At 40.8% G+C, this 288358-nt stretch overlaps 3 protein-coding genes across 4 annotated transcripts; 2 read left to right on the top strand and 1 right to left on the bottom strand.

Annotated features, from left to right (window-relative positions):
* Positions 1-52573: 52573 nt before the first annotated feature.
* Positions 52574-165095, bottom strand: PIGN (phosphatidylinositol glycan anchor biosynthesis class N). Its single transcript, XM_082479394.1, has 30 exons — positions 165082-165095; positions 148526-148785; positions 140840-140961; positions 139630-139728; positions 134167-134273; positions 127241-127365; positions 126035-126165; positions 122250-122366; positions 117405-117445; positions 115406-115465; positions 114238-114330; positions 112299-112354; positions 98949-98981; positions 97303-97381; positions 95652-95834; positions 92470-92606; positions 91317-91416; positions 91094-91186; positions 89582-89673; positions 85171-85282; positions 79657-79765; positions 75780-75882; positions 73349-73451; positions 71139-71225; positions 68410-68465; positions 67848-67923; positions 66478-66551; positions 62184-62226; positions 60400-60452; positions 52574-52970 (listed from the first exon to the last, which is right to left on the bottom strand). Exons 2-30 carry the CDS (start codon positions 148750-148752, stop codon positions 52847-52849), a joined length of 2835 nt encoding a protein of 944 aa, XP_082335520.1. The 5' UTR covers positions 148753-148785; positions 165082-165095; the 3' UTR covers positions 52574-52846.
* Positions 165096-165545: 450 nt separating this feature from the next.
* RELCH (RAB11 binding and LisH domain, coiled-coil and HEAT repeat containing) lies at positions 165546-251648 on the top strand. Of its 2 annotated transcripts, XM_082479600.1 has the most exons (29): positions 165546-166051; positions 184995-185084; positions 193106-193177; positions 193286-193341; positions 193452-193565; positions 196749-196952; positions 197045-197136; positions 198117-198425; positions 202121-202196; positions 202595-202690; positions 211559-211671; positions 216291-216381; positions 220732-220803; positions 221615-221755; positions 222435-222599; positions 223487-223634; positions 225721-225877; positions 226441-226564; positions 227881-227929; positions 228348-228427; positions 229289-229395; positions 229991-230090; positions 234187-234269; positions 235204-235267; positions 236883-237021; positions 237968-238084; positions 238487-238575; positions 242625-242695; positions 249745-251648. In XM_082479600.1, the coding sequence occupies exons 1-29, from the start codon at positions 165550-165552 to the stop codon at positions 249863-249865; spliced, it is 3642 nt and encodes a 1213-aa protein (XP_082335726.1). In that variant the 5' UTR covers positions 165546-165549; the 3' UTR covers positions 249866-251648. The 2 variants fall into 2 exon arrangements, with proteins under 2 accessions (XP_082335726.1, XP_082335725.1); XM_082479599.1 differs by lacking the exons at positions 165546-166051; positions 184995-185084; positions 193106-193177; ... (5 more) ...; positions 202121-202196; positions 211559-211671 and having other exon boundaries at positions 202598-202690.
* A 7852-nt stretch (positions 251649-259500) lies between these two features.
* TNFRSF11A (TNF receptor superfamily member 11a) lies at positions 259501-285334 on the top strand (the record flags this gene model as incomplete). Its single annotated transcript, XM_082499614.1, has 10 exons — positions 259501-259560; positions 272336-272417; positions 272886-273011; positions 273571-273714; positions 274841-274934; positions 275289-275383; positions 276257-276364; positions 278244-278296; positions 279960-280803; positions 284955-285334. 10 exons carry the CDS (start codon positions 259501-259503, stop codon positions 285332-285334), a joined length of 1986 nt encoding a protein of 661 aa, XP_082355740.1.
* Between the last annotated feature and the right edge of the window lie 3024 nt (positions 285335-288358).

Raw genomic sequence — 288358 nt, 5'->3', positions numbered from 1 at the left:
CCTTCCTCATCAAATAATTGAGAGAAGACAGAAGTCAAATAGGCCAAATTTCAGCCACCAGTTTGAGTCTGGTTCCTCCCTCATGTCTGCCTCCGAAGTCAGCACACAGCTGACTTTCACTTCTCTGCTGATGGGCTAGAAGAACCCTGCGAAAGATTTTGCCGCACTCCCCCCCCACCGCCCGGCTGACTAATCTGAAGAGCAAACACCCGTGTGGCTTCTCCAGAGGCTTCCCTTAGCTGGGCAGGGGGACAGGGGCTGCCTGCCATCCCCCCCTCTGTTCTCAGAGATGGGCCATCACCCACAGCACCTGCCCTGACCCACACCTTCCCACCCCAGCCACTCAGGGTTCTGCAGGTTTTGTTCAGAAAAGCCCTTGAGATGCTGGGGATGGGGGGTGCGCAGTTGTTTTTACAATTTAAGGAGATCCTTATGCCAAATTCACATTGGGTATTTGTGTAACATCCTGTTTTTGAAGAGCCACGCCAAGTTTGGGAGGCAGAGATTTTTACGTGCCTCTGCGCCAAGTCCCTACCATTCCCTAGATCAGTCCCCCCCTTTTCCTCCTTAGAAAACAAGTGGCAGCTAATGCCCATGAGCAGTGCTACCGCCACAGATCTCCATGGACACAAGAGAGGAAAATTCATTACAAAATGGAAACAAATGTCCCTCTGACTAAGCGCCGGCCTGCTCTGCTGCAAATGAAGTCCGCCAAAGAGTCCAGGGACTACACAGATGTAGGGAAAGATAACCCGCTCGTTGAGTCGGATCCTGCAAGGCAGCGTTGAAGAGCATTGGCACGATGACATTGTTAATTATACTGCTTTTGTTGCTGCTGTGGTTTTATCATTACAGCAGAGTTTAGACAGCTCAGCTGGGACCAAGACACCCCCAAACACCCCTATCCGAGTTAAGTGGGCAGCAAAGAATTAAGTATTTCTGCTCCTGCCTGCAAACATGAGGTCCTGATCCCAGATGGGCTCTCACACACGCTTAGATTTTAGCATCTGACTCCCTCTACTGAGTGGATTAAAGTTATGGTATGCGCACAGCTCCTGGCAGAAGCGGTGCCAGAGAGATGCAGCAGGCAAGGGGAAGGGGAAAGGAAGCGTAATTACTCCCAGGAGGATTCGTGCATTGCTGCTGTCGTCCCCCAGGCTGCACCTGTTATGAGAAGAAGAGTCTTTAAATCTCGAGGGAAGAAATCTTGAAAAGTGCCCAGCAATACGCTTGAAATAAAGGAAGGGAAATAGATTTCGGCTTCAGATAGCTCCACGTTGTTTCCTTCCATAAAACTCTTTTTACCAGGACGCGGATTTGTAAAAGGCGGCAAGTTCTTTGGCACTGCCTGTTTCAGTGCCTGCCTGATAAAACCGGCCTAAAAGGGGTCATCCAGCACCATGGAAGTGGAAGGACTTACGGACGGACAGCTCCGCGCTCTGCCCCGCAAAGGCACCTATCTTCTGCTGCCCTGTGTTATTCTCTCACTGCTTTGGTTGGATCAAGGGACCTTTCTTTTTTCCGTCTAGATGTTTCTAACAATTTTTATAAGCACAACATATGTAGCAGTCCATTAGAGCAAACTGCTGTCGGATGTGTTCACTCAAGCACGGCTTGTGGGGGGGACGTGGGGTCCTGAGGAAACATCATTTACCGGGATGATAGGAGTAATCCCTACAAGTGCTGCGATAGCACTGGGATACCATAACAAAGGTAACTACCTCCCGGTTTCTCCGTTGTGATCACTTGAGTGACCTCTAATAGGCAATATATTTATAAGACCTCAGTGTCAATTTTCAGCTCCGGGAACAAGTCACCCAATAAACATAAAACCAAATTGGAGCTTGCGAGCATTTCAAAAATAATCAGCACATGGGGGATCCATTCCTTTTCCTTTCTGAGCCCACAGTGGAGACTTAAATCATATTCCCAAGGTTTATTCTGTTACTAAGAGGTGTAGGAACATTTTTAGCCTAGTTTCCTAGAGAAACAAAGTTTATATCATTACACTGTCTGTGTATCTTCCTGTCTTCCTGTTTTCCTTCAGCAGCCTTTGAAACCGTTGGCCGAGCTGTCAGAGGAGGAGGAATCAGGGACAGTAATGTCCCTACTTTTTTTTTTTTTTCTTTCTTTTTTAAAGCTGTAATGGGGCAGAGGAAATAAACTTCTTTGACAACCCCCCATGGCAAGAGGCAGGGAGAGCTCGGCTCTTTTCCATTCAGTCCGACAACCAGCAAGCACATGTGCGTGAGCCAGCAGTACCTAACCAAACTTCATAATATCCCCTGCTCACATAGCATCTTTCAATGGAAAAAAAAACCAATAAACGAAGACTTCTATGGTCTCAGACCTCTGGGTCTAATGGGAAAAAATTACATTAACCATTAAAATCACTACTGAATCAGGGCCTGTCAAACCTCACGCCTTGCACAAAAGCTTTGCTGAAAGCTGTTGCCTAAGACTGCGAGGCAAAAGTAAAGCCCATAGAGATTAAAAAGACATCTATGGGTGGAAACATGCTCAAGCCCCACTGATCACAGGTAATTGTCACTCCTCATATTGACACCCTGTGATAAAATTACGATGAACATTTTGGCTCATTGAAATCTGACAGGCTCGTACACATTCCCTTGTTCTCTTCCATAAAACACTGTTTTATTGCATGCTTTAAAATATTCAGCAGAGTGAGTATTTTTACAGATTGCTAACCTGAAAATGGGCACGTAAAAAGGCCGCATATTTGCGGTAACTCAGTTTAACGAATTGCCTTGAACCCAGTCTCTCTCTCTGTCAAAAAAAAATAATCTCTAGTTAAGAGAAACGCCTTCGCCCCAGTGCTAACATTAAAGGCTTCAAGCAGGAGATGATAGAAGAGCAACAAATTCTGTATTCACTTGTATGCCATTCAGCCCACATTTTGTTCCTTGGGTTGGGTACAGAAATTTGACCAATAATTTTCTCCTGTGATAGTTTGTAAATGCTCACCTATCAACTGCAACCTTAAAAATGAAGGTGCTTTGGCATCTATAGGAACAAAACGTAGGGAAGTTGCTCGTTCAGTCCAGCCAGCTACTTTTACGACCAAAGGGGAGAAGTCCCAGGAGGTGATTCAAAGCAGGAATATGCCTCAGATACTCTGAATCACCTTCTGCCTGGACTAATCTCCCTCCACAGACAAGATAGGGGAAAAAGCTTCCTGCACTGAAGCTTAGTGCCCAAAGATAGGCAGTGCAAATACCCGCCTGAGGCTCCCAGTCCAGGAGAGCACTTGGGCATGCTGATACATCCCTTTGCCTCCCTTAAAGTGATGGCCCAGCCTAAACCAGTCTCATGGAGACGCCTTAGAGGAGCCATAAACCCTGTGTCCCACCAACCGGGGTCCCACCTATGGCACTGCCTCACCACCAGCCTCTGGGCAGCCTGCGCGGATGTGCTTCAGATGTGCCAACCAAGCACCCCGGCCACTGGCCTGTCTCGGCGCAGCATGGCTGAGGTGGGAAGGGACCTCTGGAGATTCTCTCGTCCAACCCCCTGGTTGGGGGTCAGCAACAGCAAGGCACTCAGGGTGGTCTCCCACTGGGTTTTGAACACTTACTGCCAGTGCAGAGTGCTGGGTAAACACGCCAGGGGTGCTACCACAGTGGCTGCTCTTTGTACAGTCCTGGATATTGTCTCTTCTGCTGCAGTTGTCAAGAAATGAAAGAGGGGAAAAAAAAAGTGTTTACGAGCTCTGGCAATTATCTGCAGAGATGCACGCTTATGTCCTCTTACCCCATCACAAGGCAATGTTTAGAAAAATACACTGATATGAATCAAATCTTGATCCTTTATTTTTTTACCGTACATCAGGACAGAGTCCTACCGTTATCCACTCAATAATTAATAGTGCACAGTATATTACATGAAAGAGTAAATATCTATGTGAAAAATGTTGTCACATCAGTGAACTTCAATTACCAAAACTTGATTATTTAAAAAAAACCCCAAGTCTTCTGTTATCCAAAACAACGTTGAATGTGTTGCTGGGCATTAACTATATTGAAAGTCCATTAGTTAGACAGCCCCTCATTCATCCACGTCAATTCACTCTCCTCCTCTGAAGTAGCTGAGGTTTAACAGAATTGCAGTCCCCATATACAAACACAACACAAATAAATGACATGGAGATATTTCATCATAATTTACTAAGTGCAGCAACTACTTCCTTCACTGTTCAAGACTTGCATACAAGAGCATCACAATGTTTGGCACCAGCTCACTACAGAATAACTACGGATAGTCCTATCGCTGACAAAAAGCTCCATTAAAAATAAAGTTGAGGTTGCAAACGCAAGCATTCAAAATTAGAAAACGCCCAAATTAAGGCTGATTGTGCAAGTCCCTCCTGACATAATCACACGCTTCAATTACATGAATGCATGTTGCTTTTCACAGCGTCCTGTTCTCCCCTTCAGCTGCGTGGGATCTTGGCAGCACAACCCTGTCATCCCGCTCCCCACTGCCAACCTCCCCTGTCACCTCCCCCTGTGCCACCGCCACAGCTCCGTGTCCCAGGCTCTCTGTGCCCTCAGCCCTGGTGGGCCTCTTTCCACTCTTCTGCACAATCTCCCCAGTTTTCCTTGCCCGGCTGTTGACCACATTTCACCCCAACAGTTTCCATCCTCAGTTTTCCATCCCTGCTCCCAGACCAGGTTTCTTACAGCAGAGCCCAAATATCTTCTACACCCCAAGTCCCCAGCCCCAATCTTTCTCTCAGAGCTGCTTTAGTCCACCTACTTATGCCACTTCCACAAATAAAGGCCAGGACCCTTCCTTCTCACCATTTGGGGTCCAGAAGGTGAATGACGCAGAGCACAAGTCTCAGTGCCTGTGCCAGGAGGCACCAAGAAGAGCATTGCCAGAAACGTCCTGCTCAGAGTCCCTGCAGCTATAGACACAGTCTCTGCAGACAGAAACATCAGAGTTCAGCTGCCAAACTTACAAGCCTATGCCAGATGTGTGCAAACAGCAATTTTCCAGGAGCTTATAACTTGGCCGAATCTGGGTATTTTTCACAGGAGCCACAAAAGACACATGCATGAAACCAGATTTTCTGCTTAACATTATCACTGCCTGATCATGGTGTCCCTTTCCAAAGTGCAATGGCGTTACATCTTCCACAAGAAGCTGTTCTGGGAAAAAACTTCCTAGAAAGAGCTGAACAACCAGAAACATCCCTCCAGAATCAGGCTGAGTAGTCATCTGGCACAGAAAATGTTAGCCCAAAAGGTTAAGGTTTCAACAAGTTACAGAATATGCAAAAAAAGTGGTGCAACTCAACTCTGACATTAATTAAAGCAAACTGAGTAGGAGAAAGGTTATTTTCTCTAGCCTAGCGCAAGTACCACATATATTACCCTTAGGCTAGTACGAGTCCACAGTTCATGTTACAGGCCTTGAGAAGAAGAAATTGCGCTGTGCAAACACTCTAAACATAGTTCATTAGGACTGAACAACCCAGCCGGTTCAGGGTGTTTTGCACCCCTTGATTGGTGTTATAAAACCTATGGTTACCACAGGCCAAACGCCCAGCCCGCATCCAACAACGAAAGTCCAGTGATCACCAAAACAGGTCCCACCGTGTAGTTTAGCAGAGAAAATAAAGCGAGGCGTGGAAGCCTCTATGTTTACGCAGACTTGTTTGCTTGACTTGTTTATACTACACATTTGCAAACCCTTGGCTGATCTTGCCAGCCCTTACCTGCACGAGAAGCTACACTGAAGCATCCTCAGCTGAGTAACTTTGCTCACCTAGTTAAGTGTCAACAGGATGAGGACCGAGGGCTGGAATTTCAGTGTCAAATCTGGAGCGTGCATGGAAAAACAAGCACTCTGGGATATTTATGTGCTCAGCGCTAGCATGGCAGTGAATGTGCTTCATCCTGACGCTTCCTGAAAATGACATCAATTATAATTAACGCCACAGCTGCAGATTCACCACCATTTAAAATTAATTAAGTAACAAGGCTCTTCAGGAAATCCCATGGATTTCCTGGGATAGACAGTATGGCTAGTTAAGTACACGAATACGAAGTAAGAATGTTTTTTTATTGGGGCTTTTGAAAAAGAGCACACCCTGTCTGTCCCTCAGCAGAGGGGATGGCATTGCTGGTGGCTGCAAAGTACATTAAAAACAATGCTGTCCCTGCGAAAGATGCCTTCTGGGACTGCCCTGGCCAAGGCAATCCTCGCACAGGAGTCTGTTATTCAGGGACTCATCCTGCACCTGCAGTCCTCTCACCTCTGGAGGAAACTTGGGGGATTTCAGCAGTGTCTAATTTGAAGACTATTCATGCAAAGCAAATGTCTTCAGGACCAGACCCGTCAAGGCGTGGGCATTCAAACCTACAGCAGCGTGTATAGAATCCAGTGGACTGCGGTTGCTGCTCTAAGTCCTTTGGGCTTTCCCCCTCCTGCCCAGCTGAAAACAAGATGATGCTGAAAGCATTTTGGACCTCACTGGCTGGAAAGCTATGGCTGCAGTGGTGCAGACGCCCTTGTTGGTAGGTGTCCCACCGCTGGGGCCCCCACGAACGTGGCAGAGCCGTACCCATTTTACCACGGCAGTGGGAGAGCTCTCTAAAACACTGTCTTTTCCCAGCCTTGCTCAGTCAGTATGTGTTTTTCCAAACAACCTGCTTACAGTCCAAGAGGGAATAAGCTTCTTATTAAGCTGATAGATCCATCTCATTAATACTCGCTTTCCTAGAGCTCCAGTCAAGTGTGTTCATGTTTTCTAGCACAACACCACGTATATCATATTTAAGATTGCTGCTGGACAATATATACAGAAGTTCCCAGTTCAGACCTCTGCGTGGTAAGACTTGCCTGATCCATGTGTCTAATGTCAGTCCTGTGACATGTCAGCTGTTATACATGCCTCTGATTTAAAAAGAGTTGTTTAAAACCCCTTATTCACGTCTCCCTTAAAGGAACACAAACCGTCTTAGAGATCTGGCTGAAGAGCAGGAAGATGTGGCTGAAGGGCAAAAAATTGCCCAAGCCTCATTTCTGAAGTCAGATGGGACTTATACCCTTGAATCCCTGGGAAGCTTTTGAAAAAATTAACTGTGTCGCTGTCTGGACTGATAAAAATTACCTGTGAGAAAGGCTTTTCTTTTAAACACCTTTATAGGCTTGGAAAAGGCCTCCCATTACTCAGGGGAAGAAAGGAAAGGATTAAAGGCCTTATCTTGCCGCTCTCAACTTCCCAACTTTCCCACTGATTAAATTGCTCAGCTAATCAAGTTCCCAGAAGAGGCCAAAGGGTACGGGTGGGTGTGAGCCTCAGGGGTGCGAGAGTCTTGCAGAGCCACACCAAGTTCCATTAAAATGAGTGGAGGAATTTCCATTCACCACAATAGGATTTGGAGGGTCCCATAAGGCAGTTGCTAAATACCTGTTAGAGCTGACGTCCCAGCGCGCCTGTCTGCGCGGAGCATGCAGGGTGCGTGCAAGGAGAGGCGTGGAGGAGGGAGTAGATTCCTCTTTGCAAGGAAGGTTAGCCTGATTCTCACTTATTTCAGCCCAATATCTGTATTTCAGTATTAATAATGGACCAACCTGCAGAAGGAGCTCACGGGAACCTACGTGCGGGTTGTAACAAAGCTGCCAGTTTTCCACCAGGGCGGCTGGGGGGAAGCTGCCCAAGGCAGAAGGGGGCTTTGGAGAGCGCTTTGTTTAAAGTTGAAGCGCTGGAGACTGTTTCCCGCATTAATCATCCTCAAAGAGAAGTGCTTGGCTGCCCTCCATGGAGGGAGGGAAGTGCACGGCAATTGGACCCTCAGCAGCTACCAGGGAAAAATAATCCAGAAGGAAGATGAATAAATAAAATACGTTTTGCTGTTCTTAATATTACACGTCTTTCTTCATGCTCTCCCTCTAATGTTTTAATTCCCTTCCATCCATTTTTTGTTTCTCTGCCAGCCTCTAATATTTTCCATGTTTCTTTTATTATTTTTTTTCTTCTTTGTATTACTTTCCTCATTTTTTCTTTGAAGATCAGCATCCTCTGCCCTCTCATTCTCTATTTCCCATGGTGTCTTGACATGTTTTCCCCATATTCTGTATCACCTTGTCCATTTTTCAGGTTTTTTTCATGGCTTGTTCTCTCCCTGTCTCTCTTCCTTCAAATCCTATGCTGCTTTTTTCACCTTATCGGCATGTTTTTCCCCTCCGTTGCTTAATTTTCTACTCATTTCTGTCTTTCAGCCTTCTTTTAAAACCATTCTGACAATACTTTGTGAACCTCTGAGCCTCTTTTATCTTATTCTTTTCTCTGCAAATGTTTTCTTTCATTGTCATCTTCTCCCCAGCTGCTTGCCACTGACCCAAGGGCAGGAACCCACCTATGGAGACATGGATCCACGGAGGAAAAGGTCCTCTGTGGAAGAAGTGACAGCAATATACATCCATGCTTAGATCACGCGTGCCCAAACCTGATAGTGAACAAGGGTATTACAGGGTAAGTTACAACTATAGCAGTCAACACACACTAGGAAATTCATTGCTGAAGGACTATGAGTTTGGCTGAAAGCTGCGGACTTTGGCTCATTCAAATTATGTGACGCTGGTGCCTAAGGAAAAATGTAGCAAATGAGCATGAAGAAAATACTTATAGGCAGAGTTTTCCAAAGCAGGATTCACCTATGTGTGGCAGAGCTCAATTGCATCTTTAAGTTAGAAGGGTTTTTCTTTCTCTGAATGTGTTTTTACACTGATTTTGTGTTGCTAGTGACAGAATTTCTACTCCACATGATTGAGTATAGCAGGAGAGGAGAAATCCAGTGGTCTGCAGGCTCTGAACTCAGGGTCAGCATCTTTTAGGCAAATGCCCAAGCATAATCACAAGAGAGAGACCAACTTCACTGAACCCATCCCTTGCTTGGGATTTCACCTTTCCTACCCATCATAGGTAAGCAAATTGGGCTGTTCTCCATGGGAGACTCATCGGCCCAGGTAGTTTCGATCTTGTTCACTGTGGCTTTATCGAAGTCAGATCAAGCAGTATCATTCTTGATGCTAGGATTTTATTTTTGTCTTTTCACCGCACGCCCTATAAGTTCTTCCCTGCTGCTATGAAGTATATTATTTGGCCTGAACTCTCGTAACCACCTTCCTCATCTTTGACGTCTTATAAATACAGCACCCTGCTCCAGCCAGATCTAGCTCTACTTTATTTTACAAGGAAAACTTCTCTGTGACAGTGGCTCCAGGAGTCTGCCAGGTGGCTTCGGGGGAAACGCTCACATGAACAAGGAGGACCCAGCTGTAAATCTGAGCTGAGGAGGGAGCCTGCCTCTGGTCCCTTGCTCCTGCTGCTCTCAGTGAAGCCAGTCCTTGCCTCTCATTGGATTATTTTTGAGCTGTGAAAACAGCTGCAGTTGCAAGTTGCTGCTTGCCAGAGCCTAATATTTCTCCTACCTGTCCAGACATCCCATATAACAAGAAAGTGCTGATGGCAGCATGACAAACCTCTCTCTGGAGCTGATGCGATGTAGTCATGTCTGCAACTGAAGCACCATCACAGCCTCACCAGTGGGTTGGTTCTTGTTGGCGCTATGTTTTAAGGTATGGCGGGGTGCATGAAAAACGAAAGTAAAAATAGCGACTATTTAAAGAGTGAGGCTTTTCTGGCTGGCTGTGAGGTGTGGTCTTTTTCTGCTGAGTACATGTAGTACACTGTCTTGTTTCACTCAGCCACCTGTAGCTTTTTTGATAAGAAAAGTGTGCTATGGCATAGGGCTCTCCATATGGACCCACCAGTATTTTCTACAGGTCTCTCACACTGCTAACCACTCCTGGGATGTAGGTTTTTTTTTTTGTTGAGTGATATCAGAGGGAGTCTCAGTTTATGGCCCTGGTGATAAGAGCCATGGCTGCTGTTTATCCACAGAGGTTTCTGTATACTTATCAAGATAGATAAACAGTGGCAGTCACTCCCCAGTGATGCACCCACACCTGCAGAGATTGCTCAGGATGTGGAAACTAACAAATCTCTGTTTTTCTGCTGATGGCTTAACTACCCTTATCTCAAGCGCGCCTCTTTCAGGGAAACATCCAGCAGCGTAGTCACACTGGCCAAAGATTTAATTGCTTCTAAACCTTCATCTTTAACGTTGCAATACTGTAGCAGCCACAGATGATTTTATTTTAAAAAAATTTGCTTTGCTCTCATCACCATTATCCTCTCCAGGTAATGTCGCAGCAGTCTGGCCAGGTTTCCCTGTGACCACAAGGAGGACAAGTTTCACTCACTAACCAGTCCTCAGCATCTCTCCTAGCCTCTTCCCTCGGGGCAACCATGTGATAGCCCAGGATGTGGCTGGGATTTTCCCTCTAGGAGCTGATAGGCATCACGGCCTTTGTCTCCCCATCCACTCCCTCCTCTGTGAGTCATTAGGATTCACTCCCGGTCCTTTGTCTCCTTACTTGGGTGTCATTTGACTGTAATCCTGTTCCTTGTCTTTCCCCTCTCAACTCTTAATGGCCTAGGTCTTTGTTCGGTCCCTTGTTCTAGCTTGTTCTTTGTTTGCCCAGGCTGCGTCCCTGAGGAGCTGCATGCAGATGCCCTGTGATGATGACGACCTGCTAAGCTGAGAATTGTCTCTGGCCTTAGAAGTGGGGAACAATGCAGCAAAGTCAAACGCCATATTGCTTTGCCTCATTTCTCACCTTCCCTCCACTTGGGAGCTTCCTGACCACAACAGCTGGTCATGGGCTAGAATGGGTGATTTTCTCCAAGCCCACCTACCTTGGAGGACGACTGTCATAACAAACATGTCAGTACTTAACACTCCCATTTCTATCAAAATCGAAGAACTTGGGTGGAAGAAAATAAAAGCCAAACAGTGTTGTGTTGTGTTCTGCACATAAACAGAGGGCACACTAAACAGCTGCCTCCCTACAAAGCAGGTTTAAATGCCCACGTTTTTGAGGGAACGGTTTGGTACCAGTGTTGGCTTGCACTAGTAGAACTGCAGGCCAATGCACATTCATCACTCTAATTTTATATAGCTGCATTATTTTCACAGTTTATGGTGGCACCATCTCATTTATGAAGTACACGCAGCAGTTACACATATGGCTGCATTATTTTCAGCATTTCAAGTGCAATTAGTAATTTCACCGAGCTAACACTGTCAAAACTACAGCAGCAGTACACACTGTATTGCAGCTGTCCAAAATTTAGAGAGCCCTATATACGTTTATGCAATAATTACATAGCAGATTGTGTGCTTGAATTTGGGTCGCTGGTTCTAAAATGTTACCAGATACGTCAGGTGAAATTCCCTGTCACCAACTCCTTTTCATTGACTGTGGCTCCAGCTTTTCACTCATACCTGGAATGATTATAGTATGATCATGGGTCGAAGAAACACTGCTTCTTCCCTGCCCAGAGCCATCATGAGACAAAAGACCAATGTGCGCAACCGGGTCTCCCTATTCACAGACCAGGGGATGAAACTGTCCTTTTGAGACATCTCTGTTCATAATGCTTCTTTTGAGCCATTTGCTGGTACTGTAAATGACTCTCCCAATTAAGGACCAGTTTCCTAGGGAAAGAGGAATGCTGCTAAGTGGGCAGGCTGGGCAGAAGGAGAAAAATGATCCAAATTTCATGGGCGATTGTGCTTGCCAAAAAACGTGCCAGTTTGCATGTCAATGATTTATTCCTAGTGCAGTAGTCATTAGGGAGGGTAAAACCACAGTGATAATGAGAGGCATTATCTAGTGCTGAGAGAACAGAATCAAAACTCTGCTGTAGTCTACTTCAGTGCTGACTTTCACCAGCATTTGCATGCTAGCAAATTTAGCAAAGAAGTGGCTGCTCTTCAAAGTTATGAGAAAGAGCAGTTGCCCTTGGTTCCTCCTGAGCACCCGAAGCGCTTCTGAAACCCTGACCTCTTATGCAGGTGTTGAGCAGTAGGAAACTGTGAAAATCAACTTTTCAGTGCTTCAGTTTCACAATATGCAAACCAGAGAGAATAAAAGCTGCCTCCTGGTGCCTTCGAAAACTGGTTTATAGTCTTCTAAGCTTTCTTCAACCCCTGCATGGAAGGTACTGCTGGGGCATGAAGCACAGTGAGGTTTCCCTCAGCTCCTGCAGCTGGTTCTGAGATCTTGAGAAGACGAAGCGGCCTCCAGGCCTCAAATCCAAATTAACAGATGTTTCCAGCAGTCCTGTCTTCCTCCTTGCTCCACGAAATAATGGCTCTATCCTTATCACTGTCCCCCTATGCTGAGCCAAATATAAGTGCAGTAAAATACTAAGAGCAGGAAATGAAGGCCTGTTGGGGGACTCTGCTGCCTTTGGGAATGTTTCCCTTCACATCCTGACAGAGCCTGGCACGGAGTCAGCCTCTGACACACAGGGGAAAGTATACCTTTTCTTGTTCTACTTTTTTTTGGCAATTGTCATTAGTTTGGCCTGCTTTCCCCTGCAATAATGTTGACAAACACATTGCTCACAGTACTCGGGAAGCAGCATTTCAACCAGCCCATTCAGGCAATTTATATTTCAATATTTACAGGCAGCACCACACCACTTGGGCAAGGGGCTGAGCAGGAATTTGAATTTAAAACCTTCCAGGATACACTATCCCCTTTTTTATAACTCCAGGTGGAAACTTCCAGTGCAGGGCTAAACACACTTTTCCCTTTCCTATGTTCCTCCAGCCTCGTGGTCTCTACGTAGGGTTGGTGTTTCATTTGGTCCTGATTTCATCTTCCCTTCACTTGTCTTGTCTGGCCTTTCAGGACAGCTTTCACCAAGCTTGCTTTCTGCAGTGTTTTAACATTTGTCTTAGCCTCATCAAGAGCAATTTCTTCATGCCAATTTGATTTTTTTTGGTAATGAGTATGTTTTGACTTGAGACAGAGTAGGAACATTGCTCTTCACAGACATTGCACCTGAAAGTTCACGTCCCCAGTTTCACAATAAAAAGATATTAAACCCCTGCACTACACTATGGTATGTGGTTTTCTAGGCTTAAATTGGTATTTCCTTCCTGTTCTGCTTATTGACTCATTTCCTTAAATCTAATTTGAGCTTGTTATTGAGTTTTAGCCCAGACAATACATCAGTAGTGTCCGTAATACCCATTGATCCAGCAGGAAAAGAGGTGGCAGCAGAAGAGAAAAGATTTTCATTACTTTCACAAGAGAGTGCAAATTATTATTTTCTGATGGAAGACAAGGAGGAACAGCAGTGGATAGGGCAGCCATGGAGCAGACTGCACATTTCTTCCAGGAGGAACCTGACCTGACACTCCAGTGTTCAAGCATGTCTTACAAACCCCATAGAAATAACAAGCTGGATTCATGGAGTTTTCATCAATTCTCTCTTGTAGTCGAGCATGTTTAAAGATCCTTTTAAAAAGAAGAACAGAAGCTGAGAGTGCTTTTTTCAGGAGTTGGGGAAATTAGAGAACAGCTATTTTTCTCCTCTACCTTAACAAACATTTGAGGAGGTTTCTGGTATTCAACCTGTGCGGATCCCACTGGACGTGGACATGTTACTTAAATGGAGTTCCTTTTTTTTTTTTTTTTTTTTTTTTTAAGAGTGGATTAAACATTTCTGTTTCTAATCCACCAGAGCACAGATTTCAAAGGCAAACGTGATCTTGCTTTTCCATGCTTAGGCAGATATTTGCTCTGAGAGAAGCCTTTGAGTGTAAATACCAAGGATATTGCAAGTGTTCTTGATTCAAAACCACTTTAAAGCCAGCAGCTGTCTGGCTCCCTTATATCTGGTCCACGATTAAAGACATTTTTTTGTTGAATGCTTGCCCCTGGCTCCCTTCAGCAAGTTAAGAGACTTAAGACCCATGGAAAACATTGTTACAGGAGTGGCTGGCTATTCAGTGTTAGCTGGGCTTTGCCCAAGCCTCCAATGACTTGAGCATGATTTTCTGTCTACAAGTGCACCCATTTAGATATCTAACTACGTGATCTGCAAGAAGGTGCTGCGGCTCTAGTTTTATGCCCACACTTGAGCACAGATTTAATATTAAACTTCAGGCACCCTACTTGATACTCACATTTAATTGCACCCGAACTGTCAAAACGCAGCCTTTGATCATGGGCAAGTTTCAAGCCCTTGCTTGCAATTAAGGAAGACATTACAGGAAGCATCAGGCTGCATTTGGAGTGGGAGTAAAGGAAGTCAAAGAACACAGGTGCTCTAGCAGCAAAAAACATCTGGGCTCCACCCTTCCAACTTCAATAAACTGTGGATACGCACTGCCATGAAATAATGCTGGATCAGGGTAGCCTATTCTCAGATGCGGTGCGCTATGGGATACCACCTCATTCAGTATCAGACTCATCCAAACGCTGGGCAGATGAAGCCCCTCCCTGAGACACAATTTATTAGAAGCATTTCACAATTCAAACGTCAATTTAGCACAGAGCAAGATTTTTCTTCTCTCTAGCTCTTGCAGCCTTTCACTACAATCAAAATACCCCAGAAGTGGAGGAGGGGCCTGGCTGCATGCTGCTGCTGGGTCCCTGCAGAGCCATCTGGCTGGCTGGGGCAGGAGGCTCCTTCTCCTTGCCCTGCCTGACCTAGTGCCACTCTCCCCAAAATCAGAGAGATGATAGCCTCACAAGTCAAGACTCCTCACCCTGCTGACAGAGAGTCTCCCTTCTTTTTTTTATCTCCCTTGTGGAGATGGTCGTGGCCATCACTCCCTGCTGACTTGCCCCTCAATTCACACAGTGGACCATTACCAGATCATTACTGGAGTACTGCATCCAGCTCTGGAGCCCCCAGCATAGGAAAGACATGGACCTGTTGGAGGAGGTCCAGAGGAGGGCCACAAAGATGATCAGAGGGATGGAGCATCTCTCCCATGAGGAAAGGCTGAGACAGTTGGTGTTGTTCAGCCTGGAGAAGAGAAGGCTCCAGGGAGACCTTATTGCGGCCTTCCGCAAGGGGCCAACCTAAAGGGGGCCAACAGGAGAGCTAGGGAAGGACTTTTTACAAGGACATGTAGTGATAGGACGAGGAGGAATGGCTTCAAAGTGGAAGAAGGTAGATTTAGATTAGATATTAGGAAGAAATTTTTCACTTTGAGGGTGGTAATGCACTGGAACAGGTTGCCCAGAGAAGTTGTGGAAGCTCCATCCCTGGAGGTGTTCAAGGCCAGGCTGGATGGGGCTTTGAGCAACTTGGTCTAGTGGGAGGTGTTCCTGCCTATAGCAGGGGGGTTGGAACTCGATGATCTTCAAGGTCCCTTCCAACCTAAACCATTCCATGATTGTATGATTACTACAGCAGCCAGCCCAGGTCACACCAGCCTCGCAGGGCTTCTCCGAGGCTTGTTTCCGCACGCTGGTGCTGGTTCCTCTGAGGAGTTTGGGTTAGACGCAGATGGCTCTCGGCCACTTTTGCATTGCCTGCCCCCAGGTGATGCCTGCTGCACCACAGAACCTGGGGAGTTGCCTCTGTCTGCAAATCACCCAGCCGACCCAAGCCAAAGCTTCAGCAAGAGCACTACTGGATCCTTGGTAGCCAATTTAAAAAAGCAGCAGCAACAAAATAGAACAAGCATGGGGCTTCTGTACCAGCAGAGGCCAGAGAGCTTGCCGGAGGAGCTGCCTCAAGCAGCTCTGCACAGACAGATCAATCACGGTACTTTACACCTACAGCCAAATCTTTCCCCGGGTTTCCCTGGCCCAGCTTCAATTCATTTTAATAGCAGCTGGGCTGGTGTAAATAAGAAGAGAATTTGGCCTTTGCTGTCAATTGCATTCTTCATCTACAAGGTATTTTACAGACACTAAGTAATGAGCTCAGGCTAAGGCCTGTGAGGGAAATGAGGTGTTATCATGCTATCTCTTTAGAGGTGCCAAAAAGGCTAAATGACTTGCCCAAGGCCAAATGCTGTTGAGGCCTTAGTATTTAGGAGTTGGGCTAGTAACGCTTTGTCCCAGTGACAGGGTCAGTCTCAGCTCATTCTCATAGTGTCATTACCCACAAATTCTACAGGAAGAGACAGCATTTCCACTTTTATTTGGCCCTGTTTTCTGTGCAGGGTTTCTTCTGGAATGCTCTGAGCCCAGGGCTCCAGGTCCAAATAACTGGCAGGAGAAAGCTTAAAAGAGAGCCAGAAACCTATTATTATATCTTTAAAAGTCAGAGCTTGCTGAAGAGATTGATAAAATGCCCATCAACAATAAAACTATTTATTAATATTCTTGCCAGAAGAGACGGCATTATCTCAGGCCCTTGGTAAGACAATCAGGAAAATATACATAGCAGTTTTGTCTAGCCTAGACTGTACTATAAAAAGATAAAACTTACTGTCCCTTCTGCATGTTTAGCGAGAAAGGAATGTCTGGTCCCTGCCTCGTGCTGGTAATAAATATGTTCCCAGATCCAATGGACACCGTGGGGTTTATCAGCTCCCCCAAAACTGGTGTGATGGCCCAGCTGACTGCCCTTTCCCGCAAGAACCACAAAATGCACATACAAGCAAAGGCATGGTACGTATCAAACTAAAACCCATCCAGACTCGGGTGTCTTCCTGAGTCACACGGATGCATGTGACTTTTGGGGTGCAGGGGCCCCATCCTTGGCACATGCCTCCTGGGCTATGCAGCTGCTGTTACGCAAGTCACGCAGCAGACAAGGAGCAAAGCACCAGCAGCAGCCAACAACAGCATCATTAACTTATAAACCTTGATATACAGAGATGAACAGCTTTTTATGGAAGGTAGAGTACGTAATAGTAGCCATCTCATGTTTTGTGTTGATGAACGGTATCTGCGATACCGGTATTATGACTTTCCAGAGGTAACCTGCATCAATCGAGAATAAATGTGCCTTTCTGCTGTGGCACGGTCAGTCCTCCCGAAAGGGAGCTGACTCGGCTGTGCCAGCAGGGCTGCCCCCAGTGCCCACTTCCCTCCCATCAGCCCTTCCCACGCTGGCGATCAGGATAATAGCAGTCATTCACTTCTAGCCCAAGATCCAAGAGCATAAAAGTCACAAGTAACATCGTCATGACCTAAGGTGCCTCACTAACAGCAGCAGTGCCTCAGAGGAGGGGAGGGGAGCAGCAGCGGGGTTGCATTGAGAAGAGCAGGGAGGGATGTGTGGGGAGAGGAGCAGTCTCAGGGCGGCGTCCGTGCGGGGCAGCGCTCAGCCACGCTCAGCACAGCGAGCCAGCGGGCTGACGGTACTGGTACCGGCACTGCTCCAGGGAGAACCAACATCCCAACCCCACTGCTCTGCAGGAAGCTAGCACACTGGGAAAAAACAAAACAAAACAAAAAGACCTGGGTGGGGCACAGGGACAAGGTTTCCTTTTTTTAGTGATCCCGAGAAACTCTTCCCTTTCAGGGAGGCTGTGGCAAGGTGCTCTCAGGAGCCACTATGTGCTAGCAAAATTCCTTGGTGATGCAGGATTTCTGATAGTGGATTTGGTTAAAGTTCCTTGCACTCTTCTGTTGCCCTAAAGGAGAAACATTACCTAAAAGTCTGGTGCTTTGTACATCAAAGGATGTCAGGGGATTTTTTTTTTTCTTTTCTTAAATTGCTCTGAGGAAAATTAAGCTAGACATTTTCATAAAAGAGTATCAATTTAAAAGCCACTTCAGAGTTGTTGAGGGAAGAAGCTAGGATCCAAAGAGAGGTTTAAATAAAAGCACCACTGAAGAAAAAAGAGAAAGAAGATATATACAGAATATTTGTTCCTTGGGGCATTTGTTTTCCCTTTTGAGATCCTTCATAAGCTACACTGATGTTTGAATTCTGACGCATGTGGTCATTCTCAGGAAATTAAATACCATACCCCAAATTTTCTTTACATGAACATAAGGCATGCCTGTAAAAATCTAAGCTGTCTTCACATTTCTTAGTGAGTATATTGCATCTCCTACAATTATCTAAATAAAATGCGCATATCTGTAAGCTAAATTGGCTCTTACACCATTAACTCAGGTTTTATCTGACCATTGTTAGGGACGACCACATGTCATGGATGGAGTTTTGAGGTGTACAGCGCGAGGGATTCATTAGTTCCTGAGCAACTGATCTGACCCATCTTTCAATAAAAGGTCAGCGTTTCAAAGGGAGGATCCTCAGCACTCCCTAAAATTGCTCATGCCTCCTTTACAATGTCTTAAACCGAGCCCATCAATACAGAACTACCCACGGCCATGTGGAATCATAGTACACAAGTCCAGCTAAAGGACTCATTTTTTTTCAAATATCAGACACACACCACAAGAAGAATCCAGAAAAAAACAGGTTTGACTGAATAGGATGAAAGAGACACCAGAGGGACAAAATTGGTTGAAAATACAAATATTATACAAACAACAAACGTGTACACAAATACACATAAAAGCAAAAATATCCCTAATGCTTGTCGTTATTTTCCCAAACCCAAGAAACCCTATAAAGGGAAATATTTTAAAATTTGTCTTTTTGTCCTAGGGCCTGAAAGATAAACTAGTGGGTAGAAAAGGAAGCCACATTTCATTGAATAACCCCCAAATGAATTAAAAGCAAACATACAAAAAGATCAGCAAATACATACGCGTCAAATTCAACTCCTAAATTTTCTTAATTCGCAATAAGTCACGTTGTTACTATAAACACTGGAAAAAAAGATGCTTAAAAAGTCTTTTCAGCCAGTGGTGCAGGCTCAAAAATGAAGTGTGTTGTGTTGTTTACATCATGGCGGCACAAGGCTGCTTCCCGAGAGAATGGCTTTGAGTTGCCTCCTGTCCCCAGGACAGGATATAGCGTATTACTGTCAGGATGCACCAGGCTACATGCAACTGGTTGAGACTGTTCCCAGATCTCTGGGTCAGCTCAGGCGGAAAACAAAAGCTAGATTAAAGTGGCTTTAAAATAGTTGCTCCCAGGTCCCACTCCAGTAGTCACCAGTCTGCTGGGTCCTCCTCGATCCCATAAGCAAGCAGGTCACCCACCCCTGATTATTAACCACAGAGGGTCATCTTCTTCCAATAGCCTGGGAGGGAAATCTGAAGAGCAGAGCTTTGAAAGGTATATGGGTTTGCATACAGCAAAAGCACCCGTTGGACTTTATGAAAGGACATTATGTAGACATGCATCACAACATGCTAAATTACTGCAGGTTTAAGTCCTAAATTTGTATCTGTACAAGGGAACTAAAGTGGACTGAAGAGATAGATTGTGGAGGCATGTGATAAAGCGTATCTGCATCCATGCAGTTTTCACACTCCTTTCTGCACAGCTTTTACATTCATCTCTCCCCTGAAAAAGCTCTCCTTCTAACACACCCAAAACTGCAGCAGTTTGAAAGAAGCAGGTTCAGCCCAGTGGAGAAAGGCAATGGTGAGAGTCAAGATCTGAACCTGAAACTCCCTGAGCTCAGGCTGGAGAAGGGCTTTGATCCAGAAACACCTCAGGTAAATATCTGAGTAGCAATTCTCTCAGTTCCCACATTGTCTGGAAGCTAAGGGGGTGCACTGCTTTCAGTCAGGAAACCAATCCATGAAAGCCTCTTTTGGGATAGGATTTCTTCTGTTCCACAGGGTGATAAATAGCCAGTCCTTCTCTTCTACAGCTGCCCTACCCTCTTTCTCTGCCTAGGTTTTCTGAAATATAAACTCTTAGTTTAGGGTGACATTGGCACTGGTTCTATAAAAATGTCAAATCAAGGTACCAACTCCTTCCCCGTGCAGCTGAGGCAAATTTTCTGGTACTTGGATGTTACTTGTTTCATCTCACAGTTAGTGATGGGCATGTTCCTGAATAAATTCACCTCTTCAAAGTGTGAGAAACACCCTCACTGTATTGAATTTTAGTTCGGGGCAAATTCAGTGGAGCAAAGAATATTTATTACAGCGCTGGGAGTTACACAGGGGATTTCTCCTCCTGTGGCTCATTTTTCCTTTACAAACACTTGTTTTTATTTCGTATTCCTTATACTTATTCATGTTTCTTCTTGGAACATAATTTGCATAATCAATGAGTTTTCAGAACGCAACCCACCCTCAATTACACAATCAATGAGTTCTTGGAATGCAACCCACCCCCCAATTTACATAATCAAGAAGTTCTTGGAGTGCAACCCGTCCTTGAGCACGCCCCCTCCCTTCTAGCAGCGCTGGCGCTATGCTTCCTCAGGGGTCTTCCTGGTAGTCGTTGGAGGGAGGCTTGAAGTCTTTATCACCATGTCCTTCTTGTGGCTTCTTCATTCTTTGCACTTCTGTGGTTATCTTAGCTAACTACACAACCCTTTGTTCTGCAACGGTTCAGTGCGGTTCAGTGCTTTCAACTGTTCCTTTCGTCTGATATCCTATCTAACGCTATTCCCTTTCCAAACGCATAGCAAGCACACACCCATCTTAGCTGAAGCCATAGCAAGCACACATCCATTTTAGCTGAAGCAAAACTCTTTTGCTAAATCACTTATTACAAAAGCATGGTTGAATAATGCAGCATGTACTCCCCGGAGGTCCTAGATACTTCTGATAGTCCTCTGTAGCCTGGAATTGGCCTAAGAGAGACATTAGACTTAATTTGGGAATCAAAATTTAGTCCAACGTCCTAAATACAACTTCTTCGTCCTAGGCTGTGGCATTAGTTGACTTGAAACGCATTATTATGGAAGACAGCAGTGACAAACTAACCAGCCATTTTCCATCCTCTCCCCCAAGCAGAAAACAACCTTAAGCTGAAGCTTGCCAATCATGGCATACTATTAACACAGGCAATTATACATAATCACAGCAATTACTAATAAAACATTATCAAGGGTAATGGAAGGGGTAATTGCTACCTTTCGTATAAGAAGGTCCATGATCATGGCAAGATAAGATCAAGGACAGCACTGCAATGATTTCCAGCTCCCCTTCTTATCTGATGGTGCCCCTTAGGAGATCCCACAACTACAGCTCAGGAAGAGAAATGACAGAGGTGTGCCAACGCTCTTCCCTGCAAGCGCTTTCAGTGCACGACTGGGAACACAGCTACAGTAAAAAGTCCCGGCAAATTCACTGCTTCTTAAGTCCTGCGAACATGAGTGGGACTGAGGTGCCCAAAGACACGTTAAAAAAATTCCACCTCAGTGCTTCACAAGAGAAGCCAATGTGCCAACAGAGCACTGTACCCCTGTGCCATGGCAGATCCCGAAACTTTCTGCAGACCCGACCCCAGAGCCTGCAGGGCAGAGCCGCAGCTGGGGATCATGCCTGTGAGCTCTCAGCAAGCCTCTGGCTCAGGACGGGGACGTGGCAGCTCTGTAATTGGCCTTGACCCTTAGCGCTGATCTTTGGTCTCTGTTAAGCAGGAGACCACACAGCCCCCCTCAGTCACCCAAAACTGCCAGGCTGTTCGGCCACAGGGGCTCAATACAGAAAGCTGTGAGAATCGAATGAATCCTCACCTCCAACCTAATGCACGTTTGCAAAGGCAAAAGGTTGGTGCAGTGAAGTTGTTAGGCCATCTGCCTTCTGGCTGTGGGTCACCTCTTTATGTGGCCATTGGGGAACGCGGGAGAAAGGTGTTTCTCCAGCTGACCCACTGCCTTCAGAGGTTTGCATTTCAGACTGATTTCCCACATTCCACATTAAATATATATATGAGCAAGCGGTGGCTTGTGTGCAGGGTGACATAGATCATCAGCAGCAGCAGTTTCCATGCTGAGGAACAGCTAATACGCACACTTGCTTCTTCTGCCAAAGGAGCTATATTGAGATGGATGCTTCTCTCCTGTGTGAAGAAAACAAGGCTTCTGTAACCTTGTGTACAGGCACTTAGTTAACTGACATGCATCTACAGTACAATCCCATTGCCTTGGGGATTATTTGGTGAGGACCCCCTCTGAAGTCATTTATACTAGCACAATGAGTAGGCAAAGAGCGTGCAGCATGGCCCCATTTTGTGAGGACAGTGTTTGCATAGGGTGCAGCAAACCTAGCGTGAGCAATGGAGGCTAGCGTGAGCAACAGAGAAACTTGTTTGGCTCGTTTTAATAAATACAAGTGAAGGACAGGAGTCTCAGCAGTGCACGGGAAAGAAAGAAGTTGAGTCGTGGCCCAAAAGTGAAGGGGAGAGTAAAATTTTTGCTCTTCTACATGTCTTCTAACAATTCTGACTGATCCTCAAATCTGGACCCTCGCTCAATTCCCAGCATATGAAGCTTTTTTTCTTGCCACACAGTCCCACCAAAATATTTGCAGTCACAGGTTAAAGTACCTTTTATTGGTTTTACAGCCCCCTGTATATTGCTGTAGAAGAAACAGGATTTGAGTCAGTAGCAACTGTGTGTTGCTGAGCACAGAGCAAATTCCCAGGACTTTTTATTGGATTTCTCTACCTGGTACTAGGCAAATCACCCAGGGGGATGAAAATTGCTGCAAAGTCCAAGAGGAGCAAAAGTTTCACAATAAATAGCTGGCCCATATCCAGCAGGCAGACTGGAGGGCTGCCAGGCTGCCGTTCCTCAAGTACAGATAGCTGGAATCTGCAAGTCAGGTCCCAGCAGTGCAAGCAAGTTCAGGGCAATTAGGTGGCAGGTCACTGCAGCACGCACCAGAGTGGGAAAGAAGAGTCACACAGGTCTGCTGTGTAGGTGGCAGAAGAGCAGGGAGGAAGAATACATCAAAATGGGGAGAAGAGAGAATCTTCATCCAATCAATGCACAGAGAAAACGCCTTACTGTTACAGAAAGTGGCACAAAGGCGTATGCAAATACTCAACTACATGGTCTTGTCTGTCACACGTGTGGGTAAATGGTCAGAACGGGACCGAACTTAAAACAAGGACTGGAAAACCATTAAAACAACAAGAACAAAAAGCCCCCAACTTTAAAATTTATCCTATGCTGGCAATTGGCTCTATAGTTAGAGAGAAAGCACAGAAGAAGGATTTTGCTAGAAATTCTTGGTGGAAATTTTCTGCAACATTTCTTGTGACTTACATGTTGCCCGATTTTGAAGGATGCTTTGTGAGGAAAGTGGGGGCAACCATCCTACAACGCCTCAGTAAGGATGAGAAAGACCATGAAACCTGAGCAGCAGCATATTCTGAGACACACAGTCATACAGAGATTTGAGAGCAGCCATAACTTCATTACCCTGAACAACAGAGGCACCCTGCCCACACTGCAAAATATCACTGTTAAGAACTCCACCACTGTGAAGGCAACCCCACACTGCCAGCAAGGACAGCCTACAGTGGCTGTGGTGGAAGCTGCTTCTCCAATGCGTGCTCCTTTTTCATAATGCTGCTTTGGGGTTGACCCTGAAATCCTTCACCTGCAGGACACACAAGGAACTACTACAAATTAGAAGTTTATCAATTCTAGAAATACAGACGTCAAGCATGAACATCTGGAATAAAACAATTTGAGAGTGGACTCCTGCAAACTGTGCTATGACATATAAACCACTTTGATGGACAATCGTTTTTGACAGGGCATTTCCTGAACAGGATGAAGAATCACAGTTAAATTCCTACAGATCGACGAGAAGTTCTGGGGAGTGTGAAAGAAACATCCTGGGCCTGGGCAAGGAGGGAAGCACAGTTTTGCTTCTGAGCTTTTTCTACAAACATTGCTGAGCATTAGCAGCATGATAGGCGTAACTGAAAATATGCTGGATGAGTAGCGCAAACATATGGAAGAGCCATGTACATTAGGCTAATGGCAAGTTTATGCTTTCAATCTGTATAACGTTGTTGTGGATTTAAATTTCAGCAAACAGCCCTCTCCCTCTGGACAGCCCCCCCGAGGTTGTGTTACCCACCTGCGAGGGAAGCACCCCCTCCCTTCACCACAGTATCTCTGCCTGTCAAAATTAAGCTAATAAGACTTGAAAAATATTTTGTGATCTCTAGAGGAAGCATACAGCATGAACCTGCCAGCAAAAACCCCATGGTTTTACTATCCCATTCACTCAAAGCCTCAGGCCTGTATATCAAGTTTGCATGTGCAATACAAAGGGTGGCAAAATCAGGCACACCAAGTTCAGTTGCTTTTTTATCCTTCAGCCCAAGGAGCCCCAGGGTGCACATGACCCAGGGTTTTATAGCTTAGGGGGTGGTGGCTGGGAAGAAGAGTACAGAGTCTGCTCTCACGCTCCACTTAGATCTGCTGGAAATCACCACTGGCTGGCTAAAGCAGGCAGAGCTTTAGCCTTATCTGTGGCTCACGTTGCCCTCCCCAGGAGCCACCCAGAGAGATCTTCAGACAACTGGCATCACACTGGAGACCAGCTGACAGAAAGGACAACCGGGGCTGCAGCACAGCAGCCTCCACTGGGACTCCCACCATCCATCCTCACACCTCCTCTGCCTCGCTGTAGCTGGGAAAATGGGTGGCAGCAGCAAAGGAGAGGAGGTACGGCCTTCCACAAATACTGTGTGGAGGAAACGCCATACCAGCTCTTTGGAGAGGAACAGTTTTAGCCGCCATGTGTGGAAGATGCTCAGCACAAGGAGGTGGGAGCTTCTACCTACTGCCACTGCAATGCAAATTGTAATAATGAGCAGTGAACATAAAATGCAGAGTTTCCTACCACCTACAGGAAACTTCTAGTATTAGGGAAGTGCACGTGCGTTTCTGCATATGTGCATGCATACACACATGCATTTGTAGTCAATGGTGTTATTTAGGTATTCCTGGGGACATGTACGGTGACAGGCTCCACTGGCCCTGCATGATTTCTAACAAAGGAACAAATTAATCCCTACTTAGACCTCGCACATGACAGCAGGACTGAGTAACAAGGCAGCTCTGCCTAGCCGAGCTCCTGGAGCGAGTTCAGAAAACCCCAGCAAGTGAAAGCCTTGCTAATCAAACCAGAAGGTGGGAATTCCTTTGAAAGGTCTGAGCTCAGTGCCTGCAGTGCCGAGCCACCCACAGAGATGAGGAATTGCTTTCCACTGATGAATTTTGCAGAACCCATTCCTTGACAACAAGGGATATCGGCAGAGCACAAAAGGCACAGTGCTTTTGCTAATTTGTTAGCATCTTTCAAGAGATTTGGGGAAGAGCATGTTAATGATCTCATATAAGCACGGTTCCAGCCAAGGAGACTGAGACTCACAGACTGCTGGCGTGAGGAAAACGAGGTCTAAACCTAACCTAGATGTTCATTAATTCAAGTCATATTCCCACCAGTGGTGCTGAAGTTCAAGCGCACCTCTTCCAAGTGCACTTGGATCAACTTGGCACGACACTTTATTATGCTGTCATGTTTCCATAACATCTGCTAAGAAGCAGATGCAATAGGTTGATGGTAAGCTTTGGCCATGTGGAAGCAAAGTAAATTCTAACTCAGAGCCTTTAAAAGGCAAGAAGAGATAAAAGAGAAACAAGACTTCCTTGAGGAAGGGATGATGTATGGATATTGCAGTGTCAGGCTATGTAAACACAGCTGCAAATCTCCATGTAGAGTCAAGCTGCTTTATGGGGTGTTTATTATACGTCTAGATGGATATCTCTTTATATACTTATAGAAAACAAATATCCACATAAAACACCCTTCTGCAAGTGCTACACAGGCCTCTTCATTGCAAAGAACTTGTTACAAATAGGATAAGAGAAATGCCTAATGTAATATTATGAAACGTTCAGATCCGAGTGATGACTACAGGCTAGCCATCTCAGTGAAATCAATGGCACTTATGTTTGCGTCCCTTACAGTCAAACAACAGCACTCCACGTTAGCAACATCAAAGCATCTGCTACAGTCCTGGAAGCTTTGCCACTGTTGGGTCTTCTACGCAGCAGCCTGAGGCTATCGATCATCTGCCAACATGCCAGTCAATACACAGGAAAAGACAATTACCAAAGCAGATACTAGCGCTGTGGTTTCATTAGACATACAATAGAAATTGGCTGTAAAAGAAACGTGGCGATAAAACTAAATAAAATCGGATGGCTTGGCAGGGAAACAGTCTGGTTTATTTAAACATTTATGGACTCAATACTTTGGCTTGCTTTCTTGCATGCAGTCACCAAGGAAATAAACGTGGCTAGGGGCATAGGTAACAACTGCTTTTCATGGCAAGGTTTGACACCAGGTTTTGCACCTTCTTTGCAAGCTCCGTACAGATCGCTCACAACTTGCAGCCAGCAACTTAGCAGACTGCTGGTTCTCACATTTATTTTCAGCCAGATCAGCGCCCTAATCTCCAGCTACATCATCTTTTGTGCCAAAATAAAGAAAAGGGCAGGAACAAGTAGCCAAGGCAGAGAGGCATATCTCCTTTACAGTGGCTCTTCACAACACTATGGCATGAGCTTTTCAACCAAGCTTGCTGTTCACTTTCCCCTGTACCTTGCATCACACCTATGAATTCCAGTATCACCTGTATGTACTTTCTTTTCTGTCCAACTTCTGTTTGGTTTCTTTCAGAAGGGTTATATACTAGCCAGCAGAGGCTAAGCCAAAACAACAACAACAAAAAAAGCAACTGGGCTGTCAAGAGCTGCAGGTGGGGACTAGCCTGCTAATGAAGCTCCAGCTGAGAAAATGCTGACCACATCCAAAAGAGCCACCAAGGACTCCTCTACTCTTGGACCAGCACAAAGCTCTTGCTACCCTCTTGGATCCATGGAATAGGAACAGCAGGATATGGAGGAGGAGGTGTCTGGCTAGCTGGTGGAAACCCTCACATAGCTGGCCAACTATTGGTGCTAACCCAGCAACACATAGGTGCTTCACTCCTGCCCAGCTTCTTATTGTGCTACGCACTGCAGACACCAATCTATCAGAGCACGTTTCTCCAGCGTAGGCATAGCTGAAGAATTTGGAAAATAAAAGGGAAATTAGGGCACGTGGCCAAAATAGAAAGCCGAGAAGAATATCCATAACCATCTATTGGAAGAAAGCTAAACATCAAAGTAGTTACGTAGGTATCTCGCATCTTTTGCACAACCATCAGAGATGATGGCATCTGTGAGTAACCCTTACTCTTTCTGAATTTGCTTTCTGTATTAAAAGAAAACAAACTTGCTAATCACGTGGCTCTCACTCACAGTTGACTTCTGTGGTGACTATCCAGACATGCCAACCACCTCGACAGAGATTCTCTTGAACTAAGTCAGGCCCACACTTAATGTTTTCAGCACAGCTGCAGCAAGCAGCTCCACTTTGTGATTTAAAAACAGAAGTTGTGAGATGCAGTAACATGATTTTGCAGTGATTATATGTTTTGTTTAGGGGACTGTTAGAAACTGCCTCTAATTCAGGAGCACTTTGCCAGCAGAGAGCGTCTGATGGAGATGCCTAGCTCTAGCAAAAGTATTCTACTCCTACCTTCTCCAACAAACATTATCAGATGGGATGGAAGTTATCTTGCTTATTTATTTTTCCTCTGGGCAAGCTTAGTATCCAACAACCCAGAAACTCCTTCAAGGACAATACAAGGCAGTTTGCATCGCGGGCATCTCAGACACTCTCACGCTATCCCACATCCCCACATACTGAGGGAAAAGTGGGGAAGGGCAACCAAATCCTCCCCCAGGAAAAATGAGTGGTGACAGGAGATGTAAGCTGCTTCCCCCTGCTTTTCTCTCCCTCCATGTCCTCCATGTGTGTGCGGCTCTGGGGGGTGTGGTAGAAGATGAAAGTTGTCACGGGAAGAGGAGAAGCAGCATTTCTAACAGCTGAATTTTTTCCAGCATGAGCTGAGGTTCATGAACTCACTCAGCTTCTGGCCCAAGGCTAAGTTCAACTGTGTCTGAGGTCTGATGAAATGCTTTGTATCGCTCCAATATCAATTTTTATTTCAGCTGAGCTTTTTTTCCAAGGCAGGAGACAATTCCTCCGCCTGACTGGAGAACAGGCTTTGAGCCATGTTTGCTAATGTATTAGACAGGATTTGCTTTGTTAATTTCCACAAATACCAAGGCCGTTCTGCAGGCATAATATATGTACAGAAAAAAAAAAAGTGCGATCCATCTAAGGAGCACAGAGGTTCTCTTAATTTCATTGTGTCTGGTTGAAGTGATCGAGATCCTGAACTTCAGGATTTTGTAATTCATAGCTAAAACTTTCACATTAAAAAGGTATTTCTGATAGTAGATGGCTCTTTATTCTAGGACATAAAAGTGTAGTGAGATCTAAGAGCTGGAAACTTAGCTTAGAAGCTTACTCATCACAAACCATTGCAAGCAATTAGCTGCACTGAAGAAAAAAAATAATCTTAATTTCTGGATTCATTTAATTAAAACTATGTGTTCCTCTATAAGGCACACTGTAGCTCAAACAGAAGTTACAGGATTGAAGCAGAAATTACTCATCAAAATGCTATGACCTGCATTATACAGGTCAGGCTGGATGATCTAATAGCCCCATCTGGCCTTAAATCCTATGAATTATGAATCTACGGTGCTCTCCTAAGAGAGTTTCAAAATACTCTGCCAACACCAGGGTGTAATCCACTCTTGTACTGCAAACCAGCTACAGCATCACCTCAGCATCCCAAAAGTCATGGTATCTGGGTTTTATGGCCATCTCTACAGGGATGAGCTTTACCCATTAGGGAGTTAGATATTTCAAAGGAACAGCTACCGGACTTCATATGAGGTAAATTTTCCTTTTACAAAGTGAGAGTAGGGCAGAGAGGCTTTATGAGAGAGGCTCTGTCTTCCCTGCAGAAGCACTGTGCTACCTCGAAACAGATGTTTTGATGTGACCCTAGCAGAGGCAAGGTGACCTCAGCCAACAATATGGTGGTGAAATCATCTCTGATTTTTTTTCCTCGCTGATAAAACAAATAGCCTGACCATCCACCCTACCTTTCTGTATTACAGGCAAAAGACAGAGAGTGAAGGCCTGAACCCTCCCAGTTTAGGTACCGCTAAACCAGCAATGCAGCAAGGCAGCGCACGCTTGTGTGGAGGCACTAACTCCAGTTATTAAAACATGTATTGTCGTAGCAGGGAATAAATTATGGAGAGGCAACTTCCATCTATGGAGGGATGTCTTATCTTAGTCACAGACTAGCACGGCTGTGGGTTGAACTTGGCTCTATGAAAACTCAGCTCAAGCTTTGGGAGACTTATCAGCCCCGACACAGCAACATGCCAAAAATTGTCTCCAAAACAGCTCAGCTCCAGGAGGAGATGGCCCACTTTTGTGCAGCAAGGAGCCCAAGCTAGCCAACCAACCTGGCAGAGACAAACGAGTTGTTCCCTTGGCACCCTCCCACCGCTGGCACAGAGAGATCCCCCAGGTACCCAGGGCCAGCCCATGCCTAGCAGGTTGACCCTGGCTGGACCCAGGGTCACTTCAGCAGAGACACTGGGGTGCCTATGCCTCTCAGTCCCCGGCACAATGGATCTTCAGGGATGCAGTGTGGGGTGCTGAGCCACAATCCTGTGCCCTACCTAAAGCATCCAGCTCCCACCTGAACCATACAATGCTACTGCGGGGCTCTGGAAGTAAGGATTCACCTCTGATGACCAACCAGGCCCAGGAAGCCCAAAGAACTCCAGTGATATATTGTTAATATGCCCGAACCTAAATTGTTTCCAGCACAGAGGCAAGAATAGCTTTGAGGGGCCTTTTCTGTCTGGCATACCTTTCAGATAAAGGAGGGCTGACTGCTCATGTATAAACTTTAATAGTGAAACAAGTGTGTCAACATCAAGGCTTTGAACAACTGTAACCATGCAAATTTCTAAGGGAATATAATCACTTCAGTATCAGAACTGCTGAAGCAAGGTTTGAGAGCAGAGAATAGGGAATGACACCCAAGAGCATCATCCCAGGCCCCTGCTCTAACAGAGTGTGACCAGGCTGCTGCTCATGCCCAAGTGACTTGTATAAAGCCCCTTGAGGTATCCCTCGGTTGCAATCATCAAACCACAGATCTCAAATATAAAGCAACCATAAGATGAGCCCCAACGCTTTTCTGTAAAACCACGATCCAAACCTGCTGAAGAAGATATTGCCATTAACTTCAATACTTTTCCAATCAAGCCTGTAACAAGTGTTTGCTAATATGCTATTGCACTGTTCTTCATGCCCTTTCTCTCCCTTAGCAGTCACATGGCTTTACTATTCGGTTTTATTTTCACCTGAGGTAGCATTTTCAGTGGGCACACATCACGTGAGCAAACCAACAATGTAACAGGCTGGTGGTTTGCTGCTTCTTTTGTTAAGTAGAACAGAGAGAGCACCCTTGTTTTCATAAACCACTGCTACAAAAAACACAGCCAATGAGAAAAAGTTAGGAAGCTTTTGCTCTGATCAAAGAATTTAGCCTTGGGTCTGTTATGAACCCTTCTGTAATCAAGTGAAAAAACGGGGATGAAGGTTTTTGCTTCCTTGCTGAGCCTTTTTATCTGCTTTTGCCAAGGACTCCTTGCTTCTGGAAAGGGCTAGGTCCCATTTCTTATCCGCAGCAGACTGCTCTAAGGCTATGTTACAGGATGTATGCGGGTGTGAGGCAGGCAGGAGCTATAAGCACTAGAGCATCAGCTGCATCATCTGGGATACGGTTTAACGTTTCCAAATCATTGTGCTGAGATTCTTCAAGAATTGAGCAAATAGATTAAACATGATAACAAAACATATACTGCAACAAATATGCTGCTTTAAATGACGAAGAAAACCCCTCGAGTTCAACAAATGCATATGCTGTGTCTCAGTTCCCCTTGTGCCAAGAGGGGGCTCATTACCAGTATTAGTTCAGAGTAGTGTGCTGAACTACGGATTGGGAAAGGCACAGCTACCACAATAGTGGACCTCTATAAATATCTTAAAATAAAAACACACAGACAGACACATGTAGCTGAAGGACTTCATACTTCAGTGGGCATTACCACAAAATACCAAAATAATTAAATTCATCCCTCAGAAGTCTTGAAAACAATTGGGTCAAGTTTCCTTATTTCATCCTGTCCCATTTTATAAGATATTTATGGCCGATCAATACACCCAGTTTTTGGAAGCAGATTTCTGCAGCTCCTTCTCTTTTCTTTCTGCATCTGAAAAAGCAGGTGAGAGAAACAATATCTAAATCTGAGCACAGTTAGGTCTGCAATATGACACTAGCTTTCCTCCATACAGCTCCCTTTAAGTCAAACAAGCTGATTAGCTCCGAGATGCCCATTTCTGTAGATTCTCTTTTCCCACAGCCAACAAAAAAGGGGAATTGCTTTTGTGGTTGCCTGAATCAGAACAGCGCTTCTGGGATTTTTTCCATGCACTCTCCCGGTGTAGAAGAATCAACATAATAGTGCAACATGACAAGATGTTGAGCCACAGTGCCAAGACAACTTGCACACTTTGCATTTTTCCTATTAGAGATGCATCAGTGATTCTGGAAGGGAAGAGAGGGAGAGGAAGAGAGTGCAGAACAGTAAAGTCCAGCCCAAAAAGCCTTTGTGTTTTCACGTCTGTATCAAGATGGAGCATTACAAGACAGTGATGACTTGTAGTAGTTAAGTGTTGTAATAAATGTAGCCCTTTATTAAAACTGTTTTCCCAGAAAAAGCAACCTCAAAACCAAGAGTCCAGAAGATTACAAACTGTGTATCTTCCTCAACTGCAGACCTCATGCTAAGAGCAGCAACAGGTGAACAACTAAAAGCAAAACCTTCTTTCAGATCCCTCCTCCCAGCTTTTCTGGGAGATGCTTCCCCCAGATTGCAGTATCAAAAACTGAGAGTTCTATTCCTTTTCTTAATACCAGGAATCAAGAAATGCTGAATTATGAGAGTTTTGAATACATTTTCCATTTTTCAATTTTATTCTCAACTTAGAGCTGATTTTAGGCTGTTTTGTCCAGGCTTTTTTGATTTTAAAAATATTTTAAAACTCAAATAGGTGGATATACATGGAGCTAATGTTTCTGAAAACACATGTAAGAACTACTATACTAAAACATGCTTCCCTACCAGGTAGCCATTTGAGTTAGATTTTAAAAGACTGACCCATGAGGATGAGAGGGGCAACAATTTACTACCAACACCGTCCATCCAGCAAGTGGATCAAGGAAGGAAATTCTTTGATCAAGAGAGAGGACAAGAAAATTCCCTCTCAGAACATTTTGCAGAATGAACACTTTCACATCCTACACCAGGCTTTCAGGAGGGAAAGGGGTTTTGTACTTTACCCCTGCACCCTTCCCCAGTGCCAACGCAGACAGTGGCAGCAGCCGGAAACAGGCCTCATTTGCTGTGGTTCTGCCTCCCATGGCAGCCTGATGGTCGGGTGCCTGCCATGGTGTCCCTGGTTGGGACTCCCAGCCCTGCTCTGGCTCCCCCTCTCCAACCTCAGGGTGCTACACAGCAGGGGGCCTTTAAGCTGACCTGAGCATCTGGGTTGCCTATTCTGGACCCAAGCAACCAAGCCAAACCGTATTTGGGTTATCACCAACCTGCCCAGGCTCACTCCCTTGCAGCGGAACATTGGGGCCACCACTGCCCTCCATCCCATTTGCACCTTGCAGGGAAGCAGGGACTCTCGAGAGGCTTTGCAGCCCTTCCTATACCATGACCCCGATCTCACACGGAGCCCCATGGCTTCTCACAGCCCTTGAACCCTTTTAACCTGCAGTGACTGAGAAAGGGGTTTCCCATTGCTGAGGACCCCCCTGCCCAGGACCGGCCTGTCTCCATGCTCCAGCACGCACAAATCTGTTCAGTCACAAGAAGGCGGCAGTTCATTTTCAGCTTTTATCATTGTAAATGCATTGTGAGATTATGGGGAATTATGGTGGTATGATTTCTAATGGAAATTAATTATAAATTTGGAACATTAAAATAGGATTACCCTCACAAAGGAAAGTATTAGCATTTAACTGTTACAAGAGCCACTGCTCTGCTGTTTTAACACAGTCAACTTAAAGCCTCAAGGCTGATAAAAGAGTTCACTCTCAGTGCGCTTGTTTTCAAGTAGATAATAATGACAAGATATTTGGATTGACTTCCCTCCCCACCCCACCATGCTTCTGAAATGTTGCTAAATTGCATCATAGTATTACTAACCCATGAGCTGTACTGTATATGTTTGCTCTCAAAGGTCCACAAAACCCAACCATTTGTTAGGTGACAACCCATGCCTGGGGCCCTGGCAGAGATTATTAGCTTTACCATTTAGCTGGCTTTCTGACAGAGATTTTTAATCCTGTGAATTATTTTTAGAAGGGTTACATCAAGCAAACATACACATTTCAGAGCTGCTTTATCATCTATGAATCAAGACTTGGCTGCAAATTACAAACATCATCCCTACTTGAGAAGAGCAAACATGTATGTATAGGGATATGACAAATGACTCCTTCAGACTCATCTTGACAATTAATCTCATGGATTTCCATCCATTATAAAGATGCAGTAGAAAAATGACAGAAGGTCACAAGTTGCTTTCCAATGTAAAGCTCTATTTTAGCCCCAGCACAGCTTTGTCATACAGAACTGTGAGCCTGAAATTTGCCAGACACACTCAGCAAGTGACAGAGAGTATTTTGCAGTAAAAAGAAAATTAATTGGAAGCTTGTTTTTTGGAATATGGCTCAGTGAAGAGTTACCCTCTGTTGAGGCTCTGACTCCTGCACTGAACCAATGAACATTTCTGCACAAAAACTTTCCCGCAAAAATAATTTTTTCTCTGATATAAAATTAAATATAGAAACTAGGCAAAGGAGAGCTACTTTTTCAGACAGAAATAACTTTTCAGCAAAACATTTCCTCTTTAGCCTTGCCTTTCAGTTAAAAGTGTTTTTCCAAACTATCTTTTTAAAGATCATAAAGTGAACTCTGAAAAGATTGGGCTTTTGGGGATGGAAAGTCAATAAGATAATTTCTCAGAGAAAAATTCTTTATACTTTTTACCAGCTTCACTACCCTCTCTTCCTAATTCAAAGTAGGTTAAAAACATAGTCTCCACAGCCTCCGAACTCCTTAAAAGTATTTTTGAAAAAAGAGATTTTTTAAATCAGCCCAAACTGCTACTTTTATTCAGCTGTTTGGGGCCCAGATCTGATCTCAGTAGTTTCAGTAGGATTTCTGAGGCTCATAGTCCTGCTGATATTTGGTAGTATTTTTATCACTTGGTTTCACTGGAAGCAGGACTGGGAATAAGTTGCATCTAACCCAAAGGATTAATCGAAGCAACAAAGTTAAGAGAATTAACTCTCTGCAGCCTCAGTGGAGGGCAATCAGCCATCCATAGGATCCTTGGGAGCACATAGGCAAGTCCTGTGGACTCCTTTAGGGGTGGGGGAGACAGGGAGGTAGAGACCATCTGTGCACACCCATCTCTACATAAAGCTCAAGGAGAAATAGGCTTGGCAAATACAGCAAGCTCCTTCCTCCAGCTGCCTCAGGACAGCCTGTTAGCCCATGCCCTCTCTTTCATGGCAGCAAAACGCCATTGTGTTGGCAGGGGACCACAGAGCACAGGAGAAGGCTCTCCTTAAGGCCACCAGCCAGGCACTGGAGGTCCCTCACTTCTGTGGACTTGCATCTGCCAAAGGTACTGATGGAGAATAATTGCTGCAAAAGCAGCAACATGGTGCCAAAAGGGGCATGGCCATGGCTATGGGATTTGCCCTTCATTGGCTATGGGAATCCCAGCATCTCTTCTGTATCTGGTTGGGGTGGAGTCCCAAAAATCTAGTAAAATGGAAGCCAAACATCACACCATGTTGGCAATCACATCGTCAGATCACCCTTTGGTCATGTTTATGCATTTATGCTGTATGCAAAGTTTGTGGTGAGCTATCAATTATAAATCATAACAGGAGTTTGTACTGTTAACATTTCTCATAATATATCATTTATAGAGCCACACCACAGTGTTTTCATAAGCAAAAGAATGCAGCCTGAAGCCAGGAATGAGGTAATTACTTGTACAAAAGAAATGCAAATTCAATAACCTGAAAAGGGGTGGGAGGAAGACAGAGGTGATGCAAGTCCTTACAGATCCAGGTCCCAGAGATCAGTCACAGGCACCAAGAGGCAATAAGACAGGAAGAAAAGAAAGTTTTTCTGTGAGGGAACATGGCAATCACAGTAGTTTCTCTACCAGCCGCCTTTAAGAGTGGAGGAAGAGGTAGCAGAAAACCCCACAGAATATGCCAGTCCCAGGGACAGTAGCTAATGAACTACGCCAAAAAGCTAGCTGGGTTGCAGAAATAGCTTTAAGTATTCTTTTTGGCTAAGTACAGAATTAATATTTTTTTTATTTTATTAACTTTATTCTAGTATCACATGCTCACAGTCCTACGTAAACATCCTTTATCTTTCCATCTCACCTAGTGAAAATGCTGACTCTCCAGTAACACAAAACAATCAGAGTTTCCATTCCTACTAGGGTAGAATCAGAGGATTAGTGTGCTTTTGCAACAAACAAGAGCTGAAAAAAAAATATTCCTGGGATATCACAAAAGCAGCAGCACAGATCTCCGCTTAGCTCCTAGGGCAGAGAGGAGGAAATCTCCTTCAACAGCAGCTGAGCATGGGAGCCCCTCTGATGCATAGCAAGACAACAGGAACAACCCTGAGCCCAAAGGGTATCCAGCACAGATACACTAACAGCTCTGAAAACCTTTCTGCCTTGTGATAAAAGCCACATACCAAAACCCTGATATAGCGAGAGTCCCAGACACATACCTGAGAGAGCCCAGGGCAGGAGGAGGAACACTGGAGCTATCAGGAAGAGAATAACCAAATAACCACCAGAAGAGCCCCTGGCCATCTCACACCTTGGGCTTAGCAGGCAGAGACCTTCATCCCCCAGCTGCTTCCCATCATCCTCCAACACTTGTGTCTAAACAGGCCACCTGAAAGCCATAGCCCAGGGGCATCCCATTTGAGTGGCTCACAACCCAGGAGGGTTACAGCAGCTGAATTTTGGCCAGACCTGATTGAAAACCCTGGTCCTACATGCAGGTGGAGTGCTGGCAGTGGGCACCGAGTGTTGTGTGCACATTGGAGAGCTGCATTGGCAGAGCGCTGGGAGCAGAGCTGCAGTCCCCATGCCCACATGCAGGTTGCCCCAAAGCAGTGACTTCCCCTCCCAATTAAAGCTCATAAGTCAGTGTAAATCAGGTCAGCATGCCTGCCACAGGTGCAGCTGTAGGAATGAATCCTGGTGTCCTTTACAGCTGCAAAGACAAATCTTGATAGTTGCTGAGGTTTGGGATGGGGTGTGGGGACGTGACATCAACATCCTGAAATGTTTAAATAAATGGAGGCAGCAGAGTTTTGAAGCACTGCTTATTCCTCTAGAGGCTTTGCAAAAAAAAAAAAAAAAAGTAAAGACAAAGTGTGACCTTGTGACTTTTTTATAAAACCCTGCTACATCAGAAAGTCTGAAATATAAACAGCTGCTTTCACTGCTTTCACTGCTTTCAGGCCAGCCAGGCTGTGCTGCCTAATCCTTGGATAGCAGTGTTTATAAATACTGTTCAGACAGGCAGGTTAGATCAGATTTTCACATGAGCTCATTCAGGACAGTTAGCTTTAATGGGCAGGCACACTGTTATCTCTTTTAACTCAGTTTGTGAAAGCCAGCCATGGTTTTTAAAGAGTCAGTCCTGGGGAGGAGGAGGTGGAGGCAAAGGAGAGTATATTTCAGCATGAACCTGACATGGGTGAAGCTTTGACTGGACTGATGCCACCAGAGAATATATCACTCACTCTCAGGCAGAGACAGCCCATTTCCAACAGGCAGCAACAAACCTGCTGCAGAACCTTGGGTTCTCTCTGGTGGGCACAGGCCTCTTGGGACCAAACTGCTACCAGGCACCTTGGTTTTGCCCTGGGAGGGGAGTGTAGCAGCTAAGGATATGGAGCTGACCTCCTCCCTCTGCACGCTTGAGAGCATCCCAGCACCCTGGCAGCTGAGGGATGGGGTCTTCCCACTGAAATACCTTAGACTAGAAATGCCATTGAGGGAGGACAGAGAGATAGGACCTGCGTATCTGAATGCGGGTCGCTCACCTTACTATACAAGCCAGGGTTGTTAACACCAAAGGGCAGCAATGTTTCCAGCAGGACCTCCTGACACTGCGGTTCCTGGCCCTTGGGGGTATTTATCTCAGCCGCACGGTCACCTCCATGGAGGGCTATATACCCTCAGCTAGAGGAAGCATCTTGCAAAGAAAGCAGTTACCTGCCACAGAAACAATAAAATGAAGATACAATATCAGGAGAGCTTGAATATAGGAGAATGATTAATTAGATCACAGATTTTGATGGCCTGTGTCTGGCAAAAAAGCATTAACCCAAACCTTCTCTGCCAGGGCACACAGAAAGTTTATTTCAGTTTTGCTGCCTTTCAGTTGATGGTTATAGAGTTGTTTCACTGCAAAGAGATAACAACAAACACAGGGCTGCAGCGCCAGGGAGAAATTAATCCATCAGACTCAAAGTGGGAGAAGAGCAATTAAAGAGTGTTTTGAAGAACATGGCACAAGGCCTGATGCCTGACACTACTTTGGCACTTGCCCCATGCACTGTTGTTACTGTTTGAGGAATCCACAACAATTTATTTTCATTTATACAATCATTCTCTCACCTGATGAACCCTCCCCACCCAGGAAGGGGAATCGGGAAAAAATAAGGAAAAACCCAGGGGTTGAAATGTAAACAGATTTAATAGAATAAGACTAAATAATTAACATTAATAATAATAAAGAAGCAGTATTGATCCTGATACCAACATAAAATATATGAGAATTATACTCAGCCAATTCTATCAGTAGGAAGCTGTGCACTCCCAGCAGTGGACAGCAAATGTTGGATACTGTGAGCGCTATGGCTTCAGGAGAAAGGGAAGACCTCAAGGGTCTGGCACAGGGGCAAGAAGTTCTCAGGACTGCGGCCATCAAGTAAGAGAGAGAACTCCTCAGCAAACTGTCTAATTTATAGTGAATGTGTCGTTGATGTTATGAAATAATCCTGTTGGCCAGCTTGGGTCAAGTGCCCGGGTCTTGCTCCTCCTCATCCCTGTACCTGGCGAGCTCAAAAACACTGAGACCTTGAAACCCCCACACCATAGCTGGCTATAAAGTAAATATTTTCACAAATTCAGACACTAGAGTCTTCTAAAAGTGCAGTTTTCCCAAGCATTAGAAATTAGTCCTGGGTTGCTCAAACCAGGACAACTGTCCTTATGCCGATCATCATAACAGCAGTCGTAGCTGTAGGCCACGAGCTGTCGCTCCTGTCAAAAGATATTTTGTGGCTATCTTACTGTGGGCATTTGACTGATGTGTCGGAAGAGCCCAGAGGAGCGGGAGGGAGGTGACATTATTGCTGCCACGGAAGAAAAGTGCAGATAATGAAAACTGTGACTATGTCAACAGTGCTGCTGAGGAAAGGTTTTTTCCTCCCTATGTTTCTACTCCTTTAAAAAGAAAAGCAAACGCCAAAGCACTGGCAAAAAGCGTTTTTTTATGGGAGCCCATGAAAACATGCATCCAGCGTGAAGCCATTTGAGCTCACTGGCTCACTGGTGTTAAACCCGAGGCATCCTTCGGCAAAGGCCTGCTGCCACTCAGCAGCCCAGGATATAGGACAAAAGGGCCTTTTCCCTGAGTTTCCTTGTGGATCCTTCCTTAGGGTGATCCCACTTCACAGGTGGTGCCAGCCCAGATGAAAAACAGAAGTAGAAAAAAAGGCAAATACAGCTGCGTGCGCATTCAGGACAGTCACCGGTGCATGGCAGCTCCCTGGCGAGGGCCCCAGCTCCAGCTGCAGACGTGGCCTGGTGGAGGATCCTCTTGCGTACATCAAGCCCATGGGGGACAGAAGCTCCCTTTCTTTCCCAAACTCCCTCATTCCTGAAAAAAAAATAATAACCAAAGCTCAGGTCTCCAGAGCACCCTGCTGACTTCAAGGCAGTCAGTAGTGAAGAGTGGGATGGACATAGTTTTGGCCCATTTGGATCACAAGGGGGCACAAGCTGTCTTTAATCTCCAACTGCCAAGTGCTGCGATAAGGGAGAGCAGGGGAAGGATGGGCAGAGGGAGGCCAGAGTTATTATCCCATGTCCTCAGGAGAGGAGGCTTCCTCCATCACACTCTACCTCTCTCTCAAAGCCAATTTCAGCTGAATTCAAAGGAGTCTCAGAGGTATAAGTCTCAAAAATAATTGAATGTCTACAAGGCTGATGAGACATAGCAGTTTGGGAGAATGAGAGATCCCAGGGAAAAGCAGGCGGCCAAGACTGGAGACAACTGGCCGGTGGGTCAGCAAAAACTACTCATCCAGCTGTCCCCTGCCTGGGCACCTGGGCGACACAGCCAGACAGCCAGGGTACATGGACACAGTCACAGCCTTGCCCAGGCTCCGCCAGGTCTTCTGCTCACAAGGACGTAACCTCAAACAATACAGGATATTGCTGGGGAGGGAAAACAATTTTTAGAGTTATTTTCTGTGACTGATTCCCTTGATGGGGGGTTCCATGCTATAGATAGAGACTCAGCATCAAATTCCACGGCTGCAGTTTGAAGGTACATAATCAAGGTTGAAAACAAGCTCCCTATTTTCAGAGGTGATGGGGATTTGTCAGCAGGTGCTGGTATGCTACATGAACGCAAAGTTTTCTGCTCGGGGTTGTGCACGTTTCTTCAGCGACTTCCAATTAGAGCAGTTGACGCAGTAATATCTGGTAGATGACCACACTGGTCCTTTGAGCCTTTGAATTAATTCATCAAAAAATGTTACCTAATAACTTTCAGCTGTAATTAAATAGGTTTCACATGGTATCAGACAGAATGAATACTCATTACTTCTCTTAGTCTATCAATGAGATTACAAGCAAAAAGTGGGGAAAAGAACAAAAAATCCTTCACCTTTCTTCTATCACAAGGCAGGAAAGAAGATCAAACAAAGCAAACAAACAGATGCAAGCCCTTCTTTCACAGCCGATTTTGCAGATTTCTTCAAAAAAATCCCCAAACCAATAAGTGAGTAAGGATCTCAATTAAAAGACAGATTCTGGTAATTTTGGTTTCGACATGACTTACAGAAGTAATGCAAGTTTGTTTTGCTTACCGTTCCCTGTGCATAGGTGGTGGTAATTGTTCTTACTGAGCAGTGGGGCATTTTTCTTTGTGGGGGAAAAAAAAAAATCAATAAATATTTAATTCATAAATATAAGAGAGGGGATGAGCAAAAATATACAACTAATACAGATAAATTGCTGTCGTACTCATGAAGACTTCTTATTAAATAGTCAGTGGAAAAAGTGTCCCTGCTGGGCAAAGAGAACAAAATAAATTGTGGACTTTATACTGCAAACACAGCATTTAAAAAAAAAAAGAAAAAAGAAAAAAGAAAACAATGTTAATACATCATTAAGGTTGAGTGTTTAAATCCACAGAAGCCAGCACAAACATGAAGGAAGATTCCTGAGGCAACGTTAATTGGGACTTATTGCAGACTGTTATTGATGATTGCATACATTCAGTTGCACAAACAAATTGCCAAAGCTGTATACAACTGGAATGCAAATGAGATGTGCAGCCATGTGGCTTCTCCTACAGTGTGAGACCCACCAGGTAACAAATGCAGCCGGTGTGACTTACAGGTCACCTACAGATACACACGCATATATATTACATGTATAAGCATAAGGCAAAAAAACCCCCATGCCTACCAAATCTTCTAGTTATTTGTATTTATTTATTTGCAGGCAAGTTAACAAAGACTGTGGCTAACAATGCACTCCTTTAGTGCATGCATAATTTAATTTGCTTCATCTGTTGTATCTGCAAATGCTGAAACATGATGAGAATGTAACACTCCTGAAGTTGTAAAGTACTTCTATTTAATCATTTCCATGGCCAGACGAAAACTTTGCATTATTTCATGTCCCATATTGCCAATAAAACCACAGCTGAGCTAACACACCCCAATCCCTATGCCTGTTTTCCAAAGCATAATGTCCTGGGCACATGTTCTCTAAATTGCCTATGAAGGCTTCGGAACAACACAAAACCAGCCCGCAAAAAGACCCCATCCATCCTGGCAAGTACATACTAGTGTTATGCTGGAAAGGCTACTGTCTGTCTCGGTTCCAGCAAGTATCATTGGACCGTATCGGCACCAGGCGATCAAAACCTGGGAAATGGCTTTGAGCCGATGCTGGGGAGGGGGTGTTGTTATTTGCATTACTGCAGTTCACAGAGACCCCTACTGAGACCAGATTACTGCTGTAACACAGTACAAAGGTAGCAATAGGAAATTGCCCCTTCTGTCCAGGTGGGCTATTAACCTTTCAGAGAAGGGGGAAAGTGTGGGTCATCCTGTCAAACAATTCCCATTTCACAGGGGAAGTGCTGATGTAGGCTGTACTTTCTACTGAATGCTGTGGATTGCAATGGGAATTTTGGTGTCATGATGTTTTGTTCAAAATGAAATCAAGTGCAAAAAAGTGATCCCAGACACTTTATCAAGTTGCCCGAGGTCACGTGCTGGGAGAGAACCCAGAGCTGCCAATTTCCCCACTAGCGCTTCCCACGACTAGTCAGCCTCCTCCCAGCTTTTTGTGCCTCCTCTTTTCTCACAAAAAAATAATGGAATTGCTCATGCAGTGTTGCATTTTCATTGCTACTCTAACTTCCAAGTTCCCCAGCATCTGAGCATAGGGTGAAACAGATAGGGGGGACATTCTGCTTAGATGATTTAACTAATCTCATGCAAATGTACTCAGCAGTCTTGGTACCCATCGTGCTTTCACCTACATAATGGCCAAGCTAGCTGAATATTGCTTTTCCCAAAGATAATAGCATTTTTATGCATTATTCCTTAAAGCTTTTTGTGCTCACACACTGAAAGAAAAAAAAAACAGCTGAGGAATAACAGAAGTCAATATACTTACTCTCTGTCCAGGTAATTATGCGGCCTCCTCCCATGTTAGCATGTTAGCTGAAGAGAATATGATGATGATAGGACATCATTAACATGTCTATTTTTTTCCCCCTTTTCTTACTTTCAGGATATGAAATGGAAAACTGCAGTTAAACATTTATCATGACATCTCTTCTGGCTTATATTAGAAATGCTGCCTATCTGTGTTATCTTGCATTTGAGAAGCAGGAAGGATTTTGCAAGCAAGACAAAACACAGAAGAATGGGTTTAAAACAGAAAACAATAGACTTGCCTCTCCTGATATGAATGTATGTGATTTACTGATTTCTGAATTAGATGTCTGAGTCCAGAGGAAAAAAAGAACAAAAAAAGACTATATATATAGTTTCTTTTAGTAACAGAAGCAAACCTAGACCATTCAATAATGCTAATGGAAGAGCTGTGAGCTCTCCATAACCCTCACCCACCCTCAAGTTAATTTGCCAGTGATAAAACCCACCTCAATGTACCTTCTCCCCAAGGAATCAGCATTGATTATGAAACTGAATGCCAGCAATTTTTCCTTCTTCATGGCAAATCAGGGATTGTTCTTGCCTGCGCTCGTATGAGTTGACCAATATGCAAAGAGTTTAGAGTGAAGGTTGGGATTTCAAATCTGAGACCAAGGACCTGGAGGATTTGGCTGGAGGGAGTGGGGTGGGTTGCATATAAGAAGACAGTCAGCTCATCACCTTAACCAGAACCATTACTTGGAAAAGCTGCAGCAATATGGCACCTATGATAGCATACCAGAAAGCCACGACCGGTGTATAGGTCCAGTATATCAAACCTGGCTTTAAAAATGGAATGATAATAGACTTACAAAAAATGTAAGCACTTGAATTGTGTAACAACCAGCCTTTAAGTTATGCTCTTGAGAGAGCATTTTGAGTGTTGATCTATCTACAACGGGATTTTTGATCCATTGGCTTCCACAGGCTTTGGGAAATTCCTGCTGATTATGGTGGTGGTTGGCCTATATCCAAGGTCCATGCACTGGAGGAGCATAAAATCTATTTTGATGATTTAAGTGGATATGGAGAAAGCTCCAGGCCTCCCCTCCCCTCTGACTACAAAAATATGACTACTTTCATCGCAATTGTATATCATGCTGTTTGATCATGGTTCAGTGTCTTTCAAGTTAGTTCCATTAGGATGAGAAATTGCTGAGGGATTCGGGTATTTTTATGCAATCCTGTTGATTTTGCTAAAAAAGAAAAGAGAAATACAAAAGCCTTGAAGATAGTCTGAATCAAATCAGAGATAATTTCTTTATCATTTTCTAGCCCGCACTCAAACCTGTAAAGAGACTTTTCAGCCGTTTTCTCTGGATCATATTTCCAACTTTTTTCAATCTCCACGACAGCTCCCTTTTTCTGCTCGTTTCCTGGGTACTCTGTGGATTGCAGGTGTGTTGATCTGCTTGAGGGTAGGATGGCTCTACAGGGGGATCTGGACAGGCTGGATCTATGGACTGAGGCCAACTGTATGAGGTTCAACAAGGCCAAGTGCCAGGTCCTGCACTTGGGTCACAACAAGCCCATGCAACGCTACAGGCTTGGGCAAGAGTGGCTGGAAAGCTGCCTGGCGATAAAGGACATGGGGGTGTCGATGGACAGTTGGCTGAATACGAGCCAGCAGTTTGCCCAGGTGGCCAAGAAGGCTAACAGCATCCTGGCTTATATCAGAAATAGTGTGGCCAGCTGTACTCAACACTGGTGAGGCCCCACCTCGAATACTGTGTTCATTTTTGGGCCCCTCACTACAAGAAAGACACTGAGGTGCTGGAGTGTGTTCAGAGAAGGGCAATGGAGTTGGTGAGGGGTCTGGAGAACAAGTGCTATGAGGAGAGGCTGAGAGAACTGGAGTTATTTCGCATGGAAAAAAGGAAGCTGAGGAGAGACCTTATTGCTCTGTACAACTACTTGAAAGGAGCCTGTAGCAAGGAGGGGGTGAGTCTCTTCTCCCAAGGAACAAGCGATAGGACAAGAGAAAATGGCCTCAGGTTGTGCCAGGGGAGGCCTAGATTGGATATTAGGAAAAATTTCTTCATTAAAAGGGTTGTCAGGCACTGGAACAGGCTGCCCAGGGAAGGGGTTGGGTCGCCATCCCTGGAAGTATTTAAAAGATGTGTAGATGTGGTGCTTAGGTACATGCTTTAGTGGTGGATTTGGCAGTGCTACGTTAACAGTTGGACTCAATGATCTGAAAGGTCTTTTCCAAGCTAAACAACTCTATGATTCTACGACTTCACTTGAAGTTCTAGTTTGCTAAATTTCACTCAGGCACATGAAAAAAACTTCACAGCATTTGAAGAAAGTTTGTTATGTGGCGTCTAAAACCAACATCATCAGAATGACCCTGATTTAGACCTTCAACTTTTGCTTAACACTTATGGTTCAGAGCAGCTTTTTCCACCTTCAGCTTCAGGAACTTCCAAATACACTGTAAGAAAGTGGCTTGTGATGAAGCTAAGTTACTAACAGGCTTTCTGGTGGGTAGCATGAGGCCAGTCCAGGATGAATTCTGGAGAAGAGTTTCAAGTTATTGGAAAACAAAAACACTGTTTATTGGGAGGCTGGGGGTGTTGGCTTTTTTTGGTCTAATTCCATTTCCAATTAAGCCATTTAGTGAAAGCAACAGCAATAAAATATTTAGTATGTTTGTGTTCCCCAAAATTAAAACCAGAACAAAACGCAGAGAACAAAACGCTGTTCTGAAATGGGCAGACTAGATTAGTCTTTTGCTGGAATACCTCTATCTGTGCCCGAAGTCTGAGAAATCCTATGCAACTGACAACTCAGACTTCATCAATAGGAGCCAGGGATGCTCCATCTATGATGAGCTCTGATCTGTTTACACTCCTACTTCCTGCTGCCATCCTGATTTAAATGCTATATGAGACAGTTTTTTCCTTTTATAAGCTCTCTTAGCCAGACTCTGGTCCTCCAGGTCACTTAAGCACATGTTTAATTAAAGTGCACGAGAAGTTTCTTGAACTTAAGAGAGGACCAGACTCTGCCCCACCACAGTCAGCAGAGCCAGGTTGTTTGAAGTTAAGCACACGCTTAAGTGCTCTGCTGGATTTTTGCCCAAGCTGTCAATCTTTTATAGTTAATCATTTATCACGCTGCTTATGTGCTGGTAGTTATGCTTCAGTGTGCAAATATGTAAATTGCTTTCATAAAGCTCCGCGCACCAAGCACAAATAATGCTTTCTCAGCCCTTTACAGGAGTTCTCCAGTCCTGTGACATCTCAGATAGATCAAACGGCACTTAGAACTGGCAAGAAAGTTACTTCTGTTAATTAAACAGAATCATTACTATGTTCCTCTTCTTAATAGTGAGGAACATTCACAGACTTGCAAAATAAACAAATAAATAATGCCATTTAGCTCTAACCTGACAAGTATCACACATTTTGCCTTCAGCGTGTACATCGATCCATCTTACACACACCGCCACTCCCAGAGTGAGAAAGGGAGCAGCAAGCTGTCAAATGCATGATAAGCATATTTGCATAACTGCAGCACAGATTAAGTTAAGTAACTACCTACAATGAGGGCATTTGCAAACACCAGTGACCATTTTAATTTTTCTTTCCCTGGCTAAGGTTAATTGCTGTGAACTACAGGGGAATGTCACCTCCACTTACCTGTGCCCTGTTGCTTTGTATTCAGAAAGCTCACAGCTCCCGCGACTTTTCACAAAGAATTAAAATTGCCACGAGGAGAGAAAATATAGTTACTGCCATTCAGATCCAATATATTGTATTGGAATGATAGGCGGCAATGGTGCCTCACTGAAATAGAGCCTTAAAATACAGTTAGTTGCAGTTCTGTAGATTGCAGAGCCAGTTATTCTGCGCTCCTGCCTGTGGGGCCTTCCATGCATCCACTAATGAAAAGGCTGCTGTTCCCCCAAATGTCAGGTACTTTTGCAAGCAATGAGTACTGGGAAAGGAAAATGACAGAGTCTGTTCCCTTGCTCTGTAGAGCAATTTTTGTAAAAATTTATTCTCTGTCAAGCAAACTGCCTGGAAAAAAAAAATGCAGTCAGCCACTTTTTCTAAGAGGAAGCTCGAACACTTCTCAGATTGAGTCATATTAAAATGAATTAATGCCGACAGCTGGTCTCCCAATCATTAATTGAAAAAAAACCCACCCAAACCGCAAGCTTTAAGTATCATTAAAAAAAAAAAATCCTGAGCAAACAAAAGCAGCAAAGCAAGCAAACAGGCTCCCCCATGATAGACCGGTTGCCATCATGACCCACCAAACAGGACAAAACTCGTCCCCCCTGAACCATCCTGGGCTCGGGTGCTGACTCTGCAAACGCTCCTGAGCTTCTGCTGCAGAGCCAGGCTGGCAGGTCACAGGCAGAGGAGCAAGGGTAGGACGGACCCTCAAGGGCAACCACCGAAAGCCACGATCAGGGGACAAAATATCTTAGGCAGGGTTCGCTGCACAACTGTTTTGGGACTGGCAGGGAAATAAAGCCCCAGGAAATGGAGGAGCTTGGGACAATATTTCGGACTGCTTGTGTTCGATTCAGGTCCCAGGTGAAGATTTGGCCAGCATCCCAAATACCAGGAGATTTTCCTTTACTACGTAATTCTTTAAAAATTACATGCATATTTCATTTCTACTTTTGTCTGTAAATATCTGTCAATTACCAAGTTACATTAAAGAAAGTATATTTGTAGCATTTTAAAGGAAATAAAATGTGTTAATGTTAGAAGAGACACAGAAACATACTGCTTGTATGAAAAAAACGCATGGTGGTGAAATGGGTATTTTCCTTTCACAGTAGGTCAGATATAACAAGCTTCCTACTCAAAGGCCACGATGGAAAATATCCACTCATTTCTGGAGATCTAGTGAGATGGAGACGGACATCTGAGCAGCTAAATATAGCTCTGGATAGCAGTAAGTTATAGTGTCTCTTAACTTAATATGGAAATTGATACAAAAATAAAATAACAGTATTTCCAGAGCCTGTCTCTGCTTGTGTGCTCACCGGGACTCAAACCACCAAATTTCAGCCCCTGTTGAAATTGCTCTGCTGGTTTTGTCTTGCACTGTCTCATATGCCAAGAAGATAGAATACTGATGTCCAGCACAAAAGGCCACGTCTATTGAGATATACAAAGGTTACTTCACAGAAAGTCAATATGAGAACTGCACTCAGAATGCCTTGTCCTTTAGCATTTCTGCAAAAGCAATAAGCTAAGTTTAATTAGAGGAGTTTAGGTCTTGGTCAGAGACTTCCCTAACCTGAAATCCCAGTGGTTCAATTTTGCAACGTTTGTTACTGGACACATGCCCTTTGGATCAGCTTGCGGTTGCTGAAGCTTGAGGTCAGGCTTGGGCAGGTACCGCTGGAGCAACACTGCAAACCACCCAAGGAGGAAAAGGAGGCGGTGAGAACGGTGAAGAGCCGTGCAAGTGACACATGGCTTTCTCATATTTCTCTTCCCATCTTGCTGTGAGGTAAAAAGGTTGGACCTGGGTGTGATTGCACTTGCAGCGATTTAAATTTAAATTTCCCAGCCCTTACTCTGCACTAGACTGTCCCTTGCTCAGCCACTGGCTGAAGCACAGAGCGTGCAGGACTCGGCGGCCTCTACACTGGATCACAGGACAATTCAGGTCAGGAAGGACCTCCTTGCAGCAGAGGTGACACCCCGAGAAGCAGGGCTGCAGACAGAAAGAAATTCAGAGCAGAAGTGGGCTCCATCACCGCTTGTTACCCATTGCAAGCACATTCGGCTGGAGATCTTGGTGCAGTGCTTTCTCTCTCCCCCTCTCAGAGAATGCACTGGATGATATTCAGCCATTAACAGGTTTGTCAACGGTACTGACCCGAGTGAAAGGTAAACCTGTGTCAGCTTCATCTTACGTAACGTTAAAGGAAATAAATAAATAATAAAAAAGCGCCATTTGCTCTTACAACTCCCATGGAAAATAAAATGCAAACAAAATAAAATGTGTTTTCCTCTATTTCCACTTTATATTACCCACCTTCAAAGTCAGAAAGTTATGAAGCTTACTGCAAAGCATAATTCAATAAATAAACAAATACAGAAAATATCGACAAGCTTGATTTCAAAGGTCACAGGAAGGGGGCAAGTGCCATGCTTTCAGCCTTCTCCTCCCTCTTTTCAGTACTCCTCAAATGTTAAAATGATGTGCTCTGCCCCAGGGTGAGGAGGGAGCTCTTGCAGATAGCAGCTGAATCCAGAGCTTCTTTAAGCCTATGAACTGGAATTCAACCCGGCACATCCTTATGAATATAACGAGTCCAGGAGAAGCTAGTTGAGGAGAAAGCTTTAAATCATTTGATGACTACCAGCTGCTATGACGGTCAGTCCCAACTCACCATGAGCCCCATCTCACAAATGACCAGGGCTGATCTGGGGCTGTCCCATACACACGGCAGCAGTGCAAGATAGGTTCCCAAACCTTCCTCAGCCATGGCAGCTCACAAAGCAGCTGCCCAAAGGAGAAGAAAGTTTCCTGCCTTTAGGCTGGATGAAGCCATGTGATGATGGAAAAGGGGGCACCTTGAGCTGCCCCACTACTGTGACACAGAGCACACTCCAAAGCAGATGCCAGACAGAGACCTTCTCCCTTCCCCACCACAATGGCAGCTCCCCAGAATATTTTCTCCAGCTGGCTCCTGCTCACAGCACCCCACCCTACAAGGATGCAGCAGCAAAAGCCTGGCAGCCTCCATGTTCTCATTCTCCTTGCCAAAGGCATCCGAGATAAGCACCCTCACCACCCCAAAGACACAGGAAACGGGACTGCAGGATCACACGGACAATTTTGAAAAGCAATGAGCATTGTACCCTTACAGATTAGCTATGGTGGTAGAATCCAAAATGACATTTGTATCATAGCTTGGCCCAACCAGACAATGCAGTTCAAGGGCGATGCTAGAGAGCAAGGTTTGGGTAAGATCATGAATGTTCATTCATATCTTTGTTCTCATTCAAAAATATGAAGGCTGTAGCAGCCACTGCGTGCATTGAAATTGCCAAAGCTTGTAAAATCTGATTGACTTTGTGAGGGGGAAGGGGAAGTCATTTAGTTTGAGTCATAAGAGATCTAGATACAATCTAAGCTTCATCACTTCTGAAGAAACAGCTCGCTCCCTGGATGGATATCAAAAGGCTGCTGTGTACAGCCTTGATAACACAACAGCAGAGAACAATTCCTAGCGCTGAAGATTACAAGACCTTTGTATCAGCTGCTCTTCAGTACAGCTTCTCTCGAATTACACCACCTGATGGGCACTCCAGGTTTATGGTTAACTCTTCAGGGGTCCATGGCTCTGAAAGCAAGAAGATATAAGCTTTGCAGAGGGTTTTACACTACAAGTATAGTAAAAAAAAAATAAAATGCAGCCCTAGACATAAATAACAATGTTGATCTACCTGCCTTTCCCTGCCTGAGGTCTTCGCTATCTGGAGCCTCACCTGCTCCAGGATTCAGAGTCTGCAACTCTGCTGCAGGGAAAAAAAGGCAGGTAGGAGGGCTCGGGATAATTTTACCTTTGTGCCCTTTGCAGAAAACACAGGGGCTGGGTAATACCCGCACTGGCCCGCAAGGCTCTGCTGGCTCAGAGTCCCCCTTTCTGTGGCCCACGTCCTGCCTGGGTCCCATGAAGAGGGATAATGCTTGAAGATCCACAAGCAGAGGAAAAGAAAGCTTAAACTCAGCTCAGAACAAAATTTTATTCCCTACCTTAGCTCCTAAGGTTGGGGGGGGGACTTTTTATTGCTCATGACATTTATTTCTGGAAAAGAGAGGAACACGTATCTGTGGGAGGGAAGTCAACTCTGTCACACACCCCATGGGGCAGTGTAAAGTAGCTGAGTGGGAGAATTTTTGACACCTCCCTGTGCTGGAGTAAACCCAGAAGTGCCGGCCAAGACTCCTGCAAGAGGCTCCCCTGGGGAGACATGGGAATAGCACAGCCAATCCTGCCTCTTCGCGAGAGCTGCTCTCCAGCACTCCCGCAGCCTCGGCTAGAAGCTGAATGCACAAATGGCACAGAGATGCAAGGGACCAGCGGGGGAAAGGGAAAGGTTCAGCTAAGGTTGCTACCACTTATGGCCCAACCAGAGCAAATGGCAAACAAGACATAACCCTGAAGAGCAGCACTGGGGCAAAAAACAATGCACATGTTGCAAACGTTCCCCCGTGCCCACTGTCCCCTTTCTGCTCTTACAAGAATGGATGAAAAAAAACCCCAAAACCTGCTTTGTGGAAAGAGACACTATGGAAGCCACAAGCAGAAAGAGTAATTGATGCAGGCTGTACTTTGGACAGCCATTTCCACTTGCCTGCATACCAGAGTTTATGGATTATTCCTACTACCGTAGATGAGCGGGGTGAGATGCTGTTTTATTACCAGTCTCCTGTGGTAAGAAAAGCCATCGGGCTTGAGCTCCTGTGCATTCTGCCGGGGAACCTGCAGCACCAGACAGTATGTACCTCCAGTGTTTTCACTCAGTAGGTAGGACATCCACTTGGTCTTGTCATAGATAACAAGCAGTTTTGACATGCTTGGAGAACATGGGCCTTCAGGGTAGCAGCCCTGTGGGTCCCACATTCCTACTTTTTCAGTCAATTCCTTCACATCACACCCACACCAGCTGTTCAGCTGCTCCCATCAGTGAATTTGCTCTACAAACAGTAGCTTTGCAAAGAAATCACTCCAGCAATGGAGGCTGGGATGCTCAATGGTACAGCTGCCTACGGCTGTGCGCACAGAAATGACAGCACTGTAGACAGAGGTCTCAAGACATCAGTTAGGTCACACAAAGCTGATGATACTGTACCCTACAATGATACAGTACACTGTAGATACTTGTAGACTGGGGCTGCAGCGGGGATAGCTCTCCATAGCAGAGACTCACTGGCTCTAAGGAGAACAAGTGTGGCAGATTGGCATGACTACACATAACTTTTGCTGTAGCAGCAACTTTCCACCGGCTCATGGTTGCTCCTTGCCTTGGCTGTACGGTTTGACTACCAGCAGTGGGCACATGCCCACCTTCCGGCTGTGGGTATAGTCTGTAACAAATGTGAAATATCTTCTGTGACTGAGGCCAGCTGTGCTAGCAACAGGCCCAGTAGGACCACCACCTAGTGGAAAAATGACTCCCTCTCCAGTGCTCAGACACTCTCAAGAGGCACTCTGAAGCCGCATGGATGACTGCAGGCCCATGATACGATGTTTTTCTAGCACTCAACAAGCAGATGGAGGTTTGTGACTGGTTTCTCCCAGCCAAACTTCCTGCAGCGGGATGACTAGTTTCCAGAGCGTTAAACAGACATGTGACCACGGCCAAATGCCAGATGGCTGGAAAGAGGATTGGAGCAGCCCTCATGACGAATGTCTAGCCTTGGCTGCCAGCATCACATACCGTATGTACCAGCTCCCAGAGAGGAAGGCCTGGCTGCAAGTGTGACACAGGGATATTACACAGCACAATTTTCAGTGACGCCATCATACAATAGCGCAGAAAGAAGAAAGATTTTCCTTTCACTCAGTTCCTTCACTGTGCAAAGGGATCTGTTTCAAAAGTCCTATTGATGGTGTGGATGGAAAAAGCTGTTTCAAAGGCAGGACACCTAGCTTTGTGCATGCTTCCTGCTGAGCAGGAGATACAATTTTTGCTTCAGGAGGTACAATTTTTGTTTAGTTCTCCCAGCAGATGACTTCAGGGAGTGATGAAGCATTGAGGTGTAGGCAGTTACTGTAGTTTGTGCTACTTAATCAGCTGTGGGCTAGTGGCAGGGAAGCTGATGCTTGCTGTTGAAAGGGCTATGAAGTTACAAGTCTATCTCAAAGCCTCATGCAATGTATTTAGTTACTGGGTCCCCAGGAGCACCCACAACAGCAGAGGCTCTCAAGCACCCTGGCTCTTTGCTTTCGCTTGTAATCAGCATATAACCAGGGGATTTGTGTCTGCGTTTGATTCATGGTGCAGCCATTACCCAGGCTGATGCCTGTAATCAGGAGCAGAAAACAAGCGGAAAGGAAAACAAGGGAAGAAAAGAAAAAAGTCTCTGTGTGGCATTGCTCTATGCAAACCACCAACTCCAGCTGCAGCTTCATGACCTCTTTATGCTGATTAACTCTGGGCTGCCACTGAAACAGTCAGCCCTAACCTTCCTGCCTGCCCCATCACAAGCTGGACCAGGGAATCTGTCTGAATCCTATTTTACAATTCTTTAATCAGGTTCCTTTTCATATGGATCAATTACCTGAGCTGGCATACTGCTCAGCTCACCCAGGTACAGGAGGCAGCAAGAGGGCACAGCCAGCAGCACCACTTCACACCAAGGTTAGCTAAAATCTTTTGTCTTACAAGCAACAGCCTCACAGCGTACCAGTCTTAACCTGCCTCAACATATTCTCACATGCACATTGACACAACTTGCAAAAAGCGTCACCAATTTCAGAGATATTCAAATGTGTCTGCCACATCGACAACATACAAACCAGTGATCTGCCCAGACTGCTTTCATTTATGCTTTAGCCTGTGAGATGCTGATGTGAGACATGAAAAGAAGCTAGGACTTTACAGACTCCTAATGAGAGTGAGCATGTGAGACAAACAACTGTCAGACAAGTTATAACAACAAAAAAAAAAACCCAAAGATGGTTGCCTATATCTTTTAAAAAGGACTTTGTTGCTGTTTTTATTTTCCAGAAATATGTACACTTGGAGAATAAAGCTGAGGCTTTTTCAGTCCCGTTGATGTCTAAAAGGCAATCTCCAAATGTAAATTTCAGTCATGAGATGGCATTTAACCTGTATCAGCAGAGCACTCTGATCCCTGGATGGGATTTTGGTGCTCTAGTCCATTAACTTATATTTACATTTCAGAGGTGGAGATTGGTCCAGATGAAGCCTGAGGATGGGAACAAGGCAGGAAGATTTATCCCTTTATCATGTGGAATGGTGCTTAGTCCTTCTGGGAAGTTCAAGTCTCTTTGTAGTTAGCAGCTGGGCCAGTCCATTCATCAGCATCATAAATATGGTCAACGACATCACGAGCACATAGTGGCTAATGCTGCAAGGAGGAGACAGATAAAAGAAGTGAGAAAAAAACGCAAATTTTCAGAGTAAAAAATATGAATGACATAAACAACCCTCTGAATATTTTTTTTAACTAGGTCTAATTAGTGGCCTAGTATGTCATTTTATATATTCTGCTCCTAGAAGACAACTATTATAGCAGCACTATCATGTAAAACCCAAAGCCTGTGACAAAATAAAATGGTTGGCACAACAGAAAACACAACTGAGCATACACCAAGTGAATAAGAGGTACTGGTTACATTTTTTATTCAAGTGGGTAATGCAATGTATGCAACTGAAACCACTGCAAAACTTCTGTTTGCTGTGAACTGGTAACAGAATCTAGGAAGAACTTGCCATCATGTAGACATTCCTTGGTAGTAAGACAACTCAGATATTTATGTCAGCTGAAGTGCAATTTTCTAGAGAAAACACTACTCCAGGGATGAGCAGCTTTAAGAAAAAAAAAACACTTTTTCACTCAACATTTCTAAAAATTGTGGAATTCTCTGCTGTGGTAACATATAGTTTCAAAGAGATTAAACAAGAGTTCAAGAGTTGCTAATAGAACAATTTCAAGATACAGCTTCTAGGAAGTCCTTAAGTCACTAATGATTAAAAGGATAACAAGCAGAAAGTGTGTTCTCCACTTGCTCAAATTCTGGTACCTGATGTTCACTAGTATCAGACTGAGATTTGACCTAGGTCATTCAGCATCCTGTGTTCAGTGTCTGAATCAAGCCATTATTAATGTAAACCACTAGCCATTAAGAAAGTAGAATTTTTCCGAATCCAGTGACATTTCAGGCTGGAGTTGCAGATGAAACACTGCTGCACCCGTGTCCATCACACATCCACTGCAGTTGTTTTTTTTCCTGGGACTACTGAAGATACTGGCGTTCTGACATGAGAGGCACCCATAATTCTTGATGCACCCATACCCACTATTTCAAAGCAGATGGCTCTTTAGGACGAGTGGGGTAACTTCGGACTCAATGAAGTCTGAGTTTAGTCACAAAAAAGGACTGCAAGGAGCACTTGCAGGTTTAATGACCTGGAATTTCTGCCAGAGGACTCATTCAGTTTGAGAGTTTAGCCACGGAAGAGCAGTAAAGCTCATAATGCCGACGCTATCAATCTTCACGACCCCGAGACTGTGACAACCCTGGCACTAGCCTTGCGCAATTTAGCTCTATGAAGTGGAGAAGCACCAGCTTTTAACAAAGCTGGGCTGCTAACCAGTGTGAAAGAACAAAAGTAATAAAGAAAGTTCACTAATGAGCAGGAGCTCTTCTACAGCCAAGATACCAGCAATCAAAGGAGCTGGGGTCTGACCAAATTGGACAGAGAACACTGAAAGGGACTTGACTACAAGATTTTTCTGTGTCAGTTGAGTCTGACTAAACCTTCTCACAAATACCTTGCTCAAAATACACAGTTTTAAGAAATCAATTACAAATATCCACTGGCATAAATGGGCTCAGACCTCAACAAGCATAATCCACCCCAACAGCCTGCATCTTTGTAACTTCCACTTGTACACAGCACAACTGAAAATATTCACTAATGTGAACAAGTCAAGGTTTAAAATATCAGACAGAAGCCATCTTTCCTACGTGCTTTTTCTATAAGCATCTTCCCTCTCCAGCTTTAGCTAAGCAAAGCAGCACACCTATGAGAGCCATACTTCTGCTCTGTTTCTGTGGGGAAGGTGTAAGAAGACACAGCAAGAGCATGAAGTCAGGCACAAAGCCTACTTCCACCTGGGCAGTGCGCTTTGGACTTTGTAGTTCACAGCACACTTACAATAACAAAGATAACACAACTCCCTCAAGACCTGCCCTTGGAAGTCCACCTGGGTGTTTAACAGGTTCGGTTTCAGTTCTCCATGGGAAAGGACATGTTGACAACTGAAAGTCAAACCTTTGTTGCAGTTATCTTCATGGCGTAATGTAATGTAATCCTTGGGGACTGCACAAGCACCACAGGCAGAGAAGGTTGCGTGGCTCTTAAGGGAACAGCCACTCTGGTAAATAGCTGGATGGCTTAACATCTCTTGCATTACTGGTAACAACTCAACTTTCCTTCTCACCTGGCACCAGAATTGTAGTTTTTCATCTAAGTAGCAACACCACTTTCCTTCTAGCTTTCAAAGAAAGCTTGAATGAGGAATCTGAAAATCAGAAGCCAAACAAAGACCCTACCTTTATTCCTACGGACACACTGAGACAGTGACCAGTGGATCAGCGACTCGCTGCCATCAGCATGGTCCCTACAGAGGCATCAGAGTTCCTGTCTGCACCAAAAGGAGCTTTTCCAGATGTATGTGCTAATCAGTGATTTTGGGGGGCATAGAGAGGGACCTTCTCAAAGGAAAACAACTCTCCACAAACTCTGCTTAGCTGCCTATCAGTAGAGGGACTGTGTTTTTGAAAAGAAAAGTATTGCACACACTTCTCCCTTGCTATACTGGAAAAGGCTGAATAGTTATGCTCCTTTATTAAAATATCAGATGTTCAGAGTAAAGAAATATATATTATGCCACAGAGCACAATTAAAAACAATTTCAGCCTACTTGTCACATAATTCCAGTCAGCATCTCTGGGGCTAACAGCAACTGGTACTGCAGTGCCTGCAGACAGCTCTGCTTAGTAAATTAGTTCTCAGGCTGGGATAATGCTGTAATTAAACAAACAAACAAAGCAAGCCTCTTACAGGTATATGCCACAACAGCAGTGGAAAAATCTGCTGCTATAACCCAGAACTGTACCCTTGGCTGGATCTGTAGTTACAGTGAAGTGGGTAATTCTCAAAACAAGTTTCCTCCATCAGAAGTCAAACCTGAGCTAATAAGTAAAAGGAGCAAGATTCTAGGCTCCAGGCAAGTTAGATCCATGTGGAAGACAGTGACATTACATAGGTACATGGGAATAGCATAGTGGGGTACAGTGGCGCAATATGCTTATAAAGGATGGGATGGGCAGGGACAGGTAATGGTAGAGATAAGGTAGCTGGTGTAGGGGATCATGGATGATCTAAGGGAAGGGAGCACTGTTCAATAGAAAGACCAGTGCCCTATGTATGAATCAAGGTCAACAGGCAAAGCTGGTGCTAGGAAAATTTTTTATCAGGGAGGAAGACACCTGTTCTGGTGGCAAGGAACCAAGAGGAGAACATATGAGGTACTACCATCTCCTGGCTTTGTTTGTGACAGTGTACATCAGTGAGAAGTACTAATCAAAGACAAGAAAAATCAAAGATCAGTAAAAAATGGGGAGGGGGGAGCAACGGGGAGGGGAGGAGGGAGGGCAGAAATCAACCTCGCTCACAAACGTAGCTTTCTCCTAAGACAGGCTAATTCCTAAGATGGCAGACCTGATTAGAAGCTGGGAAGCCAGGAAGATAGAGTAAGTTACCATAGCAATTAAAAAACTAGAAATAAAACAAATAAAACAAAACCAACTCGTGCCAGGACTTGGAAGAGCACTCTCCTGAAGAGTCCAAGGACCTTATTTCTCCAAGACATGCTACTTTGAACTGTGGGATTGTTCCCAAGTACATACTGAGATCCCAGATTTAGATTCTGAATTTAAAATCTCCTGCATTTCCAGCCAGGATCACACACCCTCTCTCCTGTGTTTCACACAAAACAAATCACAAAATCACAAAGCACATCACTCCTAGCTCCTGTTCTAGAAATTGTTGGTAAACACTGTTTTCCTCTTAGTTACAAGACCTTTGTTTTAATAGTCAGACCTAGAAGGCCCAGCATCCCAAACCTGAAATCTATTCTGTTTTCCTAAAACCTAAAAAAGTCTCCTGTGCTTTATCTATGTCCCCTGAACTTTGAAACTGAAGAACAGTTAAGATGATTGTATCTTCCTCTTTACCTTCCAGCAACTGTTATAAAAAGAGGAAGGGAGTAGTACAGTATGTGCGTGCATAGAGCTATATAATACTGTCATATAAAGAGGCTTTAGGATTTATCTTGACTATCTGAATATACAGCTACTATTGCATATACTGTATAGATAAAGTAGGCTTTAAAGGCTGTATCTCTCTTTCTATAAAGATCTATAGATATAGATAAACATACCTTTTAAGCCATAGGAAAATTATTTTAGTGATAGAGAAGCCAAAAAGCTAGCTATTCCATTTATCTGTTATTAAAAATAAAAGAATCTGAAGGAACAAATTCCTCACGATCATGTACTACACACTGATACATCATACAAATACAAAGAAAACCGAATTATTATTTTTATGAAATGTAATGGTGTATTCTTCTAGGGCATATGATGCAATTTTGGGTGACCTCAAGCTATATAGGTAGAGAGTAAGGTTAGCAGACCTCAGAAGTTTGTGTAAGCTACTGCTATGAGTTCTGCATTCACTGCAAGATTATCATCCTGTTATATCAAAACAATGAAAAGCACTCTCTGAAAAACAAGTTCACATTGATTTTGGCACGACCAGTAAGCAAAGGGGCTTTAAAACTTTCTTAGAAGCCATAAATACTTGTGGTAATTGATAATTTACTGAGAGGAGGGAATCAATGGTGCGTTGATAATTTGCTGAATGTGGTAATACAGGACTGTATGTTGGATCTGTTGTTGCTCAGCATTTCATTAATGATCTGGAAGAATGGGAAAAGTAGAAATCTCTTTACATTCAAAGACAGTACAAAAGTGGCATGGTGAATTCAACCAGGACAATAAAGACATCACATTGTTACGGCAGATACGAGGCACGGTAAAATGACATGTAATGTGGTTAAGGCATGGTAGAATGAGATGTCAAAGCAAGGAGTTCAGGGTGAAATTTAAAAAAAAAAAAAAAAAGGAAATATGTCAGTTCAGTAAAAAAAAATCCTACTTCCAAACAATGAGAGAGATCCACTAGGAAACAAAACATCATCATAAAAAAGCAGTGAAGGTCTTCATTTCATAGCAAGGGATTTAAAACCAGCTCTTACACATGAAACTTCTGAACACTGGTACTGGAAAACCCAAGTATTGCCTAATGAGGGTTTCCAACTGACCGTGCACGTTCTTACTAAGAGGGAGGACTTATAAAAGTTTTGAAGTGTGGTCATTAGAAAATCCATAGAAAGCTACCACCACAAAAAAGAATGAGTATGGAAATATATATCAGAAGCTTTGCAAATGCAGTACATATATACCACTGGACTCTGACAGACTTCAGAGGAATGAATCTTCATAGGGAAATTAAATTGCCACTTTTCCACCTATGATTTCAATGATGTGGTAACTAGTCATATAAAATGAACCCTGATAATTGTGTGCACAGACACATACAAACTTCCTATCAGTGCCACAAAAAAAAACCCCAAAACAGGAAAAAAGAAAGATGATGAGAGCAGCTGTCCCTAAGGGTGCTCCTATTCTTTGTTCCATGAAAACCTGCACAGGTTTTGTTGAGATACAAACAGTTGGGGAAAAAAGAACCGTCATCTCCTTAACTGACTCAGCCTTCTTGGGAAAATTTTTGGCAACACCTAAAATGTCAACTGAGATGGGATATTTTCAGACCTTGCTGTAAAAGCAACAACAGCCAACACTGCAATGGGAATGCCACAGAGCCGTCACTGCAGTTGCAACAGGAGGACAGGAAAGAGCCATGTTAGTATCTCTCTCCCACTGGTTTTGGGAATTGCCCAAAACCCCATGAAGCTCATCTTCCCTTCCAAGAATAAACAAAACAAACAAACAAAAAAATCTTCTGCTGTTGCCTGCTATTTTTGCCAAGCTTGAGGATCACACATTAGAAACCTGCTCAGAGGAGAAGGTTCAGGTGCCAAAATATTGCTCATGCTAGGTAAAAGAACGACCACTTCAGCTCTGAGCCTATGGCTTCACCTCTTTTCTTATGCAACCTCGTCATTTTTATCTTACGTGCATATACACACATACATATAAAACATATATAAAGAGACTACAGTAAAACATCATAGGTGGCAAAGTCAAGCACTCAAAAGTGATGTAATGACAAATTTAAGCCTGCCTGAGCATTATGCATTACCATGTTAAAAATTAATCACAAATTACTCTTTTGAAAGGACTTCTTCAGTGCTTTCTTCAGTGTTCAAAATATACACACGCAGAGGCAGAATTACAGTTGAGGATAATGGGCTCCCCTAAATTCTTCGGGATAAGGCAAACTTCCAGCTGAAATGGATCCAACAATCTATCACCATTGTAAATCTCTACGCGATGAAGGCCATATATGAGAGAGGAAGTTTTTGGGTGCTTGCAACAATTTGTATTTTTGCTTGCTAACTCCCAATTGGAAAGCTTCTTGCCCAGCAGAACAGAGCTTTTCTGAGGTCTTTAATATCATTATTGATCTGCATAGGAATTCAAACCAAAGGATGAGGCCACCTGATTTACCATAAACTGACCACAGCAAGGAAGTGTGATGTTAAAGCGTTGTTTCCACTATTGGATCTAACTGCATCTCCTCCCATTAATAACCTTCAAAAGGTAGCTACAAGCAGGAATTTTAACTTCCAGAGAAAACAGGCAGAATACGTGTGCACACACATGCATGCGCTGGAGGAAACGTTAGGGCTCAGCAAAGCACAGAGTAAATGTAGACTAAACAGAATATTAACAATGGGTCACTATTCAACTTCTGTTTAAATAACAGTGTCAAGTGACCAGATTGGCTGGATTATTAACAACACATTCCCTGCTAAGCTTATTACAGCATATTATCTATTTCGACAGCTCAGGGAACATAAATCTGAAATGTGTATTCCTTGTATTCGTTCTTTCTGGACTATTCACAAATAAGACTGCACAGTTGAAATCCTACCCCAGTAGGAGGCTGTGGAGGCTAGTATGACTCATAATGCAAAACAAATTCTCTCATTTTAGCTGTGATTTCTATGTTTAAATGCTACAGATTTACTCTTTCCCAACTAGGGGGAGGATAAATGCACAGATCTTGGTAGCCACCAAGATATTTGCACAAGGTTCATTAATTCATAGGGGATTGCATATGGAGGCTTAAGTCAATTCAAGACAATTAACCATTTTGATAAATTGCTACTTTAACAGCAATTACAACTAATTAAAATGCAAACCTGATTTTTTTGTGCAATTACTGTTCTTCAGAAATCAAACAAATCCTACTAACTGTATTTCTTGCCATTTTAGATTCATTACTTCATGTTTCTCTGGCACAGATTTTAAGACAAAAGTTTTAGCTTTGGCTATATATACATGTATTCATGTGTGCACACATGCATGCACGTGCATTTTAAGTACAGGGAACATCACTGAAGCATTTGATTAAGCAGAGTAATTGGGAAAAATTACAAGAGTTCTGAGTAGATAAACAACAATATTAACCTATGAGCCTTTGAAAAATGCAATGGAGGCAAAAAAATACTGTACCTTGTTCCAATATCCAGCCAGCTTCCATAATCTTTAACCAAAAAGAAAAAATGCTAGGAAATAAAACAACTTTGATTAGTACATCAACATTGCACAATTTGAAACAAAAAATTAAAAACCATGTTTTCATGCTGTTTATTCCAAGTTTCTAATTCTTCAAGTAGAACAAGGGCAAGACCTTTCCAGGAACACTCATTTGGACCAAAGTAAAGAATAGTCTAGGAGCCAGAAACAGATTGAACACGGTACCAAACACAAGCAGCTAAAGATGGACTAAGTTCTGTCAAGCTGGACTTGCATGAAACGGAAGATTACCATCAGAGAACCTCTTCAATAAGAAAAGCCAAGCCACCTTACTGTTTGAAATAATGGGATCCCAAATAACACCTAGTTTTAAAGAGAAGGCTGTGCATTGTTTTCGTGGAATTCCGCCACAAATTTCTTTGAGCAGCTCTGGTATTTCCCCACCTGTAAAATGGGAATAATGTTGGGAGAAGACAGCACTTGCCAATTAGTGAATCTCCCAAATTCTAGCTGCTGGCCACATGCATTCAAGACCACAAACCAGTTCTCTCATTTTTTTTTTCTTGACAACTTTCTAATTTCTTGATATACGCACAGCACCTACATATCAAACCTCTTTGGTAATATTTTGTTTTGTACACCAAGTACATATCTGTTAATTGTTTTAAAATAGTTAAACCAGAATAGGAGAATACGTGAGATAGAAGACCTGGATATACCGGGGCTTGCTACACACCAGTACATGCGTGAACTCTTCTTTTGGTATAGCTAGACTGATTTTATTAGTGAAATGCTATGAATGTGGTTTACTGATATCTTAATCCTTTTCCTGTGGAAGTTATAAAAAAATCAGATTAGTCATACAGATTTATTTGAAACTACACAAAACTATACCTTCTCCATTTCTCACTCTACAGAAAAATTAGTCATTAATTGGTTTTTCACTCGCTGTTTTTCTTATCAGGTGAGATCCACAGATCACACTGTACAAGGAAATCACATCAGGAATGCTTACTCCAAAGGGATGAAACCAAAACAGCATGTACAGAGTGAGAACACCAGTTCTACCTGCTGCTTTGGAAAGGTTTCTGTTTACCTTATGATACCCAGTGACACTGCTTGCTGGGATAAAGACAGTTGAAGGGGGCAACAAAAACATACTTCTAATGTGTAAAAATTATGTTGGGGTACTGTTCAGATTTGTGTTGTTTTAGCTAGCTTGGTTTGGGCAGGCAAGCTTTCTGAAGACAGCATTGCCTAACAGCTTATTACAACAGACACAAAGTGTTTTTTTGGGTGTTGCTGATCTCCTAGATTCTGACAACTCTAACAGAGCTGGTGGGTAACGCATTTCTCCTTTTCCTCTCTTTTTCAAGGGAAGGTGGGGTGAGTAAAAGGTTCAAAATTCCTGAAAAAAATTAACATAACCCTGCACACAACTAAAACCGATATTCTTATTTAAATTCTTGCTAAGAATTTGACTGGAAAGCACATGAAAAACTCAGAATGATAACTTATTATTTCATTTCTGTCTCTTATTATTATGAGAATATTGCTTCTTCAGAAGCATTAATTACATGAAATTGAAAGACCGGTGACTGGAGGAGTTATCTCTAAATTATGCCAGGATTTCAATCCAATTCACTGCCCTAGTTACAAAAACTTTGAAGTCTAAAACAAATTCAGATCTCTCTAGACAGAGTTAGGAGAGCCCCCTGCATCTTGATCTTATTTGAACAGAATGTGCAACAACAACTTACCAAAGCCATAATGTCTGAAATCACAAGAACAATGAGGAAAAGGCTGCAAAGAAAAAAAAAAAAAAGAACCAGACCATCAGCCTTTATTCATGGCCACTGATGTTACAAAGCTTATTAAAACCACCATAAAGAAATTAAAATAAGACGTGATTTCTTGCACTTGTCTTTCGATCACTCAGATACATTTCAATTTATTAGAGAACAGTTAAAATATATGGCTAGAACATCTGGCATTGGTAATCCCACCCTGCTTGAAAAAGCCATTTCACATTAACAGAGTTTCAATTTTGCAACAGAGAAACCAAACACGAGTCATTTAATGAAGAACAAGAGCATCTTACGAACAGCGCCTGCCCATTCCTGATACAGGGAGCTCATGTGCTGCTTAGGCCAAATAAAGCTGATTTAGATGTTTCAAGTTGGACTCAAAAGTGAGCAAAGCTGTTTGGCAAAGGCAGGCAGATACCTGAGCTGATCAGTCCTTTTCTGACAACTGCCCTGCTGAGTAGGAGGCTGCTAAAGGAGGTGCTCGCCCCCTTTCCAGATCTCTGGGTGCATGTAAGATACTCTGGGAACACCCAGTATTTTGGTGTCATGCTCCCAAACCCACAGGCCTCTCTGTCAGGCAGCAGGTTACTTATGGAAAGTAGGCTGCAGCCAGTAAAAGGAACCAGAAAGGAGCATGCAGAGCTATTTTTTCCCCCATTAACCTAATCTTCTTTTCATTAAACTATGTAAATCCTGAATTACATGAAAGCAATTGCTATAACTGGTTAAAACTAGTTTCTAAGTTAATGACACTAAAGCAATGTTGCAAACAGCCGACCCATTAACAGAGAAGTCTTTAACTAGAATATAGTTAATTTATCAGTACTACCATCATAAATTCACAAAGCTTTTTTGCGAAATGCTGCAGCATTGCACACGCGTGTACTGGGGGGATATCCATACCACTGCCTCCCGATGAGGAAGTTTCTGATACCGCCCATGTCAGCTATGCTTCATTAGTAAATAAGGATGCAACAAACCAACTGTATCTCAGATGCACCGAGAGGCTTCTCTCCCCTTACCTATGGCTCAGATAGGGTGTTGCAATCTCGTAGTGCCTAGGAGGCACTGAACTAGAGGGCTGTTTTCATAGGCAAGTTCCAAGAAAATACTCTGACAAAACATTCCCCACAAACAGCAAAAAAAATTAAATCTTTAATCTGTAAAAAGGGAGTTTAGGAGCAGTTTGTCCAAATCACAAAAATCTACTTTTTGCCCTTCTGAACTGCAGGAAGCCTTTCACAACAGAAGGACATCACTAATTTCAGGGCATGTTTATATACTACGAAGACAAGATTGTCCCCTGTGATGGCTTAACTTATCTAGCAGGGGCAGCAAGAGCAGTAAAGAGTGCAGCACAGACTTCAGGATGCGCTGACAATCAGAGCACCACCTCTCCAGGGATCCTGGGCACATCTTGTGGTTTCTGCCTTGTTCCCAGGCTGACAGTGTGGCAGTATCACTGCTGTTGTTACCTGAGCACAGCTAAATGAAGCTGACACAAATACCAGCCAGAGTTACAACCGCAGCCTCATAAAGGAGCACAGACGTACTCATGTCACTTGGTTTAAGAAGTTGATATCGTTTCCCCTCTCACACACTCAGATGCACATTCCATAAAAGCCTGCAATATCACTGGTGCTGCCAAGGCAAGCATTCACAAGTTAGGAAATGCTGACCTTTATGATGCCTGAGCCCAAGAAATGTACATCACTAGCTAGTCTTCTGAGCAATCTCGATTTCTCAACGCAGCTCTGCTTCTGTATAAGCCTTAATGAGGACAAATATCCTTCCTTGGGGGTGCAGGGACAGCCCAAGTACACTGCACACATGGCTAAGGCAGACAAGGTAAAAGGGATGGTCAGCCTTGTGTTTCCTCTCCAACAAGAAGTCAGATTTCAGGCTGCCATATCCCTTGTTGTTACCATAGAATGGTTTAGGTTGGAAGGGACCTTAAAGATCATCCAGTTCCAACTCCGCCTTGCCGTGGGCAGGGACACCTCCCACTAGACCAGGTTACTCAAAGCCCCATTCAACCTGGCCTTGAACACCTCCAGGGATGGGGCATCCACAGCTTCTCTGGGCAACCTCTTCCAGCGTCTCACCACCCTCACAGTAGAGAATTTCTTCCTAATGTCTAATCTAAATCTACCCTCTCTCAGTTTAAAACCATTGCCACTCATCCTCTCCCTACACACCCTGATAAAGACACCCTCCCCATCTTTTCTGTAGGCGGCCCCCTTTAAGTACTGGAAGGCCGCTATAAGGTCTCCCCAGAGCCTTCTCTTCTCCAGGCTGAACAACCCCAACTCTCTCAGTCTGTCCTCATAGGAGAGGTGCTGTAACTCTCCGATCATCCTCGTGGCCCTCCTCTGAACCTGCTCCAACAGGTCCACATCCTCCTTATGTTGGGGGCTCCAAAGCTGGATGCCGTATTCCAGGTGGGGTCTCACCAGAGTGGAGTAGAGGGGGGAGAATCACCTCCTTCAACCTGCTGGCCACGCTTCCTTTGATGCAGCTCAGGATACGGTTGGCTTTCTGGGGTGTAAGCACACATTGCTGGTGCATGTTGAGCTTCTCATCCACGAACACCCCTAAGTCCTTCTTGGCAGGGCTGCTGTCAGTCCATTCTCCACCCAGCCTGTATTTGTGCTTGGGATTGCCCTGACCCATGAGCAGGACCCCACACCTGGCCTTGTTGAATCTCATGAAGTTCGCACAAACCCACTTCTCAAGCCTGCTCAGGTCCCTCTGGATGGCATCCCTTCCCTCCAGTGTGCCGACCGCACCACAGAGCTTGGTGTCATCAGCAAACTTGCTGAGGGTGCACTCAATCTCACTGTCCATGTCGCCGACAAAGGTATTAAACAGCACTGGTCCCGATACTGAGTGCTGAGGAACACCACTTGTCACTGGTCTCCACTTGGACGTTGAGCTATTGACCACAACTCTTTGAGTGAGACCATCCAGCCAACTCCTTATGCACCGAGTGGTCCATCTGTCTCTCCAATTTAGAGACAAGAATGTCATGCAGGAAAGTGTCAAATGCTTTGCACAAGTCCAGGTAGATGATGTCAGTTGTTCTTCCTTTATCCAACACTGTAATGCCATCATAGAAGGACACCAAATTTATCAGACACGATTTGCCTTTAGATAAGCCATGTTGGTTGTCACCGATCACCTCCTCATTTTCCATGTGCCTCAGCATAATTTCCAGGAGGATCCGTTGCATGATCTTGCCAGGCACAGAGGTGGCCGGCGTGTAGTTCCCTCAGTCTTCCTTTTGTACCAGGTGGCATTGGATAAGGAGACAACAGGCAGGGCACAAACAGGGTGAAAACAAACAGAAAGGCAGAGGGCACCACATGGAGCAAGGGCAGCTTCCTTCTGCTCAGCTGAGCAATATGCAGGACAGAGTCACCGCAGTCCCCCTGCCACTGTCCAGGTGAGACTGTCAGTCAAATCCACAGCCCACGGTGACAAACTGAAAACCACGTGGCTGACAGCGACCTCCTCCTCCATCTCAGCACCGTTTGTAATTCCACATGATGAGCGTAGGATTCCGTAATGTGCACTGGGTGCACTAAAAGGTGTAGGGAGGGCTAAAAATCTTGAGACAGTGAAAAGAGTGAGAGTAGTTCAAGCCTGGATACAGCACTCTGCGAGGCTGGGCACCCCTCCCGCATTCTCTCTGAAAAGTCTTTAGAGATGGTGACAGAATTGGCAGCCATCTAGTCCTACTGCAAAACTATGGAATACTGAACACACCTGGGAAGCAATGAACTGCAATGGAAGGGGCATGCAGCCTTCTTTTTTTAAAAATCCTATTTGTGGTGAGGTCAGTGCAACAAAGCTGTAAATTGATTACATTATAAATGGGTTATTTTAAAAATATTGTACTACAGGCAGAGATGCAATAGAAAACAAAAATCAGACTAAATACTGCTAATTTCTCTACGTTATGATGGAAAACTGCTCCTTCTGTGTATTGTCAACAAAGAATATTAAATATCTGATTGTTTCAGACAGGGCCAACACTTCCATTTATACTCATTTATCACTAAGAAAAGAATTCCTGAGCTTGCAAAAATCACCGAACAAAATCCCAAACCATAATAACAAATAAAAGTAACAATGCGATCTACTGTTTTTTTTTTTTAAATTTAGATTGAGATTTGACAATTCTGAATTATTCCAAAATAGATTTGAAACCCTTACTAATGCAGAAATATAGCACTTACTGTACCTCTTAGAAGACAGCTGTGTTGTGACTTGAACAGCTTCGAAAGCACATGATACCAGAACAAATGGGATTACAACCTGTTTAAAACACAAGTTATGTTTTGGTTTACAGCCATATTTACAAAACAATCTGCCAGGTTGTGGAAACATTTTCTTGCTTTTGAAATTATCACAGAACACATATGTTACAAAAATAAAACATTGGCAAGAAAGGGTAGAAACTAATTTTGCAGGAAGCGCATCTAGTAAATGAATAAAAACCTCCTTCCATGGTCATAGCTGAACTGCAGTGAAATAAGCCATGAGGCAATATGGAAAACTATAATTAAAACACATTAATGATCCTCACTTCATTTATCCATTTTAGAACTAGTGATAAATACTTCAATAAGGCTAGAAGACAGAGCTATTCAGATCCAATATCTCATGTGACAGGCTGCAGAGCTCCAAGTGTAATAGGACAATCCCATCTCAACCACAAAAAAATCTGAATATAGAATATATTCAGTAAGGCAAAGATAACACTGCTCCTCCAAAGCCAAGTCAAGTAAATGTAAACAGTTCAGTAAATAAAGAACAAAAAATGTTGCCTTTTGCTCTTTCCAAAGTTGACTTGTAATCCTTAAATTAGTAGTCTAAATACATTGCTATAACCTGTTCTCTTGCATCCACAAGGTTTGCACTATTGACTTATGTCATGCAGTATATCAAGCAGTATACCTGCAACTTAAGTCTGCTTTCTCTGGGACAGAAGCAGCAGAAAGGCAGAGGCAGGAAATACTGTTTATTTTAGCGATAACCCATAAATTCCATGTCTACCTTCCTGTTTGCCTCTTTACCCCTCTGGCAGACCCTTTACTCAAATATTAGAAAAGAGGTCCCACACCTTGCCTTCAAACAACAAGTGCAATCCAATCTTTGACAGACTACTAAAAATGTAAAAAACAGTATTAATTGTAAAATGACAACCTAATCAGTAGAGCATTCAAAGCCTGTACTTAATGTAATGTAGATAGAGCTAATAAAACATATATAGCCTCGATGATTCTGTAGATAATATACTATAGGGAAAACTTTTAATTTTAAAAATAATTTAAGCCTTTTCAACATTTAAAATTTCCATTTTAATACAATAAACCCACTTATTGCAGTTAAATTATACTTCCAGGCACCTTAGCTTCTCTCTTTTGGGAAACACAAGGATCTATCTCTAGAAACACAACAAAGGCTGAAAGCTTCACACGTGGTTAAGAAGGCTAATGAAGCTCAAATACATATGTATATTTTTGTAAATTGCAAATAACAACCCTGTATGTGATATGCTGTTTATTAAACAGTTCCTTGAGAAAATTTCACTCAGGTAAGATTACTAACCTTTAGCACAAGCAAGCTTCCCATCATGAAGGGACTGAACACAGTCAAGAAACAATAGACAGAAGCAGGATCAAAACTAGAGAAACATGAAAAAGACATTAAAATATATCCTTGAAATGGCATTTCCTATTAAAAAGACAGAGCATTTAGTTACTCCTGTAACACACTGTTCCGATATACATTTTTAAACAAGGCTTCCAACTTTCTCTTCTCTTTCTCAACTACTAAATTAGCAAGGACAGCCTACCTCACTTTTCTTTCTCAACAATTTTTCTCTGCTTGTGTCTTTTGAGGCACCATGCTGTTGGTGAGCAGCTGAGCTCTCTCTGCTCACGCTGCCAATAACTTCTAATGGAAATCGAGACGACCCTGTAACCAACAATCTCAGGCTCTTAGGGACCACGTTACAGAGAGCAGAAACGAAATAAATTGTTATCGTTATTCCACTGACTATTGCTTCAATGCTGCTGCTCTGATTTTGCTAACCAAATTTATAGTTAATATGCCAACTGCAGGAAGAATTTTTTGTACCCTGTGTCTCAAATCAATGAATAAAACTTACCTGTTAACAGAAGCTATGTTTCCAGTGCCAAAAAAGGCTGTCACTATGAAGAAAACCTAGATGTATTTAAGGAAAATACACCACAGAAATGGCTGCAGTAAAACAAAACCAGCGTTTTCCCCCCTTCATTCCAATTTACTTTCAAGATCCTATCATGAAACTCCAAGAAGCTGACCCACTATTACAACTTTACACTGCATTAAGAAATCCAATGTATTATCTAGCTCTACCCGAGATTTCACATATGACCATGTCAATTTTAAAAGATGGGGACTGCCTGGGTAAGATTTTAGAGCCTGTCTTGAGGCCCCTGCCAGAAAGCTGCAGCTTGTTTTTTCTGCACCCTTACCTAGCAAGATAGGAACATCCCTGGACCGTAATCCCAGCTGTGCATTCAAACACACATGCTTTTGCAGAAAGTAATGACATACGCATGGGCACTGCACACCAAAAGAGATGGCTTCATTACGGAATTAGCTATGGAAGAGGTAGTTGGCTATGAAACAAGACTAAAGGCTCCTATACCATCCAGCCCATAGGTTTGTTGTCCAAAGGTTATGCTGAGTTTACCCATTGCAACACGGGACTCCCTGTTTTTCCTTACTTGAGGGAGGATGACTATGGCAGTACCTCTATAGCTGGAAGTCTTTTTATAAACCCTACCCTTTTCATCTCAGTACAACACTTGCTACCGTATGAGCCCACGAAAGACATTTTTCTACCACCTGAGCTCACTGGGGCCCATTATAGCTCATGTCTCTCCAGTTGAAGAATGGCTTTTAACTGCTTTTTTGCATCAGGCAGAGGGTTAGTCAGAGACAATGGCTGCTGTTGCCAGAGCTCCCTCTGGTCCTTCCATTCCTACTATAGCTCCCGCACTGGATCATTTAAATCTCTGCATAAACAATTTGCTACCAACTGTTCAGCAGAATCGTTGGGATTCTGCATGCAATATTTTGGAAGGATTAGGTCAGCATAACTAAAGAAATCATGCTTCCCCAGTGTATCACATCATTTCAAGTTTAGTAACGCAGCAGTCTAACAGCATAGCACAGTTCTGCCAGTTAAGATTTATAAGAACAACAGTTCTGCAATAAAACAAAAAAAATACCAGTAGCACAGAGGTCTAATCAATGAGCTAAGCATAAGCAACCTGACTCTTCTTCTGGAAGATCAGACTATAAGGTTCCTCAGCGCATGCTGAATTTTGGGCCCTATATAGGAACATTGAGACAAGATAAACAGCTCACAGGGGCATAGCTGCAACGTGACTGCTCTAGCAGATAAGGTTTTTCTTCTAATACCACTATTTCTAAACATTAAACAGCATCTAAATTTAAAAAGCTACAATACCTTTTGAGCAGGTGTGCATCATACCCGGTCTCCACACAGGAGACCTGGAAATTGTGTATATTTTCAGGAGCGGAACAAAATACATTCAAGTGTTTTAGATAAAGACGAGATTAAATTAGTGCTACATTCAAGTGTTAGATTAAAGCAGTACTACGCTGGAGCTTTAAGAAATACAATTGGATTGTTTGATTTTTGTTTTGGCTAATTTTCAGCATCTGACAGCAGCAGCTTTACTAAAAGTTAGCTTATTTTCTGTTGAAATAGCAAAACAGCAAATGAAATTGATAAATTTACTGCAAGGTCTCAGCTGCTTTTCAGGTATACTCTAAAGCAAACACAAATGTTCAACAGCTAGCAAATTGGTTTGCCTCCTTCCATAGTGCTGAACTGTCTTTTCTTAATAAGGTATCTGTCACACTTCCTCTGCTGTGGGTGTCCAACAGCGTTGTCCCAAATTCCAACAGCATAGACTTTGCGACTGTGATCCATCCGCTCAGATTTGGTTATTCTACAAACTATAGAGCCTGTTTTTGCAGGAGCCAGTGTTGAGACAACTCTCTCTCCAGCTCCAGCTATAACCCACCTGCACTAGAAACTAGATGTTCTAGACTGGGTCATAATTTCTCTCTCAGTTGCACACCCATCAGCCTTGCTGCCAGATACCTCTCACTTGACTGCAGTGCCAGGACGGAAGAGAAAAAATTACAGCCTTATTGAATCTGTACAGTATTAGAAAAAAAAAAATCAGCTGTAGTTTCAGTTACAGTAATGCAAAATAACTGCTATATTAGTGAACAAACAGCTCTTCTCTCCCAACATCACATCATTCCTAATAGCAGAAACCACGTGTTATATAAAAAATTCTAGGCCAGATTCTGGGAACACATTTCACTAAGAGTCTGCAGGAACTGTCCTTCTCATCTCATCTGCCTGGCCACGGCCAATGCCTGCCCCCTAACATTTTCTGCCTAACACACTGCCATAGTCTGAAAATGAGAAAGTGAGAATAACTTTAATATCACCTTTTCCAACTGATTTGTGAAGGTTAATGAATTCCCTCCTGCCAAAATGTGATACAACAAACCCAAACTGAAAACAGGACTCCTTAGAAGAAAGTTTACCTCAACTGTAATGGTCATAAGAGACCAAACCTTTCAAAGTGGCCAGGAGCCAGATTCCAAAACAGTGCAGTCCATACTGAGGTTTTTTTACTACTTTATTAAAAACTATAATGTACACGACCATTGTCTTTTGAGCAACAAATCATCTTCACCACCTTCTCTTTCCAGTGGCTACCAGGCTACAGATTTTGATTGCGAGGCCTTTGGAAACAAACCCATCTTTTCCCTGGAACGCAGCAACCAGCAAAAGGATACAAAGAAGAAAGACCTGCGGACGTCATCAAGGTGGAGCTGTCGAAATTGTGTTATATCAGTAGCATAGGCGAAGTTGAAAACAGAAAGCTGGAAAGACAGCAGAGGAAATCAATGCTGAATATCAACTATGTACTTTGATAGAACCACCATATTTTTACTGAAATGAATGACAAACCTACTTCCCTATCAGCTGTTATTAGAGTAGTATTATGATGAGGACTGCAAACCTTTCCCATATTTTCATTACACTTTAATGAATCTGCCAGAAAGATTGTACAAGTGAGGTGATCAAATGAACAGTGGAGCTTCCGCTGTTATCTACACTAAAAATGAACTTCTATGCCTTAGACTTATCATCTTTTTTCATCATAAATATTCCTCCTACACACACATGCACTTCCACTGCTCACATGAGCACATGGATAAAGACTCACTGAAATAAAAGACTGCAATTATCCCCATTTGACTTATGTCGTCAGTGAGAATACTAAAATATTCTCCATCTCCTTCACTCAGTTCTCAGCACAATATCACTTGACCTGAAGAGAAATTGTCTTCATGGAATTTAAGAGGTCAATGAACTCCTTTTCACTGGGGAAAAGAATGAATTCAAGTAATAGACATTCAACACTGAAAACGTTTTAATAAGAACAATCTCACATCATCAGAGAACTGAGCTGGATTCTCTAATGCAAGATTTACTTTGTGGCAAATACTAACATGCATTCTAGAGATGATTTTTCTTACCTAAAAACGGGAAGCAAGGGTAAGCATTATTATTCCTTTCACTTGAAACCAAAAGTCAAATGACATACAAGGAGTGACAACAGAAAACTTAATTACAGCTTACCTATGTTCTTTCAATTTGCATTTGATTAATAAAGCATTCATCACTGTCTAATACTGCTTTAACAGAATTTTATTTTAAAACAAACAGAACATCAGACCACCACCAGACAGGCAAGCAGCACAGATGCCTTGTTACAAGATGCAAAAGGTGGAGTGGGTTCTAGAGTGGAAGAGAAAGTACATCCCACAGACAACTCTGCTGTGCTAGAAACCTCCGGTTGCAATCACAGCCTCACAATAAGTATACATTTTTACATTCAGATTCCTTCTCTATCACTTAACAACAAACAGGACACGCTCACATGAAATATCATAACTATATGTAACATGAATAAAAAGTGATTCCTATTTTATTTCTGATATTCAGCATTAAATTGGTAATCTGTTCTGTCTCAAGTTTTAAAACTGTCTCCCTTGCAGGAGAACCACAAAACCACAGCATGTGTCAGGTCAGCTCTGATGACTGCCTTGGCTCAAATTTCACCTCCCAGCACTTCTCCCTAATTATTACGAGCTGCAAAAGGAAGGAAAGATGTGTACCACCACTTCTCTTACAAGTGACTGGCCGCTCCCATGCATCTGTACCCAGGTTCTCTGTGACCTGCACCAAAGATGGCACATTTGGGAGAAGCAGGGGAGAGCTGTGCTGCACACCTGCTTGACTCTGAGCACCCAGACAACTCTGCAACAGGCACTTCGGAATCTAACCAGATCAATGTCATAGCCACAGTTTGTTAAACCCTTGACCCAATCTAAAAGCCAAGTAGCAGTGCGAGCAGCATGGGCTTTGAAAATTGCTGACACAATATACTAAATTTTAGGGTGAAAGGAACTTGCATTGATACCTATTATAAAACTCCCTCTCTGAGCAAATCGAAGAACGTACTAGTTCCAATGTAGTCTCTGGCTCCTTGTCTGTCTAATCATAAATAAAACACCATCCTTGAAGAAAAAGAGGTCTTTTCAGCCTCTCACAGACACTCGTGACTCTGCCTTCAGAAGAAAAAAAAAAGTACAGTGACATTGTACTTACTCTAAAGAGAGTTACTGTACCTTATGTTGAATTAGCACTGCATTTGATGAACACAGCTTTGTAGCCTACAGAACATACCACTAAGTCAAACTGATTTCCTGCATTCCTAGAAATGGCTCTAATGTGGAGTATCTTGAATAACAGCAATTATAAATATCTTACGAGGTCACATTACCGTTTCATAAAACAGCTGATACTGGCTTCCCAAACTTAAAAGAAACACAAAGTGATGCTCTATGAAAACCACTCAGAACATTTATTCTATCCTCAAGGAAAAAAAAAAGATAAAGCTGATAATTAACCTGACACAGCTATCTAGAACTGTTACCTTTTGTTTGAGTGAAAGACCATAGTGCTGCAGTGCTTCTTGCTCCATATTTATCCACACAAACATCAAACCAGACAGCACCAGTGGAAACAGAGCTTCATATCTGAAGAGTAACATAATAATCATAGTAAATGCAGTCACTAACAACCATTCAACATCAAATACTGACATGTTTATTTTCTATTTTTTATGCAAATGATAGACCAACGACCTACAGACATTCTCCCCCCTCTCTCCCCATTTCTGAAGAGTACCCACAGTTCGTTGGTTGAAGTTTAAAGCCGTACAGTAATTACATGGTAAAAGTATGAGAAACAGAGGCAGCTTCAGCTTTGTCATATTTTGCACCTATTTACTTATTTGATGGTTGCCACAACATTGGATGAGTGCCCTTTGTGTCATGATTAATTTTAACAAAATTGGAATAAAATTAAGCAGGAGAAAAAAAATTAAATTTGGCATCTGTAAAATAAAAAAGCATTACATTTCACTGAAATCAACTGTTCTTTTCTTTACCACATACCAATTCATCGCAATAGCAGCATCAAGTCACTCTCTAAGCAAGGCAGCTAAGCTATTCTAGCTAGACCCCTGATCTCAGAGGAATACTTCTGGCTCCTACAGCACTCAAACACAGCAAACTACGAGTATACTTACCCGACAGATTAAAACCCCTGAATAACTTAGGGGTGTAGATTGTCACTGGATAATACTAGTTTCTCCCTGCCCTCTAGATCTCAGTTGCACTTCATGGTGCCTCTCAGTTTTTTTTTTTCTTTCAGGATAAAATTATACTACTGACATTGACTGTGACACCATTACTGATGAGATTGTAATTTTTCCTTTTTACTTTTTTCCTTCTGGGACACAGACTTGTCTAAAAATGAGAAAATTATTGAAGTTAATCTTGATATTGTTTCTGTGTTGTGTCTCCCCACTAATGCAGCGGCAAAGTAGTTTCAAACTGGAAAAAAAAATTGGATAGACATTTCTGCTTTAATTACCAGAATTACAAGCAGTTAATGAATATGAGGATGACAATGCTTGGGTTATCAGTAACAAAAGTACCTGCAAGCCTCACAGTAGTATACACTTGCCTACAAACTGAATGTCTTCAACTGAGTCAGTGGCAACCAGTTCCATGCAACCATGCTCTTCAACTCGCTTCAATACTTCCACTTAACTGTACCTAGAGAGGTGGTGTAATTACCTAAGCAAGGCACTGGGTTATCATTACATGGTATAACAGAGCATTGAGAAGAGAAACACTGGATACTTTTGGCACTGAGCATCTTAGGTTTGCTATGATTGCTTGGTTTGGCTTTGGGGTTTTTTGCTGTTGTTGTTGTTGTTTGGAGTTTGGGTTTGTTTTGTTTTTAAAGAATTATTCCAAAATTTGTTGGTCTATTTGAACACTGTAGGAAGACCGTAGAGAGCTGTCAATGTGTAAGTGCTCTGTTGCGGGGCCAAAATACAAAGAGGGAGGTTGCCAGCCTGAGAGAGCATAACGTTAATGCTTTATCCAGTAGGTAAGACAGGCCAAAAGGGTCAAGTGCAAGAGTGTATATGTGGACAGGAATAAGAATAGGATCAAAACCTTAACAGGGAATGGGAGGAAGGGGAGGCAGGAGATTAAAAAGAAGAGATATGCTTCATCTGAAATGAGAGGATCCACAAGAGGCAGCTATTGCAAAATGTCTGCTGCAAGATATTTTATTCCACTTCGTTTTCCAGTGTGACTAAATTCAGAGGATAAGTGGGAGGGGAGGCGGAAAGAACGGTTCTTATACTCCCCATTAATTATGCTTTTAAGAGCTACTGAGTCTGGGAAAAAAAGGGTTCGCTGACATAATGTTTTCTTCATTTAAGAGCTCTGAGGAGTTTGTCTTTTATGTGAAAAGAAGCAAGGCCTACTCTTTATGGGGCCTAGCCATATGGGGCCTAGCATCCCTTTGCAAAAAGTTACTTTCATTAAAACCTCTCCGAATAAAGTTTTCCCTCATTTTAGGGCTACCTGTTTCCTGTCACATGTCATTTAAGCCATAGCTAGACACCAGTGCTGAGCAGCTGGGAAAAAAGTTATTTCCTTTTGTTTGTGAGTAGAAAAGCACATGCCAAAACAACAAAAGATGTAAACGAAAACAGACGTGCTTATTTTGGTGCAAGATTGAATACATACCCCTTCCAGCCACTGCTTTCTCTAGCTGAAAGGAATGTCAATGAAACAGACTGTTTATAATACAAGGAGAAATATGGAAGTTCCCCTGAAATTTTATTTAGGGAAATAACAAGGAGATAAATGGTGAGACTACAGCGGGAAGCACATGTTACACTTTTGACAGAAATGTTCGTTAGATTCAGCAGACAGTTTCATATTTAGCCCTTGATTTTCATATGTAAGATCAATCTAAACAGAGTAAGAAAGAAGTACCCTGTGCTGAGGAGCAGGTAAGTAGACATCAGGGAGACCAGTATGCTGAACAGTCGCTGAAAGAGAAACGTGGGGCTCAGTAACGGCAACACTGAGGACGAAACTGCAATAAAAAGAGATCCATCAGTCACTACATGCAAAGCATTTCATCCTCGCTAACAAGACAACATTCTTCAAATCTTGACGCTTTATATACAGAAATTCAATACTGGTCATATACGCCCTAATTTTCAGAAGTTACTTTTGCTAAAGAAAACGCAATGTTTGGATTACTTAATCAAAAGTAATCTTTGTTCTCTGTCCCTTAATTCCCTGGGCTTCTAGTTCACACTCTTAATAATTTCTCATGAACTGACGTTCCCTTAAGATAATGCAGAAGCATTATCCCAAAAAACTGTCAAACTTGATTGTTTAACACAACTCTGAGAACCACTTACCATGGCCCTAAGGACCTCCAGCAGCTCAAAGACTGCAGTTACAGAGCCACCGCTCCACCGGATTAGATTAGGAAACCTGCCATATTTTGAGCTACAACTGAAAATACTGGTAATATAAAAACTATCAACTTATTAGCTTCTCTACTTGAAAGGTTTAAAACAGGAATATTTAAAGGAACTACAGGGGACCTATCGGTTGAGATTCATGTCTCTTGCATGAATCTTGTAACGCATTTGTCTAATGCAGGTGTGGGATCTTAAGAGTTGCGTGTCACTCCTTAGTGCGGTCCATTGGTCAACTGCCCAGTCAGCCCTGGCTAGCAGAGTCTGTGCTGCCCCTGAAGAGACTCTATGAGCTGGGAAACTTCTGCAGGTGAGGACAGGGCCCAGCAGTTTGCTGGAGGTGAGGAAAATTGGGAAGAGAAGAAATGGGCTACTGGAAGAGTGAGTAAAGAGAAAGAAAAGCAGAGAAAAAGTGGCCAGTGCCTGAAGCAAGGAAAGGGAGAAAGAAAAGCACTGCTATGATTTCACCTTTAAACCTGATTTATTTTAAAAAGAAAATTTTATGTCTTTATAAAGAAGTGCATTGAGAAATAACATCAATGTGATTCTTTATTGTGCTATAGTGCCCTCACATTACTGAATCACTCAAAGACCACATCAACAGTAAGTCATAATTAATAATCTCTCTATTAAGGAGCTGCAATAAAACGATAATATATGGAAAGTGCTCACTTGTTTTCACTGTCATAGTATACTTTAGTATTTACAGTAAACATATCGATGAAAGAGAGATGAGGCTGTTTCTAAAACCTGTGGGTCAGCATGCTTTATTTTCTGGCTTTCAGCCTTGGCCACTGCTACAATTGCAGAATAAGTGACTTCATTTCAACGGTGCTTCAGCCTTTCAGCATCACTTGTAGCTTTCTATACTTAAAGGCAGCCCAGCTCAAGGAGGAACTCCGGGGACCTCACCTTAAGTCAGAACAGCTGAAAAGAAATTCAGTGTGGCAACCACCCTCTATGAATGACACTCAACAGATCAGATGTGTATTGCTCTCTGAGCGCAATCACAGATGAGAACAGATGAGTGGCTGGTAGATGATAATTAGTCATTCCTTTCCATCTCTGATGTGATACATCAGATATTAACCATCAAAAGACCTGCAGGTTTCTGGCTGACCTATACAAATCTCTGTACGTGTCCTCTGCACACAATCATGACCCCGAATTCCTCAAAATTTGGCAAGTTGCTATGGCAGATTTCCATTGATGAAAACTTTAAAACATAATACACATTCATTGCTAACAAAGATGGTTCTGAAGAACATGGGAAGCATCTGGATTAACTTTACGACTCCTGGTTTTACCTCTGTGTTGGTGTTAAGGTGCACTGCACCAATCATATGGCATAACAGCTAAAGCCAGTTGGACACGGGCCTGCAGAAACTTACCACCACCAATTCATTTGCCTGGTTCTCCAAAAACAGTCTTTCTTCAAACAAATAATATTAGGCCTAAATTAAAACTCTAAACTTCATATTCATCAGAATGAAGAGCTGGGGAGGAGGGAGCAATTTGCTGGAAAACTTCAGAAGTCTCATTTCCAGTTTATCACTTATGAATAAATACTGATAATTCCATATTTCTGATTACATAAATACACACAGAGATGCAAAATGAGAGTTCAACATGTAATAGTGTCATTCTTCCACAACTAAGCAAAAAGATGAAGAGGAGACTGACCACCTGTAATGCCACCAACCTTGGAAAAGCTACAGTAGAGAACTTTGTACCTTAATTCTTACAATGCCATGTTTGTGGTAGATGCTAGTGACAAGGCAGATGCTAGTTGTGGTTATGCTAGTGACAAGGCAAAGAGCATTAAGGACACGTTGTTGGACGCCTTGCTTTTTACCTGCTTAGTTCTATGTTTAATTATGTAAAGCAACTTCAACAAATTTGTAAAACTCCCACCTTGTATATCATAGCCACTTAAAATGATTACTTCCAGTCTGAAAGATTTTGCTAAAATATTCAATACCACCATGACAACAAATAGACTTCTGGGTATATACAGTTTACTTCACTTTTAGCTTTATTTTTACCATAAAAGCATCACCCAGAGCAAAAGAATTTCTAATATACTTTTTCCTTGTAACTCTAGACCTCTCTGACTGGCCAAATCATCTCTTAGATGAAAAATGTTTTTCTCTCACCCTTATACAGGAGAGAAAGATAACCTTTAGCCTCAATTCCTGCTCCAGTAAGCCAAGCAGGACATCATTGATTTCATCGACTTTACAACTGCAAGGAATTCATCCACACAGAGATCTCAGCTTAGCAGGCTATGAAGAGTTAGGAAAGCATGATGTAAAGGAAAATGTTCCAAAGAAAACTACATTACAAAGAGAGTCTTGCTCACACATACACCGATCACAATCAGTTGTAGTAATCTTGAATCTCTTTGCTCAAACAGAAGCAGGACTGCTAAAACTGACAAGATCTGCTTAAGTTAAAACAATGTCAACAGTACAGAAATGTACACAATACATAAGACATCCAGCAACTGGATAACAAGAGTCATAATTCTTCCTTTAAGCAATGTTTAAATTCCTGGTCTTGACTTTGAGTAAAGTGCTGCTATCAAACTTTGCATGGGATACATTTAGGTGTAAAAGAAATCCCATACTCCAGGTCACTCAGGGATAAACAATGGCTAACATTTTCTAATGGAGCCCTACAGAAATTATTTTATTGCTGAGATGCCAAAAGTATTGCTTTACTGTATTCCATAACCCCAGTGATAACTACATTTTCTCTGTTTAATTATCCTAAGATTTTAATTTTAGAGCGGGGAAAAATCCATAGACTTGTACATTGTTTTTTCTTTAATAATTAGGTCCTAACAGATATCAAACACACATTAGCATCATTAGTTCACAGGTATTTTGCAAGGCAGCTCGAAAAAGCACTTCCATATCCCAGTGGTCTCCACCATCAGCTGCAACTTCAAGTTTCTATTGAAATACAGCAAAAATCTTTCCTTGCTTCCCTATGCTTAACTGGATTGCTTGCAGAACACCTCAGATCATCCTTTATCTGGCTCCAAGTGAAACTAAAAGGGAATTTATACTATTATATCCCTAAAAGGGGTCTTCAAGATACTCAGAATATTCAAAACAAAAGATAAAGCTACTTGTAAATCAAAGTTGTTTGTATTTTATTACAAACCTACAAAGAAGTAGTATTTTAGAAGACTTTCAAACACATTCCTCAAAAAAACTCACTTAGGAAATAATAGCGAACACTTATAAGAACTATTAGGAATCAAATACAGGAACATGTGGAAAAGTAAGCTGTTAGTAAAAGAGTGTCACTGCCCTCCACCCAACCGCAAACCCCACAAACTATCAGTTTAGGAGGGAAGATGTTCTTACCTAGAGTCATCCAGCTAATAATTTGATTCAATACAGGCAATCCCTGTTTGTTCTTAAGACTGTCATGAGTACTGCTCACAACATATGTCGAAAGTGCAATACTCAACACCTAGAAAGAAAAATCAGACAATGAAACACATAATTAATGTACGGATCTCTGCCATCCCATACTAAATATGTAAATATGCTTTAGAGTTGAATAAACACCTCAGGTGAATCAACAAAAGAACAGGAAGCCTGATATGTAGTGTCAAGTATTTCTAGCTTTTTACAATTTACACTTTTTAAAACTTCCTTCTAGGGTTTTTTAAATAATTCTTATTATTTATTTGTGCTATTTTGAAATAGTTTAAACAAGTGCTCTGGATCACTGATTTGACATTATATGCTCTTTGTCAAGACTAACTCCAAACACTGATGTAAACCACAGAAAACATATGCCTCCAGTTTTTCAGGGAGCACTCGTCCTCAAACAGCAACCACAAAGAACTAGCAGAACCTCTGTCTTCACTGCAGGAAAAAGGGAAAGGCTACTTAACGCAAGAGCTTTGCACGGGCAGCACAGCTCCTGTAAGAAGAGACAGCAGCAGTAGAGCAGATTGGAGGTGGATTTTAAGAGTCTGCAATCTTAGCAGACTGTTCAAATGAAACTGTCTGAACCACCTCAAGCAGAGCCCTCTGCCTTAGAGAAGCAGTGAAGCTGAAGAGGGTCATTTTTTTCTTGACTAATTCAAGAGACACCATTCAGTCATCACATAGGTGCAAAAAACCTTAGGAAAATTACTCCATGAGTCAGTTGTTATTTTTGAAAGATGACAATTATCCAAGAAAATACTTAAGCCAAATTTTCAATTACTGCTATCTATTCACAACTCCGCGGTTCCACTGAAAGGCAAATCAAGCACACACAGTACTTTGCAAACATGTACTTTAAAATTGCATTACAAGATATAATTGCTGTTGTGGCTTTTTTTTTTGTGCAAAGCAACTACACAGCGTTCACATCCTTCAGCTTTTACCAAATAGCTGCCCCCAGCAGATATACCCTGTAGTGATACCCAGTGGTACCTGCCTAGAGGATACACTTAGCAGTCAGCATTTTTTTGCCTGGTTTCACAGGTGCTCAGTATCTGCTGCTTCTATTTAATTTCAGGCCACAAGAACACATAACTTTTCTTTCTGTGTGACATCAATAATCCAGGTCAAAGCATTAAGCCTCCAAAAGCTTGGGGAATTGGCTCCTTTAGACCTCTGACGTTTATTTGGGATGCTTTTGCTGTATTCAGGCCAGACCTCTCCTCTCTGATATACCTTTCCAACTTCTTTTAGTGTCATGAACTCTGGTAATCCCTCTGCTATCCTCTAGCCACTGGTGAAGTCACTTTGCCCTTACTTTGTGTCATCTCCCATAATATGCTTTGTGCCTTGGAAGACTTGTGAGGACCTGGGCACGTTAGTAAACCTAATATACTGCTGCTAGATCTATGCCAGTGCCCAGGGAAGGGCCCAGCACCTGCTTTTGAGACTCCTGTGTTCACAGTTTAAGTAATGTTGAAAGCTGAGAGCAGTTTGACCAACAACTCCAGGACTGTCGAACAGTGCAGACACAACTTGGAGACGCAAACTGAGGCCTCCAGCTAAGAATCTGCCTTCTTTCCCCCTTCACAACCTCCTTTGAAGTTCAGAGATTATTCTTGATCAGCTTAAGAGCTGGCCTCTGAGAAACACTCATCTGTAGGTCACAGCTTGAAAGAGGAAACCAAGGGTGACATCTGCAGTCCCAGCACCTCTTCACCAGCAGTTCTGGCTGGGAGCTCTCCTAGTCATCTAACATGATAACAACCCAGAGTGAGAATGGTAGAAGAACTAGCACCATCAGCTGGACTGTATAGAAGGCTGGATGAAAACACTCCTCCGGTTCCCTAATTCCACCAATATTACATTGATTCCTACTGTTTATTTCTCCTCCTAATTTAGAGGAGGAAACTAATAAACTGACCACCTGAGACCCATATGAAGCTCAAGCATCTTAGGAATAAGAACATGGCCCAAAATGATCAACCAATGGAAACAGCAGTGTTTTCAGTAGTGCAGCAAAGACCAGACTTCACCTACAAAACTGCTGGCAAAGAGAAACTGGTGTTTACTCCAGAAAAAAATAAAATTAAGTTGAACAGTAAGCACTGCAGCAATCTAGCTGGTGGACTAGAAATAACTCCTGCTTTCACCATTTCTGAAGCCTTAATGACTTCTCAAAGATAGAAGTAGCATTAACCAAAAGCCAATTCTCTCCTTGCCATAGCAAACAAAATTCTGCAAAAAATATTATTCCTGCTTTTATGATATCGAGAGAAAGCCTGAGAAACTCTTGGCCATTTTCAGAAACTGTGAGGGTGTAATTAGTATCTTCTGCCTCAAGCGAACAGTGACATGTATCAAAAATTCAAAATTAGATCTAACATAACTGAAGTTTTTGTAACAGAAATGTATATGTAACCATATGAAGTTACTCAAGCTTGCATTTTTACCTTTTAAAATGTCTTTATGTATACACTTTTGCTGAAAAATATTTTTGATCATCCTGTTTGGTTGTCTGGGACTTTTTTGTTTCTTTAAGGTTACTACCTATGTTGAATATCTAGAGTGTGTAGGTACAAAAACCAGTGAATAAATGCACAGCCTGTAAATGGCCTCTCAGATCCATACATACTCATTTGCTAAGGTGTATACTCTGTTCCATCCATGGACAGACCAACACAAAAATACATAGTTCAGGACCAGATTGAAGGGGATTATCTTTTCTGTGGAGGACTACATGCACACTAGCTGAGTTTTTTTGCTGACTCTGAGGGTCTTTAGCTTCTTTTTGACCGAAAGGAGGGCAATTAATGTAATGGAACAAGCTTTGTTCCTTACCAGGCATATCTTCACTACAGGCTAATTCCCAGATGGAAAAGGAAGCTCACTTGGACAAGAAAGAAAAAAGTTGTCTTCAGAAGAGAAGAAAATTCATCATAAACACAACAAAAAGCCTAGGCTATGCTGAATCCCTCTCTTTCTCTGACTGAAATTGGAAGAGAATTGAAAAGGGAAGTGTCTTTATTCAGCTGCAATTCCAAAATAACATACGAAGAATAACTCAGGCAAATAAGAACTACCTGAGTCTTTCAGAAATATTACCTTATTTCTTGTATGAAAATGTACCTCATTCCAAATGAGTAGGTGGGTGAAGTGTAAGATTTAAAAGAGGGTTCTTGCACACAGACACTACCAAAACAAGGGCGGGGGGGGAAGAGTAAGGGGATTCTGATCAGAGAAGTTTGGCCAGATCAGTAGACTTTTTGTTAAAAGGGAAAAAGAAAACCACCTAGAAACATCAGATATTCCTTCTCCATCATGCAATTCAAAGGCTCTTAGTCAGAGCTGAACCTACAAAAGAGGTTAGCAGACTGGCTAAGGGAGTCCCCAAGACAAACTGTAAAGAGTATGGGGAAAAGTCACCATATTGAGTATGAAGACGGGTCACCATATTTTCCCTACCATTTCAGTCAATACTTGCCAGAAAAGCTGCACACAAAGACCTGTAGCAAATTAATCTATCTTCCCGTTCCCCAGAACAAAGAAGCAAACAACTGATCTTAGTTTCCTGTCTAGGAAGGAACAATGTTATTAGAGGAAAGCATAATGTTCAGTGACTGCCTCCAAACACCACATACGGGGGAGCTGCAAAAACTACTTTTAAGAAACCCCTCATCAGATGCAAAGCAGGAACATGATAGAGTGTGCTTATGTATATGAATGACAGTGCCCTGATCACTGTCTGTCATTGCAAAATAGGTATGTTTCATCTGACTAGATGATTCATCTCACCCTTAAAACTGCCTGGGAGTTGTAAATCAAAACTTGTGTGTTCAAAATGCTACAAACCAGCATTTTTGAAGGTTACGCCCTTCCCTGTCCCCACTGAAAATTCCAACTCAAAAGTAAAAGGACAACAAGGGAATTCCATTGCCTAGAAAGACTAGTCTTCTGAAACATTTTCTTTTCATATTCCTGTACATTTCAAAGCAACTAAATGCAACCTAAGCTCAAAACAAGTTATTTACTTAAAAACATGTAATGCCTTTTTAATGTCCCTTTCCCCCTCTCCCAATCCTTTCCTTATCCTGACTATGAATAGCGGATACCATGTTTTCCATTCCCAAGTAAGCTTTTGAAATAAAAATCTAATAGAGACTAGTAATTAGATGTCACTATTGTAAAATATCCTCTGATTAAGGAGCAATTTAAGGAGCTTTATTATCTTCTTGAAGGTTGGGAGAAAAAAGATGATGTTAATCCCTGAACAAGTAGGCAGAACATTTTCATCTAATTAAGTCATTCAGGGCTCTGAATTTCCTGATTCTCTGAAGTTGGCTCAAGAATAGTCTGGCATTACTTTTTAACTACAGATCTATTTCTTCATCATCATCATCTGTGAGCTTCTCCACAAAGTTACACCACATGAGATGCTGCAGCAGTTGTGTGGTGAGCTGACATTGGCCGGATGCCAGATGCCCACCCAGCTGCTCTCTCACCCCCTCCATTTGTTTCGAGGCATTCCAGTACAAAATCCACTACTGAGTATATATCGGAAATATCTGCCCTAAATGCTTAGGAAAGGGACTAATACCTCTTTTCCACAGTTAAGCTGGAAAAGTTAAAGAGAAACCATCAACACATTATACATGTGTGTATGCTCAGGTAAAGGCATTTTAAGCATTCATTATTCTTTCCCCGCCTCTTTTTAACCAATTTGAGCTCCATACTTAAATCACTGATATAATGAATGCATTGCTTAGCGCAATAGGAAACTCCAGCACATAAGTCATACCAATAAAGCTGGTCCTGAAATAAAACCATTATCTTGTAATAAGTTTAAAAAAAAAAAAGGGAGAGCAGACATGCAAGGTATTATTAGAATCTTAAAGGCTCTCTAGAACCTAATTAGCACCTACTATGAAAAGATCTGCCTATTTCATGTAGCCATAAAGAAAAAGAAAATCTCATATTTCATCTGGAAGAAGATTTAACCAACAGAAAACCAGCTCCATATCAGTCTCACATTGTTATTCAATAGCCAGAAACTGGAAAGAACGCCCTGAACCAGCAAGCCTGTCCTTAGTGTGCATGTGCAATTCCTGCAAAGGTCACTGCAAGTTACAGACACAGAGTGAAGGCAGGACAAACTCAAACTCTCCAAGCAGAGCATCAAAATGTGTATGCACATCTATGTATCAATACATATAAATATGCACAGGAGGAGCTTTTTGGAACACAGCATTATGATATTTAAAAATGCCTATTACCATGAGCAGATGGTCCTCTTGAAACAGTCAAGGGGAAAACTCTTAGGAACAATCATTTTCTTCTTGAAAATTGTGGCCTTGGTAGGAACACATTCTTAGAAAGCATGTAAAAATTTGCGTGTAAAAACACTCTAATATTCAGAATTACTGAAAAGTAGCAACTGACCTGATAAAAATGTATTTTCAGATCTTTGTTATTTCTGTACTTATTTTCACTTTTACAAAGAGATGTCAATGAAAAGGAAGAGATCAAGACAGTCAGCAAACCAGTCGCTATTCTGTAAAAACAAAAGAACAATAAAATCCCAAGAAATATCATCAAAAGGTGCAGGAAGTTTTCATAGAAGTGTTCTTCACTAAGACGAAATAATTCATTACAAAATCAAGACTTAATACATTAAGGAAACTTCAACATCCAGCTTCAGAAAAACAAAATCCAATCCAGAATAAAGTGCGGGGTGTTTTTTTGGCTTTTTTTTTTTTATTTGGTAGTGGTTGGTTGGGATTTTTTTGGGGAGGGCTGGGGGTGTGTTTGTAGGTTGGGGGTTTAGATGTTTGTTTTTTTTTTTTCATACAAGCTTGCCATCCACAAATAGAGTGACACTTTTTTCATGGCAGTGGCAAAAAAGAAATAATCTTGGCCACTTGTCTGATATGTCACCCATTGTTTGTCAGGTTTGTCATCTAACAGGGTAATCACACCACCATTACTATCAAATACATACCTTTATTTAAATGCAATAGCAAGACTAAGGAAGATAGTCACACATCATGTAAAGACAGGAAAAAAAAACAGTGTTTGGCCTTATTGAGTAAACCTGCTAATTATGACACTGTTCTAAAATAACAGATACGATTCACTAAAAGATCAATACTAATATCACCTCTGATTTTCTCCCTTCAGTCATCAAGTAAGCAGAGGAACTGTAAAGGCAGAATTTTTTTGCATGTATTCCTCTGTCATGCTACAACCTTGATATGCAAGTAGTCAAACCATGCAGGCCTCACTTCCACTCGTCCCTTGGCATCTCCACTGAGACTACTGACAAAAATGTTGGTTTGTGACTGCTCCGCTTATTGTGTTTTCTCAGGCGTAGCACAAAAATATACAAACACTTGATATTCAGTAAGATCAGGCTACATAGGTGTATCTCGGTAGCAATTTTCAAGTAATGATCTAACCGAAACACGAACACAGTTGCAGGCTACTCACTGACAGAACGGAGGTTGAAAGGTATCTCTAGCGATCAGTCTAGTCCAACTCCCCACTCAAGGCAGTGCCAACTACAGCAGGCTGCTCATGGCCATGTCTAGCTGCTGGTGAATACTTCCACTGATGGAAGTATTCCCAGCCTCTCTGGGGAACCTGTTCTGGTGCTTGGCCTCCCTGAGTGTAAAAAAGCTTTTTTCTTACGTTTAAATGGAATTTCCTGAATTTTTGCCCGTTTCTTGTCTCTTCACTGGACACAGAAGAATCTGTCTGTCATCTTTACTCTTCTCTCCCAGACACGTATTTATATACATTGACAAGATCCTCCTGAGTCTTCGTTTCTCCAGAATAACCAGTTCCAGCTCTCTCAATCTCTCCTCCAGGATAATCAGTCCCACCTCTCACTCGCTCTCCTGTGACAGATGCTGTAATCCCTTACTCATCTTAATAGCCATTCTCTGGACCGGGTCCAGCATGTCCACATCTCTTTCCAGAGAGCCCAGAACTGGACACAGCACTTTCAGATGCATCTCGTCAGGGCTGAGTAGAGAGGAATAATCACCTTCTTCATCATCATCCTTTCCTGCATAGGGCATATTGGTGGCTTGTGGTCACATCAGTTGGTCCCAGCCTGTCCTGGTGCATGAAAATTACTTCTGCTCAGCTGCAGAACTTTGCACTTCCCCTTTTTTGAACTTCATAAGCTTCCTCTCTGCCGATTTCTCCAGCCTGTTGAGGTCCCTTTGAAAGGCAGCACGTTCATCAGCTGCATCCACTCCTCCCAGTTTTGTGTTACCTGCAAACTTGTTGACTGTGTATTCTGTCCCATCATCTAGGTCACTAATGAAGATGTTAAAACATTATTGGCCCCAGTACCAACCCCTGCTGCATAACACTAGTGACTGGTGTCCAGCTGGACTTTGTGCTTCTGATTATAGTCTTTTGAACTTGACAGTTCAGCTTGTTTCCAGTCCACCTCACTGTCCACTGATCTTGTACATCATCAGTTTGTGTATGAGGATGTTATGGGAGACAGTACCAAAATCCTTGCTGAAGTCAAAATAAACAACATTCACTGCCCTCCCCTGGCTCACTGAGCCAGTCTTCTCATTTTAGAAGGCTACCAGGTTGGTCAAGCATAATCTCCTCTTCATAAATTCATGCTGACTACTCCCAATCACTTTCTTGTCCTTCCTATGTTTAGAAATGGTTTGGTTCCAGGATTAGTTGCTTGAGCACCTTTCCAGGGATTGAGGTGAGGCTGACCAGCCTCCAGTCCCCTGAATGCTCTGTCTTGCCCTTCCTGAAGATAGCAGTGAGAACATCTGCTTTCTTCCAGTCCCTGGGAACCTCTCCCACCAGCTGTCGCCACAACTCTTCAAAGACTAGCACAGCAACATTAGCCAGCTCCCTCAGCTCTCTTAGGTGTATCCCACCAGGCCCCACAGACTCACACACGTGCAATTTGTTTTAGTGTTCCCTAACTCGATCCTCTTCCACTAAGGCTGTGTCTTGCTCCAGACTTTCCCACTGGTCTCAGCAGTCTGAAGGCTGGGGTTCCTGATGGCCAGTCTTACCAGTAAAGGTGGAGGCAAAAGAAGGCCTCAGACGTTTCCATGTCCTTTATCACCAGGTCCCCATCCCAATCAGCAGTAGGGCCACATTTTCCCTAGTCTTCCTTTTGCTGCTGTATGCTGTCTTGTTGCACTTTACATCCCACACCAGATTCAACTCCGGGAGAGCTTTGGCTTTCCTAACCTATCCTGCATATTCAGACAGCATCTCTATGTTCCTCCTGGGTCATCTGACCCCGCTTTCACTTCCTGTACGCTTCCTTTTTATGACTGAGTTGAGTCAGGAGCTCCCTGTTCGTACCATACAAGTTTTATTAATGTACTGAAGAAGCCCTGACCTGACACACAGTGCCACTGTTCAAGAAAAGATTTAATAAATGCAGCTATTTCTCACTGGCACTCTAATTTCTCTCTCCTGTATCTTCTCTCCTAGCATCTCCTTATCTTCAATATCCTGAAGTGTCACATATACATATATTTTTAATTGTTTCTTCAAGCCTTTTCAGCTTCAAAACTCCCTTGACAAGATTCAAACGGGCGCAGACTGTTTCGAGGTACAATGTTTCATTATAAGAACAAATAGGAAGATGTCCAGCCTGGGTAAGGTGAATGGAAAGAAGTGCCAAGGAGGAAGATCTGAAGGTAATTTAATTCCATTTTGATTTCTAAGCTGTGCTCAAATGGTCTAGAGAATAAAAAAACCTCAGTTTGGACCAGCAGAAATGCATGCATGTGTATATACAGTTGAGAGGTTGTTAATACAGCCAAAGCAAATCTGTCCCGAGTATTTCTAATGTGCCCAAAGCATCAAGATCAAGAAGGGTTCTCAATAGATAGATTTAAATCACATTGAAAAATATTGAGGCAGAATGTCAATAGTTTTGGAAATATCTGAGCTCATAATTCTATCTGTAATCATATATTACTGCTCAAATCCCATATTTTACTGAGGATCAGGCACCCTGGCTCTGATGGGACACAGTATCTTCTGCCAGACAGCAGAAGGAGCCACTGCAGTCCAGGGCAATTCAAGTCTGTCTCTGCGGTAACTACAATGCTACCACAAGCCTAACACCTTCAGGCCAACCACCTGGATTGCATCCAGATATGAGAGAATGCTTGCATAATGAAAGAGTAGCTCACAAGAGAAGAGGGACAGATGACAAAGCAGCGCTACAAAAAAAAAAAAAACAAACACAAAACAACAACTGTAGAAAACACCAGAAAGGAAAATGCTGAACAGAGAAGCAGAAATGGAAAAAGAAGAGACAAAGGAGACACTAAGAAAGAAGAGAGCTCTGCCCATCCTATTTGTTCGATTTCCCTCAACATCTCATTAGGTACAAAGCGCTATTCAAAGACAGATTATTCAAAACTACATGAAGGAATTCAGAAAGATGCTGACAAAGTAAATTGTTTTTGAATAAATGTTCTTATTCACATATTTCAGCGGTATTTACCATGTTTGCACCCCAGTGAAGCTCCTCCTTTAATGATGACCTTTACTTTCATGTAAAATTTGCTATTTCTTGTATTTTGAGAAATGTTTCCCTCTACAAGAAATTACAGAATAACGCAAAGAGCAAATCAACGTGGCAAAAGAATTTAAAGTCTTTTCTCATTCACATTAGTGAATAACTGAGGTCTCTATAATCATGTTATTTAAATTCTGAATTTCAATACATGTCCTAGCCAGCTTTCAATAATACAATTCCTCACATATATCAAAAGTCAGCCTAAATTTTGAATACCGAAGAGGGAAATAAGTTTAAAGAACAAGATGAGATTCTTACACGAGAGAAATGTTTGGTTCTCTTCCTACAACGGGCATTAAAGGAAATATTGCCAGGAGCATGCACAGAAGAGTCCAGATCAATGCTGTTGTCTAAAAGAAGAAAAACAAATGGGATTTTTTGGAGGGTCATGTGGACAGACAATTGTCTAATCAGAAAAAAAAAAAATACTGCAGAGAACTAGTAACGGCTACTAGCATCTCCCACAGGCAAAAAAACCCCTGCATCTATCAAAAGTAAAACTAACTTTAAAAAGAGCACAGGGTCATTGGTATTACAGCACTTCAATTTAATACAGAAAAGAATCTCATTTACACAGCTGTCAAAATCTTATCAAAGACTACGAGAATTAAAGCTAAGCTTATATTTAAAATCACTTTCTCAAAGTGTGGCCTTCACACACGTCGCAGTTGCCAGAAAGCTGATGAGCAACCTTATGAAAGAAAGGAATAAAATTAATCTCATCAGAAATTTGCAGCAGCTAACTAATCACCTATTCTCTAGCAATATGTTAACATTTTCCAGTCTTTGAATCCGAATGCCATTTGATTTAACCACCATAATCATCTAAGCAGTTCTCAATTCTTTGCTAGCAGAGGAAAAAAAAAACACAACCACCAATCCCAGGTATTTTACTCTAAATAAAGACATTAAGAACTATATCACTTAAAGTTTTCAAGCTTAAGTCAGCTTCAAACTTCTGGAAGGAAATTTTCAGTACTACAAAACATCTTCTGTGTATAGCCAACTTTAAGACAAGCTACTCAATTACAATAAAAAAATCTGTAAATAAACAAATACAAGCCTCCATCTTGACAGTTCTTGCAAAGCAAGACTTAGCAGTTTGACTCCAATTTTTTTTGTTTTAATTAAATGTTAATGTTACCCCAGAATCTAGGTTTTAAGTATCCTATGAAATAAGAGATGTTTGAATAAACTAATGGAAGAAATGTCTCTTATATTAAAGGTTGTGCCACTTCAAACCCATATCTACAAAAGTTGAGTTTTTTTCCTGTGAAAAACAGTACAGAAAGCTACCTCTGAGGAACGACATGTGCCAGTGGACTGCAGACAATTATGAACTGACAAATGTTTTTCAGTTATCTTCAATTTTTTTCCTGATAAATGATCATATTAGTTAAATGGTGGCACTTTCACCAATTGTGCACGTCAACACTTTTGCCACTGTGACAATTTGATAAATGATGTGCATTTCAGATGATTTTAAGTCAAGCATTTTTTAGTTATCATTAACAACAGGAAACCGATAGCTAACTCATAGCTACCTCAAAGTTCTTAGGCAGTCTTATTGCTTTTCTTGTATAACAGATCTATCCAGATCGTATTAAACTCCCTTGCCTTACTACGTGCTGCTCATGACAGAGATCAGAATAAGAGCATAACCGAACAGGAATCTGAAGCAGCATTCCAAAGAGACCAGTGCCAATATCCTAAGATGCAATCAGTTGTTAGCCGTTTAAAATGCTCTTTTTAAGCAAAGCAATACAGTACCTTTGCTTGAACCCACAGCTCTGTGACCACTGGCCAGCCAGCAAAGACAAGAAGACCAATAGTGAGCGTAGAGCGGTAGAAAAAGCTGAAGACCTAATAAAAAAAAAAAAAAAAAAAAAAAGAAAATCCAACAGAAGATTGAAAAAGCAACACATTAATAAAACTTACAATTCCTCGAAGAGGTAGGATGCTAGATGAGATAACCATTGGATAAAATACTTACTAGTATTTCAATTCCCAGTGTACAAACCAAAATGAATCCTATAGACTGACCAATATGAAGTGACAAGAGATTTCTGGCAAGGTCTTGAATAACAGGAAGTCTGTTCAAATGATGGAACAAGATAGTGATTGTTTTTAAAAAATTGAAATAATATAGGATTTTACCTTTGAAGGGTGAGGAGGGGGTAAAAGCACGAGAAACATTTCAGGTATTGCTGATCCTGCCTGCTGTTTAGAAACAGAGTAGGTGATGGCTTGAGGATCCTTCTGCCCAGTTTTACTTGATATAAAAATCTACAATAAAACCCTCCAGCTTTTTCCCTCCTATTTCTGGCACATCTTCACCAGGATTTGGACAAGCTTCAGATTACTCTTTATCCAAATCGACTCTGCGTTTATGAATATTTTTGGTTATGCTGTGCTTAATGTCCGTCATAACTGATGAAACATTCAGAAGCTTTAGAGACAGAAAAAAATCCCCAGTTAGCTTTTCCAGTGTTTTAGGAGGCAGCTCATTATCTAACTGCGGTTGGTCTCATTTTCTCTGAATAATACCAAGTTGCTATCTACAGAATTGCCAGTGGATGAGGTAAGTAATAGAAATCAGAAGGTTAACAAGTATTGCTGGATTTGGAGTAAAAGGAGACCCAAACAAGACAAGTTTGTTTCAGTAACGGAGCACAAGCTTCAACATGACTACCACATGTTCTCCAAAAGCAACCGGAATTCAGCATACCTGACACTCTGCAGAATCAGACTATTTCAAAATTACTGAAGAAAAGGAACAACCCATCCCACTTTACGAAAGATGTCAGCTGCTACATGTATTTACCCCAAGATTTTAGCATCCTTTTGCTACAGTTAAAAGAGTACTAAGACATTTTGTCTTGGAAAGACATTAATTTTTTTTTGCTAATAGAAAAGATATCTTCTAGAATTGGCGGCTGTATTAGCCAGTTTGGAAACTACTCTGTATGTCAAATAAAATATAAACCAGAGTCCTCTGAAATGTCTCAGGAAGCATTTCAGGCAGTTTAATAAAATTTTGTCTAACTTTTTCTCCCAAACTTATGGAAAAAATTTAATTGTCAACAAAAAGGAAGCACAGACGCGGTTTTATAAAACATTCTTTGTAAAATGTATTCTTTACTTACTCTCTCACAACTGCATACCATACTGGTACTGGCAAGAGACAGTATACATAGTATGTCCAAGGACATGTTTGAATCAACAGGAAAAAAGCTATTATCATTCCAACAAAGGCAAAACCGTAGAAGAGAACAGTAGTTTCCTGAAAAACAAATGGTTGGACAAACATTCCTGAAACAGCAATAAAAAGTTATAAACTACATGCTATTTTCCATTTGTTAGTTACACAGTAAAGCAAATGTTATTTTAACGCAGTCCCTCAAGCTGCCTTGTGTCTATGTACACAACTCTGGATACTGTTTCCAGCCAGATGAAAAAAAACAACAGTAGGATTTGAAGATCTAATTCTAAATATGTCTCTACATAAAGCCCTGCAGTAAAATCTCCACAGGCAAGGAGCCCTTGTACTATCTGGAAGCCCAATGTATGCAATGTTATTTATGTTCAATGGATACTTGAAATCCAGTGGAAGTCAGCAACGCTAAGGGTCTTGGAAAAAAGAATTCTCTTAAATTTAGATTCTAAAAACAGACTTGGAGCGTAACCTCTTGAGTTCAAGTTCACAGCATTACGGTCAAAATGTTCAATGAAAATTCCATTAGCACGTTTCCCCCTCCTGCTTGATACATTTGTAAGACCACTACCATGTAACTCAAAGAAACACGTTCTCAGGTTGAGACAGATGTAAGGAGGAACATCAAAGAGAGAAAGAAAATTTTTAAAATGGGTAATCTCAGACAGGTAGGCTAGTTCTTAATCATCAGGTAGCAGCGATGTCGTTTGTGCAAAGAGAAGCATTAAACAATCACTCTGTATCTGCCTTTTACCTGGTCACTGAACTACTCTTTATTTAGGGACATTCAGACATCAGGAAGAATTAGTGGTAAGGGAAGATTATGTACAAGTTTTAAATAAACAATTTTATCTTTACAAATTGCAACTTGACATAGCAAAGGCAGCTTTAGTGACTGAGCAGTCTTCAGTGTATTTTGTAGGTAATGACTAAAGACACTGTTTTCTTCTACATGAATGCCAGTTTCTTTGAATGAGTTATGTAGACAGACACATGACTATGTTAAATATGCTGAGAAGAAAACACATTCAATTAGCAGTTCACATAGATGGGTTAGCATTTTTTTCTGCCCCCCCGACCTGTAACTGACATACAACTGCCTTGATCTAAACTGACAGCAAATGCAAGTTCTAACTGATTTTTAAGATAGAATTTTTGCTAAGATGTGCCAATAAAGTAAAAAAAAAAAAAAGACATATAGAAAGCTCACTTAATGCAATCGTATTAGTTTTAAATTTTACATTTGCTGACATTAAGACAGAATGAATATGTATAGATATGATACACAATATAATTTATCATTGAATGAGTAAACACATACAATCAACATTTTATTCCATATAGAGACATAAATAATATAGAGTCCGATATAGTTGGTCATGCATAGAAAATGGAAATCAGATTTGCATTTTCTGTGGATGTTAAAAAATGGATTAAAAGGTTAGGCTTCTTGATAAGCAAAACAACGCACCATTCTAAAAGAAAAAAAAAGTTTTTTCATATGCAGCATAAGAGAAAAACTTAAAAATCATATATACAGGATATGCAGTTTCATTATTCAGAGGCGCCTTTCAGTTTTTGTAAGGCTGTGCTTTGCAGAAGACTATTTGTCAATGGTAGATTAGTTTCTCAGCAAAATTCTTTAAGTATCTCCAGTATTAGCTATAAACCAAGTAACTTCCATATATGAAGCATTAGCCTCACACTGTGATTCTGTAAGTATTTAGGAACACTAAAAGAGGTTTCTACAGAAAAAGGCCTCTTACTAAAACTGGGGGAAGAAAAATTCTATAGACAAAGAACTAAGAAACCTATTTTTTTTTTCTACCAGTGTCATTAGCACAAAATTTGTCTTCAACAAGCAAAAATCAATATACCAAATGAAAATCTGATGTCAACTAAAAATGTGAAGTTTTTGTTTAATATAGTTATTAATATGCCCAATACTTAGTCTATTTATTGTAATTATTTTGTTCATATCTAACATAACACGCATCTTGGATTATTTCTTCTCAGTTATTTGATGAAAGAAAACCTAAATCATGCAGTACAGCACTTATGAATATTTTCCATTTCAATTTTGTTTGATCAGTTTCATTAAAGGCCAAGACTATCTCATTTCAGCCAGTAGTAAAAACTTCAAGATAACACGATAGGAATTTTCTCAGAGTGATATATTGAAGGCAGTAAAGATGCTAAGTAAGTGCTCATTCTCATTTACATTACCAAATGAAACAATTCCTTTTATTCCGAAACAAGTTCTTGAAGTTTGGGAGATTCACCCCTCCCTCCCTGCCAAGGCTTTAATTCTTCTCTAATGAAATGCTAGCTTTTTGCCTGTTCACCTTTTTGAGGTATCTCTTTTCCTGATGAATGACTGAAAGCAAATGAATTTCCTAGGATTTTGTACTTTGTGAAAAATCAAAGCATAATAATCTTGTCAAAAAGAGCTTCCTTCATCTTTGATGTCTTCTGCTACACCCTTGCAAATCACAAAGAGCAAGACAGCAAGCCAATCTGTAAAACCACAGTTCACCTTTCTATTAAAACAGGTTATACATTTTAAAAATGCCATGACTGGACTGCACAGCTTCTGAAAACTGATTTCCCATTGCCAAAGAGGATAGGAACAAAATAATTTGCACGCTAATGGTTTTTTGGCTTTAAAGTAAAGAACAAAAATCAAAATGGAAGCCTGAAGTCCGTATTCTTCCAAACAAGTATTATTACAACAGAGTGCCGACTTTACCACAACTAATGCTGAAAATTGACTTCTGGTTAAAGACAGACCCTCTAATAGTTTTAAATCACTATGTTTGCTCACACTTGCATTAGCTTCCAGTAACATGCACAGCTGTAAGAAGGAAGAAACTGAGAAAGCACAGTATTGCTTGCTCAGACTTACACGGCTTAGGAATACTGATCCTAATAAACGAACCAAACACTAACACTACACAGGATTACAGTAGCTAGAAGACTCCACAGCTTGCCAGTTTCCACATGTTGTCAGAAGAAGTGGAAGGTGTGCAATTTGGTCTCCCACACAGAGACACCAGGCATACATATAATGCTGAAAACTGATAGAAAAAAAATCATTGCATGTTTCCAACCTACCTTATTATTAGTTTGGACAGTCTTGGTCAAATTGGTATGGGTCTTGATAATCACCAAAATCACGTAAGTCGTCCAGCCCACAAAACCCATTGCAATACTCAGACCCAGGAATAATCTATCGTAAGTATGGTAATAAGACAAGCCTTCCAAAGCAAGGTTAATCAGGGTTTTGCACAGAGATACCTAGAGGCAGACAAAACATATAAGCAACAGTTTAGAATAGTGCAAGTTCCACTTCACAAATCGATGTTACTGACAGCAAGTGGAGCTCAAGCAGCATCACCATTCTTGGCACGTGAGTCCTCTCTGTGCCCTGGTACAGCGTTTTGGCCAGCACCAACTGCTGGTGTACACACTCCTTTGGACTCCTGTTGGACATAAAGTCAACCATCATTTGGCCCCTTCGCCACCATCCCTGGCCATCACAGTGGTCAGATGGTGAAAGCTACACAGACAGCACACCTTGAATACCACCTACTACCAAGCATGCCACGTGCTTTTCCCATGAGCATCTGACCTGTATATATATTCCACTATAAGTAACACTACCAAAAAAACAGTCATGTGCTTCTGAAGGCATAACATTTACATAGGAGGAGGATTATGGATGCAGCTGGAACACGGTCACTCTCCACAGCCTGAAATACCCGCTTCCTGGGGTTTGATGTTCACTACTTCAGTAGTATCTGGCACCCCAGGCGTTTTGCCTAATCACCAGAGGTGAATTCAGAGACAGAACTGGAGCCCCAGTTTCATTCACAAAGCAGCTGCTTGGGGCTCTCAGGATGCAAATCATTTGGATACCAGAAGGGTTGTATCCAATCTAATCACAGGTCCCCCTACTCAGTACCTCCACTGGGGAGACACCCTATTAAAGACAGTGCTTTTTCCCCTCCGTGAGTGTCATTCCTTACACAGAGGTGTGCTGACCCCTGTGATCTACGCAAAGATAGGAAGCTCAGCTGTGTAATTTGTGGTCACCAGGGATTCTCTGGTGATTAGAAGATCTGTAAGGAAGACTATAATAAGAAGTTGAGCGTGCATGACGATGCTTCTTTGTGTGTCCAGGTATCCACTTGGGACTTAACAGCAACAATCAACAGAAAAAAGTATGTCAACTACCGAAGAGCTCACAAGTCTGCCAATGGGCAAACTCACCCAAAATTACGTCATTCCTGAGGGTACAATAACAAACGCATATTTGCAATGCGAAGAGCTGTAGGGTTGAGGAGGCAAAGAATCATCTATACCCTGGCAGCTGGTAATGCACTGACCTTTCTGTGCTGTGACAGGAAGCTAAGGACAACCAGGGCACAGGCACAAGCCTGATGTCTTAGTGATCAAGAGTGAACTTGAACACATAGGGCACTCAATTGAACAAGGGGTAAAAGTTATATGCAACCAACACCACAAACTCGCATGTTCTACTGCTGAAAAGTGTAAAATGTCTCCTGTAAGTAAATGCGTGACAGCCAAGTAGTCCTATTAGGAAACAAAAAGAAAACCTGCTAATAAGTGAGATGTGCATCATAAGGAAGGAAAAAAGTTTTATTTCCTAGTTTCATTACAAGTTAAACAGATCTAAATATTTATATACAATAGAAGTCCCTGTAAAAAGTTTCTAGAAGGCATATAGCAAAACCGGACTTACCGCTTCATCGTACTTCTGCTGCTGAATATATAGTCTTGTTTTCTTTAAAAAGTTGATCTGTTCAGAATCAGAAAGTGGTCTGTACAAAAATATAAAGAGATATTAACGTTACTTCTTTTCATAAGCAGAGGGAGAGGCAGAAAAAACTAACTTTGTAATAAAAAAATTACTCTGGAATGAAACACACCAAAATATTCTGAGCTTCATTAGAGGTAATTGCGTAATTGAAACTAATCCATTCCTCTATATTCATCTTCATGCTTGTGTCAATACTGGTGCTAACTTATCCCCAAATTCTTGCATTAAGAGATATTTCTTTTCTGTAGGTGTTCCCATCTAATACTGCTGAAAATTATCTCCCTTGTGCATTATTATTGACCATTGCTCTGGACGAGAAGCACTGCCCATACAAGAATTAAGCAATTTAAATGATTTTATAGGTGGTTCATAAGCCTGTCAGCATAGGATAAATTGTTCAAGTTCCACACTAGCAGCAGATGTTGCCTAATAATCTTCTCTTTGAAAAACAAGAGGTTCTCTTCTGTTACACAGGGAGCTGTCAGCAGAGTCCCCAAAGCAAAGCAGGAGACAACACGGTTACCTGGCTGCACTGAGGTCAGTGATAAAAACCTCTTTGATTTTAATGAATTTGGTCATCAACCTAAATAATTACTAAAGTTCTTCCCTTACAGAAAGTAGCAACATGGAGAAACAAGCCAGTCAACCAACCTCCACCAAATGAAGAGGGAAGAAGTCATTTTTCCTGTACCATTTTTTCCCCAAGTCAAACACTTGGGAACCACTTCTTGTCACCCAGAAGCATTTGAGACATCATCAACAATTCATACATATAATCTTGTGAGCTCTGAAATATATTAAAAGGATTCTGTGCCTGAACAATCTGAATTTTTATTACTAATAACATCCTAGTATATTTTGATACTGTTTCGTTGATCTCAGAGCACAGCAGTATTGTGCAAGAGTTTTCTAAAACCTATTGGATAATAGCAGCAGCAATGTATCTTACTTTTGAGAAGAGTAAATGAAATAACTCTGTTAAAAATGTTTGACTTTTCAATCTAGAAAAAGAATCAAAGGATGGTATGTATAAAGATGTAGGAAAAAAGAGGTCCTGTGGAAAAGGAAGAAGGGAGGAAAAGATGATGACAAGGTGATGTTGTTTGATCACTTTAACTTTGTGGCAAGAACAGAGTATTTTAGAAAATGGAGCTGAAAAATAGCAGAGACATGTTGGTTGTTGCTGCACCTTCATGACACATCCCTATGAAAGTCAACCTTACAGCTTTGGTGGGAGTTTTCACCATGTGTGGAGACCAATAGGAGGAAAAAATGTATCTTAGCTTTTAGGTAAGGATTTCAGAAAATCTGGAATAAATATTAAGGAGCGTTATTTAGGACTTAACTCCATCCAAGATGTTCCTATGTTCACTGTTTTATTTTTATTGTTTTACAGACACTATTTTCTGTGGATTTTATCCTTTCATATTCAATGCACATTTTTAATATGGTAAAAAAGCGTTATTTTTACCTTTCACTTTGTACCTTAAGTCATTTAGCTATAAACCCTTTAATTATCTTTTTATTCTCAACAAATCATTTTATTATTAATGAACAATAGTCTTTACCTATTCCTTCTTGGGTGACAGCACCTGGGATCTCTGTACATGGATGGTGTAACAAAATAAGTGGGATTTTTAAGCAGTAAAGCTTCAGTAAGTCAGATGCAGAAAGCAATTATTTTGTCAAATGGGGTTACCATTACCATGTTCATTGTTAATTTTCAATAGCTAACATCATACCACACACCCTACCTTACTTTCATATGCATGCTTTTCAAGATGCTGAATTTACAACTGTCTATAGATTGTTGTTGTAGAGTTTATGAATTCCACCAGAAATTAAGGACTGTTTGTATCCTTAACCGTATCAAAATGCAAGTTTCACCCTCAATGGAGGGTATGATCGTCATCTTAGATGTATTTTGCCTCCATATTAAGCAAAAGCTCAAAGAAATTATTAGAAAAATTTTGCATCTCACATCAGACTAAAAAGAAGAGTTGCCAAATGTGCTGATTATCTCTCGGTTAAAGAATGGATATAGCTCACCATCAAACAACAAAACAACAAAGAAAATTTAAATCTGAGAAGTTCAAGTGTGAACTGTACCAGTTAATTTTAACTCAAACTATGTAAAAGGTTTTGAATACGAGACAAATACTGTAAGATCAAGAGTTGTTTCCCTGTGTTTTAGTATGCAATGTGCCAGAGGCACTACTAGAATGCCAGTGTATTCTCAAGGTCACTTAATGCACATATCCATGCAACAGTTAAATTAATAGTAACGAAGTGAACTTATTGATCATTAGTAGAAAGATTCTGAACTCTATAAAGAAAATTAAGTTATGTATGTATGTGCTCCTCCCAGCTACCCATCACCAAAACACGTTACGAAAGGCAAGATGACTAGTCTTGACTAGTAAAATCAAAGGTCTTTTTCTGTAACACAAAAATGCCTGTCCTACTAATTAACAAACACACACAAAGAGAATTCAGTCAGTGGACTCAACTCTGTCCTCTGATTCTTGTCTTGAAAGTACCGCAAAACACATTCACTGTAAAGTGTAGTACTCTGAGGTTTCACACAGTATCATTAGAACTCTAAAGACTTAAGATTACACTCTTCACAGGAAACCATGGTGGTTCTAGAAGCAGAATTTTGTTTTTCGTGATGGCTATCAGAGATGAACTTTCTAGCTCCAGACAGAAATCACAGCTTCATCCATGAATAAACATAATTAATTATGAAACAAAACAATTGGGCTGACTGTGCAAGTACTTGTAAACTATCTCTTCTGAGATGTTAGCTACCCTTGTCATAAGTATACCTGACAAAATTAATCTTTCCAACACACCATTCATGCTTCATATAAGCTATCTGACAGCACTAACAACAAGACTGTGATGAAGTATGTTCACCATAGCAATGTCAAGGGGACCTCCCTTTGGCCAATGACTCTTGTTTATCATCACACTGCAGAAATTACCATTCCCAACGACACAGGTAGCATGCTGCAGTCAAATTATGAAATAATCTTGGAACAGAAGATGTCTTGCAAATACATCTGTATCCACCACTGCTAGTTTGTTAATTTTATTATGCATGGTTATTTGGGTAGTGATTTATAGTTATTTTATTGTACAGTAAATTTTCCAGAATTCAACTATAAAAATGTAACCCTTTACGATCTACAGTAGTTTAACACTTAAAATGCTGCAGATTTAATAATGAAAGTCAAGGAAGCATCACAGACCTGCAGATGCAACATACAAAGAGAAAAGCTGAGATCTTTGCCTAGCTCACGATCAGATGAAAACAAATTTATTTCAGCTGCTTCACTCCACACACACATCCCTGTATGTAAAACTGATAGACTACTCATGCTTGGGAACTTAATTTCTAGCAGGAAGACTCAATAATCTCTTCAACATAACCTCCACGTACGTGACTATTGTCAGCTCATGCACATCTACCTCCTCCTACCATTGCCTTTTCACACTCTCCCCTAGAAAAAAAAACAACCACCAACCAACCAAAACTGTGCATCCCACAACCCTCAGAGAGCAGCAAGATTTGCGGAAGACATAGTGATCACATTTCTCTGACCCACATCCATCACCAGCAGCAATCAGCAGTAGCTGCTCAGCAGACTTCAGTCTTCTGACTTTTCATACTAGCTGTTGGGGGATAGGGAGAAAAAGACTAACTCCTCCTGTTCATTCAAACCTGGGAAAGCTAGAGGATAAGGATATACACCCCTTAAACCCCATGATAGCTCCAACAAGGCCGGGCAAGGCCATCTGAATAAAGCCTGCTAGGATTTTGTACGGGTCTCCTTCTCTTGAACACCACGTAAGGCAGAACTCCTTATTTGCTTTGCTATTTCTAACCTCAAAATGGTTGGCAAGGAAAGAGGCATCAGACTGCCATGTCCAAACAACTCCAGCATCCTCTTCTGGCAAAAGGCTGAGCAGCCACAGGTTCTTGTTCTTTTCTCCAGAAAAGAAGACCCCTGGCATCTTGGCAACTTGCAACAAATCCCCCAGGTTAATGTTTCCCCTCTCCCCGTGAAGCTCTTTCACTGGCACCATCTCACCAAGCAGCCCAGGCCTCTGCCGCCCACCCCTGTCCTCCCACCACTTGGGCACTGAGGGGGGCAGGCACCAGTGCCTTTCTGCTCTAACCACGGGAGAACACTGCCACCAACAGAAGCAGCTGAATACGTTCAAAGTCTGTTTGCCACCCCGTCCCTCTGTGAGAGGGCCATACTAAGGAGGAAAGGTTGCTTCCAGTCCACCAATTCTGTCATCAGCTGAAACAGTACTTATAAGACCCACTATTACTGCTTTGATCCACATCACTGCTGCTGGCAAAACGGCATCTTGACAGTGCAGAGGTAAGACTGGCCTGATGTTTTTGCAGGGCTGCTATTCAAAAGTTTTATGCAAGTAATCAAACAACATTTTTTCAAAGCCTTTTTTGGCGTGGCAACAGGCTGCACAAAGTCCATCTCCCATGTCAGCTGCCTTCAAACATTCCCACCACACACGAGACAACCTCAGAAAGCATCAGATGGGTAACAGGAAAGTAGAGACACAGATCTTGCATTAAATACTGTTAATTCAGCAGAAACATGATTGCATGCTTTTGCCTGCTCCACATCAAATTTACCCGTTGGCAACCCATGAGCTCGGAGACTTCGTACCAATGATAGAGTGTCACAAACTAGCCTAGCTTTATTGTTCTATGATTTCTTTTGAAGGTATGGTGCACAGCCTTGTAGGAGCAGAATGAAATGCACAATATAAAACCTTCCCACTTCTCCATCAAGACCAGAGAATCATCAGAAAGAAAGTGAATGCAAAGTCATGAGTTCATACAGCAAAGTGTGGAAAAATTGATCAAGTAAGTATTTCAAAAATTAAAGTCTGGAACCATGATGTTTACTTTCTGTTGAAGTTGCTGTGCAGTACAGAGTACATGATGCTACTAGGGGCAATGATCAGGAAAAAAAGTCTGTTACAGTTCTATGGACTTTATCAAATTACATGTTTACATGAATTTCAATAGCCAGAAGCTGATTTTTTCCATTTTCAAAATGTGTTCAAGTCCAGTTCTTTAGATGTGCCTACTCCAAAGAAAGAATTGTTTTACTGTATCTGCCAAAGACAGACTGAAAGCAAACATTATGAGACATAGAAACAGTCCTTTGCATATGTTTTAGTCTTGATCAAAGAGTGAAGTTGCAAAGATTAAACGACGTGGTGGGTAACTCAGTGATCCTTAATCTGTTTCGATGGCCTGAATTTTAATTTTACTAAAACATTTTCAGGTAAGCTACTATAACAACAAGTCCTACGAAACTTGATTTCCGTCATTTTGAAGCAAGATGCACGGCGCTTACCGATTAAAAAAACTACAGCAATGTTTTTAGTGTGCTAATGCTGTGCTTTTTTAAAGAAAAGGTACTCCACATAAACCTGCACTAAAAGCCCAGGATCCCCAATATTCTCTCTCCCGACTTGATCTACTCTCTTTCCTCCTGCTGTTCCACTGTCACGAGTTTCAGTCTTGGAGCATCTAAATTTCAAGTAGGTTTTTGTGTTTCTGGGTTTTCTGAATACCGTGTTAGATTGTAAATCAGCCAGTCTAGCTGTAGGGTTGTACCTGGTTATCTTTGCAACATTTTTTCTTTTAAGAAGCATTAAAAAGCACTGCTGCATGCATCAGGCACTCCAAAAGAAAGTCAGTAAGAGGGTCCTGTTTTAAGTTCCGAGGTTTTTGTTCTTTAAACCATAATGAAACGAAGGGAGGGGACACACACTTCCACAGGCAAAAGATAGCAAAAAAGCATCTTTACTCACACAGTGCAAAAACCTATCAATCAGTAGACCAGCATGCTTTTGTATTCAGATTTACAAACAGTAAAGGAGGAAACAGCGGGACATCAGTGAAATCGCAGGAAGTGGTCTGACTGCTAATGGTCTAATCCTGGACTGTCAAGTCCTAGGAATTAAAATAGCCTTTTAATTTCCACAAATCAGCGTCCCCGATGCAGCACATTCGCATATTCAACAGCAAAGTGCCTTAGGATATTTATGTAAATCCTTTAGATAGCAGAGATGAGAGAAAAAGGAGCGGGCAAGCTAACTGCCAGCTGCCAATTCACTGAACAGAGAGAAACAATTAAGATAACTGGGCTACACACAGCGGATTTTGCATGCAAACTACTATGGAAAGAGCTGGGGACAACCAGAGGCCAGCAGGGAGGAGGCCACGCTCTGAAGCGCTCCCTCTGTCCCGCTCACAGAGGAACAGAGAAGCTGGATGCAGGGATCAAGCAGGGGCAGGGGATTCGCCTGAAGAACCAGCAGGACATGGTGCAGCAGCCTTGAAAAGGGAAAGGGCTTAACAAGGGAGACTAAGATCTTTGAAGGAAAGGAAATGCAGCATTTTTAAAGTCTCCGCTATTTCAGTACTGCAGGGGACACGTGCAGACTCTAAATAACAAGGCCCTACCTATGTGGCATGTCAGCCCTCACTTCTACAAAATGTATGATGATTTATGCCACACAACGAGCTGTATCTACATATCTGCAGTACTGTGGACATGCAGCGTCGGGCAACAGGTCCTCTTGGTTGGACTAGATGGTCTCAAAGGTCCTTTCCAACTGAGACAATTCTATGATTCTGCCCCATGATCCTACACGCCAAACCTAAACTGTAGCAACCATTTCCCAACCAGTTGCAGCTGGACCAGGCAGAATGTGCTGTGTTTGGATAGGTACCTAACAGCGGGGCCCACTGGATATCCAAAACATGCCCCCCATACTGATCCTGACCAGGAGACCATCGTACATCATGGAGCCAGCAATCCACATAATGAACAGTTCACCTGAGTCAGCCCAGGTCTGTGCTGCCTGTCCAGTGTGGCTTCAGGCTGTGACGAACAAATCTTTGGCTGCAGGACAAACCCAGCAAGCTTGTAGTAACCGAGGGCACTGCAGGCAGCTCCCACTCCGTCCTGGTGATCAATCACACTGCCTGCTTGCCCTCATATTTATCTACAAGTGCAGCAGGAAGTTCTCATGTGAACCTCCATTCTGTTTGACAGTAGAAACAATTACTAGAGTCGATTTCTTGCAAAAAAAACCCCACCAATCATATAATAGCTTCAATCACCAAAAAAGGGGAACCTCTCCAAGACAGGATCTGTGCAGCACCATGGGAAAACCCATCCACGCTCTATATGATGCTGCACAAATGCAGGGTATCCAGATGCATGCAGCATCTGAAGAAACACAAGATTCACTCGCTATCTGTATTATTCTTTTTATTTTATCTTATTAAAACAGTTACTTTATTAAGCTATTTGTTATCACGCCTTTCTTACGTAGAACCAAAAAGAGCCCTGCACTGTCTCTCTTGCCTCACGCCCCAATGCAGAACATCTTCTGCCCATCCCATCCCACCACCTGCCTGCACACCCTCCCTCACCCTCATTGCAAGAAGCCTCACAAGTTCCACGGAAAGGCCAAAGGGATTTATGCAAGGAAACAGAGACATACACATAAATCTTGTGACATTTTATCTTATACATTAGCCTCTTAGCTTCTTCTAAAGGCCTTACCAACTTCCTACTTGATAGTAAATCCAATTATGCCTGGTCCTACTGCACAGAAGCCGTTGCCAGTAAGCTTTTCATGTACAAACTAAAAGCTCCTGAGTGTGCTGCTGAAACCCAAGACCAGCAGGATGCCTGTCTTCTAAGAGGATTGCATCCTCCCTGAGCAGCATTTAACAGAGTGCTTCAGACACAGCCCATTCAGTGAAATAGAAGCTGACATTTTTGCCAAAGAACATGCATTTTATAGCAGAGGCATTGATTTCTCCCTAAAGAGATAACACATCTACTATTCAAGCAGTTTGTTTTGTCGTTTTTGGTTTGGTTTGTTTTTTTTTTTTTTTTTTCAAATAATATGAAGCCATTATTTCCATTTGAGCACTTTTGTTTCTACAGCACTGCATTTCTATTTTTTGTTCACGTGTATATATGCAGATTCCTAAAGCCAAGGGTGGAGGGGAGAGGGCTACCAGTCAGCATCCCAGACACCAATGGGCTAAAGGTGCCCATACTGGTCTGCTTGTACCAGCTGCTCCAGAAGCAGGCTGACGCCTAGATTCCCACCTGGTAACACCATGGGGACAGAGTGGACAACGGAAAAAGCTGGCTGCCTTTCTAGGGTTCACTAGAAATCGAGAGAAGCTGCAGTCCCTCATTCTTGACCACAGGATAAAAGGGGATGAAATGTCTTCCCAGATAAATCAGTGCCTCTGCTAAATCAAGGTTACTCTGGAGACACAAAGTATTCAGACAAATGGACAGGGAGAGTAATCAGTTAGAAATATCCTTCCCTACTGCAACAGCTTCACCCTTTCCTCCTGACATTCAATCTTTAATGTTTGCTCTTGCAATGCATTATCACTTGTATCACAAATATCTCACATACTACCATTTATTTAAACAAAACAAGAATAGGATGCTTCAAAGGATGTACTATGTTTATTGACATCTTAAGAGACCCTGTCCCATTTAATGGTGGAGGAGAAATCACTTGTTTCACTTTGCTCCAAATGTCAATTTTGCGGAAGTATCTATTATTTAAGTTTTGAAAGGCCATCAGACAGAGGGAACAATGTAGTGCTGTATCTCCAGTGATCAGCAAAAGGAAGAAATGAGAGGTATTTGTGCATATGCCATTTCTTTGAAGTTGCTGTACATCTTCAAAGACACTCTACATTATGAAAGAGCTATTTTCTTTTCTATCGCTATGACAAATACATGATGCATAATTATGTGGAAAGACTCAGTCTACATGATTGATACTTCCTTGCATTAAATCCATGCAAATGTTTAAGGGAGTTATATGTCAAATCATATTAGAGGGTAGAGGAAGGGGAAAGTTATATTTTCACACGGTGAGGGAGAAGCAAATTTCTATTTAATAACTGTACACTGCACATTAAAAGTGAAGTGATTTTCTATATAACTGTGCAAGTTATAACTTGATTATACACACAAAAGTAAGTATTTGGGATGATTAAAGTGTATTATTCAAATGATTAAGTTACTTTAAAAATGCCGGGTCAAGATGGTATGGGATTTTTCCAATATGACAAGACAAAGTTAACTTTAAATGATACATAAGCTGTCTCCTGCTAAAAAAACCTTTATTGATATAAACTTCAATACATTCAACAAAAAAGCACAGCTAGTGGAAAGCAAACACTGATTATAATTCATGTCCTCATCTCTTGTTTGTTTTTTGGTTGGTTGGTTTTTGGTTTTTTGTGGTGTGCATTTGTTTGTTTGTTTGTTTTAATGTAGTGGTTCTTAAACCACCTGCTGCTGCTCCTGCTGTCTTACTGTGAGGCACCAGAACCTGAGCAACTGGAAGTACAGTCTTCCCAGAAAGCACTGAATACACCAGGCATACAGAAAAGGACTCCTGTGCTTGTGTGTAATTTAATATCTTAAATCTCTCGTACCTGTTGGGATAATCAAATTGCATTGTTTAAGAGGATTTTAGTGCAACACTGATGTCCCATCTACTCACCTCACTACACTGTCCTACTGCTACTCCTTGTAGGATTACTTTGACAGCCCAGAGATGCCAGCTTTGGGAACGCTTTTGCAACACTAGCACCTGGCCCATTGACACACTCCTCTTTGGACTGCGCCAGCTCAGCTGTTGCCTTAAGGTACATCAAATGGTCAGAAAGCTAATAAGATAGTTTACTATCCTGGACATCAGTTTTCTTTTGTCAGCAATCTTCAGGTTTGTCCTCGCTCTTCCTCCAAAGCATCTGGCATCTTGGTACCCGCTTTTCTTACACAGAAAGGTCAAAGCATTGTGCCTATGTCCCAGAATCCTCATAAGAAAAGCCTCCGATTTTGCTAAGCAAGTAATTTTTGAAAACAGGACTTTCATAGCTGGGAAAAAAAAGGTAGGGAGTGGAAGAAAGTGGGAAAGAAACTAATTTCAGACAGTAAATCCCTTCAGGTATCCAACTGGAAATGCAGATAAGCATTCTAAGCAAGTATGCAATATCAACAAGGGACACTGTTCTGCTCTTGCGCGTTCATTCCCCTGGAAGCAGGCTGTGCACCTTGCCTTGCAGACACTTGCAGCTGAGCTCTAGCTGAAACGTATGCTCGACAGTTTCACAGGTAGCCTCAAGATAGGCTTTTACACAGACTTGTTCCTTGATGAAAGCGCTTTGACAAAATGAAAATGGCATTACTGGCAGCCAGAGACGGCCTTATTAATAGATACAGCTATCCAAATTCTAACCTGCCTTAAACCTGGTCAAGTAGATTCTATTGAAGTTTCTATCACACAACACAATGATCAGTTCCATCCTCCTCATCATTATACACCTGACAGGTGGATTTCAGAGAGAGGTGCCATTTAGATCCAAGCAGGAAAGGGCACATGTCTAATGACCTCCTTCATTCCCTGTCCACTGTGCCAGCCATGTTTCTACTAGGTGTGAGATTCCCTGTGGAAATCAGAAGTCTTATACCAATTCAAGAAACTTTCTCTGTTGCCAACACTGTGTAAATAAGGAGGGAAAATAGGCTTTTTATATATATATATATATATATATATACGAACTAGCTTAATGCTTTTGGTGCAATATATTCAACATCCAACTCAAACACTAGTTTTTAAGTCATTGCATCTGAAGTTCATGAATCGTTTTCTAGTCTTGGTAATAAAACACTTGAAATTCAAGGTAAAAACCAGGATTTTCCCCACAGAATATTAAAACAAATTTTTTTGTGCTATTTCTGGCTGAAAAATTAAGTTGTAGTTTCTACAGAACACGTTACTTGTGAACATATTCTCCCTCTTAGATAAATAGATCTTCAATAGTAATTATATTAACTTCTTCCAAACCAGAACATCTCAATCTGAAATTTTAGATTCAGATTTCTCCTGGAACTCATATCTACATTTCTGTTATATAAACTTTATTCAATTACATAATTTAATTCAAATAATTTAGGAAAGGCAGTTCTTAGTGATATCTTTGTTCATTTTCAGGTTATCAAGATGCTGAAATATAAATAAAATCTGTAATATTCCAAAACAGATCATTCACATTTTCAATTTCTACATAACTTGTTGCTCTCAAAGCACTTCAGACATGAACTATGCTTCACTAACCTCCAATAGACTAGGAAGGAATAAGGCATTATGCTGGTGTACACACTTTGAGCTTCATGTTACAGATTTCGGGCAGCAGAAGGATTAAAAAAAAAAGGATATAACTCCTTTGTACAACAATGCAAATCAATGAACAGTGGTGGAAGAAGCTATTTTTGTCTTAATGAAAGAACAGTAGTGCTAGCAAAACCACAGCAGAGAACCGTGCTCTGCTGTAGCAGTGGACAAGGCCAGCCACAGATTAAAACAAATTAGCAGGCAAAGCTGCCATTGAGCCCGAGCTGACGAGTCCAAATAGTGTATAGCTGTGTAGAAATACAATGTCCATACCATCACCAATCACTCTGAAAGGCAGCACAGTATACCATGAGGTCTCTTGCTCCAGACACAGGAGAAAGCTATCCCCAACTTCGACTTTTTAACTTCTCCTGAAAAAGGCAGAGTAACTGTACCCTTCTATACCCTTTTATTTACCACTGCATTGGGTTTGCGTGGCAGGGATTCAGTAGCTACAGGCAGGGGCTACAGGGGCAGCTTCTGTGAGAAGCTACTGGAAGCTTCCTCCATGTCCGATAGAGCTAATGCCACCTGGCTCCAAGATGGACCCGCCACTGGCCCAAGGCGGTGGTAGCACCTCTGTGATAACATATTTAAGAAGGGGGAAAAAAAAACCCTGTGGAACAGCAGGGGAGAGAGGACTGAGAACATGTCAGAGCAACAACTCTGCAGACACCAAGGTCAGTGAAGAAGAAGGGGTAGGAGGTGCTCTAGGCAATGGAGCAGAGATTCCCCTGCAGCCTGTGGTGAAGACCATGGTGAGGCGGGCTGTCCCCCTGCAGCCCACGGAGGTTAACAGTGGAGCAGATATCCACCTGCAGCCTATGGAGGACACCATGCCAGAGCAGGTGTATGCCTGAAGGAGGCTGTGAGCCCATGGGAAGCTTGCATTGGAACAGGCTCCTGGCAGGACCTGTGGAGAGAGGAGCCCCCATTGGAGCAGGTTTGCTGGCAGGACTTGTGACCCCGTGGGGGACCCATGCTGGAGCAGTCTGTTCCTGAAGGACTGCACCCCTTGGAAGGGACCCACACTGGAACAGTTTGTGAAGAACCGCAGCCCATGGAAGGGACCCACATTGAAGAAATTCAAGGAGAACTGTCTCCCATGGGAGGGACCCCACGCTGGAGCAGGGAAAGAGTGTGAGGAGTCCTCACCTTGAGGAGGAAGGAGCAGCAGAAACAATGTGTGATGAACTGACCATAACCCCCATTCCCTGTCCCCTTGCACAGCTCTGGGGCCGGAGGAGGGCGGCAGGCAGGAGGTAGAGAAAATCAGGAATGAAGTTGAGCCTGGGAAGAAGGGAGAGGTGGGGGGAAGGTGTTCTAAGATTTAGTTTTTATTTCTCACTACCCTACTCTGATTCGATTGGTAATAAATTAAACTAATTTCCCCAAGTTGAATCTGTTTTGCCTGTGACGGTAATTGGTGAGTGAACTCCCTGTCCTTATCTCAACCCAGGCGCTTTTTGTTATATTTTTGTCTCCCTCTGTCCAGCTGAGGGATAAAGCAGCTTGGTGGGCACCTGTCACCCAGCCAGGGTCAACCCACCACAACCACCAAAAAAAAGCATCACAGTAAAGCCAGCAGAAGGCCATATATGCCTTCCCCTCTGTATCTCACTCTGGTTCTAGCAAAATTTGAAGAACTGATGAGGTTTGCCTTATACTATTGCATCAGACCACGACCTGCAGCTGAAGCTCAGGCTCGTGTTCACTGCTCAAACACAGTCATCTCCACATGAAGGAGGGGACAGATCTGTATACAGGTCATGTCTAAAATTGCCTCTGGTTTTCCTTCACTTCCTGCAAGCTGGAGCACCAGCAAGTTACTTGTCTACTTAAAAATAAGTTGATGTTCAACTGCTTCATCCCAACTATTAGTATCTGATTGGACAAGGCCCCTTAGTAGCTTCCCAGACATAGGCCAAGTTTTGAAAGTCAAGGAGAGTTGTGAAGACTAATTAGAACCTCACCAAACTCCCTCCCCACAGCACACCATGGATGAGTATTTGCATTAATGTGTGACCATCTGTGGTATGAATCTTTTTCTGTTTTCCTAGAGTGAAGATAAACAGTATTATCTTCAGGACCAAAGAAAGTCTTTGCCCATACAACGTGCAAGGATAGGTACCTTCTGTGAGATAAATCACATATTCAAGGAATTGTTTTGGTCTCATACAAAAAACTTTCCCTGAAAGGACCATTAACCCAAATTCTGATTCAGAAAAGTTTTAGGAATACCTAAAGAAAGTAAAATTTATTTATTTTTTGCAAAGGACCATGCTAAAGTAACAACATGTTCATACCAAGTTTTAGTCCTGTTTTCAAGATGATGTCTCCAGCATTTCCACTTAAAACAATCCAACATATCACAAAACAGAACACATACCAGTCCATAAAGCAATCAGTAATACTTAGTTCCTTTAAGAATAAATTTAGCATAAAGAAATATATGTCCTATTTTACAGGATTAGATGCATTTCTTGAGGAAAGGTAAAATTTAAACAAGAGCTGTGAAATCAAACTAATAGCCTTCCCCACAGAATCAAAGACAATTGACATGGCATTTTACTTCTATATGGATTAGTAAATTCTTTGGTAGCGCAACTGCCACTCTTAATCAGAATTTGATCGAAAACATTCATTATGTGCCCAAGATTGACTTGTCGGGTCTCAGAGACTGTCTTGAACCTTCCCATTTGAAGAATCCAGTGGTATAAAATAACACAGTAAATCTCTGTTCTGAAAGACAGAAATCTTATTTAGTGGTTAAATGTACCTCACAGGAAGAGACTCAAGTACTTTTTACCGCTTGTATGATTTAGAGATCTTAATTAACATCAGTTTTACTTCCCAAAGGAAAACAGCTGCTCTTGGTGACAAAGTGTTTTTGAAGCATTCCACAAACTGAAAGCAGAATTGAACAGTATCACGTGCACCCGTAGCAAAGCTTTCAAAAACCTTTCAGGGTGGAAAGAAAAAGGAAAAAGCAGCTTTAATTGGATAAGGCTGAAGGGTGAGCAGGTCAGTAACTGCTCCGTACACTAGAACACAGAGCTCGCAGATAGACAAATCACTACAGAGACTCTTTCACAGCCCTGGAAACGCTAAAACCAGGCAGCAAAAATTCTTAAGATTTTTATCTTCTTTTCTGGATGCAAGGTGTTTTGTTTGTTTGTTTGTCATTAGAATTTAAATCACAGAAGAAACAAATCTTAGTTCAACTTTTATATACATATAAACAAGAACAGATTGTATTTCCTGACCCTATAGGGACTTACACCTCTCCCAAGGAATGCTAAAAGAATATAGCAAAAAAGAACAAAAGTCAGTAAAAAGTACCATGCAGTCTATATATAAATACATTGTCAAAAAGGTTAGACCCTTAACAGAAGACTAAATGTAAGGAATAGATTTTAAAAAAAACAAACTACTTTTAACTAGAATTTTTAAATAGAAATTAATCACAGACAGTTCATTGCAATGCAAAGTTTTATAGTCTAATATACAGTATCATTTAAAAAAAGACCGAAGAGACTGAATTCCTCTGTTGTTGCATCTCATTGAAATATCACATTAATAAGAAACAATCGTGTAAAATATATCTAGTATCTACAGGCACTTACTTGAATGGTGTGAACAGAAATGACAATGTAGTTTTCTTTTTCTGACTCATCTTAACCTGCATAAAAAAAAAATAATTAAACAATTATATGCAAGTTGCAACAAGACTAAAAAGTGTATCAGACATTAAACTAAAAACCACAGAAGAGTTCCAAGACTTTGGAAAAGGAATGAAACCACACTGTTGATACATTGTCAGCAAACTGGCTGTTATATTCTCATATGTGTAACTCTTTCAAGTGCTGAACTAGCGTTCCTGGAAACCCAAACCTGCTCTAAAGTAGGTAAAATAAACCACCCCCCAGGCCAGTGCTTTTCACAGAAGGACTTGTACAGTTTGCAGGATAAAGAGAAGATATGGCTAGAGGTGCTATCAGACTTCAGTGACAGCCTCCCTCAATGAAACTGGTATTATTTACGCCAGATGGGAACTAGTACACTGTGGTAACCAAAGCAATGCTATCAGATCAATCAACCCGTGCATGGATAAAAATAGAAGGTTCTGATGCCATCAGAGCCACTTTGCCCAAGACCCTTCAAAATATCTTTAAAGCCTCCCACAGCAGCCTGACTGCCGATGTAAAGTGCAGACAGGAACTTTCTAGCACACTGCTCCCAAAACCTGACAGCTTGAAGTAGCAACTCGCACATCTCAACCTATCCATCCATGGCAACATCCTCTCCAGGGAGTGCAAACTGTGATCAGGTCAGCCCATCACAGGAAAAGTAAAAAGCCACTTGGCATGTCTAAGCCAGAGTGCTACTTTTGCTTCAGCAGAGAAACACACAGGAAATTCACACACAATCCTTCCAAAACAATGCTAGAAACATGGCAGCCAAGAAGAAAATATGTAATTTAGCACTACAAAACAACAGAATAAAAATAAACTTAAAGAAAAGGAGGACCAGAACTTCTCCTTTTTTTAAAATAAATCCCGAGACACCAATTTAACTGAAAAAGACCCGAGTCACCTCCTTCATTCTTAGAGCAGAGGTCTTCCAACTGTGCAGGTTATATCGGCATGCTTCAACTTCACGTCCAGCCCACCAGTCACCTCCCCTGCTACACGCCAGCTTTCCACCATAGATTTGGAAGCGACTGCTGCTGACACTGCCAACCTGGTATCCACACAAACTACATTTGGGAACCTGGCATTCAAGGGACAGAAGGTGCTAATCTCTTGTAGGTGACCTCATGCTAGTTCCACGTTCCACTATCATCACACAGATTTCCTGACAGGGCAACAGCTCTTGCGTGGCTCAGCTTCCTGTCTGTAGAGAGGATGGTCTTCCCCTCAGACCATTTCTATGTCTTGCCAAAACTGTGATTTTTTGATTTGGGACTGTTATTCCACTATCTAGTGAAACAGAACCTTTTTGTTTGGACCACATGTTCTCATAATAAGATAATATCCAGTATTAGATGAATGAAGATAGAGAAGCCAGAGATGAACACTTGCAAAGCAAAACAACAGATACAACAGCATTAGCTAAAAGTTAATTAGGCCACTAATTTCATTTCTTTAAGGGACAGGTGCCTGTTACCTTTTTGATCTGTCTGCATACTGTTCCTGACTTAGAGCCTTGTCTCCCAGCCCCTGTTGCAAAGGCAGTATTTCCCTTTTCAGGTATCAGCACTCGGATTCTACCTACATAGTACATGTAGGTTTACATTGACGTCAATAAACATCAGCATTTACGTTAAGAATCAAGAAAAAAAGTTACTCATCCGTCTTACAAAAAAGGTGTCTATTAAAGTCTTTCAAACTCCTTCAGATATGGCTCACAGCTCGTCAATCCACATGACCCAGTATGCACATTCAATTTTAGTTCTTTGAATTACAGCATGCTATATACAGCGTATGTCCTAGTATAATTATTTTACATACAGCAACAACTAGTATTTAAAGAAATATTTTTCTTTACCATATGCTTAGTTACCTTAAATTGCTCAAGAATCTGAACAGCGTTGGTAAATATGCTCTCTGCTTTGAAATAAGCACTATTGTTCAGATATTCAAGAGGCAGAGTTCCCTGGAGAAGAAAAATACATATATACATGAAAATTAAATGAAGTAACAGAAATTTCTCACTGAATGGCGGTCCAAACAAGCAGCAAAAATACTTCAAATTACTGCTGAAATAACTACTGTAACCCCTTTGAAAACACTCTTCTTACATAATTTCACAACATTACAGGGACCGTTCATAATATCCCTACTCCTACAGAAACACAAAAATGGTCAATAACGGAAGTTGTTATTAAAATATATACTATACAGTAATAAAAGCTCAACCTTTAATCGGAAGCCATTTTTTAAAGCCTAAAAGTCTTCCATCCAAAGTCTTGCCTGGTCCTGACTCACCCAGTACCCGTGACGGGAAAGCAAGCAGTTCCCGTGCCACCCTATATTGGGCAGCTTTCCTCACATGACCAGCAGTGAGTGCAGGACGGGGACCGAATTCAGGGCAGAGTCTCCAGAAGAAATATTTCAAAAAATATGCTGTAAATAGGTGTTTTAAAAATGAAACAAGCAGCATGAAAGCACAGTAATGTAATGCTAATTGTCAATTAGATATTTATGAGACGACCTTTGGACTATGCAATAATATATGAAGGAAATTCAAAGAAAAAGCTATCTCACAGTGAGGGCACTCACTATTCACTCAATTAGAAGCACAAGATACCATCTGAAGAAAGTACACCCGTTTAAACAAGAAATAATTAAACATTAAATTGCAGGAACCAGCTTGTTTACAGGCTCAGCTTTCATGATCAAAATCAAGTGCTATTCAAACCATATTGCATTTTTACCATCCCTAAAACACAAAGTAACAAAAAACTTTTATGTAGCTCAAGAGCATAAAGTTGCAGATTATAAAGGGATCAGCTGCCTTTCCAATTGAAAGCACTACACAATATACAAAAAGATTGAGTTTATGCTCCAAACTGAAGACATACATATAAAGCTAAAACTGAAAGCAGTCTCCATAACTTATAGCAGTTTTCAAAATTTATAACCTTCCCCCTCACACACCTCAAGCGTTGTCTCCAAAACTTCTTTGCAAGCAGATCTCTATAATAGGGAAAAACATTTGTACTTCTTACCACGGAATTCAGGGGGAAAGGCACACCAATAAGGGAAGCCATCAGCGGTGCAATATCAGCCTGTGCAAACAGAAGAATCCCCATTTTAAGACAGTTCCGTCTTCTAGAACTAATAAATTCAGTTTAATTTTAACATACCTGCATTTGCAAAAGTAAATGGTACAATACTGTGAAGTTATTACACACAAAACTCCTTTATAATACTTTTTTGTTTTCAGTAGTCATCATGGCACGATTAGATTCAAAATGTGAGGCTCCACTACCGATAAAGCTTCAAAAATGCATTTAATTTAAAAAGCAAATATAAAACCCCACAGTATTTATTCACACGAATTCAGTACCTCCTTCACTGCACTCAGAGGCATACCACTTTTTATGACTATTTATAACACCAAAAGAACTAATTGCATATTTACAGCTTTAAGCAGTACACTGAATATACTGCTTTTCACAGCACTCCTCATCCCAAGTTTCCATGGTGCCAATTACTCACCTTCTCCCCATCAGAGGGGGATTCTGCACTTTTACTCATGTCCCTGTCAGCCCTCAGGAAGGCCCCTCAACCTACACTAGGGCTCCTCATAAAACATTACCAATACCTTCTACTTGTGATGATAAACACTAGCTATCACCAGGTTTACATTCTCCTTTGATGTAAAACTATACACCAAAATTCTTTGTTTTTCCAGCATAAATCTGAAGAAACTATACTGAAACCACCAGCACTGCTCCAGCCTCGGATCTACGGTGCAGGAGACTCCAAACCATTATTTCTAGAGAACAATATACATGTAGTGTAATAGTAAGCATAAGTCTGGTTTCCTCTTTATACCCATGGTCCCACACGCACTACAGTATAAAAGCTCTGCCATTGGGGACTCCGTTACCCAGAATGGAGTGACTCTCAAATCTCTTCTATACAGTCTCAAAATAACATTCCCGTAACTTCTGCCAAACTTGACAGGAAAAATTATCTCTAATTTTGTACCAGGGCTTTGCTGAAAGCAGCTGATCCAGAACATTCCCAACTTCAACCTCATAGCGTGAATTTATTTCCCTCATTAGAGTAGGTTTGGAGTCTGTTATTCATATATTGCATTTCATAGGATGATAGGAAGAAAGAAGCAAACAAGCTTCAGGTGCACACAAGTATATGCATTATCATCCTGATTTGAAAAAGCTTGGCTGATTCAGTATCAAGGGTTAAGTAGTCCACCTTTTTTCTTCCTTTACAGTACAAAATTGTCAAAATTGCTAAATGGCTGGGCCAATAATCACAGGCCCTGTTGAAAAAAACCCAGTTTGACAGTATAGCAAGAATTGGGTTTGATTCAATAACGATAGCAACTTCTGGAAAAAGTGACAAAATACAGACATTGAAATACATGGCTCTGAAAATCTATACCAAACATACACATGACTAACTTAAGTGTAGCAAAAAGCATACAGCAGATGCTCGCAAACTTGGGGAAAATGGTCATCAGACCATGTTTTTTTTGTGTTTAGCTGGGCACGTTCACAGGAGATACCAAGGAGGTATGAGCTCAGGTCCAGAACATTTTCAAAGTAGAAAGTAGAGGGAAAACACCCAAGTTACTCCTAAAGGTTTGCAAAAAAAAATCCCACTCTGAAAACACGTTAGATGCTATTCAAGTTACTTTCAGATAATGCACTGAGTTTTCAAGGACTACCTGGCACATTGTACTGCACTCTTTCTACAATGGCATATGATCACATAACTAAAAATGGTGTGATAATGTATCTTCAGGAAGAGAAGTTGTATGTAGCTGTCACACACGTTAACAAGCAATTTAAAGTTTTTCATATTATATTCAGTATGGGTGCAGTTCCTGCAACTCTAACATTTAAGTAACACGTTCCAGGGAAATGTTATGTCAGTGTGATCATTCATTCAAATTCCATCAATTAGTTTAAATCACACAAAATGCATAATAGCTTATAAATTTTCCCCTTAAATTAAATTAGGTATGTTTGATACCTGATTGACATCCAGTCTCTTCAAGTCCTCCAGTTTCCATTCTGCAAGAAATAACAGAGCACATGAACAGCTGATCTACACAGATTTGAAAGGGATAATTCGGTAGACATTTAATGTCTTGTTGCTGTTTTCCATAAAGTGTTGTTACTAAAGAAAATTATAATTTGGCTTTAGGATGCTAGCTCAGAGGGGTCGCAGATGGAACTCAACAGGCAAACACAGTAACATGCATTCATTTCAGTTCACATTTTCTTTTATCCATCAGGATAGATTGCTACCTGCAATTGTGACCCAGATCAGTTGAAGAAAGTCCAAGGTTGGTTTTTTTTTTTCAGCACAGTATAGAAAGTAATGTATTACCTCCTGTGCCAACTAAAAGATTCAAACTCAGATTTAGGAGAAGGGCTGTTTAAATCTCTTCAATAGTTTTATAAAACGGTTAACCCAAGGTCCCCAATATACTAACACAGAGTGGTACAAATATACTTCATGTCTGCCATAAGCAATACCAGCCAATAGCAAGCTCAAGGGAAAAGTTCAACGATTTAGGAATCGGAACAACTACAACAAAAGCAGAGACAAAGCCAAATGTACAAGCCCCTAAAGCTGTGGCGCATCATACAAAAAGCTGGTTCAAAAACTGTATTTTTCTGCTTTCCATTAGCCTCTAAGGAAATAAAAAGGAAATCACCCATTTTCTTTGGGGGTGGACAGTTATTTAAAAACAGAGTTTAGCAGGGTTTGTTTTTTGTTTTTTGTTTTTTTTTTTTTTCCCCCCATGCCTTCTTTTCCTTTTAAATTTGCTACCCCACTACCCACAGCAATAATATGAGCAGGAAAAAAACAACAACCAAAAAACCCCAAAACAGACAACACATGGCTTTTTTTTTTTTTATTCAACCTTAAAAAAAAGAAGATACACAGGGAAACACGATAAGGGCTGAAACAGACTTGCTGATACAGTACTTAAAATACTGTCAAAGACCTACCTAGAGCAGATGTCAAATACAGCAGTAAAGACACTGGGGGCACCTACCCTCAACTTGGGAACCAAACAATGGTGGCAACAGGGGCACAGCCACCTTCCTCAGTACACAAAGCTAAATGGACACTCACTGCCCTGCTAACGCTGCTTTGCCAAAATGACATGGCAGAAACAGCACAGACGGAAGCAGGAGTCTGCCTAGAACCTCAGACCATTGATTATACAGCCACATTACCCAAAATTACCCTTTGGGTTTACGAAGTAGGAGTTTAAATGCACCAGAAACAGGTTTCATGAAAAATACAGGTAAACCATCACTCAAAGGTCTGGTCTATTTTCTCCAAACATGCATTCAAATCCTAGACCATACCACTCTCTCTCTCCACCTTTCCATACACCCTGTCTGTGCCAGACCCAAACCCATCTCAGCTGAAAACAGCGCGACACAGGAAACATCCACATTTGTAGTATTGCACGTACCAAACTTATTTGCAGCAATTAGTTCATACCACTGCTAGCTTCAGGGATCTGAGTACAAGTCCACTAGTTATTTGGTCACAAGAGCACCCTGAAGAGCAGCCACATACCTTAACAGCAGCGAGACACACAGTTACAGCAAGTTTCCATGGCAACACAGGGGAAGTATTACCAGCATTAATCACAAATTGTGTTAAACTCACACCACAATGAATAAGTTTGCTTCCTTTTGCTTCCCAGAAAAGGAAATGGGTTTATATTTCTAGAGGTATAGACTCGCATCCGTATTTCTGTTATATAAATGCATTGTTTTTCTTCCTTTAAATAACATTTTCCAATGAAAACTGTTGGAAAACTGTCCACATGCCTACAATGTGCTCAAAGTAGGAAGAAACTGTAGCTCTGCTAGAGAAACATTTAGCTTTGTCAGAAGCTTTTACATCTCCGCTTCCCCTATTCAGACATTGCCAAAGGGCACAGAGTTGAAGACATCTGCCTTGGACCAGGTGCTCTATGTAAGACATTGAGCCTAGGAGCTCCTGAAGACCAGGATGCACCTGAAGACCAGCCAGCCCAGGCTGTCCTCCTGGGAGCGATGCGCCTTGGGTGTACGTGCTGCCCAGGCTGGTTTATGACTCCAGTTTACTGTCTAGGTTTCCCGTGCAGTGCTCAGCAAAGTTTTTCACCCGCTTTATAGTTTTTTTTTCTTTATCCTGCCCTGCTTTTACTGCAGCCCACTGGGCAGTCAGATGCAAGGAGTCCAGGGGAAACAGCAGGGAATCACTGGTTCAAGAAGAGGCTGAGGCTACATGCACCAAAGGACATCTCACGTAAAACCTCACAGAAGCAAAAACAGTGAAGGGGTACACTGAGCTCCCTGAGCCATGGCAAAGCAGGCTGAGCCCCTGCCAAAACAGGGATGTGTATAGATGAAAACAACCATCCCACATCCTTCTGCTGCAGAAGGCTGTGCCTTCACTTACAAGATTCCCTGAACTTGTGCCCCAAGGCCACCCAGCAGGACCTGCGCTGAGGAGCCGGAGAGCAGCTCTGTATTCTCTTTCTTTCTGAAGAAGGGTCAAGCCAAGGGCCAAAACGGTAATGCTACACATCGCCCACAGGATACAGGGCTGCCATCACAAATCTTTCCAAGATGATCGCATGGCCAGGCTTGAGGGAAGGCAGAGCACAGGTGAAGGGACTGATAAGAAGGCAGCTGTCATCCCAGAATCAACACTGTGCCCTTCCGGCCATCCAGGAGCACATTAATCTTTCTGGACAGACTAAGTCCTGCCTGTTGGCATTGCCTTTGGGGGTATCGACCCTCAATGGCAATGATGAGAAGAGAGACAATTCACTGAGCTGCCTACAGCCTGCTTGCATTGAAGTTTGTCAGCATTAGAAATATTCTGCTCCTTCCGTGAGCTCTTAACTCAGAGAAATTAGGAAGGACTGTCAATAGACACAAGGACTTGAACACTGGTGCATGCAATTGCAAATCTAAGTCGGACACCCACATACATCAGTGACACAGCAGTCTTGAAAACACACTCCTCTCCTGCATGCAGTCTCAGCTGCATTTGGATGGTGCAGGAAAGGCAAATTCAAAGAACTTTAAGAGACCTCTTTTAAGCATCTTTTCTTTCATATTTAACCTTTGTGAAAATAGCTGGGATTGTAACTTAATGGAGAAGCTGCACTGTATTGACCTGTGAAAGTGCCAAGTTCTGTTTCAACAATTTTTTCTTTATTTTAAGCTACATAGCCTACTAAAAGCTACAACGTACTACCACTGAGAGAACAGTCGCTTTTTAAGAAGATATTTATTACTCAAATAGAGATTCAAACTCCCAAGATACTCAGAGGGACTCAAATCTCCAATAGAGATTATCCCCGGCAATTAAGAACCTGGAAAGATAGTGTCTAAACAAATCAACAACATGCTCTGCAACTTTTGAACTGCTGAGCAAGTCCAGAGTGAAGGGAGAAGTTTCTGATCTTTGTTTTGGGGTGTTTGGTTTTTAGTCTGGTTGTTGGTTTGTTGTTTCTCTCTTTTTTAAACCATCAGAAGGAAAATACAAAGCAGGCATAGAAGGGTGCAGACACATTCCCTCCTTTAAGAAAACACACATTTCCTAACAGATGACAGCCAAAAAGCTTTCCTTATTGTGTACTATTGTGTCCCCAGAAGTCAGCTCAATACTCATCTTTTTTGAGATGCTCTCACTGTTTTCATCGTTACTTGAAGTAAAACCCTGAGGTTTGTACTAAAGCTGCTGAGAATTAAGGAAACTGACAGCTATAAAAATCAACTATTACAGATCAACCCTTAGAGACATCAAGTGTCCTTAGAAGTCTAGCAGATCAGCCATCACAGACACCAAAATCAGTTGGTTTTACTCTGTTTTCTATTTTTTACTGTACAACTAATTTTCAATTTTATTAGAGATATCATAGTTTTACAGCAGCAGTTAATCACAGAGTGTGAAATGTTAGCATGCTATATCCAAGTAGCCCTGTATGTTTTATCCATTACCAAATATCTTGGTCAAGAGCAGGGCAGGGTTAAAACCTCCGGGCCAAAGTCATTTTTGCCCGTTTTCTCTTCTCTAATGGAGCTTGACAAACAATCCAATAAAACAGACAGTCATTACCTCATTGATCATGAGTAACAACCTGGGAGATTCAAGGCATCTTAAGAAACAGAGCAGGCTACAAGAATTGGGCACGTGAAAGAAGAAGAGCTTGCACAGATTAATCATACATGGTTCTAGAAATTCATTGCTATTTCAGTAAGCCAGTATTTATTACATTATATATTTATATATATATATATTACTTCATTTATAAATAATGATTTTTAAAAGTTTACTCTTCTTAATAGATTACAAAGGGGAAAAATAACAGTAAAGAGTCACAGTTTTTCATTGAGAAAGACTGTTTACAATTCCACAGCAGCCACAAGAATGCAAGTGAGACAAGACAGCTCCTGGAAAGTCCCCAGGGTTGTACTGCGGACCTAGAAAAGAGTCTTAGGACATGTCAACTTATCATGTTTCTGTACAAATAGCTTTTAACCTCTGGGGGTCTTCCTAAGAATTAAGTCTCCTCTGGAACTAAGTTTTAGGAGTGTGAATAACCTCCTGTACCCAAAGAAAGTAAGTCTTCAATTCCATGATTAGAAAACAAAACCAACTCCGATATTATCTACTCAATTTTGCTATATCCTCCATAGGCATGCCCTGTCACCTCTTCTTTCCAAACCACACAAAGCAAGTCATATTTACCGTAATGGAACAGAAGTCAGTGAAGACCAACAGGTGTAATAGTTAAACACCTCCCTTTCCTCAAAATCTTGCACTTAAGTTTTATATTTTACCTACCTTTCAAAAAATTGTCTTCAAAGAACTGGGACGTGACTTTCTGTGGATAATTCACCCCAGCACCCCAAACAATCAGCGGTGTTAAAGTTTCTGAGGGATGACCAGCTCCATGGGATCCTAAGATACACCAAACCAAAAGACAAGTGTAAACTTTAAGACAGATGGTATAAAACCAAATAAAACCTACATATATATGCACACATGTACTAAGTTCATGTTACAGTATGCATACTAAAATCCTGTTACAGACAACTGATTCCAGCTTCATAGCTTATTTCTATGCTACTAACAGTAAAGGCTAAATTCAAGTTGCAAGTTAAGGAAATCAGTACCACTTAAAATCAAGCTTATAAAGATATAACTTTGTATATTAAGAAACTCAAACTGTTAACATACAGAAACTAAAGCCAAAGTATTCAAAAGCCTCAAGATGTAGAGGAATTACTTGCTCAAAACACATACATGTGCCTATCCTGAGCATCCCATGGAAACCAGGGATGGTTGATTTGAGTAAAATTAGGCTCGTGCCCTAAAAGAAATATAGAACTGACCTCTGGTCCACAAAAAAGGATCAGACTTCCATTTCAAAACCAGGAGACTATGTATTGCAACTGTCCTCTCCCCAGTGATACAAGTTCATTTTTAGGGTTTTAAAGCCTGGTAGCACACTCCTTAAAAATTGATAAAACATTACTTCCTTCCACAGGGAAATTAATGCCCTCCAGATTAACGTATCAGCCACCCAAAGGAGGAAGCTTTAAAACTATGATGTCTCAACAGCAGCTGCGCTGAAGCAGAAGCCACACAAGCTTGAAAGAAATGCCAGTCATCGAACTCAGTGGGTGAGGTACCACAGCAGTGAGATAATCCAGTCCCAAAGGGAATGACACTGTTATACAAACTCTATGCTGGTCACCGCACAGATTACACATTTTCCTTGTATTTGCATAGACACAAACTCTTCCTTCTGCATGTGTGCTTGTGTATATATATTTTAATAATTACAAAGGACAGAGAATAACACACTGCTTTAAGGACAGCTTTTCTTCTTAACAACAAAAAACAAACCAGAATTGGGTATGAAATTGGGAATAGCATTGAGGCTGTACAACAATCACTAGGCAGAGCTGAAGAGCCAGCTTTGCTTTCTTTAAACAGCCCTAAGCTTAAGAACGCACAGGTTTGGGAATAAGATTTCCGATGTTCAGAAATCCCTTGGAAGGCACTCTCTGGGCTCAAAAGCAGCAACAACTGCTCTTCTTTGCAGAGCTTGGGAAAAGAACAGATGGAGAGAGTGCTTCCTCCATCCTTCAGGCATCAGTTATTTCTTTCTATTACAGGAATAAAGTGCATTTTTTGGTGAGCTTTCATTTTAACCAAGCCATCAGCTCCATCAGCATTTTACTGAGACAATGCCTCCATCAACACTTTAAGGAAGATACAGCTGAGAGAGGCAGCTGTATCCACCGTCCCCCTGTTTTAAGAATCAGGTTTCGGCCTGATCTGAATTATAAGAAGGGGAAAACAGAATTTGATTTTCAGCTGGGTCAGTTCCCTGTTCCACCCCTCAGTACCCTTCAAACACACCTTTTCAGAGGAATGGGAAGAAAAGGGAGAGAAAGGGTGGTGGTGTTTAGTTTTCCGTTTTCTGGTCCAGCATACCACACAGTAGTACTTCTGCCAGGTATAGCCGCAACAAGTGGCCAAGGTGAGGGTGGGTGTGGGATCACCTATGTTGGTGGTCAGCAGTTCCATCTGAGACCACCTTAAAGCAAAATCATGGAGTGAGATTGAGAAAGGAAGTGATTTTATTGGGCTTTTCCAACAACCACAGTTTCTTTGATCATATCAAGTTCAGAACATGTTCTCTTCCTTAATAGGTCCCCCCTGCCCTTTTAATTTTTAATTTGTTTTAAAACTGGTGCACATCCCATTCTGCAAATAACCACTGAAAGACTGCAGTAGTTGCTGATGCTACAAGCTCAAACAGAAAACCACTGAACTAGCCTTCAGACCTCTGGCTATGGGCCTGAGCATCATCTCTGGCTTTGCTCTTGGACTCACTGAAGTTAACTGTAAAGTTATTAACACTTCTGGCAGAAGATTAAGTTTTTTCTTCAGACAGAAAGAGATGACAAAAAGCTATGACAGGCCAGTGGTTCTCAAAGCCTGAAGAGTTACTCCTATCACCTTTTATTTCCCCTTCAAAGGATCCAATACATAATAAGAACACCCCAGAAGCACACTCTGGCAGTGAGGAAGGCCAATAGCACCCTGGCCTGCGTTAACAGGAGCACAGTCCAGGGAAGGGATTATCCTCCTCTACTCAGTACCTGTGAGACAACCTCTAGACACTGGGTCCAGTTTTGGGCCCCTCCAGTACAAGAAAGACATCAACCATCTGGAATGAGCTCAGTGGGGGGAGGAGGAGCACTTGACCTATGAGGAGAGACTGAGGGACTGGGACTCATTTAACCTGGAGAAGAAATGGCTTTGGGGAGGACGTAACGGAGCATCCTTCCTGTACCCCACTGCAGGCTGCCCAAAGGGGCTGCATAGGCTCCATCCTTTGAGGTTTTAAAGGCCCTGCTGGATAAACCGTGTCTGATCCCAAAGATAATCCTGCTTTGAGTACGTGGTTGGACCTCCTCAGGTCCCTATGATCATATATATATATATATATAAAAAAAATATACACACCTCCCTTATAGAAAGTAAGAAATGATTACTTGAAACAAAAAAAATATGCCAGAATTAAAATTTTATTGCAAGTGGCAGTCATCGTAACAGTAAATAATGTTCAAAACTGACTATTTTACAAATAAGTAGAAGGCAATTAGGTGATTTTGAATAAATACATGAATATTTTTGTCATCACTGATGACAGAAAAAATCTGCATCCCTTCCCTTTGAAAAGTTTAGGAGTTCACACACAGAGTAAGATGCCCAATTTTGCCTGAAGTGGTTTAAAAGTATCACAGTTAGGAGTTACAAACACACACAGCATCAGAAGAAAGACCTATCACTTTAATTGGCTGCATACAAGGAGAGGAGCGTTTTTAAAATTCTTGAAAAAAAAATTGTTTAAATGAGTTCACCACTGTAAACTCTTCTCATCTGCCCTTAACCTAGTTACACTGAAATTGCCTCAAGTCATTGAGACACTGTGGTCATTCCCTTCACAAGTGTCCTCTGTGGGTACCAGCCTGGCCCGCCACCTTCCTCACTCTTCTTTCTGTACTCTCAGCTGCTCCACCAGCACCAGCCTCCTCGCACAGCAGTCACATCCTTTCCACTGTGCCTAAAAGGCCAAAACAAGCAAAAAGACTGCCCCAAAGTTTTTCAACAGTTCACAGTTTGTCATCTTTCCCAGGTGCTTCAAGAGCAAAGTGATAACTATTTATGTCCCACATGGGCTGCAACAGCTTGACAGTTGGCAGCCAAATAACAAAACCTCCCCCTGCTCAGGCTAGTTTTCTGCAGGGAGGCTGACAGAGGTGTTTTTCACATCTTTTTCTCCCTACTAGCAGCCACTAAGGGAGTCAAGCTTTACCCTATTCATTTCTTTTTCACTTGTCCAGATACGCAACTCAGCTGTCATAGGGCTGATGAGGGCCCCTGCAGCCAATTAACCATTTCTTAATTTGCACAGGTTTCATACACAGGCAACACTTAGGATATCAAATCAAAGCAGGGGCTCCATATATTGTACCATGACAGAACTCTAATTGCACTCCAGATACTCATCCATAAACTCAGCTGACTCAAAATTTAAAAAGACTCACCCCAATCGGTCATTCCATGGTCAGAAGTTAAAATAAATGCAGTTTTTCCATCATTTCCATAGAAATTTTCAATCATCGAAACAATTTCTTTTATACCCTCGTCAACTTTTTTAATATTCTCCTTGTATTCTCTAAAAAAAAAAAAAAAGAAAAAAAATGTTATTATATTCCAGGTGGCTCTCACACTTGGTATAAAGCAAGTTATCCATGGTCATAATGCCCAGTCCATAATACCCAGTCCATAATGCCCAGTCCTTTGATTATAGATGGCTTTGTCCTCTACAGAATCTCAACCTAACAGAAGGCATCCTAGACATAAAATCTCTCCTCCTCTAAGTCTTACATGAGATGCTAAATGGTCACAGCACAGTTTGAAGGTTCCTGAATCAGCACAGATCCCAGAGTTTTGTGGAATACAAGCTAAACCAAAAATCTATATATTTTTAGAAAAAGTGGCCACAATTAACTTTCAGCCAACTAATTTTCTATTTGTTGCTGTAGCTAAAGTCAGTTTTAAAACTCTATCTTCAAAAACTCATAACAAAAATAACATGAGACGTGCAGCAGGTATGAACTTTGGAACGAAGTCGGAAATCAGAGCAAGGATTTTGAAAGTATGCAAGGATCGAAAGACATAATATCCTACATTGAAAGCATGCATGGAAATGAAAAGGAAGTTCTCAAATAGCGCACTTCAAGTTGAATTGGTGATGAGTACTGTTAATCTAAACTCTTCTATTCATTCAAGTGTCCTAAGGAAAGCTAAAGCGTAATGTTGAAATTTGCAGCCATTATTCCTGAACTTACTATTGTCTATAAATTCAACCATCCATTTCAGCCATGGGGAATCAGAGAATTGTTTCTATTTTATATTTAAAACTAAAATTTCCTACATATCTTCTAGATCATGTGTCTACTATAACTAAGACAACCTGCTAAAAATCAGACTTGAGTAGAGGAGTATAACCAGGAAGGTGGTATATAGCAAAAATCTGCCACTTCTACAGAGGAGACCTCAAACCCAAAAAAATTCATGCAGAAAAAACACAGAAAATTCAGAACATAAGTAATCATGGTGACATACATGACCTACTGTAGAAACCCTCAGGACTGCAAGTCTTGTTTCAGGCTTCATAAATAGCACTTTAAAAAGTTACTGTATGCATTTAAAACTAATAAGAAAGATATGCTTAATCTCTCAATTACCTTGAGTTTGGCCGATGAGCATGTCCGTTTGTGTCTATGCCTAGCAAATGAAGGAACAGAACCACTTTGTCTTCATGCAGTGCAGAGAACAATGTTTGATTACTTCTGGAAGAATTAAAGAAGCTCTGTATGGAATAAGCCATTAAGATATTAATCAGAGCATAATGGAAAAAGATGATAGGCAGCCTATTAAAAATAAAACACAGTATTTTGACATGAAAACATCTATTACAGTTATGAAAGAGAAAAAATAATTACTTCCCGATTTACTTCTTGGAGGATAAGCACCATCAATATAGTAAGTCCAATATTTCAGCCTAAGACAGGCAACGCTCCTCAAGTTGAGGGGTCTTTTTTTTTTTTTTGGTTGGTTGGTTTTTTTTGTTGTTGGTGGTGGTGGTTTGGGTGTTTTTAAAGTGTTATTTGAGTTATTTGAGTTTCTTTAGGCAGAAATACCAGACAACTGGTATCATCCCTTCTTTGCCTCCTATGTCATTGCAACTACGCACCATTCCCAAGATCCACTCATGGCTTTATATTCCCATTGATCTATCAATTTCAAGCTAGAAGCAATGGTCTCAAATGCTCTTGCTTTGGAAGCAGGTTCTGCAGGACTGAGATACCAAGCTACAACTCGTTTGCAGAAACCAAATTCAAACAGAACAAGACACGCTTTGCAAATACATGAACTACAGAACATACATCTGCCTTGCACATGTCCTACTTAAGCATCCCTGAGGCAGATGCTAGGGGTATTTTCCCCTCAGATTGAATGAGTCTTGACACGACTATTCTATGTTAGACCAGCCATACTACAGCAATGCAAAATGCAAGCAGACAGCTATTCCAACATGATCTCCTTAGTAACAGCACTGCCCAAGGAAACAAAGTTGGGTAGAGTTTTAGTTTAAAGAGCATCCTGAGAACCTTTCAGTACACTAATATAAAGGAAAGTGTCTTCGAATTTCACACAAGAGTCCAGGGAAAATGCTGACAGAGCCAGTGAAGCATTTCTGCCACCAGAGAACAGAGCAGTCCACCACTCGCTTGTGAAGTGGTGGAGCTCCTAAAAACTAAACCTCATACCTTCTGTAAACGAAAATCACTATACCCAGAGGAAGACCAAACTGGAAGCAAGAGTATCATAGCAAGCTGCGTCAGGAAACCATGGTAGTACACAATTTCACCTTCCCCCCCCCCGAACGGACAAGCCACATGGACTAATATTTGCACATTCTCAACTTCAGCTCTTGTCCAAATAAAATCATGACCAAAGTCCAGAGATATTTTAAATAAAGATACAAGACATAAAGATATTTTAAATAAAGATACAAGAACAAAATCCAATCACATTCAATAATAATATAATTATTTTTATGGAGATCTCAATTTCTGACAGGGGTCCTTCCACTTGGCCTAAACCACAACACACCTGCATATATTTGACCACAGACTGAAGAAGCCTTCCAGAGCACACCAGTAACTTGCAGGATATAGTATAATTGTGTTTTCTTATTTTAACTAAACAAAAGGAAAAAACATATCAGAACAGACAAATGGGAAACTCTCAAAATTAAATCCAAAACGTAGATCAATATTAGAAGGCAGGTATTTTTCTATCACAGACTGATTAAGCGAAAGTAGCCATTGCGTGGAAGGCAAGGCTGAGCTTCTTTTCTCCCACCAGGGGAGTCCCCACGACATACTAAAACCACCCCACTCCCCCAGCCCCAGACACTTCGTAACCCAGAGCAGCAGCAGCCAGAAGAGCTTGCCCAAACTCTGGCTAATTAAGAATGAGACGACAAAAGGAAGATGGGTGTAACCTAAGACATGGCATCTTTTCCCAGAGCAAATAGCAAACTTTATCCCATGAAACATTTTTTTAAATGGTTTATTGAAAAAAAACAAATAGGAAGTTCACCGCAAGGAGTTATCTTAGGCTGATAAAGGCGGTGAGTTGGTAAGCAGGACATCAAACGGCAAGGGCAAAAAACACTTCACCTTCCTCTGCAGGTTGCTGAACCACCTGCCCAGCACTATCCTTCTATCTCCCTGTAGCCTACCTAAAGGCCTCGTCTTTTTGGTATTCAGTCTTCACAAAACTTGAGACCTACCACCACTCAACACTAGTTTCCAAGCCACCATTATATGTTCATTGTAAACATATTGTTTCTGCCTCAATTTTTTTTGTTTCCCTTTTATTTGCTCCATTCAGTAATATTACCTCCCTTGTATATTTAAGCCAGATGCCACCAAGAAGTTTCAGGGATGTGAGTAAACAACAGAGGCTGACAGAACTCAGTTTCTCCAGTCTCAAGAAAAGGCAGCTAAGGAGAGATCTCATTACTGTCTACAGCCATCTACTGGGAGGGTGAAGAGAAGATTGATCCAGACTGCTCAGAGGGCCTTGATGATGGGACAAGGGGAAACTCACAGTTTGAAATGTGGGAAATTCCAGTAAGATAAAGACACTTTTTAAAATTATTTTTTAAAACCATAACTGTAGCCAGATATTGGAACAGGTGCTCAAGAGGTTGCTGAATTTCTGCCTTTGAAGATGCTCAAAACTTGACTGGGCAAGGCCTGAGCAGCCTGCTCTAACTGGCCCTCCTTCATGCAGGGAGTTGGACTCTATGACCACTACAGCTTTCTTCCAACCTTCTTTTTCTATGATTCTGGCAACTTCTCTATGCTTTTCTGGCAACTAACAACAAATAATGCCCTGGCTACAACTGATACACAATTTAGTAAGATCAGCAATAAATTTCCCATTAAAACATTCACAATAAACTCTAAAGTTAATTATAATGTGATATTAATATTTATATTACAAGACAAGTTTGGTTACAAAGATGTGAAATCTTTTAGTATCATCTCCCTCCTTGGAGAAAGCAAAGAAGAAAAAAGACTACGTAGAAGGTCTAGCAAGTACAGGATTTACTGATGTCTGAACAAAATGTGGACTCCATATGTGAACTCCATAGATGTTTAACAGAAGTTGCTGGCAACCATTTGTTCCCCCAGAGCCCTCCACGGAAGCATGATCCTTTAACAGAGCTGATAAACTGTTGCTGACTGCATGGATGTACAGGGAGAAAGAGACCAACAACCTTTCTCCTTTCACAAAGCTCCTTCATACATAAATCCAGTACAACTTAATTAAATTGGTTGATTAAAGCTGTGCATGCTAATTTGTACGGATGCAAGAGTTTAAATAGTTATGCTGGTTTTTAGATGTAAAATAAATGTACAGAGGCAGGACAAACATATATATGCCAGGTTTATATCAGTTGAGCATGCTCATGCACAAGACTCCTACACTTATTTAAAATAAATCATTCAACCATTGTACTGCTAATTAGAGCAGAGCTATCTGTATTGAAATCCGCTGGCAGAAATCAACATCAGGTCATGGCAGTGTCTGCAGAGCTTCAAAGTTTAACATCATTCAGTTCTGGACTCTGCCCCCTACCCTGTACGGAAGGGACAGTCTGAAGGCTTGGTCTGGCCTTCTTCCAGCAGAAAGGGGCCCAAGGCAAAATGAGATACTGTGTTCGAAATGAGAAAAGACCAAAAAAAAAAAAAAAAAAAAAAGTTTGTCATTTGCACCTACATGCCCATTTAAGTCAGAAGACATCAACTGAATACCTTGAGCATATCCTACCCTGTGGTCATAATAAATTGTGTTAGATCACTACTGGGACTCATCTCCAAGACTGTTTGAGTTCCCGGAATTTTAATAATTTTACCCTACAAAGAGTTCAATCTTATAAAACTGTTTTTCACAAAATACTTAAAGAAAAATTGCATTAAAAAGACCAATTATTTTTGCCTGTTACTTAAACTAGACTCCCAGTATTTTGCTCCCTAATTTTAGTTTAGCACAGACAAACTATGATCTAGGTAAAGGTTATTGAACTGAGAATCACTGGGCCACCTCACAATAAATTACACTCAAGCCCTTAATTATTTTGAAGACCTCTAAACCCGCCCCCCCCAAAATCAGAAAAAAAACACAGTCAATCAACTCCAAACCACACCCAAACTATTACCACACATCAAAATTAGAATCGTAGAATGGTTTAGGTTGGAAAGGACCTTGAAGATCATCGAGTTCCAACCCCTCCGCCATAGGCAGGGACAACTCTCACTAGACCAGGTTGCCCAAGGCCACATCCAGCCTGGCCTTGAACACCTCCAGGGATGGGGCCTCAACAACCTCTCTGGGCAACCTGTTCCAGTGCCTTACCACCCTCACAGTGAACAACAACTTCTTAATGTTCAATCTGAACCTGCCCTCTTATAGTTTAAAGCCATTCCCCCTCATCCTACAGCTACATGCACTAGTAAAAAGTCTTTCCCCAGCTCTCCTGTAGGCCTCCTTTAGGTACTGGAAGGCCACAATAAGATCTCCCCAGAGCCTTCTCTTCTCCAGACTGAACAGCCCCAACTCTTTCAGCCTCTCCTCACAGGAGAAGTGCTCCAGCCCTCAGATCATCCTCGTGGCTCTCTTCTGGACATGCTCCAACAGGTCCATGTCCTTATTTTGGGAACTCCAGAGCTGGATGCAGTACTCCAAATGGGGTCTCATGAGAGTGGATTAGAGGGGCAGAGTCACCTCCTTTGGCCACACTTCGCCTGCTGGCCACGCTGCTTCTGATGCAGCCCAGGCTACGGTTGGCCTTCTGGGCTGCGATCGCACATTGCTGGCTCGTGTTGAGCTTCTCGTCAATCAGCACACCCAGGTCCTTCTCCTCAAGGCTGCTCTCCAGCCATTCTCTGCTGAGCCTGTATTTGTGCTTGGGATTGCACCAAAACTGGTTTACTGAGTTTTCACTCTGCTGCACATAAAAATGCCACCCAGTCTAGTCTATACTCAATTCTCTCTGTCCCAAGAAAGGGCTAGGATCACCTTGTATCACAAGTAGACATGACAGGACTATCAAGTATCATACATTTTTTCCTCCACTCATGATTTAAGCAATCTCCTTCTGATTCATACAAATAAAAACTAGCCAGAATTTCACATCTCGACCAACAGAGTTATCATTTGTTAGCACTTTTTAAGGGAAGAAGCAATTTCAGTGTGCCACCTATTGTAGCCCAAACACTAGTTAGCTTTTCTCCATTTTATCCCCATTTTTCTTGGGGCAGAGGAAGCCACAAGCAGCCCTTGTGGTGCTTGGGACCTGCTGACTACACAGTGGAGAGGGAGTACACTTCAGTGCCTTTTACTTCCTAGAGTCAGAAATCCAGGGACCATTTTGCCCAACAGAGAGTTAAATGATACGTCATTAAGTATTTGAGATAAAACTCAAAGGAAGAAAAGAAAAAAAACCACAGGCAAAGGAGAACTTAGTTTCAGCAAATTGTCATTGTTACTTATATAATCTCACCAGCATAGCTGAGAGTTGTTTGAGTTATAATAGCAGAGTGACCTCAGTTTCAGTCTGCCTCAAGTTTCATGCTTCTGAAGCAATCACTGATGTGTAACTGAAGAGATGATTAATGGAATGAGTGTTTTACACCAGTCAATCAAGTCCTATCCATTCACAGTATGAAATTTAGGTAGGCAAAATAAGTCTTTAAAATAATGGTGCTGGTTCCAAGGAAGAAGTAATCAGTAATGACATATATATCAAGCATATCATTATAGTTTGAAAGAAGAAATGCTATTAGGTGTTTTGAAGCAAAAGAAAGGTAGTACCACCCTCACATACCTGTGCAGCTCCAAATGACAGCAGGGTGCAACTTTAAGACAACAGCTATCCAAGTGTAATTGACAGTCTAATTTGATTTGTATTATTCATATGCATTACAACACACAACCTGGCACAAGTGCAAGCTCAGAGAGAGGGTGGCAGCTAGAAAAAACATCTTTTCACTTGCAAACTCAGAAAATAATTTCCTTTGAAAATTAGCAAACTACGAGGAATTTTTCTATGCTACGTCACTGTTTAAAGCAGAACAGCCCTTGGCTTCCTAATGAAGCTACTAATTTGGTTTATTTATTGGTTTATTTGGTTTTATTTTTGGTTTGATTTGATTTATGCTGGTTAGCTAATGTTAATGGATGCAGCCCAGAGATCTTGTGGAAGAAGTTTTAAGTTCAATAACATTCTTATGAGATTCAGAAAGTAACTCACCTAATTGCTCCACTGATACAGATATTTATACACTGATACCCACTATAACCATTTCTTTATCCAGGATAAATGAGGTAGCATGGAATAACATGAATATAGGAATTAATGAATAATCAGAAACTATGTGCCTTGGACTATTAATACTTACAGTGACAACGTCACAGAAAGCAGTCATGAACCAGCACTGACCCAAGTTAGCTGAGCGGAGCACAATGTGAACAAGTTATACTGCTGCCTCCGTCCCATCCCCCCCAACTAACCATGACTTCTCTGACAGCCACAGCATAGCATGAACCACAGTAGATAATCAGGAATCAGCTACATGCATCAGAACAAGCCACGCTATACAATTACAGTGGGTACAAGCCTGCCTAAAATTAAGTCAATAATACATTCTCATAATGAAGATTTACCATTTCTGCCATGTCATAATATTTGTTATAAAATTCTTAACTAATCACATTCTGTAGTGCTTTAAAATGGGTTTAAGATTATACGTAAATTTAAGTCAAAGAAAAACCAAATGTTTTTAAAGCATACTTTTATTACAGTTAGGTTTTTTTTATTAGCATTGAATGACAAAATACTTCCTCTAAGCTTCCACTACGCTAGTCATGACAATCAATTCAAGCAATTTTTATTTATGACCCCAAGCGATAGGTCTTTCAAAAATTTCTTACTTTCCAGTTCCATGACAAAGTTAACATGTTTTATGATAAAGTTAACATCCAGCTGTGCTTTTTATACACAAGTAGCATAAAAAGATTCTCTGCTCACCTTAACATGATCAAAAACCCATGTGTCAAGCTCTGCTGCATCTCGTGCTCCGAAGTCTTCACTTTCTGCCGTGTAACAAAATGTATAAACGTGATCCCCAGTAGCACCTGCAAAAACAATATAGATGAAGTAGGAGATAGAGAAAAGTTTTCCTCCTTTTCTCATAGTCAAAAATACGCAAATATTAATGCATAGGAATAGAAACATATCAAGAACCATAATCCAAATTCAAAGACATTTTATCCTTATTTTAAACTTTCCCATCATTTATGTTTTTTTGAAGCCTGGATACCATTTTAACTCATTAGCTTATCAGCAGCTCAGGGGAATGAGGAGCAACGTTATCCAGTATGCTCAGGTGAGGAAATAAAGTATGGAAAAGCATATAGAAGTAGAATAAACCCCGGTTAAAACAAATTAAACAGAATTTAGTTTTGAAACAAGGAATTTCATCAAGAAACTTCTAACAGAAAAAGCCAGACATTAAAAGCCTTGTTTGAAACACAAGTGTTTTGTTTTTTTTTTTTTTGTTTAAGAAAATGTACTTAGCTCGTGGTTGTTAAACTGAATCATACAAGACTGCCCTATCAATGAGGCCTTTTACACAGGAAAACTTCATATATCACATATAAGGAAGGCAACAGGAAGAATGTAACTTAGTTACTGTACATCAACTCTAGGGAGCAATACAGCATTGAAAGCCAAGCGGATAGCTTCAGAAAGACGATATTCAAAGTGTGCATCCTTAAAACATGGATTCAAAATGTAAAAGGGAGAACTACTGGGCTATGTTCAGGCATAAAGTACAACATGAGGGCCACTGATGCGAAAACACAGCATCTGGACAAGGCAATTTCATTCTGTATTCACTGTCAATAGAGCAAAGCAGAGAAAGGGGGGTGGAGGCGGAGATGGAGACCTAGAAAAAAGTAAATTTCTGAAGTCCTGGAAAGACCTGAAGTTAGGTGGGATTTCACAAAATAATTCAGTCAATGGCTGAGCTGTTACAGCTCAGGGATACTATTTCTACTGTGACTACGTAAACCCCCAGAGGGAAAATGTTCTTCTATCAGTTGATGGCCAGAGAGAATATAACTGAGTTGCTGGATGTCACAATTATATAATGCAGTTTTGTAAGCTTCCAGGCTTGTGAATGAACTAACATCTCATTATAAAGGAGCTGTTTAACCAAGATTATGTCCAAACCCACACAAGGGATGCAGGTATTTCAGGCCATGAAGATGAAAGCTGGCACAGATTTTCTGGTGCAGCTCCCCCCTACCCCCCAGGAGATGTTACTACTACTTATAACTCAGAACACTCACTGCAATTCTCACAGTCTTAATGAAAAAGAAGAAAATACTCCTAGGCGTTAAAAAATGAATTAAGGAGTTCCAATTGGTGGATAAATTACTTCAAAAAGAAGAAATAAGCCCTGGCCATCACTGTCAGGATGACTGATGGCCTAAGATGGTAGAGTGCTGTACTGTTCTTCCGCAGTGTCACAGCAAACCTGAGAAGACTTGTCTTTGAGAGGTGCCACACCAAGAAAGCCAAATGAAAGCATGCAGTTTGCAGATGAGGCAAAGGAACAAATCTACTATTTATCCATTTCTAATTTCTAGTAGAGCAAAAAAAAAAAAACCAACCCCACCCAACACTGCACTGCAAAATGACGCCATACTAGGAAAGTTTTAGACTGCCTGCATGGCTTAAATAAAGGATTTCTTTTTAAATAAGAAAACCTACTATGCAATATGTTACAAAATATTATTTTATTGCTGTTGTTTGAGAGGTGGCAAGCAACAGTATGCCAAATGTTTTCTTTAAGTCCAGGGACGAGGAAGCAAAGATGGGACAGAGAAGTAGAAGGAAACCAGGGGCAAAAACATCCTTTAGAAGCGAGTACAGAACTTTACTGGGTTTGGTGCTGCCATTACACTATGGGGAAATAACGGGAGGTGCCAGAAAGTCCCACAGCAGATACCACATATTCCTATTGCAGAACTACCTGGCACATCATCTCATCCACAGTATCAATATTCAAATATTAGGATCAGGGATCAAGTTATCATGCTCTTACAATAAGATTTACGTCTTGCAGAAAGCTCTCACTCTGCTAGCGGGGCAGGTCCTGTGTCCGACAAGTCTTTCATGGGTCAGAGCCCAGACCAGAAGGATACTTTTGCTAGCAAATTTTGCAGGCACAAAAGAGGGGAAAAAAGAATGAAGGCACAAGGACAGTCAGACACTGAGCTGACAGAGTGCAGGCATCAGAGAGCAGTCAAACACAGCCAGGTGAGGAATGTGAGAAATTCTGCATTTTTCTTGGTGTGCTGTAGGAACAAGGAACTAGAAGAGGAAATCAAGAGGTCTGTCTGTCCAGAATAACCCTGACAAAGGCTTGAGCCGGTTGTCCCTATGGTCTCAATGATACTCTTCTTCATACTCAAGCTGAACAATGACCCTAGAGTGGCTGCTAGCTTCCAACAGAGAGAAAGGGAACCTCTGGAACAAACAGCAATCTGGATGCAAAGGACTAACATCCACTTCCCGTAACAGAAGCAACAGCCTCAGCTCCTTTTTCAGTACGACATTTAATATTCTGGATTATATTCCAACCTAGATGCATGAGAAAACAGTACAGGACTGGACTGTTCAAGTCAAACTTCAAATTCTGACAAGTCTAGAAGAAGCACTCAAAATTTTAAAGAGCATTCTGGAAATAACACAGGCATTTTCAAAGTACATTATTTTCTGATAATTTCAAGGTCATCATCTAAAAATATCATAGAAAATAAGGTTAAAATTAGCACACTGAATCTGTGCAGCTGTTGTGGTTTAACCCCAGCCAGCAACTAGGACCACACAGTCATTCACTCCCTCCCTTCTCCACACGCCCCCCCCCACCTCCGCAACCTCAGTGGGGTAGGGAGAAGAGGGAGAACAAGTAGGGGGAAAAAAGGAAAAAAGAACAACTCGTGGGCTGAGGTAAAGACAGTTTAATAGAAAAGTAAGAAAAGAGAAAAAAAAAAAAAAACAATGGCAAAAGAATACACAAAATGAAGTGATGCAACACAAGTTGCTCTCACCAGCCTGAGGATCAATTGCCCATCCCATCCTGAGCAGCGATCGTGAATTCCCACCCCCCAGCCAACCCCCATTTATACACTGAGCATGACATTTATGGTATGGAGTATTTCTTTCACCGGCTTGTCCTGTGTATGCTTCTTCTCAGCTTCTAGGGGAAGTTCAAAAAGTCCTTCATTTAATATAAGCATTACCTAGCAACAACTAAAACAATATGTGTTATCAACATTACTCTCATACAAAATCCAAAACACAGCAGCTATTAGGAAAAAAATTGACTCTATTCCAGCTGAAACCAGGACAGTAGCTTAAGTAAGTTTAACTATTAGAAACTAACACATTTTAATCCTGCTTAAGATATAAGTAAATTGCACACCAGTTCCAAAGGTACGTTGCAGATTTTCTCAGACTAAAACACTAATCACAGAGTCACTGAGACTTCAACAAATTTAGATTTCATGAATATCTATTTTTGATATTAAAGGAGATCTGTGAACATTTTATTTACCTTCTCTATAGAATCCTCAACCATTTAATTGAAATATTTATTTTATGATAGGAAAAGGACCCGAATAACATAGACAATAACAGGCCACAAGGGATTTTTCTCTCCCTCCCAAAAACCAGCAGGTGTTACATACTCTTTAGGCATCATCCAATGAAAGCAGTGAAACAGCTAATAAAATTCTGAACATTTTGGCATGATAAAATACACACAAGAAGAGTCCTGTGAGATTACTAATTTGCAACATGGAAAGAGGGAGAGAAATTAAGCTATGCTTCCCTATCTCCTTTTTGGCTTTTCTATAAAAGTAAAGTTAAAAAACAAATACTTGATTCCATTCCCTCTATTATAAAACTTTTCTCTTTGGAAACTCTGTATTATAAAACCCTTTCTGTGTTATAAAACTTCTCTTTGGAAGAAGGGTAAATATCTTTTTCTACTGAAAGAAGTTAATCTACCTTTCTATCACGAGAAACTATGATTCATTTTCCCACACAGCACCTACTTCTCAGATACAGTGCTGCACTAAACCTCTCTGTTTCGGGGGATTTCCCTCCCCCTGCAAAAGAAAACTCCATTGTTGATGCCATTCAGAACAAGCCATATCGAGAGACAGAGCAACAGCATGGTATTACCCTTGCACATCCCTCCAGATAACATCAAAGCTGCTTCCAAGTCCTGTGCTTATCTTCTTACTCAAACAAAACTAGTAGAAGGACAGGGCTCTGGGAAATTCTTGAATTCCCCAAATATTTTCCCAAGTACATAACTCCAAAAATGTAAATAAGCTGTGCAACGCAGTGTACCACCTTTCCCCTCTCCCCAGCCGCCATCACAATATTCCCAAATACAAACTGTAATCTGAGGTCATGGGAAATTATCAGGAGATATTTTTACAGCTTAACATAAGCTTATGGGGATAAAGCAAAGAACAGAAAAGAGGTGTGTGTTTGGGGGGGGGGGAGGGGAGGGATATCAGGAGGAGAGGCGGAAGAGACTGGAGTTCAGAAAAAGTTCAAGAATCATCATGAGAAATATGATGTACACTTTTTCTAAAGCAGTATTAGATTCCACTCCTATCCTGCCTATAACATTTTTCTGATTTGTCAATGCCAATACTTAGAACAGAACAGCAGCATATGTCCCTATCTTGCCCCCTTTTCACTTCAGTCTCTTTTACTCTGAGATTATGGGAAAGGGTGTATGTGCCCTCATTCTTCGAAGAATAAAAAACAAAATTAAACTTGGAGGCACTTTAAAATTTTGAAATGTTGCTCAGCAATCTCTGCATGCTGAAAGACCAATTGCACTTGGCTGACAAGACTTTAACACACTGCACACCATGGGGAAAAGACCTCAGCTTCAGCCATAGTACCAGGCAGTTCCTACTTGCATAAAGTTATTTCCTTTACATGTTATTGTTCTAGAGTAGAAGAAGGATAACCCATAATAAGCTACTTCTCCAGCTCAGACATGCTCAAAAAGCATGACTGTAGTTTTATCACCTGATTCACTGGGAGCTGCATGCAGAGGAAGAAAATGCCAGCTGCAGGCTTGCAAACAAGAGCTTTAAACTTCAACCAAAGAAAAAATATTAGGTCCTTTTAACTAAGGGTGTGTTTCATTTAGTATGCTGAAACAAGTAGGCAAGACCTATTTAAATGGATGAATAATAAATAGGGATATCCCCTATAAAAGCCGCCTTCTTTTTCTTCACCCAGTCTTGAATTCACAAACTAGGAATCAGGTATACAAATATACAAACCAGAAATACTTTATTCACCTTCTTCTCTAACTCACAATTTTTAAATGTCTCTATTTTACTGCCTGGTAACTATGTGTTAAAGATTCATAAAATGTTACCTTACCTTTTGCAAACATCGGCAAAATATCTGGGCTTCCCCAGCTCCAAGTATATTTACTTTCGTTGAAAACAGAGTCAAATTCCACTGGATTCTCCTTCCATCCTGTTAAACAAACGTGGATTTAAATGGGGTTGCCAGAATATCTCAATGACTGCTAAGATTGATAGTCCATGCAAAATGTTTTTGTTTTTTTTTAAACTTTCCTTTATATTATTTCACAATGAATTCCACTTTGCAAGTCTGTTTTACTTCCATTTCAACCTCTATTTGCAATTAGTCCCCCATTCATTAACAAGTTTGCTGAAAACCTAAGCCCATCTCATTATGCAGGGATTCAAACAGACAAAACACACAGGTAGTTTACCTTCAAAACAGCTAAAATTCTCCTGAATTCTAAATCCCCTGTTGTCTGAACTCAGCTTTTGGCATTTTAGGCAATAAATTACACACGCATATATCGTATTTCCAGCAGTCACATTCCACCTCATCACAATAAAACCTTCAAATGTTCTGTTTCCATGACAAGGCAGCTGACAGAAACATAAAGAGATGCTCTTAACAGAAATTCCCGCCAATCCTGCATTTATAGCAGATGTCAGAGGAAGAACCTTTTCATTAGGAACACGGCCAAGACCAAGAAATTCCTCTTACCTCCCCTGTCCAAAACCAACACACAACACTACAAGTGCTCAGGCCTGGAAGCCTGGGGGAAGACAGAGGACCACAATAAAAAGACCAAGTCAGTAACACGAAGGCTTGTTGCACATTATTATCCACCAAGCACGCAGTAACAGCTAGCTCTGGACAAAACACATAGTTGGGGTTCTCGCTTTATTTTGCTACTGATTCTCCAACTCAGCCTAGCAATGGACACTGCAGTTCACTTCTTGTTTCTGCCATCTACTTAGCCATCTCCCATGACATCCCAAATGATAATTAAAAACTCTATTACATGAAGAGTTCATTCCATAAGGTTCTGCTTTTAGACTCAGGGTGCTAAATTTTACCATGTTACAAAATACTAACTTACGTAAGCTATCTTCATAGTTACCAACATTAAGAGTGGGAAATCAATCCGAAATTATTCTTTTCCATGTAATCTTGGTACACAAACCACTACGCGGGTATTTATTAATAATCATCTAGAAACTCAGCACATCACTACAACACTTGATTTTGGAGGACAGTGCTCAAAGCTTTAGGAGCGGCATACCTTTAGCAACTGCACTGACATCTTCATAAAATCCAGCTATAAGTGCAACGTGCCCTGGCCTGGATTCTGTTGGGACCCGGGTGTGAGAGATTCCCCAGCTGCCATTATTCTCTAGAATACCCCTGAAAACAGAATACAAGGCAGTTAATGCTCATGACTTCTTGAAAGTACAATGAATTGCAGATAAAAAGAATGACAGGTAGATGTGAGGCAGGAAACGCAAAAAAAAAAACCCAACCCAGACAAAACCAGATTTTCACTACTGCCTCCTGTGCAGCAAAACAAGCAGAAAAGTAGTTGTTTATTATAACACCCCACAGAGAACATTACTATTGTGGCCCATCAGCACTGCAAACAGAGGACTTTAGGTGGTGTTCTAATACACTTAGAATTAACATACTATTTTTTTCTGCTGCTTTCTGCTACAGCTTACTTTTTTCTGCCCTAACAGATTGTTTCTGCCTGGTGTTACATTTTTTTGTTCTTTCCATTTAGCTTCAAAGTGTCTAGTTCGATCTTCTCTTATTCATTAAATATACTCAACTATAGTTACTTGTTGTGACTATGTCTGCCTTTATTTGTGCTGTGTATCGGAAGCCAGCACCAAGAGAATTTAAAAACCACATAAATCTAAGGTGCAAATCATTTCAGCAACATGGAGAAAATTTAAGTAAGCCTTGTATCTTTTGCAATTACACCGAAGTGAAGGAGAATACCTTCTCCCCACATATACAGAAATACATAAATTGTCTAGGGATTATGCTCATACAATAGTTATAACACACAAAAAGCGAAGAAAACAGAGGACAAAGCCCAAGTGTAAGAAACAGCCTCATAAATTACTCTTGTCTGCTGAAGATATGAACAGCTGGAGCCTGTCGGAGAGCAAGCAGCGAGCATTACCATATGCTGTTTTCTTGTCTCCATCTTCTGGAAGAAGAGAAAGATTCACTGCCCGTTGTCAGAGCAAGGGGAAAAAGAAAGAAAACAAAACACACCAGGACACACCTTACACTAATGTTTAGGAAAAAAGCAGCCGAATCTTCTTAACAAATTCAAAGCAGTTTTTAAGAGTCAAATCTACCAGGAAACTGTACTTTTGTTGTTCATGATACAAGCTACAAAATTTGCTATATTTTTATCAGATGTGTTTTAGCCTTAGTAGATTCTAAGTTCATGCTTTGTAACTTTATTTTTAACAGAGACTTTATACAACTGTTATTACAGGATCCATACACTCAGCTCTAAATATATTTCCCACTAATGAAGTAAGAATCAAACCACAACCTAAAGTTTCAGGCTCCACTCTAAGCTTGCACAATTCACAGGTTGCTTGTTGGTTTGCTTTTTTTTTTTTTTTTTTTAAAAACTCATCTTAGACCTCACATTCTCAGGTCTACTTGAAAGCTCACAGGACTATTTGGAATAACACAAATAATACAGTGAAAAATATAAAAGGCAATATAGCTCTCTAACACATTATTCCTAGTTCTCATCTCAGCTAGGTCTTAAATTGTATTGAAAAAAGTACTAATTTAAAAAAAGATTTAAGTATTAAAGTGGTTTTCTAATTTATTCTCACTGGACACTGATAAAAATGCCTCACACTAGCATTAGTGGGAGATTTAAGACAAAAATAAACAGTTTTGGCCCTCCTCATACTTCGTTGCCCCAACAGGTAGGAAATTGTTTTAATGAGAATTTGATTTCCTTTGAGTTGGAAAGTAATCCTTTACCTTTGCTTTTGTGGGGTTATATCACAGAAATAACACATACCAAGCACAAAATATATAACCAAATACTGCCATTTCACAGAATCACAGAATCATCAGAGTTGGAAGGGACCTCTAGAGATCACCTAGTCCCACTCCCCTGCTAAAGCAGGATTGCCCAGAGCACATTACTCAGGACTGCATCCAGGCGCGTCTTGAAAATCTCCAGGGAAGGGGACTCCACAACCTCCCTGGGCAGCCTGTGCCAGTGCTCTGTCACCCTCACCGTAAAGAAGTGTTTCCGTGTATTTGAACGGAACTTCCTGTGTTCTAACTTGTGCCCATTGCCCCTCGTCCTGTCACTGGGAACCATTGAAAAGAGCCTGGCTCCATCCTCCTTCAACCCACCCTTTAGATACTTGTATGCCATAATAAGGTCTCCCCTCAGCCTTCTCTTCTCCAGGCTAAAGAGTCCCAGCTCTCTCAGCCTTTCCTCATAAGGCAGATGCTCCAAGCCCTTAATCATCTTAGTTGCTCTTCGCTGGACTCGCTCCAGCAGTTCCCTGTCCCTCTTGAACTGGGGAGCCCAAAACTGGACACAGTATTCCAGTTGTGGCCTCACCAGTGCCGAGTAGAGGGGGAGAATGACCTCCCTCGACCTACTGGCCACACTCTTCCCTATGCAGCCCAGGATTCCATTGGCCTTTTTGGTGACAAGGGCACATTGCTGGGCCATGGATAATTTACTGTCTACCACAACCCCCAGATCCTTCTCCTCCAAGCTGCTTCCCAGCAGGTCCGCCCCTAACCTGTACTGGTGCCTAGCATTCTTCCTCCCCAGGTGCAGGACCTTGCACTTGGTTTTGTTGAACCTCATTAGGTTCTTCTCTGCCCAGCTCTCCAGTCTGTCCAGGTCATGCTGGATGGCAGCACGGCCCTCTGGGGTGTCAGCCACCCCACCCAGTTTGGTATCATCAGCAAACTTGCTGAGGATACACTCTGTCCCCTCATCCAGGTCATTAATGAATATATTGAACAAAATTGGACCAAGTATTGACCCCTGGGGGACACCACTGGTTACAGGCCTCCAACTAGACTCTGTGCCGCTGATCACAACCCTCTGAGTTCTGTCCCGCAGCCAACTCTCAATCCACCTCACTGTCACCTCATCTAGCCCATACTTCCTCAGCTTCCTAATGAGGATGTCATGGGAGACAGTGTCAAAAGCCTTGCTAAAGTCAAGGTAGATGACATCCACAACTTTCCCCTCATCCAGCCAACCAGTTATAACATCATAGAAAGCTATCAGATTGGTCAAGCATGATTTACCCTTGGTAAATCCATGTTGACCACTTCCAATAACTTCCTGTTCCTCAACGTGTTTGGAGATGACATCCAGAATGAGTCACTCCAATACCTTCCCAGGGACAGAGGTTAGACTAATCGGTCTGTAGCTCCCTGGGTCCTCCTTCTTGCCTTTTTTGAAGATTGGAGTGATGTCGGCCTTCCTCCAGTCCTCAGGCACCTCTCCTGTTCTCCATGACCGTTCAAAGACGATGGAGAGTGGTCTAGCAATAACATCCGCCAGCTCTCTCAGCACTCGCGGATGCATGCCACCAGGGCCCATGGACTTGTGAATGTCCAGCTTGGCCAAGTGGTCTCTGACACGGTCCTCCTCAACTGAGGAAAAATCTTCCACTCCCCAGACCTTCCCCTTTGCCTTCAGAGTGTGGGATTCATGAGGGACAGCTTTAGCAGTGAAGACCGAAGAAAAGAAGGCATTCAGTAACTCTGCCTTCTCTGCGTCCTCCACCACTAGGGCACCTGTCTCATTCACCAGTGGGCCTACATTTTCCCTAGTCTTCCTTTTTCTATTGATATATTCAAAGAACCTTTTCTTATTGTCTTTAACTGCAGTGGCCAAGCTGAGTTCTGACTGAACTTTGGCCCTTCTCATTTTCCCCCTACATAGCTTTGTTATATCTTGATAGTCCTCGTAAGTTGCCAGCCCCCTTTTCCAGAGAATGTAAACTTTCCTTTTTTTTCTGAGGTCCAGCCAAAGTTCTCTATTTAGCCAGGCTGGTCGTCTTCCCCGTCTGCTCGTTTTTCGAGACAAGGGGATGGCCTTCTCCTGCGCTTTTAAGAGCACCTGCTTGAAGTATGCCCAGCCTTCCTGGGCACCTTTGCTCTTCAAAACTGCCTCCCAAGGGACACTCTCGACCATGCTCCTAAACAGGCTAAAGTCTGCCCTTCGGAAATCCAAGGTGGCAGTTCTGCTGGCTCCCCGCCTTACGTGATCAAGAATTGAAAATTCTATCATTTCGTGATCACTCTGCCCAAGGCGACCTCCAACCTTTACATCCCCCACAAGACCTTCTCTGTTAACAAACAGTAAGTCCAGTAGTGCACTTCCCCTAGTTGGTTCCTTCACCAGCTGTGTTAGGAAGTTGTCTTCCACACACTCCAGGAACCTCCATGACTGTTCCCTCTCTGCTGCATTGTATTTCCAGCAGACGTCTGGGAAGTTGAAGTCCCCCACAAGAACAAGGGCAGATGATCGTGAGACCTCTGCCAGCTGCTTATAGAATACTTCATCGGCTTCTACATCCTGATTAGGAGGTCTATAACAAACTCCCATCACGATGTCTGCCTTATTGGCCTTCCCCTTAATTCTTATCCATACACACTCAGTGTTGTCATCCATACTGTTAAGTTCCAGACATTCAAAACTGCCCCTAACATAGAGGGCCACCCCACCACCTCTCCTTCCTCGCCTATCCTTTTTGAAGAGTTGGTAGCCATCAATTACAGCACTCCACTTGTGTATGTCCTCCCACCACATTTCTGTGATGGCAACTATATCATAGTTTCCTTGCTGTACAATGGCCTCCAGCTCCTCCTGTTTATTTCCCATGCTGCGTGCATTAGTATAGATGCACTTCAGCTGGGCTAATTGCCCTGCCACTTTCTTGGGCAAGTGGGCATTTACCTGTTCAAAATTCATTTAGCTATTTTGAATTATTTCAAAGCCTTTTACTCAGAAGAACTACTTAAAAAAATTTATTTCCTTGACAGTATAAACATTAGCTACCTATAATAACAATGACAAATATACACATGATATTGTAATACAGCTGAAACATGACAGGCAAGGAAAAAAACATGTTCCCCGATATCCCCACCACGACTACAGCAATTCAGACCATCTCCATCCCTCACAGTTATCACAACACTGCTGAAAAACAGATTTTTTCAAGAATACGTGTAAGAGAAAAGACTAGGTACTTGACATATATCAGCCAGCAATCTGCTCCAAGCCTAATGGATATTTATTATTAATTTTATGTACCTAATAAATTTTGCTTTTATTTGTAGAACATTGCTACAAGAATGGTTCTTGCTCATCTAAAGAAAATCCTTCCTCATTAACAACACTGTAGTTCCCAAAGTGCTGCATCTGGATGAGACAAGTAATCCAGCTGTTATGTTGTCCACTACTATAAAGTGGATAAGGGACTGAACACTTGGCACTTGGGAATGAATGTGCAAAAAAAGTGGACATTGTATGAAATTGCATATATTTGGGGTTAGTATTATTGAAAAAGGAAAGCTCAAACAGCAATAACTTGGAAGAATAAAAATGGAAACACTTCCAGCAACCAACATCTATTGTCGACCTGTTTACAAGGCTAACTTACAGAAGTTTGTGTAGCTCAAAGGTTTGGTGACAAAACACTGAGCATCTTGCTTCGAGGGCGCTGATTGACAAGAAGCTCAACATGAGCCAGCAGTGTGAGATCACAGCCCAGAAGGCCAACCATAGCCTGGGCTGCATCAGAAGCAGCGTGGCCAGCAGGTCGAGTGAGGCGATTCTGCCCCTCTACTCCACTCTCATGCGACCCCACCTGGAGTACTGAGTCTACCTCTAGAGAGTCCCCAACATAGGAAAGACATGGACCTGTTGGAGCGGGACCAGAGGAGGGCCACAAAGATGATCAGAGGCTTGGAGCACCTCTCCTGAGAAGAAAGGCTGAGAGACCTGGGGTTGTTAAGCCTGGAGAAGAGAAGGCTCTGGGGAGATCTCATTGCGGCCTTCTAGTACCTAAAGGGGGCCTACAGGAGAGATGGGGAAGGACTTTTTACTAGGGCATGTAGTGGTAGGACAAGGAGGAATGTCTTCAAACTGGAAGAAGGTAGATTTAGATTAGATATTAGGAAGAAATTTTTCACTGTGAGGGTGGTAAGGCACTGGAAAAGCATACCGAAAGAAGTTGTGGAAGCTCCGTCCCTGGAGGTGTTCAAGACCAGGCTGGATGGGACAACCTTTGAACACCTGGGAGGTGTCCCTGCCTATGGCAGGGAGGTTGGAACTCAATGATCTTCAAGGTCCCTTCCAACCTAAACCATTCTATGATTCTATGATACGTAGCAGAGCTCAAGATATGCCCTGGACTGCCTGGCCCTCCGGCTTTCAGAATGCACAACATGCCATGTGTTTTTTCTTTTCATCATCTCTCACATATACACGCTCACACACATATATATTTATAAGAAGAATGAGAGACAATGAGAGAAATACAGATGGCACTTCAAACTTTATTTCACTCAGTGACCTACCAGCAACTTTGCTTATTACAAGGCAGTTTTTCCCCTCCATTCACCCATGTATTTCAGCACAGATAACAATGTTTAATTTCTACAAATTTTGAAACAGAAAGTCCTTAACTCCACAAACAAACAAACCAGAGACAGCAAAAGTGCAAACTTCCCAACACTGGACAAGCTAATACATGGTTTAACTTTTTATTTTTAGATAGGCATGATAATGTTTAATGACTGAAACTGAAAAACTCAAACCACTTAATGGCAAAAATACCCATTATAACTCTTTCCTAGCCACTGCCCACCACCGCTTCTAGTGGTGGGGCCATTACAGCATTCACACCTTGTTGATGGTGCAAAAGACCAACAGTTTTACTGCTAAGAGAAGAAACTGCTCTGGAGGAAGTGTGAAGTCCACTGCCAAAAGACAACATGCAGAACTCGCACTGATGTGGCAGACAGCACCTTACAAAAACACTAACAACAGGAGAAGCAGGTACAAGTAATACCATATAAAATGGCAAGTGCTGTAGCAAGGGCACCTCAGATTTCTGTAGCAGACTGCAAACACCCTAACAGCTTCAGATGATTGATTGTTCCAGTTTGCTCTGATATTCAAGCCAGATCAGTGCTATTACAAAAAGTAATCTTATTTAATACTATTTAGTTTAAGAAATTATTTGTCTTATGATCGAATAATTATCTTGATATAAGAGAACAGGGAAGGTTGGTGAAAATTAGTTTTAAGCACTCAAGGATATGGCTTTTAACACTTTTTTGCCATGATTGGTTTTTCACAATCTTAAACCAAATCATTCCATTAAGCAATCAGACACACACTAGAGAGCACAAGGGAGGCAGCAGGGTCACGCATGCAGGAAGGGTGGAACAAATAGGAAGTGGCAGCCTGCTGTTAGATCCATTCAGGCCATCTTTTTTTAATCATTCCTTAAAGGAGCTTCATCAGTAGCTTAGAATTAGAAGACAAGGATGTTAATGAACTACTACTCCTAAACTGAACATCCAGGAAGCAGTTTAAATTAAAAACTCTGTTAGGCTTCAGAATTGATACCATGCTGATGTGAATGGAGAACGTTCACACTCCTCTCAGTTATTGGCTAGCTGTAATTTTCAGGGGACAATATTGACTTAATTTACTCTATTCATGGTTTAGCAGCTTCACTGACAACAAGGGACACCAACTCAAATTCATGGATTTCTGTAGAGTGTAACTCCGCAAAGTTCATTACTTCAAAGGCAGAAGGAAGTCACCATGGTTGCCATCGTTCCTCTTTTTTAGTTTTCAACATTACATAGAGCTGCCTCCGGAAGCAAAATCTTCTGGATCTGCAGCATTTTCAGATGGACTTACCGCAGATAAGGTGCTTGGGGTGTACCACTGCTGTTCAATTCATACAGAGAATCTGCCCTCAGACCATCAGCAACAAAGAGTACGAGACGTTTCGCCGGAGGTGGCAGTGGAGTCTGCTGAGGAGTCATACCGTGAACCAGGGGAGAGCTGAAGTAGATGTCAAAAATGGAGACCAAGAACACACAATGCACAAGGAGACCAGCAAGGATGAAGACTGGTATACTCATGGCAGCAGCGGGCTGGCAAGGCGAAGTCCGACACTGAGAGGGAGTGAGAAAAAATAATGTTAGGCAGATGAGACTTACCAGAATCAGTATTTATTTCATTTGTTATAGAATGGGAATATCATAACCACAGTCATTACTCAGGATCCATAATTAATCTCTGCTTCCAACAAGCTTCTTCCCATAAGTTTTGGTCAAAAGTCACTGCACAGCCAATTCAGACTTTCAGACAGTCATTATGTCTCAGCAGCTCATCTCTGGTGTTTAGTGGGGTACCAGATGGCTTCAAAAGACCATTGAATCAAGCCAGTTTGTCTGATATTCAGCAGGTTTTTGTTACCTGTATCAGTGAGAGAAGACTCTGACAATGCAATATCTCCACGAACATACTACCCTCTGCCGGCTGATTGCGTGACAGTGTTGAGGTCTGTTCAGGCAAATGCAAGCCAAAGACAGCTAGGGAAAGCCATCCCGTAGCAAACATCCATTCAAAGTTCCTTTTCTAAGCTTACTATCAATTCTGGCCTTATTATATTCTGACTAGAAACAGAAAACTTTTAAAGGAACAAAGATGCTCTGCTGAGTGCCGATCACTGTTCCTCTTCTAAAAGAGGTGACAAAAGCACAGCAGCCAAAGGATTATGTTTCTTGGACAATGTTACTTCCTTCTGAATGTTTTATGCCCTGTGATCCTCTGAAGTCACGTTAGGGATACAAATATGCTTAATAACAGGTGCACTGGAACTGTACATGTCTGCCACCTGTACTGAGAGGTTCATGTGATGCCTACTGAAGGCAATGCAAATATGTATATTGACTCAAGTGTAGGCTCTGAGCCTGAATGAGGGTTAGTTCTGACAAAAGACTATTAGCGCTGTACAGGCTGCTAAGTTAGTTATTTAAATATTAGCTGATTATCAACCTTAACAAAACAACACCTCCACTCACCAATTTAGAAACAGATGTTCCTAACAGCCTGGAAGGTTCAGATATGCAATTACCCATGTAAATAGATGCCTCTCTCTAAAATAAACTCTTTGTTTCAGAACCTAGTTAGCACTTCTAGATAACAATATATAAGTTTATCTTTTTTCTTACAGAATTACAGTAGCTGGACTGACACAGACAGCAACCATGGGATAAGACTATTGTTCTTATCAAATAAAGAAAAAAGACTTTGCTACCACATAACCTTAACTCTGATAGATGTTTCTTAAAATAAAAACTTTAAAGGGCCAGGAAAACCATAGAACTCCCCCACCCCCCCCACCCCCCAAATAAGATTTGAAAGTTAATATATATTATTACTTACTAATCCAAAGAAAATTCAGATCTGTATGCAAGTTAACTGTAAAATCCAATTCCAGCCGTTTTCCCTACTGAAACACAGATGCAACAACTCCAATCCTCATCAGCAATATTGATATAGTAATTTCTCATTTTAGAGATTTGGAGAGAAAACCAGTAACAAGATCAAGACAACTAAATACATTTCAAAGAGACACCTAGTAGTCATGCTTAAGTGATCAAACAAAAACTTGTCATTAATCAAGAACTTATATGCTTCTATGACTACAACTGAGATTCCAAGATACTCTTGGAATATTTGTAAATATCAGTTTGTTTATTTTTTATTTTTAAGTACTCAGGGTTCCTGCATAAATGTAAAAACATGAAACCACAGTCACAGAAACACCATGAAGTTGAACGCCAGACCTCATTTTATTCAATCAGTTATATTTTCCATAGGGCTTTTTCTTTTGATGTATTTGTGTTTGGTAGGAGAATCCAAGCTATTCATGCCTTAAACTGATGAGACTAAACACTCTACTAAACAAAGCAGTTACTTCAATCAGATACTCGCTGTTGTATACTCCCAGTGCTACATTTCTATAGCTTATCGTATTCTAAATTCTTCTAATTAAAGTATTAGTAACCTAATCTGTTTTCAGCACTATTTTTCTTTGCTTTAAGTCTCCCCAAGCCTAAGCCCTTGCTTGTAGCAAAAAGAGTGCAATCAACACAATTCAAATTTAATGCTGTCATAGACTATAGTGTTCTACAGAATTAATTAAAAAAAAAGACACTTTCTTTTGCAACCACAGTTTGACTACATTACATTAGGCTTGATCTGGGCACAACATATCCAACTGCTCATCACCATCAGATGATTTGAAGACAGGCAGCTCCCAGAGCACCTGCTTCTGCCCCATCCCTCGTAGCCACTTCTTCTGCTTACATTGCTCCTTTAATGCAAGACTGTGTGTCACCACTGTGACATAACATTGTGAAGAGCATCCTATCCTCAGGCTTACAAATACTTTCCCACAGGTATAAAGTGTTTGGAAAGCTCCTAGCTGTATCTCAGTCGAATGCCAGAATGGCACCTGACGCCCTTTCCTAACAGCAGTCCTGCTTTCAAACTACTAAGCCATTGGACGAGGTGTTCCAAACAAACACTCGTCTGTGGTTAGAGAAGGCTCCAGCTCAAAGAACAAAGTTTAAATACAGTCAACGGCAATTCTAGAGAAGTGACCTTCTACACCTTTTCATCTTGATCAAGTTCCAACTAAACTTGGTCATTGCCAGCCCAAAGTGCCTACAGTTCATTTAAGACAGCCCATTTGTGAAATACATCCTCTTCAAACATCCAAAGTATCATGGAAGAACAAAGCATTTCCAGTAACTGGTTTTCAGCGGAAAAGGAAGGTCTTTATCACTGACAGAGTTTCTCTGGTACTTCCAAACCAAACCCCTGTAGGGCAAACACGCAAGACCAGGCTTCTCTGGACCCATCTTTCCACAGGTCCATTCCCATCTCAATGTCAGCTCCTCTTAACACATGCTATGCCATTTGGAACACACCCCCATTTCTTCTCAGCCTGCAATACCGATACACATTTGACTATTGAGAAGGGTGAAAGAAAAGCAAGCAGGCGCATGGATGATCTTATACAGATCCTCTTCTCTAACAGCTGAACAGGACTGGCGGGAGAGATCTGACAAAGCAGAGCACATCGGTCCTCTCAAAGGGAGACAATGCTCAGGGGAAGGGCAAGGCTTGGGGCCTTAAATGCAGAGTTAAGTTTCTGTTTTCACCCATGACGTGGAAACATTAGTTTGCCTAAAAAGTATGGTAACAGGATTGAAAACAGGCAAGATAATTTCCAGAAGGCTCTTCCTAGAGACTGAAGCCAGCCAGAGGGGTCTCCCAGGCACGCTGCCTGTGACAGATACTGCAACCACCATATGTACAGACCAGGTTCTGAGCCACCCTACTGCAGATAAAACCGTAACCGAGATGACGCATTCAGTCATTCATATTCAGTGAATTACAAAATTACTTATCAGAGACCTGACAAATGCTCACACCTGGAAACTCCCTGTCAAAGAAATGCCTTCACTAGGCCCCTCTGAACTTACAAGTACCACGGTCTCAGACAGACAGGGGTGGAAAACAGATGAACGACAAGCCAAGATGGCTCCTTCCCGTATAAAAACCAGTTTGCATTTTGAGAAGGAGCTTGTCTGAGTGATCCATTGCTGTGCAAAAACAGGTCGTGGCTCATACTGGTTCATCTCTTGGTTGAATTGCTACCAACTGGTACTTCACATAGTTCTTTTAACTAAAAAAGCCAGCAAGTGAGGAGGTCAAAGAAATCAGAAGCATCAGAGGTACTATTCAGAAGTCTTCTTCAGTTCGTACCTACACTGGTAAGAAAAATGAGGGTGCTTTTTCTCCTCCTAAAAAGAGAGATAAAGCAGTCACCCCAGCTACAATCCAAGTTAAGGCCGACAGGGCTGACAAGGCCAAACTACCAGCATTTCACTATCAACATTTCATTGTAAACTTTTGGATTTCAAATGTTAGCATATATGACCTGCAAATTGGAGGACAACCCTCTTCCCTAATTGGGAATGCCAAAGTCACTTGAATTCATATTTGCAGGTATTTAAGCTGCTTAAATCTAGGATGGGCTACCACCTTTCATTCTGCTGTGAAACAAGATAATTTAGTCCATGCATTTTTAACTACTTGATATGAAAGAGTCATTAGTTCAATGGATGCCAAGGCAACAGAGAAAAAACATCTCCTCTTGAAGCAGTCATCCATCCCCTGGTCCTGTACTATTAAAAGTGGATTTACCATGGATGACTGAATCATGAAAAGTAAACCATCATGGAAGAAAGTGAAGGTAGAAGAGGAACCTCTGGGATTTGTGAACGGACAACCACAGAAAAGGAGGATTAATGCTAAGCAACATTTGTGCTGTGTAATTAAAGCTACAAGCATTTGTGGTACGAACAGAAGAAAAAGATTAGTATCACTCACTTCAAGTATAAATTGGATACTTGTCACCATCCCTCCTCCAGTGCACCCCTGCATGAGGGGCCATCAATGTGCAAAGGGAAAGCTAAACACTTATCTAGAAAATATCCTTTTCCTTACAAGACCTGGACACAATCTTCACGAGTCAGAGAAAAGAGATTTAGAAAAAATGAGGTTTGTGGAGAAACCTCAGTGCAGATCTCCTGGGACATCTGTTTTTTTTTCTGCCTGTGATACAAACTAGCACTACACCTTTTTTTTTCCCCTCAACCATTTCCAAGAGGAGTGGAATCATCAGTTGATCTGTGTTCTCAAGGATGCAATGCAAGGTCTCAGACTGCCAGTCCAAAGAGGGATGTCACTTAGCAGCCAACACAGCCTCCACACAACAAGTGCAGGCACAGCTGAAACTAGCTGACAGCACCTCTAAATTTGAAAATGCACATATCTTCACTCATCTGAGTCCTCTGCCATACAGAGACCTCTTCCACTCCTCTTTTCATCCCCCTTTGTGCTTTTGCATCACCATTTGACAGGGTGGTTCAAAAGCCAGCCTGAACCTGCAGGTCCAATGTGGGAACCAGAGGCTTAACAGGATCTCATAGGTGTTCTGCAGGCCTGTCGGCATCAGGAGGAGCTGGAAATGGAAGCATCGGTATCAAACTCCTCAATGCCCAGCAGCCTTCTGACATGCTTTTCTGGCTGGGGAAAGGAGAGAGCAGGTAACCCAGTAAAATTTGGGTGCTCAGACATCCCTCAAACCTGTAGCATTTCATGCCTTCTAGGCACAGAGAAAGCACAGCTACCGCTGTATATTCATCTACCCTAGCAGGAAATGCACTTATCTATATACTATTTCTCTGTATCTCACATGAGATACAGAAATGAAATCCATCTTCTATAGCATACCACACAATGAAAAAAAAAAAAAAAAAAAAGAGGTCATCATGAGCAAATTTCTCTGTAGGGCTTGCTTGATGGTTCAAGGCATAAACCTTGCAAGGCATGCTAAAAGGAAGAAATAACAAGAATACAAGGAAAAAAGTGGATTAAGCAATAGCTTATAAGAAAAAGCAAAAGCTACAGCCTGTCAAGAGAAGAAAAATAGAAAAGTATTAAACACACACACCCACCCCTTTTCACTTTGGAGGACAAGGAGCCAGATCTAAGTATTTATTACTAGTGCAAAAATGTCTCTGCCCTGAGGTGCCTGGCCATCCAAGAAGTGGATAAACGAACTGTCACTTGAAAATATATCTTACATCTTTCTGTCAAGAAAACTTAAGCCAAGGATATCTCAGCATTTTTGTGTCTTCTGATACTTTCCCAGGCAATCCCTTAGCAAGTGATTTAGCGTGCTACCTCCCACAGTCCTTATTTTCACAAAGCAAAACACGAGCTTTGCCCAAATCCTGACCGCATTATTCTACTTAATTCTGTTAAGCCATTGCCTATCACACCAAGAGGAGAGAAAGAAGCTTCTAGTCTTGTAGATAACAGAGGAGCATGTTGCAACCTATTTGCCACGTGCCATTTCTTACTGTCCATCCAAACATATCCCTTGTTCCAATTCAAATAGCCAATTCACCTCCTCAGCCCAACTACTAAACTATGTATCAGACTCAGGTTTATCCTTTTCTTTCTACATTTTTTTCTCCTTGTGTCACAACCCCCTACACTAAATACAGAGCAAATAATGATACCGTCCAACCTCTGGTACATCAGTGTTTAAACTATCCCAATAAGGTGGTTTTTGTTCAAACAATTTGAAGCCAACAGCATAAAGCTGGTATGGATTCTTAAATAAAACACCTTTTTGGATCTTTACCAGAAAAGTACTAAAGATCCACCAAGGTACTCACTGCCTGTTAAATATGAGTTGTCCACATGAACAAAGTACGTAGAAAATTAGCACTGCCCTGGCATAGCCAGGGCCTTCAGCAGACTTCAGATCTTCTGACATCATTGGATGCTGTACACTAGCAGAGAAGAGAGCGAGCAGATGCAAAGGAGCAATTGTTCTGAGAAACAACAAGGCAGAACCAGCAGACACCTTTCTTAAAGTCTAGGAGATTAAAGAAAGAAAAGCAGCAAGGACCTCCTGACTGCAATTAATTATTTTTCCAGAATAAAGTGATTCGCACAGATTAGAGAAGGTTTTCTTTAGAATCGTCAGAGAAAAAGTTCAGCTCCTGGCTGGTGGCAGATGGGGTGAAAAGACCCCCTCTTTCTTTGTACTCACATCTATCAAAACAATACAAATCTCTCTGTTATTAGCTGGAAGCTCGTCACCAACAGTCATGTCAGTGTGAGGACCAAAACACCCAGACTGTGACGATGGCAAGGAAGCAAGAGAGCTGCAATGAGCTACCTAAGCCCAACTATCAGAGACATGAGCTCTTCCCTCTTTTCAAGTAGATCCATAACTTGCTGACAAGACTTTTTTTTTTTTTTTTTTTTTTTTAAACTCATGCCACAGAACCTACATCCATAGCCCCAAGCTGGATCAGGTCCCTCAGTGCTTAACAGGAAGGCTGACATAATTAAGTACAGCCCCCATTTCCCCAAAGTAATCAACATCTAAGCTGCATTCCTCAAGTTATAATCTCTCAGCATTATTTATAAGGCAAAGAAAACTGTACTTGTACATATCGTTCTTTGTGAAAAATGTAACATTTCCTTTTATATTTTTCTTTCTTCAAATATGCAATAAAACATACACAAAATACTACATGGAATATGCCCCATTGGCAGGAATATTTTTTTAAGGATAATAAAGTGTCAAGACAGGGAGCTCGAGATACATTAGTCATTTCTTTTAGAGGGACCATGCTTCACTAATACTGTCAAGTCTGTTGGTTAAGATGAAGAAAATCCATTGGAAATGCATTTTCAATAAGCATCAGTGGCCTTGGTAAGTATCTTTTACAGAAAAAAAGAAATAGACAGGAATTTCTGCTAAGTTGCTCGCTGAGGAAAACATTTTTCAGCTAAACAGTGTTGTGTATTTTGTAATTTAAACTGTCAAAGCAGTGACAGCACAATTTGTCTGCACATAAAAAAAATGATCCTTTTCCTTAGGGCAGGGGAGCAAAGTGGGAGTTGTGTGGTCTAAGTGACAGTAGTTTGCATGGTATGGCAGTTATGCATCATCTGAGATGGTACTAGCAGTCCCTACTCTATTCTTTTACTAATTTAGATTTTTGAAGAGTTACACTAGTCAAGAATCAAGACATTTCTGCTGTCACAGCACAAAGACCTATTGACTGCACAAATTAATTCGTACAAGAGACTTACCAGCTGGTCTCAGAGTAACTCTGTCATATCTTTACACACTACTTAAACATAGGAAACCCAAAATCCTCATCTTGACTTCATCATATAATCATACTATGAATAGAAGTGGGATAACGATAAAGACCCTTTTTCTCCTTTCCCAAATTTCATTTCCTTTCTCTATTGAGGCATAATACGCTCTGCCAATGAAACTGCAACTACAGTATTTCCACTTGCTCTTGCACTGAAATGGCTTTTGTAATTCAAACCATCTGTTTAAAATTATTTTATGTTCAACATCTTCACTAAGCATTTTACGGATTGTAATAACAAATGACATCTGTTTTAAATTTTAAATGTGGTTCAGTAAACCACATCCAAACCTGAGGCAAAGAGCTCAAAGAATATTTAATTTCAGTTTAACTAATCAAAATTGCTTTGCCTGCATAGAAAAGTCTCTTTTGCCAAAAATCTCCAAGGAGAAATTTGACTATGGCCTGCAAGAAGCCAATAAACCATCAAGTGTCCCAATACCTGAACATACTGCAAATCAGTTACCCCAATGTTAGCCTAAGCAATTTTCTCTGAATTATCCTCTAAACATGGGAAATTGTATCCACAAGTCTCCCAGGCACAAAAACATACTTGGGACAACACTGACAACAGGATAGCACTGACAAAGAGAACAAGGGTACTTCTTTAAGAAACGATGACTGCTTTGAGGCATAAAAGAGAAAACAAGAGCATCACCCTTTGGTAACACTTGTTAGGCAAGTGGAGAAAAAACAAAGTAAAAATTCTGCTCAGTATGCAGGCAGCCAGAAATGCAGAACTCGGAAAAGGCAAAACCCAGCAACCATAAACCCTGTGTGGTTTTGCATCAAATGAGCTATTTCACTGGGTAACAGCATTTTGGGTGCCTATGCCTGTTTTCACAGGTATTTGCAAATCCTCTGGAATATTTCTTAACTTCAAAGTCATTCAGCAATACTCTATCAGCGAGTTTTCTTCAAGCACCACTGTTCTACAGTTTGACATCATATTTTCATCTCAATATGACTGTTTAATTCTTTTGTGCTGCCGAAAGTGTCTTGCATTACTCTGGGCAACCCTCTATTCTTGCAGAAAACAAGGACTGGGTTTGTTGTTTTTTTTTTTTGCTGTCATTGTTTTTTCTTGCCCTGTTTGGAGATTCTGTAGACAGATTTTTCATACTACAAGTTTCATGGGTTACTTCTGGGGAAAGAACATCAGGCTGGGAGCATCTAACAAAACCCAACTCACTGACTGCCACGGCTGCTTGGGTTAAGGGACAAGTGGCCCTTCAGAGAATGAAAGTGCATGGAAGACAGCTTGCCAGAGCCCCCCCTGTCAATCCAAGGCTGGAAGCCCCCTGAGACATTAACAAAAATATTTGTAATAAAGCTATGCAATGGAACACATGCACCAATACAAGCAGCGTAGTTCCTCCCTTTAGCAATACAAGGGACAAGGATCAAACTCTTTGAAGTCCTACAGAAAATATTAAGGTAAGAGCACATGGGAAAAGGATGGAAAAAGAACAACTTTCAGCTGCATTGAGCTAGCTGTGCAAAACCAGCTTGCAAATGTATTCTGTATACACACATATAAGAAAGCACACTTAGACAAAAAAAACATACACTGCTTAAAGTATGTTCCATAGAAGCTAGTATGAATAAGGAAGAAAAAAGCTGACAGAATTGTTTGTCTTTTATTAAGTCACATTTTCTTACTAATATCAAACATTACAAATAAACAAGAATTATCTCAAATAGTAACAAGCCACATCTGTTGAATCTTGCACATAAGCCTCTGAATGCCAATTTGTCAATAGCTTCAGTTTGAAAGAGGGAAAAAAAGAACAAGACAACCTTCTAAGCAAACAGTTATACTTTCAATAGAAGAAATACAGAAGTCAATCAATTTATAGGTACCCACCCTTTCAAAAACATTTTTTTTAAGTACTTAGGAGCTCTTGAGTTCAAAAGTACTACTTAATTATGCTAGCCAGTTGATAATAATGTATAACCCAATACAATTCAGCTGGCTAGAATAACTGGTATTTTATGTATCTTTACCTACCCAGTATCAGTTCACAGCAAAGTTGACACAGGTAGGTAAGTTGCCCACTGAAAACAAGAACTCATTTAAAGCCTGAGGTGAATATACATAAGGAAAGCAATCCAAACTGGAAACACATTATATGGCACATTTCATCAACGAGCACAACTCAGAAGAGCAACCTGTGAGCACAGAGGGGAGGGATGGGCCAGGGACATGCAGCAGGCAAGGGGTCTCCAGGCTACTGCACCGCTCTGGACCCCACAAAGCCCATCGTGCTTACAGGTGCGACCCAGGACTCAGCACCACGACAGACTCGAGTCCCTGGAAAATCCCACCCTGAAAACATGCTGTCAGGAAGTACTGCTTCATCATAAAGAAATAAGCATGAGGGAAAAAAATTTCTCCAATTCCTTCAATCACCAAATGAAACAAACTATTAAAAAAAAATTGCAATAGCCAAGTTGTAAAGTGTAGAAAAACACTAAAAGGATGGATTATATCACCTTCCAGACAGCATTCAAGTTCTCAAGTAGTACTGTAAGTATATATGGTATTTGTCCAAGTATACTTAGAGGTTTAGTAAGAAATTTTTACGCAAAGGAGTTACCTCCTCTTTAACTCTTCCACTAGCAACCACAGCTGGAAGGGGTACACATAGAAAGCATTTTCTTAAGTGTGCATGGCACAAACCCCACTCAAATTATTGGTTACTGCCACTTGTTCTAAAGTGAACATAAGTATTTCAAAGTTCTTTTGGCTCCTACAGCAATCTCTACTAAGTAATTAACATTTGTTATCATTTATGATATATCACCTTGTAAACACCCTCCGTTGAAACCCTGTGAGCTTACACTTGTTTTTAAGACAAAGCCGAGCCACTATTCATTTCTGTAAGACACCTTTATTTTTCAGCTGCTGACTGACTCCATGTCGTGGTTTGGCCTCAGCCAGCATCAAAGAACCGCGCAGCCGCTCGCTCGACTCCCACAGCCGTGGGAAAAATCAGCAGAAAAGGGCAAAACTCGTGGGTTGAAATATTATAATTTAACAGAACAGACAAAGGGAAGAAGAAAGAAAAACAGTAACACCGGTAAAGGAATATAAGAACGCGATTACAGTACTGCCGCGAAGCGCACCGACCGGACCCGCATCGCCGCAGCCCGCCCCCGAGTGGCGACCGACTCCCGCTCCCCGGCTCGCGCCTCTTATAGCGGGGCATGGGTCACGTGGGATGGAATACCTGCCGCCCCTGCCGGGTCCTTGGGGAAATTAACCCCATCCGTGCCGGAACCAGGACACTCCAATAATTAATAGAGCCAGGAAATTATTCCTGGAAACAATCAATATTCTGTCTCTTTGCAATAGAGGGGCACTGCTGATTTAAAATGAAACTCTCCAAACTTATTTGGCAAAAAATGTCAATAGCCTCACTGTAGAAAAAAAGCTCAGAGTGCAAGACAAAAACTGCTAGACAAAGACCCAGAAACCTGGAGAACACAGATGACATCTCTCCAGTTCTTATATTACATCTTCCTCCCACAAATGGAGAATCGTTTGTACTTTCCTGATCTCTTTGCTGGCAAAAGAGGGGAGCAGTAAACACTGGTAGCTAGAAGATTCCAAAGAGATGACAATTACTATTATGAGACAGACACCAAATACAGTTTCATGTCAAGAATACAACGGCAAAGTCTACCTATCTTAGTATCCGCTCTCAGGGAGGACACAACCAGCTAGTTTTGAGATGACAGAAAAAGTCTATTAAACATTCACTTCTGTGTAGCAGTTATTCACCTGTACCCTTATCTGTAGAAACTTGCTTGTAATTAAAAGCATGTTTTCCAAAATAATTAAGACCAGCAAGGTAAACATATTTTATCAGATATTTCATACAAAAATGACTGTAGCAGTTAAAAGAACAAGAGGTCTTCACAGTCACAAATACTGAAAGGAAAATGAAGCCAGTACAGCTGCAGAGAGCTGTCTTGTCCTCCTCTGCTCCTGCCTGCTTATTCCCATGCCAAACCTCTTCCACTCTTGCACAGGCAAGCAGAACGGGAGAATGAATTCAACTGAAAATAACCTCAAGAAAAAAAAAAAGGAAAAGTAAAGATAAGTTTGCTGTAGTTTAGTTCCTCAGTTAATTCACAAAACAGACCTCTGTGTTGGCACCAAGATAGGACTTGCATCGCCTACCAACAACAGTGCCAACTCAGCATGCTCAAAGCATGTCTTCAGACTCCTACTTTGCTCTCCGAAGCCTGCATCTCACACTGGTTGTATTCCTTTCATTAACAACATAGTTTATTGCATGACCTCCTCCTCAGGCCATCTCAAATCTCTCTTATCGTATTTCCCCCTTATATTTGAACATGCCTGAAGAACAGCAGGCTGCATAAGGAAAAATATAAGGGTGGGTTTTTTTTGCAAAATTATGCAAATCCTCCATTGAAGAGAAATAAGGTGAAGCAGGCAACCCTCAAAAGCACAGAGCAGCAGCATGGAGTCAGCATAGAAACATCTCTGCAAGTTGGCCCATGCTTCTGCACTGATAACATATAAATAAGACCTTTTCAATGTCAAGCCGTTAGCTATTGTCTTGATTTCCATAAAGCTTCAATAAAAGACACCTTAAAAAATTCAGTCAAAACAGCTTTTAATTTGAATTTAGTACCTTTAGACCTCAGAACTCAAGAATGACTTTACTAGGATTGTTTTCATACTTCACTTTAGTGCACTGCTTCCCTTCCCCATCTACATTGTCCTTCACAGAATCACAGAATAGTCAGGGTTGGAAGGGACCTCTGGAGATCATCTAGTCCAACCCCCCGCCAGAGCAGGGTCACCTACAACAGGTTGCACAGGACAGCGTCCAGGCGGGTTTTGAACGTCTCCAGAGTGGGAGACTCCTCTCTGGGCAGCCTGTTCCAGTGCTCCACTACCCTCACAGTGAAGAAGTTCCTCCTCATGTTTAGATGGAACTTCCCATGTTCAAGCTTGTGCCCATTACCCCTCGTCCTATCAATGGGCACCACTGAAAAAAGACTCCTCCCATCCCTCTGGCATCCTCCCTTTAAGTATTTGAAAGCATTAATAAGATCCCCCCTCAGTCTTCTTTTCTCTAGACTAAAGAGACCCAAGTTCCTCAGCCTTTCCTCATATGAAAGATGTTCTAATCTTCGTAGCCCTTCACCACGGTAAGGCACACCCTGTTAGAGTGGTCTGTTATCCTCCACAACAGCTTGCAGTGCAGCCTGCATTTCCAAACAACACACTCCATCTTCCAGACTAGGGTGAATGAAGCCCAGGCAATTTAACACTCTACTGTTTGTGGTGTCATAGAAGGTCATATCTTTTATTCCTAAATTATGTCTCCTCACTCAACAGTAACAGCATTTCTTTCTCTCTATTAATTCTCACAAAAACACAATACACTCATCATGAAGCTTGAAGAAGTTTTCTAAAATACTCCTTAGGCTCTGAGCGTGCTTGCTCACTGTATTTTTGATGGTAGGCTTCCAAATATCCACTGTTCACAGTAATGCTTCAAAACAACAGTTTTAGAGGCAGAAAACCACAGGCAAACTTTGATTCAAAGGGATTTTGGAGGTTCATTTTGTGTAATTCAGGTCCTCATCTGACTTCATGGGACATTTTTGGTGAGGCTGAAATTATTTCCAAGAGCCCCTTCACACTGCTCTACTACTTTTAATTCAAATCCCAACTTAACAAACACTTTCTAAATTCAGTTTCTCTGGGTAAATCCACATCTATACTTAACACACAGGTAACTTAATTACTGATACAAGCTATTCTCATTAAAAACCATGCCCTTAAAACTGGAAGGGACAGACACAGTTTCAAAGAAACAGCAGAGGTCTTTAAGCACAAACTACCAACACCATGAGTCTCAACATTTGCATTATTCAGCTGCTGCAGAATATCAAATGTTTTTGAGGTTAGAGAGTTTATAAAGCACCAAAATTTATTTTTCTTAAGGTCTGAAAATAAACATAAAAATAAATTTCTGTAAAGTTTCTCTTGAAAGGGGGTAAAATTCTTAAATAAACATACATAGACAAAGATTCTTTTAGGTTCGCTCAGTTTTGGAAGACAACTGAAGCAAGAGTTGGCAGAACACTCAGATCTACATTATTTTAAAGTAGAAATCAGACTTGCTTTAGATTTTGCTGCATTATTTTGTTCCCTGTGCCTTGATTAGGACTCTAATCAGATAAAAAAAAAGCTACTCCACTGTAGGACTCACTGGAACACATTAATTCATACATTTCAAGTATTCAGCACAGAAAAACCCAATATGGACCTAACACAATTATTTTTAAAAAACGAAATTAGCTTTGTCTGTAGAAGCTGAAAGAGAAAAACCCCTCATAGTCTGACTTGAACTGTGTGTTCACTGTGACAGCAATTGACACTGCACCAGACTAGCACAGAAAAAAAGTGCACTTTACACACACAACCCCAAACAGCATAGAGGGAATCCAAAACCAGTCATACGTTTAAGTTCATTAAACTTTGAAGCATTAGCTCAAGATTTAACATTCCTACCAAAATCAACACATTAAAACCAAAGACTGATTTTTTGGTACTTATTTTTCATCTCAAGAACTGTAAGTTTAAAAGTTCATTAAAAACCATGTTTAGACTGAAAAAAGTAATTATATGCCACTACCTCCAAAAAACTCTGAAGATATTTTTTCAAGCCCCTTGTATTTTGGGCACTTCGCTTGACAGGCACAATTTGAGAAATCAAGCTTTCTGAGATGTATTTAGGTATGCTGTTCTTCAGATACAGAACTCAAAACCTTTAAAAGTTAGAAGAAAACACTAAGTCCAGTAAGAGACAAAGCAGTTTGATGAACAATCAAACTCTCTCTGCCTCTCTCTGACTGACTATCAAATAAATTATATATAAAAAAAAAAACCCTAATTCATAGCTGTCTGCCTCAAGGACACTTATATAATGCTTTATTTCCAGAACTCATGCATCTTTTTCTACCTTGCACATCCTCCAAGGTACTACACTTTCCTCATCGGGTTTTCTTTTCAGGTATCTCAAAACAATATCCCTTTGGTATACTATAAGAAACTGTTTTTAAGCATGTTGTAAGAAGCACACTTCTCTCCCCACATTCTTCAGCTCTGGCACACACATTTCAGCTGTGTTAACTTTACCCCAGCCATCCACAAATTATTTTGGACCAACTGAGTGACATCTATAAATATTTCAGTTTGTTTCATAAGCTCAAAGAAATCTCTGTGGAAGTACCGAAAGAGAGAAATACTTTTACATTATTCTAGGTGAGAAAGGGGGAAAAAGTTAGTCCTTACTGTAACAGCACACAGAAGTCGGATGAAATTAGTCTCTCACAAGAAAGGCACAATTTATGCTTTGAACTACCTCGAAACAACTTCCAGTCACATGTAAACACTGCCGATCGCCACTAGATGCTGCTACAGGACATCAGTAGGTTTTTCCCTCCATTTTAAGGGAAGAGGCAGAACACCGGTGTATCAACTTTTAACAAGTTCATACTGAACGTGCTTTAACTCTCCAGAAAGGAAAGGAAAAAGCACAAGACTTCTTTTAAGGGTGCCTAATTCCCCCGGAGCAGCAACAGTAAAATACTTTTACTGTGGTCTGGGTCGGATTTTAAAGCATTTTTAATATACCACCATTTTGCTTTATGCTACAACCAGCTCACGCTACATTACTTGCTCTCTTTTTGTATATCGACAACGTAAAACAGGAAGTTAGGAAAAAAAAATAAAAGCTTATTACAGGACAATGCAAAGTTGATGACCCTGTTTACAAAAAAATATGCGAATTAAAAATAGAAGGAAAGTAGTCTTAAAGCATACTATCATTATGTGAATGGAATAGTTTGCAGTCACAGTACTGAGTAATGCTTCTGGATGCCAGTATCGCCGCAAAACGTCACTATTTTATTAACAAGACTTCAGCCCAAATTTTGCTCAGTAAAGCAATTAATTCCCAGCGAATGAGCTTTACACAGAGCTGCCATTAGTAGGAAAGGGACGTTATTTTCAAGGAAGCAGAACAGAAACAAACGCTGACTGTTCTGCGTCGTTTCTAGTAAGCTGAACTTCCTTCAGTAACAAACACTACCTGTTGCTACACTCCGGCTTCAATTCGAGTTTCTTGCCAGGTAACATACAAGCTAACAACTTTGCTACATCATCATCTTTCTAACAGCGATAGCGTCATACTTCCAGATACACAACTTATTACTACTCGTGCTTGCACCCTCCCTCATTTCAGGCCTATCGGCTCGTGCCCATCGGGGTGGCGGGGCCCAGGCCTCCCGGGGCCCTCGTACGAGGCCGGCTGACAGGTGCCTTGGAGCCTGGGCCCCGGGCCGGGTGCCGAAGCCGACCCCCGCACCCTCAACCCCAACAACGCCCTTACGCCACCGGCTGGGCCGCCGCCACCGCGAGGCCCCCAGAGCGGCCAAAGCTCTCCAAAGGCCGGGAGGCACAGACCGGCGCTCACCTCCACAGCAGGGGCCCGGCGGCGGCGGCAGCCGCCCCCCCCCCCCCCCCCCCCCCCCCCCCCCCCCCCCGCAGGAAGCGCTCAGCACGCACGCGCCAGAACTCACTCATCTCCCCTGCCGCGAGCTCCGGCAACTTCCGCTTCCGCCGAGCCGGTCCCGCTCTCCGGCCACGCCCCCCGCACAGGCGTGACGCGCAAAGCCCCGCCCTTCAGCAAGCACCTCCCCCCTTCCCTCAGGCCCCGCCCCTGGGATGCCGCCCCTTCTCCTGTGAGGAGGAGGCGGGCCTGAGGCCTGGAGGGGCAGAGTCTGGGTGCTGGGCCGCCGCTCGCAATTGGTCGGAGGAACTGTCGCGAGAGTTGGGATCCGGAAGCGGTAGTGGGGCGGGTGGGAGGTGGCTGAGGAGGCGGCGGCTGTGGCGGCTGGGAGTCGGTGTTGCCGCCGTCGGCAGAGCCCGCAGCAGCGAAGCGGGCTGGCAGCGGGCCCGGCCCCGCCAGAAGTGGCGGTGGCGGCGGTTCCGCGCAGGCTTTGCCGAGGTAGCGCCTTGGCAGCGGTCGCGCCGTGTCGGGCTGTAAGATGGCGGCGGCGGGCGGGGGCAGCAGTGTGAACCCCTTCCTCAGCGACTCCGAGGAGGACGAGCCTGAGGAGTCCAGGCCCGGCGGCGGCAGCAGCAGCAGCAACGAGCCGGGCGGGCCGGCGTACCCGCAGCAGCAGCAGGAGCTGGCGGCAACCGCGGGGAGCCCTGAGGAGCTGCCGGGTTTGCGTGCGGCAGCGCCGGGCGATGCCGGCGGCGGTGTGGGGGCGGGCGGCGGGGCCGGCGCGGCGGAGCCGCCGCGGGTGTCGATGGACACGATAGCGGCGCAGCTTCTGCGGGACCAGTTCTTGCTGACGGCGTTGGAGCTGCACACGGAGCTGCTGGAAGGCGGCCGGGAGCTGCCCCGGCTCCGCGATTTCTTCTCCAACCCGGGCAACTTCGAGCGACAGAGCGGCACGCCGCCCGCCGGCGGAGCCCTGGGCAGCCTGGGCGGCAGCGTGCTCGGAGGAGCAGGCGGCAGGGAGCCCGGGTCCGGGCAGCTCAGTAAGTAGCTCGGGGGAAGGGGAGGTCGGGTCGGGAAGGGGAGGGGGGCGTCTCTGGGGAGCGGCGGCAGTCGCGGCTGGGCGCACGGGGCTGGTCAGGGATACCTGACGGTGCGGCCCTTGCCGGTGCGGGTCGCGAGGGAAGGCGGTCGGCCGGGGAGAGGCGTTTTGCATCGCTTCTTGTTGTCTGTAATGTGCGTGCGGGACTGGGGGAGGCTGTAGGAGCGGGGCAGGCGGGGGCCGAGAAGAGGAGGTGCCAGGACCAACGTCACCCTGGTCCCGCTCCCGTACCTTATGGAGTCTTAGCCGTTCTGTGAAGGTCACGCTTGTGCTCAATGTGGAAGAAATGCGAGGGGTGGAAATTTCAGCCTTAATTTTTACCTGTCTTGGAGTTTCTTGTGCCTTCCTTAGTGTCTACTGTGAAGAGATAAGTTGTATGCCTCTAGGAGAGAGTTGGGTGTTAAGCCATGGCTGTTACATTTAAAGTCTAAAAATTGTCAAAAATAGGGTATTTGGAGCCACCGTATTATTTCTGCTGATGCATTGGAATGGCTAAGTCATCCAAGGATGGGTCTGAGTTTCACGTCATGCACAACTAATACAATGTTTCCTATAATTAATGCTGGCATGTTTATCAAGTGCCTGCAGTCTTTGGTTAACCATTTGGGGATTTGGAGTTGGGGAGTGATAAGTATACTGGGTTAGTATAGCTTTTGGGAGGAAGAAGTGGTGCATATATTTGGAAAATCATCACATACGTGGCCTTAAAAGCTTTTGAGTTTTAATAGTAGAGCAGATGGGTTAGAATAAAATTACTTGTTTATCTTATCAACGTTACTGTCAAATGTAGAGTCCTAAAAAGGTGGTAGCTTGTGGAAGTGGCTTTGAGAGAGAGAAGCTGCCCAGCCACCTGACTTTTGAGGACTTAATGAACCCATGGGAAGGTATTGAAATGAAAGGATTTGTGGTTAGCAGACAGTTGAAAGACTTACTTATGTGTATTCTAAGATATCTAAAGGGATTTTATAAATAGTCCCATATTTTTGTTTGTTTTAAAAAAAGTTTCAAATATTGCAGATGCATACAGTTAGACTTAAAATTTGGAAATAACTAATAGTATTTACATGGCTGGGATAATAGGAGACATCTAAACTTTCAACTTGCTATTGCTTTTCAATATCTTTTAAAAATGGTATGGATTTTTTTTTTTAATTTACGCTGTGTTTTTTACATTCTGGTTATCTTGTTTATGAATACTTAGAATATCATACTTGGCTTTGTCTAACTGAGAGCTTCAGTGTGGTCTGCTCTGTGGTAAGATTGGTGAATGTTGGAAAAGCCCATGCTTCAAGTCTTCGAACTGATATAAATTTCTGTTTCATTAAAAGCAGCTTCCTTGGGGATTCCAGTCAATTCATCCGATTGATTATGCATTCTCTTTTCTTTGTTAACATGATATGTTGTTTCCAATAATTGATAATGTGCATACTCCAGTAGAATTAGAAAAAGAGCAGCTTGTGCAACTGTGGTGTTATGAACACACAAAAAATGACCTCTTGCAATCCTAGACAAATGTACGCTTGTGTGAGAACATTTTAATGATTGTTGTGCTGACTTGCTGAATGATAGATGGCGATGGGACATCACTATTAAAAAATGGGGGGGGGACTAAAACTTACTTCGGAGCAGGTGTGCTAAAAATAAATATCACACTAGACCTTAGGTTAAAAGTTAAGTGTAAGTGTCTTGAAATCTGATATCTACAACAGGTTAGAGTGTGCTTTTCAGAGGAATTTTTCATCTCAACAATGATTCAAAAGGTAGTTTACACTGAGTGACATTGAAAGGTGACAGATCCAGAACAGTGGAAAAAGATGTCTTTTTGTATAGCTCAAATAGATTTTTGAACTTACTGCCATCGGACTTTCTTGCAGTCTGGAGTCTAGCATGAAGCTAGCAATTGTGACAGTGCTGTTCAGCCTGATTCTCGTTAATATCAACAAGAGCAGTTAGTCTCATGCCTTTGAATTTATGCCAATTTCCAGATGCTAAAAAATAGAACGCAGAAGACTATGATGGGCTGAAAATTGCATGGTCTTTGCAAGAGTTCTTTTCACTTCCCTCTTAAGCACCTGATATTATTGGATTTAGGTAGATGACTAAGACACGAGTCAGATCCAAACAATAGTTTCCTAATTTAGTCAAAAAGTTTAGTTTCATTGAGAGATCTGGTGTGTTCTGCCCGCATTTGTGGATCCTCACATGGAGACTTGAAGAGAATGTATGTGAGAGTAGTGCAGGTACCTTCTCTAACATGCCAAAAGGTATTTGAGAATAAACCAGTAGTTTTCTTCATAGAAACTATTGATGTACAACTTAGTGGAGTTTGGCATGATTGTTATTTCAAGGTCACTTGAATTTTATGCTTCAGTGAAAAAAATCTTAATGTGGTCAGATTAAAAAAAAAAAATATTCTTTATTTCTGTTGATACCTAAAGTCAGAATTTGTTCTCAGCACTAACTTTGCACCTGTTCCTCCCTGCCCCAAGTTAGATGAATTTCTATGGTTTTACACTGTGTTTTTTGATAATTTGAGTGGATGCAGAAAAAGTGAGACTGACAATTCTTATTGAATGTGAAGTATGTTTGGAATGCTGCCTGAGGATTTCCATGGAGCAATGGAAAGCTTCGTACTGTGCATTCCTGTGCAGAATGGGAGAATTTCAGTGCAAGTGTTCATTAGCATGTCTCAGGATCCTTTTAGACAAGCTAAAATATGAGTGCATGCTGGAATTTCTTTTGGTTTTTCTTATCTGTCTCTTTATAGACTGCTATAAAGAGATTTTAATGAAGTATCATAGGATTTAAACAACTAGCATCATGTGGTCAGCTAGTGACTTAGAAGCTGTTTTGTCTTTGAACCATGCTTCAGAGCACTTGGTTACAAAAGCAAATGATAGTCAGATGACTAGGATTGCTTAGATTTTTGCAAAAAAAAACCCCTTCTGTTTTCCAGCAGCAGTAATGTCACAGCTGCGAACAGAGATTGTTATATTGTAATGAAAAATATGGAAATGTATATTTTGTCTAGCAACTTTTCTTTTCTAGTTTGAAGCAAATTCACTTTGTGAAGGAGTAAACACTGTTCCTTTAGATGCACAGCACTTGTGTCCAGTCATACTTCATGTCCTGTATCTCTGCTAGATCCTCCCAAGCTTCTGCGATGGCTTCTTCCATTGGTTTTTCAATAGCAGTAGCTCCACATCTGCAAGACCATTTTGATACTGCTTTTTTAATGCTACTCATGTGAATGGTATGGTTTGGAAGTCCCTCCTTCATACAGTATTCCAGATTTTTTGCAAGGCTTTGGTTAGCACCTATGTATTAAATTTAAATTTGTGACCCCTTCCTTATCACTTTTGCATAAGCAAGTACAGGACAAATTGGGACATTTGAAATTTAGAAATAAAACTGTGCCTTAAATGTCTCATCCCTGTTTCTGAACCTTCAGTGTTTTTGCTTATATACATATGACCATAATTCAAGCCTGAGCACAGTGGCTGAAGAGACCTTTTTTTTCGTTTGGGTTTGGATTTTTTTTTGTGATTGATATGATGCCTTTTGATTGCTGTGTTTGTTGAGTGCCCTTTCCTGAAGGGATGCAGCTTATACTGTTAGAATTAGCTTTAGTCTTAAAATCTGCCATTTATTTTTTCTTAATGGCTACAAAAGCTCAACATTCTCAAAATTTGAAATCACTTTAATGAAGATCATAAAGAAGGGGTCTGAACAGTTACATTTATGTTTTTCTGAAGGTGATTTCTTTCTATTTATTTCCTAAATAAAGTTGTTTCTAACTTTCTGGGGACTTGATTCCAGTTATATTAAGCTAATCTGTGAGTACAAAAATATAAAACATTGCTTTTTTGTAGTAAGGTCCTGACTTTGTTTACAATTTGGGATTTTGTTGTTGTTGTTTCAGTTGTTGTGAAGTATCTCTCTGTTTTTTCTTGTAGCCTTTGAAATTCAGAGGGGTCCTACTGGAAAAAGCCATGTGGAAAGAGCGTATTGATTATGCTTTTGTGAGAAAGGGGTGTCTTAGTAACAGCTCTCAGTCCTGAGTTACAGACATTGTGACTATGTGCAGGCCTTTGTCATGGTCAGTGTTTCACCAGATTTTTGTTTTGTATGAATATATAGCAGAACTGGGCTACCTCAAAGCAGTTCATTATGTCTCAGCTTAAATTGCAGTCTAAATAAGATAGCAAATTGGGAAGAAGACAAATAACTTCTGTTATTCTAATGACTAGTTCTTTGTTTGTTAAGTGTTTTGTTATCAGCTCAAGTCTTTTTTTTTTTACTTTATGAAAGTAAGCAAAAATATATAGTCTTGTTGGCTACCTCTCCAGATGCTGTGAGGTGGAATGATGATTTGTGGGTGAGATGGTGGTTTTACCCCATGATTTGGGAAAGGTGCTCCTCTTAGGAAGAACAGTATGGAAGGGTGCACATAAATAGGTAATCAAAGCCACTGGTATCAGTGGATGGGAGAGGCTGAATGTTGTCTCTTTAAAAGAAGTGGAGAAAACAGTTGAAAGAGCAAGAGGTTTGTATGTAATGGTGAAGGAAAGGGGAGACGAGTTCCCTGCAGACCTGCCAGTAAACAGTAATGCCAGGATGAAACCTGAGAGTTTTCGTGGTGCTCTGATGTTTGCTTTACTGATAGAGAAGCCAGGTGAACTTTCTCCAGTTGTGACTGCTTTAAACCCCCCCTCCGTTTTACTGACACTGGTATTTCTGAAAAGTTTTCAGTGAGATGCACTTCATAGCTTAAGAACGTAGGTTATTAGTTTAAGACTTCTGCAACTGTTGAAGTTGTCAAATGAGTGAAACCAGGTCTGCTGGAAGCTGTTTCTGATGGATGAGCGGATAGTTTAAACTTTGGCCGATATCTATGTTGAGGTGATTTGGGATGTAATTGTAGATAGTTCAGAAGACAGGTCAGTCCCCATAAGTGTATAACTACATAAAGAAATAACAAGATAAGGTAGCATGAGATAAGCATGACATTGATGGGCAAAGAAGGACAGACTAGTAGCCACTAGTACTAGGCAGGTATATATCAAGCTGTAACTGAGTAGCAAGTGTACCATATGTCCAGACTATAGTTTACCTTATAGTAACTTATTTGTGTGTTCTTGTTCTCTTAGGATGTTTACAGATACGCTATGGGGAAGTTAGCTGCTTTAGTCCTGACTTTCTGTTCTGTTCCTGTGCCAGAGTTACTGTTAGTTTTCTACGTCTGGGAAGGCAGAATCGAACCTCCATATATAGGCACTGTTGCTAGCTCACTTATGTGTGTTTAACCATGCCTTGGTTGAGACCTTCAGCAAAGTGAGCAGGCTTTGTGCTGAAGCAGCACACGCTTCCTTACGACAGTTTTGCTGTTAGGGAAGGGAGAGATTTTTTTGGGGGGGGGGGGGGGGGGGAGAGAAGAAGGGAAATAACAATAAGATTAGCTACAGCTTTGCATTTCAGAACCAACCATTTGGAAGCTTCTTTAAGCTCCCCTGTACATAATTTCGATTCTGTATAAGTTATTGAGTTTCTTGTAGCTTTTCTTCCTCTGAGGATTATCTTTTTCTTGACTGAAGATGTGACTTGTAAATTCTATTCAGCTGAGAGAACACTTGCTGAAAATTTTGAGATTCATTACCTGATATAAAAAGATTTCTCTAGTATTTGCTAACAAGTCATGATCAAGTAAGTATTGATATCAGCTGTGTTGGTTTTCTAGTGTGTTGTGAAGATGCAGGTTTGAGCAACTGAGTAGAATTCTCCTCTAGCATAGGGTAAAACTTTGAGTGATTCAGTAAAAGTTGCAGGCCTTGTATTTTTAATTGTGAAGCATGTGCTTGAGACATGGCACAAAGTATATTGAGTTTGTTGGATGAAAAGTTAAAAAAAATTGTAAATTTTTTTTTTTTTTTAAGACAGACCAAGCTGAAAAAGCCCTTGAGAAATACTGAAGTCTTTCCCCTGGTGCACTGTAGGGGAGAGGCAATTTACTTCCTCCCTTCCTGCAATATAACGCTGCATGATGGTGTTGCAACTCATTACTTTGCTGTTGAATTGAAGGAAATACTGTTACGTAAAAACTCACAGAATAAGAATTTCTTATTTATATAACAAGTACTTTTTCATCTTGATTTGATGCTCAGGGAAGAGAGAGCTATCAGCTGTTATGTCATTTGAGAAAAGTGTTGGAGTAAGAGAAATCATGGCAAAAATAATTGCAGAATCACAGCATGGTTGAGGTGGGAAGGGACCTCTGCAGGTCATCTTGTTGAATCCTCCTACTTGAGCAGGGCCATCTACAGCCAGCTGCCCATGAACATGTTCATATGGCTTTTAAATATCTCTGAGGATGGAGGCGCCGCCACCCCTCTGGGCAACCTGTACCCAGTCACTGTCACAGTAGAAAAATTATTTTCTGATGTTCAGAGGGAACCTCCTGTGTTTGTGTCCGTTGCCTTTCGGCCTGTCCCTGGGCACTACCGAGAAGAGTCTAGCTCCATCTTCTTTGCACCCTCTGTTCCAGTATTTATACACATTGATGAGGTCCCCCCTTGAGCCTGCTCTTCCCCAGGCTGAACAGCGCCAGCTCTCTCAGCCCCTCCTCATAGCAGAGATGCTTCAGTCTCTAGTTGCTAGATTTTAATTTTTTAAATATTTTTTTAATTCTTTGTAGAATCCATGTGGACACACGTTGTTAAAACTTAACTAGAAAATTTACTACTGTCCTGATATAAATGTAGAAATAGGGGAAAAGGGAACATACTAGAATTGAAATATGAAGAAAACTGAGAGAATACAATGATTGAGAATTAAGATGGGTATTATCTATACACTCGAAGTAGTTGCTAAGTAAAGGCAGCCATTTAAGGACTAGATTGATATAATTTTGCTTGATGTCAGGGAGTATAACAGAAAACTGGGTTACTGCAGAGAATGGCAAAATCCTTGTAATGCTAGTTAATTGATACGCTTTGGGAAATGCAGTGCTGCACCATCGAGCATATGGAGTTAATTTGATGCTGTTGATGCTTTCTGATTTCTGCTGAAGCCAGCTGGGGGTCTTGAGCTGGAAGAAGTACCTCTGTGCCATGCTTCTCCCTTAGCTTTTTTGTTTCGGGAAGCCCTGGCAGCTCAAGCACACTGCTGGGTTTGATGCTTTCCCCAAGGTCATATGCCCCTGGACCTCAGTGTTCACTGCAGCAACATTCAAATGGCCTTGTGAAGGGCTGGCTTAATTCTTTCAGACTCAACTAATTTGGATGCTGCCTGAGACTGTCTATGGAGTAAGCCTCCCCCTGGCCCCCAGAAAATCCAAAACACAGTATTTGTTATTGGTATGGCTCTCCATTAGATCAGCTCCGGTGAATCTGTATCTGTGTCTTAACCCAATTCATTTGCTTGTGAGTATGTTATTTCTGTGCTAGGATGCAAGATCCGTCTATTTGCTACTTGTAATTTCATCCTTACGAGCTTCTGCTATGTTCCTGTCATGGTAGTGAGGGTTATACATTGCAGTAGAAAGATACCTGCAAAGTAGTTGTTTTATGTGTCTGGTGATTGGTTAATTTTTTTTCTGCTGTTCTTGGCTGGCAAGCATAGGTTCATTGTCTCCAAGTAGCTTTAGGGTTTTTACCCGCATGTACTTTCTATGAATTTTCATAGCTTGTTACTAATATGAAGTAGGTAGATGTATTGATCATCTGTTTTCAGTCTGGTTTGGCTTGCCCGTCATGGACTAGTATTACCTGATCATCTTGAATGCCTGTTCTGGGTAATTTGTAAGTGGATTGCTCTGACAGATCAGAAGTTAATTTTATTCTAGTAGCTTTACTTAACTTAGTTTCCTTTTCATTTGATTATGGTCTGAGGTCGTCTTTTCAGAACATACTAACTTTGAAAATTTAGCAGGTCTCATTGAGTAAGAACATCTGTGAGGTTGTAAAAGACACTCTTGCAGTTACAAAACAAGGTTGATAGGTTAGGTACTTACAATTTAGTGCCTGATGCAATGAATTACTTTAAGGCTTTTAGTTCCATCTCAGAGTTACCATAGTGATGTGGAATGTGTTTATCTGGTAAAATTTACTCTGCAAGTTCAAATTGTTTTAAAAAAATTATATACGTCTGTTTCTACCGTGAAGGTTTTATGCTAGAGCAGGTTCTGCTGCCATGGATCAAGTTTGCTCTGCTGGCTGATCCAGCATTGGTAAGCTTGGTACAAGTTGAAACATATCAGAACTTTTAAATGCAGCAGCCATTTAAGACTTTTCGAAGTAATATTGCTCCACAGTTGTCTTATGAAATTTGGTAAGGCTTAAAGAAATCTGCAGTAGCATTTATGGGGAATTAAATAGTTTAATTAATTGATTCATATGTATTGCACAACACATTGCACAATGTATCTATTTCAATTGCTACATAATGGAGCCACAAACACACACTATGACTCGATGATCACTTTTTAAAGTGTTAATGAAGTCTGATTCTTTAATTTAATGTACAAAGAACTCCATTAAAGCTGTTCAGGTTTTTACATTATTCCACATCTTCTGTAAATGCTATCTCTCTTGCCAGATGGTTTAGTCACATATGCATATGTGCAATTCAGTGCTAATATAGGGCTTAATCATGTGCAAGTAAATACAAGAGGAAATTTATTCTTTCTCCCATATAGTCTCTGTTGCCAGTTTCCTTGGCTTCTACTGTTTTGTGCCTCTGATATTGTGCAGGACAGCTGAAAATGCAAGTTATTCAAGGACATGCTTTTTCAGAGCAGTATCTCTAGAAGAGGGTAGGCCATCTCTTGTGTGGCCATAAGGGCTAATTTACTCTAGGTCTTGAATGTTTAAGGTAGGTAAAATACCCAGTCTGCTGACTTCTTTGCCACCAACAGAAACAGATTTTTAAATATATATTTATACACTTTCATTTCATTAGGACTGAACTTTGGTAATTATTTTATTGTACCTGTAGCATGGAGAAAAAAGGAAAACTGGCAGACCTGAGTAGTTTCTAAGGAAACTTCTCAACTGGGGTCTGTTACCAGAGTACTTGCTGGTTTGCCTACATCTCTTTGAACTTAAAAATTAGGTTGGATATTGCAAAGGTAAAGATAAGCTGTACCCTATGAAATATGTTGTACTGTTGTCTTTTCCAGATGTGTACGAAGTTTTTTCCAACCTTTGATTTGCAGACCCCTTAAAAAGTTTTGGTGTCCTTATGACATAATTTGCTTTTGGATGGCAAATTTTTTTATCATAGGTTCCTCCATGCGAGAAGTGTTCTTTGTGTATATTGGGAGGAGGGAGAGCTTAACTCACAACAATAGCACAGCTCATCAGGAAAAACTTCTGTGTATTTTCTGAAGTTATATGGAACTACATCCTTCATTATATCAACGCTTGCCTGAGTAATAGCCCGTGAGTTGTAGGTTGAAAAACATTGCAGCAGGGGGCTTTTGTAGCTTCCAAGTTTTTGTAGATCTGAAAGACCATTTTAGAATTAGAAAATTTTGCTTGAATTTTCTCACATACAGCTGTAATTACCTGGTTTTCTGACATCTAAAATCCCTAACTACTTTCGTTGAAGGTAGTTCATAACATTTGGGATCTAATTTACTGCCATATATTAAAGTGTAGCATGTCTGTTGGTTGAATTATCATGTTTTTTAATTCATAAGAAAATTTAACCTTAGCAATTCCCTATTTAATAATTTTGTTCTACAAACCAAGTTTTCGATGCTCAGTTCAAGAATGGAGTAGAACTTGTTTCTACAGATGCAGAGAATTGCATCCTGGAGTCCTATTTGTTTTTTACTACTTCTTATTTGGAAATAGCCGTCAAGATGGTGATGCTAAGGAATAGTTGTTGATGGCCTCAATCATTCACTTATGGAACATTCAATGTCTGTTTTTATTCATGAGAAGCTGGAAGACATAACCTGAGATGGTTTATAAGTAAAGTTGTACCTGAGACTGAACTGAGAGGCCTGGTTAAGGTTTCTCCCTAGTGAAATCCTATGTAGTGTAATTTAGTGAAGAGAGTGTATTATTATCAAATAAAAGTATTTCTGGTGGATCACGTTGCTTGTGCAAGACTTCTAACACCAACCTTAAAGCATTTCAGCTTTCTCTGAAGTAAAAAAAAAAAAAGGGGGGGGGGGGTAAAGTCCATGTTTCTGGAAGCAGAGCTTCTGAACTTCTACTTGGATAAATATTCAGAATTCTCTATATAAATCTTTTGTTGTATCCAGTAGCATGAACAATGTTCCATGACAGTTTTTTCAAAGCCTGTGGTATGTTGCCTGTTCCTGTTTGGTATTAGCGTATAGAAATTGACAAGTAGAACTATATTAAAAAATTGGGTATAATGTCTTCAAAGAGTGATTTTGGTTTTGTTTTTTTTCAATTTTTTTAATGGCAAAGTAGTGTTTTTTCTTTCTTCTCCAAATAGTGATGTGTGCGGGTGGATTCCTGAAAAGCCTAGGTGATGGTTCTGTAATAGCATGATAGGCATAAGTTATTAGTCAGACTAGTGGATTTTGGACTAATTCTATCTCAAAAGATTGTATCTTCATATGCTATGCATGACCTGTCTGCCTGCAGCTGTTTCTTCCTACACATAACCATATCATTCATGTAAAGCCTGGCTTAAACCAGAAAGGGTGTTGTATATGGAATATCCAGTGGAAAGCTGCTCTGATCTCGATTGGGAAGAATTCCACTTTGCACTTCATCTTATTCCACATGGATGTTAATCAAAACCAAATTTGCAGTAGCCGGTTATTTCTCTGATCAGTTTAAAATGTGGTTAGCCAGCTATTTTGCTCATAAATTCAAAATATGACAACGGTCTTGTTTCGGGGTTACAGATATTTTTTCAGTACAAGTGAACGCTTAGAGATGCAAGGTGGATTTGTCTGGTATAAGCATAGCATCATTATTACTTTTCCTTGAATTTCAAGGAAAAAGATGGAGTTCTTGGTCTTCACATGCTCTGTTTAGTTAATTGTTATTCCATTATGATATGATTTCCTGTGATCTTAGAGAAAATATCACAACTTTCTGGCTGCTTTATCAGCTAGTAATTTTTAAAATCAATTTAGATATTTGCAAAGTAAATTCAAATAGCTTCTAAAAGATTTCTTTAATTTTTTACTTTTTTTTTTTCTTGAGCCTTTTAATCAAGCAGTAGTATCACTTGGTTTGTCTATATTTTTAGCTGATTACAGTATCACAGTATGCTAGGGATTGGAAGGGACCTCAAAAGATCATCTAGTCCAATCCCCCTGTCGGAGCAGGAACACCTAGATGAGGTTGCACAGGAAGGCGTCCAGGTGAGTTTTGAATGTCTCCAGAGAAGGAGACTCCACAACCTCCCTGGGCAGCCTGTTCCAGTGCTCTGTCACCCTCACTGAGAAGTTTCTTCTCAAATTTAAGTGGAACCTCTTGTGTTCCAGCTTGAATCCATTACCCCTTGTCCTATCACTGGTTGCTACTGAGAAGAGCCTGGCTCCATCCTCATGACATTCCCCCTTTATATATTTATAAATGCTAATAAGATCACCCCTCAGTCTCCTCTTCTCCAAACTAAAGAGACCCAGCTCCCTCAGTCTTTCCTCATAAGGGAGATGCTCCACTCCCTTAATCATCTTAGTTGCCCTATGCTGGACTCTCTCCAGCAGCTCTCTGTCCCTCTTGAACTGAGGGGCCCAGAACTGGACACAATATTCCAGATGCGGTCTCACCAGGGCAGAGTAGAGGGGAAGGAGGACCTCTCTCGATCTACTAACCACCCCCCTTCTAATACAGCCCAGGATGCCATTGGCCTTCTTGGCCACAAGGGCACAGTGCTGGCTCATGGTCATCCTGCTGTCCACCAGGACCCCCAGGTCCCTTTCCTCTACACTGCTTTCTAACAGGTAGCTCCCCATCCTGTACTGGAACCTGGGGTTGTTTCTGCCCAGATGTAGGACCCTACACTTCCCCTTATTGTATTTCATTAAGTTATTCCCTGCCCAAATCTCCAGCCTGTCCAATACTTTTCAGTATTATGCTCATGTAAAGATTATTTAATAATGTAATGCAGAAGACTGCATCTAATTTCTGCTTAATTCATGTACTGTGAAACTACAGCTAATATGATCCATCTTGGTGTCCCTTTAGGTAAGCTGGTAAAAATAAACTGTTTTTACCATCAGAGTGAATGAAACTTAACCTCTTCTGTATTACATGTGACAGTGGAAGGGGGTGTATCACTTTGAGATTTTATGTTTTCCTCCATATATAGTTATACTCAGCTTTCAGTGAAAGATCTGAACATGCCTAGGGAACAGAAGCTGTTAGCAGAAATGTGCAGATCATACAGGTGACAGTTCTGGGAATAAGAAGGGAATTAAAATTCCTTTCCTCTGGAATGAAGCAATATTTTCAAAGATTGTGTAAGGTAATACACAAAACATGGTGGTGAACTTGATTTTTAACTTCACAAATGAAATTAAAGCTACTGCATTTTTCAACAACTGGATTAAAAAAACTTCTTAGCTTTGAGTATCAAATATGAATTTTAGCTTTCTGATTTTGTTGATCCTTTTCCAGTGGTAGACATAAGAGACAAGAACTGTACATGGGATCTTTAATATTCCAGTCCATCTCCTGGCATTTCACCAGTAGGAGCTATGGAAAGCCTAAGCCTATTTCACTTGTTTTCTCTGCACCTGTGGCACTCTCTTGTTCCATATTGTAGTGATACACTTTCTGGAGTTGTTTATTACCTCCTTGTCAAAACTGTTCTTGCTATGTTGCTTTACCATTTCTGAAGTATTAAACTGACAGCAATTATTTTTTCCACAATTCGCTAGGAAAGATTTTAGCAAAAAGGATTTGCTGATTAGAAACAGAAGTGTGTTTCAATTCAGAATACTAGAGAAAGTAGAACTAGAAAATCCATGTGCAGAAGACTGTTGGTAAGAATGTTCATATCATGACAGCAAAATGGCTTCCCACTGCTGTGTCACATCGAGGTTTTTTCTAGAAAAGAAACAGAATTCGGCCAAAGTGTACTTTTCCTTTTTAGTGGTTTCCCTCCTCAGGATTCTGCTTTGATTATTCTTTGCCAAACAACTTAAACCTAAGATTTTTATTTTTTATTAAAAAAATAAAGTGAAGAAATAGATATTATTTTCCTTAAAAAATTGATTTTTTTTTTTTTTTCCTTTTCCCCTTCCAGTTCAGTTCTCTTTTCTGAATGCTTTAGTTGAAATACTTCCACTCAGTGTACTGGAGTACAACTATTTGTACATGAGAAAAATGGTGATGTTTCACATTCCTCAGGTGAACCACATGACTGAGCTCCTCCCTTCACTTGCTGATTCCTCTCCTTCAAACAGCCCTGCTCGTTTTCCTGGTGAATGAGGCTGTTGCATTGCCGGCAGGGAGGTCCTGGTTTCACCCTCTGATCCATTCCTGAGCAGATACATCCTTTACGGGAGCATAAAATTTGAGGTTATAAGATGTTATTCTGTAATTTTCTGGATGATGGCATTAGTCTTAGGAGTATATCTGCTGAAGATTGCCTACAAAGATGGTGGTAAGGAGTGAGGCAACAGATATGGTTACCGCCACCGTGGCATATTGGGTAGGTGAAGCGATGGGGCAGGGATGCCACTGTTGAGCTTTGGGCAGTCCTCAGCACAGCCCTGCCGGGCAATGGGTGTGCGCCATGACTCTGCTGTTGATGATATATCTCTCAGGCCTCCCAGCCTGCACCTGCCTGGGCAATATTTTCAGTTAACCGTCTCATTTGGCTTTCTCTTCTCACCTTGTTATCTCAGGTGATCCCATGGCTGATACCTTCATAGGATCTGTCAGAAATCCCTCTTTGCTGTTGAAACTCACTACCTTCCTCTGACGCTCTTAGCTCTGTTCCTTGAGAAGCTTCAATATGTTGTACAGTAACAGCTATAAATTTCACCTCGCCTAGTCCCAGTGGGGGAAGATCCAGGTCAGTAGTGCTGCTGTGGCATTTGATAGAAGAAGCCGGTCCCTTGACTGCCTGTTCTCCCTTCAGCCTGGGCTCCACTGTGGCTGTGCCTCGGGGCAGAGACTTACACTGTAGCTGAAGCAGGCAAGGGCTGTGCGGCACTACAAGCTTTGCAGCATGAATGCAAGGAGGTGGAGCTCCCACTTGGACCTCACCCCGCCTGGCTGGGCTGGAAGCCCATCTTTCCAGGTGGGTAGCAGAAAGAAGTAGCTGTACCAGCACTGCAGGCAGAGGGAGCAGGTCCCTTGTTGCTTCCTTTCCTGCTGCTTCAAACACCTGCTTCAGTGGGAGCTGTGGCAGTGCAATAGGATCTGTGACTGTGCTTTCCCTGTAGCTGGGATGTCGCAGGGTATAGCCGTAGCACTGATGATTCATTGATGCCTGTGGAGCCAGTTTGGCCAGGAAGTGTCTCAGCTGAAGTGCTTCAGCACTGATGGCCTCTTAATTTAATTGTGGGAACCACTTCCACATATTTCAAAGGCAGTATCCTATAGCCAAGTAATGGTAGAAGTCTTGTTATATTATTCAAGCTGACCACTTAGTTGGAGTTCTGTTATGGAAGCTATAATTTCCCAACTTGATTGAGTTCTGCGATAAGTATTATCTAGTGGAACACTGAATTGAGACGATACTATTCAGCCTATGTGTGTATACAGTTGTTTCTTACTGTTTCATTTCCTTCAGCATTCATTTAGACATCTGTACGCAATTCTCTGTCTAGATTCAGGTTCCACCAAAGCAATACATAAAGACGGTTTTCATTTTAAAACTTATCTTCAGATTGAACAATGTAGACATAATAACTTCTAGCACCCCAATTGGCTTGTTTTAGTAATGACAGCATGCTTGGGAATGGTAGTAACTGGGGCAAGTACTTTTGTGATGGGAAGGAGGATCAGCATTACTGGGAGAGGGAAATAATTGTAGCAGGGGACAGGTTGTGAGGCACGTGCTTTTCAGCACACCTTTGTTTGTTTTAAACAATCTGAATCCAGATACTATATTTGATCTCACCTAACAAAAGCCTTTCCTATAGGATGTGTCAAGCCAGCCTTGAATCCACTGATTGCACAGACTATACAGGAAGTCCAAGGCAACTGGACTTGGTGTTGACAGCCATATTGTAGACAGAACCTCTGTGTACATGAATCCTGCTTTCAGTGCTCTACGTGTGAGTGGACACTGCTCCAGGAGAGTCCTCTGCCTTGCCTTTGTTTGCTGTATTCCACCCAGGCTGGGAAATGATCAGCCCACAGCTCTTAGCACAGCCCCAGTCTGCAGAACTGTTGATGCTGCTTCCCGCAAAGAGGTGGGGAGTGGCTGCCTGGGCAGTGCTCACTGCCAAGCATTTGGAGTCTAGACTACTTCAGCTGTTGCTTCTTCTATGAGAAAGTGTGGGTCATCTGGAGTCATTCTCCTGTGCTGGCATACAGGTTGTCTGTCTATCAAAACTTTGAGCTGTTATTGCTTTGTCAGCTCATCCTGTAAATACGCAGTAGATTTGTTCCAAAACTGAAATAAAGCCTCTGGCCTACTGAGGTTGGGGTAGCTAGACCTAAATGCCTGTTAAGTAAAAATATGTAACAGTTCAGCAAGGACAAATGTAAGGTCTTGCACCTGGGAAAAAATAATCTGGAAGTGCAGCACAGGCTGGGATCTACCCAGCTCGGGAACAGCTCTTTGGAAAGGGACCTGGGGGTTCTGGTGGACAACAGGCTCAATATGAGTGAACAGTGTGCTGCTGCAGCAAAGCAAGGCAATGGGATGCTGGACTGCATCAGTAAGGGCATCACCAGCAGAGCCAAAGAAGTCATTATGCGACTCTACTCAGCACTTGTGAGGCCACACCTGGAGTACTGTGTTCAGTTTTTCCTCACTATGCAAAATAAAAAGATGTGGACAGGCTGGAGAGGTTCCAGAGAAGGACCACAGAGATGATCAAAGGACTGGGAGAGGTGATCAAAGAATGGGGAAGCCTACAACATGAGGAAAGGCATAGAGAACTGAGGTTTGTTCAGCTGAGAGAAGGCAGCTTAGGGGAGACTGTATTACCATGTTGTAGTATTTAAAGGGTGGCTACGAAGGAGATGACTTCCTTTTTACCAGGAGCCACATGGAAAAGATGAGGGGCAATGGGTATGAGTTACTCCTGGGGAGATTCCGATTGGACACAAGAGGAAAATTTTTCACTATGAGAACAATCAGCCATTGGAACGATCTCCCCAGGGAAGTGGTTGATTCCCCAACATTGGACACTTTTAAGATTCAGGTGGACAGGGTGCTGGGCCTTCTTGTCTAGACTGTGCTTTTGCTAAAAAAGGCTGGACCAAATGATCCTTGAGGTCCCTTCCAACCTGGTATTCAGTGATTCTATGATTTGTGTCTCTTTTTAATGCCAGCCTGTATGTAAAGAGAATGTCAGATGTTTGTTGTTACTGTGAACACTGTAATGATAAGGAGAAGTCTAAATGGTGAATGTACAAGTTTCAACCCTACAAATTGCTGCTTAGCATGTAGATGGGGTGCTTAAGGCAGTTTCTGGATGTTAAAATCATAAAAACCCTTGGGTTTATTTAGTTTCTATAGGGACCGTTAAGGTTGTAAAACGTTGATATTCACTGGTTGGGAATTGTGAATTGTTGGATTGTGAATTGTATGATCTTAAATGGCTTCCATTGTGTACATGCTGATATAGACGTTACTCCATGCTTTTTTCTAGACAGCTGTTTTTTCAAGAAGTTTCTAGCTGATTTGGCAAATAAGTGTGTGGTTTATGTCTGGATTTGTTTTATCAGTTGTGGTCATCTGAAAAGGTTTTGTTGCTTACAAGTTTGAATGCTTCAGTAATTATCATGTGGCTGACTACCTGAAAATTTAAGCATTGTTTCACTAATGTTACCTGCTTCATAAGAAAATTGAGCTGTCAACATGGCAAGACTGCAAGAGGAAACAGAATTGTTTTTCTGCTTTTGTCATAGCGATGCTATATATGAGAGTGGGTCACTTTTAAACATCAGCTTTTCATTGAGATCTCTTTGAATGTTGCCTGCTTCTTCAGCTGGAGTCTTGGATTTGATTTCAGGAAATGATCTTGCAGCTCCCAATGAAATAAATTGGAGCAGTACTTACTGAACAAAGTGTTAGGTGTTTTGAAAAGTCATCTCTGAAGTCTTTCATGCTGTGCATGCAAAAATCCATGTTTACTTTCAACTTGACCAGTGTAACTGTGGTTCCCCACGTATAAAAACTGGTTCATTTTCACAGAGGTCCATTTTGCAAAGATGTTGTAATAAGAAGAGTTTGTACTGTGCTGCTAAGCACTATAGAACAGCCTAGAGGAGAATTATTAAATCAGATTAGCATCTGGAAAAAATGCAGTAGATAAGACCAGAACCTGCAAGCGAACAGTGAGTTTTAAAACTAAATACTGAATAGGTACTCAGTGAGGAGCAACAGTCTGTTTCACTGCCTGGATGGCAAAGCGTAGTCCTGTGGAAAAAAAATTGCGGTTAAATATAAATTGTATACTATCATATGCTTTATGTCCATAAACTAGACAAGTTAGGGTTGCCAGGCACTTTAGTTTTGATACTGTGTAACTTAACTAGCGTTAGCAAATTTGGTATTCTCTATAGCTTTTCAAATGAGTGTAGATGCTATAATCAGTCCAAATCCAGATATTCTTCTATCAGTCTGGTGCTGGCCTGAATGTAAAGAGGATGTCACAAGACCTTAAGGGACAACTTAGGCTCAAACTTAAAAAAAAGAAAGTCATTAATAGATTTTTTTTTTTTTTTTTTTATTTACACAATGCAGAAAGGGCGGGGGGGATTTAAATACTTTGTGATGTGAGTCACGACAGAATTTGACTGGCAAGTGATGAAATTGCTTCTATTTCCGCTGACAGTTATGGGGTTTTTTTGACAGCTATATGGAATTTGTTCTTTGTTAATGTGACAACAGCTCTAATGTAATTAAAATTATTTCTGAAGTGCTACATAGAAATTAATATCAAAAGGAGGGGAAAGATACTAAGTTACTTAATATAATTTCTGCATGTTCAATTGCATTAGGAACATGTTCTATTTATTTTGGGTTCTGTCATCGAGTAATTTCTTTGCGTGTCTTTCTAATAAAAAGGTGGACATGTGCTTCAACAGACTTGAAATTATCAAAATTGCATTTTGTTCAATCCCACCCCCAAAATGAAAATTGTCAAGGTCAGATCAAAACGTGTTGGTTACTGAATTTCTTGAATATTTTTTAAACAGTTTAATTGTTGAGTGTGAATATCATACCCACACTAGCGTGAACTGTACTTGCTTTGCTTTAATTTTGCTAGGTAGTGCATTCCTTAGCAAATACTGTATTAAATGAGTATGTACTGAAGTTAATGGTTAGATCAGGAGATATGTAGAAAAGTGTTTGGTCATGTTAACATAACTTAAAATACTAAAAAAGGGAAAAGGAAGTAGCATATTTGGAGCAGTACAGGTTTCTGTAAAATGGGAACATAACTGCTTGAAACTTGTTGCAGAACAGTTTGTATCTGTTTGGTTTCTTGTGTATGCTCACCTGCATGTCCAAGCCTTGTGGAAAAGGGGGAGCACGACACTGCCTTGCTCCTTATCTGCTGTGGACAGGGTAGAAATGCAGCCCTTTGGAGAGCAAGGGTGAATTTCTTAGTGTCTGTTCACTGAACTTGCTGTAATGCTGTATTTTTTTCAAATTTCTGACGTAGTCTTAGGGGCAGATTTTTAGAATTTCAGTCTTGCAGAATGCTTACTTAGCCTTTGATTTTATTTTTTTTTTTTTTCCCTCTTAAGATCGCGCTGGAAGCATCAGTACTCTTGATTCCTTAGATTTTGCAAGATACTCTGATGATGGCAATAGGGAAACAGACGAAAGAGTAGCAGGTAAGCTTTTTTTGTATGATTGAGGAATCACAGAATGTTAACTTTACCATTTAACTTGTTGTTTCTAGTAGCAGTATATTTAAATGCACATTCCTGAAGGTGACAAGGCTTCACTGCAGTCGTTTAACTAGTCACTTAATGATATAATCATGTTTCAGACGCTTCTACTATAATTACTATAAACTTTCATGCAGGTATACTTCGGTATGATTCTAGATGTCCCCAGGGTAGAAGCAAGCAGCATACTTGAAAATTGTGCCTGGTTTTTGATGACAGAACAGTATCTTAATATTGCCTACTGACAATTACTGTTTAGCTGAAACATGCTAAAATATTATATTTAGTAGTCTGTGACTACTACACGGGGGATAGCTCTCTGATATAAAGATCTGTAGCAAGTCATCTCTTAAATATAGCTTAAGTGTAGATCAAACAAGCATTACAAAATCCAGAGTAAATTTGGGATTTTCTCAGTTCCGTAAATCTTCTTTGTTACAAATCTTAACTGTAGTGCTCTTCTTCTCTCCCATTTGATGTCTTGATTGTATAAGATTGTTTTGAAGAAGTGACAAGGGGGGTTGGTCTCTTGGAGTTGTTCTGAATTTAATTTCAGGATTTATTATTATCTCGCCAAATGCAGAGACTGCTTTTCTCTTACATTTGAAATTACTATAATAATCTTTTTTGCATGTGAACTGTTTCTCTTATCCACGCTTTTTTCTAAGTTCAAATATTGTTATTCACAGCCGCTATAGAGAAATCCATAGGAACTGCTGCAGAACTCTGTTTACTTCTTGTCAATTAATACTGTTTAATACCATGAGCACATGAAGGTTGTCCATGCTGTGACCTTTGTTAGCTTTATGAAACCTGAAATAATGCAAACTGTTATGTCTGTGCTCTGAAGTATCATGCTTCATGCTAGCAGAAATACTGTCAAGTTCTTAAGTAACGAAAAGGCTGGTGAAACATAGTTCTGTAGAGGATCTTGATTCTGAAATTTCCTCTTTGTCAGTCTGAAATGGCAACCAGTATTGACCCAGAGAGAAGAAACAAAAGTGTTGGGAAAAGTCTCATTTTTCTTACCCGACCAGTGTTTCTGAGGTGAAGGACTGGATTAAATTCATGAACGTGAAGCAGATTCAGGTGTCTTGATGCTCTGATCTGGAACTATAGGTACTTACTGTTACTTGATTTATACGGAAACTTCCAGATTCTTACTACTATCTTTACTACTGCCTTTTTCAATATACATAGTCGCTTTCAAGGAGGGAAAAGTTGTAAATACATGGCTAATCTTCTAAACATTGTGTTTAAGGAACCCAAGTATTTCTGAATTGTGTCCTTAAATACAAGGAAGAAACAAGCAAATTCCAAATATTTTAACTTTTTCATCATCTTGGTAGATTTCTCCAGTTTCTAGCCAATAATTCTTGGCAAGAGGATTATTGAGAGAGCTAGTTTGATCTTTGCTTGGACCTCTCTTTAGTAACTAAATTGGCTTAGAGACGTTTGTAGACAGTAAAGACCAGTAAGAATTGACATCCAGTAGAACAATTAATCTTCTGATGGAACATTAATGACAAAATATTGATGATGTCCAGCATGAAATAGATACATCCTAAAATTAAATACTGAATTTAAATAAGTACATCCTAAAATACATAGAGATTTTTGAAGATTAGAGTATATTAGTTGACCACTGTCATATGTAATAGACAAGCAAACTATATGGCAGGATATTTACGTTACGTTTCTGTATTTCTTTAGAGGGGTTTTTCCATGAGTTGTTAAAAGGCAACTTGAACAAAGTGAGACTGGATATTATTTCTGGATGTTTGTAAAGACTTGAAGTTTTCCAAAATATCCTATTTCTACTTGACATTCTGTTCAATTGTAATTACTTAGTCTTTTGCCTCAATTCTGTATAAAACTATCTACCTAAGCAATAAACTTCAGAAAACTGTTAAGTATTTAATTTGCACATAAAAAAATTATGTTAGTAGAGGTTTCAAAAACTTATTCATATCCAGTACATTCTTTGAACAAACTCTGACTTATAACTTCTGCTTTTGAAGTATTCTTAGCTGCAAATGCACTTTGAAACATAACTAGAAGTCCATCCTGCTTATTTCTTCTCATATTCTTTCTTCTCAGCAAAGAGCTTTGATGCTTAGGAGATCAAATTATAATCTGTTGCAAAATCTTGAGGCCATGATCTGATAGTCATATTTTTCTTTTGATAGTTCTCAGAGTGAGGTTTGAATAGTTTCTTTTTGTAAATGCCTTTCTTACACTGTTATCTCTGTTTTTTTACTGTTTGGACAGAACCCATGGTTTCCGTGTCAAATGTCAAAGGGTAGGAAATAAATGCCCATCAGTCACTAAAGTAACTGTTCCTAAGTCAGAAGGACTTTAAAAGTGAAGTTATAACATATCCAGTTACAAATACTTTTATACCATTGCACCAAATCAAAAAATGGGCATGTATACCATCCAAAGTCGTCTTTTTTTTTTTTTTTTTTTTTTTTGTTATGGATGGTGTTAGGCTTTGCTGTATTTTTTTTTTTTTTTTGTACCAATCCAAAAATTCCTGGAATAACTAGGAAGACTCTTGTTTGAAATAGATTTCAGTATTTCAAATCTGTTAGCTGAGTTCATTCCATCTGGTGTTAGATTCAAAATTTGGCCTAGAAGCAAACATGTTTTGAAGAGTTGATGTGAACTTGTCGCTTGGAAAATCTGATTGAAGGAAACTAGGCGAGACTCTTCAGTCAACCTGATAATAACAGTATAGATACAAGTCACAAAAGCCAGTCAGGATATGGATGACAAAACTAACTGCAATTTAGAAATCTTCCTTATCTACCTGATATTAACATAAATATAGAGAGGTGCATAACAAATTGGATAATACATTTGTAATCCATGCAGAGTTTCAAAAGATACAAGCGTCCTTAGAGCTTGCAATGTACTAGATGGAAACAACTTGTTCTCTAAGACTAATAAGTCTTGAATCTAAATTCATGTATGAAGTGCTGAAACCATTGGTGCTAAGATTAAGTCAGTACTGAAGGATTTACTAGGCTTAGTAATATTCATTAAAAAAAAACAGAGAATGGAAAACCTGTTCCATTCCTGTGATATGAGTACACCTAACTTGAACTCAAATACCCACAGCGTTTGGTGTAAATAGGTTGTCTGACATTCAATCTAAGGAACTGAATCTTCTGCAACATATTAAATTGACCATGTGCACAAGTATGCTTGTGATCTAAAACCCCTACTTTACATAATTCAAAATATTTAGTATTGCTAACCTGCCTTTGACATCTACTGTTCTGAGAATCTGATAATTTTAGAAACACAATGCTGTGTTTTCAATTATAATAAAATTATTATCATAATCAAACTCCATTTCAATCATTTGTGCTTTCAGCTCTCCCTGCATTAGCATTGATTTCTGGCTAGACTACGTATCTCTGATTGGCAGAATAAAATACTGTCCCTGTCAGCATTTGAAAGGAAGAGACAAGTTCAAAAAGCACTTGATTTATTTTTGAGGATTTCATTTATCTAGACTTAGGTTCACAGTTTCTGCTTTTTATAAAGCCTTTTTGTTTGTTTTTAACAAGTACTATTACTTGTGCAATCAAAATCAGAGGAGAACCCTAAAAAAAAAAAAAACCCAAACCAACCACAAACAAAGCACAAAAGGCATCTGTAATACAACAATCACTTGCTGACATTGTGTGTTGAATTTGTTCATTCTGGAATTGTGCCTGGTTTTGTCTTCCCATTTCCTGTCTTAAGCATTGTTAAAGAATTGTAAGCCTCGTTAATTTCCATCCAGGTCAATAGTCTCCAAAGGTTTAAACTTGAAGATAAGACTGCTATAGTTCAGGTCTTTCCTGTAGCTGGTGCTGTCTCATTAACTTAAAAGCATGAATGAGACTAATGAGTAAAGTGTTGGCTTCCCACAATTAGAATGATAACAAGTTCTCTGTTAACTTGCTTATGAACTCTCACACTCATCGTAATTTTTGTAGCTTGATAGTCATCTCTGATGCTGCAGTAGAACTTTCTGGTTCAGGTCTATTTGTGTTATATCCTGAAGTGTTTCTCACTGACTGTAAGTTTGCTCACTTCTTTTCTTCTTAGGACTAGTATCAGGGAAGTGGGAATTAGGAAACATCAGGTCTTGAAGTATATTCTGACAGTGGCTTCATTGCTAACTGTAATCAGAGAATTTAGGTTTCTTCTGATTGACTCAAAATGTATGCACAAATCCGTCAAATGTAGTAGTATGTCATACATGTTTTAGAAGGAATCATTTGGGACATCTAGAGTTCTGCGTTTACTTTAGAAGGACGAAGAACTTGAAAACACAGTTAAGAACCAAGCAACAGCAAAACTTAAAACAGTATGTCCAAATTTGAGGAAAGCTAGGTAAGCAGAGGGCCCCTTGATACGTTAGTGGAGAACTGCTTTTAAAAGAAAATTCCAGAATGCCATATAGTGGCTTCACAACAAAACTATCTTTCTACTGTTGTCTGAAGAACTTCATACTGAAGTATGCAAAAGTCTGACAAGATAATTCATATGTAGAATGTAAAATTCTAGTATAATTGGAAAAAATACTGCTTATACAAAAGTAAGTATTGACAATTTTTAGAAGTACTGGTTATTTCTTCAACTTTTTTGCCTTGGCCTAACAAGACTGCTTTCATGTAGATCTCGACTTGTTCAATATCCCAAGTTGCAGGTTGTTCTTTATAGCTAACTTCTCAATCTATGGTTCAATAACTTCTGAAGTTGTTAACAAATGTGGATGGATAGGATAAAATCCTTGAGAAAGCTTCGTTCTTAAATTTCTAAGCTGAACTCTTAAGTAAGTCTAAGTAATTTTTTTTTTCTCAGAACGGTAGCTGTAGTGATTTGAGTTCTTTATAAAAACAAAAAAGCAAGAGAGCCACTTAAATTCAGAAGGAGCAGTTTTCTCTCTTTAGGCAAAACAGATTGTTCAGAAATGCCCTTTTCTTGTAGGAAGTTTAACTAACCTCAGAGCTCTACATGTCTACTCTCTGCTTTCCTGATGTAGAGGAGAATCAATTTGGTTCTTTTCTTTCCTAGGCTGTCTGCAGAAAACTCTTCTGTGTGTCATTCTTAAGGAGTGTCAGCTCCTTTCACTAAGTACTGTAATGGGTTGTACATGTTATCGGTTCAATCAAGCACAAAGTTAAGCTTTAGCTGGCTTTATCAATGCTTTTGAAGGGTTAACTTCTCTAAGGTACATAAGCTTTAGAGTAGGGGGGGAGAGCGAGATCATGTAATTTATTTTAAAAGTCAGTACTTGACAATGGTTACAAAGAAGGGGGTTAGAGGTTGCTTTTTTTTTTATTTAAAAGAATGTCATATCATCAACAAATTGGGATTTCCAGTGTTGATTTCATTAGTACATGTGTTGAGTTAAAAATCATTACATCTTTTGGGAGAAGATTGCATTTCAGTGTAGTGTCTACAATGAAGAGATTTTAATCATAGTTTAAAATTTGATTGAAATGATGTTGTAGTTATTTACAAATATTTATGCTTCTATAAAAAAACACAAACAAGTTTCTTCAAATAAAAGCTAAATTTGTGACTGACCTAGGTGCCTCAAGGTTTGTATGGTGGCAGTTATGATATTAGTAAGACTAGGAGATGAGGTACAACCGTAACAATGCTGTATTGTAGTAGAATTATGTGGCTTCTTGTGCTGCAAAGTGACAACTTCTCAAATATACTATATCCAGAATCTTCCACTGTATACAGAGAAACATGCAGCAGAGTAATCTACTTTTAAGGTTGAATGGGTAAAGTCTCAATGGCTTTAAGAATTTTCAGCATCATGACAGTTCACTAAAAATTAATTCTTGCCGTCTGACATGGGTTTGTCTGACATAAGTTTTTTGGCTTTCTATGCCTTCAGACATGTCTTATTCCTACTTTCCTTAATGGGATTCCTGAAGTTTTTCTAGTTTGTGTTGTTTTCCTAACTTTTTTTTATTATTTCTATCATTCTAGTGCAGGGCACTCCTGATCTGCAACTGTTCTGGTCTTTGAAAATATTTTACAAGAATAAAATGTTAACACATAGTCATTTCCATAAGAAAAATTACTTAATTTGAATTCTTTGCAATTTTCAAAAACTAACAAATTAGTAGCTTACAACTTAGAATTGTAATTGTGAATTAGTAACTCAAATGCAAGGAAGTGATAAAATTATTAGATACTTTACTACAAGAGCATTTTCTAACTTTGTTGCACAGAAGTATTTGCAGATCAGCATTGCTGAATACTAGAGAGATTATACATAGTTTATTCATCATATCCTCAGTTGCGCTTTTGTATTGCTGCAGTAAAATTCTGTGCATCAAACAAGTTACTTTTATGTAGCAAATGTGGTGTACTGTAGTTACTCCTTCAGTTTTTATGGATAAATGCAAACTGAGTGAATCCTTTTTTCCATGCGTGCTAATTATCAAAAGATTCTTAGTAACAGATGTTCAAAAGAGGAAACCATTTCATTTGTAGTCTTCAGTAGCATTTCTTACAAGCAAAAACCAATGCAGTGTTTCTGCCATGCATTGTCCTCTGTGTAAATAGTTTCCAGGCAATAATTAAAAATCTCATTAATATTTTCTTATTAAAAGCAGCTACAGCATTTTTAGTTGTGCCTGGCAATAAATTAAATATTGGATAATCTATTTAGTATAATTTAACACTTCAGTATGGTAGCTGTTGTGTGCTCATCTCTTCTAGTTAAGTACAAGTATCCTTCTTTCTGGTAACTATATATTTGTGATGAGATTAATCTGAGAATTAATGAAATGCATGTAATTGTCTGGTAATTCCCTAAATTGGTTCCCTTAGATGCCCTAACTGTCAGTGGCTGTAAAAGGAACATTTACTGTATGTTTTGAAAAGGTACAGGGTTATAGTATACGTATGTATACACAGTATACATATGGCCTCAACATCAAAACACATGAAATTCCAGTGCAAAGAAAGGACTACTGGCCCTTTCTGGAGGAAACATTGGAACATGAGAAACACATAACAATGACCAGGGGGGTCGGGAGGTGGAGCAGGTGATAACAGCAGCTAGAATTACATATTTTTGAATCTCTAAAGTCGAGTCTAGATCATTGAAAGTGTTGTATAGTCTAGAGTCACTTGAAACTTTTAGAATAAGGGAGCAGAGATATTTTTATTGCAAGCTTCTCTGTAAGTACTATATGAGAGCTGCATATTTTGAGGTATTTTTGGTCTTGTGCATCTCTTAAATGTATTCAACTAAATTAAAAATCTTAGTCGATTCTAGGGTATGCCTAAAAATCCACTATTTTTAAATAGATTTAAAATGAGATTGTTTTTAGTAGTAAAATAAAGTATGTTTCAAGTTCTGCCATTGAAACCACTAAAATTTCACTATAACATTTTATTTAAAAAAAAAAAAAATCTGTAGTCTCAGTGGGGCAGTACATTCACTTCATGGTTTAAGCTTTGCTACATGGAGACAGCTTCCTCTGCTGCCAGCATGTATTTGCTTGCTTTAGATCTGTCCTCTTGATTGCTCGCATATTCCCCTTGCCCCAAAAAATCAGAGCGTTTGACAGTTATCAGCTGATTGAAAGAGTGGGGAAGAAATAACAAGCATTTCCCAGTAATATGCAAAGCTAAAAGCAAGCAAAAATAAAAAAAAAAAAAACTCCAAACCCTACAGCGAGTCCTTGTCAGACAGCTTGAAATTTTGATTTAGCTAACTTAAGGCAAATGAAACTATGGAAAATGTTCACCAGTTTGCTTTCAGACCAACTCTGCTGCATGTGTTCATAAGTTCCATAAAGATTGCATGCTTTCTGTTTAATACAAACTGTATATTTTTTTTCACACCCATCCTTGCTTTTTATATTTTATTTTTGTTTCCCTTGCCTTGGTTGGATGCCTGTGTGTGTTTAATCCAAATCCCTGTCCAGTCCTGGAGTTTGAACTACGGAAAGCCAAGGAGACCATACAGGCCCTCCGAGCCAACCTGACTCAGGCTGCAGGTGGTGTACATAAACCTTTTCTTAAGTCTCTACTTTGAACAATGTAGAAGTAGCTGAGCTCATCCTGTGTGTAAGAGTAAAATTTAGTTACTTTTTTTTCCTCCCCAGAAAATGAAGTTCCTTTGCAGGAACGAAAAAATTATAAATCGAGTCCTGAAATTCAGGTAGGTGGCTGGTGATAACTGAGCTTTGCATGGACTTTAAGATGGATATGCGTCCGTAGTTGGAAGGAAGATGAACCAAAGATGTAGTGTATTGTTTTCTTTTTTTCCAGGAGCCAATCAGACCTCTTGAGAAAAGAGCTCTAAACTTCCTAGTTAATGAATTTTTATTGAAGAATAGTTACAAGCTTACATCAATAACATTTTCAGATGAAAATCATGATCAGGTAAAGTTTTCTTGTGTTGTTTTTACATGCTTGCTTTCCATATTCTGATCTTGTCATTAACTCAAGTGAATTTAAATGACATTTCCTGTGCATGTAGTTCACTTCATACATATGAGTATTCTAAGAGTTAAATGTTAGTTAGCATTTTTGTATCTAAAGCATGGTTTGAAAACACAGCACTTTGAGGAGTATTTTCCCAGAATTTGTAGGAAGGAGGCAGAATGCTTGCATTGTTTAAAGGAAGGAAAACAAGAAGAAAAATACTGTGAGTTACAGCTACTTCTACATTTTCCTGGATTCTGAGGGACACCCTTTCAGTTAAACTCACGGATCTGGATGTAGTAAAATTTTGAACATAATCTTTTCCTTAAATTGTACTCAGTTGATTTGTGCAGTATGTACAATATACTGAGGTTGTCATCTCCTGGTCATGTGTATATGTATGAGTATACTTAATCATACTGTGGCATTGAATGCAGTCTTGGACAAGCTCTCAATAATAAGGTGTTATCTTAGATAATGTGCTTTGATGCATTTTTCTTAAGATGATCAGTTTTGTGTCTCTGTTGGCTTGCATTTCATGGGAAAAAATTCTTCAAATGTTTTGAAGGTTCTAATTACATTCTGACTGGGTGAACAAAACACCAGTAACATCAACACCCAATATATATTCAGCACAAAAAAACTGTATTATTGCCAGAAGACTTAAATATTGAATTCAATATTAAATATTGAATTTCAACCAGTTCTATCTATAACTAGTCCTCCTATATTTTTCCTATAACTCATATCCTAATCTGTAAAGAAAATGGGTTGTCAAATAACATTTTTGGATCATCCACTTAAGATTTCAGTTTAACAGTGCTAGGTTTTATACAAATATTTGTGAGGATACAGCCCTGAAAAGAGAAAAGATGAATAGTTGTCCTTTTTATGTGTTCTCAACTGAGTGTTTTATGTTGTGAGACAATTAGCAAAAAAAAAAAAAAGGCAAAGTTCTTAATTCTAAAAAGTAACTATAAACATACTACAATTAACATATAGAATGCACATTTTTTCTAGGTTATTCACATCGTTCTTTCAGAAAATAATCTTTCTTCAAATAGGTTTATGTAACCAGCCTATAGAAAAATATAGTGAAAATTGTGAACAGTAGGAAAAAAGTTAAAAAAAAATAATTTTGAAATGTAATCATAGAATCATAGAATGGTTTAGGTTGGAAAGGACCTTGAAGATCGAGTTCCAACCCCTCTGCCATAGGCAGGGACAACTCTCACTAGACCAGGTTGCCCAAGGCCACGTCCAGCCTGGCCTCGAACACCTCCAGGGATGGGGCCTCAACAACCTCACTGGGCAACCTGTTCCAGTGCCGTACCACCCTCAAAGTGAAAAACTTCTTCCTAATGTTCAATCTGAACCTGCCCACTTCTAGTTTAAAGCCATTCCCCCTCGTCCTACAGCTACATGCCCTAGTAAAAAGTCTTTCCCCAGCTCTCCTGTAGGCCCCTTTTAGGTACTGGAAGGCCACAATAAGATCTCCCCAGAGCCTTCTCTTCTCCAGGCTGAACAGCCCCAACTCTTTCAGCCTCTCCTCATAGGAGAGGTGCTCCAGCCCTTGGATCATCCTCGTGGCTCTCTTCTGGACACGCTCCAGCAGGTCCATGTCCTTCTTCTGTTGGGGACTCCAGAGATGGATGCAGTACTCCAAATGGGGTCTCACCAGAGTGGAGTAGAAGGGCAGAATCACCTCCTTTGACCTGCTGGCCACGCTTCTTTTGATGCAGCCCAGGCTACGGTTGGCCTTCTGGGCTGCCATCACACACTGCTGGCTCATGTTAAGCATCTCGTCAATCAGCACCCTCAGGTCCTTCTCCTCAGGGCTGCTCTCTAGCCATTCCCTGCTGAACCTGTATTTGTGCTTGGGATTGCCCTGACCCAGGTGTAAGACCTTGCACTTGGCCTTGTTGAACTGCATGAGGTTGGCTTGGGCCCACCTCTGCAGCCTGTCCAGGTCCCTCTGGATGGCATCCCTACCCTTCAGTGTGTCTACCTCACCAAAGAGCTTGGTATCATTGGCAAACTTGCTGAGGGTGCACTTGACCCCACTGTCCATGTCACCGACAAACATGTTGAACAGTACAGGCCCCAGTACCGATCCCTGAGGAACGCCACTCATCACTGCTCTCCACTTGGACATCGAACCATTGACCACAACTCTTTGAGTGCGACCTTCCAGCCAGTTCTTTATCCACCAAGTGGATAGTCAAATCCATGTCTCTTCAATTTAGAGACCAGGATATCGTGTGGGACAGTGTCAAATGCTTTGCACAAATCCAAGTAGATGACATCAGTTGGTCTTCCCTTGTCCACTGCCACTGTAACCCCTTCGTAGAAGGCCACCAAATTTGTCAGGCATGACTTGCCCTTGGTGAAGCCATGCTGGCTGTCACCAATCACCTCCTTATATTCCATGTGCCTTAGTATAGTTTCTTGGAGGATCTGCTCCATGATCATTAAAGAGACCATCACAACTCCTGTATAGCAGTGCACGTGCTTATTTATATATATGGACATGGATTGATCTTGTAATAATAGGATGGTAACATGTCAATCGGAAAAGCAAGAACATGCAGTGATGGTTTGAGGCAGGAAGCCCTAGTATTGTTTACACCTTTACACGATTAATACAAGTTATGTTCAAATTTCACTGCGAATATGCACCCTGTCTATCAGTCATCTACAGAGCTATTTGACTGTCCGCTTCTGGAAAATTACACCTGTATTTGTGCGTGAAATGGGAACAAAATGATGCCGCTATCAGTAGGAAGCCTTCTGTTAACTGCACTGGCTTATGCTAGAATTTGGTCAATGTTATATCTGATTCTAAAAAGTGTTCATGTCCTGGAAAAAAAAAAAAAATTGTGATCTATGTGTTTTTTGAAGGTCCTCTCTTTAGTATGTTAACCTAGAGCTTCCTTTAGGGTGAAGCTGCTTTGGGTCATGAAATGGATCTTTTTTCTACTTTTGTTTCTTGCTACCTGATTTAAGCTTTCATCTCCTTTACTATAGTGTAATCTTGACCTGATTATTTTGCTGTTGTATGACGTGCAGTCAAACGAGGGAACAGAAACGAAAATAAAAGGAATTTTATTGTATGCTTTAGTTTCTCTTATTCCTTTGAAGGATTTTGAACTTTGGGATGATGTAGGATTGAACATTCCAAAACCTCCTGACCTGTTACAACTCTATCGTGACTTTGGAAACCATCATGTTACTGCGAGAGATGTGGTGGATGTATCAGTTGGTGTAGAAGATGATGAGTTAGAGGCTGCTACTCCTATACTTGGGAGCGTCCCTGTATTTGAAACAACACCACAGTCAATAGAAGTAAGAGATTGTACAGAATAAATGTTTCACCTGTTTGCTGTACTGCTTAACTTCTATTGTACTAAATTCTTTTGTTTCTATCCTGTATTTAGCAATGTTTAATAGTGCAAAAATTGGAAGATCAAATTAGTGTGTTAAACAGTGAGAAATGGTCTTTGATGGAACAAATCCAAAGACTTGAGAGGTATGTACTTATCAATCTGCTTGACTGCTGATAAATGTTGGAATAAATTCTCAATGTTTTTGTAGCACATATATGAAAGCATACAACTTACACTTATAAAGTTACTAGGAGTTCTCCCGAGCAGGGCAGTCTGTCTTTTTTAATCCATGGTATTTGATTTTGAAAAAGGAAGAGTCTTCAAACTATTTCCCTTTTATTACCCATATAATTTAATTATGTAATCAGTTTTGTTCTCTCAATGCAACTTCTTTATTTACTACTTTGAAAACAGAATCAGTTCTGATGTGTTTTGTGTAGGTTTTCTCTCCAGTCAGCTTTATTTCACTCTTTAGTACTATGGTGTGTACAGCTTGCAAACACTGTTAGAAAGATGTTTCAATACAGTTTTTCTTTCTACAGAGCAAGAATAGTAGAAATGACAGTATCTTTAACAACAACAAAAAAAAAGTCTTTAAAAGTATAGTCAAAACGTATGATTCTGTAAGCTATGAGATATCATTCCTCCTAAGAGATGCACCAATACAACTTACGGGCAAGTGCATAATTTCTAAGTGGCTTTATTGACTTGCATAGTTACCACTTTAAAGCCAGGTGGGATAGTATATATTTGTTCACTATTATAGTATTTAAAGTTTTTCATCCCAGATAGAGTTCTGTCTCATGACAATTTGTGTCCCAGCGCTCACGTTTCAGCCAGAAGCAGATAACACTATTGTTACTCACTTATTTAATTGATTCACTCAGAGTGCAACATTTTTCCTGCTACTAATTATTGACTAAAGAGCTCCATTGAACTAGTGCCCATCTGAACAGCTTGTGTGATATAAGTTATTTCTATTAAAGGAATTTTTGAACATACTGGAGTTGAAGAGAGAGCTCTTCAGTATGTTGTCCTTACTTCTGTGCTTCAGTCTTGTGATTCCAACAACCTTCTTATGAAAGCTACAAAAATATTTCACTCTTTGCTTTTCCTTTTTTAGTGAAATAGATTTTCTCAAGAATGAAAACTTTGCTGTGTCAACAGTTTATGGTGTAGCTCCCCATCCTTCTTTAAAACAAGTGCCTCTCACAGTCTCGGAGGACAATGGACGGTACTTGGATATCAAGAGCTCTGAGAATGACAATAAACCTGGAAACACGGAGGAAACAAACCTTTCTTTATCAGCTGAAGTGGATTCAAGGACTTCCAAAGATGATACGCTAAATTCTGTGCCCTGTAAAGAAACAGAGAAACTGTCCTCTTGTGCTCCATCAACTAAAGCTGCAGTCCACTTCGATAAACCTAATAGGTTAGTGATAAGTTTTAAACTGGAATGCTTTAATGAAAATTTACTGTCAGAAAAATATCTATCCACTTTACAAGAAAATTCTGCAGAATTCGTAGATAATTTCCGTTTTGAATGCAAATAAAAGATTTAATGTACCTTTAGGGTACAGTGCTGATACTTTCATATTGTTGCTAATCTTTCTAGGAAGGAGTGCATTTGACAAATTTTTAGATTTTTATTATTAAGTTTTAGCGTTTCTTTTCCCCTCCTACTCGTTTCTAAAAGCAGTCCTGTTCCTTGCAACAATAAAAAAAAAAAAAAAAGCTGAAATCAAAATGATGAGTGGGCAGATAGGATATTTTCATTCTCTTTTAAATTTTAAATTCATAATGAAATCTCTCTTTTTCTGCTTGAAGAGTGGTTGGGAAATCAGGCCCTTTTTCAGTGATATCTTACCTTTAGAATTGAGCAATAGGAAAGATTTCTGATTTCTGAATACAGTACCTTAGACTCCTGGTACAAATTCCTTCTCTTCTGGTTGAATATATTAGTGTTTACCAGGGAAGTAAAACTGGTTAGAGTTTTCTGGAAAATTGCAGTGTTTCCACTTAATCTTTACAGATTTTTTTCTTTAGTTTCTTTCATATCCTACCTGAGTATCTACACTGTAATAAAACTTATAGCTGTCATCATTGCTATAAACTTGTCTACCTACTTTCATCTGTGGCTTGTTGCAAGTTTTGTTTAGAGTAGTTGGGAGTGCTGGGAGGCATTAAGTGCATGAATATTAGATTGCTGGTTTGGGGATAGTGAGGCTGGGTATCAAAATAGGATGAGATCACTGAGTGAGGAAGGAACTATGAGTGTCTCCAGTGGGATTTATGACAGTGGTCTCTAGAAAAACAGTTTGTTTTGCTGCTCACAGCTCTTTTAAATATAACAGCACGTGGACTTATTTGAAAAGTAGTTGAATAAAGCCTTGAATCTGCATTGAGTTAACTTCAAAAGTCCCCTGTAATGCAGTTCACTGCAGAAATAAGTAATGCATGTGTAATATGTAGCTATTTTTGTACCGAGTTTTGGTCTTAATGTGTCACTGAAGTGTCAAAGGAAACCATATCTGATACAGTACTTTATAGATATGCATCACTACATTTTCTTCCTGGATTATGCACTTGGTTTGTAATAACACAGTAAAATTTTTTCATTAAGACTTATATTATTTGTTAAGTATTTTTAGATCTCTGGGAGAAGCAGCACAATGGAAGTGCTGGATATTTATTTATATCAGTCCAGGTGTGGTTATTTGTAGAAGACAATTACTACATTTTATTCAGGATGTATTAAGGGGTTTTAAAAACTAAGACTCTATCCTAAAAGGCAAGATTGTTACTACTGTAGTTAGGGAGTGGACTGTTGGCATAAGTCTTGCCCAGATGGGAAGAGAGGATAGAAGAGCAAGTGAGCCTGCTTTGTGTGACTGCACTCAGAGCAGCTGTGCACGCGTGCCCACAAATGAGGACATGGCCATCACTGGAAAAACGCCTGGTCTAACAGATTGCAGTAGAAAGCACTAGCAGCAGTTTAAATAGACTGTACCACATGTACTTATTCAAGTCATTTTAGGTGTTTGGTAGTTTGCTCCAAATACAAGGTGTTTTCTGTATATAGCAGTCACTCCTGATTTTTTCAGCAAATTGACTCTTGTCCTAGTGTTATAAGGACTAGAATAGTAGTGTTTGGGTTTTATATTCATCATACTTTCTTATATTTTAACATCTTTGCTACTGGCATCTGTTGGCCCTCGAAAAGACTTTCCACTGACTTGAGTGCAAGAGGTCTGGGTCTGTCATTGTTTTTGTCCAGCATAGCCATCAAGTATTTTACTAAGCTTCATCAAGAAGCTTTTTTTTGACTCTAAATACATCCAGCAGTCGTAATTGAATCCATGCTGCCCAGAGCTTGCTGTTAATTAACCCACAGGGAAATTCATGGACGTATTGTCATACTTAGTTAGTTTTCAGTCTCTGCAAAATGGGGATAGAACCTTGCCCTTGTGTAGGTTTTTAATTAAGCTTTCAAGTGGGGAAGGATCTGACGTTCTGCAGAGCAAACGCTGAGATGAAGGACAGCCCAGGCAAAGGGCTGGCCAAGGCTTTGCAACTCTATTAGTGTTAAGCCTACAGCTTTGCAATGCTAGCTTCTGTTCTCCCAGTGTAAATAAACTTTAAAGCCTTGAGTGGACCCTGTAAATCTGTCATTCAAGAATACTTCTACAGAATAAGGACATACCATTAAACAAAGCTTCGTTACAACTTGCTACCATCTGAGTCTGTTAATAACTTCTTTAAAGGGAATCCTTGCACAAAACCAAGCTGACTGGAATTAAGACAAACTTACTTCATTAAAATTTAAAACGTGTTTTAAAAACCCATACTGTCAAGAAAGAAACTTGATTTTAAGTAATAAACACAGATTCTTATGTGTCATATTTTGTAAATAACCAGAAGAGGAAAACTACTGTGGTATGTTTATCTGTATCCTCCTGGATTAGTTTAAACAATTATAAGTAGGAGCTTAGATCCTTTATGTGCTTTTTTTTTTTTTGTTAGAAAAGGGTGAACAATGATGTATTTACTATAAGTAGCACGTGATATTCCAGTCTACTAGATAAAAATATGTATGTCCATACACATGCATGTAGATGGGATGTTGTGCACTCAGGCACACAAAATAGCTTTTGTAGGAGTAGAAAGGTGATACCACTTTCTACATAAGAAATAGGAATTGCCTCCTCCTGTGAATAGAGGATTCAAGCAGCAGGTAATGATATAGGGTGAGATGATTTCTATGCATGTTTTGGAAGACAAATGTCCTTTTTCCTCTTTCAGCATCGTGGATGAGGCAGTGTTAGATTAGCATCTAAATACTGGCCTCAAATAAGGCAGAGAGAGTTGTCATTACTGGGAAAAATAGGATGCTGCTGCTGCTTGCCTATTTCATGTAATGGTCAGTCCAGTAACTGTTTTCCGAGAACATTTCTGCCAAATTATTCTCCTTGGACAGGGTTGTTTTGAGAATCTTACAAGGGTTATATGTAAGGCTTTGAGTAGCTCAGCTATGTTGGCTGGTGCTGTGCATGGCCATGGGGCAGTGCTTCTATAGATACACATCTACATTAGGGCTTAGGCAGCAACTTAAGGTTATTTTTTTAGATTCTCACTGTACATTTGAATCCAACGGTTAGATCCTAAAGTGGCAGTTGAGCAATCTCTGTTTAATCCTGAAGCTTGTAAGTGACTGTCTACTCAAACGTTTTTATGCAATGTGCAGAATCAAAGCATTAAGCAGAAATAGTTTCTTGTGACTTCTGCACCCCCATTTGCGTAATTGTACGCTTCCTTTTGTATTGCTAAAGCTTCCTTTTCTTCATGCTTTAGTCCTATTTTTGTCTGTGCAGCAGTTTGAAAGATGTTACATTTTTTTCAGAACTAAAAATTTCTTTATTAGGACACCCGCTGTTTTTCTTGCTACAAATTAAACACCCTAAAATTCAAAGATAGTTTTAAACCAAAACTTCTGCAGTATGCTTTACTTAAAACTTGCTTTATGAAGGTCATTTTATCTAGCTGTGTAAACCAGAGTGAAAGGACTTGTTCAGTCACCTTTTTGATCTATGTTTTTCCCCCCCGCCTCCTTTTCTGATGATATTTCAGGAAATTGTCACCAGCTTTCCATCAAGCACTACTGTCCTTCTGTCGGATGTCAGCAGACAGCCGTTTGGGATCAGAGGTATACTTTCCACTTGAGATAAATTAGAAGATCCTTTACTCTGCATGGCAGCAATAGTTAAACAAGCAATAATTGCTTTGAAACAAGACTTATTAACATATATGGAGAGATAGTTCATGTGCATGAAACTTAAGAAATAAGGATATGCTTTCAGACTTTAGCTTAAATATGAAACCTAGTGATAGGTATGTAATTACTGGGAAGTTTTGAGTCTCTGCAAGTGGATTCATGCTTTTGAAGTTACTGTCGGATCAAAAACTTAGGGCTTAATGTGTGTGAGTAAATTAAATATTTTTTGCTAAGTGATCAGCCTGCTGCAATTCTTATTATTCCTTTGAAACGATAGGTTTTTGTTCTGTCCTTCATTTAAAAAAACAACAAAGAACTTGGTTTTCTAGGTATCTCGGATTGCAGACAGTGAAAAAAGTGTCATGTTAATGTTGGGACGCTGCCTGCCTCATATTGTTCCTAATGTGCTGCTTGCAAAGCGAGAGGTGAGGAACCCTGAAATTTTACTGTTTATTTTTACCAGGATGTTTTCTTGTTCATTTTGAAGATGATGTGTCTAATTTCATGAAAGCCTGTTACTTGCAATCATATTCTTACTTTTGTGCATGCATCTCTGCTCCTAGAAAATGGTTTTACACCTCTGTCAGGTGAGTTCAGTAAACCTGCATGGTATCCTAATATTTCTTCTTTTGCTTAAGGCACCATTAGCATTCAGCAAGACTAACTGTTACTGTAGGTCCGTTTGTGTAGCACAAATGTTTTTGTTAGAGAAGACCATGGTTACCGTGTATGATGAAGAGCAGGAGATATAAGTTCAAACATTAAATTTTATTTATTTTATCTATCAGTTTTAATAAAGATTAATGTTCGGGTTCTTTTGCAGCACTTGGTACTTCAACAAAAAAATTATTTTACTGTCTTTTTCTAGAAGCTCCATGTATCAGCCAAGATAAGGTTCATAAAAAACACCCCATCATAAGAAAACTAGCGATCTTGCTTAAATGTTTTCCTTAAATTTAAAATGAAGCTGAATAAAATTATGAAAATGTAATGTGTATTTTGAATGTAAATGAAGATGGTGTTTTGCATAATCATTCAGACTATATAGTGTAGAAAAGGAAGACTGAAGATGGGGGAAAAAAAGACTGGTTTTGTATTGCTTTGTTGTAAATATTACATATTACTGAATGTGCAAAAAAAAAAAAAAATATATATATATATACCACAAAAATTCAACGGCCTTATAGTTGACACCAAAATAACGGGTTTGAAGTAACATAGTTTTTTGAGTAAGTTTTAGTCCTTTTTGAGGGGACCTACAGTATGGTAGACTTAGTAGTGTGTTCTGCATAGATTCATTTTAAGGCTTTGAAAAATCCTCAAGAAATTCGTACTGATCCTATAATCTAAAATTTTATAACATACAAGTAATTATCAGCAGTTGACATGGTGAGTCTGAGATGTACCACGTTTTGAAAGTCTCAAACTTTATAAATGGTGATTTTTTTTTTTTTTAATTTTTTTTTTTTTTTCTTAGGAGGTGGGGGTGTTAACTGGGTACTCTGGACATGGTTCTGTTAATAGTCTTTCAGAATAATTCTGAGAATGTTCCTGGATCAGTGCTTAATTTCTGATTTCTTATTTATTCCTTTCCTTCCCTCTGCTTGGCAGGATGTAGTATTTTGGCTTCTTTTCACAGCTTGTAGCATAATCTGTGTAATGCATTTAATATTTTTGTGACTTTTTAGGTTATTTCCTACTTATGTCGTTTTACAGTTGAAGTTACATTTGATTACATGTATTTTGGCCTTAAATTAATCATCTGTTTGAATTTGATTGAAAAAGTTGCAAGTGAGAATTGTGTAACTGGATTGCATGGGATGTTTAATATTCCAAGGACTGAAATTTGCTTTAAAAACAGCTTTTCTCAGTTACCACCCCTTGCTGTAACTATTGTAATGTTCTTTCAGAGGTAGTTGGGGAATTTGAAGGAAAATTTGGCTAGACCATCTGTTAGTATTTGTTAATAGCAGTATTATGAAAAGCTGCCCTAAGAGCTGGGCTCTCTTCAGCGAGGTACAACTTCGTGTCTTGTCCAACAACTGCCTTATCATGAGAGAGTCAGCACAATTTTACAGAGGTGTGGTTTGAAAATATACCAAAAGATCACTAAATTGATAAAAATACGTAACAGGTTCAGGTTATAATGCAAAGTGATCACCAATCTGCTCTGAAAATATACAGTGGAAGTATCTAAGATCTTACATTGACAGTGTGTTAGATGTCAGAATTAAACAGAATTTTGTGATGAGTCCCTAAAGTACCTATCTTTGTTCTTTAAGCATCCATCATGTTGAAATTGGTTGCAAAACCTTAAGCTGAAAATATTGTGCCAAACATTTTCATTTTGGAGAAACTGGGTTTGTGGAGGTGGACAATCTCACAGTAGGTATTGTCCTTTACCAGAGATTTAGAAGCCATTTCACCAATGTGTTTAACACTCTTAATGTCAGTAGCAGCCTGTCTGACTTGGTGGTCCAGTAAATACTATAGTTGGCATCTGAGCAGCCAGTTAATATCAGAATGTCTGATGCATTTCTGAAATTATTTGTTAGTTTGGTATATTGGTGCAGCTTTAATTGTTCTTCAATGTCTGTAGTTTAGGTTCCAATGGAAGATAAGAAAGAAGGAAAAATACAGTATTGACTAGGTTGGCTGAGGAGGTCATTTTAGTTGGTTCTGAAAGAGCAGTTCAACCGGGTAAAATCAATAATGCATCATATAGGATAATTGCCTGAAAGAAATTCATAGTCATTAAAAATCCATATATCGACATATAAATTTAACTTTGGTTTTATCCCAAGTGCCTAGTTTATCCTAACTGCTTGAAAACACGTATGTCAATGTTTAAACTTGTAAGTGAATGCACTCACAAACAAAGGAGATACTATGAGCCAAATAGTAATTGGAATGAAGAGTAACAAAATGCTAAAAACCTGTTCTTCAAACAAAACTACTTTGGCTGGGTATGCAGTCTGTGATAATGCTTCTTGCAGATGAGCCGCTTGAGTTCATAAAATTTCATCTGCATTGGTATCTGCTTCCTCAGTTGTGTTTTTACCACTTAAAAATAAAACACATTTAAGATTAAAAAAAAATAATCAGCCACCTTCTATTTGTCAAGAGGTATATCATAGAAAGATTCCTTTGGCTAAACTGTGATTTGAGAAAAACGATCTTTTATAATTTTTTGTGATAACTAATCAGGCTAATACTGATTTGTTACCCTTTATAAGATGTAAAAATAAGCATCTTTTCGTCAGTTACCAAGAGTAACCTTGTTTGTATATACCACTTCTACACGCTGCAGTATGTAGTCCTTTATGGGACTTCGGGCCAGAGTAAACTTTTTGGCTTAATATCGGGATCTTGTTACTCTTGTTCTTAATCAAGAAACACTTTCGGTTAATCATTTATACCTTTCATCTCACCTGTTATTCCAGGGTTAGTTTCCGTAACTTTCATTTGTGTTATGGAAACTTAGCAAAACCATGATAGTAATCGTTTACTGTGCACCCCTAGATTTTCATACTGAGAAACTGTTATTTATATGAAGTTCGATATGTTAAGAGTAGAGTTTTCTTTGTAATGTTGAAACAAAGATAATGGTGAATCTGCAAATTCTGAATGGGTGCCATTCTCAACTCTGCTAGCAGAAAGTAATGCTGTAGATTTAAAGTTGTTCATGTTAATGAGTATTAACTACACGTATACATCACTGAGGCACTTTCACTCTGTGGCATTTTTTTGTAGGTAGCTGTCTCTTAAACACAATAGATCTGAATATCTTATTACAGATTTTCATCTCAGTCTTGCACTTTAAAAGCCATAAAATATTGGCTTTGTTAAAAATTGTAAAACAATGCTGTGTCAGAGCTTGACAGTATACTTAAGTGGCTGTGTCAAACATGTCATTCTGGTTGGATATGAGTAAAGGTATATAAGTTTGAGTTCCTGGGCATGAAAATTGTCAGCCATCAGTATCTTCTAAATGATTGTTTCTATTTTGCAGAATAGGGGAGAACAAGAAGAATTTCAATGAACAGTTAAAAAACTTTCTGTTCTTCTGTAAAACTTAGATTGCGGTAGGCTCCTATAGATTGTGTTTCTGAAAAATAGGGATAGTGTTGACCACAGCCTGTTTGATGATTCTCTTCTGGTTTATTTGAGGTTTTGGTTTGGGGGGATTTTTTGTTTGGTGTGAGGTTGCCCCACACACACATACGAAAGAGACATGACCATTTTCTGATTTAAGTCCTTTAGTTCCCTTCTCTGGGCATGAGGGGCTAGTGTAGTTTTCTTAGAATGAAATTGCTCAATCTCATAGAGTATCCTTTTCATCTCTAGTCTGAAAGCTGATGTCTTTCAACACCATGTCTTTAAACATAACTCATGGATGCAAGGAGTTTAATTTAATGTTCATGAGTTGAATTGCAAATTGTTACTAGTTTTATCACAGTGGTTTTATATGCAGGTTTCTAAATAAACAGTAGATATAAACAAAAAAGTACAAAGGGTTGTTTTTTTTTTTTCCACACACATCTGCATTGATTCTTATGTAAAAGCATCGCTTTAGGATCTATGAGAGGTTTAACTGGGATCCTGGAATAATAGTCTCATCCCATGAAATGTAATTAGAGTTGTAATTTTAATATTAATAAGATGAGTAGCACAAAGTTCTGAGTCATGTATTAATCCTATGATTAAATATATTTTCATTTTAAAACTAAAAGTGGGAATTCTGAACTTCAAAAACATTTTTGCACAAGAGACACCATATCAGTAGTTTGTCAGTACCCGCAGCTATTTCAGTTGCTGCAGATAGGATTATTTTATTTAATTTATTGGCTGTCAGAGGCTAAGTTACAGAAGAATTTTAACATAGCAGTGGTTCTCAATATAAGCATTGACTATTAGAAAAGATTAAAAGGGACATGTTTACAAAATCAGTCATAATGTCATCCTGATTTATGTATTATGTTGTTACCTTTTTGCCGTATTATTACATTAATATTTGAAATAATAAAAAAGATTACTATCCTAAGCTAGTGAAGTAACCAGTCTTGATGCTTAACACTAATTAAATTTATTGAGATAATTATTTTGCTTATGAACACTCCAACAAAAAGACACTAATTATTGAGAGAAACTAAGATGTAGAAGACTGTCAGAATGTTTTCCCCCAAAAATTATAATGAAGGCAACAACACAGCAAATTCTTTGCTACCTTGTAAGAAAATTTTTCCTATAGGATGCATTTAAAAAAAAAACAACCCAGCTTTAATATTTTGTTTTAGTCCTTTAAGTACGTAGGATGAACTGTTTTGCAAATAGTTAAGGTGATACCAGTTACCATTAAAAAGCCACCTTCTTTTGACTATAATGAAGAGCTGCTCCATATGCCCATATAAACGTTGCCTTTATTGAAAATTTGAATCAGCTTAAATAGTGAATCCTGTTCAAAGATAACAGAACATGTTGTTATAAGTTAGGGAGAAGTTGTCCAACGGTACTATGGTGAAAGATAAGAGAGTTTTTCTTTGGAGAGACCTACATGGACGGTTACACAGAAGTGGAACAGAGAGAAGATGGGACATTTTAGTTCTCCTATGCAATGTGTTAGGTCAGCTTCATAGCCTTGTCCATCATTTACCTGTATGTACCTTATCTCACAGTAAAACCAAAATAACTTGTTTTCTCTCTATTCAACATCTGAGTAGCTCACAGATATAAACTGCCTCAGATACGAACTTGCATTTTCAGTTGTGGAGGTGAGACCTCTGACACACGATGTTTATTTCATCAAGTGACAAGCGCTGACAATGTTATAATGGCAGTCTGCTTGTCATCTAATGGGAAAATAGTATCGCAGTTCTGAAAGTCATTCCTGGTATTGTTGACTAACGTGAACATGAACTAATCAGTTTTCCTAAGTCAGAGGCAAAAGGGAAAAGAGGGATTTGGGGATGAACAGGACGTCTAGGAAGGATCCCAAATTAAATAGAGGGAGGGTGGTTGGATTTTTAAAAATTTGTGCTCTTGCTTTGACCATCAGCACAGGTGGTATTCCTTCCCAAGGAAGGCAGAGTGTTTCAAATAGCACTGGAAGTCCTCTCCTCGATTTTTAGTAATCATATACAGTCTCCATAACAATGTTATGAACTTTCCTCTTGCATTTAAACAGCCAAATGCTAATATTATTGTGTCTTTTCAGAAAATTGCCACTTTCTACAGCACTTCTGCTGTTTTTGAGAATGAAAAATCTGAGATTTATTAAACAAGTCTACACCTAAGGCATGGCCCTTAGCAACAGGAAGAAATGAGCTCGAACATGCCTGTAGGTTGTTTTTGTTTTTAATCATCCTGAATATCCCAAGAAGAATCTGTCCCCTTTTAGGTCTTTGGGAGACTTCATTTGACCTGTTTTGTCCATCTGCAAAAGCAGGGTTTTTTTGCTGTTGTCCCACAGAAAGTCCCTTTCGCCTCCAGTTGTACCTTCCTGTCCATTAAGTCTATAGGGAGCGCATAAAACATTGTTCAAGACTTCTCACTGTTTCTCCACTCCCCTTAATAGAAGGAACTGTAGAAGCACTGATGCAGCGATGCAGAGAACACTCTCTTCTCCCATAGTATGCATGAAAGAATGTGACCAATGGACAAGAAAATACAGCTAATTCCATCAGCTATAATAACCAGCTTTCTGCAAGGTAAAGAACCAGCCTTGTCAATGGTGTTAGGTTACTCATTAGCTGTTCACACCCAAGGTAGTAATATCTAGGTGAATACTCAGAGGTGTTTTCCTTTTTTTCCAGCTGAGTCTGTATGAGACAACTTTAACTTCTTTAAATTTGAAAAGAAGCTCAAAAAAAAAGCTCATGGCACTGTTTTGAAATCTAGGAGTAATTTTGAGTGATCAGTTGAGATTTTTGAGTAGGTATGCAAACCTACTAGGAAAGTGAAATCATTGTGATGGTTTCAACAGATGAAACAAAAACCCCAGATCATAAAAATAAATGTCTCATTTTGTGAAGTATACTATTTTTTTAAAAAATTAATTACAAGGAGTACTTAAAAATAATTGCAAGAGCAGTTGGATAATGTGAACTTAGCATAGATTTCAGAGAGTTAGATCTCAGTAAAGTAACACAGGTGTGTTGTTATTTAAATTTTTTCCATAAGCTTTATTCTTTATGGTGAAGTTAGTAAATATGTTGTGTATCTCCAAATTGCAATCTGATTTCCTCTTTAAAAGATCTTAGCTTAATGTTTAAGTAGTGGTATTTAGAGTGGCTTTTTTTAATTTTTATAATATTTTTTCAAATCTTTTTGAGTTAAAACAGTGTTTGCAGGAGAGGAAATACTTCTGTGAAGTACCAAAAAAAAAAAAAATATATTAAATAAGTGACGTCCCCTGCCTTCTCAGAACTTTAAATGGGCAAAACCTGAATGTTAAATATACAAAAAATAAAATCTTACATGCAAATTCTAGAAGGAAAGGAGCTTTCAGCTCAGGAAAGTTTAGCTCATTGTGCAATGTAATTTGTGAAGTTTCTTTAAAGAGGTTTTCAGTTCACATTATTTTGCGCTGTGCTACACTTATTTAAAAACAAACCCCCAAACTGTCTTACTTTAAAATACTGAGAAATAGAAATGTCCAAATTGTTCCAATTATTTCTCATTTATCCTGTACTTTCAGATATTTGAAGACTTTTTTCCACGTTCATTCCTCTGTCTCATCATAAATTACCTAATCTGTACCGCAATTGGGTTAAACATTGCCAAAATATCTTCCAGAACGTTAAAATACATCTTAGGATGTGTCTCAGTCATCTTTGGGGGGGGGAGGGGAAATAGCACACTGAGTAGAATTCTTGTAAAATGAAAAAAAAAAGTTTATCAGGAGTTGACTGGCTTAGGCAACATTCTAAAATAGAGTATTGTTCTATGTTTAAAATGGCGCTTGCTGTTTAAGAAAATACAAGTTGAGCAGTGAGGGTGTCTTTAATGTTGTTTCCACATGTCCACCTTGTTTAATAGGCATACTCTGAAGAACATCGTGAATAGGTCAATTTGAAAGTCTGCAAGAAGAAACTGCCACCTCCCTGCAAAGTTATTCCAAATAATATAGATTTTTCCAGGTTTTGTATAATCTTTCCTAGTAACTTCAGAAGTGTTTCCTACTGTCATCTGCTTGTTTGTCACAGTTTATTAATTCACAAAAAGCTTGTCTGCTGAAACTGGCTCAAAAGTATGTTGCAGGTGGGAAAGGAATTCTCCAGATTACTTGCCATGTTTTCTCTGCAGACACTTAGGTTTGTCTTGTCCATTTCCCCTGACCTCCCAATGTGATGTTTCTGTCCCTAAGATACTGAATCACCTAGAAATTGTGTGGCTTCCAAATTTGGTTGGAGTAAAGGCTCACGTCAAAAACATCAAGGAAAGGGGCTTCCAGTCCATGTTTTAGAAACATTTGTTTCTTCTGGGAATGAATACCATGAGCTTTGAAGGCATATTTAGAAAGGAGGAGGTCTTCACTATTGTGAATAGCCTTATATTTTCTTTCAGTTAATGTTTTACACAGTAACTCCTTGGTAGGTTATTCCTTAAGGGAATTGAATTGCTCTAAAAAGAAAATTCAGCTTCAGATATTGCCTCTATTGAGAAAAAAAACCAAAACAAAACAAAAACAACCAACAAAACAACAAACCCAACCCACAAAACAGCAAAACAAACCCACAATGAACAAACCTTTAAAATAAATCATATAGTTCTCAGTCAACACAAAATGGAAGATACCTGTCTGCAGTCACCTTTACCAATGTAAGTTTCTCAGTGCTTATTCAAACTTGTGCACCAAACTGTGTGCATGCTTAATTGGAAATTTTAATTTTTAACTCCATGGCATCAGAAATAGCTTTTTTTCCATAGGAGCTTTGTTCCATTAGATGTCTGTGGAGCTTGCTTCAGTTCACTAGGTAGTGAAGATAATTTAAACTGTGATTGTCCTCTAATTCTGGTTACAGGTGACCTGCATATGTTAATTGTAATCTTTGCAGAGCTTTTTATTTTATGTGCTGGTTCTCCCCTGATCTTTCCTAGCAGGAAAATAATTCTAACTTTTGTAGATGTTCACTTTTTTCAGGTCACTTAATAAGAGATCAAGACTGTAAAACATCTTCTCTGTTTTGATGTTATGTGGTTAGATTTATCTTCTTAGTTTCTTTTGCCATTAATGAATATATTCCCAAAGCGTTTTTACTTTGTTTGGTTTTCCCCTACCCACAACTTTTTAGGAATTGATCCCACTCATACTGTGCACAGCCTGCCTCCATCCTGAACCCAAAGAGAGAGATCAGCTTCTACACATACTGTTCAATTTGATCAAACGACCAGATGATGAGCAAAGGTGTGTTTGCGTTTGTGCATTGCGGGACAAGAGGGAACTTTTTTTCTTTGTCAAAGAAGCAGAACTAACAGATACCGGGTATTATTGGATGATTTTAAGCAAGTTTCACTTAAGCTGATATTTTGCTGGTATAGTGTTGACAAATTTATTTGGACTTCGGGACTTTCCATTTCCATGAACTGTACTTTCTAGTTACTGAAATGTAAGAATGTGCTTGATAAGCTGAAGTGTAACATTTCAGTTCCCTTTTTGGTTAAAGATGAAGTGAAACGCTTTGTTGAAATGAGCTTTAAGATCATAATTCTTAGCAATGGTTGATATAGAAATCACAACAGCTTTTTTAAACCTCTTAGTGTATCTTTGTGATCTGTATGTTTCTGAGTTAACTACCATGTTTAGTTGGGGAAAATTGCATGAGAATAGTACTCTTCCTCCTTATGGCTCAGTACTATGGTAGTAATAAAAAAATTCGGAAGACTGAAGCAGTGATTTAGTTATGACAAGTTTAAGAGCTTTGGTTTATTTTGGTTAAGGTTTGAAAACAATGTATACTTTTAATTTTGTTTTATAAATTTAGTTCTTCCTTAGTACTCAGGAAATCTGACTTTGACCAGTCGTGATAAGAATATTCTTAAGGTTGAAAGACAGTACCCTAGCTGGTATGTTTCCTTCTCTAACCGTGGAAAGATTTTTTTTCATATTTGATCTGTAGGTCTTCCATTATTTTTGTTAAAGATGCTTTGTAAAGCGTCTGTATCTATCCTTGCTCTATTCTGTCTTAAGACAAAATACACTTTATGAAATAAATGGAAAGCATTTCTGTTGAAGATTCTCTGAAACGGAAATGTTCTGGTGTCTTTCTAAATTGTTCCCATGGTAAAATTTAGAGATGGGGTATAATTTACAGAGATGGCTTTGGAGACAAAAAATGCATAAATAAATAAAAGCAACTTGTAGCACAGTGGCACTATGCAGATTGAAATTGCAAAAAGATGCAGTCCTTGTTCTACTTCAGAGTCATTAGAAATCTGCTTCTGAAATGTCTGCCACTATCTAAAATGTTTGGATGTCCCATGCAGATTGAGAAGCTAAAATTATTTTGTGGGTAGAGGGGAAGGAAGTTATATCTCGCTTGTAGACTCTTATAGTTAATTTGTCACAGGAATGGTGGCATATTAAGTAGATTTAGCTGCAGTTAGGTGTGTCTTTTCCAGCAACTAAGTAAGAAGAAAATCCAAGCTTCTTTTTCCTTGAAGTTGTTCATTCTTTGTTGTGAGTTAGAGATTTATATCTAAAAATAACTCGTTTTCTTCAGAAATTTGGGAAGAATATTCTGCCATAACCTCTCCAGGACCTCTCCATGTGTATACATAATATATATTTACACACATAAAAATCATAATCTGTTTTAAAGGTACCATAAAACCTGACTAGAGAATAAATAAAATTCCGCCAAATAAGAGATTCTGAATACAAATTAGACAGAAAATACTTATTTGGAATTTCAGTTGGGTTTTTTTTATACTTACGTATTGGTATGGAAGTGTATTATGCATCTTGTTTTTTATCTAAATAAGTTTAAATTATATTTTAGCAGTCTTAAATTATATTTTAGCAGTTTTGTGTGGTGTGAAGTAAAGACGTTCAGGTTCAGTCATCAGAACAATGGTAGTAATTATCTCATGTTATTTGTTTACCTGCTGCTATACTGTACAGGCCTACATTATACATTAAAGTAGCAGTTTATAACAAGTTGACTTTTTTAATTTCTCAAATGCAAGAGACTGAAATGTGACATTGCATTTCTAATAATGAACCTGTTAAAATAAGTCCTTTACTTTAAATATTTTACTTTGTGTAAAGTATGTTAACAATCACGCAGAAAGCCTGTATTGTACTACTTGCCCATGTGAGAGGCTTTTTGGTGCATGCAGATAGAGCATATTGCCATAGTCTTGTATACTAACGTTATATTTAATAAGGCCACTTTTATCCTCAAGGCTTTCTTATCAATGTACTATTCAGACTTTTCAAAACATGTCAAATTCTGCAAAGGAGCAAATGTGTATTAGCTTTACTTCTTTCTGGACAGTTATGTTGGTTTTGGAAGCTAAGGAACCATGAAGAAGTCAGGTTAATGTTGGGGTCTTTTAGGATAAGGTTAAAACACAGTTCAAAATGTGAACTCTTGAAGATTTCCAAGTAATGTATCCAGAAGCAGCGCTCTTAATTAAAAGCTAAAGTAAATTAAGCTTAGTATATCTAGTATGACTTTTCATCAGTCATATGATACCACCTCTTACAGAACATGCATAACTTGCTGATATATTAAGGAAAATTCTAGTAAGTATGTTTTTAATACAACCTTTAGGAGTGACAAAAGAACCTTGAACTGTGTAATATAGATTTGCTTACTAATGCATGCAGTTGCTTTCTAAAACCTCTAGAAAGAATTTAAGTGTGTTAAATTATGCTTATTCTACTCTAACTTCTGCCTTGTTCCTCTAGTCTGATTGTCAATTTTACTTTGGTTTCTGTACTGATGAAGCAAACTACTGCTCTGCTGAATTGTACTGATTCATTTTATGTTCCTGCCAAAGTGATCATAAGTGCATAACCTGGAGAGAGCTCTTTGAGGAAAGCGTTCCCAGCATCTTGTTAACAAAAGAGATCACTATGACAATAAGTAGAAAATAGTTTTTCCCATGTCCAGTTTTTGCAATCCATATGCGATTTTTGTAACAGCTTAGTGTTAACATTTTTTTGTTTCAATGACCTGTTGTTGAGATCCTGACAACCTTTACTTCCCCTGAAATACTGATTGTCATATGCTTTTAGGGTGGTTACAGTAAAATATTTAAAACACTACTTTTTAATATTTTTGCAATATCTTAAATTTCGCTACTTTATAGGCAAGGCAAAAGGAAATCTGAGTTTATTTTGAGATTTCATGGAATTTGGGGGGGGGGTTGATTTTTTTAAAAAAAAAAAAAAGTAATTTTGGGTTTCCCCATTTCTAATGCAGATGATTTCAAGTGATTACTGTAGTCTCTTTGTTTTTTTAATATATGTTAAAAGTATATTCTGTCACCCAGTTCTGTGACTGTGTGCATGTAGAACCAAAGACAAAATAGTTCAACCAAACTATTTTGTTTATTGTAGAATTCAGAATTACCGTAGCCTTTGTCTCCATATTCCTATCACATATCAGCTGTTGATTTCTTGAGTCTTATCTAATCATTACATTTTTGTTTTCCCCTAACCTTTTTTTACCTTGATCAAAGGTCTAGTTCTCTGTATGTGGTAGAGAGGGGGGAAAAAAAAAAAACAACTAACAAACCACAACACAAAACCGAAGAGGTTTTGGGTTTTGTTGGCCTGATTGTTGGTCTGATTGTTGGCCTAAAGAATGCTAGGGAAAAAAATCTTTTTAATAGACTATTTCTCCTTGAAAAGATTCTGAAAATGGATGAGATGGATGAGTCTTTTTTTTTTTTTTTTTTTATGAAATATATTGTATAACTGGTGAAGAAATAACCAGCTGAATCTCTGCCTTTCAACCTTAAGGGCATACTGTTAGCTGCAGTAAATATTTAGGAGTTTAGACATGACACTAAAATGGTAACAAATTAATTCCTTACCTTCCACAAAGTGATAATGAAAAATTTCTCAGTGGTGTCTTAATCTTACTGTGGAGGTGATAAAATGAGTGTTTCATTTCCACGCGTTGTCCTTTGAAACTAGTTATTTAAGTGTTTATGTAGGCACTAAAAGTAAATAGAACTGGTGAATTGCATGCAAAGTTTGTCCTATTAATAGGATTGGAATGATACAAATAGTTAGAAGTAAAAAATCATAGCAAGATAAACAGTCACTAAGTAAAAGTTAAAATATCACAAATGACAGCTAAGTACAATTATATTGAAATTTTAAAGGTATCTGTGCCTATGAAACTGATGGAACAACAGTCATTTCTTGCAAATGTTAAGGAAAGTTAGAAAAATGCAAGAATGTAAACACAAATAACTCAGGTGATCTCAGATGCTACTGATTGATTAATTGTTTCCCTTTTATAATGCACTTTAGAAGGTTTCTGACAAGAGTGAAGTCGAGTATTTTGGGAGAGATGACAGTAATTTGCATGTTAGTATGTTGCAAAACCATTTAATGAAAGAATTAAGTTACTTGTTTTGAACAAAGGTTGTTAAAACTCACGAATGATTCTAAATAAAAGCAGAACGTGTACTTGACTAAAATACTGATAGTATGATAGTATTAAGTAATCTAGATCCTTTTACTGCATGATGAATCATAGTATTCGGTAATAAGAATTAAATGAGAGATTTAGTCAGAGATTCCAAAATCGGAGATTCTCAGGCTCTGGTTCATAAAGTTTGGGATCTGCAAGTTTCTGGAAAAGGCATATTAAATCTAAAACAAGATAGTGGCTTTCAATTTAAGATTTAGCCTTTAAGTCAGTGTGTATGGTGTGAAATTTTGACTGTAGACAATTACCTGTTGCCTGACAGCATCTGCTTTTCCTAACTTAAAGAATATATTGTATATGTTCTAGAACTTTACTTAATTAACAGATTAAAGCTTTAAATTTGTGTTTTCAGACAGATGATACTGACTGGGTGTGTGGCATTTGCCCGACACGTTGGACCAACACGTGTAGAAGCTGAGCTTTTACCACAGTGTTGGGAACAGGTAACTGATTATTTTGTGCTTTATGCTGGAAAATTAGTTAAAGCTTAATAAATGTAGAGTTTTATTTGTTTGAGGGGGAGGGTGTCTTGGATTTGTTTTTCAGTGAATGGCAGTTCAAAACATTTTTCAGAAAGGTATTTGGATGCTCTTTGTCCTCATTATATAATTATTTAATTATTATATAATTATGTAATTTCATATAACATTAAAAAGAACTCAGAAGCAGAAAATTCATCAAAGATTTTCTGGAGATCCTAGTTACCTGCATATACCTGCATATGTTTGTTGTTTTGAAATGTAGATATGCACATGTTCATCATCAGTGTTGCCTAGTCTCTTGCCAGGTAGGTGCCTTTATAATTCATACTGTGATTTCCAAACTGTTGGAAATCCATTTTCATTTAAAGATTTCATTTGCTGATTTTTATATTGTAATAAGTTCCTGGAAGTTCCATACTTCAGCTAGTTTATTTTCTTAAACAGGAAATTAAACATCAAAGTCCCCTGTAGATGGGCGTGATTTTACATCTGTGAGATCAGCCTGAAGTTTACATGTAAATTCTAGAATCATGGTGGCCTTTCCCATGGATATTCTAAATTAATAGAAATAACTGAACAACCAAACTGAAATGCTCTTACTGTTTCATCTGAGGCATAGAAACAGAACAACATGAGTTCAGGTGAAAATGCATGGTATTTTCCTATCATAATGAAGAAAAAGGAGTTCATAATTGCTTAAAAGACAGTGAATAACTAAGCCATGACAGAGTGGCAATGCTTGCTTTGATGGCACAGTCTTTCTGGTCTGATAATTGTCTACTGATTCTTGCATAACTCAGCCATCTGTGTTTCACAATAAAGTCCAAGCTTTAATAGTCTTAATGCTTTCTGACAGTAGAAGTACGTATTATATGCGGCATTTGTGTATCTATTGATTAAACGAAGGACTCATGGCAATAGTAGTTGAACACAAAATAAACACTTTGTTTTCTTAGTCCTTCTCATGAAATTTGAAGTGTTTAAAAAAAAAAAAAAAAAAAGTCTTACCTCAGTAAGAGCCCATCTTCATCATACCAGTTTCTTGTTAATTGCTGATGCAAAAGAGAAACCAGTCCAACTGTAACAGTACAGCATATCAGGCTGCCAAGCCATATGTTATCATGCATTTATTTAATGCAGGTTGCCAGACTTTGTTTGCAGTACTGAAACCAGGTTGTTATTTTCTCCAGCAAAATACCAGATACCAAAATACCAAAATCTCATTCTCACAAGACAGAATTTGTAGAAGGAACTCAAAACCACATGTAATCTTCTACCTTTTCTCAGTAGATGCGTTAATCACAAGAGTATTCACACAGTTGGTCTCCAACCAAAATCTATTTGCAGATGCAAAAGACTGGGCCCTCAGAAGATTCAGCATTTTCATCCACGCATTCTGGAGGTTAGAGTTATCAGGCTAGTCTTTGTGATCTTTCTACCTGCTCTTCACAGGTGGAGGTTGGTAGTTGGCTCGTCTGACTTTAGGTCAAGGCTCTGTGAATGCTAGAAGTTCCCGCAGAACTAGTGACCAGTTAAACAGCTTCCAAAATTGTACTACTGCTTATGAGACAAAATGAAAAGAAATAGTAATAAACATTTTACTTGTTTAAGTAACACATATACATTTAAGTTTCCAAGTGCAAATAATCTTCCCTGAACACAAACCTTGCAGAAATTTGTGCCTTTTTCCTCCAGTGCGTCAGTATGTCTTTGCAATATCAGGGGTGATACTTATAGTGTCTTGCCAGTCTGCATAAACCAGTTGAAGCTAGTCTTTGCTGTTTTCCTCAGGTAGGCAGATCTCCAGAAGGCAAAGTATCTGTTACCAGTAGGGAATTTGCATTTGGAAAGATGGTACATAAGTCAAAGATACTGTAGTAGGCTGTTGTGTGCTTATAATGTTTCTCATCTATGACATCTCCATACTTCAAATAAATATTACAGGTGCCCTACTGATGAATGAATGCAAAATAATGATAGAAACTCAAAGAAGGTTCTCCCATCCTTGAAACTACAGTTTAGTCCTGAAGCTCATAATTTGTTCATTTGAGTCTCTTTCAAATTATCTTTGCCACACTTCATTCTTGAGAGTTCTTGGTGACTTCAGATCAGAACAGTGAGAAAGCTGATGACATTAATAGTACATCAGTGGTCAGGTAGCATTGTTCAATGTGCTGTGGGAATAAAGTCGACGTAAGAGGTTGTCCAAAGTTGATTTATTACTATGTCTTCATCTGTAGTTTCTCCCAAGCCAGTCGAATTGAGAGAATAACAGAATGGCTGAGGTTGGAAGGGACCTTTGAACACCTTGTAGTCCAAGCCCCCTGCTTAAAACAGAGTGAACTAGAACAGGTTGCTCAAGACCAAGTCCAGTCTGGTTTTGAATATGTCTGTGCGTGGAGGCTCTGTAACATCTCTGGGCAACATGTTCCAAGGTTTGGCAACTCTCCCAGTAAACCAGAATTTACTGTATTTCAAATTGTGTCCATTTTCTCTTGTCCTTTCGTTTGGCACCTCTGTGGTTTTTACCTCTCTTCAGATAGATATGGATATTTGTACATACAGATAAGATTCCTCCTGAGCATGCTGCCTCTTCTTAAGACTAAACAATCCCAACTTTCTCGACCTCCCCTCATATATCAGATATACATATGTCTTAATCATCTTTATCTTTCTCTGCTGGACTTGCTTCAGTATGTATTTGTCTTTGTGTCTGTAGCTGGAAAGCCCAGAACTGTACACAGCACTCCAAATGTCGTCTCACCAGTGCTGAGCAGAGAAGGATAATCACTTTCTTTATCTGCTGCTGATGCTTATCCCAGTGCTGCTCAGGATACCACTGGTCTTCCTTGCTGCAGGGATTGCATTGCTGGCTCTTCTTGGTATCTGTCAGGCCCTCCAGGTCCTTCTTTGCTCCTTTCCAGCCATTTGGCCCCCAGTCTGTCCTGGTGCATGGGACTTACTTCTGCTGGGGTTCAGGACTTTGCAGTTACCTTTCTTGAACTTCAAAAGGGTCCTGTCTGCCCGTTTCTCCAGCCTGTTGAGGTGCCTCTGAATGGCAGTACACCCATCCATGTATATCAGCCACTCCCAGTTTTGTGTCATCTGCATACCTATTGAGGTGTATTCTGTCTTGTCATCCTGGTCATTAATGAACATGTTGCGCATCTTTGTTGTTGGCCCCAGAATCAACCCTTAGGGTGCACTGCTGGCGGCTGGCCCCGGCTGCAACTCTTCGAATCTGTAATTAGTTCAGCCAGTTTTCCATCCACCTCACTGTCTTTACCTAGCCCAGACTTCATCAGTTTGTGAATGAGGATGTTATGGGAAATAGTATCAAAAGTCTTGCTGAAGTCCAGATAAACAATATTCACTGCTCTCCACGTGTTCACTGAGCCAGTCATCTCGGAAGTCTATCAGGTTGGTCATGCATAGTTTTTCCTATATAAATACATGCTGACTGTTCCCAGCCACCTTCTTGTCCTTCATATAGAACCATAGAACGGTTTAGGTTGGAAGGGGCCTTAAAGACCATCTAGTTCCAACCCCCCCTGCCATGCGCATTTGGGAATGCTTTCTAGGATTAATTGTTCCAACCCCTACCCAGGTAACCATTAAAGTTGACTCCACCACGATTCAAACTTGGTTCAGAAGTGTCAATATTAAATTTGTAAGGCACCATTTTCTAATGGCCTTTGAGTGGAAAGGGGAGATAGGTATCCCAGGATAAAGAGGTTCTCAGGAATACGAGCTGTTTTCAGTCACACTTTAGAGATGCAACATGTTTATGCTGGACTTGAGCATAACTTCAATAGCATGCAAATTCTGCTTGGTTTAGTACATGTGTCTTTTTTTGACCCCAGTTGCTCAGCAAGACTTAGGCAGCGATGCTACACTGGTTGACTCAGAGCACTAGAGGGCACTTGTGTAGTTCTTAGAGGAATGGTGATCCTGAAGGGCTACACAAGACAATATTTCATGACAAGCCAGCTCAGAAGTTCCTATTCTCATATCATTTTGAGTCCAGCAACACATACACTGCTTTTTTACTTCATATAGGTACATACTTCTCAGATTCTTCTTTTACTCTAAGCCCTATCTTATAGGGCGACTAGAGAAGACTGCATCTGCCTTGCTTTTATGCCTCAGTGCAAGAATTTGAGGCTTCTTAGTATCCGTATGCAACTCTTACAGGCACCGTTAATGCTTATCTAAGAGGTGCAGATGTATCCCTCCATTGCAGTTCATTCTAGCCATATTTTGAATACTGGTTACTGCAAAGCAAATAGCCATTCTGTTTCTCTTTACCAGATCAACCACAAATACCCAGAGAGACGGTTACTGGTAGCAGAATCATGTGGAGCTCTAGCACCTTACCTTCCAGTAAGTATTAATACTGACTCTAAATACTTTGCTAGTGAAAGCAAGGTGAAAATCTGTTGCATAATGTAAACATCCTTTATCATTTTACATATTCCCAAGGGTGTATGGTATGCATAGACAGTCACGTTGTCTTCTACTTTATATCATGCATGTGAGATTCAATAAATGACACTAAGGAGGAGATAGCTTATTATAAAGGAATACAGGTCAATCTAGCTATAAGCTTTAAAAACGGTATGTTCTGAGAAAATCATCTTTGTTTCAGTAAAGAAGTAAAGATAGTTAGGACCAATTAAGGAAATAATCTCTGAAAAAATAATTGGCACCCAATAATAGAGTTCTTCAGACACTGTGGAATGTTACGTGAACAGTGCTGCCAGTCAAAAGAAGCAGCAAAATTAAGTTGGTGGCAAAATAGAATTTGAAGCTACAGAGAAAGATGAAAATAACCCGAATTAAAAACCCACTCTTCCAATTTAGCAATGGAGTGATTAAAGATTCTGTTTAATGTTTAGGCCTATAGTAGGTTTTTGCTGTTAGTTATCTTTGGTACATACTTCCATATGAATTGAAGGACCTGAGTTCTGTACTTAGTAGGACAAAAGGCTGTCTAATGAGGCTACTGGCATTTTGTATTCATTCATCTTCTGTTGTGAAAACTGAATGCATAATATTCAAAGGGATCATGGTTGGAGGGAAGGACTTTTTTTTGTAAGCACTAATAGGAGTGCAGATTCTTTATAAAACTTGTTATAAAACCACATTTCTTGTTTCATTGGATTTAACAAGTATGCTTCTTGTTTATAAACAGAAAGAAATTCGTAGTTCGTTAGTACTTTCCATGCTGCAGCAAATGTTAATGGAAGATAAGGCAGATCTGGTACGAGAAGCTGTCATCAAAAGCCTTGGCATCATTATGGGATATATTGATGATCCAGACAAATACCAACAGGTATAATTTGGTTTAGGTTTTGTATGTATGAAATGTCTTCTATAGTTATTTCATGAATAGGGGGATGCATAATTTCATGCACTTTTAATAAAACTTTTCAGATACTTTTAAAAATTTTGATGGTTTAAATGAATGTTGATTTGGTTGTATCACCAAGACCAAAAAAAATCCCATATACATACAAGTGCCCATAGAACCTCAGGTGTAAGCCTCATACAGAAGCTTCTCTAATAATTCATAATTTGCCTTCAAGAACGTACCACTTCATTGGCCACCTGATACTATTAGCCAACTTGACATCATCACTTGCTAACAAAGATTCATCTGCTGCAAAAAAGCCTACTTGTAGTTCAACTTAATACTGCTTAATAATGTTTTAGATAAGTGAAAATGATGAATTTCTAATCCTGTCTTTCAAGTTTTTGAAGGCAGAGTGGTGAAATGTGTTTGTATTCTGATGACTGTAGAGAAATACTAGCAGGGTCATTGGACCACCTACTTCAGCTTTGTAGGTGGGCTGGGGGATATTGGCTGAAGGGGCTCCATGTACTACATTGTTTTATGTTTATTAGTGTAAAACGTTAAAAATAGATTATAATCTTTTTGTAGACTGCATGTTTTGTGTAGCAAACTTCAGCGTGAATTTTAGGAAAAGTAATTATATTCTTTATTTTGCCAGGGCTTTGAACTGCTGCTTTCAGCATTAGGAGATCCTTCAGAACGTGTAGTTAGTGCGACGCATCAGGTATTTTTACCTGCTTACGCTGCCTGGACAACAGAACTGGGAAATTTACAGTTCCATCTTATACCTACACTGCTTAATAAAATTGAAAAATTGCTCAGGGTATGTGTCTCAACATTGAAGAGTTTTCTTTGTATCTTTATTACATATGCAGACTTTTTAAAAAAAAAAATTAAAACATTTAAATAATTGCTGCTTAATGTTCTATGGGGGAAAATTTTCTGGAATTTTTTATTGTAACTCCGTAACTTTTACTTGTCCTTTGGAAGAAAGAAAAAAATACCACCACCAAAACCCTCAAAACCCCACGAAAAACAAATGGATGCTTTAACAATGTTTTACTTTACAGCCCGATAATCAAAGTGCAGTTCCAAAAACGCTTGCTTGAGGCTGTGACCAGATGACGTGTGTTATTCTGTTATTTGCCCTACATTTAAATTGTTTTAAGCTGTCACATAGTGTGTTTTTTAATAAAGTGCATTATTTATTAAAAAAAAGTAGAATTGCATGGTTTAGTTAAGTGGTTTGCAATTATGAGCCAGTTTGCATGCTTGATTTGGTAGATATCTGGAAAGTTCTGGAAAATAGGATATCTCATACCAATTTAAAACATTTAACCAAGGTGCTTATTTTCAGAGTACAGGCAACTAGTTTATTCAGTTTTTAGATGCATTGGTCCCTAAGACCAAGGAATCCCCTTTCCAAAACATGCTGAAAATTTTTCTTTCAGAATATTTATATGTTCATCAATATAAACCACTAAATGCCAAAGGTGATACTGCTTAAATTTTTTGAGAAGTGACTTAAGGGTGACAAGGGGACTTGGATGGTGACACAAAGTAAGCTTGTGGTTAGGGTAAATTACTATATAATTAGTGTTTCTGTGTAGAAGCTCATCACAGATGTGTTGATCTCTTGCCAGGGAATACATGCCGAAGCAACAGCTCATCCAAACTGAAAACTTTAACTAAATGTCTTGTTTGTTTCAGGAAGGAGAACATGGCTTGGACGAGCATAAGCTCCACATGTATCTGTCTGCTCTGCAGTCATTGATTCCTTCACTGTTTGCACTGGTGCTACAGAATGCACCTTTCACAAGCAAGGCTAAACTTCAGGGAGAGGTACCACAAATAGAAGGTAAACAATTAATTTCTCACATGTGGAATCTGTATAAACTTAAGTATGATTCAGAGACAAATTTCAAATTACTGTTAACTGCGAAGGAGGAATTTCAGGAATAGTCCATATATTTGGAATTCATGTGTGCTTAGGGTTGCTACATAAAGTTGCAGAACATATGTATAAACTTAAGATGTTTATAATACACTGTCTGTGCAATAATGATTTAAGTTTCTGTCCCCAGGCATTTTTTCTAATCTATCTGTTCTTTGTGTTGTATTTTCGTATAGATCAAGAACAGAGAAAGAGATTCAGGGGACCTGTCATGTTACGAATTTTCTTTCTTTAATGTTGCTGAGTTAATGGAGAGAAATTTTTTGTTGTTGTTTGAACCAGATTCCATAGCATAGGAAGCATAGGAAGATTTGTCATGACTTTGTTCTGTTTTTTCCCTTTTTGGAAAAAATTTTTCTACTTCCTTCCCCCCCCCCCCCCCCCCCCCCCCCGCTCCTACTCCATTCCCATGAAAGAAGTCAGTCTTAGACCTGAAACCTTAACAGATATTTATCTAATTACAAATATCAGGTTATTGATGCAGAAGAAATATGTGCATCATGAATATTCACATAATTATTTCCAGTAGAATAAAGGAGAACTAAATGATATCCTTCTGGATTTTTTTTTTCTGTATTTACTCAGCAGTGTTCTGCTGAGTAGAAGCAAAATGGCTTCTTCGTGCCCAGTGACATAATTTTATGTAATCCAATGATAGTCTTGCAATAAAATACTTTTTTGTCCTAATACACAACACAAGTTGTGGAGGGAAAAAAATAGTTTTGTCTTCTGATTTGCCTCTTAAATGCTTTTCATATGGTCTCTTTTAGCAAATTCTTAAGTAATGCTTCCTTTTTCCACCCATTTCTACACTTGCTTGAGAGAGCTGATTATCACAAAAATAGGTTTTATTTCATCTTTATTTATTTATTTTTACTTCTTAAAAGAAACTTTTGAAAAAGCAAAGCTGAAGAATTGATTTCCACTAATAGCCAATAATAGCTGAAGAAGGCTGGCCTCAGCTTCAGTTAATTTTTCCAAATAATAAAATTTATGAAGTGGGAAAAATGCAGCCTAGTGGAAGAGCTTCACCATCTGTTATGTATCTATGTGATATCTTAGCAGACTGAATGGCCTAATGGTGAAGTTATACTCCCAGCCTGTAGAATGCTTTCTCCTATTACAAATACTTTAAAAATTATTATTCATAATACCTGCCACATGCTGATAACAGTGCTGTGTGTGAAGATTCTAAGAATGGATGAGAACTCTAAAGGAGAATTTGGAAAGTAGATAGTGATACATTACTGTGCATTAATGTGAAAATGTTAAACGTGCCCTGGTAAAACTCATTCAGCTGACTTTGAGTCATTTGAAGATGAGCACTTTTTCCCGGGGTTCCTACTGCTTACACAGGGACTTCAAAAATCTCAGGCTTCAGCCTAGTCTAACACTTTCTTCCTCCACAAAAGTGGAGGAAAGAATCTCATGTATTTTTCCCTAATCCAGTAGCATTTCAGGAACTGCAATCTTGCTTTCTTGAATTTTGCAGTAGGATAGATGATGTTCTTGTCAATTAACTTTATTTCTGAATAATTTTAAGTATGCTTGACATGGATTGAGAATAATAAAAGCAATGTTGGTGTAGCAGGCTTTCGATCCCCAGGTATTTTGGTCATCTAGAATTTATTTGAGGTCTTGCTTTTTATGTCTAAATTTTTCTCTTCTGATAATTAAGGAGATGGGGCAGGGAGTGGGGAGTGTAGCAGTACAAGTCAGTAAACCTTGCCTGCAAGTCACTAGACTGTAAATCTGCATTGTGTTCTTTGGGACCATCCATAATCTCCCTGTACCTGCGTTTTCTCTTTTTAAGTGATGGTTATGTAATCTCTTCAGAGTTAGATTTAACTCACTGATTTTTAAAAAGCAATGTGATAACTTTACACAGAAGGCACTGAAGAGTTTCAGACTTTCTTAGCTATCTTTACTGACACCACCTCCCAGGTATTTTCATCTTTTGTTCCTGATTACATTTTTTTTGCTGTTACAGTCACTAGATTTCCCCGACCCGTATCGCCTCTTCAGGACGTGGCCATCATCATTGGAAGCCGTGAACAATTAGCAGTGTTGTTGCAACTGTATGACTATCAGCTAGAACATGAGGGTACCACAGGCTGGGAGACTTTGCTATGGGTAGTCAATCAACTGTGAGTTAATTTGTACCTTATGATTCCTAATTTTAAAATGTGTTGAAATTAATAGTTCTTAAGTGTGATTATGTTTAACAATTATTAAACATAAGAATTTTAAGTATGATTGTGTTTAAGAATCATTAAAGAGGGAAAGATTGAATTTTATTTTAGGCATTTTAATTGTCGTACTCAATTGACTTTGATTTTATGCAGAAAATATCAACTATCCAGTAAAATGTGTAGGTAGCTACTTGCTCCAAAAAATTGTTTCTTTCCTCTTTGCACTAATATAGTCAATTCTTTGTTGAAGTGAAGATCATTGTATTCCGAATATCTCATGAAATATACTGTTCTGCAGGAACAGATGTTTGAAAATATAGGTCAGACTTTTCTGGCACGTAAACCTTTGCTTTCTTCAAGGGTCAGGAATTGTTCAGAACACGTAGATAATTATATTAGAACCAATAGTGCTCTGTGTCTATATGTATTAATATAAACAGTAAACTTATACAAATATAATAGAAGAGAAACAAAAGATCAGAGTAGTGCTTAATATCCTTTTGTTTCCTGATTTTTAGGCTACCACAGCTTATAGAAATAGTCAGCAAGATCAATGTAGCGTCAACTGCCTGTGTCCATGAGTTCTCTAGATTTTTCTGGAGACTTTGTAGGACATTTGGGAAAATTTTTACAAACACTAAGGTAAGATATTACCTTAAATGTTCTACGAAAAAGAGCACCTTGGTAATACATATTCTCTATATTTACGGTGTGTCTGAATACCTGCCCTTTATGTGACTAGTTATATTTGCATGTCACACTGATGCTTTTCCATAAGGACATGGACCTGCTGGAACGTGTCCAGAGGAGAGCCACGAAGATGGTCTGAGGGCTGGAGCACCTCTCCTATGAGGAAAGGCTGAAAGGGTTGGGGCTGTTCGGGCTGGACGTGGCCTTGGGCAACCTGGTCTAGTAAGAGTTGTCCCTGCCTATGGCAGGGGGGTTGGAACTCTAAGATCTTCAAGGTCCTTTCCAACCTAAGCCATTCTATGATTCTATGATAAGTATATTTAAACCTGCTATTTTTAAACCTCTGTTTACATCCTTTTGATTTCTGTTTTTGACCATTTTGGAATGGCCTTCTCGTCTTGCCCATCAAGGAAGGATTTTTCTTTTTTAAAACTGTATTCTTCATATTTGCTTTGTGAATGTCATAGAGAATGGGAGAGAACATCCTAATTTTAGTGGTTTAACGATTTTCTTTCTTCGTAACAGCATAGTGTTCAGTGTTTGTGGCATACATATTATTCCAGCTTCTACTTGATTGGAAACTTAAAATTAATGTTTTCCCTGCCCAAAATATTTTATATAGATGATATCTAAATGTTTTTATTGAGGAAATATATAATTTTTCTCAATAAAATAACTTTTGAATGTCATTCAAAAATATTTTAAAGGGAAATTATAAAACACAAGAGGATTAACTAAAGATAAAATTGCAAAACAGGGTTAACGTTATGTGCTGCCTCCAAAGAGGAGATTAAAACCAGTCTCTGGTCTTGGAAAGGCCCCTTCTGTAAGTTACCTTTAGAACCTTTACTTCTATAAAATTGTTTTGATACTGATTGTCACAGATACATTTTGGAAGAGAGCACTTAAAGGACAGCAAAAGATATAAAACAGAAACAGGTTTTTTTTTTAACGAGTAGCTTGGTAAAACCATAAACCCTAAAGCTCAACTAAGCATATTGCCAAGAGACTTCAACTTTTTTAGTATCAGGAGTGCTAAATACTGCTGCTTCAGTGTGGGTATTCAATAGAAATTTTTACTCTCTTTTGTAATATTTTCAGTTTTCATAAAAGCTGGCTATGCTTTTTAAAGTTTTTTTTTTTTTTTTTCTTTCTGTACCTTCAAAATTTCCTTTTCTGTTTGTTGGGTTTTTATTCTTAATTTATTCCTAAGTTAATTAATACTGGTGACAGGTTTTCTTACATGGGGTTCATCATCCTTTGTATAGGTAAAACCACAGTTCCAGGAAATCTTAAGATTGTCTGAGGAAAACATTGGTAAGTAGCTTTTTACTGAAATGAGTAAAAATTGATCTTAACCATAACTGGAAAAAAAGGTGAATCTCTTGTTCAAATAACATTTTCATACTGCAGTTCTCAAATTTTTTGTCTTTCTGAAATGTTGAAAGTCTAATCTTAGTCTGAATGGAACACTGAAGTTGTAGACTGTGTGTGTGTGTGTGTAAAGTACAAATAAAATCTCAAACGCAAGTACCACTTGAGCTTTATTTCAGCACGAGTGCATGTACACATATATACGTGAAGAATTTATATATAAAAAGGTGAATATATATATAATATTTCTAATACACACATGTAAATCCACCCTGTATATATAGAAATATATAGTGTATATATTACACACGTACATATATATGTATATATAAAGCCTAAATTCTTCACTGTGTTTCATTAGACTCCACAGCAGGTAATGGAGTGCTAACAAAAGCCACAGTTCCCATCTATGCAACAGGGGTCCTTACATGTTATATTCAGGTAGGTTTGGTTTTCTGTTTCTTTGTTAAATGTATAATATGTAAAACTGATTATACCAAGAATCCCTTACTGTTTTCTTTGAAGACTTAACAGTGTTCTTGTGCTTTGAAGATAGGTAGATAAGTGGGCAGCTGTAAACACGTCTAAAAGCAAAGTTTGCTAGTCAGGTTGTCTACTATATTTAGATAATAGTCATCAGTGTTAAAACCTGAATTCAGTAAATCTTAAAATGACATCTGGCATCTTCACCATTGCTAACTCTTAGGCGTTGACAGCTGCCACTTGCCACTATCAAAAATATTAATGTTATTCCATAAATGGCTTCTTTGCCATTTAACTGTGACCCCTGCAAATACGATTTTGCAAAATCTACTGAAACAGGTAAGTAGATAAATCGCCATTTTGGGCATAGTTGGGTCTTAAAATGTTATTGTTACCTAGTACAAAACACTCCATAAGTAATACTACCTAATCTTTCAGTAACCAGCAGTTATGGCCTGGCATATACGTAGCTTACAGGAAAAAGTAAATACTTCATCATCTCACAAATGTTCAGTGAATTGTGAGCAATCACAAATTGTCAGGAGCCATGAAAGTACTTACGTACAATGTTTCTCTAGTAAAACAATTTGGGTAATTTGTGCAAGAGTTTGTGCTTAGCTGATAAAATACAGAAATATAGTCTATTCTTGTGTTTTCTTTGAAAAGTTCTTGTTCTTAAACCACTTTTGAAGTTTGTAAGAAGATTGTTAAAGGCTAAATCTAGTTTGTTCTCATTCATAGTGTCTCTCTCATAGCTGTCAGTCGTCACAACCGCAGCAATACTTCTACCGCACTCAAGATTGTACACTCTTCTTGCAGGAAGAAGACCGCAAGCTGTTAGTTGGATTCTTAGAAGATGTAATGACCATGCTTTCACTATCCCATGCTCCTCTTGATAGCCTGAAAGCTTCCTTTGTGGAACTGGGGTAAAGAATATACCTTGGAGTTGACTAGATCTAAATACTTTAGAAGTTTTTATTAAAAGCTGCTAATCTGGCTGTAATTTTAGTAACTGTGATGGTTTGGGTGAATAAGGGGTATGCTGGCTTTTTTTTCCTTGGTGTTTCACAAAATTTAAACTTTTGATCTCTAGATTAAAAACGTAGCAGTAAAAAAATTTTGAAGCGTAAAAAAAGAAACACCAAAACCCAAACAAAAAAACCTGCAAAAATCAGTTATTGAGGATAAAATGGAAGTTGTTCTTGTATTTTCCATACTACTATGATGTGTTCTAGTTATGTATTTGCATTCAGTTCAGTGTCATAGTTTATTGAAAATTATGTTCTTAATGTTTTTTTAAAAAACCTAAACTTCAAAACACAACATATTTCCTAGACAGCAACATGTTGCAAGTCCTTCAGAATGAGATAAACGTTACATATCCTTCAGGAAGGATAAGCATTGGAGTTCTAGATTTGTTTAGCAATAGGTTCTTGAGACTACATTTTGTAGCTGAGGGACATATTCAGGGTTTGGCAGTATCTTTTTTTTTTTTTTGATTGCCTAACTGTTTTCTTTTAGTGCAAACCCAGCTTACCATGAACTGCTGTTAACCGTCTTATGGTACGGAGTTGTCCATACTTCTGCCCTTGTTCGATGTACAGCTGCTAGAATGTTTGAGGTAAGTGCTATCCAAACTTTTTTTACTTTTTTTTTTTTAAAGCTAGAGTTTATTTTTAAAAACAGTGATTCAGATAACATTGCTACATTCTTAAAAATTACAAATGGCTTAAATGAGTTGTGTACTGTGTGATGGAGCAGGAAGTTGTTGTGCAGTTGTTTCTGTGTATCTGTTCTCTGTTCAGTGGCACATCTTTCATTACCCGATTTGTCATTAGCCACTTGCAAGATGTTTCTGTAGTAACTGTGTGTGTGTTCTTTGATCTGCCGCTGACTTGATTGTTGCATTCTGATTATTGCATGCTGAAAAACATTTTCTGATTAAGAAAACACATTTCATTGCTAAACTGTGTTCAAACCAGAATTTAATACATTGTGAAATGTGTTTGCTTAGGTCTGTAGATAAACATAAACAAGCATATCTCTGAGTTTTAACATTCGCTGTTGCTATTCAAGACGTTGTCAGTAGCCTAATTCACAAGTTATTGGTTTCCAATACTTTTCATGTATACTTGTGCAATGCCCTTGCATTGTAATTCAAACTAGTTTCCATTGGTGCGAAATGGTGGTAAAAACATACATTTAACCAATTTTGTATTTTTTATAAAATTTAAAATTTATGATTATTTTACTTGCCACAGTGAGTGTTTCATCTTTCCCTTAACATCTATAAACCTGTTCAGGATAAAGACTATTACATTTAACTAATAAGTTTGCTTTTATTTCCACATCATACCTTTGTTTCATCAAGTGTTAATTAAAAAAGCCATATACAAAAAATCTGGGATGTTACTTGCATGTTAGAAGGACATATTTCTAATCATGCTATCACAGTCCATTTTTTTTTTTTTACTGCTTCTTTCACATTTGATTCATTTGGACAGCTTTGCAGTGGACCTCTAGCTGAATCTGTCACCTTATATCCATTTGCAAAAATAAATCCCAAGTCTGCCTTGGAAAAAAGAGCACTTAACTATTAGGCGTATTTATTTCTTTACCTTGTCCTTTTTTGTTTTTTTCCTCTCCCTTTAAAATGGAGATGGCAATTTTTGGTCACCCTTGAAATATTTTTTAGTTGCTGTTTGTTTGGGTTTTTTCTTCTTTAACAAGAACACTGCTTATATTTTATATTTGTAATAATAAGCTGCTTTTTTTTTTAATAAGCATTAGCCAAACACGTGAAAGACCTCAGTTACAGCAGGCTGTTGTCTTGGTTTCAGTTTCTTTTCAAATTCAACTACATGTTGATTATTTTTAGGCAGTCCTGCGTGCTATTTGACTACTTGTTTCCTAATACACATCAATTTTTACTAAAGTATACACAACTTTATTGCAGACAATTTTCTCACTTGAAAATGGTATCATATTGTCACTTCCTTGGTAGCCATAGCATACATATTTATACGTGACAATATATAAATTTGGGAAGTCACCTGCATAAAGAGGTGGTAATAGTTGGTTTCACTTTTGGAAGATTTCTTCATTCAAGGAATTTCTGACATCTGAGAGGCTGCTAAATGGCAAAGCCCAGTGATTAAATAATAGGATAAAGAGTATGTGACCATCAGGAAAGCTATCTGAGAACTATAAGCACAGATTCTGAGCAGCACAGTGGTCTCTAGAGCAGCACAGAGACTGCTGTGATTTGAGCCTGCCAGGCTGTGTTACCAAACCAGTCTGTTAAGGATTGGAAGGATACAGCAGTAATTTGGAGCCATTCTACCCCTTCTCTCCTTTGTGGGCAGGAAGCTTTGTCCTTCCATTTTTAAGGTGTAGCATGCATAAGTAATGATCACGCATTGATCTAGAGGATCCAAAACAGGATAAAAATTTGCGTTGTCTGTCTGACTGTAACCTTACATGCTGCTGCATGGCTTTGCCCATCCAGCTGTTTCTGTTGCTTCTGTGTTAATGTTTTAAATCAGAAGGTTTCCATTTGAAAGTTGATGTGAACAGATTTGATTGTTGCTGGTTTGAACGTGAAGCGCATAGTTGAGTTACAAGCTTTGTTGGTCTGCTTAGGTTCAAGGCTAGGTACAATTATCTGCAGAATGACACTTGGATTATGAAGCACGTTTACTTTTCTGTAATACAGAATGATGCTGTTTACCATGCTTTACCATAATTAGAAGTGTGGCAGCCCACGTAGTCATGAAGCTGAATTCCTTGCTAATTTTAAAAATCCCAAGCATTTTTTTCAGAGCACTACATTACCTCTAGACTTTTCTCAAGATTAGTAAAGAAAGCCCAAGTCCCTGTTTGTTCAAAATTGAAAATAGTAGAGCATTCTCTATTTTAATCAATGGGAAAATTGGTAAATCTGTATATGACACTAAGATCATGGTAGTGAAACCTATGTCCGGAACAGCTGTTTGACGAATAGCCCATAAACTCAACACATAGGCACTTTAAGTTGTTGCCACTGTAAATAATTGTGAAATGTATCAATGTTAAAATGTAATAGTTGAACTGACGTTCCATGTGTACATTCTGAATAACAAGCGTAGAAAGTTGTAGCTTTCCCCCTCCGGGTGCTTTGCAGCAATAAGGCTTACATTCTTACACAGCTTAGCAATTCTCTCCCCGTTCTTCCTCCTTCAGTTATTATCTGTAAGGCCACAATATGTTCAGTGCATGTGTGTACCCGTGCATGCACGCACGTATATCGGTGAATAAAAATTACTTCTTCGTATACAAGGCTTCTGGAAAGCCAGGTTCCTTCCGGTCTTTCACAGTTTACTTTGTTTTAAATTCAGAGTTGGTAAAGCAGGAATGCTCAAACAAATAGCAAAATGTAAAACCGTGTCTAGTTAGAGGGTATAATTTTTGCCTGCTTTTAGTACTGTGTGATGTACTGACAGCTACTGCTTTCCTATGCCCTATGGATCTTACATGTTCTCTTGTTAAACTGCTAGGGCGAAAAGCATAGAATTTAGTTTGTGTTCATGATGTAATTTGATTAATTAGAACATAGCTAAATATTAAAAAGAAATTTCAGGTTTCTCACAGAAACTACTGATAAACGCTTTATGTTTATCTCCTAAAACCAGCAAATATATGCAGACTTCCTTACATGAGATACAAAATGAAAATGCCGAGACTTTCCCGTTTTTATTAATGCGGACAAAAAAGCTGTTTTGCCGAATATGGAGAAAGTTTGGAACTTGTCATTTTTTAAAATTATTAGATTTTCATGTGTAGAAAACACGTAAAGGGCATCTGCCACATATGCAGCAAATGAATAGTTACATAAGTCATGTAAAAATTAAAAAAATTCACCCGGGAACATCTAAATTCAAAGAGTTTCCATATATTTATGGGTAATAAATTTCACTGCGATCTCAGTTTTTAACATTTGGGATGTATTGCAACAAATACATCTCTTCCTTAGTTTGCAAAAAGACTTGATGAAATACATTTAATGGATAATCCAAGGATTCTCCATTTTCTACCTGCATAGACCAGCGAGGGAAACTTGGGAAGTTTCACATACGTACTGCTTGGAGGCGGTTAAATCTAAAATAGTCCTGAATGACTTTGAGGAAAGCTTAATGGCATCTGGGAAGGTGTTATTTGTCACATTGTGAAAGGTCTGAAAGGTATCGCTCAGTGTGGGAAAACTTCATGCATTTGGCCTAGCTGAAGACATCTATTTAGTGTGTGACAGCCACCTACTATAACATGCCATTCCGTTGAGTTAGTAACAGCATTTAGATTAAACTGTCAGACTCATTGTTTTAGTATGTAATTATACACCATATGTATAATTATAATACATAATTATATTAGCATTTCAATTATAATACATAATTACTTGTTAAACTTTTGATAAGTCAAGTTTTAAAATAGCTGAAAATAGAGAAAACATCACATTGTTGAATTTGTCAGGTTTGTGCTGATTGCCAGACCACTTCAGCTTTCTTCATGCCTTTGCATATATGAAGCACTAGTGTAGCAGTATTGGCTTAGCTTCTAATTTTGGTTTGCTTTTTGTGTTTTTTCTTTCTCTCTCTTGGTTGTGCCGTTCTTCTTCCCATGATACTGTGCTCGCTCTTTCCGTGCATCACCTGTGATACCCCCCTGCTCCGACCATTCAGCTGTTGGTGAAGGGGGTACATGAAACTCTGGTAGCTCAGAGAGTTGTTCCTGCTCTCATTACTCTCTCCAGTGACCCTGAAATGTAAGTTTCCTGACTGTCTTATATACCTAGCATCCCTCTTAATACTTAGGAAGAAATAACCATCAGTTCTGTTTCTTATTCTAGCTGAACAAAAATTGAATTATTTTTAAACAAAAGTAACTTTTAAATCACTTACTTGTAAATAAAAAGGTTTACTGTAACATCTAGAACTAAACCGGGTAAAATTGCTGAATAAGCTTTGAATGTAAAACTTAAATCAATGTAATTTAATTTTTATGGTGTTTTATATTTAGTCTTATTCTCAGTTTTGAAATTCGCTTACATAATTTTCAGCAGAAAGCTGGATATTAATATGTTCTGTAATGCTACCAGCTTTACAACTGCAAAATTAAATATTGTCTGCCTTACTGAAATGCAAAATAGTTTTGTCTGTATCTAATTTCTGATAGACAACTGTAGTACTTCATTTCCTAGACGTTCTGATGTGATATTTCTTTCAAGCTAAGGAGGGATGCTTTCCTAATCTCACTAACAGGTTGTTACTAATAAATGCTTCAGCATGAATAGAGTCTTAACTGTTTCAATGTCTTGTGTGGGTGACTAAAACAAGAAAAACCCCAAGAGTCTGCCTGCCCATCCTCAGTCACAGCTAACCCAGTTCTTCAAGTTTACCAAACCATTTTTTATTGCATGTTGACTGGTTTACAGCTGACTCTTCGAGGCATGAGTGAAGCCTTAGTTGACAAGCGGGTTGCTCCAGCCCTTGTTACCTTGTCCAGTGATCCCGAATTGTGAGTTTCACATTGAGACCTTGAGTTAATCCTGTCTGTCTTTTTCCTGGTCTGCTTTTTTGTTTTGTCATTGCTAGAAACTAATGTAACTTAAAGAACTAATTTTTTAATTTTGCTTTATTTTTGATTAATTTTATTCTTAATGTTTAATACCTCTTAAAGACTCTGTTTTTCTGTTGTAGTTCAGTAAGGATCGCAACAATTCCTGCTTTTGGGACCATCATGGAAACTGTTACTCAGAGAGAGGTAGGACACCTGTTGTCAGACTGTTGTTCTTGTAGCCATAAGTAGTAGGTGATTTTTTTATAAATCCAGAAATCCAGTAATTTATTAATGAACTCAGAAGGAAAAAAAAAAAAAAGGCAGCTTATAAATTAGTTTTTCCTTTGTTATATCCTCTTCCAAAATGCTTTCCCATTTTGCAATAGTCTCCCCACCCCACCCCCCTTTTTGAAACAAACCAACCCGCTTTTAACTAATAAAAACATTTCTTTCTAAATATCAAACTAAACATAAACAAGGAAAAACAGTTATGTAGAGGGGGAGGCCTGTGCTAGAAGATGGGAAATCCCATGCTCAAAATGTTTTTAAAACATTCTCCAATACACTTGAGAAATCCAAGTCCATTATTTCCAAATAAAATAGCTTAGATTTGAAATGCTAACCAAAAAGTCATGGTGGGATTCAGAAGTATACTCCACAGAAGTATATTGTACCATTTTAGATGCTTTAGGATATTCTACTTGGCTTCCAGCTACTTTAGAAGGGCACAAGTCTCTTGTAGTTCTTGTCATATCTGCTGGTTCAGTCCATGGTGTCCAAGATGGCATTAAAAGACATCATAGTGACATAACTGAAATAATCCTTGAGGATAATGTAGATACGCAATTCCTCCTTGTTTTTTTTAAATGATTTAACTTTGGTAATAGATCAGAATTCTGAAACAGACACCCAGGATTTTGCTATAAGCAGTAGAAATACTGTATTTTTGTTTATATAATAACTGTACAATCAAATTTCTTTTTAAAGTCCTTGCGACTTTTTGCAGAGCTTGCATTCTTCCTGTAATTTCAGCATATTCTAAAAGAATGTGTTTGAGGAAATGTGAGTAAGAAGTCAGTGATGACTCACAAGTACTTGGAAGATGGATAAGTTACAATTTTGTAGCTTGGAATGCATGCCTATAATCAGTTTGGGAAGAATACTGTTTTGTTACCACACGAAAATTGCTGTATCCATTGCACTAATTATAATAAGCCTTAGAGTACAGAGGTGATACTGCTGTCCAAAATGTATCAAAACCCTGTTGTTTTTACAACTTTGAATGCAAATTAAATACTTATGTCATCTTAGATATGTTTGTATTTACAGTTTTTCTAGCCTTCAGTTGAAGAAATCTTTTTAATTCCATTGATTTTTATGATGCTTACTTTTACATTTCTGTCCTCTGCAGAAAATTTTTCAATATACTAATTGAGATATATTACAAAAAAACCCCAATGAATTCAGTTCTAATTAAACAGAAAGACTCCAAAGATATTAATAGTGTGAGGGAAATGTTAATAGCAGGTAAAAAATGTGAGTATCAAACCCAAGGAAACCTCAGGAGGAAAGGCTGGCTATATGGAAGCACCGCTCTGTAGTTCAAGATAGACCAGATTAAAACACTGTTGACAGTCTTTAAAATGTAGAGCTGCATCAAGGAGTTTGGAACATCCTGTCAGAAAAAAATGAAAATTAACAGAAAGTCCAAGGTTTACAACTGAAATATGGAAATTATAGACATACTCTGAACTGACCGTAGCGGTTTCTAGCGTCTTCATTGTTTTGTGTATTTCTTGTTTCTCTGGCAATATTTAAGCTTCTGGAAAGAGTAAAAATGCAGCTGGCATCTTTCCTGGAGGACCCTCAATATCAAGACCAACATTCTCTACATACAGAAATCATAAAAACATTTGGAAGAGTTGGACCCAATGCTGAGCCCAGATTTAGAGATGAATGTAAGTTGCATCAGTGGGAAGACGCAGTCATTTTCTTTCTGTCCTAAAGCTAATAGTGTGCTGGTTATATTGATTATTTTTTTTTTTTTTTTGTCTTTACAAAAAGTTTGAAAACTCTTGTTTTCAGTGTTTGTTATGTCGCATTATTTAAGACTTTGCTAATATAATTTTCATTTTATCGAACATCGGTGTGTATATAGACCACCACCATGTGGTGGTGAATGATTTCAGAGCCGGAGGGGACTGGTCACTTTGCTGCTGAACAAATTTGAAGTTGTCTTTTTTTTTAATTACTTGCTACGTAAAATGCCTTCCTCTCCCCTATTGCTTCACCCCCTGCTAGCATATAAATTTCCAGTATTCCACACATCTTAAATGTAAGTGCACCCCAGATTAACAAAACATTTTTTTTTTTCATAGCCCTGAAGTGTGAAACACACAGAAGATCAAAGTCCATTGTTAGACTGTCCTAAAGATACTTGAAAACAAAACATGAGGAGCTGTCGTGCCTCCCAGCTGCAGGCATCTACTTTAGCAGGCTAAACTCATTAGATAGGCTTCCTTTGTAGTTGTGAAGATTTCTCACGACATGCGTGTCTGTCACTAGCTTATCAGCTGTATTTCTAAAATAGAAGCATATTTTAAACAGCTTTAGCAGCAGGAGAGTAACACTATTACAAGATATTTTCTGTAGACTATTACTATTTCAAAGGTACTCCGAGGTACCTTTTTATTTTAGGCGGCGTTACCACAGTTGTATTTCAAGTTTGAGTTGATCAGTTAAGTTCCCAGGGGCAGTCCCATCAAAACCATTATTTGCAGTTCTTGTTCCACACTGATGTGTGATGCTTCAGATGCCTGAAGTTGCTACTTAGCAACTGTGTAATGCTAAGCAAGTCTACAGAAAGCAATTTCAAAGTACTTATTCCAATATTTACTTTTACAGTTGTTATTCCACACTTGCACAAGTTAGCCTTGGTGAACAACCAGCAGTCTGTGGATTCTAAGAGACTGGATATCGCTACACACCTGTTTGAAGCCTACAGTGCTCTTTCCTGTTGTTGTATCCTTTTTTTAACAGGAAATTTAGCTGTTAATTCTCGGGGGGGGGGGGGTGGGGGGAGGACGGACAAGAGAAAATTAATACTTGAAAAATAATTAAGTTTATCTTTGAATGTGTGATGTAAAATATGATCTGCTCAGTATAAAGAATAGGTTTTCACAGAAGATGGAACTGATAGGTACTTTAAAAAACAACACAAAACCAAACCCTTTGATCTTAACTTGAAAAAAAAAGTATGAAAATAATGGTATGGGTGTCTGAAATATATGAAGGTAAATATACTTAAGACCTTTTTTTATTATTAGTCCTGAAGTGGCAAATGCTTTTCTATGTGTTCAGTAGAATAAAATTGTATAATTTCAGAACGCAGACCTTATAATACCTTAACAACTTGGTTTTTAGTTATTTCAGAGGATTTAATGGTCAATCACTTTTTACCAGGACTTAAGTGTTTACGAACTGACATGGAACATCTCTCACCAGAGCATGAGGTGAGCAGCTATGTTTACTAACAGAGTATGAGATGCAAGTGGCAGCAAAAGTTGAAATGTTAATGGTATTTAAAGCCAAAAGTCAAGGAGAGCTACCCATAAGAAGTATCATAGCATTGAGGGTTTTTTTGATAAGGAGTAGGTCACACGATTTAAAACCAGTAAAATAATTTAAAATGTATTTCTAAGCCGAGTGCCTCTGTGGGATAATATTCAACTGTCAGAAATGCAAATAGAAACACAGATCTCTGCAGACTGAGGAAAAAGGAAATGTTTTTACCATCTGTTTTTTCATCAAAACGAGGATATGCTAAAATCAACGGCCACGATATGTCCAAGGAAATGTAGATGAAAATTGGTGGAGTGCAGGAAAGAAATGACAGGCAAGCTCAGGAAGCAGGATGAGGAAAGTATAGTCCTGAAATAAATTGGATGCTCTTCATATCTGGAGTATTGTTGGCCGATCCTGGGCTCCACAGTATAACAGAGGCATGGACATACTGGAGAGAGTCCAGCAAAGGGCCACAAAGATGATTAAGGCACTAGAGCATCTCTCCTATGAGGAAGGGCTGAGAGCACTGGGACTGTTCAACCTGCAGAAGAGCAAGCTTTGGGGTATCTCATCAATTCATATAAATACATAAATACCTGAATGGAGGGTGCAAAGAGGATAGAGCCAGGCTCTTCCCAGTGGTACCCAGGGACAGGCCAAGAGACAATGGGCACAAACTGAAACACAGGAGGCTGCTGTCTGAACATCAGGAAACACTTTTTCACCATGAGGGTGAACTGGCACAGGTTGCCCACGGAGGCTGTGGAGTCTCCATCCCTCGAGGTATTCAAAAGCTGCCTGGACATGGTCCTTGGCAACTGGCTGTAGGTGGCACCATGATAGAGACCTCTGAGACCTGGTTAGTTCTACTGTCTGTCTTTCAAGCCTTGTGTCTTAAAATTTCATTTTCTGAAGTAACTGTGATTTACTGTTTCAAATAGCTAGACACTTGCATAAACAGAATTAACCCTTTTCTAATTATTCTGGTTACTGTGGTGGTGTTCATGATTCAAATGGCGTGTAAGTTAGAAAAACATTTTCTCATTCACAGAGCCTTAGCTCTTGTGGCTCTAAACATCAGTACAAAGTTTATCCTTATCTTGGAAATGTAATGTTTGCGAAATTGGCTTGTGATCCTGTTGGGCAGTGTTTACCGTTTATCCCTGCTATTTGCTTCCCTTTCACTCATATAAACAGAAGTCCCAGTTCAGCATTTAAGCCAGTCCCTCTCATCTTTAAAATAAACATTTCACCTTGTGCAGACATTTCAGGAATTTTGCCAGCATTTTTAATTCCTTGTCAAGTCCTACTTGCCTTTTCTTTCCTTTCAAAATAAGTTGCATGATAGTGAGATATAATCAGTACTGGATAAAAATACTTAGTCCATCTGCAGTATTGTTTATAATGCTTAAACACATTAGGTCTCTAAATACAGAGTTATATCTCTAAAATTTCTCTCTTAAAGGGGATCTAAATGATTTCATAGTCAGTCCTATGACCAAATAAAGAGAACCTAAGGGAATAGGTGTGAGCAGCACATGCAAGTATCATAATGTAAAATTGCCATGTGATACTATATTTATGCATTTCCTCCATTTCACCCTGAACTTTAAGACAAATTAATTTGGGGAAGAGAGAAGAATTGTTCCACTTAATCCAAGAAGCTCCCAGAAGGAGCTGTGCAATGGATGGGGGCTCCATCCTGGTATTCTAGGTTCTTGCTGAATTATTCTTCCCCTTAATCAAGACTTCATATTGTTGATATTTGGAACATCTAAGTTCAGATAGATGTACAAAAATGTAGAAGTGCTCCAATGCACAGGTAGAAATGCTAAGTAGCAAAAACTATGGCTGCTGTGCTTAGAAATTTTGGTTTTCTTTTGATACAGAAAGAAAAGCTTGCTTTTTCACTGGAATTCTGAATGCATTTCTCTTGTACCTTTGTACTCTTGAGTACAAAGTACTTGCATAATATTTTATGCAACTGAAGGACAGCAAATTTAGCTAAGAGTTGTAGTCCTCTTAGACTTGTACTCAGGTTTGAATGCTGCTTTCTGAAACATTCAAGGGTATATAACACCTGCTACCCAAACTTTCAAATGTCGAAGTAATACTTTTGGAGAAATAGAATTAACAGTGGCACAGATCTGCAGACTGAGCCATATCTTATCAGGTTTCACAGAATCACAGGATCATCAGAGTTGGAAGGGACCTCTAGAGATCACCTAGTCCCACTCCCCTGCTAAAGCAGGATTGCCCAGAGCACATTACTCAGGACTGCATCCAGGCGGGTCTTGAAAATCTCCAGGGAAGGGGACTCCACAACCTCCCTGGGCAGCCTGTGCCAGTGCTCTGTCACCCTCACCGTAAAGAACTGTTTCCGTGTATTTGAACGGAACTTCCTGTGTTCCAACTCGTGCCCATTGCCCCTCGTCCTTTCACTGGGAACCATTGAAAAGAGCCTGGCTCCATCCTCCTTCAACCCACCCTTTAGATACTTGTATGCCATAATAAGGTCTCCCCTCAGCCTTCTCTTCTCCAGGCTAAAGAGTCCCAGCTCTCTCAGCCTTTCCTCATAAGGCAGATGCTCCAAGCCCTTAATCATCTTAGTTGCCCTTCGCTGGACTCGCTCCAGCAGTTCCCTGTCCCTCTTGAACTGGGGAGCCCAAAATTGGACACAGTATTCCAGTTGTGGCCTCACCAGTGCAGAGTAGAGGGGTAGAATGACCTCCCTCGACCTACTGGCCACACTCTTCCCTATGCAGCCCAGGATTCCATTGGCCTTTTTGGCGACAAGGGCACATTGCTGGGCCATGGATAATTTACTGTCTACAAAGGATACTGTTTCAAAGGATATTTTGTGCTGCAGGTGTCTATTAGGGAATTGAGAGAAACCAGCTTTTTTATGTATATAAATACATCTAAAAATAGTTATCAGTTGGTAGTAACCAATAGTGACTGAACTGTATTTTAGAGATTGAAATTAGGTTTTTTCCTTTATTGTATATATTCAGGTTTTGCTAAGACACTACTAATTTTAGTTGCTTGTAGCTTTGAGATTTTAAGTTTGGGGTCTCAAAGAAAGTGCTAGCTTTCTCCTGAGCTGTGAACAGAGAAAGTTTCTATTTATGTAGTAGGTATGTAAATATATGTTCATGGTTTCACACTCTGCATTGCAACTGTTTTGCATAAGTGTTTCAAATGCTTTTGTCTTAATGTGTTAAAACAGTACGGTTATGGGCAGGGCAGGGAGTTACATATCTGTCCAATGAATTGTATGATTTCTTTCAAAGCCTGCTATTGGGAAATATTCTTTCATTTTTGGTATGCTGGAGAAACGTAAAATATCAGCATGGGGGTGTTTTTTGTCTCAAATATTCTGCAGAAACCTTTAATGTTGCAATTTCTTAAGTAAAGAAAAAAAGCCTTGATTCATGGAAACCCTGGAAGACACCAGTGAAATGATACCAAGTTTGCTAGCACTTCCTTTCCATTAAGATGTTGTCTTAGGATGCCATCACACTTTTTTCTTTCCTTTCCTTGCCTTTTCTTTCATGCATAATGTTGACAAAGATAGACATTTTAAAAGGTACTTGAAAGCTCTCTTAAGGAAAATAGGGGGAAGATAGATGAATATATGTCAAAGCCAATTGCTAATAAATAAAAGTATTGTTTGAAAAAAGGAATATAAGGAGGTGTGTCACAGAAGTGAGTTTGCTTTAGCTCCATTTTAAAAAGCTGGGGAAGAAGGAGGGAGTCTTGAACTCCTGTAACTATTTCAAAAACATTTTCTTCCTTAAAGTATTTTGAATGGTTTTGTTGTTTCTAGCCACAAGGCATTATCAGATAACTGGAATCTAAATGCAGTTGAAAAACAACAGAGAAACTTTTCACACAGTTCTGTTAATGTCAGAAATAGTTACGGGAGTAGATTTCATACAAAGAGTTAATGTAAAAGAAAAAAATGTCATGTATATCTCTTCCTTATGTGTCTTAGGTTATTTTAAGCTCCATGATAAAAGAGTGCGAACAGAAAGTGGAAAACAAGACCGTCCAAGAACCGCAGGGGTAAGACTTCCACATTTTTTTTTTTTCCTGTACCTCCAGAGTAATGTTCTGCAGAATGTATTCCATAATGGTGTCCAAGGCTTGTGACCAGAAATGCACTGCACTGACGTATTCCATATTTGAAAGCAGATTTTAGGAACTTTATCTTTATTTCAGTTTGTGGTTGTTTCAGTCTCCAGAAACAGGGGACTACACATTTTTATTTGTATCATAGCAATGACGTTCTTGTTTTCCCGTATTACTTTCTTCTTAATTTTTTATCCATTTAAAGCAGTAGTTGAATTTCCATCCTAAATCTGAGGAAGCAGGGAGTGCTTGGCCTGAGTGCTTAGAGCAACACATGTGGCACGCACCTTACAACCCTCTTTCATGGGGATGGCCTGCAGGCTGAAGGAATTGTTCTGGTCCTGGTAACGACCTACTGCAGGCTTGCATGTGACTAGTGCACACAAGAGCAGTTTCTCCAGTGTATAAACTGACCTGCCTGTGCGACTCTGCTGTTTAGTAAATATGTTGGCTTTGGTTAAATGCCACCTATGTTGCACTTCAGTAAAACACCCATTCTACAGATGCACAGTAAAACCAACTCTCCGGTGAGGCATCAGACACGTGGTGTATGTGCATTAATTTGCCTTGTGGTAGAGATGGTATCATATGTGTGTGGTGCTCTCCTGATAACAAAAGCTAATAGTCTCACAAATTTGGAAACCTAAGCATCATTATGACGAGGTGTATGTGTTCTTTTGCCTGCCTGTTCCCTGGAATGGCATACCAGCAGGTAACTTCTCATTAATAAATCCTTAGCAGTGTTGCCAGGAAGAGTTTGAGAAGAAACGTAGGTATCTGTCCTCAGTCCTGATACCTTGCCATGGGAATGGAGACAATTAACTGAAACTTGTTTATGTCATGTTTCCATATCTGTAACAAATTGATAGAATTTACTTCTTGAAAGAGCACAGGCAAAATCCTGGAAGCAACCGGTAGTTTGAGAATGACTGAAATAGGAAAGGTGTACAAGAATTGAAGAGAAGAGACATGGTGTGGAAACAGTCAGTCGATCATGCACCAAATAAAATATCTCAGGCTTTACCTAGTGGTAATTAGACTGTTTACTGGTGTAGTTGATCATGACTGGAGTGTAGGAAGAACTGAATCCATTTGAGATATGAGCATCAGGTCACGTCTTAAAGTTATACTAGGAATGAACTTTAGACTTTGGAAGCAAAATAATTTTAAGATTAAAAACATCCAGGTTCTACAGCGAATCCGGATCCATAGTATACCTGTTCTAATAAGGTAGTTGGTTCTGTCTAGTCATATAGAAGCCCTGTCTTAGGGAAAAGAAATACAAAATCTTTAAGATCTGAAGAGTGCATTGTCAGTCACCTTCTTTCCTGTTCATGTGGCAATATTATGAAGTTGGGACTGGACTGACTAAGTGTATTCCAGTTGAGTGGCTATTTTCATGATGAAATAAGTATTTATTTGACATACTAGTTAATCACAGAATAAGAACAGGTTTATTTGGCTTTATTTGACAGGCATATTCCTTGCTTGCAACATAAATAGCCAGCCAGTCAAAAACCAGAAAATGCATTCATCCATGCTGTTGTTTTTTTTTCCCAGGGCTTCACTCTGTTACTTCCTCAAGCTTCGTACTTTTGCCCTTACCCTTTCTGCCCTTTCTTAAATAGTGCTTTCTGGCATGCATACCTGTGTGGACCCCAGTAGCCATACTCTGAATGCCCATTCCCTTGCTGTATCCTTCAGATTCTTCAGCACCTGTGTATTTGCTTTTTATTTTTAAAGAATGGGCGAATGCTTAGCTTGCCTTCAGCTGTATTAAAGGCTGGCACTTCAGCCAGCTATTTCCTCAGAAAACAATCTACCAATAATGATTCTTGGCAAGATAGAAACTTGCTAGTTGCTGCATTAGACCCATTCTACTCTTTGCAAGTAAGCACTCGTTTTATCAGTCTTCCCTGTACTATGTACCTTGCACAGTAGGTACCCATATGTAATTGTGATAAGAATTAACAGTCATACTCTGTGCAGATTTGACGCTAAGCAATTGTTGACTCACCAACCAACATGTGCAAGGACATCCCTCCACATAAGTAATGACTTAATATTTTGACTAACAAGTTGATTCATTGCAATCAGTTGCATACACGCCCATCTATTACTTTGCAAATATTTCCCCTGCCTGGGCTTTATTGACTCTTTATTTTTTTTTTTAATCTACAGGACAAACCAATATTCTTTCTTTGTTTTTGTTCTTTGTGCAATAAAAAGCTACAACTTCAGACTTTGACTATGTAAAGAAAAAAAAATAAAAGCAGTGTATATACCTGAATATACCAGATGCAACTTTTATGTCTGATAAACTTTTTTTGAAGTAAATTAATTTATCACTTCTTGAGCAACTTCTTGACAGTCTTTTAGGAGAGATCATTAGAAAATATGAAATTGGTTCCTTCTCAGTCAAATGTCTTCTGCAAGATTTTTTTTCTCTCCCAGAATGCGGCAAATGTACAGGATATCAAACTGGTTTCTTTAAAGAACACCATTAACCTTAACCTGAAGTTTTTCTATTATCTTACCTGTATTAACTGAACTGTGAAGCCTAAACTTATGAAACAAAATTCCTTGGCTGAGCTCTTCCTAATTCTCAGGTGGTACTCTTCAGTTGGACAGCATTTTTAATTTTTTTTTTTCTTATGTATGCTTTTGCCTCTCTCAAATGTTTTAACCTATTTAGTACAACAAAGCTGTTCTCTGGATGGCTAGAGTTTGAGTGATCAACTTCTATTTCATGCAGGGTTTAGACTTCCCTTGCTTTAGCTTATATCAGTGCAGACATGTTAACTTAAATGTAAGAGGCCTGTGTTACTTAAAATCCTCTTATGAAAATATTTTGAAATCACAGTCTTATTAAGCTATTGCAGAAGCAGATAAATGCAAACACGATAAAACAGCCAGTGTAGTTTCTTTTAGAATGCAGCTGCAACTGTAAAAGGATAAGTCTTCACAATGTGTTGCTTCATTCTTTAATTAGCCTTCCCCTTTCTTACGCAAAATCAGGCTATGGTTGCAATCTTTTACTGTACAAAATCAACACAAAATATTTTACCACTGAAGGAATGACCTTTTCATCTACACGAATATCTCATTTTTCTTGCTAAGCCCTTGCGAATTTCAGTTCCTAATTTCAGAGTTAAATATATATTTCACAAAGGATTTAAATGCAACTAGGAGATAAATTACTGATTTTTGTTAACAATGTGAGAATGCATGCACAAAAATAAAACTGGTTGCAAAAGCAATCATAAGATGCTGTTGGTTATCTTGCCTTTGCCCCTTACTATTAGAAAATGTGGGTCAAACAATATGGGGTCACAGAAATAGTTTTTAATAAAAGATAAAACTCTTGTCTTATTTAAGTATTGGATAGCCACTTTTGTTAAACATTTTCTTTAGCAATTAACGAGGTATTTCAGTCATGGGTAACAACTTGTTACAAACTGACTTTTATAAAATGTCCAGCATGAACGTTTGGTTTGGCCTAAAGCTTCCCCATAAAACAGGCAGAACTCTATGTAGCATGTAATTCATCTAGATACTGGTCAAAAATTTGATGTTTACACAATATTTTTGTTTGTGGGTTGGTATTTGTTTTGTTTTTTGAATAATAAGTAAATGCAATGACTTTTCTATAGGACTACTTGTTTCAAACAAGATATTTTATTGCCTTGTTGGGTTCTTTGATTACTTCTTAAAGACATGAGACTGAAATTATTTGATTTCATATTGCTTTTATTATTCCTACTTTGAAATGTTCAATTTGTATAGTAATAGAAGTACTTTGGGGGCATATTTAAACTTTTAAGTATGTCAAGTGCTGTGGATTATCTTTCTGTTTACAGAAAATATTAGAATAATATAATAAATAAAAATACTAGAATAATATAATAATATTAATATTAATATTGGTCATTATTAATATATTAATATTACTATTATTTTACATTATACCATTTTTATATTAATATTAATATATTATATAATTGTGATTAATATTATCACTATTGATAAGTATTAATATCACTAATATAATTAATAATAATATGATATAAAATAATATTAGAAAACGTGAACTTCTAGACACTCTAGTTCTTAATTTTGGATTTTTAACATCAGATGGCTGATATCCTCCAAAACTGTTTTGAAAGTCAATTGAACATTGAATAACATAGAATAATGACAGCACAGTTTGCTTAAACTACAGGTTTGTCACCAGTTGCTAGGCTTACTTTTCTGAAGTGAGCAACTTTATTTTCTTAATGCTGCTAGTGCTTGGAATTTCCCAAATCATTTTCCATAGCTACACACAACTCTAGGATACATCATAGGCTGGAATAGCTTCTTGTCATTAACCAGCTGATAGCAAGTATAAACTGTTATTTACATACTTCTATGCCCTTGCTTTATCATGAAATTGAGGGAAATTGCACAAGAAATCCACCTAGCAGCAGTAGTAACTTACCTGCTGAGTTTTATCAACTGGAAACACGTGATTCCTTAGTTGACTGTAGATGTTTAATCAAGCCAAAGATGTCTGGTTATGTGATTGTGCCTGAAGGAAATATTTCACTTGAAGTTTATAAATAATTTCAAAACAGCTGTATATCTTCATCACTGGATGCTAATTAGAATAATTTTTATAAAAAAAAAAAAAAAAAACAACAAACAAAACACAAAAGGTCAATTGTAATCAGATGTCTAAAAAGAGATACAACCTGAGAATATTTTTCAAAATGTTAAACTTTTACTAAAAATTCAGACATCATACTTTCAGTAAAATGATGCTTGAACACTAAATATAATAAGGAACTTTACAGAGCTTTCAGAAAATACCAACTAATATTGAGATTTAAAATGAGATGATTGATTTGAATAACCTGTTCCATTAATGGGAGATGTACTGAAAAAAATACCTAAGATTATGCTTTGTGGTACTCTTAGGTATGTGATGTGAGGCATACCTAAGGCTCTTCCAAGGATCTAGGTCCATTAGGCACTGTAGAAACGCAGAAGACAGGCAGTCGCTTCAGCTTAAAAAGTAAAAGGGCTGGTGCATACATTTGAGGGGATATAGTTATGATAAAATTAAGCTACCTGTAAATCCACAGTACAGCTTTAGTGAGAAGCTTCACTTTTTGTTTTTTCAAGTACTCTGTTTAAAAAGAACCAGAATTCATTACTGCTAAACACCTTTTTTTGTGGTACGAAATTGGGAAAAATACTGAATGCATCCCTGCTGCCTTTGAAGAAATCATTCAAATTCTGTTGAAGCAATTTGAACTTAACTTCAACTTGACCTGCCTTGATGCAAAAGTGTCTGTTTTGGGTAATATGTGTAAAATTGGCCCTGTCTGATGTTGAAAAATGTTTGCCATTTTAACTACAGATATATAGGAAGTATGGAATATTTGTTAATATTCCTGCTGTCATGCATTTGCCCTGTTGCACTCTGTCTTGAGACAGATTAGTCACAGAATCATACAATTGCTGAGGTTGGAAGGGACCTTTAAGATCACCACGTCCAACCATTAACCTACCTTGACAAAACCACTTTTAAACCATGTCCCTAAGTACCACATCTACCCTTTTTTTTTTTTTTTTTTTTTTTTTTTTAACCACCTCCAGGGATGGCGAATCCACCACCTCCCTGGGCAGCCTATTCCAATGTTTAATAACCCTTTCAGTGAAAAAATGTTTCCTAATATCCAATCTAAACCTCCTCTGACATAACTTGAACCCATTTCCTCTCGTCCTATCACTTGTCACCAGGGAGAAGAGGTCAGTCCTCACCTCTCTACAACCTCCTTTCAGGTAGTTGTAGAGGGTGATAAGATCTCCCCTCAGCCTCCTCTTCTCCAGGCTAAACAACCCCAGTTCCCTCAGTTGTTCCTCATAAGACTTGTCCTCCAGACCCCTCACCAGCTTTGTAGCCCTTCTCTGGACATGCTCCAACACCTCAATGTCCTTCTTGTAGTGAGGGGCAGTCCTACTGTGCTAAACAGTTACATGTATCTGAAGTTGAGCTCACTGATTAAAAAAAAAATCAGTTAATTTTGCAGCATTGGGATAATTTCTTAACATGTTGTTCAAAGTTGTAGCATCTTGTAGGTTCAGCATTGATTGGGTTGCTCCTTCTAGTCCAGTTTATGGGACAATTGTGGACTTTCCATTGTCTTCTGTAGTACATATGTAGTAGGAACACTCAAGCAAGGGTAGTAGGAGTCACATTCACAACTACCAGAAGGAGAAAGCTCTTTATACAGCGAGGGGTAGACCTAGTAGGACTCAGTGCCCCAGGGTGGGCTTTACAAGAAATTTAAAAGGAGATCAAAGGAAAGTTGAACAAGTAATGTAAAATAAAGATTCATTGGGAGTTACTAGATTGGCAATCCACATGAACTTTAAACTGTGCTCAGGTGGAAATATTTGGAAAAAAAAAAAAGAGTTGGAAATTAAGGAGAAGGGTCGCTGTTTTGTACTTAGTATGCTTTTACTGTTCCTTATATGTCTGCTAATGGTCACTGTCAGAGGCGGGATACTTGGACTAGAGATTCACGGTCTGAACTAGTACTGTAACAACAGTACTAGTTAGGATTAGGATTAACATTTAAATAAAATTGACATTTTTAGTGAGAAGGTAAGGCTGACTTTTCACAGAGGTATTTGTCACAAGTGCAATTATCAAATAGCTAACAAATGCTTATGTCGTGACTTCCAAAGGGAGTAGACAGTAGTATGCACAAAAATATTTTACAATTTTCTCTAGTACTATGAGGACATGATAATCAATTTAACAGTGTATATTTGGGCTTGGTGGTAATGGTTTTTCAGTTCTTCTTGATGGACTGGTCTTTTGTGATGTTGAAACATCTAAAATGCAAAGACAATTCAGTTGCTTATTAAATAACAGCACAGTGTTCTTTTCTCTTCGTAGCCTAATGTCACTAACTCTTTTACTTTCCTAGCTCAATGTCGATTGCAGCGAGCCTTGTGAGTGAAGACACAAAGACCAAGTTTTTGAACAAAATGGGCCAGCTGACTACATCAGGTGCAATGTTGGCTAACGTGTTTCAGAGAAAGAAGTAAGATGGGAAAAGGAACTCCCAGCTAACACTAAGATGGACCTCACAGAGACTGGTTCCTGTACTTGAAGTACCTGCCTTTTAATTTCTTCTGTCTTATGTTCTTGTAGTATAATTTTATTCTAACCTCCAAAGATATTTGCACTGCTTTTGAATATCGCTGTGTATCTGTTAATTTTGGTTAACTGTGGTTGATATAAAACTGAAATCATAGTCTGTACCAAGTCCCTGTTCTGTGTTCTTGTCTTTCCAGCATAATTTTTTTTATATAGTGGAAGGTTTTTTTTTTATTTTCTGACAGGATATCAGCAAATATCTGTATTATACATGGAGCTATTATGACGGTACTTAAAATAATGTAAATTTGAAGTCATTGTCATGAAGTAATAAAAGTGGAGATTACTTATGTATTTAAATTATGAGAGAGTAATGCAGATTTTTTTATTATGTTTCTAAAAAGAAGAGGAAGAGCCACCAGCATTTGTCTGTGCTTCTAGGGTTGTTTTTGTAAGTATTGTGCATCTTGAATCTAGAGGAATTGCAGTGTCTAATGTATGAGACTGCTTGCACTGCATCAGTCTGCAGGGAATGCTCATGTTTCAGATGCTTTATGCTGACATTGTAAATGCTGTACAAAGTCCTTCAGATAAAATTCTCACATCTGTTGTGGTTTTTTGAGGGGTGCTTTCTTTTGTTGCGGTTTTTGTTTTATTTTTAAGCACTTTAACAACCAGTCTACACGTCCAGAAGCACATCCACTAAGTAAAAGAAAAACATGATACATTGATAAATGTTAATGTATAAGCTACTGCACAGGGGTCCCAGTACAGTTCTGCAGGCGGAAGAAACTTATGCAGGAGAAAGTGCTTTCATCTTGCACCCAGTGTGCAGTTCTGTGTATTGTGAAAGCTAAAATTAAGGTGTTCTGTTGTTTAGATTGAATCGCAGTTCAAATTTAATTTCAGAGTATTTGAAAGTATGTTAAGAGAGTTTGACATGCAGTTTCTTAAAAATGTTAAGTAGACTGCATACATACTTTATAAAAATGACATTACAAGGAGCATCTTCAACAACTACCAAATATTTTTGTTAGCAAGGAAGCATTAACAACTAAATCCTTTTATTCTTATGCAGGACTTTTTATTTTATTTTATTTATTTCCCTGTTCTTTATGTCAATGTAAGCTTGTGAAAGTAAACTCAAGTGCATGCATGAACTGGTCTGAGGTAGCAAAATATAAAAGCTCAGGCATTCTCTGACACGGTACCGTTCAGTTGGAAGTATTAACATCTCTGAGGATAAGGGAAGCAAAAGGAGCGAGGGAAGAAAGTGCTCACTTCTGAAACAGAATGTGGATGGAGTAGCACTTCAGGTATTGCCCTTAGATAGAAATAATGGAGATAATTTGAGACTTCTGACTGCTTCGTATTTGTGCCTGTTGGCTCTGTGTACACAGTTGCCTGCCATATTTGTGTTGTGACAGGGCCTGCTGCAGACTTGCACGCTGTCGGTCCCTTTACACTGCACTAAAACACTTCTCTTGAGATTACAGAGAGCTCCATGCCTTCGTGTTGCTTGTTACCATGAAACTATACTTTTAGCAGACTGACTGTGAAATGGAGACATTCCTGAGGAATGGGAAGTGGTGACGTTCCTCTCTATTGTTCTGTTGTCAATAAAAAGTTTTGTATACCTGCCTTGTCTTGTTACTTCTAGTCTTCTCCAAAAGACATTACTGAATCAAACCAGCTCTAACAGGAGAGTGGTGTAATGCGCAGAAATGCTTTAGCCTTAACTTTTTTTTTTTTACATAGCAGATGGTAGACTGAACTTAATAAATTTCCCATCTCGGTGCACCTGTTTCACTCTGGTGTCTGGTCATGGGGCTGTATTGCTATTTTTATGCAGGGTCTCCTCTTCTCCTGTGCCACACTTTTTTTTTTCTTTTTTTTTTTTTTTTTTTTCTCCTATGTCTGTTCCAGTAGTTGCAGTGCCAGAGGTAGCTCTGTAGTTATGGAACCAAAATGACTTCTTTATGGTTAAACTTTCTAGAGCAGGGCAGCTGCCTGCAGGCGGCCTGTGAGACCGGCTCCAAGCCCACACGGAACTTCAGCCAGTGTTTGGAAACCTGCTGGCTGGCACAAGCCAAAACACTCTGACAGCAATTTAACTATGGATGATTGTGGGATGAGATTCTAATTTGTTAGTATAAATGTAGCATCTTTGCCCAGCTAGGTCCAGTTACTCCAGCCCCTTGCAGAGTTTAGCTTTTGCTAGTCAGCATTTTACTCCATACTGGTTGATCCAAGAAGGAATTTGAGTGAGAATCCCAGGAATACCAGCTCCCCTGTTAGGGTAACTACTGAGGTGAAAAAAAATAAAATCTGTAAGACTATGTAGGCAACAAACTCTATGCAGGTTCTCTTCAGGAGTTTTATCACTGTTAGTGTATGTTGGTTGCAGGAGTTTTTTAAATTTTTATTAGTTTACCAAGTGTTGACAGATTTTCAAGAAGATGGCAAGAAGCTGTTCTATGTGGTTTGTGTTCTCTTCTAGCTGTAGCATTCAAGAATGGGAAAGAAAAGTGAGAAATCTTTAAATAAAAGAATTACTGGAATATTTTAATTTTTTTTTTTCCTCCTGTTGTTACACAAAACAAGTAAACCTTTTGAGAGAAAATGCTTCATTAAAAGAAGACAGCTGGACATCCAGTGTGGAAAGCAATTAATCTCCAAAGGATTGTCTTCAATTGCTTATGATTTTTCCAAAGTAAGGATTCTGAAAAAAAAAAAAAAAAAAAAAAAAAACCAAAACCTACAAAATGCTGGCTTTTTTAGCTCTGCCTGAACTTCTACAACTTGTTGGCTTTAAATAGGGAGTATGTTGAAGGTCTCATGCTGCCCTTAGTGAAGTTTCAGAATCTTAGTATCCTTTTTTAAAGGATTGACTCTTGTGCTATTAAGCAAAGATGATCAGCACACTGAAGGTACATGACTGCCTGAATGAGTGTCCGTGACCTAAATATGTTTTCTGTAGATTAAACATAAGCCTGACTGATATTGTGCATATATTTTGTTCTGAAAGAGATTTTCTAAAGCCAGATAGGAGGTAAATTACTCTTTTCCCATCTTCTACTCAAGTGAATAAAGAGAGCTCTTTAAGAAAAGCTGTACATTCTTCTGTCAGTCTCTTCCACTCCCCTTCTCCACCGAGAAAAAATGCTGCTATTGTTGTATGTAAAAGTATATTCTGGTTAGGATAACGAAAATCAGTGTTTGAATGGATTAGTGGCTAGAGAAAATGAAGAAAATGTTTGCAAATCAGAATGTTAAGATTGAAAGATAAAAATTATCAATGAAAAAGATCTGCTGTAAAGAACAAGCAGGAGTTTTTGTAATATATTGTGGGAATTCATTGCTACGTAGGGATGATAAGATGATTCAAAATGGTGCAGAAAAAGCAGAACTGTGGGATATTTCTGTTCTCTGTATTGTGAGAGTGTTAATGGCATTTTTCTGTTCCAGGGGTAAGTGGCTCCACATTTGAGTGCAGTTTCTAAAGCGGGTGTCATGCATTCAAAATGCTTTAAATAATTTCCCGTGTGAAACTTACTGATCTTGATATTTAAGTAAACCACGAAGTACCAGCAAAGCTTCCTGGGGTGGAAAAACATTAATATGCTGATATAACGAGCTGATTGGCATGACACGGATCTGAGGGAGAACCAGAGAATTTCTTGTATCAGATGTAAATGCTGATGAATTACAGGATTGCAGTATGGACTTGGGCAGCAAGCTTCAAGGAAACTGGTTTGGTGGTTTACTGAGTGCATTTGGCTAATATTTCTAGGAGACATTCGGATTTGTTTAGACTATAAAATTGGTCAACAAAGGCATAGAGGAGTGCTGTCATTGAATAAGGAGGCTAATCAAATCTTGGATTTTAGTACTGTATGCTAATATATCACATGTTAACTAATCTCGATGAGGAACCATGAACGAGTAATCATTTGCCAGAGAAGCTGTTTCTAAACTGTTCTGCCGTTAGGTTTAATGCTGGTCAGGTTTCACACTTATAGGTAAGCTATAAGAAAAGATGAATCTACTTTTGTATAGTTTGTAACCGACAGCCAAGTCAGTGGTAAACAGCTTCTATCTTTGGAGGCATCTGCACTATGTCTTGAGCTTGAACTTCCATTATAAGTTCCTAGAAACTTGGAGCATGAGCAGTTCCACTGTAGAAGTCAGGGACTTGAAAATGTGACTCACAAATTGGCGTAAAGGGCCAACACCATGACAGTGGTCTGTCTGTTTCCTTTCCCAGCACTGGTATTGCATGTGCTCCTCCTCGCTGTGTCCCAAAATGATTTTGATTGTGGTCTTGTGCTGCTGGTCTTTGCCCTGCACTTTAATGGAGATTTTTCCCATTCCCCAAAACCTGAGAAACTTCTTCAGCTTCAGTTGCGGCTGAGGTGGAGGTAGTATGATGGAGCACTCCTAAAGTTACTGCAGCTGTAGCGTGTGCCTGTAGGCTCCTGTGTGTCATTCTGCCGGGCCTGTTATACCTTCCCTTTAAATATGCCGCAAGGGGATTGGGAAGTGGGAACGGGGAAGAAGCAGCTGTAGCCTTTAATAGGCAATAAGGTGTCGTTTAGATTTGATCCTTTGCTGAGGGATGAATGCACTCTATTGATCCAAGTATGAGTCATCTCAGTATTCAGGTGAGTTTTCAAAGAAGTTCGAGATTGTTCCGTGTGCTGTTGGGTAAAATGACAGGGTGACTCTGTGGAACTGGTAATGGGGTGTTGCATGGTGTTTCAAAGGACTTCTGGTCTTGGTCTCCTCTTGCTGAGGGGTCGGTGAGTGTTTGCCAGCCTTAGAGACTCATCTCCAGGCAGGACAGAGCAAGTTCCCCAGTTCATGCCAGTATTGTTCTTGTCCTAAGCATGAATATATGACATAAGCCTTGGAGGTCATCAGGTTGGTATCTCTTGTAAGCGTGAACAAATAGTCAAAGTTAAAAATTCACCATGACTTTGTGTTTCTTTCCAGCAGTATGTAGGCATTGTTATTGCCACAGTGGTTTGGTGATAACCTATCAGTTCAGTGTGTGCTTGCACATACTTCAAATATTTGACACATTAGTGGTGGCTGTTTGGGAGCTTTTTCTCTTTTGAATGATGCAAACTTTGGGGTTTTGATGGACACTCAGCACTGGTACATTTTTGTAGGGTTGTAAAAGGTGTGTGTAAACCACAGCAATGTGACTAAAGAGCTTTATTACAGTTGCTCTGTGATGAAATATATTTGTGTGTTTGAAAATCTCAAGGAGATTAGGCAATAGTCTGCTATGGAAACTTGCATTTCATAGGATGAAAACAGTTCCAAGTTGATGGTATGGTTTTGTGTGTGATTTTTTTTTTTTTAGGTAAATGATGTTTTTTTTTTTTAATGGGTTAATTTTAATAGCTAGAGCCCTCAACTAAAATTAGAGCCCCCTGTGCTAAAAGTGTGCAGATACTTTTCTACCTTTTTTCTCTTTAGCTCAGTGTAGAAAGCGCCCCATACTGGGTGATCCAGTAGGGCCCTCCCCTTGTGGTGGGTGATGAGGCAGCCAGAGGCCCTATGACGGACTGAGTGCATGGGTTGGTGATACTTCATAAGTGGCCCTGCAACCCACCTGCCCCCCAGGACATCCCCCTGGATTAGGGGGCTCTTCCCTTGAGTGCTAACTTTGCACATGCGCCGGGTTTCTCGCTTGCCTGCTGAGAGACAGGTGCCCGTGTTTTACAAAGCCTGTATTTAGTTCAGAGTCCGAAACCCCAACCGACCATTACGACATCTAGTGGAAGAAAAATGTTGATCTTGATCCCACGAAACCCTTCACCTCACCCCCCATCCCTCTGCAGGACATGAGAGGCAGGGGAATGGAGCGCTTTCACAGCCTTTCTACACGGCGTGAAAATGCATCCTGAGGTGCAACCTTGCGCCTTTCAGTTTTGCTTCCCTGCACAGGTTTCCTTCGCGGTGTTTCGAAGAGCCAGGTTTAACACGCAGCCGCCTAGTTCTCCCTAGGGGCATCACGAGGGGATGGGGCCCTTGTGCAGGTAAGGGACAGGGGAGTTTAGTGCCATGGATAAAGCGAAGGAGTAGCGGGGGACGTGAACGTAAGCCTACAGGTGCTGTTCAGATGCCCAGTCGATGGGTGTATCCACCAAACCATTCCTTATCTTTGCTTTTCAGCTTGGAAGTTTTGGAAAGAAGGGAGTCAAATTCAGGGATTTGCCTGGGAGTTAGTCGCCGTTTATCCAAGCTCCTGCAAAAGAGGCGTTCTTACCCTGATGGTGAAGTGGTTTTATTTTCAGACTGTTCAAAAACTTGCAGTATTACAATGAATGCTGTAGTTCTTTTAAAATATTATTCAGTATGTACTTTCCACTTCTCTCTTTCTAGGAAGGAGGTGAGAAGAGACCCGTACTGACTGCAGACCTGTTAAGTGGTCAGCCATGCTCACAGTTTGTTCTCCATGTCGCTCTTTGCCAGGGAAGGGATCCTGATATTATCCAGAGGAGTATTTTGCTTCTGTGTCACACCTCTAAGGCTGCACCTGGTTTTCCATCTCTCTCCTCTAGAAGGAGTATCCCGAAGGCCAGTCCAGTTCAGGCTTGCAATGCCATAGCGGTGAGCAGAAACAGCAGGCACCCGAACGCCACCGTAAGTTTGAAACTTTCAGATTTCGAGCATTTTGGTTTTATTCAAAATAGGTTTTTTTGCAAAGGTAGGAGAAAACCTAGTGTTCTGTCATAGAAAAAAATAAACCTATCCTATATAAGAAAAAGCTGGCAAGCCAGTTGGTGTAAGTCTTTAGTTTTTACTTGTGCTACACGGAATGATACACACAATAAATATAAGAGCACTGACGGCTTTCTCCTATACATTCCCTAGTTCATATTTTTGAGCATTCACATTTCAGTTTCTAACAATCTACTGCAATACATAATTAAGACTATAAAGCACCCAGTAGTGGCTTCTGCGGGTTATGGCTCAGAAACATAAAATTTAACTCGGAGGAAAATGTCTGAGCTTTCAAAAAGAGGCTGTTTTCACATAGCGGTAGCAAATGAGAGAAATTTCAGCCTGAACAAAAATACTTCAGGCAGGATCAGGGGTGAGAATGCAAAAGTATTCGAGCCAACGTGCAATACTGAACTGCCTGGAGCTCCTCTGAGCTGAACAGGGCTTGGCTTTACTCAGTGCCTTCAAAGTCTTTACTCAACACCGTCGGAGTGAGCTGGTGACATGTCAAACTGCTCGTGACAGCGTGAGTTTGCTCCTGTAAATCTGTGATTAGAAGGAGTAGCCGGTAAACAAACGCAGCCTATAGCCTTGGTATTGTGCTAAATGTGAAAACGGGAAGAGACTTAACAGACTGTTCTGTTTAAAAAGAAACATTTCCTTGTGCCTTAAATATGAGCGTTTTAAAACAGCCCGACCAGCACAGGGCTGCGAGTTTTCGGCGGTGTGTGGATGTGGCTCTGGCAGAAGGATCTTCACCCGGCGCTGCTCCATTGTCTCACCAGTCTCCCTCCAGGACCAATGGGGGAACACACCGCTGCCAGCAGTCAGGCATGTACGTTACCCACACCTCACACCTCACCTTGCAAAGCCCCCGGTGAAGTTGGCTTTGCATGTGTTGCCTACCAGGCAAGCTGGGTGCCGTAGCCCTCACCCCCAACTCAATTTCTGTTCGGTACTAGATCTATAGCCTGTTCAAGCCCAAGTGTGGTGAGACCCTGGCGCCTCTGACAGGTCAACAGGGCTCTGACGCTGCAATTGCAAGCTCTATGGATTGCTAAAACCCATCAGCATGTCCCTTGCCTGAACTCCTCTTGAGGTGAACGGGCAGCAGGACCCATCACTGGCCCTCAGCCAGGCATATCATGCAGTGTCCTTTTGCCCTATCACCCATTGTGGAGCATCAAATCCACGCCAGGGCCACCAGCACCCCGACAGCCATGTAGTGTTGGAGACCAGGCAGGGGAATGTGGGCACTAATACCTGCTTGAGGGTGGATCAGGCAGGGCCCAGCGCTTGCAGAGGACATTGAGGGTGCTAAGGTTTGATGGGAACTCTAGGAAGATCAAAAATGTCTGCTTTTATGGCCCCTGGAAACTTTGTAGAGGTGAAGGGAAGGTCATAGCTTCGTTGTGCCATGCAGGCTGGCCCTCCACGCTTAGCTACAGGAGAGAAACCCAGCAGCCGGTTCTGTCCCGAATGCTCCCTGGCTCTGAGGATTGCTCCTCTGAGTAGAAATCAGACCACAGCAGCACAGGTGAAGGATATTTTTTTTTTTTTTTTATATCCTCTTCATCTGTTGTGTTTGAATTTATTGATATATTTGCAAATGCAGAGCAACTTAAAAATAACTTTTTTTTTTTTCCTGGTCAAGGGTTAAATCTAAATACACAAGTGAAAGAACAACTTCCTTATTTGCTCAAGCCAGAAACACGCTCCCGGGTCATTTCACAGCGGCATGTGAGCAGAGGGAGCCAGGGAAGGTGTAGCGATGCAGTCAGCTCCTCCGGATCCTCAGCCTCCGTAAAGGGGTGCTGCCCTCTCCTGCCCTCCCTCCCCCCCAGAGGATTCCCTCTCCGTTTGTGAAACGAGGGGCATCGCAGGCTGTGCTGGCGTTGGAACGGCATGCCACCAGCCGCTCTTTTGCTGGGCAAGGCGGTTGCTGCTGGATCAGTGGCATTGGGGATGAGTCTGGTTTGGGGGTCGAGAGGCGACTTTGCACTGTCCCAAGCCGGGTCACAGGGACTGACCCCATGTGTGGCGGGAGGTGTTTTAGGAGAGCTCCTGAAGCACATCTTTGGCTTTTCTTTCTGCTGGCAGCCATCCTGCCCACCAGCTCCTGCCATCAGCCAAAGCAAAGTGCTTGGGGGGGCCTCGAGTTGTGCCAAAACGTTGAGGCGGGCACTCACAAGGCCGTCGCATGGGAGTGGGAATGGGATGGGACGGGTCAGGAAACTTTCCCCAGTGCCGGCAGGAGGGCGGTTATGCCAGGGCGGACCAGAGAGCGAGGTGGGGAGGCCGCCCGAGGCACGGCCAAGACCCAAGATGTCCTCTGAGAGCCTAAGGCAACATCCAGAGGCGGTGAGGAGAAGGTGTTGATTACGGGACAGAGGCAGAGTGAGGGATGGTGCCAGGTAAGAGGAGGGCTGGGAAGGGAGGGCACAGACGGATGGATAGCCCTGCCGAAAAGGACTGGGGAAAAAGCAGTCCCTATGGGCAGGAGGAGGGACGTGGGCATGGTGACTAAACTTCTTGTAAAAGGGGGTGGAGAAAGGAAAGGGAGGGACAAGAAGAGGGGGGAAAAAAAAAAAAAACCTGCATGTCAAGTCTGAGGAAATGCTGTGGGAACTACAGCCAGGAGCTTTTTTTTTTTTTTTTTTTCTCTCTTCTTCTTCTCTCTTCTCCCCTCGTGTAGCTGAGAGGAAGGAAAGGAAGAAAGAGAAGTAGCTAGCCCAAATGTGCCTCGCTCTGCTGCCGGGGCGCGGGGGCTTGGCTGGAAGGATCTAGTTTCTCTTCGGTGGCAGGAAAAGGAGCCACAGGAGGAGGCAGAGACGGACACCCAGACATGCCCGTCCCGTCAGGCTGCTGGCTCCTTCTCCTTTGCCTCGCTGCCGCTGGCAAACAGGTAAGGCTGCGCTGCCAGGGCTGAGCAGGAGGAGGGGGAAAGGCGGGTGTCACATCTCACCCTGGGGAGGTTTGTTTCTTCGCCCATGGCTCGGAGGAGGTGGCGAAGTCGGAGCCCGTGGCATCTCGCACCGTCAGGACTGGCAGAGTTGAGCAGAACAGCTTCGCTGTCTGTTCACTGCCCTTTTTTCCCCTCTGGTTGTGTGGGTTTCGTTGTTTTGGTTTGTTTTGTTTTGTTTTGTTTTTCCCCTGCAACTCGCCCTGTCTCACAAGCTTCTCTTGCTTCTTTAAAATCAAAATAGCCCAAACCCAAAGCTCCAAAGGAAGCCAGAGTATCTGCAGGGAAAACAGCCTGCTCCTGCCCAGGGCAGGGTGTGAGAAACCAGAAAATATTTGCAGTGAGGTTGTTGAGGGATATAATTTGCATGTAGAGTAAAAATAAGGCAGACTCCACCCTACTGAACAGATTTATTCAAGAGAGCGTGAGCACACTTGTCCCTCAGACATGGGACGAGCGCATATGTTCTTCACAGCCCGGCTACAGCTTTTCAGCCTCCCCCGAGGGGCGCAGTCCCCCTCTCGCTCCGACCGCCCCGCCATCCCAAACGTTGGCAACCCCTGCACGGCCCTGGGAGGTGGGATGGCATTTTGACCCCAGGTCCACGGGTGGAAGACTGAGGCCCAGACCGGCTACATGACCAGCTTGGAGGTTCACATGCCACTCATGACAGAGCCGGAGACCAAACCCTCATCCCAGGTCAGCTGCCCCAAAAAGGGCAGCCCTTTCCGCTCAAGGGGAAAGATCTGAGTGAGGTTTGGCTCTGCGGTTGTTTGCAAACAGAGCGTGCTCTTTTTGCAGCTTCGTGCAATGCCAGGTGGCTAATGGTCAGCGTGTTTTACGGTTGGGATCGTTGCTGGTCTTCCCCTGTTTTCAGAAAGACCCTTTTCTACAGCCAGCTCTTGCTGAGCCTTGTGAATGGTGTACATCGGGTTTCCTCCAGCGGTTTAAATTTGCAGAATGTTGCTTTGCTTTTTCTAATTATACAGCTTAAAAACAATTCCTCTCCCTTTGGGTTATTTAGACCCTTCGAGAGTGGCAGGCTGTTTGCAAATCCCATGCTGCAGGCACTTTATTTTCCTCCATTAATCAACGTTTGGCAGCCTCGCTACCATTTGTATTTCTTTCATTTGAACTTCTAATACGTCTCTGTCTCTCATTATTCTTGATTAGTTGTGTCATTTTAAGTGCTTCCCTCAACACAGCACTATAACTGCGCCATGGCTGGGTTCCCTGAGAGCAAGGTGCAGCTTCAAGAAAAAAAAGATAAAAAACCAAACCAAAACAAAAAAACCCTCTGCTGTCTACAGCTTACAATTTAATGTCTGACCACATAGTCCTGAGAGCCTTTCCTCTGGATCCTTGGTCCTAAATACGTTGCCTAAAACCACACAGGCCTTTTTTCCCCTCCTCTAAACCATATGTTTCATACTGTCCACCCTCGCTCCTTAGGCTTCTCTTAAATTGCTGCTTTCCAGGTGTCCTCCATATGTATGTGAATGAGCCTGCGTATTTCAGAAGTGATTTTTACATCACAGCTTTCAGGTGGTTTGTCCCATTCCTCGGTATCCTCTGTATCTGTCTTTGTTTTTTCTGCCCTGGTGTGTTCAGGACTGTGATCAATCCAGCACGATAAGCAGACTTCAGTATTCTTCGTACCTTTGCTTCAGGTCACTATCCATTATATATTTGCTTCCTTCTGGAGCCATTTAGGTTTGGGGCAGTTGTTCCCTTTGGAATCTCCTCATTGCCTGGAACCTGCTCAACGCTTGACCAAACCTTGGAAATTCAGATTTCCACGCCATAGCTCCCAGCACGTTTCGGATACCCTGATGTAGGAGCTAAGAGGAGCTCCTCATTATTTCTCACCTCTCAATTCATAGCCTTTCCGAGGATGCAAAACAGGGAACTTGTATTTATTTGAGGCTGATGTGTAAAGTCTTTCCACTGCGTTCCACATGTGCTTAATTCTGAGTCTGTAAGTGGTTGCGCAGGGTGCGACTTTCCATAGCCAATGCCCTGGACAAGAAGCAGTACAAAATAGTAGGGGGCTGCAGGAAAGTAGTAGTGTAAGCTTACATAGGAAAAGCCATACCTTGTCAAAGAGGCAGTTAATCTAAACCACGACAATCCCATCTGCAACCGTGAGCAGGACCTGCAAGTCAAGAATGTGAAAGGAAGGTGAGCCTGGAGAGATGCTGTTCCCAGCCAGCATTTCAGGTTCTTTGCTTGACTGATTTGAACGGTGGTTTCTCATAAGAGTGCTGTTTTCTGATCGAACAAATTGTGACAATAAGTGTGGTAGGGCTGAAGTTTGTCTGGTAAACTTGTGTTAGTTTAGAGTTGATAATATGGTGGAGTAGTGGTAGGGCAGTGATATTTGCAATGTATTTCCTGCAAAGAATGAGAAACACTTGGAAATGTATGTTAATGAGTACTCATAATTCTGCTGAGAACAGACACGATCACCATCATCATTTTCACCAAAGAGGAAACAGGAACAGAGAATTCGTGACTTGCTCTAGGTCACACACCAAGCGTGGAGGAGAACAGTTGGGAGCAGAGCTCAGCCCTCCTTGTCTTGTGCTTCAGCCACAAGATGATCTTTCCAAGTAATTAGTCTTCAGCGCCCGTCAGAGGACACGGTATTTCACTTTCTGAAGCATGATCTGCTCAGCTTCTTTGTACAGAGTAGTCACACATCCCTTTGCTTGCTTAACACTGGTGAGGAGCATAGATGTTTCTATCAGATGGGACTTAAAGCCTGTGAAGAATGTGTGTTCACAAATATGCAATAAACCAGTTGCCTCGTTTAATGCCAAGGACTCTTCTTCCCTTGTAATGGGATGGGTCCTTCCACTACTCTGTAATATTTACTTTATAGGGGAAGTTTGCTCACTGCAAGCATCTGGAATTCTTGATAATATAGAAGAATTTTGCCAAAAATATAGATTATCTTTTAACTTCCTAAAATACGCAGTTTTTATGATGACAGGAGGAAAAAGGAGCATAAAAATGTCTATCATCAGCCCTCCTGGTCCAGTATTCCTGCTCTGATCAGGGCCAAAGGAATCACTCAGTAGAGCAAAACTTCTACAATATCTAATCTAAACTCCTGGGTTTATTCCGTTGTTAACAGCATGGGTTTCAAAGTTACTGTAATTCAATTAATTTACTTGTCAAAATGCCCTTGCAGGAATGGTTCCTGAAAGGGAAACTGGAAAGTTTTTCATTGCTTTGCAGTTTCCCCCAGAACATGTGAAAAATCTTACAGCACCTCATATAAAAAGAATATAATGCATATAAACTGAACCAATCCACAATTTAAGAAACCTTTGCCGCTTCTCCTTTCACGTTAAGCATCATCTTCCTGATGTAATTTCTTCTTTCCCACAAGTGGGACCAAAACAAACCTTCAGCACATTTCACAAGTCAGTTGAATTTGAAGCTTATCAACCATCTTGAGGGTACTGACCAGTCATTTATGGCACAGGGCTTTCTTCATACTATGCCAGAAAAAAAAAAAAAAGGCAGGTCAAGCAGAGAGCTTAACTGTGCCCAAAAGGATCTGTTTCTATTGCCTGTTACTGTCATCCCAAGCACCCTCAGGCTCAGAAAAGTGGGATGTAATTTGACCGCTCTGCAAGAACCAGTGCAGACGGTAAAAGGGATGCGTGCATAACTGCAGTGCAGAAAATCACAAAAACCTCAAAGTGATGACCTCTGGCATTTATACCTTAATGCTATTATTTGAGTCACTTTGCTATGTTTATCTGTCTGTCCGTTGGAGTTCAAGTGGTGGAAGACCCTGCTGTACTAGGTACACGCGTAGAGGCAACAAAACCGTGACCCCTGTTGCAAAGCTGTCCTCCTCTTGCTCCTCCCTGCCAACTTCTTCTCTGTATGACCCGGTCTCCAGGAGGTGTTTGTGGTGACCAGAGCCAGCAGGGTTCCTGCCACCGGGTGCTGGCGACCATGGACTCCAGACCGCCTTCCATCCCACACCCCATGCTGCAAGGGGCTGCTCTGCAGTGCGGAGGCTGCTGGATGCTTGGAGGGGGCAGCTGCTTCAGATGCTGGTTTGGCTTACTGGAGGTGGGCAGTGGGGAGAAGAGGGAAATGGAGATGGCTTGTTCATCACGTCCTCAGCTGCGACTGTGCTTCTGGCACAGGCTGCCCCCTTCCTTTCAGTGGAAACTCAACTTGCCGGGCAGTGCCGGCTTCTGCTGCAGCTGCCCACCCTCTGGTTTAAGAGCGCATTGGTTGGTGTTGCCTGCACGGAGAAGCAGCTGCTCTGAGAATGGTTCGTTAATGCCGATGGAAAACGCAAAGGCAAATATTTGTGTGTTATAAAAGCAATATAAAATTTAAGTGCTGTTTAACCAGGTTGCCCTATGGACTTGGGTAGGCCTCAGTCTGTATAACACAATAGCCTGCCTGAAAGAACTTGCCCCTTTTTATGACTTACTCTTCTTTGAAAATGGTCCAAAGTTCACGTAGTAGAGGAAAGACTGTTGTTGGACCTCCAGGGGATGGAGCAGTGGTGGCAGAAAGTCGCAGGGTGGGCTGCAGGAGGGTCCTGCTCTGCAGGCTGCGCTGGCACCCAGGGCAGTCTGCTGTTGTGTCTGCTCCGTGGCAGCAGGGTTTGGTATGATGCTTCACCTCTGGGGAAATGCAAGTTTCCTGATTTTTCGTTTGTTTGTGTGTCACTGCAGCGTGCAGTCGTATTTGCGATGTGGTGCCTCGCAGAGGGCTCAGCACCGCAGCAGAGGAGTGACACTGACTTATGTCCGAGGTTCTGGGACATCCTGGTTCTTGTCCCGTACTTACGCAGTCACCTCAGCTGCTCTTCACAGTGCTTCCCTTGGTTACCTTTTTTTGTTTGCTTTTCCAGGGCGTGAGTTGTCTGGGCCGAGGGCTTGGCTTTCTTTGGTGTTTGTACTGCGCTTAGGATGTCACGGCTGCAAACAAAGCCAAAGAGTCATTAATCACCACAGGATAGAGCCCCGTCCATGTCCCACCGAAGTCATGGGGAGGCCCATGCCCACGTGGACTCGGGAAGGGAGCGGTATGTTCCCCCGGCCGGCTGCCATCACGTAGGCTGCAGCATCCAACCCTCACCCTTATTCTTCAGGTCCTCTTCTGCCCACGACCCCACCAATGTCCCTGCGGTGGAGGACTTTCCCCACGCTGCTTGGCCAAATGTGTTCGTGGTGGCTCCTCGCCGCTTCTCTGCGATGTCCCTGATGGAGTGACTGGGGCAGGGGCTGCGGCGGAAGGCAGCGCAGTGGCCTCTCAGCTCTGCAGAACCCACTGGCTGCTCCCCTCTTAAAATCTAGATAAAAGAGACCAGGAAAAGGCTGTGTTCGGTAAAAGAGCCAAGCTGGCTGGTTTAATCCACCCTGCAAGAGCCAATTAGCTAAGGACGGGGAAAAAAAAAATGAGGTCATTCACCCTCACCACTTTGTGGCTACTCCAAAAGAAAAAAAGTATATAGGGTCTGTTCAAGTATGACAAAGAACAACATTTGTGACTGCAGATGGGTGCAGAATATATTTAGTCAGTGGTCAAAGTGGAGGGAAAAGAGAAAAAATCTTGTATGGAAAAAAAAATACTGTGAAGTTTTGTTAGGCAACCCATTAATCTGGAATACAGATAGGGAAAAATGTGCTACTAGGTTCATATGGAGTCCTAAAAATTGCTTATGTAGCACACAAGGGAGTCTATTTTGAGCATGTTATTTGCCACAGCGAATAGTTTTGCCTTATGAGCATCATGTTCTTCAATAAGTTTTCATTGTTCAGTAGCAAAAACTGAGTGTAGCAAGATGATTCCTTGAATTTGCTCTCACAGGAAAAAAAAATCTCCCCCGCAATACTACATGCGGTAAAACAAGCTGCTTACGGAAACAAGCCAAAGCCCGTTCAAATCAGGGAGGAATATTTCCACCGACTTGACTGTCCAATGGTCCCTGGCAGAGCTGGTTCCTTCTGGTGGCACTTAATGAACCAATTCTTAGCCCAGTCCTTAGCGCTTTAATACAGGCAACAACTGGTTCATGCTGGAGAAGGTGCAGATCCGATCGTGCAGTTCTTAGTATAACTCATGCCAAGGCGGAATAGTCTGCAGGTGTTACATGCATCCCCTCTATACGGCCATCATCCAAAGTAAGAGCTACAGCCCTCCTGCTACCCTTTGTATTTCTGCCTGCAGAATATCCAGCATTCGTTCCATGTGCAGTTCTAAAAGCCGGGAGAAGGAAGCCGAAGCCAAGCATTAAGTGGTGAAAGCAGGCTTTCCCTCTTGTCTACGAGCTTTCTCGTTCTCCCTGGCAGCTCAGCTTGGATTGCAGGGTCTCACCTCGCACCGTTAAGAGATTAATACATTATGTTCCACCCTGGTGGCATGCTGGAAGGAAAGGGCACATAAACAAATGGATTTTTAAGCACAGAATGTCCCTGTTGAACTCCTAATCTGGTGTCCAGCCCAAGAAATCTCTCATGGTCGTTTCTTCATTAAGACTGGACTTCAGTCGAAGAAGCATAGAAAAATAATCTGCTGAACTAAAATGCAAGAGGAGCATGCTCCCCTTAAATGATTGTGTCTTTAGTGCCTTTTTTATTATTATTATTTTAATTAAGCATGAATGGGTGTAGAGTTACTCATGGCGAGTCATTGAGACCGTATCTGGAGCAGTGGGACTGCTGAGCTTTCTTATGGAGCAGTGCTACTGCACCTGTTTAATCTAGAAGAGATTTGCCTTTGCAGGCCTTTTCACAAGCACATCCGGGTGTTAGTTTTGGTAATGTGATTATTCTGCAGTTTTATTCCTGCTCGTTATGGACTGTGGTCTTGCTGTCAAGCCTTTTTGTTAAATATTTTGCTTTTTTACTCTCTGACCAATCTTTAAAGTATCCTACCTAGTAGCTATTAGTCTTTGAATTGCTGTGGCAGTGAGGACACGTAGGTTGAAGCATGAGGTTTTGCACCAAAGTGCAGGAACATGCAGACACCACCAACCGCCCAGCCGATGAAAACGTTAGGTGTACCCTTCTGGCTGCTGTATGAAGATGACTTTGTCTCTGAATGACAAATGCTGCGCACGTGATGGTGAGTTTTCAGCCCGCAGAGGAAAGCTGGCTGATTCACACGTTCAGTCGGTAGCCGTTTCAGCCCTGCCATCTATCACCGCCGTCATCTCCCATCTGATATACCTGAGGTTCCTGTCTGCCTTACCCCCACCACCCTGCTGCGAGAGTGGTCAGTGCGGCACTTCTCCTTCACGTAGTCTGCTGGCCAGAAATAACTCTGGTGGGTTTGAGATTGATGAATGGTCCTTCCCGTTGGCGCAGCAGCACCAGTCGCTCAGGTGTTTGCTTTTTGCTGCGTGCTAAAACAGAGGGGCGAGGGGAATAGTCAGGATGGGGCTTTTACCGCCATTTGCTCACTCCCTGGCTGCAAGTTACAGTTTCCTCTTGACCTCTTTATTATCGGTTTTATCCCTCGTGTTCTTTCTGGCCTCTTTAGGTATTCAGGCTCTAGCAGGGTTTCAAGGCTCTATTTTTAAGAGTGAAATAATATTTAGTTTTTAGCTGTTGCCATTTCCCGGCTATGTTTTACCACGTGGTGGTAGTTCTGTGATGTGGTTTACTGGTCACTGGAAAGTTGACATCACCAAAAGCATTTCATTCACAATCTAAGGTTTGTGTAAGGAATTACAGACCTGCAAGCGAATAACTGGAATTGCAAAGCTGTGACTTGTGTGCTGCTTCGACTGAATTTTTATCAACAGTGAAGATTGCCTATGAAGGAACTGTTGCATTCAGCATCCATGTGATTATGATTAAGTCTTTAACATAAGGCTCCTCTTTCCCCTTATAATTTCTCAGTTTATAAGTTTATATAAATTCTCAGTAAAAATTTCCGGAGTCGTTCATTGTGTGCGTTACTATTATGTGCCTCAATAGAGTGCCTGGGAACACGAGCCATGGAGCAGCACCCATTGAGAGCCAGAACCTATTTTTATTCTTAAATAATTTTTCTGGCAAACCTCTGAAACTGTCGGTGAGCTGAAGAAATCTGCTTTTTGCTTTGCGATTCTTCTCACCCAGCTGAGGTGGGAAGCTGGAGGGCTGTGGGCACCCAGTCGGTGCGAGAGGAGTGCGAGCAGTCCAAGTTTGAAGGAGAAAAAGCAGCAGATGACTGCAGCGGCCATCCTAGCTGGACACTGGGGTGCTCTGCTTGCAGGGGCTACTTCAGATCAGGAAATGTTGGTCAAAACTCAGTCCTCTAGACAAAGGCAAATAAAGCCCCAAATCCACAGAAATATTATAGTTCTACAGCTGGCAAGACTAAGGACCTCAAAAGCAAGTGGTGTGAATAAATTCAGTCTCTAAAGTACGAAGAACCAGTGGTGTGCAAAGCAGGATGCACCATAGTTGGCTTTTCCACTGGGGCTTTGATTCTGCGATACTAAATGGAGAAAAAAAAATGTGCTTTGCTCAGTGAAATGATGACAGATGACTTGAATACTCTCCAGAAACAACTACTCTGAGCAAGAAGGTGTCATCTTAAGATACTTAGCCCTTGATGTGTCCCTTTACATCTCAATTTTTGCAAAACTAAGATTATCGTTAATGAGCAATCTTCATTGACACCTCAGCTTCTTGTTCAGAAGTGACATGGGAAAAAGACTGTGGAAACCCCCGAGCTTGTTCTTCCAGATTTTTTCTTTTAAAGGAAAGAGGCCCGTGCAACTCTATCTTCTCTGAAATGTCTGTCTGAATATTCATCTGAGCGAGAAAGTAATTTTAGCATCCATGACACACAGCTTCTGCTGCCATCTGATTGCTCAACGGCACCAAGAATAAATATTTCCTTAAGCCCGAGGACAGGAATCTGAATGCTGCTGGTTCCCCCTTCAGAAGCACCTGTGTGTGTGTTTTTTCAAGGTCTGAGTAACACAGTGGTGCTTTGTAGCTCTGAGTCATCGCTGCTCTCCAACCCTGCAAGCACGCTCTTGCTTAGCGTCCTTTTCAGCAAATCGGGGGGGGGAAAGAAGCTGAAAAGGCTGCCTGCAGCTCGACACCAAAACACAGGCCTCCTGCAAACCTTGGCATAAGCATGCCTGTTTTTCCAAAGAAGTTGATGGTGCTACTCATGTGCTTAAAGGTAAGCAGGTGTTGGCGTGCTTCGCCGAACCGGATCTATCAAGCCCAGAGGAGGTTTGTCTTTTTTCCCCTGGCTTCTTCCCCAGTCAGATATACTTGTTCTGACATAATGTTAATCAAGCAGGAAAGATGACTGGTTTTTAGGAACTGGTGCAAACTTGTGCGCTTTGCATGCTTTTAAAGTGACAAATGAAATTTACACAGGATACCTAGAGCTCTTTGAAGCACTCATTTGCATGTGATGGTGGGATTTAATGGACAGCTTCCTCAACAGCAAGGCCGTTAAAGGAATAACCAGGCTGGATTTTGTCTTATTTAATCACTTCAGAGGAGGCTGACACCTTCGCATTCATCGAGGCCCCTTCTCTCTCTAGATAAGAGCTCGGTGATGGCCACATCACTCTGACCCACAGGCCAGCACCCGATGAGAGGAAGGATGTTCCAGGGGTTACGGGGCGAACTTGAGACTTGGGAGACTTGGTTTGGTTTCCTGTCACCTCCGTAAAGCCAGCCGGCCTCTGGGCGCGAGTTCCTCATCTGCAAAATGAATTGCACTTCCCCGTCTCGGAAGGACACTGTGGCGGGAATGAGCTGGTGATGGCAAAGTGTCAGGTCATCGTGCTGCCAGCAGCCCCCAAAGGAAGCTGATGTGCAGTTTGACGACAAGACGCACACAGTCCCCTGGCAGAGGGTTAAACAAGGGATATTAAGGGTTATTAAACATTGGAATAGGCTGCCCAGGGAGGTGGTGGATTCGCCATCCCTGGAGGTGTTTAAAAAAAGGGTAGACATGGTACTTGGGGACATGGTTTAGAAGTGGTTTTGTCAGGTTAGGTTAATGGTTGGACGTGATGATCTTAAAGGTCCCTTCCAACCTCAATAATTCCATGATTCTATGATTACCTGGCTTCAAGGGGGCTGTGTTAGCAAAAGGGCCCAAGTTCGGCTCCTGCCCTAAGAAAAACCCAAGTCGCTTTTGTTTCCCTTCCTGTCCTCTCTCTCCCCAGCTTTCATGCTTGGCAGGTCCAGCCAGTCCACACAGGCCCAAATCCCTCGCCTTCGCGAGGGGGCTGGGCTCACCTGGGGGTTAGCATATGGACGCCGAGAGCCTTGTCTTTGTGTCGTTGAGCATAAATCAAAGGAGGGAGTAGTGCAGCTCTGCGAAGGCATTGGCTTGTGTGAAAAGGGGAAGGACGCAGTCACAGAAGAGACTACTTATTGACACAGAGTGTAGATTTATGCAGCTGCAGCTGTGAGTGTACCTTAACAATAGCCCTCTTTATACAATAAAGCAGGGTGGTACGAAACAGTTTCCAAAAGGTGGCTGAGCTATTAGCCTGCTCTCCCAGCCTCAGCGCCAGGGGATTGCTGCTTCTCCTCTGGATGAGTTGTGATTCGCAGAAATTATTCCAAACCCTTTAGCTGAATGCTCTTTAGCAGATTTGCATATCCTTCCTTAAAAAGGATGACTTTGCCCTTGTTTGACACTTCAGTAATTTTTTTAGTCTTTTCTTCTAAAGAGGAACTATCAAACTGGGGCAAACAAGGAAGAAGAGGATTTTCTGTGACAAAAAGCAAGTCACTGGTCCTGTTGTTGGTCTCATCACTTCTGTTGCCTTTTTGGATAGCTGGGAATAGGGAATCAGTCACTCAAGACCTTCTCCCTCCTGCTTGGTCCCGCAACGTCGCCTCACCCCTGTGCTTGCCAGCTTAGTGTTTTAGTAGACGCCGCCTGAAGCGCTTTAGAGAAAAGGAGCTCCTTTGATTACACGAGCATTGTCAGCGTTTCCCCTGGGACACTGAGCGGTGTCACTGTTCAGCTGCCAGGCTGGCCCAGCTTTCCATTTCCTAGATCACCTCTCGCCTTGCCAGCACTAATCATTATCCTGTGCCCCTCCTGGGAGGTGCTGCGCAAGCACGAAATGCAATGTTTGTTCCAAAAAACGTGTAATCTAATCACGAGAAAGGTACTGCTAATGAATGCAAAGAAAGAGACAAGGAAACAGACAACAGAAGATTTCTTGCAAGACTAGACTCTTAATTTGACCTGGGATTGTTGTAATGATAAAAAAACCAAAGGCTATAAGTTGTTTATAATCTGGAAAACTATAGAAACTCAAGACCTCTGACTTGAGGTACTTACTCTGTTCCAGACACAGCTAACATAGTTTTGATAAATACAAGTCATGCACCAACCCACAGCTCAAACTCCAAGCCAAAAGGTGGTGTGTTAAAGAAAAATTTCAACCTTTATGGTCATGTTTAAGTTACAAGACCCTTCCTGGCATTAGAAGAGGACAAGGTGCTGAGTGGAAAATATTTTTTCTTTAAAGAAATTGCTATTGCTGAAACAAGAAAAGGAGGAAAGAGAAGTAAAGACTGGGAGGAAACAAGGGGAGAACGCTAAGTAGAGGAATGGAAACCAGTATCAGTAGGCACAGGACTGTCATATGCTATTAGACAGCAAAAGCTCCCTTTAACCAGCAGCAGAAGCTTTATTGCAGCTTTCTCGAAGTAAATAAGATTTTAACAGTGGTATCCAATGATGAAGGATTCCTTGCTACGGGTCAGATTTTGAATCATCTTTTCTATTGTAAGATCAACAACTGGTTGTAAGGTGTTGAGTTTGCCTGGGAGACTCCCGGGCAGCCAAAGGAGGGTCAGCGAGGGACCGGGCACAGTGCTTGGCTGGCCGGGATCCCCAGCACAAACCATGCCCCGAAGCCCGGCTGAGGGAGCCACGTGTGCTGGGCTGCAGGTAGGACCACTGTGTGTGCAGGGAGGTGATGCGAAGGCCTGTAAGAGCTAGAGGCAACACTGCTACCTGCTTTGCAGATGCCCTCTCATGTAACAGTTTCAGGTGGTTTGAGGTGTGTGTGGTTTGTGTTGTTTGGTTTGGTTTTTGAGAAGCAAAAATCTCTTGGCTTAATCGTGTCACCTCTCTGGATGGCTGCCTCAGTTCCATGAGACCATCTCTGCAGGACACAGTAGGAGTCATAAAAAGCTGCAAAATTAAAGCCGAATATTTTCTGGGGCTAGCCAGAAGTATTGTGTATCCCAGTAGGAAGCTGGGAACTTCTTCTTTTTCAGGAGTATAAATTGTTCACCTTACCTGTTTGCTTAATGCTATACATTAAAAATGTCAGCTGCCTGGGTCTTGGTCTGAGGTCATATCTGTGGAAAAGACTACAGAAGTATCTCTATGCCAATTTTTTTATTTACTTTTGTTTTAAAGTCATAGATTTCAAATAATAGAGTACTGTAGGAAGAGGTTATATAGCAGGCCAAAAGTTCATGACAAATTGCAAGACTGTGTTATTTATTTATCACCTGGCTGTATTACAAGTCCCTGTGCATCAAGTACATATTCTTAGCGTGTCTACAAAGTGCCTTTGAAGTCATAAACGTTGGGTAATTTTTTACTGCTTAGCTATCCAAAATGCTATACAGAAGAAAAGTTTTCCTCCTCCCTGCCAGCACTGTGACTAGGTAGGTTTGAAGCTCTCCAGGTATATTGGTTCTCATGTCTTCTCTCTCCTCCACTGCAGTTGTCACTACAAATCACTCCGCCGTGTGAAAGCGAACAACACTATGAATACTCTGGACGGTGCTGCACAAAGTGTGAGCCAGGTATGTGAGCACTGGGCTGTACTAGCTTCGTAACTGAAAAGCTCATTAGGAAACAGCTCTGTGGGTCAGTAAGGCAGTTTGCTCTTATCACTGCTGATCTACTGGCACGTACCCTCACAGGTGTGTGATTTCAGGCTTACGAGTGCCTTCTAGGGCAGGAGTGGTCCTGCTGACCTCAGCAAAAGCCATAGCAACTCTTTCATTGGGAGAGCACTTAACCACTGAGGGAGACAGAAAGCAACTTGATTCTCGTGCGCGTAGAAAGGCTGTCTCCCAGGCCACAAGCTTCGTGGATGTTTTGGGACCCCACTAAATGGGGGCCAGACCAAGGAACTGAAAAGGTGGCAGGAAGAAATTAGTGTCGCCAGCAGTACAGCAGTGTTAGCTCAACCTGTTATTTTCCCTAAACTCCTTAGGCAGCTGGTGTGCAACTTGCAAACGACCTACTTGTCCTTCTTTCATTCACAGGAAAGTATATGTCTGCTAGATGCACTGGTATTTCTGACAGCGTGTGCCAGCCGTGTGGCCCAAATGAGTATATGGATGTCTGGAATGAAGAAGATAAATGCTTACTACATAAAATATGTGATCAAGGTGAGCTGTTCGTACTGAAGAACCTTTTAATCCAAATTAGTGAAGCACAGAGATGGGAAAGTGGATCTAGGGAAGCTGCTTTGTCCAGGTACACAACCCTGGAGGCTGGGCTTGCACAAGAGCCTGGCGGAGAGGGAGATCCCCAGACAGCAGAGATTCTGTGCTGTGCTGTGCTGAGCACCGCGACCATAACCTCTGTGCTGCTGATAATGAGTTTCTTCACTGGGACTATTCACTCCTGTGAGTTGGATCTTAAAGGCTGTCCTTTTGCCCAGCATACTGTGCATTCACTTCTCCTAACACATTTGTCTCGCCTTTGCAAAAGCTCTGTTTATTTTCAACAGCAGCTACAAGGAAAAAAGTATCGCTCAGGGGTGCAATCAGTGAGGAGCCCCGTGCTGATCAAGGGTCTCCCAGGCTTCTTGAAAGATAACGTTTCCTCTAACATGAATGGGTTTGCATCTGGCATCAAGTGAAGCAAATAGGTAGAACAGGAGGCTCATAAACTTTGAGGCTTATTATCAGAGAGATTTTTACTCCCATCTGCTTTCTCTTTTAGGGAAAGCTTTGAGAGAAGTGAACCCAGGGAACAGCACATTCCAGCGGCAGTGTGCTTGTACGATGGGCTACCACTGGAATGAAGACTGCGACTGCTGTCAGCGAAATACCATATGTTCTCCAGGATTCGGAGTTGAGCATCCTGGTAAGATACACAAAGGGGATGTATGAAGTGAAATGTCCAGCTCAGGCCTACAGGATGAGGCCAGCATCAAGTGGGTTATGGCGTTAGAGAGGATACTTTAGACTCTCAGATGGCTGTCAACAGAAGATGTCTACCTGAGTTATCATTACTACTGCATATAACCCTCATGGACTGTTTGCATTTTGAAGGTTTCTTCCTCTGTAGTTTAAATAGTTATCTTGGATCAAGTGATTTTTGCAAGATATCATATGGACACGGCAATAGTTGCAAGATGTTCAGTGTGTTTCTAATGTTTGCTGAGGTGTCCGACTGTGAGTCACTAGGTCGTGCATTGCTTCAGTATTCAGAGAAGCAGTCCATTGGGGATTGTTCCTGTGGTCAGATTTGAAATCGGTTTTTGTCCAATGACTTTGCTTTGCCATTTTATAACGTTATAAGCAAGTTAAAAGTGATTAACATCTTTCAGGTAGCACAAGTACTGTTTTTTAGATGACTTGTAATGCAAAGATTTATTACAGACATTTAATTTAGTCTTAAGTCTAATCAAAAACAAAATGCAGTTGTTTTGTGGGTGGAAAATAGAGACAGTCAAATTCAGAGTTGTAATGAACACTGGGAACAGCAGTGCCAAGCATGAGGAACCCCAAATAAGCAGCACATAATAGTAATGGAGGATGAAATGCTGCATGGTCTTGGAGCACAGTGGCGCTGTTTTTTTCTCCAGTCTAGCAAATCCTGACACAGCATTGTTTATTGTGGCTTCAGAGAAGTGACAATACCTGTTAGCGTCACTGTCTGTGGCATAGCATGGACAGGAGGAAGTTAATGGAAGGGGAAGGATATAATAGCTGTGTGTTATTTTACAAGAACTGCAAATGGCTCCTGGTCATTTCTCATTTTGATCATATAGAGAAGTGCTCAGGTGAGACAAGCATACTTTTTTCTGCTTACATGTGACTGTCATTGCTGCTCTAATGTAGTCTAAGATCCTCCTCTCTTCAGGGAAGCTTTCAGGGAAGTTGGGGTTTGGGGTGGAGTGGGAGGATGGGGAGCACAGTCACCTTCCCCTCACCTGAAAGGAACCCACGAAAACTCAGCTATGTTTTTCTTCCTTTACTACACACAGTGCAACAAGACAAGGACACAATGTGTATACCATGTCCCAGAGGCTACTTCTCAAAGGTCGCTTCATCCACCGACAAGTGTAAATCCTGGACTAAGTAAGTCCCTCTATCTTGTAAGAACACCATAACAGCCAGAAGGCAGGGAGGAGCTTGGGCAAAAGCATTTTTCAGTGGGGTGTTTCAGGCTGCCTGCAGAGCGCACAGCACATCTGTTGGCTGTGCAGTGATAAAGGCATTTTCACACTGAAGCTTGAATTCTCCTTGGGGGAGAGCAAGAGAGAGCAGTAACAACAGAACTGCTGCACTAACACAGCTGAAAATAAATAAGGTATCTGAGCTTCTTAAGGGTGAATAAATGTATGTTAAAACAGAAAGTACTACTCTGCATAAGGTAGGAGCCACAACAAACTCCCTCTTTGAGAACCTAACCTCTTTGTCTTTCTTTTTCAGCTGTACAGCTCTAGGAATGGCAGAAATAGTGCCTGGGACTGACAAGTCAGATGCAGTTTGCACCGAACAGAAGATGCCTGAGCCATCGGAAGATGGTACGTGTCCTCATACAGATTATCTGTTAGAAAGTACCAGGGAGAAGGGATGTGTTTACTAGGAGCCTTGGCTGGCTTAAAACTCCATTCCCATTGTGGATAACTCTAGGGGGAGCAGCTGTGGACCAAGACAGCGCTCTTGGAAAATACCAATTTTAAAGATTACTTTAAGCCTGGTAGCTCTAGGGCCAATGTCCCCTACTAAGCAGAGCTTTTACGCCTCCCACTGAAACCACATGGTGAGCAGCACTGTTGTTATACTCATGACCTCCATCTCGTTTACAGTGCTCTCATTTTTTCAGCCTGCTAATTTCCATATACACATTGTCTGTACGAGCTACTAGGTTCTCTCCGTGCTTTTTATAGCAATGGATACAGTCTCAGATGAATGTAGCTCTCCTTTCTTGCCCGCTGCCCATTTCCTTCTCCAGTGTGGATATGGTACCAGGAAGGCTGCTTGCCTGGCGTGCAGTGATCCTTCATAATCTGAGATAAAGGACAAATGTTGCCAGCTGAATTCTGTAGACTCCATGAGATGTATGCCCTCCGCCCCGTGAGGGAGAACAAGCACAGCCCATGGGCTGCTAGCACATTGCAAGGGGACTTTCAGAGGAGCATGACTGGGTCGCACCTCTCTGAGACACCCAGACTCAGTTTTTTATGGAGATGGCTTGGTACCAGGTACCTTCAGTAAGGCTGCTTGTCGCAGAACTGCATGAGTGCTAGAGCTGTTGTCCTTATTATAGAAACTGAAAATCAAATAGAAAGGAAGAAAACCCCTCTCCTGTGGAAAAGCAGGTAAAACAAGCAAGGATTGCCATACTGCTGAGTGCAAGCTGCATGTTGATGGCACTATCTTTTTCACATCTGCAGGAACAAACAGGATCTTATACGTGTTGATTGTCATCTTGTTTTTTGTGGCACTAATTGGCATTGTCGTCTTCATCATATACTACAAGAATAAGGGAAAAAAGCTGACAGGTACGTGACAGTTAATGATATTTGTGAATGTGACAACTGCACGGCTCTCTGTGCGCTCTGATTTTCTTGGTAGCCACCAGGTTAAGAAACTTAGGAATTATTTTGGAAGTTCTGTGCTATGCTGATACGTGTCCACATGGATATGCTTTAACTAGCACAAATCCAGGCTTCAAATTCCTTTCCTCTACGCAGGGAGCGTGTTACACTTATGCATAATGCATCTGGCTTGGTACCCTCCTGCAGCTCTGACCATGGGGTGACCACCTTTGGGGCGGACGCAACCGCTGTGTGGATGAAGGAGGGTTGGTGCTGGAGGTTTTTATAGCAGCATGGCCACTCTGCACCACGTGGCACAGCAGATCCCATAGCCAAGGGAAAGACACAGGGGGCTTTCACCACCTCCTCTCTCCTTCTCACCTCTTCCCCTGAAACCTGCATCTGAATGGACTAAAATATGGATTTCAAGACAAAAGCCAGATGTTTTTTTGAAAACACGATGGATGCAATGTTTTTAGCTGAAGGGCAAAGTTCTGATGAGGTACAGAAGAAATACCAGAAGAAATAGAATAAATAATAAAAGTAGAAAAATAGAAAAATTCTAGCAAAGGCATACTGGATAACAGTGGGGCATTGAATATATTATAAAAATTATGGAAATACCTCCAATAGTTACTCAACTCTGTGTTAAGTCCTGGATCTCCTTAGTTAAGCACATACTCCTATTGTTCTCTTTATTTTTTATTTTCTCCCCCTACATGTGGAAAGCTTTTCCCAGTGTAGTTTTTCCACCATCTCCTTTCCCAAGCAATTTATGAAATGTTTGGGGAGCAGTGGGAGGGAAGACCGCCTCTTGTAAAGTATATTTCAGCTTGTGTTTTAGAAATAAACTGCCTCTGCCACACTAAACAGGGGTTGTACTAAATCTGGAATTCCTGGGATGGGCTGGAGGAAATGGTGACTCTCCTTGCAAACCAAATACTTATGATGCAAAGTAGGTTGGGGGGTGGTGGTCTTTATTCGACGTTTCTATTGCCCTGCTGCTCTGCAGTGACAGTTCTTCATTGGCTTTGCGTGGTAAATCCTGTTAACTGGAGCCTCTGAGACTTGCAGGCTCAGGAGGAAGCTCTGCCTGCTTGGCGACTGGTGGTAAATGTGCAGACTTAGCATCAGAGGAACAGAGTAATTGCTGGGAATGGTAGTGGCTACATGGCTGATCTATCTTCACACACATAAAACCAGCACAAGCTTCAAATGTATACTAGATCTGGGTCCTACAAAAACTCCTGAAAGTATAAACAGAAAACAAGAATTGCTAACTCTATTGAAGTCAGTCCGTACCATAAAGCATTGTTGGACTCGAAGCTTTTCCTTGGGAGATACTCCTGTTAAGTGAATTTCCCCATTAAGTACACCCTGATGAAGTGGAATACGCTGTATTCGAATGTGCCATCCCGTGGTTTCAGTGGCTTACCCTCTTCTCTCCAGGCTCCTCACTCCTGTCTGAGAATGGTCTTTGGGCCATCCATGTGACTTCTCTTGAAATAGACTGTATGGCTGCAAGTGGGTCTGTATTGGGCCAGTCATAGCTTGGTGTGACATATGACCAGGAAAGAAACCCCATTTGATGTGGAACACAGTTTAACCGTGGTCTATTTTAGGAGCTTGGAAACATTTGTTCCATAGAAACATATCTCTGTTCCAGTTACAATGAATCCTCAGCTAGACTGACGCTGGGACACTCGAACAGTCAGTAAAAACAGTCTTGCTGGCTTTCATTTAATATCATATTGCGGATTGTAAATGACTGTGGGTGTTTAGGTTTGTGGCTAACTTTAGTGCCTGCTATATGTTACAGCTACTCTTTTTGTTTTCCCTGCAGCAGATCTACAGAATTGGGCTAACGAAGTGTGCAGCCAAATAAAAGGAACAAAGGTAAAACCAAAGATGCTAACATTTTGTCTCTTGTTTTATGTTTTCCTCATGGCATTCCTGACATCCCTCCTGAAGCAGACTTCACATTAATGTCTGGCTAGAAAGCAAGTTTTAAGTTCCTCAAAAAATGCTCACAGCTTCGGCTTTTTCAGTCTGGTTTTCTGTAAATGTGAGGCATATGAAATCACTGCTCTCAAATAGTTTCTGAACCTGCTCTCTGGTTTCAGCCAGTTTCAACAGTGGTAAAAGTCTGTGTTGATGATTAAATATTTGTGAGGAGAAAGTTAAATGTGAGCCCACCGGTTGCTGAACACCTGAGAATTCTGCCTAGGAGAGAGTCTTTCTAAATCCTAAGAGCAGGAAAAGCTTTGGTTGAGTTTGCGCCTTTTTACACACCAGGGGAGAAACCTGGATTTGGGACAATGCCAAGAATGCTAGACATGCACGGCATTAAGCACAGAGCTGTCAGATGAAGAAACTGGCTGTAAGACCCCTTAATGGTAGTGCTTGAAGAAATCACTTTTGTCCATTCAGCTGGAAAAAAAATAAGGCCTTCCAAGTGGTTTTGGTCCAGAACATCCCCATATCTCATGCTTGAAATGCTCAGATAGGGACACAGGTTCAAGTTCATGTACACTGTCTGCTTCATGCCATGGACGTGGACTGAGGTTTGCTAGGTGCATGCTCTCCACACCACCCGATCTAGGAGCTCTGTCCAGCTTAGCTGTCAAAGGACTCAAATTCCATTGCTACCCAGAAAAACCAAGCCCAAACCCACCTTTTTGAGCAGACAGTTCCTCTTTTGTCTCATAAGTGTTCATGCAACCTCCTGCATTGGCAGCTGCTCAGATCCTCTGGGACAGAAGAGTGAATCAACAGCAATTAGTGGCTGGCAGCATTTACGCTCTCTCCTCCATCCGGGAAGATCTGAACAGACACTAGAAATGAAAGGTAGCAGTTCCCAAATACCCATCATTATAGCACAACTTGCGTGAACTGAAGGGAACCCTTGAAGTGTCTCCCAACCCTTTTTTGTGGAGCTGCAACCAAAAATGTAGCTTTACTCTGACAAGTACTGGCAACGTGATGTCATGGGCCTTTGCATTTGCTGCCCTAACATTTTCCAGGTTAAAGCAACCTTGCCCATTTGACTTTTTTTTTTTTTTTTTTTTCCCCGGCTTGTCTTGGGCCCTCTGAATCAACCCAATTTCTTTCGTTGATTAATACTGACAACAAAGATTCTGTTCCCAGTAAGGCCTTCACAGATCAACAGGCCTTCAGACAGCTAGGTGGTTTGGTGGGTTTCTAAGCCCTATAACCAGTTAGGTAGGTCTTACTGATGGCCCATAAGGAACAGCGACTCTTCTAGATTTATTAATTCTCAATTGCCTTCTTACAAACTAGGAATAGTGGTCTCCCAAAATTAAATGTTATTGCCCACCCGGCCACCAGAGTTTTTTTCTAACCACCTGCTGAGCCCAGCATTACTGGTCACAATTTGACAGCAGAACAGAATTATACTTCAAGACTGAAATATAGTGGTGCTGCTCTACCTCAGCAGCTCCACACCAAGCAAGAACTGAGATCTGCCAGTTCTTTATCTAGAAAATAACCTTCTACTGATCAATTTATTAAACATGGTTTTCTTTTTAATTTCTTTCAGGAACCCTCCAGAGATGCATTTGTTACCATGAACATCACAAATGCTCCTGTCCCCCAGACCTCAGAAGGCGTGCGTCTCCTGGGCCCCGCTGGCTCTCCTGCCCCTGGAAACTCATGCTGCACCAGCGGCCATGCTCCTTGCAGGAACGGGAGCCCCGGCACGGCGCTGTGCGAGGCAGGAGGGAGCCTCCAAGAGTTTTCTGTGGTAACTGAGACTAATGATGACCATTTCCCACCAGTTCCCACAGAAGATGAATACATGGATAAGGATCTCAATACCGCTGATTATTTATCTTTACTGAGTCGGACTGCCAGTAAAACCGTGTCATCATTTACAGAACCAATGGAGGCAGGGGAGAATGACAGCTTAAATCAGTACTTCTCAGGGGTTGGGAGCACAGAGGACGTATCTATCTCTCAAGGCTCTCACCCTTCCTCTGACATGGATGGGGCACACACTGTCACAGACAAACTTCTTCAGAAATCTTGCCAACATGCCCACAGTTGCGTGAAGGAAACAGGCAACAAAGACACAGATCGTTTTGCAACAAACTATGACTCAGAGAAGATCTGTGTGAGGTGTGGCATTTCGTACAGGGAATCTCCCAGAAAGTGGAGCAAACCCTGTTGTGCTGTGGCTGACAGTGCCTCCACCTCCCCAGAAACTGGATCCTATGCACAGTGCACCTGTGGCTTGAATTTTCTCTCTGCTGGTCAGAGCACTTTAGCAAGCAATCATGGTGTGGAAGACGCATCTTCAGATAGTACCAACATGAAGTACCAGAACACAAACAGAAGCACTTCAGGGACAAACAGCAGCACTTCAGACCTCCCTCCAGCATCTGGTAAGCTCATTAGGCTTAACCTGTACACTGTCATATAGGGTTATCCTGTGTGCTAGCTCAGTACTGTTTAGGAGGATTTAGGAGGAGAAAATAAAATCATGCCTTTTTCACTCAATTGCCCTGAAACTAGTCTGAAAAAACCCACCCTGAAATAGTAAGACCATTTGGTTTGTAGTGAATTCTGCAAACAGTATGAGCACTATGGGGACCGTTGTCCTGCCCCAGTCTAACCAGCAATGCAGAACCCATCTTCTGTCTGTCACTGCAAAGGCCAGGCAACTCTGTTACTGAAGCATTTTGGTGGTAGCAGATGTGTGTATTGGAGAGAACTTAGAAGGAGGAGAGCATAGGGACCTAGAGGCTGAGTCAAGAAAGGATGCATAACGCTCAGACAGACAATTTTCCATTCAATAGTCTGCATGTTCAACTTTCTGCTTTTAGCTCTTTCTCTGTGTTTCAGTTTGCTAGGATATAAGCCTTCACCTAAAAATAATTTCATACCGACATTGTTTCTCCATACACAAGTGCTCTGTCCCCCACACAACTCTGAAACACCGTCGCAAATTTACTAGTTGACTGCCAATTTACTAATTGAGTAAATATATCAAAATTGTCAAATGAAAGCAGGGGAGAAAGAATCACTGAAGCAAAACTAGCAGAAGGGAAGTTATGAGCCTTTTCTGGATGAAGCCTTCCTCCCTGAGACTTTTTTTCAGTATTAAAGTCTGCAATCTGCCTGTCATGTGTTATTAGTCATTTTAGATTACAATCTCTTAAAGTCAGATGCTCTATTTTTATTTATGTCAATGCACTGCCAACTGTAATGATACCTTAGTTTTGACTGGGACATAAGTATTACTGTGATACACACAGCAGTCGTAAGCAGTTGCCCTTCTTTAAAACCACATCATGCCTTAGAGTTTCTTACGGAGACATTCTTGTCAGTCTGCCAAAGCCCAAAACTAACACTTTTGAAGGCCCTTCCCCTCTCAACACGCACACGGTGTGGGAATATGAAAGTGTGTAACATTCATCTTTCTAAGAGCAGATACTCTTTCTGCTGCTTCTGTTCCCTGACACAGTTTCACTGGCCGCTCTGTACAAAATTTGGCAGTAGTAAAGAGAACATAGATTATCTTTTTTTGTTGTTGTTGTTGGAAGGTGGCTCTGAGGTACAACTGAAAGTCAGGTCTTATTTGGCACTGCAGAAGTACTGCTTTTCTTTCTAAATCTGACACGAAGAGGAAGAGAAAATATTAAGGAACAATAGGGCAAACAGGAGAGGTTGGATTTAAGCAATGTGCTAGAAAGTGCTATCTTAGATCTGCAGTGCAATTCTTTACGTGCGATTTTAATTTCGTCTGTGCCTTCGGGTGTGTACATGCTATAGTGCCATCTGGTGAAACCTGAGCACAGATACAGTGTTCCTCATTTGCCATTTTTCAGGCAGGACTGCCAGCAGGTACTGACTGAGCTGTGGCCAGTATGAGAGGGTGGGTTAGTTAATCTGTAGGTAACACGGCTTGCTGCAGAGGGTTTTTTTCTGTCCGCAGAATGGCCGTGCCCTGCTGGCAACACCTGGTTGCACGAGGAGTGGGACAGGGCTTAGCCATAGCTTCCACACTGAAGCATCCTGGCCACGCTGGGTCTGCACGTGGAGCTGGAACAGCATCGGTCATTTTGCTGGGCCTCGTGAAACGCCCAGATGGAATAAACGTGCATGGGAAAAAAACTTTCTGTAAAGCTTCTTAAAGCAACTGAAGCACCAGGTTCTGCACACAGTCATGCTAAGACAGAACAATACAAAAGAAGGTGGATGAAAACTGGAAGGAAAAGGGCATGGGTAATTCCATGAAGTTTTGGCTTTAGTTCCCTAACTCTCAAAGTGACAACAGAAATTGCAAACTCTGACCCTGCTGTGAAACAACCCTAGAGAACCAAAGCAAAGCTCTGGACAGAGGCCGCTTACAGGGGTCACCACCAGAGTTACTGGTCACCACCAGTAAACCTTCAAGCACTCTTTCAAACCCCCCAAGCCTGGAGGCAGTCAGAACATGAAGCATCGGTTCATAAGCACCTCAAGTCATGTGTAAGGCTACAGCATAAAGCATAAGCGCAGGAAGGCTTTGATGACTCACGATTAGGAATGGTTTTGCAGAGCCTTTCACTTCCATATCCCAAACCAGCCCGCTTCAGCAGCGACAAACAGTTCTTACCACCTAAAGGCCGTTAGATGGCTCAGAGAAAATTAATTCCCTGCATTGTTCCAGTTCTTACTGAATAATTAATCTGTCATTGTAATTAATATCATCAGGTAATCTGAAGAGATCAAAAGGCTGAAACATTGCAGAGAACAATGCTTTCACTTATCCTCTGAAAGTGTCTCTTATACTTTCTAGGTTGGAAGCACATCTCTTAATGCAGTCCAGGAAGCTCTTGTGTCCATTTTCTGTGCTTTTGGGCCTCAAATACCCTTTTGTTTCAGCACAGTGTCTTCATAAAGCAGTGAGGATTTTCCAGCCACATTCAACTAAACATTACAAATCTGTTAATTTGCCTTTTTTTTGTTTTTTCTTTCCCCTCCCCACTGTCACATGTATTTCTAAATTCTTAATCTCATACTGAGCACTGGTAAACTTTTCCACAGTACCTTTTGCGAGCGCCAGGCAATCTGTACAAAGACAAACAGTTATTTTTGCAGTCCCATTATGCCTAACAGTTGTGTTGATGGCAAACAGCTGAACAGAATCGAACACAGGGGAAGCAACCAGCAGGGGAAAAATCTCCCGCAGAGAAAACTTTTATTGACAGCTTATGTTAATCAACAACACTTGGAAAGAAAGCAAAGAGCTACCAATGCAGTGGTTTAGCTAAAATAAATAGGATTGCTTGAGGGGGCCTGTTAGAGAGATGCTCGAGTGGTACCCAGACTGGGCTATGAGCAGGCACAGGTCCTAACTCGGCACAGCTGGAGCCCAGTGTCCATTGCTGATGTGCAAACATCACCCATGGGCACTGGAAAAACAGCATTTCTCTGGGCTGGGCCATGCTTAGCTGCAAGGAAAATGGGAACATCTCAAGTGTTGAGGAACGTAATGAGAAATGGCACAAAATGTCTAAAAGGTGTCAGATCAGTCTGCAAGTAATGATTAAGTGAAGCACAGCAGGAATAACATTTCTTAGGAAGAGTTTTCATAGGCTAGGAAGATTTTTTTTTTTTTTTTACTTGGTTGCTTTGGTTTGTTTAATTTTCAAACTTTAACAAGTTTGTTACTTTGTTGATGAAAGTCTGCTCTTAGTTATTTTCTTTCTGTTCTGAGGACAGTTTATTAAGCCCCAGAGCCTGGTTCTGCTGTCACTGGAGTCAGTGACCCAGTCCTTGAATGGCAGGAAGATTGAATTTATACTGAAAAATTTCTAACCGCAGGCAGACTGACTGAAACCGTAACTCTGTTAGGTTGCTATAATATAGATTCTGTCTCTTCACTGGAGTCAGCATATATCCAGGTAAATCCATGAGGGCACTGGGTGAGTACTGGAGTGTACCTACGTGGAGGATCAGGACAATATAAGATAATCATATAAACTCCGTGTCATTTGGACACTGTGCGACTGTATGGTCTGACATTAAGTCCTTCAGTATTTATTCAATAAGTCTGCTGCCTAGTCCATGAAGTAGGATTGATTGTAGGGGGAAAAAAAAAAAAAAGCCCCAATGTGATGCCTGGGACTCTAAAAAAAAAAAAAAAAATCTCATAATTAGAAATAATGACCATTTCCTCACAAACCGCAGGCAGAGGCAGTTTGGACACAGTTTGTGCATTGGGCAGCACGGGGAGCATGAGATGGTGGCACTCTCTCTTGCTTCCCAGAGCACAACTGAGAGAGAAAATGTTTCCAAGCCTTCTAGACAGGCTCCCTGTGGATGACAGGCTTCATCCTGAGGAGGCAAAAATGGAAATAATGAAAAGGTCCAGTGGAAGGCGTTTATTATAAGAGCATCCTCATGTCACGGGGAAAAAAATAATGGAACAAGAGTAAAGCCACCACAGCGGATTAAGGTTGTTGCGCTACACGTCCATCTCGTGAGGGGAAAATATTAATCTTGTGTGTCTTCTTTTCTTCCTCCCCCCCCGCCCCTACTTCCCCAGGAAATGTGACTGGAAACAGTAACTCCACCTTTATCTCAAGTGGACAAGTAATGAATTTCAAGGGCGACATCATTGTTGTCTACCTTAGCCAAAACTCCCAGGAGGGGGCCACGGCTGCGGGGCCGAGTGAGGAGAACGTGGGCAGCCCCGTGCAGGAGGAGAACCTCAGCCGCTGTGAGACTTTCGCTGGCAACGCCCAGCACTACAAGGAGAAGTGTGCTGAGCTGCAGGCCTCCTGCCCAGTGGCAGGGAGCAGCGGGCCACGGCGGACCACTGGACAGCTGGCCCAGGAGCAGGGCTCATCCCACCATGGCCAGGCCTCACAGCCCGTGCAGGAGGAGGGGAGGCTGGGACACTTCTCAGAGAAGGTGTTGAACTGAAGCGAGCCGGTGTCCTTGCTGCGGGTCAGGGTGTCGCAACAGATTGGGAGACTGTTGCTCCTGGAGTCTCCCAGGAAACATTTTCAGCTGGAAAGGACCCTTGTGGGCACCTGTGGTGGTGCTCCTGCCGAGGAGGTTACCCACTGGGGACATGCACAGGCATGCTGCCCCCATCGCAGAAGCAGTGTCGGGGCTCTCTCCTCTCCCTTGCAGGGTGGTGGATTCCCCTGCCTGTCCCCCCGGCTCCCTGGCACCTCTTCCCTGGCAAGCGGCAAAGAGAGAGTGAGCTGAGGAGATCCTTCGGGTGTGTGGGGGACTTGGCCAGGAGGTGAGCAGCGTTGGTGGCCAGGTGCGCGGGGCCTTACAAGCATATCAGATTAATCCTGAACAAAGACCATTTATGGTTGTGGACCCTGATTCACCACTGCCTTATTGTACCTTGCTAGAGGAATTCAAACCCTTGAAGATGAGTGACATGTGCCTGGTATGAATAACGTCACTGAAGTTTAAGACACAGAGCTGCTAGCAGGCGGAGGAAGGGGCTATGAATTATCATAGCTGTGGATATTTCCTGAGTGATGGGAGAGGGAGGTATTGCCCAAAGATAGAGAATTTGGTCAGGGTCAAATACATATTCCTTCGTCTTGCCCAAACAATGCTGTCATTCCCTCTGATGTTTTCATCAGTAAGCGGAGCTTTACTTAGGTAGCATGAAGCTATTTCCAGAGCTCAGCCTGTCTGAGCTGAAATCAGTGTGGCCACTGTCACACTGAGGACTGATAGTCAATGGGACCAAAGAGTTGGATTTAAAGAATAGTAGTTGTAGTTAGAAGGGAGTCTCAGCTACTCAGTTGGCTTTGGTTCGGGTCCTGTATCCTGCAGCCTCGTCCAGCTGCTACTGTGGAGAGAGAGGTGAAGGGAAGAGAGACTGAAGGAACTCCCAAGAGGAAAAGATAACATTTTTAATGATTTCCTGACAAGGGGTGTAATTTTCTGACATTCTTCTGCACATGTGAGCGCTGTAGGAGGCCATCTTCAGTCTGGGCCTTCAGGAAGGTCAGTGCTGTTTCCTGTCGGACAGCAAAGGGATCTCTTACCTAGTGTGAACTCATCTGCCCTGATGGAAAAGATGTCTGGTAAGGGGGCTCCTCTCTGTGGAGGTTTTTAGAGCCAAGGCGCTCACTGCATATCTGCTCTGTTGTAGTACTGGTCTGTGGGTGAAGAGCACCTATAAAGCTGACAAAGTGACCACTGTGTCATGGTGAGCTTCTCATCCATAAAACAAAAGGGTAGGCTTGGCCACCTTCACCTCTCAGGAGAACAATTCTGCATTATTTATATATCTGACATATAAAGTTCAGCACAGACATGCAAGACTCTCTCTTGGGTGGTTGGCAAAAATGGCACATGAACAACCAGTCTCCATTTCACCTCTGCATAGCCTTCAGAAAACTCAACCATCCTAGCCTAGACTTGGCCAGGCAGGTAGGTTGTCCCATTCAGTGATGACCCAAGCTACCTCTGCTTCTTTGAAGGTGCGTAACTGAGGCTCTCTTTTTATCTCTGTTATTCTTTTGTCTCTCCTGCTGGATCTTTTAACAACCTCTTTCTAGCCTCTTCTGGTCTAATTCTGTATCCCCGAGGCATTGGTGCAATAGGGACAAGGAAACAGAGCCACCATCAGATTCACACAAGGCGGTGCAAATATTTTCCCACTTCATTTTTTGAGACATATTTTCCTGGAAAGCATTCGACCAACCCCACTTACAGGGCAGGAGGGACTGAATTCTTGTGTTCGGCTCTGGGTAAACTACCTGTCTGCAGGTCTGTCTCCTCCTTCTCCCTCTGCAGCTTCTTGTTTTTCCCATGGTTTGTATCTGCCACCAGAGAGCAGGCTCAAAATCCTGATTTCAGAGAAGACATGGGAAGTTTACTACGTGTCCTCAGTAAGGACATGTTTTTCATTCGCTGAATCACAGGATCCTACTGAGCAAGGATTGAAACTAGGATCATCAGCAAGTGTGAAGAAATGGGTCATAATGATCTCAGCACTGTGGCTGCCCTTTTAGGGGAAATGTGATGAGCCAACAGATCTGATTCTTTTTCTTACTCCAGAGTCTGCCCAAAAGTGAAGAAACCATATCACACTCATCAGCATGCTGCACCTTCCCTGGGCCTCTGCCTGGCTGTTTAGACATGGACCCCAAAGGGACTTCTTTATCCTCGTGATTTCATTTGTTGTCAGTTTGGAGGTGAGGCTGGTTTTTAACATCTGTTTGTACAACGGGGCCCTATGCATTGGGCACTAATTTGGAGGCTTCTGGCTGCTATTGTAATACACATAATTAATGATAATAAAAGTCTTAAAGATCTACTCGAGTGAAGATTTTATGCGAATTAATGAAGAGAATCAAATATGTTATTATATGCCTGTCCTGGTTTGATATTATTATATGCCTGTCGCTTAAACCACAACAATGCCCATGCTTATTTTGACAAAAAAAAAAAAAAATCAGATGCAAGTATAAAAACATTCCTGGTTAGGCTTTTGTAACGTTTTTTGTATGTAGAATTGTTATAACAAAAAGTGCTTCCCTTCCCCAGTATGTGCCATAATAATGCACAAGCGCATCTGTGCACATGTATGGAACCAACCAGGACCTCTCGTAGTTCCGGTGTGGTAATGCTTTACAGCTGAGAACTGGGCACTCATTCCAACTCATTCCTGAAGTCTCCTCCTGCAGACCATGCATTTTTACAAGTCTTTCAGTCTGAGGAGTCACAACAGGCATTATCCGCAATGAATATACTCAGTGCTCTTGAAACACAGCCACTTCAGGCCTGGAAGGGCAGCATAATTCTGCATATAACCATGGGAAAATGAGGAGCAGTCTTTTGCTTAAGGGCACTGGAGCAGCCCTTCTTATCCCCATGGAAAACAATATGACATTAAAGATAAATATAGACAATAGCTAAGGTTAATCTGTGTACTTTGCTACGTGTTCATGCCGAGACTGGAAATCA

This window comes from Vanellus vanellus, assembly GCF_965231255.1.
Source record: "Vanellus vanellus genome assembly, chromosome: 2".
NCBI classification, from domain to species: domain Eukaryota; kingdom Metazoa; phylum Chordata; class Aves; order Charadriiformes; family Charadriidae; genus Vanellus; species Vanellus vanellus.
The sequence above is the reverse complement of the archived record's forward strand: the minus strand, read 5'-3'. Positions and strand labels throughout refer to the sequence as shown.

Excerpts from the sequence above, each read along its gene's own strand:
- PIGN (XM_082479394.1), bottom strand. The coding sequence starts at position 148,752 with ATGAGTATACCAGTCTTCATCCTTGCTGGTCTCCTTGTGCATTGTGTG. Across the intron at positions 134,274-139,629 it reads TTTGCCGATGTTTGCAAAAG|GTGCTACTGGGGATCACGTT; the intron begins GTAAGGTAACAT and ends TTGTTTTTGCAG. Across the intron at positions 114,331-115,405 it reads CTTTCCCCCTGAATTCCGTG|GGAACTCTGCCTCTTGAATA; the intron begins GTAAGAAGTACA and ends TTTCTTCTCCAG.
- RELCH (XM_082479600.1), top strand. The coding sequence starts at position 165,550 with ATGGCGGCGGCGGGCGGGGGCAGCAGTGTGAACCCCTTCCTCAGCGAC. Across the intron at positions 193,178-193,285 it reads CAACCTGACTCAGGCTGCAG|AAAATGAAGTTCCTTTGCAG; the intron begins GTGGTGTACATA and ends TTTCCTCCCCAG. Across the intron at positions 226,565-227,880 it reads AAATTTTTACAAACACTAAG|GTAAAACCACAGTTCCAGGA; the intron begins GTAAGATATTAC and ends TCCTTTGTATAG.